This window comes from Macrobrachium rosenbergii, chromosome 11 (genome assembly GCF_040412425.1).
Source record: "Macrobrachium rosenbergii isolate ZJJX-2024 chromosome 11, ASM4041242v1, whole genome shotgun sequence".
Lineage (NCBI taxonomy): Eukaryota > Metazoa > Arthropoda > Malacostraca > Decapoda > Palaemonidae > Macrobrachium > Macrobrachium rosenbergii.
In genome coordinates, this window is record NC_089751.1 from 13,129,635 (window position 1) to 13,362,134 (window position 232,500).

Genomic DNA, 232,500 nt, shown 5'->3' on the forward strand with positions numbered 1-232,500 from the left:
TGCGCATATAAGCTGCCTAGAACAGCGGATTTCTCCTAGGAAGTTGTGACATTTCAAGAGGCGAGATATCTATTTGAGGATAAAGATAAAAACTCTCATTCCCTTGAGGAAACGGATTCATTTGTCACTATGCGGACAACACCAAATGCTTCTTTTAGAAAAACTGAGTCGATAACTGGCGACTCTTTCAGGGCTGGATGAACCAAGGCTTACAGGCTTAGACCAATAAACTTGTCACTTTGCCATGTGTTATTGTTATCATATCTGAGGCCAGTTATCAATTAAGAACGTTTGAATGCCTTATCTCTGTTAAATAGTGCAGGTGAAATTATGGGATCTTCTACTTTTGATGACTTAGCTCTTGAGGTGGCTACTACCAAGAATAGGGATGTGTGCATTGAATTTCTCCATATATATGTTTTGACAGTAATCACGCTCAGATTGTTCCCGTCTAATATTTGAAATATTTTTATGGGAAAAACTATGAGTACCAATTCCTTGCGTCACGGGAAATTTTATGACGATATGAAACAGGAAGTGTTGTCTTGTTTGGCGAGTTATTAATGTGCTTGATATTTTTGACCCTACGTTGGTGCTGGATATGCAGCATACCTTTTGGCCCTTCCATCCCATTAGTCTTAATTCGTGCCTACCATAAATCCGGGTCACTGACTCAGTGTCAATTTTGTAACAACAAAATTGATGAAAATCACAGTCTTCGGAACGAGTAATTTACTATAATTAATAAAATCCTCTTTATTATGCTTCTTTTTTAAAGCTCATTGAAATAACAATAATTAAGCATTTATTCTTTATTATCTACTTGCTTTTATGTTTCAGCCACAGACATTATATTCAACTAAAGGGTAATTATGTACTGAATTCGTGTGAATCTTCATCATTAGCGTGAGCCGATGCTATCATCATTTGCCAGGTCCGATTTATGAGCTTAGTCCGAGCCTCAAGAGAAGTATCATTCAAAAATCTAGCATCTACTTTTCTCCTCCCCGTGTCTTCCATTATTATTTTTCATGAACGCGAAAAGTCATTAATTAGTCTGGTTAAAACCAGCATGGAAGTATCCTCTAGATAACATCTAAGACTAAAGTGAAAGGGTTCATGTGGGCGTCTCCACTCGTATCTAACCAGCGGTTTTGGTTATTTGTATCTTTATGGGAGCGATTTTTTTACTATTTTCCTTTTTCATCTTTACATAAGTTTAAAGATATTCAAGGTGATAGCATATCAGTATGGATGTTTATTAGAATATTGGTAGCCAAGACGTGTGCCAAAAATTTACCACTGAAATCTGTCATTTTAGTTTTTCTGACAAACACAAAGTAAACACCAGTGATTCGATATTTCTGCCTCAAAGGTCACAGGGTCCCAAATGTTTGCGTAGAGGTCCTTGTTTTCACAAATGGTAAGAGCGAGCTCAGAGCATGTGCAAAAGAACACTTGCTCCAGAGGGTGTTGCAAAAAAACTAGATTTTTCTCAAGTGAGTTATACGAGTCCGATTAGACTGCATTAGACTATTTTGCATATCTTACAGCAAAATGTAGCTTTAGTAAATAATTCCTTGTAAAAGTCGATGTGAATCACCTAAATGTTACTGAGAATAAGTGTTATTTAATTAAAACAAGACGCATTGAATGAGGATATGAGCAAACTGTTAATTTTGGACAAAATGGAAGGTGATCCTCCCACACAGGTTGTCAAGGCGCTTCTGTTCCGTTAATCAAATCGTTTATCAAAAATGCTCGTCTTTAAAGTTTGTTAGCTCCCAGTATCTAAAGAATAAAAAGAGATATTCCACTCTATGGATAAGACTAACGTAGATTATATCTTATGAGTCGTCTTGGGCCTTCTTTTTCCAACATGGGACAAGTCATTTATTAATCAATGTCACTTAATGGCATAAACATTAAAGTAAACTCTATAGACCCATGTTAATGCAAGGCATGTTTACCTGAGAGGTAGTAGCGTTTAGAACTAAAGAACACTCTGCTTCTTATGCACTGCTAACAAGTCACATAGAAAGCTTTTGGGCCAGAGCTGATGTTTTTCACTCCGAACAGGATCGTGCAAGGGAATCACCTTTCCCAACAGATACCAACCAGTTTATTGGGTTTTGGCATTCTTTTAACTCTTCTTCAAATATTGATAACGAAGCGCGATGGTTTAAACGCATAATTAGTTCATGTTTTAGCTAAGAGCAATCATCCATGTTGAAATTCACTTTTTAAAAAATCATAGGTACTGAAAATTTTATTTGAACTCAGAGTGAATTAATGCTGGTGAAATAAAGATAGGAAATTTCATAACCTTCGGCTCCACTCAACGTCCAATTATCCAGCGTCGGCTCACGCAAGTTTTTACTTGTAAGTCCTCTAACATTCCTCACAATTCTAGAAACCTTGAAATATTGAAGATTGGTATGGAAGGAAATAATAGTAAAGAAAAAACGATAAAAGCCTCTCGACGGCGCTTCCACATAAAAACAAGCATTAATATCAACAAGGTAAAGGTAACACTAAGACCAAATTTGCATTAAAAACTCAGGAAAACAGAAGATGAAATTACACTGTCCAAAATGATAGGAACAGCTCCAAGATGTAGGGGAAGAGAACTAACCAGAATATGAGGTGATGATCATGAAAAATCTAAACTCCAACCTCAAATATATAGTGACAATAGCTTCAGTTTCAAATCCAAGGCTGAGAAATAACTATTGTGACCTCACATGCATCAGCCAGTGAAGAAAACAGAACAATCATGATAAAAATAAAAGCAGAAGGAAATCAAATAAATTAAGTAGCCCGTCAAATTAATAAAGGTATTCAGAAATCAACACGAGACCTCTTACCTCTTCAGCACGTTACCATTACTTATGTGCCACCATTGTGTAACAACCCATGCAGGCATAGGAGCGGCTTAACCTATACCAAATAACCATCCAAAAAGATCTTTTTAATTTTAAACTAACCCAGGGTATACTGCTACTTTTGTGCCCTTATCAAAGTAAGGTGCTATTGCATGGTGATCGGCAGTGGGGGATACGAACATTTGCTGAATGAGGGATATCCTCATCACACATCAAGATTTTCCCAGAGCTTTGCGGATCCTACACAGAAGCGCACATTTTGTAGAAAGATGTTCTCAGTGATAAGTAATAAATAACGGTATATCGTCATCCACCAGCACAAAAGGAGAAAAAAAGACTGCACTACATCATGCTCAGTGCTGCAAAACTACACCATCACCATATAGTCTTCCAAGCACAGAATACCCTCCTGGTAGTGATGACCCTTAACCTTTGACCTCCCAAAGTTAAGTTAAGCAGCAAAGTGGATGCAAATCCAAGGTCAGACGAGGTCAGGTAGGATTCGTCCCTGTAATGACCCTTGCAACATTTTCTAGCTTTTTAATTGAGTTTTATATTTCGGATAAATAAGTGAATCTTCTTATTGAAAGACTCTCTAGCCACGACAGTATCACTCATAGTCTTCACTGGATGTGGAAACCGCGCTTAAAAAGAGGCCCATAAATGATAAGGTGTTATTGTTAGAATAAAGTTAAGTGGAACAAATAATATGTTTCAGCCCTTCAAAAAGGAAATTATTCACTTACCAGTTATCAGACTTTTCAATTATCCTTCACGTTTCATGTATTCTAATAACAGTCCCATACATATATATATAATATATATATATATATATATATATATATATATATATATATATATATATATATATACTGTATATATATGGGGAGATATCGAGAGAAAAAGATGTGCGTCCGTGTGTGTATGTGTGTGTGTCTGCCCGTGTGTGCTTGTTTCTGTGTGTAAGCGCATCAATATGTATATATATATATATATATATATATATATATATATATATATATATATATATATATATATATATATACATATATATATAAATGTGTATGTTTGTGTGAGTGTGTGCGCGTGTTTGTGAGTGTGTCTGTTAATGTTAGTATGTGCGTGTATGAAATGTATAAAACCATATTAGACGGAATATATTTTTAATCTACCCTTTCTTACGTGGTGACACTTCCTTAACTTCAGTTTTGTCGTCAACTTGGTCTGCTCAGTGCAAAGTTTAGTGGCAAAATGCCACATAACAAAAAAGTTCTTGTGTAACTCCGCCCTAAGACGGGGTTGAGCTAGGCATAAGGAAATCGAGTGCTTTATGATTGGCTTGAATTCCAGGATACTCTATATTACCTCCAAAACCTACCAAGCAAGAACTTTAGTGCAGAAAAAATCGCGAATATTATTATTTTCTTTTCTAGTCAGATTCTATCATCCTCTGTCTAGAGATGATGTTTATCGGGAAAAACTTGCAAATAATTTCTTCAGCCTAACGATTACAGTACAGTATGATCTTTTTAAAGAAAACTTTGCCTGCTATAGTGAGTCAGTTAGTTGTATTCATTTTAGAATATTAATCCACAGTTACAATTCGCTAAATAAGATGTGTTTGTATGCCCTAGCCATAAATTTATTTCTTTATGAACTCGAAAACTTGGGGAAATGGAAATGTTTACATGCTGTGAATGTGAACCTTTGGTCTGGGTAATAAAACTAGCCTATTTTACGTTAATTACCTAATGAGACATACATCAACGAAGTATTGAAGTTCACCGATAAGTCGAACAAAGCGAGAGATTAAAAAATAAAAAAAGTTTGTTGCAAGAGACGTGATAGGGTACTGAAAAATATTTACCGAAGAGCAACGGGACCTCTTTTTTTTCGATAAACTCTCAGCTGCAGGCAACTTACGTCACATCAAACAACAGATAAAAAAGAGGGTCTAAAAATGAAACGAGAGAGCTCTTTTAGGTAACATGAGTGATCACCGAGCAGTACTCCTTGGGTATCGCCATTAAAACGACCCTCAAGTATTGCAAAGACCGGGGAAAAAAGTGAGGTTTGGCAACTGTGAAACTGATCTGATCGCACGCGTCGAAATCTCTGATTGAGAAGACCCTGAATTTACATTTTTTTCCATCATGACTGCGAGAGATCTTCCTCCTTTCTTCTGCACAAAAGCGGCTCAGGCGAGATATCACAGAGGCTCGGTAACAAACAGGCGAACAAGCGCGGGCTGCAGGAGGTCATCCTGACAGGGACAACCAGTCAGTTTCCCAACGCACCAAGGGGATAAGAAACGTCTTTCGCCAGCAAGGAAGGTCCTTGAGTGCCACTTTTTTCCCCCTCAGCACAATTCTTCCGTGACATTTTATATAATGCCAACGGTGCTGGACTCTCACCTGAGCTGCAAGATCAAAAACAACGTTCACTCTTTTCCTGCTCCTTCTTCTTATGCAACTGTGGCGTTTGTCCTTTGCGGTATTTACCAAGAAGGGCAAAACGCGTTTCGTTGGTCGAATACTTTTAAGTCTTATAAATTTTCATTTACTCTGTCATATAAGATAAAATATTATATACTGTATATGTATATGTATATATATATATATATATATATATATATATATATATATATATATATATATGTGTGTGTGTGTGTGTGTGTGTGTGTGTATGTGTATGTGTGTATGTCTGTTTGTTTGTTTAATGCACTGTTTATATATATATATATATATATATATATATATATATATATATATATATATATATATATATATATATATATATATACTGTATGTGTGTGTGTTTGTGTGAACTTCTTTCCAGCAACATAGACACTATAACTGCATAGAATATTTAGGCATGGAGAAGGGCAACAGCATTAGTATGGACTTTTAAATATTCTCCTTTCATTACAGTTTGCTGAATAGGAAGACTTAATTCTGTGCATCACCTTTGATTTCCCTAAGAGCGAATTGTTCTCATTACCTCAGTTCATATCTGTGTGGGAATGCAAGCAACCTTAGGTATTAAACATACATTTAGATATTAATATAATAATGTGGAAATAGTAATAAAAATAGTAGCAGTGGTAGTAGTAATAATAATAGGATTAGACATGATATCCAAGAAGCACATTATGGTGTACTTTCTTTCTGCACTGCCCCCTCCCAACCCTCGATGTGGGACCACCTTGACGTTTTGAACCCCTGTAATTTGTTCCAGGTTCAAGGCCAAGAGTTCCATATCTCATTACTTATCAATTTGTGTTAATTTTAGTGGAATTTTCCACTTTTGGTAAGATTCACTGGACCTGAGAAATATGAAAAGGTATCGTAGCTGGGACTGGATATATATTCGAAGCTAATAGTGGGAACAGTGGTAGTATCATCAACTACCCGATAATGTTTGGACCTGAGAGATATCAGATTGATGGCTCAAAGGCGGAACTATTCTGCAGGGCTGGGTCATGGATTCGAGGTGTCTGGTTCTGGGGATAGGACTCTCGGCATTCTGTCTGGAATGACTGTATTCTTGTGATACTATCAGTATTACAAGTTTAGCTTACTCTTGGGCCACCCTAATTGTGTTGTCCCATCCCTTGTAGGGTAGGGTAGGGGGTGGATATTTGGGAGTCAGCTCCTACTGGTGCCACTGGTAGAAGAATAAACTCCATGAAAAACTGATGATATTTTTTAAGGTCTTCAGACTTACTGATTTTTTTTATACAGCGATCTTTATGAGTAGTAGCAATAAAGAATCGAGTACCCCCTGGACTCTCTGATGATACCGTTTTGGCACAGATGACGACCTCTGCACCCTCCTCTGACAACCTGCGTTTAGAAAAGGCTAGGAAACCTTATAGTGTAATTAAACTAGAACCCTATGCTCCATCACGGCACGAGCAAAGAGAAATTGACCAGAGATGTATGTGAAATAGGACCAGAAGCATTTGAAACCTCTTATGACAAGACTTGTATTTGACCTTTAATCTGAAAGATCCCAATTCTGATATTTTCAATGTGTACAGACATTGTGAAGAGTTGTGGCCGAGAACCTAAGACATCATCTGAAGGTCGAGGAAAGCTGACAGTAGAATCCACTTCAGCAAAAGAAAGTTAAAAAATTAAGAGCATTATTGCATCTTTGAGGAGTTAGAGTGGACCGCTCAGTACATGGATTTTTGGAATCACTCCGAGGGAATTATATTTACACCCCATGTGATGACATACTCGGAGGAGAAACTTGTAGAATTAAAAGACCAACGTGTGAATAGAATTGAAAGAATGAAGAAGATCAATGGAGCCTTAGTTCCACTTCCAAATTTAATTACTGTATCACGTTCAGTTCTACTCGCTTACCTAATGTAATAAAAGCAGCATGGTTATGTTTAAGGTTAAGCAATATACCCCAAGACCGAGATCTTTTTATTGTCAAGAATATGGGCATATGTTAGGATCTTTTGGGCAGAAGCTACAAGGCAAGCCTGCCACATACGTTAAATAGAGTGAAGCAGAGCATGATGCATGTTATAAAGAAGCAAAATATATACCTTGTGGAGACAAACCAAAAGATGCGCAGTATTACGTCATCAGTATCTCCTTGGTCATATCAAGGAGACAAGCAACGATGTTGTGCAGGCTAAAGATTAAACATACAAGATTCACTCATGGGTTCTTGATGTCAGGTGAAGATCCTCCATTCTGCGATGACTGCATTGTGCCCTTGGCGGTGAGACATTTGCTGGTCGAATGTCCCAGCCCTGGGAATCTAAGGCATAGGTTCCTCCCTTGAGGGCATTTTGTCTTTGCAACGATTTTCGGGAGGATTGTAATTTAGAGCAGCTATATATCTTTGTTGGGAGGCGGGCCTCCTCAACAAAATTTAGATCTTATACATATGCAGTATGTGTGTATGTGTGTACGTATAGTATATGTGTATTTACAGATATGATTATGTAAATACAGTGTATATATATATATATATATATATATATATATATATATATATATATATATATATATATATATATATATATATATGTGTGTGTGTGTGTGTGTGTGTGTGTAGATAGATATTTCTTATATGAAACTCCTTTTAAACTTATTTATTTATTTATTTATCCTTTTAGTTTCCTATTTAATTTTATCACGGCATCAATAGCCTAGATGTTGTGACGCCAGCTTCAGTAGCCATAAATCAGTCAGTCAATCAATCTGTACTTTCCTTCCACTAACTACCCACGCCTTCCATTCATCAGGTGTTCTCAAATATCATTAAAAACTGACCGTGCTCAACTTCTCAACAAACGTTCAACATAAAAATTATTCAAAAGAATGCTTTGACATTTCATTCAAAGTTTTTTCCTCATGACCTTGGAAAAACTTCTCGGTTACATTTGACAATTAAAGAGAGGGGAGGGAGAGAGATCTCTTAAAAGATTATCAAAATTAAGAAAAATGTAGCGCATTGTCTCGAGAACTGACCTTTGGTTTAGTAATAAAAACTAAGGAATAAGAACAAAAAAATAACAAATTAGAAAATATGTTTAAATCCTTTATAAGAGCTGGAATACTCTAATGAGGTTATTTATATTCCAATTTGTATTTTACGAACGTTTTGCAAAATAAGTATAATGTATGAAAACTATTTGCTCCTATAATGGGGTAATTTCTTCTTATTTGATATCATCGAAATAGTATGAGTTTGGTATGTTAACTGCTGCATAGTTATACGTTAATATTCATTTCATCATTCTGGTGACGTAGTGAAAAAGCTCGACAGTTGACAATAAAAATTAAAAGAATTACTAGTATCTTAGGATACGAGCCTCAATGTAATCTTTATAGAACGCAGCAAAAGTTCATTACTATCTTTCTTATTTGGAATGTTCTGAAGTTATGATGTTATTTTCCTCTTTAACCAACAGTTAGAATTTGTGGGTCTGAATGAAGACCTGGACCTCTGTTCCAGGGAAAATTTTCAAGTAATAGTTGAGATACTCTTCCGGTAAGAGCCTTTAAAAACTTCTTAATAAAATTATGAACAAAACGGTTCGTGTGCGTTATCTTAGTTTGGATAAGTATCAAATATCCAGGAAATAATGATAAATGGTTTTTCTGATGTCTATAAAAGATCAGATTATTTTTATTTCTTGAAATTTTGGATGGAATATGAACTGAAACCCATTATATGAGACGACAGGTGTATGATCCTGGTGTCATTATGAAAGGAAAATATAAAGGAAAACGAACTCGTCTCCTACCTCTCTGAGATAGCATACTGTTATATACGTCGTTTCGTTTCACTTACTTCGAAACTGGTACTAAGCGATGCCACGTTATCAACTCATGCATGTGATTTCTTTATACTCACTGACAGTCTGACATATTTACATCTTCACCACCTTGTTGAGCAACTCTGAAAAATGCGCGCCTCTAACAATCAAAGGGCTTTCAGAAACTAGATGGAAGGCACGCGCTGGAACAATCAAGCCCCTCAGTCACTGAAAGACTTAGGTATTGCAGTAACTCCAGTTCGGACACTTGCATGACAGATACAGATGTTGGTCTAATTCTTGTCATTCTATACAAGTAGCCATTTATCCCAGAAGTCTATGCATGAGACTGTAAGAGCCCCGACGCTGTCTCTTCCAAACACGTGTGTGTTCGTGTGTTCGTCGATCGTCATCATCGGAGTCGACAGGACAAAACAGGAGCGTCTCGTCTTCTTTCTCTACAGGAACGCGATTTCAACCATACAATATTTCCGTCTGTTTCTCCCTAAGCATTGTTGTCTTAACGTATGTACAATCACCACTACTTGCATTGCCATGCAAGCATTCTAATCATGTACTCATAATGTTCCAACGAATCTTCTGTATCAAACTGTGTGTATGTTTCTGTTTGTGAAGACGCCAAAGGTCTCTCCATTTCACATTTATTATGCTATTGCATTGTATCCATTAATGTGTCTTGAATCTCATGCAATTGGCCATATGTAGAATTTCCTGACCCTTCCACTGATGTATGTTTCATCACCGTATGTTAATCATGTCTCTTGATATCGCCATCTGTTTGTCTGCCGACAAACACAGATGTCTGAACCTTTTATGTCCGTTTTACCTGTCTGTGTGTAGACGCTACATTACCGCTCGCACGCGTCAATAACATCTTCCAAGATTCCCGTGCTGGCACAAGGCCAGCTAAATCTAAAACAACAACAACAGTACATTTATCTCAGTAAGGAACAACCAATAAACCAGTTAACACCCAGCCATCATGTCGCTCATTCCCCAGTCCTTACACTGGTGACCCCGGAGTGACTCGAAGGACCCGGCCGACCCAAGATGACGACCCACGCGCCGATTGACCCTTCGCCGCCTCGCTGTTTCCCCGCCGTTCCTGAGTTCTCAGTATTAGTCCGACCCTCCGAGATGACCCACTCCACCACCGGAGCCCTGGATACCTCCTCCAGGAAACCTGAAGCCGCCCCGCACTCGTACTGGACGAGCTGACCAACGAAGGACCAGCCACGTCATCCTTCAGCCTGCTGCCGCCCCTCTCGAGCTGGCTACCAAGGATCAGCCGCCGTCATCCTTCAGCCCTCGAGCCGGCCACCGAAGGATCATCCGACGTCACCCTTCAACCAGCTCCCGTCCTCCTCGAGCTCCTGCTGGTCGGTGCCGCCCTTCAGCCTCCTACCCGCCCCTAGCCCAAGCCCTTCGAGCCAACTACAATTGTCGCCAAGACAATTTCCGCATCGATGCCTCGCTTGTGGGGAACATTGTAAGAGCCCGTCGCCCCGACGCCGTCTCTTCAAACAATCAGACGTTACACACGTCTTGGGGGAGAGTACTTGTAAGAGCCCCGACGCTGTCTCTTCCAAACACGTGTGTGTTCGTGTGTTCGTCGATCGTCATCATCGGAGTCGACAGGACAAAACAGGAGCGTCTCGTCTTCTTTCTCTACAGGAACGCGATTTCAACCATACAATATTTCCGTCTGTTTCTCCCTAAGCATTGTTGTCTTAACGTATGTACAATCACCACTACTTGCATTGCCATGCAAGCATTCTAATCATGTACTCATAATGTTCCAACGAATCTTCTGTATCAAACTGTGTGTATGTTTCTGTTTGTGAAGACGCCAAAGGTCTCTCCATTTCACATTTATTATGCTATTGCATTGTATCCATTAATGTGTCTTGAATCTCATGCAATTGGCCATATGTAGAATTTCCTGACCCTTCCACTGATGTATGTTTCATCACCGTATGTTAATCATGTCTCTTGATATCACCATCTGTTTGTCTGCCGACAAACGCAGATGTCTGAACCTTTTATGTCCGTTTTACCTGTCTGTGTAGACGCTACATTACCGCTCGCACGCGTCAATAACATCTTCAAGATACTTGCCTGTTAAACCTTTTTCATTTCAAATTTTCACCCCCCACCAAAATCACTTTCATGTATCATAATAAAGTTTTCATTAACCTACCCATCTCACAGACTCATCATCAACATATAGTTACGGGCTGCACTAGAAGCAGAACCCGTGCTGGCACAAGGCCAGCTAAATCTAAAACAACAACAACATTCCAAGATTCTGTACATTTATCTCAGTAAGGAACAACCAATAAACCAGTTAACACCCAGCCATCATGTCGCTCATTCCCCAGTCCTTACAAGACGACATTCTTTTGATATTAATAAGATGTGAACTCATGCACTCAGCAAATGTAATTAAAATCATATTTTAATAATCGATACTAGTACAATTGTTAGCTAATGATAGTACTTTTCTGTTTATTAATCATTTCCATTTTAGGAATTATTGTTGAAAATGTTATACTATCACCGGATGTAATAACTGTATATATATATGTACAGTATATGTACTTAATCTTTGATTTCTTTGATTCTTTGATTTGAAATTAAACAGAATCTTTGATTTCTTTGATTTGAAATTAAACACAATGAAATTGCACACAAAAGTATGATTTTCTTTAAATTTAACGCGATCTATATTTCTGAAGAGCGTTAAAGATCAGATTGCAGGCTGCAAGCCCCAAAGAAAACTCAAGGCTACGCCATTCTACACTCTCTTCCTTACGTCACCAACGTTATGTTTGCCTTTATCCTTATAACTTCTAGTTTGTTTTGAAGAACTGTAGGGTATTAGTAAGTATTCCACAATTCTCTAATGCCCTGTTGCCATCTTCGCTATTATTGTTATTATATTTCCGTTTGCTAGTGACAGCTATCCTGTAACCTTGGAAATGTTGGGCATTAATGATTATTCGGTGATTCCATGCCACTATCCAATTTTCACCGATGAGTCTACCCTCTTCCGAGATATATGGGACAAGTTAGAGATATTCGGCTCTGTGGCCTATAGTTTCCTTGATGTGGATAGGTCCAACGACAAACGTCCCAGAAAGTATTTGTGTGGTGATTACAACTTAATTATGCATAACATACGTAAATTAGTATTCAGTCTCATGCACATGACTACGTTTGATAGAACAAGATCTCCATGGTAGACACTTATTAGGTTTGAACATTTTCCATCGATCTCTTTACATGATGTAGCCGACCATCGAACTCTTTCGCAGTGCTACTTAATCGAAGTAAAAGAAAACGTTACAAGTTGGTTGTAAAGAAAACGAAGTATATTTATTGGTAGACTATTATAAATGGAACTTAACATTTAACCATTGAAATAAAACTTAATTACATGTAGTAACATTTTATAGAGAATTTATCAGCAAGTGCTGATTTGAGTACAGCAATGACCAATCTTTCTCTAAGTATTATGTATAATATACCATGCTTACGTTTTAATAAATCGGTCAGATTAAGACAAGCGATACCATAAAGACAACCAAAACCACAAAATAAATTGTTTATAAAGTATCCCTTATTCATGAACCATTGGCGGATTTAGAGCGGGGGCGGCTGCCCCCCTTTCAGCTATGAATGGCGTCCCTAAGAGTGGATTATTATCAAACATCAATGTCAGAAAAAATCAAAACATAATAATAATAATAATAATAATAATAATAATAGAGGATGTGATTGATCAGTCTGCATTAGAGGACAAGCATAGACTGGAATTTGTTCTTTAACTTTACTGTTAATATGCAAACGCCTAGTATGTTAGCATGACAAATGCTTTACAAAGTTTAGCGTTTGTGGAACATGTAAATTAAATAGGTTACCACTTACCTGTGCCAAATAGTCTATGTACTGTATTTTTCTTTTTACTTTACTGGTAAATTATGTACATTGTTTTATTTGCTTAACTGCTAGTTTGCAACTGATGCAAGTATAGCGGATAATTTAATGGTAATTCTAAGCCGTAGTTCCGCGGTGAGCTAGACTATGGCAATTGACGTTTTCCTATGTTATTTTACTTGCTTTACAAGAATTTAAAGTAATATTTTGTCGGCCGGCTGTAACTAAACTGCAATTGACCTTTGAAGACTACACGACGGGGTAGATCTAAGCCGGCGCGGGGGGCTCGCCACGGAATGCCGGTTTAGATCTACCCCGTCGTGTAATCTTCAAAGGTCAATTACAGTTTAGTTACAGCCGGCCAACAAAATATTACTTTAAATTCTTGTAAAGCAAGTAAAATAACATAGGAAAACTTCAATTGCCATAGTCTAGCGCACCGCGGAACTACGGCTTAGAATTACCAATTTAACATTTGCGATAAAGAATGGTATGAAATATCAATATTTCAGTTTTGATCAATAGGTATTCTCTAACTGTTGAAACTGGAATGTATTATATATCCCAATTTCAGTCAATCTGTAGAGATCTGTAACTGGTTTACATCTAACAAGAATTATTGGTTACAGGTTTTTCATATTAACCACCACAAAAGTACCAAAACTTACCACAAAATGCTTATGAAATGTTATAAAGGGTTTTGCTCCCGGGGCTCCGCCCTGGACCCCGCCGACACCCCCCCCTTACTTTGACAAACAGGCCCCACTCCCTTTCCTAAATCCTGGATCTGCCACTGTCATGAATGCTGCAGAAAAAATACAAGCAAGTCCAAGACTGCTTTATATTAGTTCTTTGCATTGGCGCTAGATATGGAAGCGAAGGATGGAAAATCTCTAGCATCTTGAAAGTTGAGAGAAAGGTCATATTACATCGGCAATTTTACCTTTAAAAGGCCCAAGAGACAATAAAAAATCTAACATAATATAAATTCCAGAGAAGTATGTAGCAAATTATAGAGAAGCAAATGGCAAGCAACCCCTTGTACAGCCAGAACTGCTCTAACCACAAAACTGCCTCTCTTAATTATACCTTTTATTGAGATCAACTGCTGCAGGCACTGAGCAGACTGTGGTAGGGTGGGCGCATGTGGAGATAGAGAGGGGTCGATGTATTCGATCCAGGGAAAGACATAACGTCGATACTGGGGACTGCTAGATACTAACTGTGGGTATGGGTGAAGTACTGTAGTACTGTAGATGTGTAGCGTCAGTGTGGCAGTGTGGTGCATGAGTGGTTATATATATATATATATATATATATATATATATATATATATATATATATATATATATATATATATATATATATATATATATATATACTGTATATTATAAGGAAGGTATTGAGTGACATACTGGCTGGGTGTTGTCTAGTTTATTACTGGTTCCTTACTGAATATATGTACTTGTTGTTGTTGTTTTAGATTTAGCTGGCCTTGTGCCAGCACGGGCTCTTGCTCCTCGAGCAGCCCGTAAATACATGTACAGAATCTTCGTGGTTGTTATCGGCTGGTGCGAGCCGCAATATAGTGTCTACACACAGACAAGACAAAACAGATTATGTTTCGGGCACCTGTGCTTGTCAACAGACAAACAGATGGCGATTGTGAGAGACAACATAAATGTACAATGATAAAACATATGTCAATGGAAAGGCCATGAAATTCCACATATGGACATTTGCATGAGATTCGAGACAGATTAATGAATACAATGCAGTAGCATAATATATGTGAAATGGCGAGACGTTTGGCGTCTTCACAAACAGAAACATATATACAGTTTGATACAGAAGATTCTGTGGAACATTATGAGTACATGCTCGGAATGCTTGCATGGCAATGCAAGTAGTGGTGATTGTGCATGAATCGAGACAACAATGGTTAGAGAGAAATAGACAGGAATATTGTATGGTAGAAGTTGCGTTCCTTCGAGCGATCGCCACTGACGCACGGAAGGGAGAGAGAGAGAGAGAGCAGAGATGCTTTGTTGTCTTGTTTTGTCCAATGGCTGACTCACACGCACATGTTGCCCATAGGACCGCCATGCGGTCTTGTTTTTGTCCAATATATATACGCATATATATATATATATATATATATATATATATATATATATATATATATATATATATATATATATACATACTAATATATATATATACATATATATATATACACTTTTATATATATGTGTGTGTCGTTGCCTTATGCTTGAAATGGCCTAATTCATGAAAAAGGCAGCTGTTTCTGCCTTTTTCATGAATCAGGCCTTCTGCCTATGTTGTGCAATAGGGAGAGGTATCTGTTTCATAAATCTCTCAGGAGGAAAAAACAAAGAAATGTGTCACATCATTCATCTTATTTATTTCCACTTTATTAAAAGCTGTAAAAATGTTCATCAAGAGGTAACCAATACTACAATCTTACTGAAAGAAAGAGAATAACCTCCACACAAGAATGACAGATAAATAAATAAATGCATCAAGAATGAGACATCAGGCGTATGCTGCTGGGATTGGTCATAAATTGTTTACTTCATCGATTGAGACAAATCCGGTATGGATTACGAGGTGAGCTGGATGAAGGCAGTTACAACGAGTACTTTCTACTTGATAATACAGATTATCAAAATATGATCCAACCTTATCATATCCATCAACAGAAGGAAGGGATCGAAGATCATACTTTTATAGGTAAGGCAGAAGTTCGATTTTCTTTATACATGCTCTCTCTCTCTCTCTCTCTCTCTCTCTCTCTCTCTCTCTCTCTCTCTCTCTCTCTCTCTCTCTCTCTCTCTCTCTCTCTCACGTTTATCGATGATCTGTAAAAAATAAAATACGATCGTTGGTAGCTGATGTTCTTTCTTCCTCTCACGTCCCATCTCCCTGTTTGTGTGCGCGTGTCTCAGACTGTTTGTGCTTGTTCGTGAGTATTGATCAGAAGAGAGTACTAGTTATCTTATAGCTATTATGGATGGAAAAGCGATAGTAGCTGATAAATCTAGATAATTTTGATCTAACAGTCCTATTCCACTGTTTTGTCGTTCAGTGCTAAGAGACCAAAGTAACAATCTTTTCAGCTTTCACGAGGTACTTGATTTCCCCATGGAAACTTGCATTTTCAACAGGCCACGGCAGAGAAAAGAAAGCAGCATTTTTCGTCTCTGACAATATACTAACATCATGCAAAAAAAATGGCTCTTTCGTTTCAAACTGTACACTTACCATATGGTACAAGAAAACCAAACAAATATCTCATAAGGAAACCACTCAGGATACTGAATGTGGCATTTTGTCATCATTCATTAGGACCATTTCACAAGATTCTTCGTCCTAAAACCACTCAAGTCATAAACGGCAGCTGAAACGTAGAGCCTCAGACATTTTACCTGTGACCGGTTATTCAACTACTAGCTGACCAACCTGGTACTGCCTGGGAAAACTCTGAATGACAACTGATAAACTCTCTCTCTCTCTCTCTCTCTCTCTCTCTCTCTCTCTCTCTCTCTCTCTCTCTCTCTCTCTCTCTCTCTCTCTCTCTGTAATGTATTTCTTATTTAAAAGTTATTTCCTAGATGTCATGCAAGAAACCTGTAAAGAAATATATATGATGTTTTTAGGTCTTATATGGATGTTATTGGTATTTCTGCAAAAATGGGCAGGACTCTTCTGTAACATGATTGTGATAGTTTTTGTTAAGTTACCTTTTCAGAACAGAAGTTATGCATTCTGCACATAAGGCTCTGAAACTGAATAATGAATATAGAGCAGAGGTTGGTCAATAATTTGTAGATTTAGATTAAAGGCTATATGTGTTGGCTAGGGGATACATTGAATACTAAAAGCGTAAACAATACTATAGGGTCTACATTACTTACCAGAGTTCCACACTTATCAGAAAACTAAACTCATAAAAAGTCCGATGACTTGAGATTCTTATTATAGTGTGTAGCCTGACACGTGTTTTTATTTGGGTCATAGGGAATAATCAACTTTTGGGTTGTTTTTACCTTACCTGTTCTGGCATAAGGTAGCCTAACTGTGGTTAGTGAGATGTATGATTAGAGTTGTCGTGGTTGCTGCAAGGTTAGGCCTAGTTCATTGTCGTTTTTTTGTGTGGTTGACTCAGAAACAAGCACTGTATACACTGTAGGAGCTCCCTTACAAATAAGAATTCATATTTGTATTATCACACCACATAGGAAAAACCCTATATATTATACATTAACCTACAAAACGTTTATCATAAAATCGATAGAAGCTGAAGATTTATGACGTACAAGGCAGATTTTCGAGACCAAAGAAAAGTTTTTATGCTGGAAGTGAAGCATTTACGGGGATTAAAGAGTGACTCGTTTGGAATAAAAGTGGTCTGAAAAATGTTTTAGTGGCTGGGAACACCCTTTATAAACTTTTAGAAAATAAATCCTTCATTTTCTAAAAGTTGTCGGGTAAGAACGGTTGTTTGTAGATGAAGTGGCACTCAGTGGAGAATGCGAAGAGAAATGGCAGAAACTAATTAAATAAAGAGTCCCAAAGTTTTTACAGCAGAAAAAATTTTAGAGTAAATATGAAAAAAAGAGGAGTTGCAAATGGAAACCAGGAAGTCCTTTGAATGTTCATATGACTGCAAGAACACCCGGAACACCTGATTCTTATCAGTCGGCTATATGGGTGAAAATTTAATGGATGGTGGTTGGATGATCAGAAAGAAGAGTCACAGGATGAGTGAAGCAAGAAGACAGCAGGGTGCGTCCAAAAGGTTGGCAAGACATTAGGAGTGGCTGTGGAAACCCAGGTGGTAATTTACGAAGTGACTATTGGACCTACTCTCCTTTATAGAGGTGAAATGTAAATGCTGAATGCGAATGAAATGTTTGATACCTTTATAATTGTAGGGTTTTGACAACAATGTTGTTAATTTTTATATGCATTACTGTTAGTGTTCTCATTACTTTTGAAATCATCATATTCTGAACTGTACTTTTCTATTAATTTTATAGTTACCATCAGTAACTCCCTGTTTGGTTATCGCTGATGAGTAGTGTAAAGTACTGAATAAAACATTAAACTCCCGAGACGTTTTAGTTTCATTCATCACATTAAACATCATCATGAACATACTGAGAAGCCTTCATTTCTGGATGTTGATCTTATTCACCCAAGGAAAAGGACCATAGCCATTATACATTTTCTACTTTCATTAAAGAGTCAAAGAACAGTGGCCCTGATAAACTTAGAACTGTAGTAAATTACGTATCTCATAATGTGTATGAATTTCTTCAGGAATGCAATACATATGAAAGTGTCATAACTAAACTACAATGTGTGTTTGTGTAAAGAGTACAGATAAAGTTCTGATATTATGTTTTATCTACATGGCAACGACAGTCCAGTGAATCCATTCATGAGTTTTAAAGAGTGGTACACAAACTTAGAAAAGACTCATTTTAAAGCTGTAAATGCTGAACAATATCAAATATGATGTCCTTCTACTAGTGGTAATTCCTTTTTGAGAAAGGGACATTTTGAGCTCCTGAAATACAAACGATGTACCCATGTCCATATGGACACTCTGCAAAAACTTAATAGAGCTTCAAGACACTTGTGACTGATTACGGTCTTTGCATGCATGATTTTGAATAAAGAAATACAAATAGAGTGCAAATATCAGACTATAATTATAAGCATTTGTGCATTGCGGTGAGCAGCTGGATGTCGTTTTCAAAGTCAGCGCTGATATTTCATAGGATGCATAGTTTGAATGTATATACCTTCTATTGGACGGCAGAAATGAAATTTCAGTTTGGCACTGACTTGACACGATGTACAGTACATATTTTCTTTACGTCCATAGTAGAGACAGGAAGATTCTTGGATTCCACAAAGGATAAAGTCGAGCATCTCCAGGATGGCAGAGACTCTCATGAATCTCTGAATGATTAGGCAATGAAACCACAAACCAGTAATATGCTCTTGTCATGGTATCAGACGCTACATTGTGTTTGCTAGGGGATGCGGTATAGGATAACTAAAACACATAAATTCTAGCCTTCATTCTAGTAATTTTTTCCATATATGCTACAGGGCGACCATCTCGATGCAATTTGCTACTGCTGCTTAGAGTTAATTTCCAGGGAGAGGAGGTGAAGAAGAGGGAATGGGATGGGTTGAAATTTTGATGAGACTTTGGAGGGTCATAAGTCTTTTGTGTTATTGATGATGTGCACTATTTTGATATGTTTACATGACAAGGATATTATACTGTAGTTGAAAATAAAAGAGTGATAATAGAAATTAGGCTAGTGTTGAATATAAGGTTGTGAGGAAATTTACATTACAGAATTTGATACATTTGCATATAGCAAGAGTTGAAAATTAATTGAAAATTGAGCTCTATAGTTTAAAAAACATGCTTGCTAATACTAATACTATTATTTTCCTTAGTTTACATGCATATATACCTTTGGGAATAGTATATTTTACTAATTACTGAATTGGTATACTAGTTTTGTGTAATTTTCTTTGGCCCCCCAAAAGATATTTTGGCACCACCTAGGCACCCCCACTAATGGAATGCCAGCAACGCCACTGGAAGGTATGGTAGCGTTCTCAAGCAGTTTCATTTCTCACTCTTCATATTGTTGTTGGTCCTAAGAATATATTACTTGCGAAAACCACATTGTGAGTTAAACTCTCTTCCTCGTAGTATCGTAAATATTAAACATTATTTGTTTTATTCATTTCAGGTAAGTGGTGCAAGATGCTAAATAAAGCAATGAAGTTACAGCTATTGATATAAACTGTGACAATAGTTGTTGTATAAGAAGGACGGGAAAGATAATAAATGGGAAATATGTAGCAGTAGTTAAAAGGATAGTGTATACTAGGTGGAAGAAAGCGTAAGTGTTTTGAGATGGCTTGGCACCATGGAAGGAACGAAGGACGATAGGTTAGTGAGAATACTAGCCTAACATTCTCATGTTACGAGGGAGGAGGAGAAGCGATATTGGAGATAAGGGCTCTGATATCCATGAGGCATGAAAGTTTGTGCGAGACAGAGGTGAATGGCACAAATTGAATAGGTGTATGCAGGGCTAATGTCGTGGGAGTTTTCTGCAAGTGGGCCCCCCACCCCCATGAAAAATAATTACAAAATAATAATATTGAATATTTAGATGATAATAACATAAATGAGGAATATAAAAATGGGAAAAAATAAAAAATCTGTTATAGAAATAATAAAATTTTGAGAAAAAATAACAATTATATATATATGTATACACACACACACACACACACACATATATATATATATATATATATATATATATATATATATATATATATATATATATATATATATATATATATATATATATATATATATATATATATATATATATATATATATATATATATATATATATATATATATATGTGTGTGTGTGTGTGTGTGTGTGTGTGTGTGTTCTTCTTCTTCTTCTTCTTCTTCTTCTTCTTCGTTTATAGGTATATAAAATATGAAAATTGGTGTCCGCCAGCCCCCACCCCCATGAAATTTTTCTGGATCCGCTAATGAGTGAACGGAGAGAGGGAAGGCCAGGCCAAGCCTGAGCCAGGCAGGATGAAAGTTTGTGGAACTTCGCAGCCTTTCTAGAAATGTTCAGAACTTTCGGACACACGCCCTTTCTAAAGTCGGAGACTAAGCCCATTCAGAATTTTAATGTATGACTGAAATAATGATTTCTGCAAAGAAAGTAACAATATATTGTTAATAGCTTATTTTCCTAGTAGAATAATTGATTCGTCGTGTGTCGATTTATGAAAAACCAAAGATCGGCAAGTGCCGTACGACACATTTGGAACCAAAAGGTCCCTTTTGGTTAGTTCGCAACTCTGACGAATAGGTGACGACGCTTTTACTTTATTTCCTTGTATAGAGGGTGAGAGCGGAGGTGCGAGTTGTCCACGGAAAGTCCTAATAATACCACGACAATTAAAAGTACAAGTGACGAAGAAAATTTCATGACAGGCAACCAGCGTTTATAAGTTCGCATTGAGAGCTGATATAATAGAACTGTATGAACATAAAAATAGAAAGAGAAGAACCGTAAACGTGGTAGGCCTACATAAAGGACGACTTCGGAGGGTGCGAAGTGACGCTGCTAAATATATAAATAAGAGAGATACCAGCTAGAAGGCCTATTACAAAGTACACCAATGACGTGTTTGTTCATGTGATAACTAGTACCCACACCCGACAGACTATTTTGGAACCTTATTGACGTCGTGCGACTCTGCTCGGAAGCTGTCATGACGAATCTCTTTGGCATCATCGTTTCTGGGAGACTGGTCAGTATCCTATCCTAATTGACGTCGTAAGGAAAAGCCTAACTAGCAGGCCCCTGGCTATAGCGTAGCGTAACGTAGCCAAAATTTCTATGATTACTCAGGTTTATTAGGTTATATATTCGCTTACATAGCCAGATAGACGTATTGTTTAAGTTATTAATGTTTTTAAAGTATGTATTGGTAGACCAGGCCTAACAGTTTTGTAGATTTAAGTCAAGCCTAGTTCCAACAGGAACTGACCCCATAAGATTAAATAAACTAAGCGGTATTTCTAAGCAACAGCTCCGCATGGACTAGACAATTACCTTGGGAATTGATTTTTCCTATACTTTTAGTGTTGCTGATGGAGGTGATGGTGTTTATTGTCAGTCAGTTATTATTAACATCATACCTAGCCTACCCAACATGGTTGGGGACCCTCTGGGAACAAGGGGTTTTGGAAATGGGATATGACCAGACTGCCATGTTGTTGTTATGGAATGGTTCTGTGCATGTGCAGGTCATCAGGGAGCCATATGTTCAAGAAGGGATTGGCCAAGGAAACCTATTATTAAAGGAACTATACTAACCTAATGTACCATAACCTAACCTAACTTAGCAGGCCGTGTTACTTATTTGGGAGCCGGAGCCCCCAATGAAGGAAACTCCACTTTTTACCAAAAGCTCCCCTATAACACTGCACATGTGCGATAGCATGCCATGATGGCCAGCGTACAACTTCTGAGGTTAATTACAGTCAACCGACAAAAGATAGCGATAAATTCTTGATAAGCAACCAAAGTTCTACAGGAAAAGTCAATTTCCAGAGTAATACCTGATGCGGAGCTCTTGCTGTGTTCTACCAGCTAGGCTAGGTAAGCTTCAGATTGGTAACAATGACAAGGTAATACCATGACAGGTTAATTTCTTGCTAAATACACAAACCATATTTTCCCATCTTAGGCCCATTGGTAATGTGATAGCCTACTGTAATTTCTCATCAAATACATGAACTATATATTTTTGTGATGGCACCGAATGGCTTCACCGTACCCAGAGTTGGCCCATATGGGCCTCACTGCTTACTGTGTTTTATGTATTCTGATGCAATAAATGGCATTGCTCAGCCCCTAGTGTTCAGGAAGAACTTCTCAGTGTCACAGGTACTGAAGGTGACGCCAAACCACCTTTGTGTCTTTCTACTTGAGGTACATGTGCCATAAGTTTTTGGATACTTTCTCTTTAGGACCTGTGGTGGTTGCTCATCGAGTTGTGTAGCTGGCCCAGCTTTGCTAGGACAGAACAGCATCTCTCCTAAGGTTGGTGGTCAAATATTGGATGAAAGGAAGAAAAATAGTACTCTTTCCCTCTTTCTGTCTTCTTCAGCCCAGCAGCCTTCTGGCAAGTTCTCTCTGATCTAACTAGGTGCAAGTTTGTTACCTAACAGCACTTCCAGTGTGACTTCTGTAGCTAGTAAATGTGACTCCCTCCATCCCAGTTAACAAGTTAGCAGGTGGTGTGTAAAGCATTCAAGGGGATTTTGCACAAATATAGTACCCTCGAAGCTGGCCATCTACTCCACAAGGGAAACCTTTTAGTTTGTTTAGGGAGATTACAAGCAAGCCAAAATGTGGCACATCTCTCTGTCATCATCAACATAATGTGCGCTAGAATAAAAATTTGGGTACAGTAGTCTTCCTTCCCTTCTCACATAGCCTACTTGACCAGGAATGTTACTAGGAGATCAATAACCTCTTGACAATACCCCCCAAATAAAATGTTTCCACATAAAACTGCAAACTTAAGAGAATTTTCATTATTCTTGAATAAACAGACATGAAGTCTTATGAAATCCCACCCTTAACTAACCGTGCATTTGTCATTGTTGCCAAAGAAAGAATGAACATTGCATATGGAGTGAGGGGTCATTCCCTGAACCATTACTCACCTGCAATTAGTTAACACCTTGATTCAAAGACAAACAACTTTGGCTGATAAAAGACGTCAGGTTAATATATCTAGGAAACATAGTAACATAAATTTTCTATATTAATGATTTATGGGCCTCACTGGAGGTGTAGTAAAGACAAGGAGTTGAGTACTTTTAATTAAACATGTAAATGATTGTTGTATGCAGTCACACCAAAAATTTTGATAATGTTATTTATGGGCAAGGATGAAAACATTTTGTATGACCTTGTAAGCCTTGTGTCAGTTTAAGTTGGCTGTTTCCAAAGCATTTGCTGGATTTCAGTCTTCACTTTTAAAAAAGCATTTACTTAGTTATTGTATGTTAATTCCTTACAGGTACAAACCAACTTTGAGCAAGTAGGAGAAACTCAGTTCCTAACAGTTATTCCAGAGGCAGACAATATAAATCATGTAGTGGTTTTCCTCACTGGAAGCCAACCTTTCCCAGTCGGTCTTGGTGGTTCAGGTGAGGTTTATCATATGTCACCTTATTCAGCTTTTTGGGGTTTTTTAAGATTTGTATCCATAAGTGAAAAATGTTTGTACATGAAAGCTATTAATATGACAATTCATTTTTATATCTCAAATGCAAAACTGCCCCTTAGAGTTATCCCATGGGTTCTAGGAATGGACTTGACATTCTGTTCAATTTGCTAACCAGTATACATACTGTAGAAGTATTTTTGTTCTGTATGTGCTTCCTGTTCCATCATTCAGGTCTAGCTTACATTAGCTCCACAGTAATTACGTTGATACCATTCCTTTAGGATAAGGTTAGGAGTGGGAATTAAGAAATCAGGTCTTGTGTCTTTATTTGTGAAGTAATCTTTAGGATCAGCTGATGCTAAGATTTTCATAAGGTTTTTTCATATATTTCATGGAAAGGTCACCAGAGTAGAAATAATCTTATCTATAGAGTGGTCTGTTTCACAAGTGTTGATCAGAATTTCCAATATGAAGATCTTTATTTACTTGTTACTAAATTTGCAAAGGTGCATAAGATGAGACATTTGTTCCTACAAGAATAGAACCTCCATCTTTCATATGGAGCACTTCCGGTGATAGTTGGTCCCATCATTGAAGCTTTTAACTAACTGCAGACAAGTGAGGGATGGGTGACCCACCCAGTCATTCACTCACTAAGCAGCATTACTTTATTTTTTAGCCAGCTTGCTTTGGAGATGTTCTAGAGTACTCTCTCATCATTGCTGCTGTTACTGAAAGTAATTTCCTGAGTATTTCCTAATTTGATTGAGTGGTTAATGATTTAGGTTCTTTTTGGTATATGTTTATTCTGATTTTGATGATGGTAACTGAAAATGCTTCCATGGAAAAGAATTGTTAGCAAAAATTTCGTGGATGTGAAAACATGTGTTAGGTCCGTATGGCTTATAACAATCAACCCTCATTCTGTGTATGTGGCTTGCAGAGATCAGGAATGCAAGTTGTCTCTGATGTGTCAGGAATGTCTCTTGGTTGTCTACTCATTACCAGTCTCCATTATATGACCCTGCTCATGCTTAGTCATTTGTGAGTGACCCATTTTCTCTTGGTCACCTTCTTGTCCTTCTTGGGGTAGGATGGCCACGCTTGCCTTTTCTTGTGTTCTTGTTGTTGAGAAGTATTGTGCATAAGGAAGTGTCTGCATTCCTAAGGACTACAGGCCATCATAGATTGCTGAGCCACCTTGCTATGTCCTGATATGTTTTCAGAATTGGTCTTTTGACAATCACAAGCTTGGCAGGATTTTTCTAAGTGACAGCAAGCACCAGCCCAGACCATTCATGGGCCTGAGCTGTGTAGGAATGTGCACTAAGGGTCAACCAGGCCCTTTCATTGCCACTTAGTGCCACTCTTCTCAGAACAGGCAGTGTGCACTTACCTTGATCAGGTAGCAGGGCTAGTCTGGCTGGTTCAGGTTCCATTTCAGGATGTGAGGATGTTAAGGGTGGTCATAATAGATTACCTTTATGTGCATTTGGACTGTGATTCGGTATCTGAAAATTACTTAGGGCACTAGTCACAATCCCCTGAGCAGGGACAAGGTACAGATACCATGTTGAACTCTTCTCTGGTAGAGGATCAGTCACAAGCAGTCTTGGATTCTGCTGGACCTGAAGGTCCCTGGCGTTTGGAACCTGTGCTTGCTAATTTGGAGTCATTTTCATATACTGTATGTAACTTATCAAGTAATTACATAGCTATAGTTTCTAACTTGTGCGGCAGCCTTTTTCTAAAACTCGTGGTAGCACTTCAATTGTTTTGTTTAGGTGACTAGCCCCACCCACTATCAAGAGTAGTGGGAACGACTTAGCAGATAACCTCATTGTGTTTCTGCCGGCTCTCAACTAAACATTGGGTGTTTGCAGCAGCTCCTTTTCTCTGGTTTTTAGTTGAATGTCTAGATTTTGATGAATTATTATCGCTTATTTTGAGTAGCCTTCAAGCTTTGATTAGCTTTCAGGATCAGTTTTCTATTTTTAATTTTCTGTAAAAGAAAACTATTATGCTGGCTTTGTCTGTCCGTCCAACCTTTTTCTGTCTGCCCTCAGATCTTAAAAACTACTGAGGCTAGAGGGCTGCAAATTTTTTTTTATTTTATTTAAGGTTAAAGTTAGCCATAATTGTGCATCTGGCAGCGATATAGGATAGGCCACCACCAAGCCGTGGCTGAAAGTTTCATGGGCTGCTGCTCATACAGCATTATACCAAGACCACTGAAAGATAGATCTATTTTTGGTGGCTTGATTATACGCTTTACAGAAAGCTTGATTGCGGCGAAGAAACTTCTGCACATTTTTTACTTGTTTGTTCTTATGTCTTATTCAGGTTCTAAGTTAGTTTTCGCTACTGTAGCAAAGGTTGCAAAACCAGATTGATCAAATCTTCTTATGATTCTCATACAATTTGCAGTAAGTGTAGGGGGCTGGAATGTAGTAAGGAGAAAACTTGTGCTGAATGTAATCATTGGGACTAGAAAAAGTGGAAGGTACTTAAATCTCACCTTGACAAGTTAGAAAGGGATAGGAAGAGGAAGGCAGCCTCTAGAGCCAATAGACGAGCTTCACTTAGCCCAGAATCTACACGTAAACCTAAGTTAGAAGATAGTCCTGCTATTCCTTCTTCCCCTGTTCCTGCTTTTTCTTCTATTACTAGTCCTCCTACTCTTCTTCCACCTCCTCCCGTGCCTGGCTCCCTTGCTTGCGACCCTGATGCCATTGCCAGTCTCGAGTCTAGGTTTGACAAGAAAATTAACCTGGTAGTGAATACAGTGGCAGAGTTAAGGGCGTCAGGCTTCATATGAGAGTCCTTCAGTTCTACCTTAAGGCCAACTGGGACAGGAAAATGCAGCCGGACACCTACGTGTTTCCAGTTACCACAGAAATCAAGTCAGATCTGCTATGGTGGCTGTCCGAAGAAAGACTTTCAGAGGGAAAGTCCCTTCATCCTCTGAGCCCCGACCTAGACTTCTACTCGGACGCCTCTGATCTAGGTTGGGGAGCCCTTCTGGAGAACCAGGAAATTTCTGGGGCGTGGTCCCCAGGACAACAAAGCTTTCACATAAACATCAGAGAGATGGAGGCGATCATTTAGGTCTTTAGTTCTTCTCAGCCAGGAACTACAAGACAGTGGTAGTTCATGCAGACAACACCACGGCCTCAACGTACATCCAGAAGCAGGGCGGCACTCATTCCTTTTCTCTCTGCCAAGCAGCAAAGGATTTTCTCCAGTGGGCAGGGGAAACTCAACGTTTGGCCAGACGAACTGGTTTTCAAGAGGAGCTGCAGAGGCTATTGCAAGATGCAGACGTCAATCTTCTAGCCGCGTCTACCAGGCTAAGTGGACAGTTTTCTGAAGATGGTGTCTCAGATGCAACGTCTCTTCTTCTGAGACATCTTTAACTCAAAATGCGGATTTCCTCCTTTATCTGAGGACCTCTAGGGGTTTGTCATCCTCCACTATTAAGGGGTATCGAGCCATGCTTAGCTCTGCGTTTAAGCATAGAGGTCTGGATCTGTCGTCAAATCCAGATCTTAATGACCTCATGTCCATGCAGGAGGTTGATCTGGTCTCTTGGAACTTAGACATAGTGTTGAAGTGGCTAATAGGCTCCTTTTTTGAACCCCTCCGTTCCGCTTCTCTAAGGGACCTCACTCAGAAGACTCTCTTCCTTTTGGCTTTGGCCACTGCCAAACGTGTCAGTGAGATTCAGGCCATTGATATGAGGGTAGGATTTTCCCAAAGAGATGCAGTTTGCGCCTTTACCCTAGGTTTCTTATCCAAGACCAAGGACCCATCCTTTGCTCCTTTACCCTAGGTTTCTTAGCCAAGACCGAGGACCTGTCCAAGCCGTGGCCCTGTTTCTTCAACATTAAGAATTTAATGGAAAGCCTTGCCCCTAAGGAAGAATAGTGTTCTATGCCCTGTTAGAGCCCTGAGATATTACCTGAGCAGGACCGAGGAGATCAGAGGGCCATCCAGCAGTCTCTTGTGTTCTGTTAAGAACCCTTCTCGCCCTCTTACTAAGAACACAATGTTGTTCTTCCTGAGGGGCCTGATTTGTGAGGTGCATTCTTGGATTCAGGAGGACATTTTGCCTACTTTCAAAGTGAAAGCTCATGATGTCTGAACAGTCACTACTTCTTTTGCTTTCGGGCACAGTATGTCCCTCGCTTCCATTCTGAAGTCAACCTACTGGAAGTGCAAATTGATCTTTGTGTGTCACTATTTGAAAGATACTGAAACAGTGTTTGAAAATCGCAGTGCTTTGGGGCATTATCAGTGGCTGGGATGGTATTGGGGAAGGAAGCATAGGAAGCTCTCTCATTCTCCTACCATCTTTTTACCTTGAAGTAAGGTGTCGAGATTTGGGGAGCCTGGGGGTAGAGTGTACCTAGAGCACCCACCAGTCTGAGTGGGTGGGTTGTTGTTTTTTTGGTGTAGGTGACAGCGCTGTCTGGTTGTTTTTTTTATTATTTTGGTACTGCGCCCAGGGCAAGGGCATTTGTGTATGCTCTGCCAGCGATCAGGCCTACCCTCCACTGCAAGGCTCCCACTTAAGTAGAGGCTACCCATGGCTTAACTGCCACGCCACTACAGGTTGAGATGAGCACCAGCCAGAGGCAGTATTCACCTGCAGTAGCTCTCTTAACCAGGTAAGGAACGACAAGCACTGTTTCAATGCTAGCAGTTTTTTTGGTTTCAAAGTCATTACCATGTCTTAATTTTTTAGAGTAGAATGTGTCCATGTATCTTACCCCCATTCAGTGTGGGATTCAGCTGTGTAATTATTTGATAAGTTACTTATATGAAAATAATATTTTCATAAAATTAAGTTTTATATTATATATATATATATGTGTATATATTTATATATATGTATATATATAATATATATATATATATATATATATATATATATATATATATATATATATATATATATATATATATATATATATATATATATATATATATATATATATATACATACCAGGTGTTCTGAAATTAGAGCCCCCCCTCCACAGAACAAATGGAAAGTTATGAAGTTTTCTGCTATAGCCTATCTCCAAATACATTGTTTTATTTAAGTTTTTGTTAAGCTGTTTTTCATTTTACATTTCTTGTATTTTCAGACTGAGTGACGGAGTTAGATACAGCCATGGCTAACGACTCGGAGGAAATCAGATGAGTTGACCGAATCCAGGCTATAACCTTCAGAAAGGCCAGGGATGTTGGCGCATCCTTCATTTCACGTTCCTGGATAGCTAAATACATTAAAAGATATTAATCCTTTGTTAAAAGAAACTGGAACAAAAACCCATATGACTGTCATCGCGAAAAGAGTGAGAACCGTGGAAGGCCTGAAGTCCTTTCTCAGGAGTCAAAAGACATCATAGCTGAGGCAGTGGGTAGACCAAGAAAGTCTTTACGTAAATTGGCGCTTGAACTAGAAACAAAAAGGAGAAAGAAGAGAAGTTATAGTGCTGTATATCGTGAGTTGAAAAAATATGGTATCAAGCTATTTCATGTTATCAGCAAGCCCAACATCACTCAGCAACAGAGAAAAGACCGTGCATGGTTTTGTGGTTCATTTCTGAAAGATTGGGATGAAGCTGACTTTCTCCATTTTGCCGCATCAGATGAATTCTTCATTTACACAGTCAGGAAGCCAAATCATAAAAATGACATCATTTGGGCTGCAGAGTTGGATGATATCAGCGATGACGTGTGCTATCGCCAAGTTGTGAAATTTCCTGAATGTTTGGGAATTTTTCTGTTTCACAACCAAACGGTTAATGTGGATCATCAATGAAAAAGGACATTCATGGAATGGCGAATACTTCAGAGAAACTGTGCTTACTGGTGGAGTATTTCCTTTCCTCAAAGATCCTGAAAATGTGTCATCTGTTGAAGAAGTCACATTTTTGCATGATAAGACACCATGTTTTAAGGCTCTTCAGACAAATGAGCTGCTTCGAAACAGTGGTATCGATTTCTTCTCGTCAAGTGAATTTCCAGGTAGCTTCTCTGACCTTGATGTGTGTGAAAACATTGGTAGTATCTTAGAGGATCGTGTTGAAGCGCGCACAGTAAACTATGATGGTATACCAAGCCTTGACGACCTGCGAAGAGAGGTGACCGAAGTGCTCAGGGAAATGGAGTTTGAGTCTCAGCTTTTTTGCAATTTGCTGATATCATACCCCTCAAGAATGCAGGCTGTGGTACAGGCAGATGGAGGCCACACAAAATATTAAATACTCAGAGAGAAACTTAAATAAATACCTGTTCTGAATTACTTTTGTTTTCGTCCATATCAATTTTAGCTTATGCTGTAGAGGGAGGGCCTCTAATTTCGAAACACCCTGTATATATATACCAAGTAATTACAGAAACAGAGCCCACCCTCCTCCCTTTTGATGGACATAAGGACACAAACCTAATGAAGTTATCAGCTAGGTCGTTCCCAATACTCCCGATAGTGGGCTTGGCTAGTCACTGACACAAAACAATTGAAGCGCTACTGCGATTTAAAACAAAAAAAAGCTGCTGTGCAAGTTAGAAACTATAGCTAGGTAATTACTTGGTAAGTATATATGAAACTTAATTTTATTATGAAAATATCATTTTCAAGGGGTTATTTAGCTCATTCTTGAGAGCAATGGTCTTAGTGAAGCAACCAGGGCTACTCCTTGGCACCCTTGTATCCTCTGTCAAGCTTACCTTGGGTTTCACCTCAGAATATGCACTGTCCTTTTGGTTGCCCTGGTTCTCATTTGCATGGGTTTCTTTTGGATAAGGTAGATTATTTGATCTACAGATTGGAGATGTAGTCTTCCATTTGCAGCAGAAGCATTACTTCCTGGGGTATGCCAAAACCTCCCACCTACTGGTAAGCCCAATATGTCGGCTTATGAAGAACCTTGTGTTAAAACAGCTTCATGTGGAAGGAATCTCTTTCTCCTCTTCCTCAAAGCAGGAGCCATAGAGTTGGCCACCATGGCTTTCTTCTAGGGCTACATTATGGTTGCACTTGTGGCTAAACACAATGTTGGACTTTGCTTTTCCCAGGCCTTTTTTGGATGAGAAAGACGATGCAAGTATATTGACCTTCCTTGTCCATGAGCCTGCAAACCTGTGGGCTAATCTGGTCTTGAGAAGCTGCAGCAGTGTTCATAAGTTCATTTCAAAACAGGTTACTTTACTGGGTTCCTCATCACTCTTCTCAAAGAGTAAAATTAAGTTGGTGATGGAAAAATAGAGAACTGACACTAAGGGCTTTTAGTCATGATGCAGTTCCCTTTAGGGTTCCTTCAGGACCCAATGAAGGGCATTGCAATCAAGCCTCCGGCATGGCTAACACCATTGACATTAGGCTTTGGAAAATGCCAGACCAATCCATGGCCTGATGGGGTTCTACCTTGGGGAAGGGTCAGGAGTTTTTCCAGCACTTGGTCTTCCAACTAGGCTTGCCCAGAAGGGAGAAGGATGCTGAAGTTGTCATTCTTCTTCTCCAGCTTCTGTGAGTAGGGCAGCAACAACGGGCAGAACCTTGGATAGTTTGTGTCCTTCAGGACAGTTATATTTCCAGGACTGATGCTCTCCTCTTCCTCACAGACCAATTCCATTTCCTTCTTTTCAGGATCCAGTGAATAATCTCAGAAGTTTGGACAATGGTGGAGAAGGATGCACTGGAACTCATAAATGACTACTTTGCAGGCTTCTGTAGTTGTATCTTCCTGATGCAGAAGGTAACAGGAAACTGGAGATTGGTCATCGATCTCTCTTCTCTAAATAAGTTCCATTCAAGATGAAAACTCCAGTTCCATATTGCCATCTATCAAAGAGGGTGAATTCATGCATTCAAGAGATCTGAAGGATTTGTATTTTCGAGTACCCATCCATCAGGACCCTCGAAAGTACCTCCGCTTTGACTGCAGTGGGACAGTAACATTTCTCAATGATTTGCTTAGGACTGCTTCACAGATATTCACATGAGTGTTGTTTTGGTCCCATTCATTTAGGATCTGTCTGTTATATCTTGACAATTGTTGATCTTGGTATCAGGAGTGACTTCTCTATTTTTGTCATGATCCTTCCCAAACAGCAGATGAAGTAGCTGGGCATGTTGATCAACATGGTAGCAGCATGAGTTCATTCTGCTGGCACTTGTATTGTCAGACTTTGGGAGGTATCATTGCAGTACCTGACAAGAATAACCAGTTCAGCTTGGCCAAATCCCTCTCAGACACCTGTCATATATAGAGTAACTTGTACCCTGTGGGTGTATCTGCATGCATTTGCTTCAGTAGTGCCTGAAGAAAACACTGTCTATCGTTGATCCTTCAGCACTCCTTGTTCCATTGAACAGCGAATTAGGGGCAGTCTTGTGTGGGGGTTAGACGATTGGGACCTCCTTGTGGCGGTTTTGCTGAACCCTTCCCCATCAGAGATGCTTCTGTTCTTGGATGCATCAAAGGGTGAGGTGCACACATGAACAACTCATTCAACTCAGATGTGCAGGCTTCAGAAGATTCTCACCCACACATCAATGTTCTTAAGATGGGTGCAGTGCCTCTAGCGCTGCAGTATTATGGGATTGTACGGTGGGATGCTTGGTTTTGTTAATGGGCAATAATACAACCTTGATATCATTTTTCAACAAGCAAGGGAGTATGGTCTCCCCCCCTTCTCTAGTTTGGCAAGGCATTCAGATGGGCAGTTCATGACGCTGTTAAGCTGTCAACCACATACATCCTAGATTGTTGGAATGTATTGGTAGATCAGCTCAGTTGTTAGGGACTGATCATGGGGGAGGAGTGGCCCTTACATCTCTGTGTAGCAGGAAATTGTTTGAGGTTTAGGGAACATGAGCAAACAACTTGTTCACCTTGCAGGTAAACCGTAAATTCCTAATGTTGTGTTCACCATTTCTAGACCCGTGGGCTGCATTGGAAGATGACCCCAAAAGACCCTTAGGATATCCTCAGCTTTAACGCTACTCTGCTATTCTGTTTGATCTGTCAAGTGATCAACCGAATGATGGTCCCTCCCAGTCTCCAAATGACTCTTGTAGTTCCTTGCTGATCCTAAGCTTAGTGGTACCAAGATCTGCTGGGCCTTCTTGTTGAGGTATTGAGAGAACTACCCCAGTGGCCCACACTGTGTCAGGAGCCACACCTACTGTGCTATCCCCAGTATGTGAAGTTTCTGTGCTATCCCCAGTCTGTGGAGAGGATTTTCAGGAAGAGTTGCGCAGGAGATGTCCAGTACAATCAGATCTACTACAGGTGTTTACTGGACAAAGTTAGTCATCTTCTGTGATTGGTGTCATCAAAGGGGTATCTCTTTGGTCAGGACCACTATTCAGCACATCTTGGAAAGTTTTTTAGCCTACCTCCATATAGGTAAGCTCCTCTTTTTTTCTATAGTTAAGGGATATTGTACAGCCCTTTCCCTGGCCTTCCAGCTTAATGGCATGGATTTCTTTGCCTTAGAGTAGTTTTCATGCTCTTAAGAAGCTTTGAACAGTCTTGCCCACCACAAATTCAGGGCCCTGGAATGGGATGTGACTGCCATTGCAGTCTCTCCTACTTGTGTGTCACTCTGAGGTATGAAGATCCCTTTTGTTTTTGCTCATTCTTGAATTTGTGGTGAAAGCTCAGAGCATGTCAGTCTCTGACAAGCTACAAATTCATTCTTGATCCCCTCTCTTCAAGGTTATGCAGATGTGATCAAGACGAGATGCCTTTGTGCCCGGCACAAGTTTGTGGTATTGTGCACAAGACTCAACCTCTTAGGCTTAAGTGTCAACAACTGTTCATTTATGCCAGTAGATACGAGAAGGGAGTATCCAAAGGCACAGCAGTCTTGTTTTGGTTTAGCATCTGGCAGCATATCTCCATCCATAGTGTTCGTAAGGAACCTCTATGTATCCAGGCACTAAGAACAGGTTTTTGGCTTCACCAAACCATCTTTTACCTCTTGGATACATTCTCATGTGCAGCTGCCCAGGTTCCTCTGGGAAAGTTTAACATTAAGTTACCAGAGGGAAAGGCTGGAGGAAAAAAGATGACAGGTCTACTTTCCGACTCTCTGTCTTAAACTTCCCAGTAGCCAAGCGCCATATTCTCACTGGTCGGGCCAGATGCAGGTTTAGTTCTATAATAGAGCTTTCAAACTTTTTATTAGTTGATAGATGTGACTCCCTCTGTCCCTCTTTTAACAAGATTGGGGGAATGCATATATGTCTGGGATTCGGGAAAGTTATTCTTCAATACAAACTATATCTCTTCTCACATGGGATATTCAGGTTCTTTTTCTGTATCTGTAGAGGGAGGTTACAAATGAGGGATACTCTGACACAGCACTTTGCCATCCTCAACATCAGTTACATCAAGATGTCGATGGTTACTTGAGTCATCCTTCCCATGCTCACATACATACCCAGGAATCTGACGCTTAAGATCAACACGTGTCATGATCCTTATAAAGGACAAATAGAAGGAAATTACATACATATTTTAAAGATAATTTGTATTTTTTCTAGAAATACAAACCCAAAGTTTTTCATCTAATTCCACTTCTCAGTACCCCCACATTTGTCCCTGTTGCCGAAGAAAAAAGTGATGTTGCTTATTGAGTGAGTGAGTGTGTGTCTATACCAAGCTCCAACAACCAAACCTGCTTTACCAGAGGTATTCTATGCCTTTTCAGGTTTGTATATTCAGGAAAATGCAAATTATCTTCAAAATTTGTCATATGTACTTTGGGGATAATAATTCTCAAGGAAATAATGGTGAAAGGTAACCTAAGCATTAATGTATATCAGAATTCGACATAGATATTATGTAATTACCATGCAAGAAATCTTGTAATTTTCATTCCTAGCAACATTATTGGCAATGGTGTAAAAATCAAGGAAACTAGATTACTGTTTATTTTAAGGTAAGATGCTTTGTATGTGTAGACTATATTAATTTCATTTACTACAGTGTACTTCAGTTGGCCTGATCCACTTAATCCTCCAACATGGCAGCTATTAGGTAACATAACAAATGAAAAACCATCTGCAATATTCAAAATCTCAGGTCTTAAAAAAGGTGACTTGGCCTCACAATCGGGCTTTACGTTTGGTCAGCAGAAACTTTCTCACAACGCACAAATTGGAATATCAGTAAGTCATGTGTACAGCCAGTAAACTCTTATTAGCATTTGATGATGATGAAGACTAATAACATCTCATGTATGTTTTTAGAATTAATATAGTAATTATCTTCAATTTAAAAATTCATCTGAGATCACTATAGTACTTGAAAAATCATAATGCATAGTAAATGTTTACGTCTTATACCTTGAAGTCTCCTGTAGTATTAATTTCATATGAGTGAACTTGATTTTTGTTTTTCAACAGCAGTGTTAACCCAGTATCATATAACTGATTACCATGACTCCTTACAGGTGGAACCTTTGTCTCAGATCCAAGGACAAGTTGCCAATCCCTCTGCTGAAGCTTCAACAGTCAATTCATATGTAGAATTTAGCCAAGCCATGTGTGAAAACCTGTATAACTTTGCATCCAGTTTTGCTCAGAGTCCTGCTCAGATGACTCCTCATCCCTCTGAACAGTATATTCCTTTATCAACTTTATCAAAATGGTATGAAAACTTTAGTCGCAGACTCCAACAAAATCCAAACTTTTGGAGAAAGTGAGATGGTCTTGGAAGATTATGCTATTCCTATAAGTTACATATTTTGTACAAGGATATACTGTAATGTCAAGAATAATTTACTTAGAATTATGTTCAGATTTATCTTTCAAGACAATGGGACACCATGCATTTTGTATCTCATTACAGCTGTGCTAGTCATTTTTGTATTAATACAATTCACTATTCGTATTAAAGTCACCCAGAAATCTATTTTTATTATTAATGGTGTTGTAGTTGTCCATTAGTGTCAATAGAAAGTAAAACGGTAATATTTTGTATAATTATGTCTGCAGTAAATTACAGTGACCAATGCTGTATGAAAATTGTCTTTGCTTTGATCCCCAACAAATATCGAAAATAAGGTACTTCAGTAAATCTTTCATCATTACAGCTGAAATATTTTAAATATTGTGTTTTGATCCCTAACAAATATGAAAATAAGCTACTTCAGTAATTCTTCCATCATTACAGCCAAAATATTTTAAAATTTGTCTTTGCTTTGATCCCCAGCAAATATAAAAAATAAAGTACTTAGGTTATCTTCCATCAATGCAACTGAAATATTTAAAAAATGTTTGGTTTGGTAGTCTTTTTTTACTATCAGAATCCATACATTGGTAGTCCCTCTGGGTAATTGTAACTGGCTGAAATGATTGAAGTACTGAGGGTACTTTCATCCTTATTGTGTTCTAATCAGAGTTTATGTATTTGTTCCACATATACCAAGCACTGAAAGGACTGATAGATTAAGGGGAAAAAAAACTTATAAACTTTGCTTTTAGTAGAATAGATGTACAAGCTTGAAGTCTTTCCTTGTGATATTTTTAAAAGTAAGGAAAATGCATGGCGAGGATTGCTAGTATATATACCATATTATTATTAGATATGGGTGTTGGATATATTTTTGCCACACTGGTAGTGTGAACTAATGCTAATTTTGGATGTCCATTAACAAAGACCCTTATTTCTTAAAGCTGTAGCTTTCATGCTAAAGTTAGTGTCAGGGGATATAACACTTACTTTTTATGCTTTTGATACTTATGCCATTTTTGTAATATTTTCACTAACTAATGATCTTCCTGTATGCTGTTGTTTGTGAATGAATATCAAAATTGGTAAAAGGAAGAGTGTTTTAAATTAAAATTTTTAATGGTTGGTGTACTGTTTGAAGTTCAAAGATTTTAAAGTGGTTATCTTCAGTGAATATGAACTGATGTTTGATCAAATTACTTAATGGCTACAGATGCAGAATTGCTTTTCATTTTGTGTACTGTTATTTGCATTTAGTAAACAGTAATAATATATAATACAAAACAACAAATTAGAACTGGTAAAGTTATGTCGTTTTGATGTGGCAGATGTCGTTATAAACAGTTACTAATCTACAAAGTATATTCATTGCTCAATAATTACAGTTAGAGGTACAGAGTTTTCATATTTTGTTTTTATATTTTCTTACAGCATCAGTTGAAGTCACAAAGACTATTCATAATACATGTCTGTTAATATAATTGCAATAAATTTTTCAGTATAATACAACTTTTGAAATTAATTTACCTAGAAAATTTGGTTTTGTATTTTTCAGTATGTGCTTACTGTGAAGTACTGCTTTTTAATTATGTGCCCTAGTTCCTTTCATTATTCTGTGTCACACTTGAATATTCAAGAATTGGAAAATTGTATAATTCTATAGAGGTTGTGTGGTTGATTTTCATTTGAAAATCAATATCTCTCAAAATATATGTCTTTGGAAATTCTTGCCTTTATACATACTGTAGTTTCTACCAGAAGTTGACTATCCTACACAAGTTAGGGTAGAGAAGACTCTAGCCTTGGCAGGCAACTCTTTTAGGAGGACACTCCGAAATCAAACCAGCAGGTAGAAGGGACCCTTTAACTTTGGTAGGTAACCCTTCTACGAGAGGCTATGCCATAGCCATTGTACCATGGCCTTCCAATTTCTTGGGTTCGGGTTGCTTTGCCCGGGGCTACAATCAAGCATTTATCCTCTTATTTTGTTCACTTTGAGCTTTGGAAGCTAAGCAATCAGCTGAGGATGCCCCTGTCCCTGATACTTGTCATCCTGAACCTACACTTGCAAAATTTGCATTGCGCTATAGGGATGTTGAGAAAATTCTGGGTAATCTTGATAGCTGGGATGGAGAAGATCCTAGTGGTTTCTTTCCTGTGTTTTTTTTTTTTTTTTTTTTTTTTTAAGTTTTAGTATGTTATCTCCCAAGATTAGTAGATTCTATAGCTTTTTATGTTGACGTAGTATCTTTGCGGGTAAGCACAAGCTTAGTGCGTAGTACAGTTCTTGTTCCAAAGAATGGCATATCTGCAGACTGCAGTAACTACAGGCCAATTTCTATTCTCCCTGTGCTCTCCAAAGTTGCTGAAAAACTTATTTTCAAGCCACTATGTAAGTATGTTGAATCCAGAAAATTGTTATCTGATAGTCAATATGCACATAGGAAACAGGTACAGTACCTGTGATGCCCTTTTAGACTTGTTGTGCCATTTGCAAGAGAACTTTGGTAAGAGCTTTGAGTGCAGAGTAATTCAAATAGACTTTAGTGCCACTTTCAATTTAGTTAATCACAAGGCACTTATTTATAAACTTCAGAAACTTGGAGTGGGTGAATATGTTTTAGGATTATTTCAAGATTTCCTTACAGGTAGGCAGCAGTGAGTTCCTGTTAATGGGATCTCGTACATATTTTCCACCCCCATCCTCCATTTTTGAGAAACATCCAATGAAAGTGTCAGTAAATGCTGCACGAAGTTAGATCTTGTGCCTTAATCCTCATATATTTATAACAGTGATAAAATCAATTCAACCTGTTTTAAGGCATTTGTCCTTCCTTCACTAGGATACTGTTCTCCAGTGTGGATGTCTGTCTGCCATAGATTTATCTCATGTAGATAGTGTGATTCATGGTGGTAGGTTTCTGTTTCTTAATATTAGCAGTTATGACTTTAACCATCGACGGACGGTCACATAAGTTGTATTTTAAGAGAGATCTTGCACATTCACAACTGATCCCAGATCCCTTCTTCCTTCCGAAGGCAACCAGATTCACTGAATAGCTGCGCCAATATGCAGTAAATGTGCCTCACCGTCAAACTTCTCGGTTCCTGCCGTCGTTTATTCCTCACACCATTAGACTTTGGAACAGCCTCCCAGAGGATGTGCAACTAGAACTTCAGAAGTTCAAGTGAAGATGCATTGCATTACTACCCTTATACAATTCAACTTATATTTTATTATTTCACTTACATTTTTATTTATTTATTAGTTTGTTAATTTATCTGTTATTTTAACAACTGACCCTCTGTATTTCCAGTTACCTTCTGTTAGTTCTTGCGAAAGAACCCGTATTTTGTGGAAGCTTAATTTCAAGTCGGTGACAGTGGCCCTTGTGGGTGTTCTGTATGAAAAGGGTTCATCTGAATAATAATAATGATAGGGAAATAAGAAAAAATTATACATATTAACTATAACTAATATCTTAGCATAAGCTGTCTTGCAAGATGTAGGGAAGAATAATAATCATTAATTAGGAACATGAACCCTCTTCATATGGAACAAGTCCACAGGGCCATCGACTGGAAATTCAAGCTTCCAACGAATGTGGTGTTCATTTGAAAAGAAGTATCAGAAGGTAATATGAAATACAGACAGAAGTAATCAGTTATATGAAAAAAATGGATAAAAAGAAAAGTAAATTATAAAATACAAGAATTGTTTTTATGGTCGTAATGTGTTACATTTTCGCTTGCCCCGTTGAATTTCCAATTGTACAACACCTGCAAGGAGTTTGTTCTGCAGTCCAACGGTGTGAGGAATAAAGGACCTCTGGCACTGAAAAGTTCGACAGCGAGGCACATTTTCTGCATATTGGTGCTGCTGTTAGCAAATCTGGTTGCTCTTGCCAGGAAAAGAGGATCAGAAATCAATTGTGAATGGGGAAGATAACCAGCTGTTAAAATACAACTTATGAAAAATTGGCAAACAAAAGACCATCCGTCGATGGTCCTAGTCATAACTACTAACGTTAGGAAACAGAAACCTACCACCACGAAACGCTATCTAAAAGAGATTCTGACAGAAGCAGACATCCACACCGGAGAGCAGTATTCTAGCAAAGGAAGGACAAATGACCTAAAACGGGTTGCATTGATTTTATCACGACACAAGACCTAGCTTCGTGCTGCATTTGCTGACACTTTCATTAGATGTTTCTCAAAAGTAAGATGCGAGTCAAAAGATTCATTCATCAATCATCAGTCCCATCCGCCTAAAGGGGAAGATGGGATGGAAAATCTGTACGAGATCTGCTGATCAATATTGTTTTCATTTACCGGAGTTCAGCCTCAACACCATTCACTAATCCGGTCTATGTCACGATTCTGCAACTTTGGAGAGCACGGGGAGAGTAGAAATTGCCCCATGTAGTTACTGCAGTCTGCAGGGAGAGAGAATTATGGTTTCTCAACAACCAAGCTGTAGGTCAGGGGAACAAAAGAAAGTTAATTCTTTTCACTGTTTTCAATTTCACAAGCATTCTTGTAAGTACCCTTTTCGGGAAACCACATATTTCCAAAAATCAAGGCTCCTTTGCAAGCACATTTCTGCAAGCCTTTCCATTCCTGCTTAGTCCATGAGCTCTATATCTTCCTTTATTGCCTTTAAATCTAAATTACTTGGCACAACCATCCTTTCGCATTCTGTAAACCATGGTACATTAACAGCTAATATCTTGTTTATTAATAACTTGCCCCTCATTCCTAATAAGGAAAAACTTCCGAGTCGATTTCAAACAACGGTTGGCAGGTTTATTCCGTGATGGCGAGAAATTAACATCTTTCATTAATGAAATATACGTATATTGTCGAGTCAGAGATAGAGTAGTGATTTAGCTGAACTTATCAGATCAGTTTAATGGAATTAAAGAATTATGTGCTTCAGTGAGCGGTATTCAGTTTTTCAGGTAAACGAAATCCGTTTTATTAGAGTTTTATAGACCAAATATATATTCAAAATAGTTTTACATAAATAACATTCATATGAAACTGAGTTTGTAGTCAAACTATATGGAATGCAGGGCCGTCCAACCCTAAGCCCGGGGGCCAAAAGTGGCCCGTTTGATTTTGAAAGCGGCTCGCCAGAGAAAAATAAGTAAAAGTATATTTCCCTTTTTTATATACATAACATACACACAGGTGGCCTGCATGACTTTTTTGTTTTTTCAAGAGTGGCCGTCAGACTAAACTTGGAGGCCCTGAAATATAGTTTATAAACAAAATACTCCTATGACATATACTGTAGTTTTGTTGACAAAATATTTATACAAAATAGAGAGCTTTATAGACAAAATACTTATATGGAATAGAGTTTTGTAGACAAACTATTTATGCAAATTAGAGACTTTTATAGTCAAAATACTTAGTAAAGTGAAGAGTTCTGTAATCAAAATATCTATACCAATAGTTTTATAGACAAAATATTAATAAATGGGGTTTTGTAAACATGCTATTTTAAACAAAACAGACAGTTTTATAAACGAAATACTCAAACGAAATAATGAGGTTATAGACAAAACGTTGATCCAAACATGAAATAGCGATGTTATAGACAACACATTCACCCAAAATAGAGTTCTATATCGACAAAATATTTATACTCACGATCCCTCCTCCCTAAACCCCGGGAATGGCCAGCGGTGAATGGCTGAACGTTTATGCTCCGGGTTGTGATTGGTGTTCCTGCCGACACCTCGTACATCTGTTGTTTGGCGGTACGAAGATACGAACTCGCACGTTGTGCTTCTACTTGTTGACGAGTTGTGATCCAATTGCGTTTTAAGGCTCACCGTTTGCTTTCAGATACACCAAGGTAAATAGTCCTGCTGTTTGTTTTACAAGTGATTAAAGGTTTCGTAAGCAATAACTTCTGTGTTTCAACATTATACTTGTTTCTCTGTTGTTGTGGTCTGGGTAGCCTGGACTGAACAGTAATTGCATTTTGTAGCCTAGTACCTGGATTAGGCTAGTAGATTTATTGGTAGGCCTATGCTAGTTCCTACTTCCTCTTCAGGGGCATTACATCAAAAATGTTGATCAGTACCATGGTTGTATTTTCTTATCCAAGTAGTTGACTTAACCCCTTCAACCTTGTATTTTCCGCACCGTTTTCTTGCTTCGTGATTTTGATATATTGGTTTTGTTTTTTCCCACACCTTTATATCCATAAACCGAGGTTTATGAATAGGGCAGAACTAGTAACAAGCGCAGTGCGTCAGTCAGAAGGGTAGTAATTTGTAAATCAAAGGCGTAATGCAGAGGCTAATCAGTTGAAATGCAGTTCATTGCATACAAATACTACCCTAACAGTTACCCTAGAGAGATGCATCTTAACCTAACCTTCGCAAACCAAACCTTACCAGGTAAAAGTTCGTTTCTTGTCCGAACTCCAATTCCACTTGAGGGCTAGTACCAAACAGTGATTCATCTACACTGTTTTGCCATGTTTAGGCTAGTACTAGGCCCTGGGGGTTAAATGTATTTTGCCCTGTTTAGTACTAGCCCTTGAGGGATCAAATGTCCCTAATTGCATTTCGCAAAATTGAAACAGAAAATATCCTCAATTATGTACACATTTTATTTTTTATTATAATAAATATTAGTTTGCAAGACTTATGTAGCCTATATGGGATTTTTTTTTTTTTAGGAAGATTTGAAAGTTATAATTAAAAATCGAGTGGCAATGTTCAGACCGGAAACGAACATTATCCCCTTACCAAACTCTGGGTGCACAGTCCTTACCAAGGAGGTTAGCTTTATGGAGATTCCCTGACCATACAACCCTTCACTACCCTAATCTGTGGAGCTAGCTCGGTCAACGAGAACTCTCAGAAAAATTGGCAAGAAGACCCTTGGAAAGCATTAGCGCTTAAGAAAAGAAATTAAATCATCGTTATTATTATTTTCTGACTTTCCTTATGTTTGTTTTCTTTCCAGGAAAGGCACATAAATTCTTTCTGGACCATGTACATTATTTTCGATTTAGAGTGCAATAAAGATGCAGTGGAAAAGTGAAACATAGGCTAGGTCTAAACATAGTGAAACAACCACTAATTCCAAATGTCTTAATAGCATAAAATGATGGGGGATGAGACACATGGGTGGCAGAATTTTCACTTTTTATTCGATATTTAATTGGAGAAATAGCAAAAAAAATTAAACCTTTAAGAAAACCTTTCAGAGGATTGAAGCTTCATTAACAAAATGAGCTATAGGAAGCTGCCATACGAACTAAAATAAGCATGTGAAGGCTTCGCAAAATAAGTGTTGAAGGCAATTTTGAATCCAATGTGGCATTCTCCCAAATACCGAGACAAAATGAATGGCGATTGGACACTTCCTTCCCAGCGCTCATTTAACAGTGTACTGACACTTACTGCGTATATGTAATGTTTATAGATATTACTCAAGATTTTAGTTGTAATCAGCACGATAAAACAACATTTTGTTGTCTATATTAGTGAAAATCTGAGACATGGAATTCCCATCTGTCATGTGGTTGAACTGAAATGCATTTTTACCTTTAATCCGTGGTTTTATCCTTACATGCATCACAACTGAAGCTCCACAGTGCTTATTTGATTGTAATTATGCACATTTTGTTCTTAATTCACTCACAATACCACTTCAAATATGTGAGAATGTTTGTTTACAGTACTTTACTCCATCAAAGTAGCGAAACTGTGGCAGGAACAACTTTCGAGCTGTATTGTACATCTGGCTGCCGCAAACATCCGAGAGCAGACGACGCATTAGTGAACTGTTTACGATAGAAATGTTATTTGTTGTTTGGACTTTCCATGTATTTAAGTCCATATTACTATGTACACTTCTGAGACATGTAATGTGTACATATGAGTGTTATCACTTTGGCAAAAATGCAAGAAAGTTGAGTATGGCAATTTATCCAGAACTGGTACAAGAGTCAAAATGCCATGACGTCAAAGTAGGGACCTAAATAAAGGTTTTGAATCCAATATTATTACTTAAAACACCATTATATTTGACAAAACTTACACTGTGTGTGTGACATTTATATTACTCTGTATGTAATATATTATATTAATAAATAAAAAAAATAGGAAAACGTGAAAAATAGCTACATCGTAATGTTCACAGCAAAAGCATTGAAATTTGTCTGGAATCTGGTTTGCTTCAGCAACAAATATTTTCAAATGAATTATAATGAACACGTACAGTAATACATTTACTCAATTTATAACCTTATTCTGGTGTTTGGCTACCTAGTTATTTAAATATTATCTAGCACTCTGGCGTCCCAAAAATTCGCTAGATTTCCCCGTCCAATCCCCAAAGGCCCCAGTATTTACCACTGATGTCAAGGAAACGGTGTCAGCCTCTATGGGTACAAATATTTTGCAGATTTAACACAGGAAATGGGCAGTTTGTTTACACAAGTGAATTGGCAAATATCAAGATGTGTCACTCATCCACTTTTAAAGTATTTTAACTTTTAAGTAAAAGTTTCGAGAGCATCATTGCTGGCAAGAGAGTAGGGAATGAAGGGTAGGAGTGGTCCTTCTATTTCTCTATCTCCTAGCCTTGATTAAGGTTGTTGAGTTTTTGGGAAGCTGGGGGTACTTAGTACCTGGAGTACCTTCCGATCTGTTTTTAATGGATGAGTAACACTGTATATGTTTTTTAAATGGTGTACAGTAATACCCCAAACTAGCACGATTTGAGTTGTGCGAATTCACTGACAGGCGAACTTTTTATTGGAACCTAACTAAAGTAAACCCCCAGTATTTGCGGGGGATGTGTACCACATACACCCCCCCCCCCCTGTGAATAGCTAAAATCCGTGAATACTTAAAACCCCTCTAAAAACACTTAGAACTGCCTATTTCAATAGTTCAAACACAAAAAAAAAAAAAAAACTAAAAATGCTGATACCTGAGTATTTTAATAGTTTTATCACAAAAAGTGCATTTGTCATGAAAGTACAGTAATTAGTGAATATTTCTCGGTGAAAAATACGGCGAATGGGCAAATTTTCCGCGAATAATATGTATATATGTTCTGTAGAGAAATCCACGAATCGTGAGAACGCGAATACGGGGTTTACTGAAATTGTCATACACGAGTTTTTCACAGACACGCGAACATTTGCGAATATTGAGAAACCCCCTGCAAGTGTTTGTTTAATTTTTTTTATGTAATTTATAAGTTTTCAAACTTTTATTTGTAAATTAAATAACATTAAATAATAAAAGTAATTTCTCTCTCTCTCTCTCTCTCTCTCTCTCTCTCTCTCTCTCTCTCTCTCTCTCTCTCTCTCTCTCTCTCTCTCTCTCTCTCTCTCTCTCTTTTACTGAGATGAGAGAAGTTTTGTGGTACATGTATATGTTTATATATTTGTTTTCTATGATAAATGAATTTTTTACATAAGTATTAATTTTCAAATAAGATTAATGAAATTAAATAATAATAATAATATAACTGTAACTACAAAATTCGTATGTGATATATACGTATTTTAAACAAACAAATACTTACATGTTGATTTAACATAACAAGAAGGGGGAGCGTAGCTGATTAACGGGTCAAAGGTCTCTCTCTCTCTCTCTCTCTCTCTCTCTCTCTCTCTCTCTCTCTCTCTCTCTCTCTCTCTCTCTCTCTCTCTCTCTCTCTCTCTCTCTGTGTGTGTGTCTGTAATAATTCATAAAAAATTTCACTCTTAAGTAAGGACAATCTCTCTCTCTCTCTCTCTCTCTCTCTCTCTCGTTTGTAGTTAGCGCAACCTGTGTATTACTGTTTCCCTGTATGTCTTCAACTATACAGTAGATAATTTTAAATTGGTCTAATTTCACCTGTACCATCTACAAACTGTAAATGCGCTGCTTCTAAAAAGTAGAGACATAGAGCATTTCAGAACAAAGAGAAAGAGACAGAATAAAGAAGTTTTTAAAAATGAGGTTGAGAAGACTTCTAAAAACAGATCGGTGGAATGGGGAGGGAGAGAAATAGTATACTAATCTTCACACACTCCTATATTTTTACGTCAATCTTTTTTTTTTTTGTTTATATGACATTAATGTATGAAGCTAATTTAGAAATCAAATTACAGTTTAATACTGAATTTCCATTGTTTGACATCTAATGTAAGAATAACTCTCTCTCTCTCTCTCTCTCTCTCTCTCTCTCTCTCTCTCTCTCTCTCTCTCTCTCTCTCTCTCTCTCTCTCTCTCTCTCAGTTAGCACTCACACATTTTTACAACTTATTATATCTCTGTACATCTTTAACTGTACAGTAGATAGTTTAAATTGATCTAATTTTACCTGTACCGTCTACAAAGTGTAAATGCGCTAGTGTGGCAAATATATTCTAAAACATAAAGACGTAATAACTAAGAGTTGTATATTAGCCCAAATAAAAAACACTGTTTGTTCACGAAAAAGCATTTCAGAACAAAGAGAAAGAGACGGAGAATAAAGAAGTTATTTTTATGTCAACCATTTATTTCTTTTTTTTTTTAAGGGTAATTTATTAAGCTAACTTTTAAATGAAATTACAGTAACTTTAATTTCATTTAAAAGTTAGCTTAATAATTTGGGAGCATGATTAGGGTCATATTTAGTGTTTAAACTTTAGAAATGAGTATTTAATAGCATTTTTAGAGACATGCCAAACTTACACAAAAATTTGCCTTGCACGAGGGGTTCTGGAACCTAACCTCGTGTAAGTTCAGGGTATGACTTGTACAAGTAAAATAGTTTTATGGTCATGTGTCAATCGATGTCTATTTTTCGCCCAGGGCAAGGGCAATTGTTTTGTTTAAGCTTTGTCAAGTCATAGAACTTCTCCCTGACCATAAAGCTCCCACTGAAGTAGGGGCAATACTGACACTACCGGTCATGCCCCTACGGGTCGAGATTAGCAACAACCAAGAGGCAGTCAATGATTCTCGGTTATCAGTGCTCGGCTGGGAACAAAACCCCCACCGTTAACCGGTGACTGCCTTTACAGTATTTGACTAGTGCTTACTGTCTAGGTTCTCTGTCACTGAGCTGTGCATTTATGTTACCAGATTTTTCATGTGCTTTTATTTAGCTGTCTGTCTGGGTCAAATCTTGTAACTCAGTGTTTGACCTGTTACCTTCATCCGATGGACTTGAAGTTTTCCATGGTTACTCAGTCCTGGTGACAGTACAATCTGACATGATCAGTAGGTCAGCAGTGACCTGTAGTGACCCTACAGTGACCTCTCCCAATATCTCAGGATTTCTATGAAACTTCGGGTTTTTCATACCACCTTTGACTTGGTAGACCAACTTAATAACACTGGGTTTTTCAAACCTTTGGCTCAATTGCATTAGCTACAATCTTAAATTGATTACAATTTCTGTTAAAGCTAAAAAGTATAAAATAAAAAATATTTGAAAAAATTTTTTAACTTTTATTAAAATGCACTAAAAAGTACAAAATGATTTTTTGAGACACCAGGATTTTCTTACAATTAATCATGTCTATAAAAATAAAAGCGTGGGTGCCAAACATGGAAGGAAATGCTACAAGAAGTAAAAAAGATATTTGTTCCAACACTGAGACAAACCCACAACATCATGTGGCAGGAGGTATCCTTAGGTGCACATGTGCAGACGGCTTTGGTAGGCTGGCTTTTAAGAGAGTAGCACTAGCTATAAAAGAGGCCCGCAGGACCAGCATCCTCCAGTTTGTTCTTAGCCGTGGTTGCGTTAAGACGTGCTTCTTACACCCTGCGTATGTTAATCTCGCATGTGTCTTTTCATGTAGAATTTCCTTCCATGTTCGGCGCCACGCTTTTATTTTTGTAGACATGTTTAAGTGTAAGAAAATCTTGGTGTGTCTCAAAAAATTTTGTACTTTTTAATATAAGATCCAGTACTGTCCTTTTTTTCCATGCAGGGTTAGGCATCTTCCCATGAAGTCTTGTTCCCAAGTTAAGTTAGGTTTATGTGAAATCAACACCTTTTATGGTCACTGTTTAGGATGTTGATACTCTGCACCCCTCAAAAAAATAAAATAAAATAAAAAATAATAAAGCAAGGGCTGGAAAATGTATATTTTTTTCAGCTTAGCCTAGTTGTTCTTAGTAGGTAGAATTAAATCCGTGTTTTATCCTTGATATATGGCTACCTGCCCATGTCAATTTTTTTTTTTTTTTTTTTTTTTTTTTTTTTGGAGGGATAAAAGTTACCTTTATCATATTAATACAGTCTTTTGTATTTTACCAGGATTGTTCTCCTTTCAGTCCCAGTGATTGTTAGATTAAGAACAGTTGTATTGTGGTTTCCAGGCTGTCCGATGGGATTTGGGAAATGTGGGCCTAGGAAGACAGCTTGAGAGTTGTTTTATCTTATAGAAACTCATTGCTTGGCTAATTTGCATGTACGGATTATTTTAGCATGAGTAAATAAAGATGTTTGAATTTATGGAACATTAATACTATAGATTTTGAATTTTATATAGTATTCCGTTTACTGTATATAGTTTAATGTACTGTATATCAGCAAAATAAAGAGAAACTTACAAAGAAACAGAATAATGTATCAGAAAAAATCAGGCTGCCAATGAATGGACCTAGTAACTTTTTTTGTTTGTTTAGAACATGGTGAATTATTTGATTACATGTCATTCATTTACTATTTGGTTGTCATTAGAGATGCCATTTCTGCTTCATGTAAAATCAGTTCATTGGTATATTGTGTACATTACTTGTGTTCTTACATAAATACTGACCATCGCCTTTATGTAGGAGTATCCCAAGAGTAAGCTGAAAAGTTCATTGAACTCTGTAAAAAGCTCGTTAATTGATGGCTATGGGGGGATGAGGTGGGAAGTGTACTCTTCACTCACCTGTCACAGCTAGCCATTTTTTTGTAATCATTGTGGAGATTAGATATATAACAGAGTTTTCCTTCTTCTTTGCCTCTTGTTGAATATATAAGTATTTGTGTCATTTCTGTATTTTTTATTGTGGATTGCATTTTTATGTGTTTTTACTGTATTTCTGACTTGGAGAAAAAATATAATTGATACCATTGCCAGGGGTGTGGGTGCCCTTGTGGGCTGGGCACTTCATTTTTATATTAGTAACTTACCAAGTAATTACAAAGCTATAGTTTCTACTCGCACAGCAGCGTAAATTTTGAAATTCGTCGTAGCGCTCTTTCATTTTGCGTAGATGACTAGCCCTGCCCACTTTTGGGGAAAGAGAGGAACAACTCAGCAAAGAGCTTAAATTTGTTTCTGCCTGCTTACAACTGAGGATCAGTTGTGAGAAGTCAGCTTATTTTGGAATTCTGTCGCTTTTCCGGTTGATGTTTTTCCAATTGATGAAGTATTTTTACCCTAGGTAGCCTTCAGATATGATTAGCGAGTGAGACCGAATTGGGTAAGATTGAGACGTTTTTCACTATTAAAGACTTGTTCTTCCACTAATTATAATTTTTGGTTAGCTGACTTGTTTTTACACAGTAGTATGTCAGACTCAAGTCCAGCTAGCGTTCGTTACTGCAGCAAAGGCTGTAATATGAGATTAACCAAGGCATCTTACGACTCACATACCGTTTGTACAGACTGTAGGGGCAGGTATGTTCTGTAGATTTGACCTGTAATGAGTGTTTAGACTGGGATGACAAGAAGTGGAGAATGCTAAAGTCACATTTAGCTAAACTGGAAAGAGACAGGAAGAGGAAGACGGCTTCTATAGCCTATAGCAAGACTTTAGCTAGTCGGGACTCTTCTAGAAGCCTTCTAGTAATGTTATTATTCCTGTTATATATACCCCTGTACCTATTGTGTCTCCCATTCCTAGTCCTCTGACTCTACCGCCTACTCTTTCGCCTGGCTCCCACACTTCTGACCCCGACCTCATTGCCAGTCTCGAATCGAGGGTTGGCCAGAAACTCAGTCTGATAGCGAATACTATGGAGCAGTTAGGAGCTTCCATCAAGGTCCTGATGGATAAAGTGAATGATAAAAGTCCCAGTGAAGTGCTAGTGGAGGAGGTGGCTGCACGTCCCGCTGATGCTCCTAGGCAAAGGTCACTGTCATACTCCCCTAAACCTGGGAGGAGTCGTACTGGAAGACCAAGGGAGGTCGGTGGGGTCTGCCCACGGGTAGTCGCCCCCTCAGTAGCGCCTGTTGTTGCATCTCTGGTTGCTACAGACAGCCATTGGAAAGGTGTCAATAAGGAAGTGCATCGTCTGTCCTCCAGTTCAGAGAAATCCAGCCCCCAAAAGAGGCGCCAGCCGTGTTTTGCTGACAGTTCTCGGCCATTGAAAATGCCTACAGTGGATGTGGACTGCTCTTCTCTGGTTCCCTGCAAATGGTTCAGAGAACCTTCCTGCAGCTTCTGGGACATCCCAGAACGATGTTCTCCGGAATGGCCTGCGGTTGAGCGACAGCACTTGACCCCCAAGCGCTCTTCCACTCACAAGCGTCATTCGTCTTTTGAGCACCCATCCACCGCTCTCGAGTACCCAGCAGTGCCCGAATGCCTAATCTCCTCTTTCAAGCACCCGGCAGTCCTTGTGCTGCCAGCTTCCAAGCACCCAGTACCAACTCCCGAGCGCTTGGCTCCTGGCCAGACACTTCGGCTCCCGCACTCGCAGCCTTGGATCCTGCATTGGTGCCTATCCAACGGCAACTTGATAACATTTTGGGTCTACTCAAGAAGGTGCCTGCTTCAGCTAAAGCTTCTACTGATTTGTCCTTGTCCTCGATTTTGTCGGAAGACAAAGAAGACGTAGATCAGGGCATTGCTCCCACAACTTATGCACCCTTGCTAAGGTATTTGCTACTAAGCTTCCCGGATTTTTTTCTCTCCAGGAGCTCCTGCTTCACCCACTTCAGCTTTTTTAATTAGTAACCAGCCTGTTGACTCTTCCAGGCTTCCTAAGATGGTTTTCCCCCTCTGCAAAGGAGGCCTTGAACAAGGTTGAGGGTTGACTCTCAGAGAAGAGAGAGCAAGGAAAGGCCTCTTCAGTTTTCCTCCCCCCATTTGTCTCACAGGAGATATTTATCAAATGCCACAGGAGAAGCTCCTCCTCTGGCAGTCACTGCCTCCTCCCAGGGCAACTTCTACGGGCTTATTGATTCTTCACAGAAGTCTGCCTTTTCTTTTGCAAAGGTAATGTTCTCATCAAAGGAGTTTGATCAACATAACCTGTCTCTCTCTCTTCCATTTTACAGTTGACCTGTTGGAGATGTAAGTCGATTTTCGCAACTCATTACCTGCGTGAAGTGGAAACAGTATTTGAAAATTGCAGTACCTTGGGTCTGTTGTCAGTGGCTGGCATGGTGTTGGGGGACAAAGTGTACCTTCTATCCTTCTTCGCTTCGCCTTGACCTAGGGTGTTGAGTCTCAGGGGAGCCTGGGCGTTACTGTGTACGTACCTAAAGTGCCCACCAGTTTTTTTAGTGGATGGTTGGTGGTTTTTCATTATGTGGTGTAAATGACAGCGTTGTTTTTTCTGGTTTTTTATTTGGTACTGCACCCAGGGCAGGGGCAACTATTGATGCTTTGCTAGCCATCGGAAATGTCCTTCGCTGCAAAGCTCCCACTAAAGTAGAGGCACTCCTCGGCTATACCGCCATGCCCCACAGGTTAAGATGAGCACCAGCCAGAGGCATTATCTACCTGCAGTAGCTCTCTTACCAGGTAAGGAAACAACAAGCATTTTTTTAGTGCTAGCAAATTCTCTATTCTCAAATTCATTACCATCACAAATGTTTTGAGATAAAATATGTCCATGTATCCTACCTCCAGTCAATGTGAGATTCAGCTATGTAATTATTTGGTTAGTTACTTATAAAAATTAAGTTTTTATGATCAAATAAAGTTTTATATATACTTACCAAGTAATTAAAGACTTAGAGCCCTTCCTTCTCGCCTCACATGGACATAAGGGCACAAACAAATTGAAGCTCTTTTTTGAGTTGTTCCTGTCTTTCCCCAAAAGTAGGTGGGCATAGTTACCTACACAAAACAAGAGCGCTACCACGAATTTCAAAATTTAAGCTGCCATGCGAGTTGAAACTATAGCTACATAATTACTGGGTAAATATTTATAAAACTTTATTTTATCATAAAAATGTCATGTTTTGTTTAATAGTTGCACCTCACAGGTACTATTCTTTCTGCAGGGTGAAGATATTTACTAGTTTTTCCCCCTGCAAGGAGTGCTCTGGCTTGTCTTCTCAGTTGGAAAAGTTTAGTAGGAAGAAGAGGAAGGATGAGGCATTCACTGGTTGCATCAAAGGGGGAGAGGGATACACCTCCAGTCACCCCACAGTTCCCCCTGGCTTCTTCTTCTCTCCCTCATTCATTCCTGTCCCACCACCTCCTGAGGGCATTTTCCCATGTTTGGAAAGTGGGGGAAGTTGTTGCTCAAGAGGTAAAGGAGTCCTGCAAGTGGCTTTCTCCCAAGGTGGATCATAGTGCCAAGGCCAATGCTCCCCCCCCTCCCCAGGGATCAACTCCAGTGCCTCCCTTCTCTTCTTCACTAAATGAATCTGATGTTCCAAGTATCAGTAAAATGTCATCAGTGGACCACCTGCTAAAAATCTGGCTTCCCTAGAACATCCCTGGTAGTCAACCTTTTGTAGCTTTTCTTGACAACTTGCCTGCTGAAGTAAAAGGGAAAGTCCTAAGAATTCCTGTCAGAGTTCATGTGAGCGCTCACCTTTCTCTAGGGTAAGTGTTTTCTCATGGTCACCTATTAGTGATTGTCTAGCCTCTGGCATGCTATGTACAGGCCACCTGGCACCAGTCCATGTAAACAAGGTATGCTCCCTGCTCTTGTACTCATCTTCCTTCAGGAGCTTATGTGGCTGGGTCGGCTCCTTCTGCTCGCTCTGCACGTGCTCACTCTTGGGACTGAGAGCTCATGGCTGCTCAGGTTAGCTCTCCTCCTTGTGCCCTTATGGAGATACACTGGGAGGAGCATGCACAACCCATTCACTCTGAGTGTGTGAGGTCTGTGGACCACACAGACACACACACACACACACAGGTAATGGGGTAGGCTCTCTTCCCCATTCTCCTCAGAAGTACACTGTGGTGAGCCAGCTCCTCATTTATCGGCACATGTGGGGTCTTTGTATCTTTCATGTTCTGAGCTCTCTTACAAGTGGTGACTCTGTCAGGTCTCAGTGTCTTTCTTGGTGGAAGGACTGACTAAACACCATGGGAACAGGAATGAGATGGGGAGCAAAAGCAAGGTGCTCACACACCTGAAGAGATAAAACATGCTGGAGGATGTAGAGACTACTCCTCTGGTGTTGGACTCATCAGTCCACCAACAAACAGATGATCTACCACTGGAGAGACTTTGTCAAGACACCAGAGTTTCAACCTCTGGGCTAACCTTGTCCTGAGAAAAAGGGACATGGTTGTATCTCTTTTCCTAAAGCAGGTTTCCTATGAGAGAAGGCTTTTGCTCAGGAACATCTTTAGTGTTGGCTCTTCATTACTCTTTCCAAAGAGTAATATGAAGGCAGCAGTGGAGAGGAGAAGAACCGAATCCCAGGACACTCTATCTACTGTGCATTTTCCTTCAAACTTGTAGGGGACAACAGCACCAGTAGCCAAACCTTTGGGGATAGCTAAGCCTTCAATATCTGGGAATATGAAGAAGCTTGCATTTCCTAAATCCAGACAAGTAGCCCAGTCCTCTTTTTTTTAAGAAGGGAAGCGAGTTTTCCCAACCCGTTCGTCCTCCTCCCCTAGCCACTGCTAGGAAGAAAGGAAAGAGGAAGAAGAAGGGAGGGGGTTGCTAAGGGTGGTGATCCCCTACCTCCAATGTCATAATTAGGACGTTGCCTGTCTTGCCAGTGAGCAGTTAGGGAGGAACATGGTGCAGAACCCTGTGAAACATCAGTCCTTTGGGACAAATAAGGATTCTGTTCAAGGACCCTTCCCCCTTAGAAATTGCTCATGCTCCATCCATATCCTTTGGATTTGCCTAAATCTGTACCCCTGTCAGTTGAGGTGGTGATGAAGGGGAAGGGTGTTACAGAAGTTACAGAATGCCAGTCATGGGTTTTACAGTCTTCTTTTCATGATAGAGAGGGTGGTTGGCGGTTGGAGACAGATGATCGACTTCCCCCTGTTGAACCAGTTTCCTTTAAGTCCTTTCCAGATCAAAATGGCACATGGTGCTGAAGTCCATCAGAGAGGGTGAATTCTTGTTTTGATATGCCTGTAGGATGCTTACTTCCAGGTACCTATTCATCAGGACTCAGAAGTGCTTCAGCTTTGTCTGCAATGAGACTGTTTACCAGTTTACAGTTCTCTGCTTCGGGCTGGCAATGGACCCAGAGGTGTTTATCCAGGTCTTCACATTGGTTTCAGTTTGCGCCCAATTTCAGGGCATATGTTTGTTGCATTACCTGGATGGCTAGCTAGTCCTAACATGTTCCAAAGCATGCTTGCCCCAGGACAATAATTGCCTTCCCTTCAAGGACTTGAATGAGCAAACAATTTCAAAGAGGTAACAACATAACTGGTCTGGCATGAACAGTCAGCTCAGCTTTGGCAGGTAGTCCCTGTCCATATGTCATCCCTGGAGAAGTTGTGCCACACGGGAGGATCAACCTACACTTGCTTCAGTGGCAGATGAAACAACAATGGTCAGCTCTTTGTGATCTCTCCTCTCAGCTTGTGCCTCTGAATTGAGAGATCAGAGAGGATCTAGCTTGGTGGCTAGACAACAGAAACCTCCTAGCAGGAGTTCCATTGAACTCTCAACTCTTCCCCTTTGGAGGTAAACATGTTCACAGGTGCATTGAGGGAAGGTTAGGGTGCACACATGAAAGGCTCATTTATTTTATGCTTCATCTGCATATCAATGTTCTGGAGACACAAGTGTGACAGCACTGCATTCACTTAGTTGTGCTGATGAGCAACAGCACAACTAAAGAGGAACTGTATCTCATGGACTTTGTGAGTTGATATTGCAGATCCATGAGTGGGCAATTCACCACACCATCGAGAAGTCAGGCAGACTTGTTGCAGGTAGGAGGAATATTCTGGCAGAGTAGCTAAGTCATCAGGGTCAGGTTGTGGAGACAGAATGGCCTCAGCGTTCTTGCAATGCTGAAATGCTGTCTGAGCTCTGGGATATCAGTGCTCATCCTGTTCACTACCAGACTGACCAGGAAACTCCCAGTGTTTTGTTCTCCAGTTCCAGATCCATGGGCAGTGATGGAAGATGTTTTTCACTACTCATGAAATGAACTGGGTATATAAGCTTTTCTGTTGTTTAGCCTGATTTGCAGGGTGATTGACCATGTTCATCACCCCTGGGCTGAGGATGACCGTGGTGGTGCTCCTTGCCCCAAGCCAAGATTTGCGATACTTGGTCGAGGCACTGAAATATTCCCCAGTTACCCACTTTTCTGTCAACCACACATCTAGATATACCACCATGCAGCCCACTCCCTTCAGCTTCATACCTGGAATTTAGAGAGCAACTCTTTCAAGCAGTCTTGTCCTGTTCAAGAACTTCATCATCCGTAGTGGAACATCTCTCTCATAGCCTAACACGGACACCCTTTAAATTTGTGGGACAGGCTTTGAATAGATATCAGACCCTCAAGATTGTTTCTACATGCCTTAGCCTTGGCAAAACAGGTGGGGGGAGTTACATGGCCTTTCTAATCTAGTCTAGCACTCAGAGGGATGGTGACTCAGAGGGATCTTGATCCCTCTCCTTCATTCCAGAGTTTGTGGTGAAAACTCCAAACTTGTATATTCTTATGTTATATTCAAGAGATTTTCAATTCTCTCTCTGAGACTTCTTTAGTTATGATTCTCTTGAGCACAGTGTGAGCTATCTGTATATTATACTACTGATACTACTGTACTTGAAAAGAACTCACCTTCTACATCCAGTGTCTGTTTTTTTTTTTTTTTTTTTTTTTAAGTACAGGCAAGCATAAGAAGGAGGCATCCAGGAGCTTATTTTTTCTTTCTGGTTTTGTTAGATATTCAAATGAGGAAGAAGATGACCTCCCCACTCATGCAAGAGCCCATGAGGAAAGGGGCATGGGACTGTCCTTCGCCTTTTGGAAGAACCTTCCTTTTTAACAGGCAATGAGGGCAGTATCTGGAGCAGACAAATAATCTGTACCTCATCCTGCTTGAGGGATGTCACCTATTAGTACTTGGATATCTTTTCCATGGGACCTGTGGTGTGGCTGTTGAGCAGATGTTCCAACAGAACAGTATCTTGACCACATACTGAGCTTAGTATAAGTCATGGGTCTCCATATTTTTTCCTTACTTGGGGGAATTCTCTCCCTGGATCACAGTCTCACTCATGCCTGCAGCCTTATTACTGTTGTCATTCCAAGTGCCAGAGCAAACAGGTTACAAGGAGTATGACACTCGCAGATAGGATTCAACTCCAGTCAGTTATTAGAAATGACTTTCCACCTAAGGAGTAAGTCGCCAATATAAAAGGTGATGGTTTGTATTTCTGTAGGACAAATAACAAATTTTTTAAAGTAATTTGTATTTTTCCTAGGTATACAAACCAGAGCCATTTATCGTAAACCATCGTAACCACCCTGCTTTGTCCTTGTGGCTGAAGGGATAATGGTTGGCAACTGTTGGTGAGTTAGACCTTGGTACCAAGTTCAGCAACCATTTCAGCTCATGCTGAGGATACTCCTATATAAAAGGCTCTAGTTTGTGTATCTAAGAAAAATATGAAGTTACTTTTAAAAATTTGCTATATTTTCTTCATTATTACTTCAGGTTAGAAGCAGAAATGGCATCTTCACATGAAAAATCTCCAGACCATCTGACAGCAGCGTCACCCCGTGCAGGACGTTCTGCCGATTTAATCCTGCCAACACATCGTGTGAAAATGATCATGAAAAGTTGTCCTGATGTTGAAACAGTTCCCCAGGAAAGCTTGCACCTCATTACCCGGGCAACCGAGTTATTTGTGCAGTATCTCACAGTGGAGTCACTTAAGCAGTCCCCTAGTAAAGGCCGTGTTGACTATGAGGCTTTATCAGAAGTAGTTGACTCCTTGGACCAGCTTGACTTTTTAAAAGAAGCAATACCCAAAAAAATAACTTGGGCTAAGGCCCGAAAGCTAATTGATGAAAATAGTGAAAAATTTGAGAATTTAATATAGTCTCAGGGAAATTTGACTTAACTTTAAGGAAAAAATATTAAGTCAGTGATCAGTGTTCACAGATTTTGGACTTAGCTTAAGCCTTTGGGGTTCTAGTGTATGAAAATTATTTAATTTCCAAGATGTAGACTGTATGAAAGAGATTAGATGCGCCAGTTGCTATCATCTCATGACAAAGCATTATGTTGGAAGAGTACATTTGGTGATAACTATGGAATGTCAGGTTTTTTTAAATAAAATTGACAAATTTCTGTAAATTGTATTTGATATGATTTTACCAGTTCTTAATTTAAGCCTTTTTCTGAAGGTCATGTGGGATGCGGGGTAGATTGTCACTTGATTAAAGGAAAAGTCCACTAACATCAATTAAGAATGTGAAGAAAATTGAATCAATTAAAAACTAAATATTGATATATCAAAAAGAACTGAGAAGTTTAACAGAGAGGCACAATTACTGCATACATATTGGTGCTGCTGTTCATATGAAAAATAGACAAATGAGTCCATCCATTGAGTCCAAGTCATAACTACTAACATCAGGAAACAGAAACCCACCAGCTATCTAAAAGAGATAAATCTTAGGCAGAAGCAGACATCCACACTAGAGAACAGTATTTAGTAAAGGAAGGACAAATTACCTAAAACAGGTTGCTTTGATTTTATCATGTTATAAATATATGAGGCCTTACAAAAGATACCTTACTTTCGTGGGGTATATGCTGAAACTTTCATTAGATGTTTCTCAAAAATAAGATGTGAGTCTAGAGTTATACCTAGAATAGTCAGACTCATTCAGCAATCTGTACGAGATCTGCTAATCAATTTTTTCTTCTTCTTCTTATTCCTCCTCCAGAGTTCAGCCTCATACCCCACCAACTGCAGTCACTGATTTAGTCCATGTCCTGACTGAGACTAAAGGCAGCTTCATTTCTCATAATTGGAGACTTTACTACACCCACAAGTGTTGCATCATTGGCGTACCAAACAATCTTGTTTTTCAGTCCAACAACCATATCCCTTGTCTACACTAAAAGTAACAGGGGACCAAGAACACTATCCTGTGGAACTCCGACATAATAGGTCTTGGTTTGCTAAAGATCCCGTCAACAGCAAAACTCTGCTTCCTACCTGTAAGGAAATCTTGAAGTACAGTACTCCTAAAGCATATCCACCACTCCAAGATTCTGAAGCTTATATATAAGTACCGTGTGATTTACTAAATGGAAAGCAGCACTAAAATCTATATGAATTACTCTGCACTCAAAACCCTTATCAAGGTTCTCTTGCAAATGGCATGTCAATTCTAAAAAAGCATTGCAGGTACCTAACTGCTTCCCTATACATATGCATGTTGACTATCAGCTAACAATCCTTTAGATTCCATATACTTATATACTGTAGTGGTTAAAAAAAAAGTTTTTCTGGAACTTAGGAGGGCACAGGGAGAAAAAAAATTAGCCAGTACTTACTGCAGTCTGCAGATATGGCATTCTTTGGACCAGGCACTTTGTTACAAAGCTTGTGCTTCTCCGCAAAGAATCTACTAATCTTGGGAGACACTGCACTGAAAAAAAGCCTTTTAAAGAAGCAGTGTGGTATCTCTTAAACTGGAAAATGCCAATTGCCATGCCAGTGCTAGGAAGACTTGTACTTTGTACCAGTAAATTTTATTATGTTCCTCATAATGTAGATGTAAAAACTGCAAAATGAGCAGAATGAAAAAATTCTTGATTTACAGTAGCTGAAGGTGATAACAGATGTGTTCTGTTAAAATATAACCACAATTTTGTAAATCATAATTGGTATTGTTGCAAAATTTAAAACTACAAATTTGAGTGAAATAAGTGTAGAAGTTAAGATCATGACATTGTACAAGCATCTAAACAACAAGATTATTCCAGCAAGATCAGAAGGACTGTGTGGTACAGATTCTGTCATCTGTGGGCTATAGTAAGCCTTACAAAAATTAGCTGTTTAAGGCTATAGATGATAGGTTTTTTCAAAACTGTGAAAGAGAAAGCTTGTAATCTAAATAATACTAAGTACTGTATTGTCAAATAATGCCTCTTCCCTCTTCTTTTTCAAAACTGTGAAAAAGAAAGCTTGGAGTCTAAATAACATTAAGTATTGTTAAATAATGCCTCTCCCCGCTTTATGATCACATCCACATCCAGAATAAAGTTGGGAAAGGAAATGTCCTGGATGTTGTGACGCCAGTTTTAATAGCCACTAATCTGTCAAAAGGACAAGCCGAGCTCTACAAGAGTTTGCCATAAGATACTTAGTATGGCAGTTCGACCTGCTCAGACTCAGTTCAATTTTCTCTGTCTCATTCTTGCAGTAGCAGTTGTGAAATACAGTACTGAAGAAATTAAGGCATTAAATGCAAACTAAAAACTACTGTAGGAGCATACAGAACAAAAATACAGTACCATTTCAGTAGAAAGAATGGTTATTATACATATGTTAGTTTCACTTAACATTTAAAATTGCTGCATGGTAATCTGTTTATGGTTAAGAATGAAATGGAAATTATATTTAAAGTAAATGTCCGAATTTAAAAAAATTGCAAAATTATCTTTTATAAGGCATTTGAAATACAGTACGTCCATGTCATGATCCTACATATGTACCTGTATGTAGAAAGTTTGAAAAGCATTTACTATTGCATTGCATCCAAAACTATGTTAGTGTGAGAATTCATTATGAAGATGATGATAGGAATATCTTAGACTGTTTATGTAACTGTACAACAGCACATGCAATGTACTTCATTGCAATAATGATGAATACTGCGATTGATGAACGATAGTAGAAATGACAAAAGAAAACCATGGAACTTTGATGGTAAAAAGTGCATCAAATTACTTTGTCAAATTCTTGTACTCACTACCATGAATGTAGAGTAAAATAATCATTAGAATTATGGGTTAATTAGTGGTAGGTACAGTACAGTATTAACAATGATGAAAAAAAATGTCCAAGTCAGAACTTTGTAAGCCATGAATTGACAAATGGTAATTAAAACAAAAAAGGAAAATGTATAAATTTTGCTTTTAAAAATGTCAGTTTAAACTGGCTGCATAGTATTGGCAAAATTTCAGTATCCTTATTGCGTAGGGTTGGTTTCGTGGCTTGAATTCAGTAATCCCGCCCAATCACATTTCTCCACTCTTCAAAACACACAGACCCTCCTATGCATTACCAGCTAGGCTGAGGGGAAAAAATGCATGAGAAATTAGTGATACAATAGAAAATAGATTCAAATATGTCTGTAAAGATAGACTGAAATACAGTTTTTTACATGCTTTTATTTAACTTTACTTCTGCATCTGTGTTTGGGTCAAAACTTGTCCAGTAACTCAATTTTCGACCTGTTCCCTTTGTCCGATGAACTAGAAGTTTTGCGCGGTTACTCAATCCCAGTGGCAATACAGCACAACCTTACATGATCAGTAGGTCAACAGTGACCTCTCCCAGTATCTCAGGATTTGTATGAAACTTTTTGGATTTTTCATACCACCTTTGACTAATAATAACTCTACAGGTTTTTTAAACCTCCTTTGGCTTAACAGGATATCACGGTCAGTTTTTTTTACTTACAATCATAAATCAGGTACAATTTCTGTCAAAACTAAAAAGTATAAAATAAAAATCTAAAAAAGGATTTTTTTCTAAACACGCTCTTATTAAAATGCACTAAAAAGTACAAAATAACTTTTTTAGACACACCAGGATTTTCTTACAGTTAATCATGTCTTCTACAAAAATAAAAGTGTGGGCACCAAACATGGAAGGAAATGCTACAAGAAATAAGAAAATATATTTCTTCCCATGTTTGGGGCCCACGCTTTTATTTTTGTAGACATGATTAATTACAAGAAAATCCTGGTGTGTCTAAAAGAATTATTTTGTACTTTTTAGTGCATTTTAATAAAATAGTGTTTTAAAAAAAGTTTATTTTTATTTTACACTTTTTCATATCTTAGTTACATAATTATTATTTGTTACAGTTAACATGATTAACAAGATGTTTGGGTTAAATTAGAATTATTTATACACTGGGACCTGCTGATATTGGCAGTAATATATGATACAGATACAACTGCTGTATCCTATATACAATAGTTCATAATAATGACAAAATCAACTCAGAATGCATTAAATTTTTTTACTGTATACAGTGTAAAATCTTGGTTTATGAGCATTGAAATGGTATGCTTTTATCTTTACAAACTAGCTGGCCAACCCAGCACTGCCCAGGATAAGTCTGAATGACAACCGATAAACTCTCTCTCTCTCTCTCTCTCTCTCTCTCTCTCTCTCTCTCTCTCTCTCTCTCTCTCTCTCTCTCTCTCTCTCCCAACCCCCACCCCCTTTGATGACATTGATGTCTTACCTCCACTGTATTCCTTTCCAAATAGTAAGCCATATGTATAACAAAATTAGGTATGATAAGTTTGTGAAGTCCCTAAGCCTATAGGCAGAACCAGCCCCTTTTCACTGGCAGAACCAGCCCTGTTTCAGGGAAGTCCTTCCACCCCCCCCTCTTGGTGCCCTTTGGTGCTAGTGATGTCCTACCCCCAAAGTATTCTTTTCGAGATAGTAAGTCACGTGTATACCAAGTTTGGTTGAAATGTTCAGTGAGTTTCAGAGTTATGCTAGAACATCCATACATACATCCATCCATCCATTTTTATATATATAGATTATTGCTGAAGTTTATACATATTTATGAATTAAAATTGCTAGGATGCATTCTTGTATGTTGGTATGACATATGGTATACAGGGTCAAGTTAGGTGTGCAGGTGAGGTTGATTCTTGGGGCCTGTTGAAATACAGGTTTTCTCTTGCTTTTTCAATTTCTAGAATTTTTTTTCACAGTCCCCTGGCATCATTTGTTGAAGTTTCAGGAGATGGGAAGGGGATTACCTAATCACAGAAACAAATGGTTTGCAAACAAAGATATTGGAAAAAATATTTCTCTGGTTAAATCATTGTTTGCATACTTTTTTAAAGTACAGATTTACACATGTACAGTCAAGGCCTCAGATTTACGGGGGGTCAGGTGTGGATAGGGACCACGACCCCCCACAAATAACTAAAATCCGCAGATACTTGACACCCCTCTAAAATGCTTATAACTGCCTATTTTGATCATTCAAACACCAAAAAACACCTTTAAAAATGCTTATACCTGACTATTGTAAGTTTTATCGAAAATAATATAAAAATACAGTAATTGCTGAATATTTCTATATGAAAAATTCCACGAATGGGTGAATTTTCTGTGAATAGTGTGGATGTACGTTCCACAGAAATATCCACGAATAATGTGGATATGCATTCCACAGAAAAATCTGCGAATAGGTGAAGCTACGAATAGGCAGGGGTCCACTGTGCAGTGAATCATATAGTTAGTGACATATAGTTGGCATGCCTACTTCTTCCTGTAGGCTTACACCTCACTTTTTTCTTCTTTTTTTCATGACCAGGCCAAATAAGACATCATTAGGTATCTTATGTAAGCATATGAAAATTAACATAGAGAACAGTTTATCACTTTTAATGGATGCAAAATGTTGAGTTTACTAATTGGTATTGTACTCACTTTTAAATTTTGAACTATGATGAATCGGTTTATGCAAAGGTCTTGATTTTATTGCTCATGAAAGTAACACAAGGGAACAAAGTAGTACAGTACTGTCTTGCATTAAGTTGTAGGTATGATCTTAACCCTTTCTCATTTTTTTACATTCAGGGTAAACAATGGCAGAGGATGGAGAAGCAACTGCTGGAACTATGGCTGTGGAAGAGCCATTAGACCTTATCCGCTTATCACTCGATGAAAGAATTTATGTCAAAATGCGTAATGAACGTGAACTTAGAGGCAGACTTCATGCATACGATCAGCATTTGAACATGATATTGGGCGATGTAGAGGAAACTGTAACGTCTGTTGAGGTATGTATTTATGTTTTGATAGTTATGATGGGTTATATTCCTGCTGTTATATATAAGTTTTTCTTTAATCCTTTTTAAAAAATATTTCTTCCAGTTTTAGAGCTTCTTAATATTTCATCTAAAGTATTACAGTACAGTATATAATTTATTGCTGGGTATAATAAAGTAATTTGAGCTGCTAATTACAAATGTGAATGCAGAATTACAAATGTTCAAAACAGTAACATTGCCAACAATGAAAACTCACCTGTTTCATATAAGTAACTTACCAAGTAATTACATAGCTAACATATCTACCTCACATGGCAGCTTTTTTTAACTTAGCAGTAGCGCTTCTTTTGTTTATTATTTTACCTGTAGGTGACAGCCCGCCCACTACCAGGGAAAAACAAGAACAACCTGGCAGCCATTATCCAGTTTGTTTCTGCCATGTGGTGTGTAAACATTGCTCCATTTTGCAGCAGCTTTTGTTGGATTTACCTGTAGGCAGCCCCCAGTTATCGGTGATCTGGTTTTATGGTGCTTGCCCAGCAATGACGATAACTGAATTTTCGCCACCAATCCCCGCTTATCGGCACTGATCCCAGCTTGTCAGCACTGATCCCTGGTTATTGGCACTGATTCCCCAGTTATCGGCGCCAATAACTGGGAATCAGCGCTATTATCACCGATTCTCGGTTATCGTCACGCCGTCGGCGACGGTACCGCTGCCGATAACCGGGGACTGCCTGTATTTCATTCCTGTTTAGTGAAGTACATTTGTTTTGTTCTGGTTGCATTTATGCTAGGCAGTGTTTAGGCAGTTTGTTTTTTGCAGTTTTTACTAGTTTTCAGTGAATTACTTAGGATTATGTCTGACTCTGGTAATTCTGGTATTCGCTACTGTAGCGAGCTAGGCTGCAAGTCTAGCCTTACTAAAGCTTGTTATGATCCTCATACGATCTGTGTTAATGCCACTGCCAGTCTCGAGTCTAGATTTGATAAAAAGCCTAATCTAGTAGTAAGTACTCTTGCTGATTTGGGAACTTCTCTTAAAGTTTTTATGGAGAAAGTGTTTGCAGAGAAAGTGCAAAGTGAAAGTGCAGTGCAAGTGTAGGAGGTGGCTATCTGTTCTGTCTGTTCTCCTAGACTGAGGTCCCTGACCTGCTCCCCCAAAACTGGGAGAAGACATATCAAAAGTCACAAGGAAGGGCCGGTGGGGTTTGCCCACAGGCATTTACCCCCTCAGCCACACCTTTTGTCCACGCCCAGGTGTCGGCAGACAGCCACTGGAAAGGCTTGTCCAAGGAGATGTATCTGTTGTCCTCCAGCTCTTCAGACAACTACAGTGTAAATAAGAAATGCCTCAGTCGTTATCTGGACTCTTCCCGGCCCCTTAAGTGCCCTTCTGAAGACCATGGTCACCGTCCAGACCCTCTGCCTAACAGGGGGTATAAGCAAACTCCGAGCAGTCCCAGACTATCTTTTAGTTTCTCCTTGGACCCTTCCGTTCCTGCACCTGTCCATCAGTGCCTCACAAACACTCCCCGCTATCACTCAGCCACGCAGATGTTCATAGAAAACCACCTGGATAATTTGAAAATCATTGTGAGGTGAACAATGTCCAGTCTGATCACCCGACTGAGAAACAGCAGCAATTCACTTATACAAAGCATCCTAAGCAGTGAGGCAAGAAGAAGACCTAAATTGTGGGAAAGATGGAATAATGAGGCGTCTGTTCCTTAAGTGACTTGTTCTCTATTTTTGCAATTTTGAAGTGTCATCTCCAGAATCTGTCATTATTATTATATTATTATTATTATTATTATTATTATTATTATTATTATTATTATTATTATTATTATATTTCTACATTTCTTGTTATTTTTAGTATTTTTACTTTTTATTATCACTGTGATTAATATCATTGTAGAGTTTTGCAATTTTCAATATTTGTATTTAGCCTTCTGGACCTGACTTCTGTAACCACCTAAGGTCCCCAGATGGAAGTTAATCGTCTGCAACCTGTATTTTTTATTATCATTTTTTTTTCCTATTGTTCTCCATATAATTACTGTCATTACTGTTATTATGAATTTATTTTTTCTACTTCTTCAGCAACTGTGTGGGTACTGCCGATAATTATTTTTATATGTTACCTTTTGTATCTAGACTGTGTATTGTATTGGTATATTCCGTGTATATGGCCCTGAGTCGAAATAAAGATTATTATTATTATTATTATTATTATTATTATTATTATTATTGTTGTTATATTAATATTATTAGAGAGGTAGGTATTTAAAAAACAAATTTTAAAATAAAAATTTCTGTTTTTGTTGTAGGTTGATGATGAGACTTTTGAAGAAGTGTATAAGACAACAAGGAGAAACATCCCAATGTTGTTTGTACGTGGGGATGGAGTGATTCTGGTTGCCCCGCCAATGAGGGGCGGTGGTATATAGGCAAAAATACATATTTTATTAAAATAGCTTATACAGTTTATGCATATTGAGTTTATTTTATAATTATATAACAAGTCCTTAATGATGCTATTGTACAGATGTACAATTATCATGAATAAAAATAATAAGTAATTTTGGGTTGATTTTGTTCAAGCTTTTGAAAACCATTATTAACATGGAATTAGCATAAGTCTTTACTTATTTAATTGAAAATATTTCATTCCCAGAAATACAGAAATAATTAAATATTAATAATTTATAGTGTATTTTTAATTTACCTACTAAAGTAATTGTGTAAACCGTTGCAGTAGCAAACTGAAAATATGTTTTTATAGAACTTATGTAACCATATTTACTGATGTTTGTCAATTGAGTAAAAATTATAACATTGCAATGTGGCTCCTTTGTGGACCTTGAATGAAAGTGCATAGTCAGGAGATGAATTTTATGTGAATAACCTACCTTGTTTTGATTGTTCAATATAAAGCAATGTTTTAGCTTTTTTGTTACAAGCAGTATTTACCACCCTTTAAACACCCTTATACAGTTATGTGGGCTGGAAGATTACTAGTGCTTCATGGCGTATGTTAACGGGAAAGAGGTCAGGCTCCACCTACTTTCTCTCCCCATTGGCTTACGCACTCATGCCACAACCTTATTCTATTTTTAAACTGGATCCAGCTTGTGCTTTGAGATTTTCCCCATACATAAAGACTGAAGGTTTGTAAGTTATGAAAAATACAAATTGATTGAAAATTTGTCATTTTAGAGTGATTTATTTGTATATAGTATAAGCAGTTACTGATTGTTTGATATTTATCATTTCACTTTTTTTAAATGAGAATACAATATATGTATTCATATAGATTGCTGATTTTTCACTAATGGAATAAATGTTTCAAATATGGCAGATATATACAGATTAAAATGGGCCATTCTTTTATGCAAAATTCATTACTGTATATAACTCAACATCTGATGTTTTGTTTGTTAAAAGAGAATCTTTAGTTGTATGTATGCACATAAATTACTAACTGCTTAATAAGGGAGTAAAGTTTTGTAATCAAATTGTATTGTGTTTTCCAATATTTGAGATAAATAGAGATTAGAATGCAAACTTCTTTACTTTAGTTATGATAGACCTCAGAATAATAATATTTTGAAATATTTTGTACAATAATGATTAAATTCCCTGTAATAAAATAATAACCCCGGCATTGTGGATAGCTTTTTTCTCTGGTATATTTAGCAATATTTATGCCTAGAAATGAGTGCTATTGGAACCATTTCACTGGGTGACACAGGTCTTCCCCCAGAAATAGATTTTTCCTTTGTCAAAATCCCTTTTTTAATGATTAAACGGGAAAAAAAGCATGTGCTGCCCTAGTGTTTTGGCACTACAGTACAGTACTGTGCTAGACCTGGTGTTTCAATGTGGGTGTCCAAGGTCACATGCATGGCAGGGAGATCACCACTGTCTTACACCTCCTGGAACACCAAAATTCACTTTGAAAATATTTACTACTTAGAGAAGGCAGAGCCCCATGTTCCCAGGATAGTGTTCCCAACCAAAAATCACACTGAAAGTGTCCGCTACTCAGAGAAGGCAGAGCCCCATTTTCCCTGGACATTGTTCTCCAAGGCAGACCTGCTGCCTTCTGTTGAACATTCCCCTAATACTAAAAGTAGCTTAGAAGCCTACTGTCTCAGGCAACTTTTTTGCCAGACCCCGTGCCAAAATATTGAGTAAATTTTGAGTACTCACTTTAGAAAAACTTAGTGGAGCATGCTGCTGCACCATTAGTACAGAAGACATCAAGTAGTCTAAATGCAGAAAGGGTCACTACTGAGATCTGCCATTGTCCTCAACAAGTAAAAAAGAAAGAAATATTAAGTAAAACATTTCCAGACCATTTTTGAAATCTAAAGGAAAGAATAACAGACTGTGAACACCTAATGGGAATAAATCTTCTAGAGAAGATTTTAGAAGAAAATAACAGTTTCTCCATTAATCTGCCAATGGATTTTAAGACCAATATGCTTTTGTTTCATGAACATTCACCTATAACCTCAAGTGTATGGGAAACCAAGCTAGATTTTAATACCCCATGCCCAAGAGAATAAGTGAGTTACAGGGCACCACATAACCCAAGATGAGAAGTCATGGTGAACCTCACATGCAGGTAAACCTGCAAACATCCATTCAAGCAGTAGGTTCCAGAACCCCTCGCACAGGGTGATTTTTTGCATAAATTTAGCACACACTAAAAATGCTAATAGATGCTTATTTCTAAAGTTTAAACACTAAATATGACCCTAACCATGCTCCCAAATTATTAAGCTAACTTTTAAATGAAATTAAAGTTACTGTAATTTGATTTAAAAGTTAACTTAATACATTACCCTTAAAAAAAGAAGTAAATGGTTGACATAAAAATAGAGAGTTGGAAGAGAATTTCTGTCTAACCGACTGATCTATTTTTAGAAGTCTTCTCAACCTCTTTTTAATAACTTCTTTATTTTATGTCTTTCTCTTTGTTCTGAAATGCTTTTTGTGAGCAGTGTTTTTATTTGGACTAATACAACTCTTAGTTATTATGTCTCTATGTTTTAGAACGTATTTGCCACACTAGCGCATTTACCCTTCATAGACGGTACAGGTAAAATTAGATAAAATTAAACTATCTATTGTACAGGTAAAGATGCACAGAGAAATAATAAGTTGTAAAAATATGTGAGCGCTAACTATGAATGAGAGAGAGATATAAGGGTTGTCCTTAAGAGAGTGAAATTATTTATCAATTATTAAGGAGACAGAATAACACATGAGAGAGAGAGAGAGGGAGATATTGTCCTTACTTGAAGTATCAAGTTGAATTATTTATGAATTATTACGGGGACAGAGAGAATAACATGAGAGAGAGAGAGAAGATATTCTTACGTTAGATATCAAAAGAAGGAAATTCAGTATTAAACTAACTTTTAAATTAAATTAAAGTTACTGTATTTTCATTTAAAAGTTAGTTTAATACATTACCCTTAAAAAAAGAAATAAATGGTTGACATAAAAGCATAGGAGTTTGTGGAGATTAGTGTACTATTTTCTCTCTCTCCATTCCACTGATCTATTTTTAGAATTTCTTCTCAACCTCGTTTTTAAAAACTTTTTTATTCTGTCTCTGTTCTGAAATGCTCCATGTCTCTATGTTTTAAAACTGCATTTACAGTTTGTAGACAGTACAGGTAAAATTAGATCAATTTAAAATTATCTACTGTACAGTGCAGTATTTACAAAGAATACTCTCACAGGTGCAATTTTGTGTACCTACAAGTGTTATCATACCCTGTTAAATTCATGTTCCATTATATATAAATAATTATTATTTTGAAATGAAATAAATAATTACATTTTAATGTTTTTGTTACCTCACATGATGTCAATACATTGAACATTTCTAAACAGATTACAGTATTTTATATTTTATAGAAATTCAACTTTGTATTTCTTTCAACTTAGCATCAATTTTAAAAATTTCAACAGCACTCCTAAAAAGGTAAAAGAGGGGTATGGTTGTTGCTGAGGTCACAAAATACAAAGCACTAAGTTTATAAATGAAAACCTTCCCATATGTTTTAGAATCCCTTAAAAATCATATCCGAAGCCTCGCTTTGCTTTTAACATTAAGAGTATATGGGGTTACATTGTAGGAGCAGGATGAGTAAGGGGCAGCATCTCAGTACTTACTAATTTACTGTCACAAATTTCTGACTAGACATGGGTTTCCAAAAGCAGAAAAGTAACATCTTACATTAGGGCAAGAATGGCATAACTTATGGTCAGATGTGTTTTCTCACACCTGGAAAATGGTTAACAATTCTACATACAAAATAAGGAGAATCCTCCATTACATATGATTACAAAGCTAGAAACATTTTGCATTCTTAAATTGTCTTGGTTTTCAAATGATGTGCCGAAAGTTCCTGCAGATACTTAAAAATCACTGGCTGTCCATCTGAGATTTGTGCTTTCTGGAGAGAAAGTTCTGGTCTGTGGTAGGTCACTCATTGTTTGGACAGCAGATGTCTGGGTGGCCCCAGCGGGGTCCCTCAAGTACTCCCCCACCCAAAGGAGACTTACGAAGATGTACAGTACTGTCGTCGGGGATGTATGCCAGTTCTCCACTGACATCTGGTAGCATTTGTCTCTGCTGTAGTACTGGGTGAGGTCCAGAGTAGACAGGAGAGAGGGTTGGCCTGTGTGCATCTGTTTTGACAAACGCATACATACTTTGTTCGGCCAAGTTCTTCAGGGACATAGACTTTTCTGGCTGCATTGTATGTTACCTGTAATTTGTTTAAAAGCCCTCGGACATCAGAGCGGGTGGTTAGCTCTGTTGGGTTTTGGAAGATGTCTGCTGGTATTGCTAGTGATAGCCCGTAAAGTGCTTCTGCCAGCGATGTGTTGAATGCTGCGTGTGGGGCCGTTCTCAGTCCTAAAAAAATCCACAGCAACTTTTTTTTTTTAACACCTCCCGTCTTGACATTTGGCGGTGGGCGCTGCTTTCAAGAAGCAGTGGAACTGCTCTGTTATACCATTTGCTTCCAGGTTGTATGCTGCTGTGTGTTTTATTTTTATCCTACGGCTGGCAACTAACCTAGCTTATTAAAGCTCTCGCACATTTTTCTGCTGTCTGCTGTTTGACAGGTATTGCATCTGGCCATCTGGTATTCCAGTGAATGTGGGCGAGTCATCGGTCTGTTGTACTGAATTGTCCTATCCTTGACTCTGTGTTTCGTGACCATGGTTGTTTGGCACTGGAGTCATTCTCAAGCCCATTTCTTAATGTCTGACTTAATGGCCCACCATGTATCGTACCAACAGATTATGGGCTGTGGACAGCTGGACAGGTGTGACAGGTCATGGGCGAAATTCACTCCTCAAGGATAAGGGCAAGTGTCCAGTACTCACTTCACATGCAGTGGTCGACTCTTCATCGTCTTTCCACGTGAAGGTGAGATTTTCCACCGAAGTCGATGAAGGTCCACGTCATGCTTTTCGGCTCCTTCAATTTCAGGATATGAAATTCCGATTTGGACAGTGTTGATGGTATTTCTGGAGAGGGAGTTGTTGGAATAGCCCACCAGGCACCTGATGGTGCAGGAGAACTCGGATATTGCAGACAGGTGACGCTGCCACACGCTGCCACACACCGACCAACAGTCTCCATTTTTGGTGAAGGCGTAGACCAAGGGTTGATGGTCCACCTGCACCACGAACTGCCATCCCTCGAGCATGTGTCGAAAGTGCCGAATAGCGCAGTGGACTACCAACAACTCTCTGTCAAATGTGGAGTACTGCATTTCTGTTCCACTGGAGATAGCTTTTTGCTAAAGAATGCTAACGGCCAACAACCCTTGTCTGTGTCCTGCTCGAGTACCCCACCTACCACTGTTATTTGCATCAGTTGTTAGGATTAGGGATCTGTGGGATAGAGGAAATATTAGTGTTGCTGCAAAAAAGCTGTTTCTTGTTTGTCAGACCGACATAAAGATTTTGGTTTTCCTTATAAGCATTCATATAAAGGGGACATTATTTCTGCTAGGTTGGGTATGAATCGGTGGTAATGGTTGATCATGCCAGTAAACTTGGATCGCTTTGATGGTTTTTGGTCTCAGGAAATCACTGAATCAGGGCTGATTTGATTGCCATGAAATTCTTTTGTATTTTTTGCCCATTCACACTTACTGTATCTTCCTGCACTACTAGTCTGTTTTCTTTAAGTTTCTCCAGGATCATCTTATGTCTTTTGTGTGCTGTTTATAGTTGGGACTGAGTATCAGGGTATCATCGACATAAACAACACAACAGGGCAATTCTCCTAGTATTTCATCCATGAGGCGTTGGAAAGTTGCACCAGCATTTCGAAGGCCGACAGCTGTAGTTAAAGGCGTATGTCGCAAAGGGGGTTATGATAGCTGTTTTTTCTGTCTTCTTTTGTTACTGGGACTTGCTAGTACCCCTTCAGTAAATCAATTTTTGTGAATACTTTGGCACCTTCTAGTTGGTTTATTATGGATGTTAGGTAGGGGGTATCTGTCTGGTATTGTTTTGAAGTTGAATTGTCGATTACAGTCCGTTAGTCCGAAGGCCCGATAGTCTCCGATAGTCGTAGGTTGGTATTTTTATGGGTGTTTACTGAAATTTTGCCGTTGCTATGGAGGGTGGGGGCTGATCAGTCCGTCAGACTCACTTTCGGACTATCGGACCTTCGGACTATCGGGCCTGCTGACTTTCGGACTATCGGACCTTCGGACTATCTGGCTTCGGACTATAGTCACCATGTCAGTAGTCACTACAGGGCCGCCATATACCATCTGCTTTAGGTACCATGTGGGGTGGGGATGCCCAGGGGTTGGAGGCCTTCTGGCAGATTCCTGCCTGTTCCATGTCCTGGAATACCTGTTTGGCATAGGTTAGTTTGTCTGGGGCCAAATGTCTGAAGCGTGCATAGACTGGGGGCCCTTGGTGATGATGTGGTGTTTTGCAGGGCTTGTTAGGTCCTGCTGAAGGACATCTTCGAATACATCGGGGTATTCCTGAAGGAGGCATCAGATGTCTGATCACATTGTGGGGTTTGCTGTTGCTTTTGGAGTGCTTGGTGCTATAGGGCCATCTCTCTGGATTAGTTGCTGTCTAGTTACATCTAACAGTACGTCGTAGGCTTTTAGGAAATCTGCTCCTAATGTGGATGTTGGTTTATAACAATCATAAAGCATGTTTAGGGGGAAAATGGTTTCACAGAGCTACCTCACTGTCATTATGCAAATTTGTTTTGTATTCATGTTTATCACAATCATTATTTCATTCTAGGCTTAAAACATCATCACCCTTGTTTATTTTTTAGGAAGTCCTGATTTTGGCCTTCATTTGTCAATTGACTCTCGTAGAGAGGTAGTGCCATCAGTGCACCTCACGAGTGCACAGTAGGCATTACTTGAGGTTCTTATAATAATCTTTGCAGCGTCCCTTCAGGCCCCAGCTGCAACCCTTTTCATTCTTTTTACTGTACCTCTGTTCGTTTTCTCTTTTTTCCATCTTTCTTTCCACCATCCCCTAATAGTTGTTTCATAGTGGAAGGGGTTTCCTCCTGTTACACCTTTAAAACCTTTTTACTCTCAATTTTCCTTTCAGCACTGAATGACCTCAGAGGTCCCAGCGCTTGCCCTTTGGCCTAAATTTTATATTCCATACCATTACAGTTTATAATTTTCATGAACAATTTGCTCTTCCGTGCCCTCAGTTTTTGTGAATTAATTTGTTTATAGTATTTTTGCGAATGTCTTCAAATTTTCACAGTCTTACTTCTTGTGCCAACTTATTGATTGGTATGGTTGCCATGTGTTCAGTGGTCCCTTTTCCAGGATCTTGCGTCTTGTTTAAGTATTACATATTTATTTGTATAAACTTATTTCTCTAGAAAGTCTATTTGGCTTATAATCCTTTATCATTGTATATCAAAACACATTTTGTATTCAATTTTATATTTAATGGGTTGCCAATGATGTATATCAGTGGTGGGCGACGCGAATCTATCCCCAGGGGATTAATTTTCCAGTCTTAAATTATGTCCACCATAGGAAATGAGTAAATATAATCTTTTTTTATTTATTAGTTTATGTATTTTCCCATATTCATTTTTTTTATATTTGTGAATATTTGTAGGGCTGCTGCTGCTTCTTTCGACCTTGTTAATCCTACTGTATAGCAGGGTCAGCCGCTCGAGTCAACTTCCTCCATCTATTTCTGTTACTTGCATCTGCTTCCTCCAGTCCCTCCTCACCCATATCCCTCCTCACCACATCCATCCATCTGATCCGCTGACGGCCCACACTCCTCCACCCATCATTGGCATGTTCTTAGCTCTCTTGATTGGTTCCACCTCCTCTCTTCTTATTACAAGACCATAGTATATATCTCAGATGAGCTTCCCTAGCCTTCTCCTTTACATTACATATACCACACGTTCTTCTTATATCTTGACTCCCTCCTTTCCAGTAGTGATATTCCAGCAATCCATCTCACCATCCTCATCTCGGTTCTTTCCAACAGTCCCTCCTCTTTACAAGTTTCTGTCCCATATAATAGTACAGGCCTGATAACTGTCTTATAAATTTTCAGTATGAGCCTTAATGGCATTTTCTTGTCTAAAACAACTCCAGTTACTTCCCTCCTTTTTCGCCATGCTTCTTTCACTGTCTCACTGCTTTCTCAGTACCTCCCTCCTCTGCTACTATTGACCCAAAGTAGTTAAACTCATCGTTCTGTTTCAGCACTGTACCATCTTCCACTTGAATGTTTACATCTTCATGTCCTTCTTTACTACTGATCATTAGCTCTGTCTTTCCAATGTTCACTTTCAATCCTTTCTTTTCTAGGGCTCCTTTCCATGCTAAAAACCTTTCTTGCAGTTCTTCTGTGTCTGCTATAATGACTAAATCATCAGCAAACATCAATTCCCACAGTTCTTCGTTGTTCCTTAATTCTGATGTCAAAGTGTCTATAACGACGAGGAACAAGAATGGACTCAGAGCTGATCCCTGATGGAGACCAACCTCCACAGGGAATGCCTCAGTCTCCCCATATTTTGCCTGTGCACTGGTTCTTGCCCCCTCATACAATCATCTTCACTAACCTTACCAACTTCTCTGGTACTTCTCTCTTTCTCAAACCCCATAAACTACTCTTCTTGGTACCCTGTCATATGCCTTTTCAAGATCCACAAAATACATGTAAACTTTCCTGTTTTCTTCTAAATATTTCTTACCACAAAAATAGCATCCACTGTGGTCTTCCTTTTCATAAACCCAAACTATTCTTTCTAGTATCTTGAATACATGCTCCAAAAGCTTTATTCCTCTGTAGTTCCCACAGTTTAACACGTCTCCTTTTTGTTTATACATTTTAATCATCCAACCATTGCTCCAGTGCCTTGGCATTTCCTCTACATCCCAGATCTTTTCCAATAGTGAGTACACCCATTCTTTACCTAGATTTCCCAATGTGTGCTTTAATCATTTCTGTTGTTACCTCTGACTTTTCTGCAGCTTTATGTACTTTTCCTTTCTTTATAACGTTCTCGACTTCACTCTCTCTGATGTTTGATATTGCTCATACTGGAGGAACATTTTCCAGTTCTTCACAGTCATTCTCGGTGTTTAATAGTTGTGAAAAATATTTCCATCTTCTCTTGCCCTCTTCTTCCTCAATTAACATATTTCCATTTTCATCTCTAATAATTCCTATTTTCATCTGGTTCAAAACTGCCGTATAGTTTGACCGCCGTCTTTTAAACTCAAAGAAAAATAAACTATGTAACAGAATAAAAACGTCGTCAAGACCAAAAGAATATCTCCAGAAACCTTTTCCCAAGACCTAAGTCTCTCTTCTTCAGACTTTGCGACTTTGGCATTTTACTCTGCGTACGATGGTGAGTGGTGACAATGAAGTCGAACTCACAGAAGAAAGAAGCAGAAGCTGATCTTAGTAAGATAAGCGCTCGCAATTCACGCTCGCACCACGAATTTGACAACTACTGCATAGGAGTACATTGTGACAACTGTGTCATTGACGTCTCGCTGTTCTTTTTCTGCGTAAGTAAACCGTCAGTGCAGTATGGCTACATAAGTTTGAAGCCCTACCAATAATAACCTCCCAACCAATTACATTTTGATGATTTTGTTAAAACGATATGAGGTAGAATAAGAACAGGTGATTCATTCATACTTGGAAAGCCGTGTAGGGAAGGATATGATGGAGAAACTAGGTTGGTCTATGAGTCACCGTTGCGCTCATCAATACATTAAAACTACGGGAAATGTTCATCAGACACTATACTTATACACTACGTTGTAATCATTTATGTCCTAGCCTAGCCTATCCTAATTGTAGAGGCAAACTACCCGCTTATGTTTCGTTTGCCTTGAACTTAGCCTACCCCTGTATTTTTCAATTAATTGGGAGCTACAGTTCATATTTTGTCCGGTGATGGTTACACATTTTTAGGAAAAACTGAAGAATACTACCACACCTCTCTGGTTCAGGGACTAGGCTATCTGTTTAGGCTAGCCTATGTGCAAAATGGTCGCCATGTTCAGCACCAGCACCTTGGGAATGAACGTTAAACATAAAAGATGGTAATGGTATAGTTATTTCTAAGCAAGAGCTCCGCACAGGCTATTACCTTGGAAATTGATTTTTCCTACACTTTTACTGTTGCTGACAAAGGAGGTGGTGTTTATTGTTGATCAGTTATTATTAACCACATATCTGCTCAACACGGCTGGGACTCTTTGGGAACAAGAGGTTTTGGAAACGGGAGACAGACTAGACCGCCTGTTGTTGTTATGGAATGGTTCCACGCATGCGCAACGTCATCAGTGAGCCATATGTTTAAGAAGGGATTGGCTAAGGAAACCTATTATAAAAGGAACTATACTAACCTAATGTACCATAACCTAACTTAACCTAGCAAGCTGTGTTACTAATTCGGGGGGCAGACCCGGTGAAGGAAACTTCACTTTTTACCAAAAGCTCCCTTGTAACACTGCGCATGCACGATAGCATTCCAGGATGGCCAGCGCACAACTTCTGAGGTTAATAACAGTTGACCGATGAAAAAAAATTGTAAATTCTTGATAAGCAACAAAAATACTATGGGAAAAATAAATTTCCAAAGTAATACCTTATGCGGAGCTCTTGCTTAGTCCTACCAATATCATAAACAAAAACACAAAGAAAAGCTAGTAAATATTACACTCACCAACTGGCAGAAGCCAGGCCATGGTAGCAGTCTTCAGTTTTACCCATTTTTAGGCTAGTCCATGACACTATTATTGTGAGTTTCACCATAAACCTTGCATTTTTTAGACTTTGTCATTTATGCCTACACCAAAGGAATCTACTCAGGTTCGGTGTCATTTAGGCCTACACCAAAGGAAACTACTCAGGGTTCTGCGGACATGTTTATTACCAGTAGCTATTTCACTTTGATGATGCAGGTCTAGAGTAGAATGCAGATTAAGGTTTCACGAATTACTTGATGTGTTCCAGGGGAAAGGGGCAAAGTGCCCCCTCCACAGACCAGGTTAGGTTAGGTGAAGGTGAGTCTGGTCATATTCCCTATGAAATGCGTACTTCAAAAGTTCAAGCGAAGATGCAGTGCATTACTACCCAAATGCTATCCTCCTTGCATTTTATTACATTTTTATCTTTATTTTAATTTATTTTTTTCCTATTAATAAGTGAGATCTCTTCTTTCTGTATTTCCCTCTACCTTCTCTGACTTCCTATTGAGCACCATTTTCTTTAGAAGCTTGAATTTAAATTCAGTGCTCCCTTTGGGCTTGTTCTGTTGAATAGGGTTCATCGTTGAATAATGATAATAATAATAATAATGTACTACAAAAATACCTACTAAGTCTACAATAGCCCTGGCCCCTTACCCTGCATTTGCTCTCTGGTCTGCTGCCAAAACTTGCATTCAGGTAGTCTAAGCCTTCAGTTATACCAGGGATAAGGAGCTCCTTGATGTTTACCATTGGACTAGACAAGTCTAGGAAGTAGGCTAGCCTATTCGTAGCAACAACATGAACCATATAGTTCTCCAACTGTAAATCTTGTGATTTATACTCTCTCTCTCTAAATAGCATTGAAACGTGAGAGCTTTATTTTAAATGTAAGGCAGTCTTATAAAGTGGCATGCTGAATGGCTGCTCAGTGTTAAGAAAGTTATTTGTCTGGAATGATTCTACCCATAAATTAGCATCTAATCCCAAGTATAATCTCTCCAATAGCCCATCACTTTGTCTGAGGGAGAATGTGGTACACCCAATTGAAGCCCCCTTATCTTAGGAAAGCAAGGGATGTCTGAGAAATTACAACATTAGAACATTAAACATTGCTTTTTATTATCAGACAGAGCTTAGAAAGTTAAAGTCCAGTCATTTGAACTTAACAAATGCTGATGTTCACATATTTTGGTATAAGATAATACAAAATGTTAATTGTTGAGTTTTCTTACAGGATAATGGCTGGAATGAAATCTGCAATGGTGGAACAACAGTTAATAGCAGCCACACAAATTATTGAACAGCAGCTTGACAATGAAATTGAAAGGCTTGATAACCTTGATTCTGAAGATTTGGATGCCATAAGGAGGGAAAGGCTAGCTGCGATGAAAAAGCGACAACAAAAGAAGCAAGAATGGATATCAAATGTAAGTCTCCAACAACATTGAATTTGTGCATATTTGCTCCAATTCATGTACAGTATATGTGTTTAATAATTATTAATGCTTTATTACTGATTATTTCAAGTCAGTTTAAAGTGTGCTTAATTGTGGAAAGTTTATAAGATAGTGCTTTGTGCGTGGAACAAAAATTTCCATGTATTAAAGGGCAGGCATAATATGTTCATTTTTATTTTATTTATATTTTTGCATGCAATATTTTGTTGTCTGATAAAAAAGCTCTTACTGGCTCCATTTGTCAGCATGATGTGACTGTAGGATTATCAAGTTCATATGATAATATGTAGGAAATTGAATATGAATCCACACCTCACTTAACTTCGTACATTGTAGCTGCTGAAGTGTGCTATGCTTGGTACATATAGTAGTTAGCTACAGTTACAATGGATGCATATCCACTGAACATGTACTTACTTTTTTGTTATATCCCTTAAACAAGTATTTACATACCATTTACATTGTTTTATGTACAGCATTACAAATAATATAGAGATGACTTATAGGATGTTCCATTTGCAAGAGGATATGTATAGGTTAAGTATATGTATATGAATGACAGTGTTATGCAGTTTAATGTAAGGGATATGAACTTTTTTTTTTTTTTTTTTGAGTGTGGGGTCCTGGAACTAACACATGCAACTGTCAAGGGCCAACTGTTTACTGTCATAAAATTTTACTGATATATATATATATATATTTTTTTTACCATCAGGGACACGGTGATTATGGAGAATTGTATGATGAGAAAGAGTTTTTTGAAGTAACCAAAAAATCTGATAATGTGGTGTGCCACTTCTACAGAGACCAGTTTGAACGTTGCAAGATAGTTGACAAACATTTCAAGATTCTTGCCAGAAATCACATTGAAACAAAATTCTGTAAGATTAATGCAGAGAAAGCACCTTTTCTAGCAGGTGAGACATTAATCTTAAGCAGCATGGAAGTTTAAATGTAGTAAGATTTGATTCCTGCTAAGTATACAGCACCACCAGATTTAAGCAATAAGATGGTCTGGTTGGTGAAGGTAGTTAACTGTTGGCTGGTAGGTTATTGGTTGTGGCACTACCCACACACCTGACTGTCACCCCATCTATTTTTTGGCTGGTGTCAGTTATAGATGTGTATATTAATGCTGTGATCATAGAATTTGACTTTGTTTTAGAACTAATATTTTACACTTTCATTATTTTTGGTTGTAGTTCAACATGTCATGAGAACTTGAATAGCATATAATTATTTGTCTTGAAGTATTGATTGCTCAGCATGTGAGAGATAGCTGGGTATTGATTTACTTCATGCTTTTCTCATTTTGGCAACCTGTTTTCTTTTTACAGTTGTCTTGTACAGATTTTACAGGTTTACCACTAACTATCATACATTGGTTCATTTGGAGTACTAACTTGTCTGTACAGCAAGATTTTTCCTTTGTTTGGAAGAGAAAGTTGATCTTTTTATGAGGTACAGTATATTTTCTTCTGCAGAGGTAGATCATTTGTATGAGCTTATTCAAATGAGATCTTAGGGTTACTGTCTCTGTCCACCTGTTCTATCTTTTCTTAGTTGTGAGGTTGCTGAAGAAAGTTTGTGGGAGGGGGTGTTTGTCAAAAGTCTTCTCTTTAGGGTTATCCTTGAGGATTTCCTTTGAGGGTTTTTTTTCTCTTGTAGAAGAGAGTGTTCTTTGGACCCTTCCAAGGACTGAAGCTCATGGAGAGGCTTTAGGTTAGTCTCGAAGGTTTGTAATTGACTTTCACCACAACATCCAGGGTTCACTTGATTTTCTCCATGTTAACTTATCTTCCCAGACCTTTCTGTACCATCCAGTAGTGGGCTGCTAGATCTTCTTCATGCATGGAGAATGGTGAGATGTTGAGAGAGGATCTTGGTGGAAAAACTGAAAAATGCAAACATGCTTCATCTTTTTTGTCTTTTCTTTGCAGTGCATGAGTTTGTGCACAGTTAACCTCTCGTCTGTGGAAGGACCAACACAAGTGAATTCTTCCTGTTTCCAACTCATACTGGGAAGGTTTTTGGGGAACAAGGGAGTCTGCTCTCCTCATCCACCTCCAGGATAGTGAGAGTAGATGTAGTACAGTACTTAGTCTTTCCTGTCCTGGTGGTCAGGTGGGAAAGAAAACATGGTTTTCATCTTCTCTCTTCCTTTTGTGTTGAGTTTTCCCTTCTCTCCTTTGCACCCCTCTCCTCTCCTGACCTTACCTTTGAGCTGCTAAGATAGAGATGTTTAAATATCTCCCCTCTGGATGATTCTCAGCCATATAATCTTGTTCTCCTTGAAGATCAAGTTCCAGCCAATTTTGTCAGCCTATGCAGAACCCCATATGTGTTCGTGTTTTCTACAAGTCTTCCCTTAGGAGATCTTCCTTATGACATAAAATGTCCAAGATTTTTTTTTTACAGGACCCATCCCATGGTTGGCTATTGATCTTTTCACTATTGATTTCTGGCACTGTTCCCTTGTTATGCCACTGGTGATATGGCAGGGAGAGCTCAGGCCCCTATACCATACCCCTAGATTCTTCGGAATCATTTTGGTTACAATCTTGAGTCTACAGTATTCCAAAAACTAAAGTCACTACTGCCTTGTGCAGGTCCACCCAAGTATTGTTAAGGAACCTGGCAAGTGAACCCTCAAGTCAAGAAGACTCAACATTATAAAATTTGTCATTTTTCATGATGTGCTAAAAAGCTATTTATTCATGCCCTTAGACTATATAGGTTGATGCTTTCCACTGTACTATATCATGTTCAGTTAGAAGTCTTAACAGTTTGGGTCTTAAGGAGGTCTTCACATCTTTAGAGTTTAAAGCACCTAAATCCCCATATCAACATTTGTCATGGAAATGGTTTCTATTCTGACTCATTCAGAATAAGTAGAGCACTTCAAATTATCAGTGTTATTGTATAGCCTAAACAATTTGAAACGTACTGACCTAATCGTAGCCTAAGTCTTATACTACAACACCCAGGTTACTTCATTCTTATGATAGTTCAAATTGTGATTAAATCAATGCATTGCGTTGTGTATGTTAACTAAACAAACGATATAAACTTACTGTTGGTGCATTGAATGTTCCTAGCTCGAAATACAGTACAGTAGTCAGATTGGCATGAGCACAATCTCTATTTCGTGACCCTCACCCAAAGCACACCTCAAGAAATTCTCCTTACATTTAGATATGCATATCTCCTAAAGGAAGTTTTCCCTAAATGTACTTTTAAGATGAAAAGAAATACTCAAGTGTATTTGAAGGCACCGACAACTATGGCTGCATTCTTGAGTCCTTATTAGCTCAAACCACACTGTATCAAAGCTGTGAAGAGACTGACTTCACGGCCGTCTTTGACCGACACCAAACCTTCGACTAACCACCGGACAAACAACTGATACCGGTAGTTAAGCATTATTACATGTATACTTACAATTACACATACAACCAAGACGACGTTTCTCACTACTAAATACAAACACAACAAAACATAATACAGGCAGTCCCCGGTTAACGGCGGGCTCGGTTAACAGCGATTCGGTTTTACAGCGCTTGTCTAGTGATGAAAATCAGAAATTTTTGGCGCCGAAAACTGCTGATTTCTGCTTAACAGTGCCGATAATTGGGTATTGGCACTGATACATACCTAACAGAGGCACCGATAACTGAAAATCGCCGATATTCGGTTAGCGGCGATTTTCGGTTATCATTACACTCTCAGAACAGAACCCCCGCCGATAACCAGGGACTGCCTGTATACTTCTTCTACATAATGCGCATTTCCACTTTACGTAAATTTAATGAGAATACATAAAACTATACCACAACTTGCGGAAAAGTACGATCTCTCTTGTCGAAGTTTCGACAGTTTCTTTGAAGTATTTAATGATCAAAGCACTCTTTGGTAGCTTTAGTGACTGCTTAAAGGGTGAGTGAGATGCAGGCATTTTCACAAAACAGGCTTTTGCAATGGAGACACTATTCTTACTTTTTCTGCCTTTTTTCAGAGCAAAGAATAATGTTAAGGCAAGGCATCTTCCAAGAGTTGTCAGAATCCTGAACTTGACCTCCTTGGTGAGTAATGAGGAAGAGGCTCTTTTTTGCCTGGTGAGGGCAGTTAGATTTACCTTGATAGATTAAAGCCTATCAGAGGTGAAGTTAATCACTTGTTTTGTGGAGTTAGGTGACCTAATACACCTTTGTCTGAAAATGCAATGTTCTTTTTTCATTTGATATTTGGTCAAATTAGCACATGAAAAGCTTAAGCCGTATTTATTTCCTTTGCTGAAAGTAATATTCACAGTGTAAGAGTAGTTGCTAATTCATTTCATTTTTTTTTAAATATGTCTCTGTAAAATGTAATTAATGCGGCACAGAGGAGATGTGATTCCATTTTCGCTTCACACTACCTTAAAGACTTGGGAATTTCAGCTGAAAAAGTGTAAATCCCTTAATCCGGTAGTAGTAGCGAATACAGTCTTATCCTGAATGGAATGAAAGAGCAGCCTTTTAGTCTTTTTCTTTAATTTTTAAACCCGGGAGTTTTGGGGAGCATGAAGGTACATTATTTGTAAAGGGGCTTACCTTTGTATCAATAGGTATTCTTTCAGTTTGGGTGTCATTTGTTCGGCACAGGGGCCTCATTAACACTGTTTATATAGAGGTGGCTTTCTTCATGTGTCAGAGAGCCTTACTACTCATGAGGGAACCAAATTGTGGTAGCAGTACTATCTAGAAAGGATCCCAGGTCAGGCAGAAATGTTTTAGGTTTCATCTAAGTGGCTTTTAGTTTACTTTGCTGAGTACATTCTTGTCTAGCTGTGCTAACCCACCATCCTGCTGTCAATATGGGAATCGCACATCTTGATTCATCCCAAATAATGTAAATTTTCATAATAGAATATATCTACTTGATATTTCCCTACTGTTAAAGTAAAACCTGCCTGGTTTCCTCATAACTTTGTGGGTTGTGAAGAAGAGTTCTGATGAAAAATAAAAAATCTGAAACATGCCTGGTGGAGAACAGGTGAACTAGGTACTAGTCATCTTGGTCAGCCAGTGCTCTTTATTTAGAAAGCAGACTGTACTTGCTGGTGCAAGGATAGCTATCTTTAATAGTGTGTAAAAATCCAAATAACACAATTTATTATGAAAATGTACATTCTAATCCAGTAGTAGGGGTATACTAAATGTCACCATATTTCAGTGGGTTAAGCAGATAGAACATTGCATTGTATTTATTATCTTTACATTAAAGGATAAGCTCATCACTTATGTAATACAGTACTGCAAATTCAGACAGATTCTGTTTAATATATGCAAATATATTTGCGGTAATGGAACCCAGAGAAAAAAAATTAATGAAATAGATCATGTAATTTCGAATTTGAACTAAAAATACTAAGAATTGATCTAAGAGCATCTCCTTAAGCATGGCATTCGAGTTAAGCAGATAGGCAAAGCAAGGAACTTGGTTTACCATAAAGTATGAGCATATCAAGTGATATAACAAAAACTGAGTCAGAATCCACTGGTTCTTATGAAATGGTAGATATTTTCAAACCTGTAGAGGTAGTTTTATTTCTCAGTCCACTGAGCATTTTTTTTTAGACCACATAACTAAAAATACCCAACGAATGCAATATAGCCAGTGAACCCAGGGGACAAAACTGACTTAGCGTACACAGTGGACCAATTTTTCCTAATAATGGTACTTCAACTTGACGGATGGTTGGGATCTGCCCTCCCGATAAGAAAATAAATCCTTTAAATGACAAAGATATACATAGAGCCTACACAATTCCCTGTGGTCAACCAGCTTAGCAGGTAGTGTACAGCAATTCCTTATAAAATAATTAATAGTCTATCTTAACCAGTATTTTGTAATTATCAGTTGTTTTAAAATATTAATGTAGTTATGGTTCAATTTATAAATTAGCATAAAAAAATATGTACACTACAGTATTGTATAGTCAAGTTAAAAATATAACAAAATATAGGGTACAAAGAAAATAAGATATAAACATTCATAATAAAAAAGATGAATTATGTCTTATTGAATGCCAAATGGCCAATATGATGCTGTTACAGTGGTGGACTGAAGTAATTGTACCTTTTCACTGAGAATCCTAGAAATTCAGGGTATGTGGTTCCAAAGTGAACAAAAAGGCAGATCACAATCACCTTAAAAAAATGTTCGTAAGGAACTTTTTATATGTTCTATTAAGAATTTCGTATTCCGCAGTACACATAGGAGTGCAGTACACTTCTTTTAACCACAGACGTATGGCCCAGTCATTTAACCTGTTAAGCATCACCAATGGCATATCTTAGTTGCCCATATCCCATATCACACTGCCTTCAATAAAGTAACTCATTCTCCCTCTTCCAAGGCTGTTGCTGCACTGATCAAGCTTAGAAATACACATTACGCTTATACAAATTGTAGGATAAGTTTAGTATACCTTAGTTTAACCAGACCACTAAGCTGATTAACAGCTCTCCTAGGGCTGGCCCGAAGGATTAGACTTATTTTACATGGCTAAGAACCAATTGGTTACCTAGCAATGGGACCTACAGCTTATTGTGGAATCCGAACCACATTATACTGAGAAATGAATTACAAATTGTAGGAACATCATTTGGTAACTATGAGCTGAATTAGGGGCAAATGGCAACTTTTTTTGTAACGGAAAGACAGTCTGACAGAGGACATCTACCTCTTGCCTCCCGCTAAGCTTTGCGTTCGTTGTTAAATGATTAATTTCTTTTTATGTTTTGATCACATTTATCTCCCATAATGAGCATTTCAGAGTGAAAGAAAAATCTCTTGCCTGAAGAGATATCACTACTTGCTGTAGAGAATGATGATGGCTATGAGACTTAGAGTAGCAGCTCAGAAACCTCTAACATGACTGAATAAGATTTATCAGGTTCTGAAGAAAAACAATTTAGATTTGAGCATCGCATTGCCAAGTGACTGGATAGTAACCTATAAGGAGAGGAATTCCTTTACTTTTTGTTCTCCCAAAGGTGAGAAATTTATTATTAAGGATAAGGGAAACCAAGTGGATTTTTTTTTAAAATTTTTTTGATAGCAAAGTCATAGAGCATATTGTAACAGTAATGAACAGATTTGCCAACCAGTTCTTGATGAATATATAGTAAGTTTGCCTACAATATGACATGCACTAAAATGGTATTATACAAATGTAAGTGAAATGAAACCATTCATTGCTCTACTACCTCTATGTTTCAGGGAATGGCATATGAAAGAATAATTTTTTCCCTTTTATATTTCATGCTTGTAATCTTTAGGATATAAAAATGCAAAGTAAATTCTTTCATCCTTTCTTATTTTACATTATTTAATATAATATGTTTATACAAAAACAATATCAATGTAAAAAAAAAAGAAAATAAAATAAGCATAAAAATTAGCATAGACCAAATGACCGCTCTGCGAGTGAGAAAATGTGACGATACGGGAGCGGTGACGTCTCCCGTGAGTGACGCTTAACAGGTTAAAAGAAATTCACATAAGGAACTGTTTTTAAGTAACGATGATTTGCCTATTCTGAAATATTAAAGAAGTACATTACTGCATATAATGCATCTAATTATACTATAACTAAACACCTCAGGATTTCGATTTCTAAGCAAGTGATTGTCAGATGAACAAAGAGTGATGCTTTCACTTTTAAAAATTATTTTTTAAGCATAAATTTGATAATGCACTGTAAGTATATTACATTATAATTATGTAACTAAATTGCACAAGTAATGAAACAATATTGTACTCTATTTAAAAATTAGCACGTAAGAAAAAATAACCTCATATACTTTACTTTAAAAAAAAAAAAAAAAATTGAGTTGATACAAAGCACAGGTTCTTTATGAGGCAGACAACCGACACTGAATGACTGACTCATAGCATTCACAGGTTTAGACAAGAAAGTATTGGTCGTGTGAGTTCATTTCACCATCTGGTAAATCAAGCATATTTACCAGATTATTCTGTAGAGTACTTTTAGGTTTTATTTTTATTGGCCCAGGACACATCTGATAAGAAACAAAAAACTGTAAGTTGAGGTGCCACTCTATACCAAATGCACCCAACAAACAAATTGTACCCAAATGACAAAATTTACCCAGTGAAAATATAAAATACTTATGCTACAGATTCAGAAACATATACCAATTTATATGAATGGGTGGATTCCATTATGTTTGTTTTCTGTCATGCTTACAGACTTTTGTTCTTAGCAGACTGACTGACATTTGCATGTAAAAATGCAAATAAAATCAAAACTATATTAAGAAAATCAGTTTATGTTATGGATATATATTATTAAGGCACAGTAACCCTACAAGGGCTAAATACCTTAGTACATAATGCTTAGCCTTTAACCAAATTAAAATGTTCATCAGTTTTTGTTTCCAGTTTGAACCTTGGCTGTATTGGTTGTCACTATATTTCAGTGGTTTAAGAAAATAGATTAATCTGATTGCTTGTTTTGTTACTTGGACATTTAGTTGCTTAACAGTGTAATAGGTGGAGTAATTTTTATTGTCATGAATACTGTATGTTGAGGTAACATGTATCCTTAATCTGTAGAAAACAGATTTAAATAAGTATTTGTTGAAGTTGGCTGAAAAGTTGTTCCTAATCAGTACCAACATTTTACTTCATGTAAAGATAATCCTTGAACACTTAGTGCAACATTAAGATAACATTTTATTTTTACAGAGCGACTTAAAATCCGAGTACTGCCAACTATTTGTTTGGTAAAGGATGGAAAAACTAAGGACTTCATTATAGGATTTACAGATCTAGGAAACTGTGATGATTTCACAACTGAAGTGATGGAATGGAGAATAGCTCGTGCTGATGTCATTGAGTATAATGGAGATCTGTTATCCATGCCATCTTTCAATAAGAAAGGAGGACAGCAGATGGATGTCCAGCGGAAAAAGACCATTCGTGGAGGAAGGAGGGGTGATGATAGTGATAGTGACTCAGACTATTAAAGTAACTCATTAGTAAATACTCACATGGAGAATTCCTGGTGTGACTAAGGATTCCAGAGCTATTGGCTGTTTTGAAAAGTAATCCGTTGTGTTTAAACCTACACTAAAGGCAGAAACATGACATTCCTTCATGAGCTTTATTTCTAAGAGATGTTTCTTAATTGAGTTTGTTTGCAAGTCATTAGCAGCTCCATATCATTAACCCTTACTACAGTATCATGCTCTTCTCATTTAAATTTTAATCCTAAATTCTCAAATTGTAATAATCATGCATCTGTTTCACCATTTCTTCACTGCTGATAAAATATTTGCACTTGAATCACGAAGCGCAGAGTACGCCATATATGAAAGCATAGGTTCGTATGGTGGTGAAAATACAAATTTCTTTTTAATTTGATATGGCCATGTGATGAGAAGAGATGAGACATATGTAGGGAGGAGAGTGATGCAGATGGAGATGCATGATGGGAGAGCAAGAGGAAGACCAAAGCAAAGGTGGACGGATGTATTTAGAGAAGACCTGAGAGACCAACATTGTCAAAGGGTGATGTTTTTAACTGAGCCAGATAGAGGAAAGATGTCAGAAACATCAACCCCACACAGAAGTGGGAAAAGATGCAGAGAAAAAAGATGAATAAACAGTTTATTTTCATATGTACTTTTATGTTTAATGACCGTGTGGTGAAACAGACGTAACGGCCATTAAACATAAAGGTACATGTGAAAATAAATATTGTTATTCTTCTTTCTCTGCATCTTTTCCCACTTCTATGTGGGGTTGATGTTTCTGACAGCTTTCCTCCACCTGGCTCGGTCAAACACATCATCCTCTGACAATGGTTTCGTCTCTCAGGTCTTCGCTTCGGTCTTCCTCTTGTGCTCCCACCAGGCACCTCCATCTGCATCACTCTCCTCCCTACATTCTCGTCCTTACATTTGTCTCATCCCTTCTCATCACATGGCCATACGCCATACTACTGCAGTCTTCTTTCCTGGACCTTCTTTGCTAGTTGTATGACTTTTATTTTTAGATTAAATAGTCTTACAGAGAATTTCTTGGTTAAAAAATAAGTTTTATCATATATGACTTTTGTGAGACTAAATAAAAAGGAAGGAGAATAAAATGAATGGTATGGTTTTCTCCCAGAAGCAGTGAGGAAGCCATTTTTATAAGCTGCAAGGATTGAATCAATGAACCTTATATCCTCTTTGAAGGCAAATGATCCTATAATATTTGATAATTGAAATACTCAAGTGATATCAAAATATAGACAAAAACAGAGAAGCTATTTATCCACAACCTCAGTGATTATGTAATTGTCAGCTAAAGTATGCAGTTCTGCACTGTATGCATCACTTGATTGCATTCCTTAAAAAATACTGCCAGCTCTATTACAAATGTTATTTTTTTCAACAGTTTTATAGGTATATTTTTGTTTTTTCTCTTTTAATTTGGTTTTTAAAATGATAAATTATTGGCTGCTTTAACCAGCCCTGTGTTATGATCCTAGACTCATAAAGCTGGCTTATAGGATTTGTTCTTAAATAAGGGACAAAAGTAGGAGAAAGGAAAAGATTAAGCCGATGGTCTGTGGGATTGAAAGAGTAAAGAAATTTGGAATTTTTAGGGTGAAAAACCATTCCAGCTTGAGGTCAACAGGACACTGCAAGTTGGCACTGCCTGCAGTCTGTTGCATTAAGTCCTTTATATGTTGTACCTTTATGGAATGTGAAACAGCAAAACACATTTATTTTATTATATTATCACCCATTTGTGTAATTATAAACTTTTCAACAACCTTTATGGAATGTGAAACAGCAAAACACATTTATTTTATTATATTATCACCCATTTGTGTAATTATAAACTTTTCAACATAGTAAGATTCTTTTAAATGTTAAGTTAAGTCTTCAAAAAGAAACGCACAATGTCTATATATCTGTGATGATGTGTTAGTGCTGTTAATATTGGGAAGGATAACATTATATTTTGGCCTGTGATTTTAAGAAATGATCCCATACTGACTTAAAGATGTGTTACAATGGTAATGCTTTTATTTAAAGTACAGTAGAATATTTTTCTGTTTTAAGGATGACCAATTTTACTTGGGTATATCTGTTCCAGTGTTTGTTTTTAAGCTTGTTGCAAGTGGTCTTTTGTATTAAGTATAAGCCACGGGATTTATCGTAAGCTTATGTTTAATGCAAAATATGCAAAGAAAAGGTGCAATTCCTTTGATCATTTTCAGACTCCAGTACTGTATCAGAAATATGGGAACTTGGATCTTGGTTTGTGAATAGTATTCATTTATGAAAAAAGTGTCTGAGCAAATATCTGCTTAGTCAAAGGTCAAAAGTACAGCTTTGAAGTGTGCCTTAACAAATGATTGTAATATATTGAGCTAGAAGCTAAATTTCTCTTTAGCCTCAAATTACGATAAGACGTATGATATTTTTAGAATCAGTATTTGGTGGAATGTCACATCAGTCTGAACTAAAATTACAGTAACTTTTTGAGGTTTGTTAAATATGACAATTACAGTACCATTCTTTACTGGAATCAAGTTGACCATAATTAACACATTAAATTAAAGAAGGATTCAAGAAACTGATGTGCCTCTGCAGTATAAACTGCCTACTTTACTCGTTTTATACTGCCTGGAATTGAGTTATATAATCTGACAGTAAAATCATCAGTCTAAGAATACTGGAATTGATTCATCCCTCAAGAGGGCTTCCCCTACTCATGATATCATTAGTGGTCTACTAACTGCCTGGCTCCTTGCAACCAATGTGTATGTGCTTTTGTTAGCTCCAACCTATGGAATATATCTCTTACTCAGTTTCTGGGTAAATTTGGTATAATATTTTTTTTTTTTATTATGATAAAGATTGTTTATGAACATGTTGGTAGATACAAGGTATCTGAAGCAAATAGTCAACAGGAATATATAACTATTGCAATATTTTTTGACATCCAGGAAGCTTCTGATACTACTAGAAGATTGAAAACTCTAACAACAGTGGTATCCAAAGCCACCAACATTCATTCTTGAAAAACTTCTTAATGGACTGCACTTTTCAGGAACAAATATATTCAAACATATACAGTAAACAGAAAATGTTATCCCACAAGGAAGTATTTTGAGTGGTACATTATTTTTTCTCACAGTAAACAGTATCACAAATCAGTTACCAAGCAGAATTAGAAATAGTACTTTATTTTTGGATGGCTTCATGATATTCTGCACTACCTGAAACATGAGAAAAAGTGCAAAGAATAATGAACTGATTAAGCAGATTTCCATAGAATAAAATAGTTATGAGTTTCAAGACTGAGGGGGTGATAGTGCTGTGCATAAGATTGTTAATGTTAACAAAATAGTAGTAAAAAATGTGAAGAACCATTCATTGAAAATTATATTTACTAACGTATTGTGAAGATTCAGAGGAAAATGTCATTCATAGTCTGATTGCAAGAAATGAATATCTGCAGAATGTCGAGAATACTGAGAGAAAAATTTCAGTAAGTTTTGGCTATCCAGCTTGGAATACTAGGAATTACCAGTACTGATTGAGCTTGTTGAATGTCTTTTTAAATCACTGCTTCATAGAGCTTCTTTAGCCAGTCCAAATTTTTCAGTGAAAATCCACAATTTTGTGTATGAACTAAAAGTGTATTTTGAAAAAATACATGTCAAAAGATTAAAAATGGAAGCTGTCAACTGTTTGCATGACAGTCCTTTTCAGTCAAATGGTTGAAAGCTTCCATTTTTAGTTTAATCTTTTAACTTACATTATTTCAAAATATGGTTCTTGCTTAAATTCATAATTGTGAATTTTCACAATTATGTGCATGAACAATTATTTCTGGCACAGCATATTCATGCACCATAGTCCAAGTTTTGGTAAAATATCAGAAGAGCTGCATGACACCTCCCACCTGAACAATAAAGGATTAAAAATAAGATATTTTACTTGTATTTGAGGGCAAACTTTTAAAATAATTTTCATGCCTAAATGCAGACCTCTTGCTGGAAATAATATCCCAACCCCTCCAATAATTGGGTTATGCTCTGCAGCTGCTTCCTATCCCAAAGAATTTAATTACAGTACAGTTGTGACATCATGAGAGAGGAAAACTCAAGATTACACTGTAAGTGATGATTCTAGTCTTGGTTAACAACTTACTCTAGGAACTTTTTGTGGGACACACAATATTGTTGTAAATTTAATTTTTTTTTTTTTTTTTTTAAGGCCTGCCCTAAGCAGATTAACCTTGCTTGGTAAATAAAGAAAATCCCTACTGGAGGTTAATGCTGTACTGTATTAGAATTTTAACATAAGTATGGGAATATGAAATATTCTGTGTTATTTTGTACTGGCAATGGACGAGCTAGTCAAACATTGGTCAATTCACAATCTCCAGCCTTATATATGAAATTTTGCATAGTTATATATAGGTAACTTTTAAACTTTTTTTCTATATAATCGCCAACTTCAAGGTTTTCACCTCGTAAATAGACAGGAAAAGGAAGCAAGATAGCAGATTTCATGGAGATAAGGATAAGCATTTTGCGTGTACAGGAGACTGGGAGGGAAGATGAAGCCAAAAAGCTAGGATGTGGATATAAATTGTTCTTAGTGGAGCAAATGAGGGTAGAATGGAGTAGGAAAACGTAGTTCTGTCAAAAAGCTCAAAAGACACCATAGTAAGTGTTAAGAGGGCAAGTGTTTGGGTAATGGTAGTGACACTTTTTGAATGATAAAATGGTTAGCATCAGTTTTTATGACCCTTGAGCAGAATGTGATGAGGTGGAGATAGTGTCGTTTTGGGAGGAAATTGACTGTCAAATGAGTGAAATTACAGCAGAAGAAAGGTTAATTATTGGTGGTGACATGAATTGACATGTAGGAATGAACAGAGAGGGGATGCAGAGGGTGAATGGGGGCTGGGGAGGTAGACTGCTCAGTGTCATTTGATTTGGCAGTTGTCAACACCTGGTTTGAAAAGAAAGTAAATCAGTAAATTACACAAAAGGGTGGAGCAAGAGAAAGTCAGATCATGTCTGAGAGGTAAGAACTTTTGAAGTTGCAATTGGAGAGTGCATAACTGCACAAAACAGGATGATGGGGATGGACTTTGAAATGAGGAGCTCAGAACAACAGTCCTGCACATGTCCCACCAAAAATCAGTGGTGGAAGCTGACACAAGAGGAACAAGTGTGCAGAAGTTTAAAGAGAAAGCGTTGGAGGGAGTGCAAGAGTGGTGGGATCACAACAGTGCAGTGATAAAGAGTGAGTGGAGAGGTGTTGGGAATGACTTCTGAAATTAAACCACCTGACGATAAGGAAATCTGGTGGTGGAATGATGAAGTGGAAGAGTTGGTGATGGCCAAATAAGATCCGTGAGAAGTATGAACAGCGAGAGGAATATAAGACCTAAGAAAAGAGCAAGTAAGGCAGTTGCACAGGCAAAGGCAAGAGCTTTAAATGAAATGTATGAAGAGTTGGAAACACGCGGGGGGGGGGTGAAAGAAAATTCATAAAATTGCAAAATCGAGGGACAAGAACACCAAAAACCACTCCCATGTGAAACAGGTTAAGAATGAAAATGGAGAGGTTTTATGCAGTGAGGCTAAGATCAAGAAATGCACAGGTGAGCAGTGGAATTTTGTACACGTTAACGAAAACAACCACAATCAAATGGACAGGAGCAAAATAGTTCATCCTAATAACGCACTGGAAAGCAACATCATCGAGTCTAATTTAATAAAAAAAAAAAAGTTTCTCTAAGAATGTGAATATATGCCAAGGCATCTATTAACTAGATCCATTAATTTCAAAAGAAATAGGCTATGCAGGAGGTTTGGAATTTGTAAAAAGTTGACCCGTCACTGATGAGGATAGGACTATGCTTACAAAAATGTCCGGTGCAAATGCCTGGTTTCCAACCGTTTGCATGTTCGTATGTACTGTCTTGTCAACATACATATGTTGAATTTCTACCTCTTTGTATCAGTCCCCTGAAGATTGCTTAACAGAAAAGCTGACACGGGATAGGATTTACAACTGTTTTTCACTTTTTCCCTGTGGTGTTTGATAAATATAAATCACGCATCGTGTGTGATTATAATATAATATATATATATATATATATATATATATATATATATATATATATATATATATATATATATATATATATATATATATATATATATTTGAAACCAGGCAGGACCTACACCCCTCTTATTTTTACATAAACCGGTGGTAATGTGCAAATAAACAAATCACGTTTAAGTGATTATATATACATATATATTATATATACATATATGTATATATATATATATATATATATATATATATATATATATATATATATATATATATATGATTTATATATACAATATATATAATTATATAACTATATATATGTATGTATATATATATATATATATATATATATATAACTATATATATATATGTATATATATATATATATATATATATATATATATATATATATATATATATATATATATATATATATATATAGGATTGTGTGCAATGATTAACTGATAAATTTGAATGCGTCATATTTAGGTTAAACTTGCTTTAGTGCTCATTTATAGTATAAATTCAAGTCTAATTAATGTGGTGCATGCGTAATCCACAAAATCCAGGATATAATTCCTCTTGCTCCTCGCGTTTTGTTTTAAAAAAATAGAATACATCAGAATGGCCAACATTTGTAAGTCTGTTACTTTAAGTAGAATAAAAAAAATAGTAACTCCTTACCAGGATAATAAATATTGTTCTACGTACGTTAACTACCACTGTAAAGCGGCAATTGTCTTGGCGTACGAAATAGTTATGGTAGTTTAGGATTAGAGCAGCCTTACGTGGCAGTTGGCAATCCTGGGTGAAGTAAATAACCAAAACAAGCCTCTTGTTGACAAGATTGACATTGCCCCTGAAGTTCCAAAATGATGATGGGAAGTAGAGAAAAGAACTACGAAGACCTTATATTCCCGTTTTGCGATGAAGTCACAAAATACGAGAAGCTTGACAAGATAGGGCAAGGCACGTTTGGGTAAGCTGTCATGAAGTCAATTTCTGTAGTTCAGCGTAGGATGTAAATTGTATATCTATAGGAGGTTTTCTTGAGGTCGTAGTAAAATCGAGTGTCATAACCTATTTGGATGGCGTAGGATATCGTAATGACTGCTGAGGAGGAACAGGTCGAAGACAATCTCCCATACGTAGATAAGGATAGCCTATCAGTAAGTAAGTGTAGGCTTGTGTCAGCTTAGTTGGAATCCTGGAAAAAGACTTTGGTAAAACTGAAGACTATTGTAGCGGCCTGTCCCGGCCAGACGCCGTACGGAATATTTGCGGCCTTTTATTTATGATTTTGTGTACGTTATGTCTGCTTATGCCTATGATAAGGCGAAATTTTTTGGCTGATTTAGTGTGGGCCTGTTATACCACATTGAAACTTTCATTAAGATATTCAAAAAATGTTAATGAATACTTAGTTTGTATGGTAGGCTATCTTTTGCTTCATTTTTAGGCCTAACCTACTCATTTTCCCCTTCTAATACATTTAATGGTAAATATAAAAGATATAGACGATTAATATAATTCCTTGACTGAAGAATATAGTAAAGGATGTATATGATGCAATGCTGGTGAGGTAATTTGAGAAATTCACTGAGTTAATACAAATTTTTAACCATCTTATGTTTATACTTTTGTTGCCGTCTCTGAGGGGCATGTATTAAACACAGTGTCCTGCGGAACTTTTGCCATTCTTAGTACCAACCCCTTAGAGATGGATGTAAAACATAAACTAAGGACAGTAAATTTCTCATAGTCTCAGAATTTCTTAAATTATCTGGCCTCTGTGGTATTACATAGCCTACACCCATTTCTGTACTGTTTAGTAAAAAAAAATTACATTATTAAATGATATCCTTGGCCTTTACATATACCCACTTAACTATATTGGGGAACTGCACTATAGCACAGTAACTGTCAAGTAGGCTTGAAACAAGATTATGAATAAGAGAGGTTAGGTGGGCAGGAGGATTTGACATTTTGTTTTCAGCATAAAATAATTAGAAGATCTTGGGTAGCTATTTTTTAATATATTGAAGTAAAATTCAAATACTGTAGTTATGACTAACATTTATGGTTTAATGTTAGCTTGGTATACTCATGGAAAAGTTTGACGTGGTAACATATTTAATAATGATTTATTAGAATAACATCAGTTGGTTAATAGCATAATGTTGATTTTGCAACAACTTTGATTGGATGTATAGCAGATCATGTTGTAAGTGATTTAGTAAACAGTAAGGAGAAGGGCACCAATATTCCAGTGCATAAGTTTATAACATTTAACCCTTTTGCTTATGACTCTTATAAACAATTATGCGTTGGGTAGTGACTTGAGTGGTAAATGTAAAAATGTTTAAACTTTTTTTCTATTCGAAGACACGTATCTCCAACAGTTTTCAAGGTAGACCACTCAATTTTGTTTCATTTTGCAGCTGAATAATTTTTCTATTCAATGGCATAAAAAAATCCTCCCAAAATAACTTTTATGTGGGTAAAATAATGAGTAGAATTGATGGGATATGAGAAAATTTTGCACTTTTCCCCCCCAGAAAATTTACCATAGTACACCCAGATAAATTACCTAGGTATTGCAGTGCAAAATGTTGTAATTATAGCAAGGAAAATATGAAAAAATTAATAAAGTAGTGTCGTGTTTTCTGTAAGAAAAGTGTTAGTCACCCACACGATACACACAAAATGTTTATAACCTTTTTTGTTCAAAGACGTGTAGCTCTGACGGTTTTCAAGGTAGATTGCTCAATTTTATTCAGTTTTGAAGCTGAATGATTGCTCTGTACGATGGCATAAAAATCCCCCCAAAATAACTTATGTAGGTGAAATAATGAGTAGAAATTACAAGTACAAAAAAATTTTTTACTTCCCCAAAAAATAATTTGCCCTAAAAACTATTTGCGAAAGTCATCATTGTAAAACCATAATTTACCCAGACAAATAATCTGGTTATTGAAATGCAAAAAGTTGTAATTATAGAAAGAAAAATTTTTAAAAATTAATGACAAAGTAGTCATATTTTCCGCAAGAAAAGTGCCAGTCACCTACGCGATATGTGCAGAAAACTCCTTATACCTCATTTAGTTCAAAGGTGCATAGCTCTGACAATTTTCAAGGTAGATTGCTCAATTTTGTTTCAATTTGAAGCTGAATGATTGCTCTATACATTACCATCAAAAAGCACCCCAAAATGACTTTATGTAGGTGGAATAATGAGCAGAAGTTATGAGATACAAGAAATAATTGCCAAAAAACTATTTGCGATAAAGATTTATTGCCAAGATAAATTACATAGTTTTTGCAATGCAAAAGTTGTAATTATACCAAGGAAAATATGAAAAAATTAATGACTAACATCATGTTTTCTGTAAAATAAGTGGCACCCAGCCAAGTATCTCGAAAAAAATATAACAATACAAAAATAAACATACATGTAACATATGTATAAAAAATATCGGGAACACTCTTTGAAAATAATCCTGATCTTTTCTGCTGTTTGTGCATTTTTTTTTTAAGATGTTAGCGTAACTCATCAGTTCACAAAGAACCAAAATTTGGGTGACATTTTATCTGACATTGATAAGCGAAAGGGTTGAAATAGCTTTATTGTAAAGGAATGTGAGAAAAAAGTAAGTTTTAGGAATAGTTCAAATTTCTTTGCACATGCTTTCATGAATTAAGTGACTCAGAAAATAAATGAAAATATAACTGTTCCTTTTGGTCATGGCAGCCTAGAGTTATTAAGACCAGACTTTATATAATTTGTCATATGCATGTTTATAATTGGGTGAATAAAAGTGAAAATTATAACGTGCCCTTGATAAGAAATGTATGACTGTGGTACAGTGGTGAGAACTGAAAGTAAAGAGGAAAAAAAAAAAAGACTCATAGATGGCAAATGGCAAAGGTTAAAGAATGAAACTGCATGGAATGAGAAAGAAACAGAGTAGTAAAGAATGTGCAAAAATACGTTTTAAGATAGGCAAATATAATACAATAATCAGAAAAGTTGAAAAGTGTCAGTGGATATGAATAAATTGTATTGGTTTCTTGATGGTTTCACTGGCATTGTTAAGTTAAAAAGGCTCCTTGATAATTTCAGTAACCAAAAACTGGCTGATAGCTTACCTGAATTGCTTTAGAGAAAAAATTGAGACATTGTCACATTTGTTGAAATGCTGATTCAGGTTAATATTGAACCTTATACTTTAGTAAGACTATTGAAATTTAATATTGTAAATAATGATAACTTTATTGAAAAGGCAGCGAAGAAAAACTGTGCAGTATCAGAGTTTGTTGGAGTGGAAAATATTTCATCCCTTACTGATTTATTGAAAATGATAAAAACTGTACCATCACCTTTTATGCAGGAGCTGTCCTCAGCAAGAGCTGGAATTGTTTGTTGAAACTTGGTAACAAGGTGGTTAATTTTGTTTCATGACCTGGGCAAGGACAATTGTTTTTTGCTTAGCTTTGTAAGTCATAGGAGTACAGTAATACCCTGAACTTGTGCAATTCGAGTTGCGCGAATTTACAGACATGAACTTTTCATTGGAACGTAACGAATTGTCATACACGAGTTTTTCACAGACACACGAACATTTGCGAATACTGAGAAACCCTGCAAAAGTGTTTGTTTAATTTTTTATGTAATTTATAAGTTTGCAAGCTTTTATGTGTAAATTAAATAACATTAAATAATAAAAGTAATTCTCTCTCTCTCTCTCTCTCTCTCTTTTACTGAAGTGTATATGTTTACTGTATTTGTTTTGTATGATAAATAAATTTTTTACCTAATAAATACTAATTTTCAAATAATAATAATAATAATAATAATAATAATAATAATAATAATAATAATAATAATAATAATAAACAGTATTCGCGCGCTGACAATTCACAGACTCACTGATTCGCGGGTTTCTCTGTGGAACATATATACACATTATACACGGAAAATTCACCCATTCGCGGTATTTTTCACTGAGAAATATTCACAAATTACTGTATTTTCATATAATTTTCATGACTAAATGCACTTTTTGTGATAAAATTATGAAAACACTGAGGTACCCAGGTAGTGCTCGAGTTATAATAATTCTCCTTACAGTAATTCTATTTTGCTATGGGGATAAGCAATTAATATCAATACGACAATATTTTTATAAAATATTTTAAAATTTTGTGTAGATGCAGGCAGCAGCATACAATCAGGCAACAAGAGAGACCAAATTACAATAGACCAACTTTTCCTCCCTCTCTTTATCCCATCTTCTAGTTAAAAAAGTAAAAGAGAACGATGAAAGTATTGTTAGTAACGTTATACTCTTGCGTAAATGCGTACAGCCATAAACAACCGAACAACAAGCTTTTGTTTTGCTTATAACCGAATCGGATAACAAGAGCTGTTTTGCTTGTATTTCAACCATCGTACCATAGTAAACAATTACCATAGTTATGTTACAAATAACGTTAAGTAGAATAGGACTGATATATTTTTGCATTACAGTATACCCTTATTGGGTATGGATAAAAGATTGGCAAGGAAATATACTGCTAAATTTAAGCTGCAAGTTGTAGCTGAAGGTGAGAAAACAGTATTCAAGCTGCTAATGACTATAAATTATCGTGCAGCGGCAACGTGGATGAAACTCGATTGTAAATAAAATTGGAGAGAAAGTATTTTAATCAGATCCACTGGGCATGAAAGAACACATATTACTGCTGTTTTTACACCAATAAGAGATAAATATGTAAAGTCGGTATTATGTTGAAATCAAGTGAAAATAGTGAATGGAACCTTGATTTTTTACACAAAACAAAAATGTCCCCAAACGGCTAACGTCATCTATTAACGAAGAAAATAGGTAAATTAATTTCACAATGTGACATATTTGTTATATTTCGACTTGAAAACACTTCGTATAACGAACAATAACCTTGATAACTAGCAGCAAGAAAAGTGCTCAGAACCGAGTTAAATACGGTGAAATAAACTTACCACGTAATCAATTTCCAAACCAAAACATTGATCGCTATGATTGCAATTTATAATACATAAGTAATATAAGAATACTGTATACACAATATTGTTGGATACAGTGAAGTAAAGCATAATCTGCACTAAAACAAAAGAGTGCTACAGCGAATTTCAAATCTAAAGCTGCCATTAAAGTAGAAACTAATAGCTATGTAATTACTTGGTAAGTACAGTATATATAAAACCTTATTTTATTGTAAAAATGTCAATTTTGTTGTTTCCATTGCATGTCAAAGGAGTACAGTATTCACTGATCAATTTGATCCCCTTGTATGGTGATTTTTTTATTAACAAATTCCAATAGATTGTGAGGATCTCTATAAAAGGTGCTACATTGTAATAATGAGCTATATTTTTTCTTTGCCTAGCTTTCTCATAGTTTCTATTACATATTAAAAATTTTGAGTACCAAATTGACATTTTGTTTTTCAAATGTTGACTATCCCAAAGCTTTAAGTGTCATTGTATGTGACTGTTTTAGCAATATAGATTAGCCTCTAACAAACAAAGGTCCTTCAAAGATTTCCATGGAACAAAAAGCATTCTCCTCTGTAAACCTATCATCAGAATGGAATTTTAGGAAAACCATATTTTTTTTTTACTCTACCTTAAGCCCAGTCCAGTTTTTTCTGACACACATTAGTATGTGCACAGTGCCAAATATAAAAAATAGAGGTCTAGTTTTTGAAACCGGATGGCAGTACTTTTATAGATAATCTAGGAGGGTTCACAAAAAAAGACATTGCCTTTCCATTGATTACATTATTGTGTGTTACGATGGAAATGACCCTGAAGCCAATGTTTTCTAGACCTAGTACAACTTGTTTTATATTGTTATGCAGTGTTTCAGCTTTCATACATTTTACAGGAAGTATATGAACAAAGTCACGTAATTTTGAGAAAACCAAGCTTATGATAGCACATAGCCACTACTCTCATCTTTCTGTTGCCTCAAGAAATTTAAAACTTTTCTCTTTTTTCTGTTGTATAATTTCCTTGGCAATTGGGAACACAACACTTATTTGGTATTGTCATAGATGTTTGAAACCTGTAGTTAACACTTAAATTTCTTCAATTTTTATGTAAAACGTTGATTATCGACGTGACCTCACTACAAGTTTCCGGAAGAAACTTATCTGTTTTGCCCATAACTTACTTGACGAGGGGTTTCCAGGTAGGAAAATTCCCTGGTGGACTACCTGTTAATCCTGATGCACCTGGATTTAAAAGGACTCATGACACAGCCTTGCCTCTGTCAGCAGCCAAGTTGAAATCCCCTACTCGCTTTAAAGGAGCAAGCACTTTTTCTTCAGCAGTGGTTGAGTTAATACACCTTGCTGTGTTCTGACTGGCTATCAAGTTGAAATTTTTTGCATTGTTTTTTTTTTATTGGATGAATTGTATTGTGTTTGTTTTTTATTCAGCATGGCTTTGGACAAGACGAGATAACAACAAAAGGTGTCACTAAAGGGTAATCTACAAGAAAAGATAACAGCAAAAGATGTCAGTGAAGGATAATCCTAAATAAATACTTGAGTTTGTGTATGTACTAGGAAAAATACTAATCGCTTTTCAAAATTTGATATTTTTTTTATAGAAATTTAGTTTTGGGCTGATATTTACCCTTGATCTTTTTCAGGGAGGTTTTCAAAGCAAGGCATAAAAAGACAAAGAAGGTTGTAGCTCTCAAGAAAGTTTTGATGGACAATGAAAAAGAAGGGGTAAGTTTTTACCATGTTTGTTTATTTTTAGGCATTGTACAGTATACATTTTCATGCAGAGTTTTTATATCTGTCGTTATTTCCCCTAATTTTGTCGTGTTGTCTGTCTTAGCACTGTAATGTCAAGGAGATTGGTGTAAATCAGACAAAATAGAAAGTATAAAAATTACCAATAAATCTTTTACATCAGTGTATTTAGTCTACATTTTATTATTCACCACACTAATTAACAAAGTAAACACTTAATTGTTACTACACCCCACTTAATATCTAAACTAGGTTACTTTTTTGTTCAAGGTTTTTTTTATCTTCATAAACAGTTTTATGTGTGCTATGATACTTGTATGTATGTTGACACCATAGCCAGTGGTTTGTATTCCGTTATGCATCATACATAATTTTTTGTTATTCTATGTACAATATATATGTTGTCATAATAATAATAAGCATTTTTTGATCCAGCATAATATAGAAACCGTTGGTCCTTTACATTAGGAATTATTACTTTCAGCGTAGGCTGGAAACGGCCGTTAAACTCTTGAGCAGGGTTGTTAGGCAGTAACTACCGCCAGGTAGGCGGGAATACCCGCCTGCCCAGATATAAACATTCTAGTTTGCTTTTGGCCATCATGCCTTGCAGACATGGTTTCAGATCTCTCTGCCTGACTGTTGTTAAGCTCTTATTATCCCGGTGGGATCTTTCTGTATTTCTGTGTATATAATACGTGTGTTTGATATTTATTAATACAAACCATGACTTGTGATAACCTTGCATAAGCCATCATTCCCCTGCACTGTCTTGGGTTTGCCAAGGGTGTATTTAGAGACGCATAACCGAGTGGTAATGCTTCTCTTCCAGTAGCCCTTTATGTAGATACTGAAGGCGTTCCCCTGTACGTTCAGAGACATTAGATTGGGACATAATATCTTCGCTCCCCTACATTGATCAGGACGTAAGAATTCGCTTCCCATCTTGGGCTTCCGCCCTCCATGTAAAAGGGGAATGACTACTTCCTTCCTACTTGTGTTGAGTGTTGTTTTCGCCGCCTGCACTTGGAGTTGCAGTGGGGGGGAAGTTGCAGGAGTTGCTTCCACGGCACCCTTGGTGACCTCCCCTCCGTCCTTCCCTCTCCCTGTAGATTTTTCCTTATCTCACCTTCGCCCTCTTTGCTCGCTCGTCGGGCGAAGACTGCGAGGAAGGGGGGGGCCGCCACGGGCAGTCAGGCGACCTCTTCTAGGGGTCTCCTCTCACTTTGTAGGGAAGTTCCCCTCATAGCGAGAGGAGTCTCCCTCTACTAATCATCATTGCTTTTTCTTTCAGGTTGACAGTGAGCACCGCAGACACAGCAGTAGTTGGCGGGATATCTTGGATGATGGAGTCCTGACATTCATTCATTGTCGCTTCGGGACCGACCACAGTGCCTGGTTGGAATGACAGTTCCACGTCGGGATTGTTCCAACTCTGTTTACGCCGATGTGGATCGATCGCATCATTGTTGGCCTTCATTTATGCTGTGGCACTGCCTCTAGCGTATCTGGTCGATCTGCTCCTGCTGTTTCCTGTGTTATGCTCCTGTTAACTCAACAACAGTCTCTGGGCAGCTCTTCCTGGTCTCCTGCGGCAGCTGCCCTGATCGTTCCTGTCGCTGCGGGTGACATTCATGTGATGTTCCTGGCCATTGCTGTAGTTCCTGCCTTCTGAACCGCTGCCGTAGCTCCTGCATCGGCTGTCCTGATCATGTCTGCTCCTTCTGGTGGTTGTGCCTGGGCCCGCTTCTGTTGTGTTCCTGCCTAGCTGCCTTGGAGGTTACAATGTCCGCCATCCTGTAGAAGTTGGAGTGAAGGTGAAGGAAGTTGCCCTGTGGAAGAGACGTTCCTGGCCCTTGCGGTAGCTCCCGCCTTCCAAACCGCTGCCGTAGCTCCTGCATCAGCTGTCCTGATCGTGTCTGTTCCTTCTTATGGTGGTGGTGTCTTGGGTCGCTTTTGTTGTGTTCCTGCCTGGGGCCCTGGAGGTTATGTTGTTTCGTGCCCACCAGCCTATAGAAGATGTCAGAGTGAAGGTGAAGGAAGTCGCCCTGTGGAAGTAGCCGCCGTCTTCTTCAGCTTATCTTCGATTTTGTCTTCTGCTGCCTCTTCCCTTCCTCTCCCGAGGTCCAAGGGGGTCCCAGAATCCGGACAGACCTTCGTCAGCCTAGGGAGAGGAAGGCTGCTTCTTTACCCTTGATGCCCTTGGACGTCTAGGGACTGCCTCGTTCCGGGGAGGCAGTGGGTCTCTTGTTGGCTCTTCTCGACCTTCAGGTTAGGAAACCGATACACATACCCCTGGGTTTTGTGTTTCGGGGGCCACAGGCGCGCAGATCTCAGTTTGCGATCCCGTTCCCAGTCCTAGAGGTTCCGCCTCTAAGACAGGGGCTGCTTCGGGCGCTCGTTCGCAAGCCGCTCCGAGTACTCGAGATTCTATGGAATATCGCATATCCCGATCTGGTCTGGAGAGTACTCTCCCCGGCCCAGTTCGGGAGCAGTGCGAGAGAAAGGGCCGAGGCACCCAGGTGTGGTGTCTCAGCTCTTCCTGCCAGCACCACAAGCGCTCCCCGGGTGCTTGCCAGTGCTCGGTCTGGTTCCCAGTCTGGGGTCTTGATCCTATCGGTTCGAACACTAGAAGAAGCAGGGAAGAGGTTCCCTTTGGGAGTCTTGCAGGACTTCTAAGGGACTGACTCTATTCCAGGAGACAAGTTCTCTCGTTGGCTCTTCCGGCCCTCGGGTGGGAACCGATTCGCATTCTCCTGTGGGGTCTGGCGTTTCAGGGGCCGCGAGAGCTTGGCCTCCCGAGGCCATGCCCTCGTTGCCAGTCTTGGAAGTCTGCATCCAAGACTGGTTCTGTGCCTGGCTCTTTTTGATTTCTTAGGAAACTGAAAGCAGCTGCTCCCGATTTTTGGGAGTCTCGTGGGTCGCTTGAATTCTATGAATCACGAGCGCTCTCCTGACGAGAGGCACAGGATGTCGTAGGTGGACTCCGAATCCTTCGGCATCTGTTGTCGGGTTCGAGTCCTTCATGTTCCCCTCCTCCTTGGACTTTGTGTCAATGATCCAGATCATTCATTGCTTTATCCTTTAGGGAGCTGTGGTTATTTTCCAAAAAGGCTCAACACTCCTAACCTGGATGTTGTCGACATTTTCGCTAGTACGCTCAATCCCAAGGAAGAAGTATCTAAGGACACATCTTCCTCCTGGCTTCATGAAGCGATCGAAGGAGGTACTTGGCAGATGACGACAATGATACCGGTACCTTCCACCTGAAAGCTCATGAAGTCAGTGGCTTGGTCCACCCCTCGCATTCCAGAAGTTTCTGTCGGTCTGGAAGCAAGACGACCACACACTTGTCTTCCTATGGTCTTGCCCACAGGCCCTTGGAACCTTTTTTCCTTGGCCCTGTAGTGGCTGCTCAACGAAGTTGTGTTTTCTTGCTTGGCTCCTTCAAGAGGACTAGTAACATCTCGCCTAAGGTGTTGGTTCTGGAAGTGAGAAGGATACCGAGAGTGACTGGCCTCTCTTCCTCCTCCTTCCCCGTCCTTCCCCGTCCTTGTACTTCTCCTTCTTCGGGATGAGAACAAGACTCGAACCAATACTTGCTAGACCTGGCGCTGATGCGGTAAGACTACACATCGAGCACCTGTTCTATTTTTCTCCAATTAACTTGACATGTTGACATATTGACCTCAAAGGGTAGAAAATGTTGCCCACTCCATGGTCAAATATGTTGCCCACTTGATGATCAAATAAATACTGCTACAAAGGATACAGAAAAATCTCTTTCTCTCCCCTTCAGAAATCATGAATTTCCATCTTATGATGCAAAAAATCTCTCTCTCTCTCTCTCTCTCTCTCTCTCTCTCTCTCTCTCTCTCTCTCTCTCTCTCTCTCTCTCTCTCTCTCTCTCTCTCTCTCTCTCCTTCCTTCCTTCATAAATCACAAATTTCTGTCTTTTGATATCTAACAAAGAATAACTTCTTTCTCTCTCTTTCCAAAGTTATTCTCTCTTTTTCTGTCATAAATCATGATAATTCACTCTTGATATATAATAAGAACAAACCCCCCCTCTCTCTCTCTCTCACATTATTCTTTCTGTCTCCATAATAATTCATGAATAGTTTCAAGAGATATTTAACGTAAGGGCAACCCCCTCTCTCTCTCTCTCTCTCTCTCTCTCTCTCTCTCTCTCTCTCTCTCTCTCTCTCTCTCTCTCTCTCTCTCTCTCTCTCTCTCTCTCTCTCTCTCTCTCTCCTTACATGAGGGGTTCTGGAACCTAATATTACTTCACTTATTATTACAGTACCTGTATTATTACAAGTACATTATTATTATTATTAATATTATTATTATTTAATCTTATTAATCTCCATATTTGAAAATTAGTAAATAATTTTTTTATCGTCAAAAAATATATTTACTGTAGTCATGAAAATAACATAAAAATAGACTAATTAGTAAATGTTTCTTGACGGAAAAGTCCTTAAATTGACTAATTTTTTGCAAATAATTTGGGGATAAGTTCCACAGAAAAATCTGCGAATTGCGAGACTTCAAATAGCGGAGATTGACTGTATTGATGAAACAAATTTTACAATTTTTAGCGATTCTAAGAGTGTATTACAGGCACTTTAATTTTTATACATGAACTTACCTGTTGTTTACATATAGCTGTAATTCTCGATCTCGACAGAAAATTCAAAACTGGCGGTCCCGCTAATATATGGTCAGGTGATACGACTACCCGCCCTCTACCGGGGTACCTGGATCCATTTCCATCAACAACTAATCATATTTTCTCTGTCGGGGCCGGCGACTAGTCGTCTGCTCCTCTTCAGGAAATTCATCGGTGCTTTTTCGTTTCTTCTTTGGTGAAGTACCCACTTTTGTTGACGGTTCTGGCTTGTTTTTTGGCTTTGGTTGAGATTTTTTCTAGTTATGTCTGATTCAGGATCTCAAATTAGATATTGCGGGGTTTGTAAAACTCGAATGTCTCGGTCTAACATAGACCCTCACTCTTCTTGCTCTAACTGTAGAGGGAAATTGTGCACGAATCTGGATAGATGTGATAAATGTTCGTCTTTGTCTGTGCTTGATTGGCAAAAGTTGGCTAAATATCAGGCAAAATTAAGTAAAGATAGGGCACGTAAGGCTTCGGCCAGAAGTTCCTCCCAGAGTAGGAGTAGTATTGCCTCTTGTTCTGTTCCTGTTACCCCTCCTGTTCCTATTCCTGCCCCGGAACCTGTTGTTTCCGAACCCTCTACCGTGTCAGACCTTCGGGCAGAATTTGATGGTAAGATTTCGGCTCTTTTCTCTGCGATAGAGAAGATTGGCCAGGATGTGAGTGCGATGTCTAGACATCGAAGTGTTGCGAGTGATAGTGTTGTGGAGGAGGTGACTGTTCGTCCCCCTCGTTCTCCTAGGTCTAGGCCTCTGTCCGGCTCCCAGGGCTCAGGAGAGAAGACATGCCGAAAAGCCGAAGGGAGGCGAGTGGGGTCTGCTCACGAGCAGTTGCTCCCTCTAACAGTCCTGTTGCGTCCCAGGCTGTTGCAGCTCGCTATAGTAAAAGCGATGCGGAAGTGTCTTCTTGTGCTTCTGTTTAGTCGAGGAGGAGTTGGAAGCAGTCAGAGTCTAGTAGGCCGCTGAAGAGACGCAGAGCTTCCTCTCCAAGTCAAGTTCCTATCAAGAAACTTTCGCACGTTCTCCTCTTCCGTCTTGTAGCTTTTGGGATAGCCCAGAGATCTCTTCTTCTTCAGGCAGTCCGGATGTACATTCTACGGATCGTAGCGGCGCGGATCCTCCTGTTAGCATGCAAGTAGCGGCTTCCTTCCCGTTGGATCCCAAGTCGGCTTTTATGCCTCCGGTTCCTGGCCCCCTTTTCGCAAGAGGACAAATTGGACAAGATTTTGAGACTTTTCGAAGGTTTTAAAGCTCCAGCACTTCAGGTTCCTTCTGCAACTGAGGCTCGGTCTCTGCTCCGCTCACGCACCTGGCGCCGCTTCGCTTCAGCGCGCCTGGCTCCGCTTCGCTCGCGCGCCTGGCTCCGCTTCCGATCGCGCTCCTGGCGCCACTTCCGCCCGCACCGGCCGCACTCACGACGCTACTTTGGCGCTTGGCGCCTCTCAAAACACGTTTCCAAGGCGCACAATGTTTGCGCTTCTAGCGCTACCGTGGTTTTGGCGCCTCTTTGGCTCTCGGATCTTCTAAGGCTCCTGACTCCTCTCAAGCTCATGTTTGGATACGCTTGACGCGGGTCGGAGCTCTTGGCGCCTCGGTGACGTTCGGCGATACTCAAGAGGATAACGCAAGTTTGGCTCCCGAGACGCGTTTCTATCCAGCGGTGCTCCAACTGCTTCAGAGATTCTCTCCCCAGTTTCCGATGTTTGAGAAGTAGATGATGTTCCGTCTGCTCCTACGTCCAACTTTAAGCATCTCTTACAACTTTTGAAGAACTTTTCAAGAAGACTTTGCTCCAGCTTCCCCTTCGTCTCCGACTACGCAGTTTGCCAAGGATTTTAAACCTCCTTCCTCTAGATTTCTGAAGCTGGTCCTGTCTGTTTCGTGAGCTCTCCGAAGGCAAGAAGGATGGTTGAGCAAGAAAAGATCTCAGGGTAAAACATCTTTCTGTTTTCCCCTCTCAACTGTCTTTTAAGTCTCGTTCGTGGTATGAGACTGGGGAAGTCTTTTCTTTGGGAGACTCTGCCTCCTCTCAAGGGGATTTCTCAGCCTTGTGGATTCTGCCCGTCGCTCAGCTTTTTCTTCGTCCAAAGTCGGCTTCTCGTCTTGGAAATTGACCATCTGGTGAAGAGTTCCTATAGGATCTTGGAGATCTTTTCTTTTATTGACTGGTCTATAGGAGCCTTGAGCAGGATAGTGAAAGTCTGTGATCTTCCCCCAAGACTGCTACAGATCTTGATGCTATTTTGGTCTGCCTGGACAAGGCCATCACGGACGGAACGTCAGAAATTGCCTCAGTGACTGCTACCGGCATTTTGAAGAAGAGAGCACATTGGATTTCGTTTGTCGCGAGAGGAGTCTCCAGGAACCAGAAATCTGCTCTTCTTTTTGCTCCTTTGCTTAAGGAATCCCTTTTTCCCGCCACGTTAGTTAGGGAAATTTCGGAGGCTCTCTCACGGAAGTCTACTCAAGACCTACTGGCTCATTCTTGAAAAGACCCAGGTTTTCGACTACTCAGTAGTACCCAAGCCTTCTTTCCCTGTATCCTCTAGGCCTTCTTGGGGTACTCCTTCTCGGCCCTTTTCCCGTGCTAGGGGAAGAGGAAAATTCTCTTCTCATCCCCAGAAAGCTAGGGGTACCAACCGATGAGTTCAAGGTCCTTCATGCAACGGTCGGAGCCAGACTAAAGTCGTTCTGGCAAGTTTGGGAGGCCAAGGAGCAGAACCCTGGGTGATCAACGTTCTGAGAGAAGGCTACACCATTCCCTTCTCAGAGAGTCCTCCTTTAAAGTCTTCGCCAGTAGACTTCAACGTATCATCCAGGGACTCAGAGAAACTTGTGGTGTTGGAGGAGGAAGTTACTTCCCTCCTTCAAAAGGGAGCCATAGAAGCAGTCCTCGAACCTTCATCTCGGGGTTCTACAACCGTCTGTTTCTGGTTCCAAAATCGTCAGGAGGATGGAGACCAGTCCTCGGCGTAAGCGCCCTGAACAAATTTGTGCTTCAAACACCATTCAAGATGGAAACCACACAGTCGGTTATCAATTCCCTGAAGGAAGGAGACTGGATGGTGTCCCTCGATCTCAGGACGCATACTTTCATGTACCTATCCATCCGAGATCAAGGAAATTCCTACGGTTTGTGTTCAGAGGCAGGGCTTTTCAATTCAGGGCTCTTTGCTTGGCCTATCAACAGCCCCACAAGTTTTCACAAGGACGATGGCTCCAATTGCGAAATGGCTTCACTTAGAGGGAATTCACATTTCCCTTTACCTCGACGACTGGCTGATCCGGTCTCCGTCAAAAGGCCAATGCATGAAGGACCTACAAAGGACCCTTTCTCTTACCGACGAATTGGGACTCATAGTAAATCTTCCAAAGTCACAACTCTCTCCATCTCAAGACTTGACTTATTTGGGAGTTCGGATGAACTCAGTTCTTTTCAGGTTTTTCCGCGTCTCAAAGGATCGAAATGCCTGCTGAAAGTGAGATACCTGATGGCAGCCAAGACTTGTTCTGCCAAGGAATGGATGAGCCTTTTAGGCACCCTCTCATCGCTAGAGATGTTCGTCAGTCTGGGAGGCTACACATGAGACCTCTTCAGTTCTTCCTACAGCAGATCTGGAACAGGAAGAAAGACACGGATTCGTTTGTTTTTCCTCTATCCACTCAAGTAAAGCAAGACCTGTCATGGTGGAACGACAGGAGCAAACTAGATCGAGGTTTGTCACTGAGACAGAGGAACCCAGACCTGATGTTGTTCTCCGGCGCTTCAGACGAGGGTTGGGGAGCAACATTGGGGATCTTCAAGTGTCAGGCAATTGGTCTTCATCCCAACGGGACTGGCACATAAATGCGAAAGAGTTGAAGGCAATTCATCTAGCCTTGGAACATTTCTTGCCAGTGCTTCTGGTGGAAAACAAAAGATAGTAGTGCACTCGGACAACTCCACAGCTCTGGCGTGCATTGAAGAAACAAGGAGGCACTCACTCCTTCTCTCTGTTCGAGATCACAAAAGACCTGCTTTTGTGGGCGGCAACCAAGAACATAGAGCTAGTAACTCGCTTCATCCCGGGAGCTCTCAACGTAAGAGCGGATATCCTCAGCAGGTCACTCCAGGTCATTCCGACGGAATGGACCCTCCACCAGAAAGTCTGCCAAGGCCTGTGGAAGGTTTGGGGAACTCCCATGTTAGACCTGTTCGCAACGAGGAAAACCGCAGACTACCTCTCTTTTGCTCTCCTGTTCCAGACCCAGAAGCATTAGCGGTGGATGCCATGCTCCTGGACTGGTCGGGTCTCTTCCTTTATGCATTCCCTCCCTTCAGGATGCTGGGAGAAGTCCTGAAAAGTTTCGAGCACACAAAGGTGTGTCAATGATCCTTATAGCTCCATGGTGGCCAGGAAGATCATGGTTTCCAGAGCTACTGGAGAAAGTAGTGGATTGGCCAAGGAGGTTGCCATTCAGACCAGACCTTCTGTGCCAGTTGCACAGCAGAAAGTTCCACAGGAACCCGTCAGATCTAAATCTGACAGGGTTCAGACTCTCGGCGACTCTACAGGAGGAGAGGCTTCTCTAGAAGAGTGGCGCAGGCAATGGCTAGATCAACCAGGCCCTCGTCTACAAAGGTCTATCAAGCGAAGTGGAAGCGCTTCAGGGAGTGGTGCTCCGAGTCTGGAGTGTCTTCCACTTCTACGACTCTAAGCCAGGTTGCGGATTTTCTTTTGTTTCTGCACAAGGAGAAGAAATTGGCTGTCAGCACGATTAAGGGGTATAGGAGTATGCTGGCAGCAATTTTCAGGAATAGAGGTATAGACCTTTCCTCAGACAAAGATATTGCAGAACTCCTTAAATCCTTTGCTACCACTAAAGGCAAATCTCTTCGTGTACCGCATTGGAATTTGGATGTGGTGCTAAAGTGGCTTTACCTCCAAATCTTTTGAGCCTTTGAGTTCCTGCTCCGTTAGGAATCTAACTAAGAAAACTCTCTTTCTCTTGGCACTGGCCTCGGCAAAGAGAGTAAGTGAGATTCATGCTCTGGACAAAAGAGTTGGTTTTTGTGCGGATAAGGCTGTAGTTTCCTTCACCTTGGGTTTCCTAGCTAAGAACGAAAACCCTAGTAATCCATGGCCAAGGGAATTTCCCATTCCTAGCCTATCCTCCTTGAGTGGAAGAGAAACAGAGAGACTTCTCTGTCCGGTCAGAGCTTTGAAATTCTATCTGGACAGGACCAGAAGTGTAAGAGGAACTCATGATTTTTTATGGTGCTCAACTAAGAACCCCAAGAACCCTCTATCTAAAAATGGGATTGCTTTCCTTTTGAAAGAACTGATTCAGGAGGCACACAAGGAATTAAGGGATGTGGATTTCCCCTTAGTTAAAGTGAGGCCTCATGAAATTAGGGCTATTGCGACTTCTTTAGCCTTCAAGAAGAACATGGCTTTAAAGGACATTCTAAGTTCAACTTATTGGAGATGTTCGTCTGTTTTTGCCTCGCATTATCTGAGACAGATCAAACCACATATGAAGACTGCAGTACGTTGGGCCCCTTTATTGCGTCTGACACGGTGATGGGCAAGGAAACCAGAGGCTCTAGATCCTCTCCTTAGTTTCCTTGGGTGCAGAAGTTTTCTTTTGGTCGACTACTAGAGCCTAAGAGGTTAGATGGCCTAGTAGGTCTAATTTTAATAGGTTGGTGTGAGTTTTTATGGTTGGGTGATATGATGGTGGATGCTTTGAGTACTGCGCCTGAGCAGGGGCATTATATGCTTTGGTTGATTGTGTCGAAGACGGCTGGGCCAACAGACCTTTCTCCATATAGCAACCTGCGTCTGAGCTACTAGGCCCCGCAGTTGCACTAAGGATAGCAGGTTACAGAGGCAGTAACCGAGAAAACAGCTTCCTTAGCAGGTAAGGATCCAAAGTTAAGACGTTTTTCTTAGCCTGATGATCTCAGGTTTTTTCCATTTAACACTTACAGCTGTCCATGCCCACCGCCTCAATGTGGCAATCAGCTATATGTAAACAACAGGTAAGTTCATGTATAAAATGTATAAGATTTTATATCATACTTACCTGTTGTTTACATATAAAACATTCCCACCCGCCTCCCCGCAAGGGACAAGGGGACATAGAAAATATGATTAGTTGTTGATGGAAATGGATCCAGGTACCCGGTAGAGGGCGGGGTAGTCGTATCACCTGACCATATATTAAGCGGGACCGCCAGTTTTGAATTTTCTGTCGAGATCGAGAATTACAGCTATATGTAAACAACAGGTAAGTATGATATAAAATCTTATTTTATTATAAAAATGTCATATTTTTACCTCGACTAACCCCTTGGTTTTAAAAATTCAGCAATGGGTGCACCTGCTATTACACAAAGAAAGACAAATTAGGTTTTGTTGGGTTCCAGCACATGCTGGTATGCATGGAAATGAAGAAGCTGGCGGATTGGCCAAAGCAGCAGGTCTAGATTTACTTCCAAGGTGGTGTCCACTTTTACATAATGATTTCTTCCCAATTTATTGTAAGAAAATTTTTTATTAATTTGTATCAAGAGCATTGGAATGGTATAGGAAAAAATAAAATGAAAGAAATTACAGATGTTATATTTCCTTGGGAGTATGGCAGTATGCCTAGAAGATGGGAGACGGCTCTTTGCTGCTTAAGGATTGGGCATACTCACCTAACACACAGCTTTTTGATGGCCAGGGAGAATCAACCTTTTTGTGAGAATTTTCTGGTCCCCTTGACTGTGAGGCACTTGCTGGTTGAGTGCCCCAGTCTTGGGGATATTAGAAGTCATTACCTCTCTGAGGCTCTTGGTCGGGATGGCAGGTTCATCCTTGCCAAGATCCTTGGAGAGGATGTGGTGTATGATGTCGGTGGCATTTTTAGATTTGTTATCAATGCCGGTCTTCTCCCATTTTCTTTTATCTTTTTATTGTTTTTAGAATAGCTGTTGTTCATTTAATTGATATTGGCATCGATGACCCAGTTGTCACAATGCCAGATAACTCAGAATCATTCATTCATTCATGTTGTCTTCAGTTCTGTGTCATGGTAACCGGAATATTGCTCACAATTTAAATTTGAAAGTGGTTTTCAATCTTTTGAGCTGGAAACTTCTAATTTTCCCACCAGGGTTTACGATGAAATGTGGACATAACCTTAAGGATTCAACATTACCTCAGTATGAGTCTCTAGATAAGGAAACTTAGGAACTTGATGACACTCGCCTTTAGCTCTTGTGACAGTAAAGCATATTAGTAAGCTTCATGCTGTTTCTTGTAAGTGGGCTTTGTTTTAGTGGAAACCTTTTTTTTTTTTTTCTTTGCTTATAGAAAAGAAAGTGAAAGCCCTTCCCAGATTTGTGGCTGTGCCTAATGTAACTGCTTTCGTGGGCAGTGAAGAAATATCTTTGTTATGTCCAGTTAGAACTCCAAGGGTGGACCTGGATAGATTAACCCTTAAGAGGAGTTAAGAATTTATACTGTGATGTTAGGAGGCCAAACTCTCTTATGTCCAAGAATGCTTGATTAAGCCAATGCTCACAGAGTTGATTCTGAGCTTTTACCGTTTTTTAAATTAAAGCCTCATGGCGTCAATGCAGTAAGCACGTCTTTATTTCCCTTAAAACCTTTCATTAGGGATGGTTGTCAGCTCAATGGAGCTGTAACTGCCTTTGCCTCACATTATTTGCAAAATGTTCAAATGTAGATGATATGCATAGAGCCCTTAGCCCTATTGTTGCGGCCGGGACACTTTCTCATGAACCAGATATGAGAGTAACCTTGCTTTCTATCTCATTGTTAGTTGTTAAGAAATCCTGCTATTGAATTTTGGGAGCATGAAGGTACACAATGGTGTATAGGAGCATACCTTCATATCTGAAGGTGGTTGTTTTTAGTTTTGGGTTGTCAGTTATGGGCTTTCGACTCAGGCACAGGCACAGTAAGTATCGTCTGACAGTTCTCGCTATGAGGGCCTTACACCCTGCTGGGGTTCCAGCATCAGGCAACAGTGCTTACCAGTAAGGATCACACAACAGGCAGGAATGTTTTTAAGCTTTTTCCCCTCATTAAAAAGCATTTAGTTCACTTGGTGGAACGTTTCTTGTACTTACCATCCTCGTTCAGTGTGGTAGTCAGCTAACTTTAACAGTAGGTAAGATTCATTGCAAATAATGAACATTTTTATGATAAAATTAATTATTTGGATACATAACTACTGTTAAAGTGGAAACCCACCCATAAACATTCCAATACCACCTGGTGGGAAGTAGGTGATTACAGAGACAGTCCTAGCAGGTTAGCCAAGCATTATTTTGTTTCATTTGAATGCTGATTGCACCTAATGGCACAAAGATATAAGCTAACTTGAACAGTAGGTAAGTACATGTATTCAGATAATTAATTTTATCACAAAAATTTTCATAATTTTTAAAACACTTATGAATTATTTATTGGCTTGAAGGCAGTTACCAAGATGAAGAGTGAGTCAGGTAGTTGACAGTACTGGGGAATTTTTATAGCATCTTACTCCCCAGGAGTTGCTTTCTGCCTTCTGGTATTTTCTTTTCCATTCTCAGCTGTCTGTCAGATTTTTAAACCATCATTCTACAATTTTTTTTATCTTCATGGATGAATCCTTCAAGCCATAGTCTAGTTGATTGATTTTGTAATGACAGTGAATGAGAGACATTAAAATTTTTCTTGTAAATTGAAGCCATGTTTACCTGTATTTTGGTTCTAATAAAACTACTGCACCAAAGAAGAGAGAAGATTTCTCAGCTGTTTGTGAATACATATTCAAAAGCCTCTTACTTGCGGCTTTGTTATGCTGGTTAGTTTTTTCCACTCTTTTGACATACCTTTTGAAATCTGTATAATATATAGCAGCATGTCTCTTCCAGTTCCCCATTACTGCCTTGAGAGAAATCAAGATTCTTCAACAGCTGAAACATGACAATGTTGTCAAACTCAATGAAATATGTCGTACAAAGCGTAAGTATAGCATTAAATTTTGTATTTTTAGTGCAGTAATAAGTGTTAAAAATTTAGTGTTGTATATTTATGGTGTGAGGTATTGAATGAAGTCATTTACTTTCTGTGGTAAAAATCTGATTAGGAAATACCCCTAAGGCCAACAGCTCCAATGGAAACTTTCCTTGAGTAAAAGAATGAAGTTATAATTTCATTTATCATCCAGTAGGTCCCTTCCAGAAGCATCCATTGTTGGAGGCACCATATTCTGTTCTGTATCTGGAAATTTGGTCTTGCATTCTTTGAAATATGCGTTTAAATTGTATAAAATTTTTATACTGCATGTTGCTATGCCTTGGTATCATTTAATTGTTTTACTTGTTGATTTCCCTCCATAGCAGTTTCACAAGCTGGCCATAATGGGTATTGGTAAATATATCATGAAGAGATATCTCTGTTTAGTTGTTTTATTGACCGTAGCTTCTTAATTTTATAGGTTATTACAAAGAATTCCATATACTGTAAGACGCTCCTCTACTTACGAAACAGTTACATTCTAAATGGCTGTTCGTATCTTGAATTTGTTCATAAGTTCAACTTGGTACAGCATATGCAAAGTCAATACATACAGTACTATTTATGTTTTTTCTTACTAAAACAGAATACTAGTACCGTACTGTATTTTATAGAGCATTTTATTAGTACGAATGCTATATATAAAACCTAACATTAAACAAATTATGATGATAATACAGTAAAGTACAGTTTTTCTTACCTTTGAAACTGGTGTCGTAGGTTTGACATGATGGATGATGACAGGGGGAGAGGCAGTGTGGAATTACAGGGGTGGCAGGTCATCAACGTCAATGTCTTCTTCGGGAAGGATTTCTTCTGCATCACTTTCTTTGGAAAGGATTGCTTTGGCAAGGATTTCTTCATCACTTTCCCTTCATTGGGCAAGGAAGCAGTCAATGGAGGTGGGGAGGCTCTTGATGTTGAAGGCACTGGTTTGAAGAATTTGTCTGTTCTTTTCATCGTATGTACTACGATAACACTGGATAGCATCATTGATTGTTGTTGCTACTTTTGAGAATCTCTCAACATTGGGGTCAACGCTTTTCCTATAAGGGAAAACCCTTCGGCCATCAGTTTTGTTTCAAACTACTGCAAGGGAACTCTTCAAAGTCCTCTTCCCTCAAGCCAAGCTGTAACTTTTCACTTATGTCAACCAGACTGTTAAGGATTCCCTTTGCTGCCTCTTCTTGATTAAACCCTCTGTAGTCATTTACAAACTGTGGGCCATAAGGCTTGCCATGCTCCATTCATTTTTATATTACTCACCTCTTGCCATGCAGCATAAATATTCTTTATACAATTGTAAATGTTGTAACCCTTCCAGAAGTCACACAGGGTCACATCTGGGTCATTTACCTACTTTACTGCTTGCCTGTATGTACAGCGCCCAGATCCAGCTAAATCTTCCAGCTTAGGGCTCTTTGCTTCTGTCTCTCTGTGGCACCTCAAGTGTTCACTCTAGTCCTAGCTCTTATAGTTAATTGAATTCATTTAATAGGCATAAACATCAGTCTATATCTGGAAGACTTGCCTCTTTGATCCCCGTTGAGGGAAAAGTGCACGAAGAACTTAAATATCTTCTCTCTCAGGAACTGGGAATTATCATCTACCTTTAGAAGTCTCAGTTGGCCCCATCGCAAGAGTTCCTCTATTTGGGGTTGAGTCTCAACTTTCGGACTTTTCAGGCTTTTCCGTCTGCCAAGAGAATTGCCAGCTGCCTTCAGACGGTCCACAAGTTTCTAGCCCCTTCATCTTGCTCGGCCCATCAGTTGATGAGCCTACTGGGGACTCTGTCGTCCATCAAGACATACTTCAAGTTAGGCAAACTTTCCATGAGAGTTTTGCAATTCTTCCTCAAAGCCAACTGGGCAGGGAAACACAGCCGGACACATACGTGTTTCCCATCAACCTAAGATCAAGTCAGACCAGCATAGTGGTGGTCCGAACGTAGACTTTCAGAAGGAAAGCCCTTCACCCTCTGAGCCCAGACCTAGACTTCTATTCAGCGGTTCTAGGTTGGGGAGTCCTCTTGGGGAACCGGGAAGTTTCCAGGAAGTGGTTGCCAGAAGAACAGAACCTTCACATCAACATCAGAGAGCTGAAAGCACTACGCCTTTCTGCCCTGGAAGTCTTGGGCTCATCGCAACATTACGATGACTTTCATAGCCCCGTCCTGGCCCATGGAAGAATGGTACCAGGACCTGCTATGGTTGTGGGTGGACTCTCTGAGACTCCTTCCCCTAAAAACCATGTCTACTCACTTTGAGATACCAAAGTGTCGTCCACTCTTGCCTTGGCAGGCTTCAGACTGTCTGGAAGCTTGTCAGAGCGTAAGGGTTTTCAGGACACGCTGCAGAGGCTATTGCAAGATGCAAACGTCGATTTACTAGGCAAGTCTTCCAGACTGCGTGGGCGATTTACCAAAGCTGGTGACTCGGCTCAACGTCTCTTCTTCTGAGACATCTGTGACCCAAATTGTGGATTTCCTTCATTCTCCGAGGAGATCTAGGAATCTCTCCCCCTCCACCATTTAGGGGTACTGAGCTGTGTCAAGCTCAGTGTTTAAACATGGGCCCTGAATCTTGCGTCAATCCTAGATCTTAATGACCGCGTCAAGTCCTTTGATACGTCTAAGCAAAGAAAGGAAGATCCAGGGTCTTGGAACCTGGATGTAGTGTCGAAGTGGCTAACAGGTCCCAAGATCCTCGTGGCCTTGGCTACTGCTAACATATTAGCGAGTTCGAAGTCATTGATAAAGGGTAGATTTTTTTTTTTACGAGATGCAGTTTGCTACTTTACCTGTGGTTTTTAACCAAGAACGAGGACCCTTCCAAGCTCTGGTCCAGTTCTTTCTCCATTAAGACCTTAACGGATACCTTGGCTCTGAGGAAGAAGTGAGAGTTCTTTGTCCTGCTAGGACCTTAAGGTATTTCCTGAGCAGGACCGAGATGATCAGAGGACCATCCAGTGACCTCGGGTGCTCTGTCAAGAACCCATCTCACCCTCTGGCTAAGAACACGTTGTCCGTCTTCATCAGAGACTTAATTCCTGAGGTGCACTTTCAGATTCAGGAGGACATTTTGCCTACTTTTAAAGTGAAAGCTCTTGATGTCAGGGCAGTCTCTGCCTTATTAGCTTTCAGGCACGTATGTCCCTCACTTCCATTCTGCAGTCAGCCTACTGGAAGTGCGAACCAGTCTTTGCATCTCACTATTTGAAAGAAGTTATAACAGTGTTTGAAAATTGCAGTACCTTGGGGCCATTATCAGTGGCTGGCATGGTATTGTGGGAGTAAACAAGGGAATCTCTCTTTTTCTCCGACTATCTTTTTGCCTTGATGTAAGGTGTCGAATTTTCTGGAGTGAGGGGGTACAATGTACCTGGAGTAACCACCAGTCTCAGTGGATGGGTTTTGGTGTTTTCAGTGTAGATGAAAGCGTTGTCTGGTTGTTTTTTATATTGTTACTGTACCCAGGGCAAGGACACTTGTGTATGCTTTGCCAGTGAACAGGCCTATCCTCAGCTGCAAAGCTCCCACTCAAGTAGAGGCGACCCACCGCTCAACTGTCACGCCACTACAGGTTAGGATGAGCACAACCAGAGGCAGAATTCACCTGCAGTAGCTCTCTTACTAGGTAAGGAAACAACAAGCATTGTTTCAGTGCTAGCAATTTTTCTATTTCAAAGTCATTACCATGCCTTAATGTTTTGGAATAGAATATGTCCATGTATCCCACCCCCTTTCAATGTGGGATTCATCTATGTACAGTAATTACTTGGTAAGTTACTTATATGAAAATGATGTTTTCATAATACTGTAAAAGTAAGTTTCATTTATACTTATAAAGTAACTACAGAATCAGAGCCTACCCTCCTCCCCTCTCATGTACATAGGGCACAAACAGAATGAACTTTTATGCTAAGTCATTTCCCGTACTCCTGTTAGTGGGTGGGGATTGTCACCTACACAAAACTATTGAAGTGCTACCTCAATTTTTTAAATAAAGGCTGCTGCGCAAGTTAGAAACTACGTAGAGCTATGTAATTACTTGGTAAGTATATATGGAACTTAATGTCATTATGAAAATATATTTGCACTAATGCAGGAACAAGGCAGACAGTAGAATATGTCTTTGAGCAAAGGCGCAACCTTGATATCGATGGTTGCAATGTAATGCAGTGTTGGTAGATTCCCTCTGTCTACGGAGTTGATTTTTTCTGTTGGAGTGATTGCTAAAACCAAAGAAGTGCAGGATGTCATGGAACAGTCAACCTCCAAATTATTGGTCAGCACTTTTGGACCCGAAAGCATTGGGATCAGATCCTTTCATGGTCTACTCCTCTTTAGTCTCAGCTGGCCTGGTTTTTGACATTTTGGATTTCTGAGTAGTCCATTCAAGGTTCCTTCTGTTGTTAGAGCTAATGAGTTAACACCTCTTCAGTCACTGCCACCAAAACCTACAGCTTCGCTAGTTGCAGACATTCAAGTGACAATGCCACAAGAGATAATTTTCAGCAGAGCAGATAAAGTATTGCCAGGCCTGGAAAGACATCAAGTTCCAGCCTCTGCCAGGCTAAGGGACTCTTATTTGGTAGTTAGAACAAATTGAGTGGGACAAAACCTCTCAGTGCCAGTTACAGTACAGTACCTCAGTAGAGGTAGAAGATTATCTCTTTCAGCTTTGAAAGGGCTGAGGATCTATTCATTCCCAAATTTGAGTCCAAGCAGAAGTTGGGTTAATCAGTCTTTACATACCAGAATTTGGGAAGGGAGGTGCCAGTGAGATCCTAGAATCTTGGGTCTCAATACTGGTCTTTTAAGTAAGTGATTCTCTTGATCCCACTAGGCTGTTATCCATAAGGAGCTCATGTGTAAAGGCAGCTTTCCTTTTATGTTTAGCCAGTACTCATAGTTTGAGTGAGCCTCCATGCTTTATACAGCTGGGTCTCACATACCAAAGTTGCATAGTATAAGTATGTCTTTCATATCAGGTTATGTGGTTGAAATGCTGACAACTTCCTCACTGCCATAAGCATCCCTTATTTGTTATCCTTTGCTACTTGTGCGGCTACATAACAAGAAAAATTTCACGCTTATCCAGTGTTGCCTTGAGAGAACTTCAGCATTTAGAAAGGAGTTTCTTGGTTTTTTGAGGGATTTTTGTTTTACTATTTGGTTTAGTTAAAAGTAAAGTATCCAAGAGCTGCTCCTTTTTGGCTGAGAAGGGTAATCTTATTTGCTTATCCGTCCACCCCAGTTTCAAATTCAAACATCCAGATTGAAATTTTTAGGAGTCATGAGTTCAAGGTCATTGCAACCCCTATTGCTTTTAAAGTGAACACCAATATGAATTTGCTTCTGAACATGGTTATGTAAAGATTTCCCATTCACTTTTGCATAGTTTTTCTTGGAGGACACAACCCAGAGTAATTCATTTTCATTCCATTGATCGCTTGGTGGAAGCAGGTTAAGTCTTTTCTCTACCTGAAAAAGGAAGGTGGGGTGACATTCATTACCCTCTTTATACTCATAAAGCATCCCTTGACCTTTTGCTGTATGCACTTCCATGGGCCAGGTAGGAATGTAACCCACAGCTTTGCCATTATGACCCTGTCTTCACCCTGGCCCCATTGTTAGACTCAAGACTTCATTTAAACCTTGCAACCTTTATTTAGCAGATAATGATTCTCTCAACACAAGTCCATCCCACCTAGTGCATTATGAAGTAATCGGTTTTCTATTGAAACATGTTTTTTAACAAAATTAATTTTTTCACATAAAATCCATTACATGGGAAAAAATTTGCCCTCCACATCAATCCCACTAAGCAGCAGCTGGTTCAGACTACTGTACATAGACAGTGACTAGTTTCCATAACTGGAAAATGTTCAGAGACTCAACTTCACTCTTATATAGGTATAAAGGGAACCCCCTTCTGGAACATGTCTGGAGATTGCTACAACCACAGTTTGAGTTTTTACATGAAAAAAATTATTTTTGAAAATTCCTATTCTACTTTGTTTTAACTTAGTCATGGAACACATTTAGTCAGTAGATTATGTTCTAACCTTGTCATGGAACACATTTTGTCAATAGATTATAGGAAGAAAATTGTTCTAGGCTTTTACAGAAATGTGCATGAATTTAATTTTTATTTCAGCATCAGCCTACAACCGGTGGCATTCTACTTTCTACTTAGTATTTGATTTTTGTGAACATGACCTTGCAGGATTGCTGTCAAACTATAATGTAAAATTCAGCCTTGGTGAAATCAAGAAAGTGATGCAACAACTTTTAGAAGGCTTATTTTATATCCACAGTAGTAAGGTTAGTTGATTTTTATATGCTTTTTATAATCTGTAAGTATGTATTGCAGGTCATTCTCAACAACTTGCAGGTCTCTCTTAGTTATATGATGAGGTTAGAGGTTGTGATATTATATACCAGTTTAATGAAAGACAGTAGCTAAGATCTATTTATTATACAAACTGGCCCTATGCATTATGAGTTACATACACTGTGTTTTAGTACTTTTAATGCTTTTATTTAACTTTGCTATTGCACACACAATGAAGCAGAATGAAAATCTGACTTTTGTTATATGTTTAAGAGTGTGTAGCTTCATGTGTCCATATCAGACAAACCATTGCCTTTGAAAACCTTATGCTTCAGTTAAAAGTTTGTATCCTAATACAGAAATGTCTCTCATATCTACAGTAATAGAGCTAAGGCCCTGCCAGATATGGTAAAAATCTGGATAAGGGAAAAAAACACTCGCTGGATGCAAAACAGCAACTCTGTACTCACACTCCCCCTACGTTGTCAATGCTACATAACTGTAAACAATAAGTATGCTTATAAACAACAGTTTTTGAGGTGAAACTTACCCTCTATCATTAGCTTTATCTGCAGCTACTTGGCACAGGTTTGACAAGTGTTAAAATTGACTGTGCGACAAGTGTTAAAATTGAAAGAATCTTTATTGAATGCTCCCAATAGTTACCCCACCCTTTGGAGGGTGGGGGTAAGACAGTGAATGTTTTGTTTATCAATCTTCCCTAGTCAACAAATACGGTCAGCCGTTTAGACAAGTGTTCTAAAATTTGGGTGTTTTCTTGGTTAACGAATGGGTTGTCTGGATTTTGGTCTATATTCGGCAATAAGGAATCGAAATCTGGTAGATTATGTAAGGTAAGTGGTTGCAAGACCAGATTTGGGTTAATTGACGTACATAAGCATGAACTATGCATGGATCATTGAGAGGTGAGTTGCAGTTCGGACAACCTTTGTGATCATTGCAAGGATTGGTCTTTGGAAGAGATGGAGAAGATGATAACCTGCTGAACTGAAAGAGAAGGATAGACTTGGGAGAAAGTAAACAGAACAGTCTTTAATCTAGTTTTTTTTTAGAACTACTAAAGAGATCAGTCTATAGTTTCTTCTCTAGTGGATATAGATCCCTCTACACCCAAATACCAGCTCAGGGTAGTAGGCTAGATATAATGCAGTCAGATATTGGCTCTGTTAAATTTAGAGTTGAATGTTGTGTAACAGTTTGAGTCTTTGTTAAATCTAGAGTTGAATTTTGTGTGACAATTTGAGTCTTTTGCATGGGTGTGTCCAGTGCACTGGTAGGGACAGTGTCCCCTCTTTCCTTTGGCCACTCTGCGGACGCAACCTTACTTGCCACCTCGGCACCCCTGCTGACAGGCCTGGTAATCCAGGGGTTTCCAGACAAGGACTAACATCCCTGGATGTTCAAGAACTGTGCCCTCTGTCTCCTGCCTTTGCTTTCAGTCCTCCATGGACAGAGTTAGATTGTGGTCTCATAAGGACACTAATGGTAAGTCTATATCTTCATTAGGTCTAGATCTTGTGTTTGACCCCTTTGTCCCACAGTTATTCTTGCGATTTGTCCAAGCCAGATAACCAATCGCACTCTGTAGTGAGTGCTGCCGTTGCACCTGCAGCCATCACTTGCAGCCTTGAGTCTGTAGTTAGGCTATCAGGAGTAAGCGTTCATGCCAGTTCTCCCTTTGCTGCAAAGTTTCCACTGAAGTAGTAGGCACTGCACAGCTATACCGCCACACCATTATATGATAAGATGAGCACCAACCAGAGGCAGTATCTTCCTGCAGCAGCTCTCTTATCAGTTAAGGAAACAACAAGCATTGTATCAATGCTAGCAACTTTTTTCTGTTCTCAAATTCATCACCATTCCTAATGTTTTTGGGTGGTTGTGTCCATGCATCCCATCTTCTGTCAATGTGGGAATCAGCTATGTAATTACTTGGTAGGTTACATATATAAAAATGACATTTTATGATAAAATAAAGTTGTGTATATACAGGCAGTCCCTGGTTATTGGTGGGGGTTCCATTCTGATGATGTGACGATAACCGAAAATCAATGATTTTCGGGGCTTTTTCAGCAATTTTCGGCACTTACCGGCATAAAAAATCACTGATTTTCAGTTATCAGCGCCTCTGTTAGGTATGTATTGCTGCCAGTACCCAATTATTGACACTAGTAAGCAGAAATTGGTGATTTTCAGCGCCGAAAATTGCCGATTTTCGTCGCTAGACAAGCATCGTAAAATCTGATCGCCGATAACTGAGCCTGCCGATAACCGGGGGCTGCTTGTACTTACACTTACCAAGTAATTACATGATCAAAGCCCTCTCTCCTCCCCTTGCATGGACACAGGCATAAACAAATTGAAGCTCTTTGCTGAGTTGTTCCTCTCTTTCCCCCGGAAGGTGGGCGGGGCAAGTCACTTACCCAAAACAAAATAGCACAACCTGCGAATTTCAAAATTTTAGTTGCCATGCTTGTTGAAACTCTAGCTATGTAATTACTTGGTAATATATAAAACTTTATCATAAAATTGTCATTTTATGAGAAATGAAGTTGCCTTTAGTGTCAATTGGGACATGGAGTGGATTAGGGAGTGGTGTAGTTGGTGGGTATGAGGCTGAACTCCAGTAAAATGAAAACACCATTGATTAGTAGATCTTTTACTGATTTTTCACCCCATCCTCCTGTGCAAGTGCATGAGAATCTGCTGAATTAGTCTGAAGTTTTGACCATTCTTGGTGTAATGTTTGACTCACATCTTTTACATCTGATGGAAGTGTCAGCAGATGCTGCATGTTAGTTAGGTATTATGCAAAAGGCCTCATATACTTATAACAATGATAAAATCAACACAACCTGTTTTAGGTCATTTGTCCTTTGAGTACTAGCATACTGTTCTCCAGAATGGATGTCTACTTCTGTCGGAGATTTATCCCTTTTATATAGAGTGGTTCTTGGTGGTAGGTTTCTGTTTCTTAACATTGGCATTAAGTTATGACTTGGTCCATCCCAGCCCATTTTGGGATTCGTGGAAAAAAGGTTTGCAAGTACATAAAAATACTTCATACAGTACTGTATGAAGTTCCTCACTTACACATGAAATTACCAGGTTACTATATTTTAAGGAAATGACAAGAAATATTGTCTTCCCTATCTTAAACAACTGTAAGAATTGTAAAAGCATACACAGCATAGGTTAGTGGTCATAGAGAGATATCATTCCCATATTTTCTGTGTCAAAGATGATGTTGTTTTTCCTGAAAGAAGTCTCAGAAATTTACTGTGTATCCTAGAGGTTGAAAGTTACATTTTTCACAGGCTGATTTTAATCCCAGAGGAAGGTTATTTTTACTAGATGGTAATCAGAACTGTGTATATGACTCCTGAATAAGCATATAAATTATACATATTTTACATAGTAAATAAACAAAAGTAGTAGCATGAGTGTTGTGTGTTGTATATCAATATAACTAGTATTCTCACTCTCCTCCAATGATCTTGACTTTTAAGAGAAAATTATTAGCTGTTAAAAGTAAATTTCATGTTAAAAGGTTCACCAGTAAATGTACTAATGTAATCAGGCATGATCATGTGGTGTGTTTACAAATGGTAAGGATGTGCAAAGTATATTCAGGTTATAAAATTACAGTGATTATTCTTATTTTCAATATCTGTACTGTCTGAATTATAATTTTCATAGTATTTTGATTTTCTTTTATTTTGGATGTCATCTTGATGGTTTTGAAGTGGAAGATATCTCTTTGTTTTCAATAATAGAAGAGTAATGGACTTCAAAAATATTATAAAAGGGAATACAGATATTATAAAAAGCAGAAGTCCTAATGTAATGGTACTTGATGTAGTCATTTTCTGGGGTTTCTGGGGTTTCATTTCAGATACTTCATCGAGATATGAAGGCTGCTAACGTTTTGATCACAAAGACTGGAACACTGAAGTTGGCGGATTTTGGCCTGGCAAGAGCATTTTCACAAAGGAATGGTCAGCCTAATAGGTATGCCACTTTGATTTATTTATTATCTCAAGCCTCAGGAGATGCATGAAGTATTGAAGGTGGTGTACATTTTGACTATCCCAGTCTACATTTCTATGGTTAGTTGTGTTTTTGTTCCTAATGATGATAATTCCAAGTCATTCAGGTAAAGGCATCCTGATCCTTTGACCCTTCATTGCCCCCACAAACTTTCCTTGGCTCCAAAATTTATTTTTTTAGGTTTTTAGTGTGTATGGACCAGACAGCTGTTAGAAATCATTTATCTCATAATTCAATTCAGTTTTCACAGTTAAAGAATCATGTGATGTTTTCATCATGTTGGTCACCAGGGAAGGGGAATTTGTCAATGGATGCAGTGCTAGATTTATTTCATATTTGTTACACTGTGAATGTACTAGCATTCATTTTCTTACTTGGAGTGAATATTAGCTTGACAGAACAAATGTAAATACAACATTTAATTTTTATGTGACAGCTTAAAATGAAAAACATAATGTATTCAGTAACAAAAGTCGTCCACTTTTATAATGCAAGCAAAGAAAAAATGGGAATTTTCAGATCCTCTTTTCATATGAGAGAGAGAGAGAGAGAGAGATTTGGGTATGCAGTTGAAGGAGACAATTGTTCCTTTCATTTAGACACAAGTTAACATTACATTTGATAACCTGATATTTTTGTGGCCCTTACATCCAGGTCGCTAGCAGTGCAAGGGGGTTTTTTTTGTGTCTGTGGGAAGTGATCTACTTTGTAAAGTCTCACAGCCATCTGTGGTTTGACTTGGCTGATCTTTTGGTGTTGTTTCTTGAGTGGATCATTTGATTTCTTATTTGAAAATGGACATCCTCTTCTAGGTGCACATTCCCTCCCCCTTCTGTTGAGTGACACAGACAAAGGCATCCTGAAGGACAGGAGGAAATGTCTTTTCTCCTGTGAAATGTATTTAACCTTGAAATCTCTTTGATAGGTCAACCAAGCCTGATTGGTAGTCATTATCAGTCAAGGAAAAAATGAATGTATGATCATTTTTCTTTGATCAGTGGGATTCTGTGCAATGATAAAAGACAATCTGCCAGATCAGCACTCCCCACTTTTTTTTTTGTTTATACTGTTTGACTGTGGAATCTCTGCAACTTCCTGCAGTGCAGTGTGAACTGGTTGACTTTGAGGAATGGTGAAGAGCATGGTCACACCTTTATTATCAAACCATTTGACCACTGTCAGCTGACTACCATACCCAATGACACTTCCTGTCAAGTTCCTCGACCTTTCTTATTATTTGATGCTCATTTTGGTCCTCAGAGTCAGCGTGGTGTAACTACCCCACAGAATCCTCTTTCAGCTAAATGTTTTTGAAGTGGAACAGAGATAAACCAATGATCGAAATATTGGAGGTGATTATGATTGTTTGATATTATTTCAGCCTAGTGCAAAACAGTTGAAGATGCATGAGGTCTGGAATACCTTCTTTATTCGCAGGTTGGATGAACTCTGTATAAGGAATGAAATTGTGAGTAAGACCCCCAAAGTCTTCAAGAACAAAGAACTTGAACCCCCCACATTTTGGGCTTCAAAGTTAAATATTGTTTCATGGTATGCCTTCCTTAGAAAGGTACTATCTGCTCATCAATCCAAATATTTTGTTGCATTAGAAGTTCTTGAAACTTCTTTCTCAAGTGATGTACTGTTGGTCTAACCTTGAAGAGCTAATCATTGTTTATCTCGTCATTATTATCCCTGATATGTAGGTTTGATTTTATAGTCTCCCATTTATTTCTGCTCATGACCATAGCAGTGTAATCTCTGTACCTTCCAAACACTTCCCCAGACCATTGAAGACATGTTTTAATTTAAGGTATGGTGAAATGTAACCCAACCATTGCTCAAGTTCCTCCCTAGTAAGATTTAGTGGTTTGTTTATAGTCTGTGAAGCAAAGAGATTTGGCTGATGGACCATATCATCTAAGAATTCTGAAGTGAAGAGCTTCTTGAAATAACACACTGGATTTCATAAATATACGTCAGAGAAATTACAGTCACCCCCTGGTCTTCTTGTGGAATAGGGACCACAGCCACCGTGAATAACTAAAATCTGGAAAGAGTTGACACCCCCTCTAAAAACACTTTTAACTGTCCATTTTAATAGTTCAAACACCAAAGACCCCCCCCCTCTAAAAACACTATAACTGCCTATATTAATCATTCTAACACTTAATATACCTTAAACTATCATCCTACACCAAATTTACCTTAACCTATTATCCTAAAACATTTCAATATCATCTTACAACATTACCCTAAAAAATATATGGCTTACAGCTTCGTGTAAAAACTAATCAAGTTGCCCCAGAGAGAGAGAGAGAGAGAGAGAGAGAGAGAGAGAGAGAGAGAGAGAGAGAGAGAGAGAGAGAGAGAGAGAGAGAGAGAGAGAGAGACTGCCCAGGATCCTTCATGTCAATATGTCAAAATGATTGACAGTTAGGGCTACACCCCTCTCCTGCTTATCAACCAGAAAGAGACTGGGAATTCCACAGAATTATGCTAAAATCTTACCTAATTTACTCTATATTCTTAGTTATCGAAATGCAAAAAGTTGTAATTATAGCATGGAAAATATGAAAAAATGAATGACAAAGTAACATCACGTTTATCTTTAAAACTATACAAAACAAATAAATATACATGTTACATATCCTTGAAAAATATCTCTTTCTCTCTTGTCTCAGTGATAAAAAAAATACAAGTCACCCTTCTGACTAGTATACACAAAGCATCTGAGCTACAATCTTTGTGATTTTCTATTTTGAACCCTTCCAGCCAGCAGCATGTCATCAGAGAGAGAGGGGGGGGGAGTTGCTACAAGCTATGTGATTGGCTACTTCGAACCCCTCCAGCCAGTAGCGTGTTGTCATGGAGCCTACGTCAAAGCAGTAAAAAAATATGTAATGTACATATGTATGCATGAGCACATTCAATGGCTCTGTGAACTTCCTGGAGTTTGTTTCATATTGTTATGTTATTGATGCAGTAATTCATATTTTGTTAAAGTATAAATACAGTACAGAGAGAGAGAGAGAGAGAGAGAGAGAGAGAGAGAGAGAGAGAGAGAGAGATAAGGGGGTTTGCCTTATGTTAAATAGCAAAATAGTGAAATTATTCATGAATTATTATCGAGGCCTAATAATGAGACAATCACAAATAAGGAAGTAGTTAAAGACCTTGGTGTGATGCTGAATAGGAATATGATATGCAATGATCAAATAACAATACTATTGGCAAAATGCAGAGCAAAGATGGGAATGTTGTTCTGGCACTTCAAAACAAGAAAAGCCAAACACATGAGTATGCTTTATAAAACGTATGTACGTAGTCCACTTGAATATTGCAATATGATATGGTACCCACACTACCAAAAGGATATTGCACAAAGAGACTAGCATTGATAATGCAGCATCTATTCAATGCGATACCAGCCCATCTGAGGAACATATCAGGAGTGAGCGTAGATGTGTTTAAGAATAAGCTCGACAAATATCTAAGCTGCATCCCAGACCATCCAAGAGTGAAAGCTGCAAAATATACCTGAAGATGCATTAGCAATTCTCTGGTAGACATCAGAGGTGCCTCACACTGAGGGACCTGGGGCAACCCGAATGAAATGTAAGGTCTGTAAGGTAAGGTCTCTCTCTCTCTCTCTTTTGCCCGTGCCAGCACAAGAATGGCTGAATGTAAGTTGTAGTGGTAATTCTCTCTCTCTCTCTCTCTCTCTTTCTCTCTCTCTCTCTCTCTCTCTCTCTCTCTCTCTCTCTCTCTCTCTCTCTCTCTCTGGCTGGAAAAGGGTACTAATATTTAAGATGACTTTGAAATGATAATAATATAATTTCAAAGATTAATACAGTAGTAATAGGATAATAATTTAAGCTGTATTTGATGTAGGATGATACTTAAAGTAAAAATGGGTGGAGCACTGTAGTTCTGTGAAATTTTAAGTCTTTTTCTTTTTCTCTCTTTGGCTCCAAAACAGCAGAATGGTAAAATTTTGGAGGGTTTTTATGAAAGGCTCAATAAAAATGCAGGTTACATTATTTTCAAGATACCCAAAGGATACTCAAAGGATTAAAAGTAAGGTTTTCCTATGATTTTCGACGATTATTTCGGTTTACAACGATTTTCAGCTTACGATGCGGCGTCAGAATGGAACCCCTGTCGTAAACTGGAGACTGCCTGTACTCTGTGTAGATTTCCAAAAGGTATTTGACCAGATGCCTTTTAAAAGATTAATGGTAAAAGCAAGTAGTCAAGGTATCATAGATTACGTAGGAGATTGGATAGAAGACTAGCTAAGTAATGGAAAAAACAATTGAGACAACAATTGAGACATCCTCTCATTAGCAAAATGTCACAAGTGTTATGCTTCAGGGTTCAGTTTATGGCCCTTCGTCTTTATTATCTAGAACTTAAGATGGCAGATTTATCAAATTGCAGGGTTATTGATGCCACAAAAGTGGGTAGCTGTGATGGTAATGATACAATAGTGAAATAGTTGCAAGACTTGAAGAGGATATCTTAGGTCAGTATAAGGGCGTGCACTCACTATAGATAAATGCAATCATTTACATAGGTTTTTTTTATAATGATGCCAGTTATGACTTACTTGACAAGGTGACAGAGTTCTTATCAGGCAGTGGATCTTAGAGGGATTCACTAGTGACATACAGTCATCTGGAAGGCATTATGGTAGGATAAGGTGTGATGATATCAGGGGGTTATCTGTAACCTAAATGAGATGTCTAATGATTTAGCAAACACCATGGAAGAGAGCAAGGAGATAACTCTGTAACAAAAACTCCAGACATCCTAGGCTGTAGAGTAATTCATAAGATTGGTTACTGGATAACCTGGTGTGATAGAGGTAGATGCAGTTGGGTAGCAGCCCTGAAAAAGTCCTTAAGCTGCCTTCTTTGAAAGAAGGCATATACTGTTGAGCTGCCTTCTTTGAAAGAAGGCATATACTGTTGAGTCTGGATGAAATTGGTACTTGCAGCACAAAGGAAGTCCACAAAACTTCTGGTGAAGAAGTCATTTATTGTGGTTAGGGTGATCAGAAAAGTTGATTTGGAATCGCAGTGCTTCTTGCACCTTGCTTTACCTGGGCAGGACAGGAGTAGGGCAGTTTTTATGGTTGTCATTTTCAGTACCATCCTGGACAATGATATCACCATCAAACAACATATAGTACCATATCAAAAAAGTTATAATACCTAGCATCCATGCTTTCATCATGTAGTTAGTCACAGACATCCTCAGTAATACTGTATTATCACAGATGTTAAGGATGTGATTAAAAATCCTTGGCCTTGAAGCTAAAATTTTGATTAAACTTCTTTTTCAATATACAGGTATCTTAGTTTACGTGCCTGGATCCCATCCCACCTGATTGTTGGGGTGGGATACTTTGTGTAATATTGGATGCTCTGTGTAGTATTGGAGGTTTCCCCTGTCATCTGATGGTTGCTTTGTGTATTTTAATATGCTGTCCAGCTCTTGGTTTATGTGTTAAAGGAAATTAATTTTTAGAAACAAAAACTTTTGAAGTAAATTTAATCAATTACATTCAAAGTGTTAACAGATAAAATGTGCTAATTTGTTAATATCTTATGAGAAAATCTTTTACAGAAATGTTCAATTTTAATTTTAATCATTTCTCATGCCTCTAGGTACACCAATCGTGTTGTTACCCTTTGGTATCGACCTCCAGAACTACTGCTTGGGGAGAGAAATTATGGACCACCAATTGACCTTTGGGGAGCTGGCTGTATTATGGCAGAAATGTGGACAAGAACCCCTATTATGCAAGTAAGCAAAATTAAGGATGAGTTAAGTTTTTACCCGAAAACTTTTTAATTTCCTTTAAATCGTCCAGTTTCACTAACATGATATTTTTAACATATTTTAGAGAATTCATTGTGACTGAAATAATGGAATAATCAGTTATTCTGTAGAACATTGTTCATAAAAGGATATAATTTGTCAGTATTATCAGGTAGTTTTTAAACACAGTTGTCTATCAGTTCTTTTGTCATTTTTGCTCCAGTTATTGAGAGAATAATATGTATTAATGTCAGCTGGGCTCCTTTTAGCACCAGAAGAGTTGTAAGACCCAGACCTTGAGATATACTGTATATATATACAGTAAACCTCCCGTATTCATGAACTCACAATTCGCAGACTCACATATTCACAGATTTCTCTGTGGAACGTATCTACCCATTATTTGCGGAAAATTCGCCCATTCGCGGTATTTTTCACTGAGAAATATTCACTAATTACTGTATTTTCATCTCATTTTCATGAATAAATGCACTTTTTGTGATAAAACTATTAAAATACTCGGGTAATGCTCGAGTTACGATAATTCACTGTAGATAATTCAATTTTGCAATGGGGTAAGCAATTAATACCGATAGACAGTAATATTTATAAAACATTTTAAAATTTTGCACAGGTGCAGGCAGCAGCATAATCAGGCAGTGAGAGAGACCAAATTACAATAGACAACTTTTCCTCCATCTCTTTATCCCATCTGCTAGTTAAAAAAGTAAAAGAGAATGATAAAAGTAATGTTAGTAATGTTATACTCTTGCGTAAATGCATACAGCCATAAACAACTGACCGAGAAACTGTTGTTTTGCTTATAACCGAATCGGATAACAACAGCCGTTTACCTGGTATTTCAACCATCGTACGGTAATAAACAATTACCATGGCTTATAGCACAAATGACATTAAGTAGAATAGGACTGATATATTTTTACATTACAGTAAACCCCCCGTATTCGCGGGGGATGCATACCGCACCCCCCACGCAAATAGCTAAAATCTACGAATACTTAAAACCCCTCTAAAAACACTTAGAACTGCCTATTTTGATAGTTTAAACACAAGAAAAACCCTCTAAAAATGCTTATACCAGAGTATTAGTTTTATCACAAAAAGTGCATTTAGTCATGAAAATTATATTAATATACAGTAATTAGTGAATATTTCTCAATGAAAAATACAGCAAATGGGCGAATTTTCCGCGAATAATGGGTAGATACGTTCCACAGAGAAATCCGCGAATACGTGAGTCCGCAAATCTTGAGAACGCAAATACGGGGTTTACTGTATACCTTATTCAGTATGGATAAAAGATCGTCAAGGAAATATACTGCTAAATTTAAGCTGCAAGTTGTAGCTGAAGCTGAGAAAACAATGTTCAAGCTGCTAAATGACTATACTGTAAATTATCATGCATCAGGAACATGGATGAAACTTGATCATAATTAAAATTGGAGAGAAAGTATTTTAATCAAAACTACTTGGCATGAAAGAACACATTTCTGTTATTTTTACGCCAATAAACAATAAATACATAAAGCTCATATTATGATGAAATCAAGTGAAAATAGTGAACGCAATCTTGAATTTTTTTACACAAAACAAACGTCCCCAAACGGCCATCCTCATCTATTAATGAAAAGATAGATAAATTAATTTCACAACAAGACGTATTTTAGTTATATTTCGACTTAAAAACACTTCATATAATGAAAAATAATTTTGTCCCATATAAATAAAGTATCTAGAGATTTATTTATGCTAAATAGAAGCAAGAAAAGCGCTCTGAACTGAATTAAATACGGTAAAATTAACACCGCATAAACGATTTCCAAACCAAATATATACAATATTATTGGATAGAGCTAATTAAAGCATAACATTTTAAAAGTTGCATATTCATTATGTTGACGTTTGTATAATACGATATGTGAATATAGAGCACAGTATAATGTAGGCTAGGCTACCGTATATGTATACTGTACAATATACCATAGTGTAGGCTAAGCTAATTCTTGTTATTCAGTTTCTCTTTGCACTGAATTATCATAAGTCACTTTGCATGAATCTCGAGAATTAGCTGATATTAATAATTACTATACCGTGTATAGAGAAAACTTTGTAGTGTATGCATGGTACCGAATATGCTAGTGTAGGCTAGGCTAGGCTGTGTTCGAGATACTGTACGTTTTGGTATTTCTATTTTTTTACGTTTTTTCCAACAAAAGATGGGTTTTTTTTTTTAAGCTAACCCCATCATAAGTATAAGCATTTTTAGTTTGTTTTGTGTCTGTTTGAACTATCAAAATAGGCAGTTCTAAGTGTTTTTAGAAGGGTTCCAAGTATTCGCAGGTTTTAGCTATTCGTAGGGGTGTGTGGTACACATCCCCTGCGAATACGGGTTTACTGTATGTATGTATGTATATGTATATATATATATATATATATATATATATATATATATATATATATATATATATATATATATATATATATATATATATATATATATATATATATATATATATATATATATATATATATATATATATATATATATATATATATATATATATATATATATATATATATATATATATATATATATATATATATTATATATATATATTATATATATATATATATATATATATATATATATATATATATATATATATATATATATATATATATATATATATATATATATATATATATATATATATATATATATATATACACACACACACACACACACACACACACACACACACACACACACACATACATACATATACATATATATATATATATATATATATATATATATATATATATATATATATATATATATATATATATATATATATATATATATATATATATATATATATATATATATATATATATATATATATATATATATATATATATATTATATATATATATATATATATATATATATATATATATATATATATATATATATTATATATATATATATATATATATATATATATATATATATATATATATTATAACGCTATATATATCATCATAAATTATTTTATATATATATTTATATATATATGTTATATACAGGTTACACACACACACACATACACACATCCAACAGAAAAACACATATATGGCTATGTAAAATGGCAGAATAATCAAAATTTGGAGGTGTTTTGGATGAAAAGCTGATTAAAAATGTAGTTTACATCATTTTCAATACACCCAAAGCATTAAAAGTAAGATTTTCTTAGGATTTTTGACGATTTTTTGGTTTCCGACAATTTTATATATTTATATATGCATGGTGTAAAAATGGAACCCCATTGTTAACCAGGATATGCCTTTTATATATATATATATATATATATATATATCACAGGCACTCCCCATTTACAGACGGGGTTCCGTTTATTTATGGGTCTGAACTTACAAAATCGCCGTTATTTCAACGCTTTTCGAACATCATCAAAAATCGTTTTCAAAAATCATAAGAAAACCTTACTTTTTAATGCAACTGGGAAATTGGAAAAATGTAATAATGCAAAATTATTGAGTTTTACATCAAAAACCTTCAAATTATGATTATTCTGCCATTAAAAGTAAGATTTTCTTATATTTTTGTCGATTTTTGGTTTCCGACAATTTTCGGTTTACGGAACATGGTGTAAAAATGGAACCCCAATTTCTGATGAATATATTTGATAAGCGCCAGATATATAACGCCGTATATCGGAACCGTATATACCGGGATATATATATATATATATATATATATATATATATATATATATATATATATATATATATATATATACAGATCGTATATCACTAATCCGCATCATTGGGACCTGGAGGGTGCCGGATTAACCATTTATTGGGCTAGAATACAATGAGCTCTTGCTTCGGGGACAAAGTAATTCTGAAACCAATCCAATGACAGCTCAGTTGTTATCCAACCTTTTTTGTTGGCACAGTAAATTACAGGAAAATGTGTCATACCTTTGAAAGCTCAAGGATGTAAACTTTTACCAATGACCAGCAACTTACAGCAGTGCATTCTTGCAGCACTGGAGCACCCCAGCACAATAACACGATCTTTCGATGCCTTATAACCTGCTGGTGATTCTGCATCCTCTGATTTCAGTGTTCTTTTCGGTGTACATTTCCAAAGTGCAGTTTCATCTGCGTTATAGACTTGGTCAGGACTTAAATTTTCATCACTGGCCAGCTTGGCGAACTCATCAACAAATTTTGCCACTGCTTTCTTGTCAGCCGATCTTTTTTCACCACACACTTCACGAAACTTTAAGCCATGTCGAGCCTTAAAACAGTGTTTGCGCTTTACACCACGAGAAGCACTTCCATTATTCACTGGAGCCATGGCTGGGGCTAAAATATGGCCAAAAGGCAAAAATAAATGTAAAAAATGAAACGCCAAAAGCATGCCTGTGTTCACAAACACCGCCAGTTTGTTGATGCAGCACACAGCCCCACCAAATCGAAGCAGCCGGCGAGCGAGTTAGCCCAGCGACCTGGGGAAGTTTGAGAATTAGTGCGGAAACATTAGAAATTGCTCTAGCCAAAATTTGTGCCAGATTACTGATTGTTCCGGGCTACTGATTGCCAGATTAGTGATGGACAACCTGTGTCTGTATATATATATATATATATATATATATATATATATATATATATATATATATATATATATATATATATATATATATATATATATATATATATATATATATATATATAACTATATATATAAATATATATATATAAATATAAATATATATATATATATATATATATATATATAATATATAAATATATAAATATATAAATATATATATATATATATATATAAATATATAAATATATATATATATAAATATATATATATATATATAAATATATAATATATATATATATATATATATATATATATATATATATATAAATATATAAATATATATATATATATATATATATATATATATATATATATATATATATATATATATATATATATATATATATCTATATATCTATATATCTATATATCTATATCTATATATGTATATGTATGTGTGTGTGTGTGTGTGTGTGTGTGTGTGTATATAAATTTACTAACGGTTTTCTTGAGGATTCGCAAATGTCACATGCCTATAAACTAAAATTCCTACCCCTTTTGAAGGTTGGGTTTTGGCACAACAACAACTGCTTGCTTGCTTCCTTACCTAGTGTGCCCTCTTACTTTCACAAAGAGAGAGATTTTTTATTTCAATTAAATCAAGGAAGGGTGGTCGAACGGCTATCATGTATATATATATATATATATATATATATATATATATATATATATATATATATATATATATATATATATATATATATATATATATATATATATATATATATATATATATATATATATATATACAGGCAGTCCCTGGCTCACAACGTTCTGAGGTTATGACACTTTTCAAATATATTCATCAGAAATTATTTCCCGGTTTACGACGCATGTTCCAGGGTCACGACACTTACGACACTGATCCAAAGGAAGAATTATGGCAACAAAATGGCAGAGTAATAAAAATTTGGAGTTTTTTTTTATGAAAAACTCAATAAAAATGCAGTTTACATAATTTTCAATACACCCAAAGCATTAAAAGTAAGGTTTTCTTAGGTTTTTGGCTTACAACGCGGCATAGGAATGGAACCCCCGTTGTAAACCCTGGACTGCCTGTATATATAATATATATTTTGTATGTGCTAAGATTAAGTTTTTTGAAACTTTAAGTCCAATAGTTGTGGATATAAAATCTGTAAACTTCATCTGCACCACCAATTGGTTGTATGGTTGTAGCATTTCAGACATGGTCAAGAATTTAACCTTTGCCATATCATTTCACATCCCTGCTTTGCTGATGAAACTGCTCTGCGAAGTTAAGTCAGGATCATATTTATTCATCCATAACCTTCAAAGTGCACAAAATACAGATTTTGTATATAAAACTGGCATACCTTACCAATGATGTTGATGTGTAGCGAAGCTAAGGTTAATATTTAAAAGCTAACATTCCAGTAGGATTATGCAACTTCAGGAGCATTAAGTACCACAATTAACCTTTTTGACTAATGAATTTTTTTTTACTCGAGGCTTTATTGATTCAGTCAAAGCTTCTCGCATATTTAATAGTTCTGATAATTTCTCTCTTTCCTATGTTTGTTTTGTCAGAATCAGTTATCTCAAGTATTACTGAATTGTAGTATGATTAAGAGGAATTGTAATCCATATTAACAAACAATGTGATAAGAGTTTCTTCATAAACATATTCACTTATGTCTTTCATTTGGTAATCTCCCTAGCAGTAGAGGTCTCTCCCTTTTCTTAATTGTTGTTTTGCATGTTTTAACTAGTGATTCATTATTGTTTGTACACCTTATCTGAATGTTAATAAGAATTCTATGAACTAAGATGTTTCTCTGTATGATTCATAACACCTTTTTTACATTTTAGTATCCCATAATCAGATATGAAAACCTTTTGTTCTCCTACAGGGAAGTACTGAACAGCACCAGCTTAACTTGATCTCACAGCTTTGTGGTTCAATAACTCCAGAAGTTTGGCCAGGAGTTGAAAACTTGCCATTGTATTCTACCATGGAACTTGCCAAAAATCACAAAAGAAAAGTCAAGGAGCGGCTGAAGCCGTATGTCAGAGATCCTCATGCTTGTGACCTTATTGATAAAATGCTTACCTTGGATGCATCAAAAAGAATAGGTAAGATACTTAAAATATAACTTTTATAAATATATTGTTTTGGAATTGTTCCCCTCTTTGGTCCTTACTTTCTTTGTACTACATACACTCAGAAAAAAAAAAAAAAAAAAAATATATATATATATATATATATATATATATATATATATATATATATATATATATATATATATATATATATATATATATATATAAAATCATCAATGAAGGGCAGAGGGCACACAGATATACAAGGTGACTTTATTCCAACATTTTGTAATTATAAAATTAATTACATCATCAGGACTATTTAAATAAAAATAAAATTTTTGTAAAATCATAAAAGCTAAAACTAAAAGTTAAGAATTGAAAGGCTGAAAATTATTCATACAAAAATTTCAGAAATCTACACAAACATTAAAATTAAAGAACAAAATTTTTAAAAATCATTACATTAAAATGAAAGGTAACAGAATATATATACAGTAAACTAAAATTGAAAATATCCATTCAAGGGGTTACAGAACAAAAGATTAAGGGTTGTCTGGTTCTAAGGATGGGGACTCTCAGCATTCTATCCGGTTTGCCCATAACCTGATTAGGGTGGGGATGATTGTATTCTTGTAATACTCTCAGTCCTAGCAATCAGGTTTGGCTTACACTTGGGCTGCTCTAATCATGTTGTGCCATCCCCTATGGGATAGGGTAGGGCCTCGGACATTTGGGAGGTGGTTCTCACTTGTGCCATTGGTGGAAGAATAGACTCCATGAAAGGCTGATGATATCTTTTTAAGGTTTTCAAGTTTATTTATTTATTTATTTTTTTTAACTTCAGTCTTTATGCTTAGTGGTTTTAAAGATTTAAGTACCCCTGGGCCCTATGATGGTAGCGACTCTGCACAGTTGACAACCACTGGTACCTCCTCCTACAACCTCTCTCTGGAAAAATCAGAAAAAAATACTAATGTAATTACACTGGAGCCCTATGCTCCAATAAAAAGCAAACAAAAAAGAGCAAATATTTTGACCCAACCTTGACTCACTTCGACTGCCTGTTTGGAAGTGCAATTAGTCATGATTCCTGACCTTAGAAACAGAGAAGAAAATAACAGCATTGAAATTAGAAAACTTCCCGTTGAATTGACATTCAACTACTGAAATGTCATTCAGACGAATAAAAGAGCATATGTGGTTGATAGAAACCACAACAAAAAATCAATCAGAAAACTACTCAACTATAAAAAATATTGACAATATAAAGGTACATATAAATAAAAAACATGATATGAACAGTGTACAGTGTACCATAGTACTCCCTGATAATTATAAACAACCAATAGAAAAGAATATATTGCTGGATTCCCTTAAAAAAAAAAAAGGTACAACAATGTACAAGGTTACGAAATATACAACATAGGCAGTTGACGGAGTAATGGAAAAAGACTGAGAAACAGATACCAAGAACAAACCATTGACAAGAATGATTATGTGATGGGAGAAGAGATTACTCCATCACCAATAATAGGTGCAGCAAGAGTAAACGAAGAAACGACACGTGAAAACACATGGATGTAATGAATGTTTCATTGAACTGAGCAACAAAAAGAAAAGCATAACAAAGGACAGTTTATTAAATACTATACCAAATTTTATAAGATACAGAAATAAAGAAACAACTAGTTTAGACACTCATGAAAAGGGCTGTATGTGCATTGGACACATAATGTCTTATAAAGAAAAACAAATAAATATTGTAAATAGGATTTCAGAAAAAATGCAAATTGATATCCACAAAAAGATAATAACATTTGAAAACACTAATGTAATACTTTCAATAATTACATTATACAGTGGAACGTAAATGGTCTACAGACCAGATTACATTTGAGAGAAATACAACGATTACTAAGGGAACATGAACCAATGATACTATGTTTACAAAATGTCAACAAAACAATATCAACAGTAGGTAAATATACCTTAGTATCTACATCTAGAGGAGAAGAAGGAAATCTAGGTACTTCTATACATGTACATAACAAAGTATGTTATGACAGAGTACCTGTAAACTTTCCTGACTTGCAAATATCAAGTATTAAAATACGAATAAAAAACGATAATTACTTAATTTATAATTTATACAACCAACCTAATAAAAATTACTACACTGATAAACTTAAAGATTTACTTAACAAAACCAAGGAACCTACATTAATAGAAGGTGATTTTAATGCTTACAGCCCAATATGGGACTGTAATTGTACAAACTCAAATAGAACAGGTAGTAAAATAGAAGAGTTCATGGATTCAAATGACATATGCTATATAAATGATGATGAAATTAGGCACACATTTTTCAAAAGCACATGGAACATTTTCCTCAGTAGACTTAACTCTATGTACAACAAGTATAGTTGACAGATTAGGTTGGAATACAGTTGATGACTTGCACACCAGTGATCATTTCCCAATATTAATTTTATTACAAAATATTCCTGCAAAACATGTCCCTCACTATAACATTTATAAAGCAGATTGGGAGTGATATGAAATGCACACTAGAAATATCCCACCATTTGAATATTTAAAAGACCATAGTGAAACTAATAAATTCCTTGTTGATTTCAATAAAAATACTGCTGATAAAGCAATACCAAAGTCAAAACCCCATCCAACAAAACACAGTTCTATGGTGGTCCTATAAGTTAACAGAATTAATAAATATAAAACACTCAATAGGGAGACAATTAGATATTTTGAGTAGAAAGTTCAGTAAAGTAAATAAAACATTATTGATATTAGAAGAAACTTGACAAAAAATGACTATATTATTACTAGAAATTGATACATTAAAACCTCTATACAACAAAATATCTGCAATATGGCTTCAAAATTTATTTCCAGATGAATGGCATAAAGCTTTAATAGTTCGTATCCCCAAACCTGGAAAGGATCCCAGTAATATAAATAATTACAGACCAGTTTCTTCAACAAGCTGCTTATGCAAATTGTTAGAGAAAATGGTAAGTGCTCGACTAACATGGCACATTCGAGAAAATAAAGTTTTGACTCCCACTCAGTTTGGGTCACAGTGTAACAGATCTACATTAGATTCTCTAACTTTGAGGACCATATACATAGAGGTTTTGAACGAAAACAAATTACTGTAGCTGTCTTTTTTGACATCGAAAAAGCATATGATACTACATGGAGGTATGCTATATTAAAAACTTTACAAAAAAAACATCCGTGGACATTTACCAAGGTTTATTCAACTTTTTGACAATTCGCAGTTTTCACGTGAGAGTTGATGATGTTCTGTCCAGAACATTTCCACTTGAAAATGGTGTTCCATAGGGAAGTGCAATTAATGATATCAGTAGTAATCTACCAATGGGCATCAAAAGTAATCTGTATATGGATGATTTTGCCATATATTATTCAGCATCTCGAATAAAACATGCAGAACGAATCATTAATAGACGCATAGTAAAAATAGATGAATGGTCCTCATCTGTAGGCTTTAAATTTTCCATAGATAAAAATCAAGCAATCATGTTTTATAAAAATAAGTGGAAAAAAGGTGAAGAAATAAAGGTGAAGAAATAGATTTAAAAATCAGAAACCATAGAATACCAATTGGCCAAACAGCAAAATTTTTGAGATTAGTATTTAATACTCACTTGAACTGGAAAGCCCACATAACATATGTAAAATCAAAATGTAAAAGAGTGTTATATCTAATTTAAAAACTGTCGAACACTACTTGGGGAGCCAGTGGACATACCCTTACTGTACTGATAAAGCAACAGTTCTGTCTATCATTGGTTATGGAAGTAAGGTATATGGCTCGGCATCTGACTCAGCGCTGAAAATGTTAGACCCTGTTCACAATGAAGGCCTTAGAATATTCTCAGGAGCCTTTAGATTGTCACCAAAATCATCTTTAAAAGTTGAATGTGGTGAACTACCTCTGTCTTAACCAGCTCAGTGGTCTGGTAAAACTAAGGTATACTTAACATAGAGAGCTAGTAACAATGAAAAGTGCTCTGAGAATTCAGACAAGTGATTCCCCAACAAAGAAATTATTTGAATTAAGAGATGTAATTTTTTTTTTATAAATAACCATCCTCCACCTTTCCTAATTAGAGGTAGAAGATTGTTTGAGTCGCTGACTATAAATATACAAGTGCCTTTAATAGTAAAATAATCACCTCCCTGGACAACGAATAAAATGAGAATTTGTACACACCTGAAATATTTAGCAAAAAGTTACTCGTATACACCAGCACACCATAGACAACATACATTAGAGCATATAAACCAAAAAGGTCCACATTACGCAATATATACAGAAGGATCTAAATCAGAATACGAAGTGGGTTATGCTGCAGTGTCCCAAGAAAAAACTTATCAGTTCCCTCTTCCTAATAATGCTTCAGTGTTCACAGCAGAATTGTGTGGAATTGCATCAGCTATAAAAATAATTGAAACGTCATTCAATAATTTTGTGATTTTTAATGACTCAAGAAGCACTATAGAAGCTATTCAGAGGTACAAATAAAAAATTAATAAAGTACAACAAATTAAATTATTTCTTCATAACTTATATAACAATGGAAAAAATTTAGAAATATATGGGTAGGGATCAAGGGAAATGAAGATGCAGACAAAGCAGCCAAAAAAACAACCCACATGACAAGATCAAATGTGAATCCCCCTGTCAATGATTATGTAACACACATAAAAATGGGTATCATAAATAAATGGCAATATACATGGAATGAAGAACCTGAAAGTAATAAACTAAAATAAATAAAACCTAATGTTAAAAAATGAGTTCATCATATCAGAGAGAGAGACGCACAAGTAATTCTAACACGTCTCAGAATAGGCCATACTCATCTGACACATGGGCACTTAATGAGCAGCCCACGTGGCCAGGCTCCCAAGTGCTCAGAGTGCAGGGTGATGATAACGGTCAGACGTGTTATGTGAGTGTCCAAAGTATGACCAACAGTGACTGTCAACTTTTAGAAATAAATCAATGGAGGAAATCTGTATTTTTGCTGAACTGTAATTATGTATCATATTGTGCTATCAGAAAATTAGGTACAGTATTGTGTTGAAAGCTTCATGCACTGTACTTCTTAAAAGCACTTGTATTATTGGTACAGTGCATGCTTTTGATCCTTACTGTAACCATTATTGGAGTATTGTTTCCCTGCTGGAAAGTCTGTAGCTTTCAAGATCTGTTTCTTTGATATTGCACTCAAGTGGCTGTTCCCTTCTAAACATACAATGGTTTGGATTGTCATCTGTCATATCTTTTAATTATACTCCATGATGAAAAATTCTTAATTTTGTACTTGTGCTTCTGCTATTAGGTTATGGTAATTGTTTTGTATTTCATTGGCTTCCACAATCTATTAGGGTGCCACAATATTGCACTGCCCAATTCCAGAGGTCTTAACTTCCTTTTATTGTAGAATTATGGAACAGCCTCCTTAATGTTTTCTGTCATTTTCATGTAACTCATTAATGAAGTCATGCCTTACTAACAAGATTTAATCAATTTTTGTGTCATCGACATTTACAATTTTTGTAAATATTGTCTCGTCTCTTTTTTTCAGATGCTGACTGTTCCCTGAACCATGATTTCTTTTGGATGGACCCACTTCCATGTGATTTAGGAAAAATGCTCTCGCATCATACTCATAGTATGTTTGAATTTTTGGCAACACCACGCCGTGGCAAACAACAGCAACAGCAGCAACCACCTCCACCGTCACAGCAGTCACAAGCCAGCCATTCATCACAGCAGCTTCCCTCATCCCAATCTTCAAACCAGTCACAACAGGGCGCTTCAAGAAGATCTGGTCACAGACCATCAGCTTCAGCCAGTGTAGCTAGCATGTCATCTTGTCCAGAGAGAATATTTTAATACAGGAATTTCAGATTATTGTAAATATAGTATTAAGTTTAAAAGTAAAATAACCAGAATTATTCCAGTGTTACTTTTAACAAAATTTATATCTTTCCAGCTTGTTTAGTTTACAGAAGTTCTGGTTTATGACCCAATATTTTAATGTCAAGATATTTTTATATATTTATTTAAAATTTTATATTTATTTTATATGTATATTTTCTTCTCATTTTTGGCTTTAAGAATGCAAATAACTTGAGTACAATTTGTGAATACTGGTCATACATTCTTAAACAAATGTATATTTGTAAATAGTTGTATATATACACTCTTCCATACAGAGGTAAGTACCTGTGTAAATAAGTTACCAGATGCAAATTTATAATGTGTCTATAATTTCTTAGTGGGCATATAGATATTATAGATTTTTTAAACTAAGTAATCTCAAGGTCGTAACTTGGTCAGTTCCTTTTGTCAAGATTAGGAAGTCATGGTAGTTTAATTGAATGATTTTCATATGTAATTGCCAGGCTGCTCTGTATACTTTTGCAAACCAGATTATGGTTGTCCAGTATTATTTATTGTAACATGGTGCATTTGTGGACATTGCACACTCACCATTTGGAGAGAGACTTTTGGATGGGGCTCGTATTGAAAGTAAGATATTATTTACCCAGGCGCATGTATTTTAGATCAAATTTAGTTTTCGTCTAGCTCCTACTCTGAGTACTGTCTTCAGGATTACAGTATTATGACTTCAGGGACCCATCCAATGCATTGCCTCTTATGTTTGGAGAGAACTTTGAAGCTAACTGGTTATGGTAAGATAATTGTTCGTGCTCCACTTTTGGAGCTTTAGGCACAGCGAAGTCTCACAACAACAAACCCAACTTCTCTAAGTTTTCCTAGATAACATGCATTTCCTGCTATCAGACATGAATAAATGCTGCTTAAAATGCATAAGTATTGAATACTAAGATTGGATGCTTTGGATGAGTATGTATAAGTGGAGGAACTAGGGTGAAGTGCGTAGAGACTGTGGTTTCTTTTATGTGCCCTGTGTTCTAGGAATGGGCCAGGTGGCTGTAGTTAACTAACTGCTGCTTGACTCATAGTGGCCAACTCACCATAGTAGCCAAACTTTATATATAAAATTTTTTTTGGTAAATATAAGTTTGTACACACAAGCTACACTATTAACAAAGCTACACCGTACAGTATACACAAAACATATCCGTACAGTATTATAGTGTTTGACAAATCTGAATGGGAGTTATTTATATTTTATATTTAATTTGTTACTTAGCCACTTGGCACTTTCTAATGACAGATGCAACCAATAAGGGTGTTAGCACTGTAAATTAGTTGTGCAACCTAGCTACCAATATGACACCGTAGATAATAGCATTAGTAATTTTCACAGCAAGGCAAAAATATGTTTCTAAGACAAATGATAGATACACTGTACAGTAATGAATCTAGTTAAATCATTTCAACATCAGATGTTTTTGATGCTATGGCAGTTTTTGTTAAAATTTAAAGAGAAAAATAAAAATAGACTTACAACTGTTCATGCATCCTTATGTAGGTCAGTAGTAAATGATAAAATGCTATAACAAACTGAAATCATTATAAAGTGGCAAATCCCCTAAAACAAAATATTATATATATATATTATATATATATATATATATACATATACTACATATATATATATATATATATATATATATATATATATATATATATATATATATATATATATATATATATATATATATATATATATATATATATATATATTATATATAGGCAGTCCCTGGGTTACGATGGGTCCGGCTTATGACATTCTGAGGTGACAATGCTTTCCAAATATATTCATCAGAAATTATTTCCCGGTTTATGACGCATGTTCCAGGGTTACGATGCTTACAACACCTATCTGACGGAAGACATATGGCTACAAAATGGCAGAATAATCAAAATTTTTTTTTTTTTTTTTTAAGAAAAACTCAATAAAAACACAGTTTACATCATTTTCAATACACCCAAAGCATTAAAAGTAAGGTTTTCTTGAGATTTTTAGTGATTTTCGACGATTCTTCAGTTTACGATGATTTTTGGCTTACAACGCGGCGTAGGAACAGAACCCCAGTTGTAAACCGGGGACTGCCTTATATATGTAATATATATATATATATATATATATATATATATATCTATCTACTGTATATACAGGCAGTTCCCTGTTTACAGGCAGTTCGGTCCGCTCCGACTTCTGACGTTCGAGGTTACTGACGCTTTTCAAATATATTCATCCGAAATTATTTCCTGGTTAATGACGCATGTTCCGGGGATATGACGCGTCGTACATCGATCAGGCGGAAGAAATATGGCTCAAAAATGTCAGAATAATAAAAATTTGGAGTTTTCTTTGATGAAAAACTCAATAAAAATGCAGTTTACATAGTTTTCAATACACCCTAAGCATTAAAAGTAAGGTTTTCTTAGGATTTTTGACGATTTTTCGGTTTACGACGATTTTCAAGTTAAGACTGCGCAAGAACCCCCGTCATAAACTGGGGACTGCCTGTGTATGTAATATATATATATATATATATATTATATATATATATATATATTCCCCAGGTATTCCCTACTTACGATGGGGTTAGGTTCCAAAAACCCATCGTTTGTTGAAAAAATCGTAACTCGAATATGGCCTAGCCTACACTAGGGTAATCAGTACCATCTATACATATATGGTAGCCTAGCCTACACTACACAGTATACTTTATACATATATGGTATAGTAATTATTAGTGTCAGCTAATTCTGCAGGTTCAATGCAGACTGACAAGGCCTGGCCTGCACTTTCGTATATCATATACGGTAGCCTAGCCTACATTATACTGTATTCTATTTTCACATAACACCGCCGTATTATACAAACATCAAAATAACGAATGTGCATCTTTTCCATGGATCTTTTAAAAAGTTATGCTTTACTACACTGTATCCAGTCGTAAATATTCTTATACTGCTTTTGCATTATAAATTCCGATCATAGCGATCAAATGTTTTGGTTTCGGAATCGATCACGCAGTCTTTATTTCAATGCATTTAACTCGGTTCAGAGGGCATTTCTTGCTTCTAGTTAGCGTAAATGAATCTCTAGATACTTTATTTATAAGGGACATATGTATTTTTCATTATACGAAGTGTTTTTATGTCGAAATATAACTTAAATATGTCTCGTTGTGAAATTATTTTAGCCATTTTTTTCGTTAGTAGATGACGTTGTTGGCTGGCCCTTTGTTTTGTGCAAACAAAAAAAATCAAGATTCTGTTCGCTATTTTCTCTTGATTTCATCATCATACCACAAGCTTTTCGTATGTATCTTTTATCGGCGTGTAAACAGCAGTAATATGTGTTCTTTCATGTCCAGTAGTTTTGATTAAAATACTTTCCAATTTTATTTGTGGTCGAGTTTCATCCATGTTGCCAATGTACGATAATTTATAGTCATTAGCAGCTTGAACATTCTTTTCTCAGCGTCAGCTACAACTTGCAGCCTAATTTTACTGCAGCAGTATATTTCCTTCCGATCTTTTCTCCAAAGCGGATAAGGGTAGTGTAAAAACATATCGGTACTTAACGTCATTTTTAACATAACTACGATAATTGTTTAACCGTACGATGGTTGAAATACAAGCAAAACAGTTGTTATCCGATTCGGTTATTAGCAAAACAAGAGAGTCTCGTTCGGTTGTTTATGGCTGTACGCATTTTCGCAAGAGTATACGGTTACTAACAATGCTTTTATTATTCTCTTAATTTTTTAACTAGAAGATGGAATAAAGAGATGGAGAAAAAGAAGTTGGTCTATTGTAAGTTGGTCTTTCTTGCTGCCCGATTCTACGGCAATTGTAGTGTACGCTGTTGCTTGTGCCCGCTCAAAATTTAAAAATATTTTCTAAATATTGTCGTACCGGTATTAATTGCTAACTCCATCGAAAACTCGAATTATCGTAAGACGAATTATCGTCACTCGTGCACTTCCTGTATTTACAAACGCACAAAAATTACAAACGAACACTGACCTATTTTAACTTCCGACACAACGAGGGCAAGTGAGGTCGGCTCATTGAATTAATGTACCTATTCCAGCCTCTCGGCCAACGTATCGCATAACCGTCGCTGCCTGATTGTACGTTGTTGCCTCGCGCCAGTCGCCCGTGAAATTTAAAAATATGTATTTTCAAAATATTGTCGTATCGATATTAATTGCTAATCCCATCGTAAAAGCAATATAAATATATATATATATATATATATATATATACATACATACACACACACACATGCACAGGCAGTCCTCGCTTGTCGGCAGCATTGGTTAACAGCGTTTTTGTGTCACAACGCTTGGCAAACGACATCATTAACCAGATTTTTGGCAACGGTAAGTGATTTTCAGTGTCAGTAAGCAGTATATTGGTATTGGTAAGCAGTTTATTGGCACTTACAACATCTTAAATGCCATTTATTACCATAATTATCAGTAATTTTCGGTTACCAGCACTCAGCTGGGAATGGAACCCCTGCCATCAACCGGGGACTGCCTGTATGTATGTATGTATGTATGTATGTATGTATATATATATATATATATATATATATATATATATATATATATATATATATATATATATATATATATATATATATATATATATATATATGTGTGTGTGTGTGTGTACACAGTCATATCCCGAACTTTCACGAGATTAGGTCCCAGAACCCCTTGCGCAATGTGAATTTTCGTGTAAGTTTAGCACGGTCTCTATAAAAATGCTAATAAATGCTTATTTCCAAAATTTAAACACTAAATATGACCCTAATCATGCTCCCAAATTATTAAGCTAACTTTTAAATGAAATTAAAGTTACTGTAACTTCATTTAAAAGTTAGCTTAACACATTACCCTTAAAAAAAGAAATAATTGGTTGACATAAATATAGAGTTGGAAGAGAATTTCTGTCGCGCTCCCCTTCCAACCGACATATTTTTAGAAGTCTTCTCAACCTCTTTTTAATAATTTCCTCATTATATCTCTCTCTTTGCTTTTTCGTGAACAAACAGGGTTTTTTTATTTTGACTGATATAACTCTTAGTTATTATGTCTCTATGTTTTAGAACTTTATTTGCCACACTAACACATTTACACTTCATAGACTGTACAAGTAAAATTAGATCAATTTAAACTATCTACTGTACAGGTAAAGACGTACGGAGAAATAATAAGTTGTAAAAATGTGTGATTGCTGACTATGAATGAGAGAGAAAGAGAGAGAGGGAGGGAGGTAAGGGTTGTCCTTAATTAAGAGAGTGAAATTATTTATCAGTTACTAGGGAGATTAAGAGAATAACACAAGAGAGAGAGAGAGAGAGAGAGATGTCCTTACGTGAAATATGAAGTTAAATTATTTATGAATCATTACAGAGAGAGAGAGAGAGAGAGAGAGAGAGAGAGAGAGAGAGAGAGAGAGTTATTCTTACGGTAGATAGAGTTAGAAGTATTATGTTAGATATCAAAAGATTGAAATTCAATATCTAACTTCTAAATGAAATTAAAGTTACTGTAATTTCATTTAAAAGTTAGCTTAATACATTAAATGGTTAACGTAAGAATATAGGAGAGTGTGAAGATTAGTATACTATTTCTCTCTCCCCCCATCCCACAGATCTATTTTTAGAAGTCTTCTCAACCTTGTTTTTAAAAGCTTCTTTATTCTGTCTCTTTCTCTTTGTTCTGAAATGCTCTATGTTTTAGAATGGCACATTTACAGTTTGTAAACAGTACAGGTAAAATTAGATTAATTTAAAATTATCCACTGTAGTTAATTTAAAATTATCTACTCTACAGTTAAAGACATACAGAGAAACAGTAATACAATGTATGTAGGTTGTGCTAACTACGAATGAGAGAGAGATAACAGTTGTCCTTACTTAAGAGTGAAATTTTTTATGAATTATTACGGACACACAGAGAGAGAGAGAGAGAGAGAGAGAGTCACAAGAAACCTTTGACCACTAATCAGCAACACTACCCCTTATTGTCATGTTGAGGTGACATGTCTGACAGCTCTTTGGCTTCAAGCTTCTTACAGGAGATGAGGTAAAAATATTTGTTTAAAATACGTATCACATACAAATTTTGTAATTACAGTTATACTATTATTATTATTATTATTATTATTATTATTATTATTATTATTTAATCTTATTAATATTTAAAAATTAATACTTATTAGGTAAAAAATTTATCATACAAAACAAGTAAACATATACATGTACTAGAAAAATTCTCTCATCTCAGAGAAGAGAGAGAGAGAAAAAAATTATTACTTTTATTACTTAATGTTATTTAATTTACACATTAAAGCTTGAAGACTTATAAATTACGTAGAAAATGAAACATAAACACTTTTGCAGGGTTTCTCAGTATTCGCAAATAATCGCGTTTCTGTGAAAAACACGTGTATGATAATTAGTTAGGTTCCAAAGAAAAGTTTGCGTCTCTGTGAATTTCCGCAACTCAAATCATGCAAGTTCAGGGTATTATTGTGTGTATGTGTGTATGTATGTAATATATATATATATTATATATATACAAAGTTTGTTTTATTACCTTTTATTCAATATTTTTACATTCCTCCATTATTTTTAAATACATCTCTTAATCTTTTTGGCACAGAATGAGCTAAATCTTTAAAATACTGAGCATCCATTTCTTCAAACCAAAATACCTGATCACATCCCTCAACATGGTCAAGGATGTTTTCTCTTCTCCCATGGCATTCAGTTGTCGTTTCATGAATGCCAAGCAATTTTCTATTGGATTTAGGTCTGGTGAATTACCAGGCCAATTCAACTTCTGTATATTGTGTGCTTCAAACACTTTTTAGCATCATTTGTTCAGTGGCAAGGGGCTCCATCTTGCATAAAGACTCGCATCCCTAACAGATCTTTATAAGAGACAAGTTCATTCTCTAAAACATTCATTGTTGTACTCGATGGAAGAAAACATAAACCACCACTACCTCCATATCCAACTGTAAAGAAGACAGAGACTGTTGCATTATGGAGAGCCCGGAAAGTTGATGAAAGCCATAGCAAAAGAGATGGGCATCGCCAAAAATACCGTCTCCATGTGGTGTAACCGCGCCAAAACAGCTGACTTAGTAACTGCATTGCAACGCAATACAGGCTCTGAAAGACCATGAAAGACGACTGAAAGGACAGACAACCTAATGAAAAGGATTGTCATGAAACATCCATCAATGCCAGCAAAAATTTGTAAGTCAGAAAATTCCATTTTACTTGGTAATATATCGGAAAGAACTGTACAACATTGTTTGCAGAAAGACCTTGGTCTCCTGTCTCGTATTGCAGCAAAGAAGCCTCTCCTTTCTAAGGCTATGAAGATGAAGCGAAGGAAATTTTGCAGAGAATATTTGCATTGGACTGAAAAAGACAGAGTTGTATTTATCGATGAATCCTGTTTCTACGTCGTTCATAGTGCTGGCAAGACGCTAAGGAGGCCCCGTGGATTGAATCTTGATGCATCTTAGGTAAAATATCCTGGCTACGTGATGGTGTGGGGGTGTTTCAGTGGATGCAGAGGCAGTGATGGTTTATATTTTCTTCCATCGAGTACAACAATGAATGGAGAGTGGTATGTTAATGTTTTAGAGAACAAACCTGTCCTTTATAAAGATCTCTTAGGGATGTGAGTCAAGAACCCTAAAAGAGTTCAGAGGTCTGGTTAAACAAATCATTTATAACTAACTAAATGCACGATAGAGCCCCTTGCCAACATTCAAATGATGCTAAAAAGGTGTTTGAAGCACATAATATACAGAATTTGAATTGGCCTGGTAATTCACCAGACTTAAATCCAATAGAAAACTGCTTGGCCTTCATGAAATGACAACTGAATGCCATGGGAGAAGAGAAAACATCCTTGCCTATGTTGAAGGATGCGATCAGGAAGTTTTGGTTGGAAGAAATGGATGCACAGTATTATGAAAATTTACAATAGCTCATTTTATGCCAAAAAGATTAAGAGATGTATTTAAAAATAATGGAGAAATGTCATAATATTGAATAAAGGTAGCAAAACAAAAACTTTGCCTATTATTACCAGCTCTTATAACACTGTTCTGATTTTTGTTCAATTAAAGGGAGTGTTCAGAGTTTTTTGCAGTGACATTATATATATATATATATATATATATATATATATATATATATATATATATATATATATATATATATATATATATATATATATATATATATATATATATATATATATATATATATATATATATATATATATATATATATATATATATATATATAATATAATATATATATATAACATATATATGTATATATATATATATATATATATATATATATATATATATATATATATAATATAATATAATATACATATATTTATAAATTTATATATTTTATAAATTTACTCACTGGTTATTGTCATACCATTTCTTTAAGTTGCTCATATTCTAAGTATGAACAAGATATACAATACTGTGCATCATGAAGTTAATATCCCTTAATGGAATGTGATTATAGTAATATAATTGTGTTATATATTAATCAGATTGTGATAATCTGTAAATATAATGGATTACATAATTACCAGACGTTTCAAGTAGTGATATACGGTAGCCTAAGCTCAAGTAGCCTATGACATGTTTCAGATTGTGTAAAGATTTCATAAATTTTTGCATACCATACAAAATAAAAAACAATACAGTATTGCTGTAATACATCTTTAATGAGCCTCACATACACACAGGATTGAATTATTATATTTTTAATGTGGTGGTACCAAAATACAGTACAAAATAATAGCTACTTGTTCAGTATAAAATTAGCATGTGTATGTGTATAGAAATGTGTATGCATACATGCATCATGTTGCTGTGCATTTTCTTGCCCAGCTCTCTCCCTCTCCCCTTGGGTGAATCTTTATGAAAAGATATTTTTCATGTCTGGCCCACATAAAGCAGTTTAGGCATTGCTCATAGGTAAAAGAAAGAAAGAGAAATTCAATACAGTATTGAATTATTTTTTTTATATTTATATAGTGTATACTGCATAGTTTAGTTTTTACTTTTTGTACAGTATTCTGTGTTGTCTATATGCAAATAAAACACTGTGTAGTGACAGAATGGGGACAAAGTTACATAATCACAATTTTTTTATCCATAGAGAGCAAATTCCCAATACTGTATCAGCAAGGGATGTATTATTGCAGGTAATAAGGGAATACTTGTCAAAAATCAGAAGAAAAGGGCCAAATTAGACAAAAACAATGATGAAATACAGTGTAAACTACTTAAAAGCTTCATAATATAAAAATTATTGTCACAGTACATGATGTTTTAGTTCCAGCGTTCAGCAGAGTGGCAGTGTTAGTGCATGGCAACAAATGCAAATGTATATTTGTGTGCATGTTATGGTATTTACAGGGTCCTATTTACATTGAATTTGTCTTGAATAATTAGTGCCTCGACTTAAAAAATGTTTCAAGTGCAAGTACTAATGAGTGTAATGCTATTCTGTTGGAAAATAGGTGTCTATGGTAAAATACAACGTAAATGGTGAAAACATTGCTGCTGCCCTAGCTCGTTCTCACCTCCAGCCTATTGACGTCATCCATTTGGTAGGTGCAGTGCTGCACAATTTACAGTGCTACATACATGCAATATTTTTTTTTTTTTTTACATTCTTCATAATGAAAAGGCATAAATTTACTGTATTAAATGGACAGCAAAATATTTAGCTATGGAACGACATGTTGTACAGTGTCAATGTATTAGTTATTATGGGGTTGCTTAGGGGTTTAGTGTGTTTAGGTTATTTTTTAAAGGGTTTTTTTGAATCGCGTATCTTGGAATGAACTAACAACTTTGTGTGAGCTATTACCGTATGTTTTCAGTAGAGTCAGGGCTGCTAAGATCACACAATTATGGAGAAGTGAAAGGAGGTGGCTGGGAAAGCACAAATTCACATAAACAGTGGAAGAATAGTAAAAAATATTACGGTTACATGCTGCTGACCAAGCTCAAATAGGAGAAGAGAAAACTGCAGCTGAAACAATGGAAAAGTGCAAGTTCTTGGTAACTACTATATATATCCAACAGAATCATGTCAAGAGGTCATGCCCTGTCATGGAGCTCTACAAAAACTTATTTGAAGGAAAATTTAATGACCTGAGAGCATGTCTGGCCAATCCTGCCGACTTAGAAGGTCAATAAATAAAAGTTCTGTTTGTGATAGCATTTGTTTGTTACTGATGTGATGCACCATTTGTGAAAAGTGTAATGTTTATCAACATCTCTGAATGGTGAAGACAAGACAAACTGTTACAGAGAAGCTGCACGTTAAAGAATAAGAAATGATCTTGGAATGCAACATATTGCATTTGGAAATTTACTAATGGTTTGCTAAAAAATTAGTGAGAAAGTGTTCTGTATTACAAGCATCTGATCGCATGGTAAAATATTACTGTTAAGTTAGAAAACTCAGAGCAGCAGATGTAAGGATAAATTCCAGTATCTGTAAATTTGACTTGAAATTATGATAATTACCCATAACTTTTATTGACATTTGCTTTTTTATACTTAATAGTTTTACTCCATTGTAGTACTATCTTAAAGCAATTCTAACACACTTGTTTTATTACACAACTTAGAAAAATATTTTTTTTTCATCATGGTGAGTTGGCCACAGCAGATTACACCATTCCTTGTATCTGACAAGTTTGGCTGGGGATAGTTGGCCATACCAGTTGTTTTTGTGATAACTCTTTTCTCAATCACCTTTATGAGCAGTAGTATTTATCTTGTATACCAATCATAATATTACTGTGTGGTAAATGCATTTTTTGGTTGTTTTCAGTATCTTTACAGAACAGAACAACTCTTTTCTATACATCCTTAGGTATTGCTGTGTACAAGTGTATCCTGTGATTGCCTCGTGCATCCTTTGTTAATCTGTATTATATCACCTTATTGTCTTTTTTACACATTTTATGAAATGCTTTTGTTTATTTGAAAACTTTTTTGTACTTTAGATAAAAGTAGATTAGTGTAGGTAGTAGTTTATTTCATATAGCTTTGGCAAAATCCCATCCAAATATCCATTATGTGCTGTGAGGTTCTACTTACTGACTGAATGTTATAAGTTAATTGTTAAAATGTGAAATTAATTGCCTCACTTTTTACCTATGATCTTTTTCAGTATTTTTCACACCTAAATAACATTGCATCCTCTTGATTTTAGACTTTGGTATTTCTTAAAAGTTTTGAAAAAGGTTTTCTTTTGTAGGTTTGTTTTTGTTATCACTAAGTTCCTAGGCTCACCAGTCCTCTGACAAACAGAATAAACCAGTATCACTGTGCATACGTCCTCTGGATCCACAAGTATATGCCAGTTGATAACTTTAGCTTTTGTGGGTCTGCAATGTTGTAAGTGAACAGCAGTATGTCTTTTCCTCGGTTGTTTACTTTGATAGACATTGCTGTTCCAGCATTGGTGAATAATTTATTTATGCAGTTTTCCTGTTAATCATCATTCTTTGAACTTATGTTCACTTTAGTCTTTTCAGTAATTGATGAAATTTGGGAATTCTAGTTAGACAGACATCAGGATTGTCATTTGGACTGCAGGTTCATCAAGTTTGACTTTTTGTAAGCACATATTCCCTTGATTTAGGACAAGGTTAGGGATTGAGAAATATTTTGTGTCTCAGAATTTTTGTTAAGGATGAGTACATGGCACTTGTGAAATTGTTAATCCAAACTGACTGCATAAGAATTAAATATGGAAAAGGGTTCCAGAGGAAAAAAGGGCTACTCTGGTGAATAGTGGACATGCACTCCCACTCTTGCACCGTTGCTGGAGCTGGTCACATAACCTGGCCCTAGTAGACTATGATCTCCCTCTTCAGACGTCTTGATTCTGATCAAGATGATTTCCATCTTAAGCTTGCTTGAGGAATACTCAAAAATTAACAGACCTCACTTGGATTTTCTTCTTCAGAGGTTGCCTCTTCAATTACAAAGAGAACCAGTCATAATTTCTTTGGACCCTAAGACCATAACCCCCACCCCCCCGCTCGAGTCATTGTCCAGCCAGAACCACAACCTCTCTTGCAGTTGGCAGAGGGATTTGGAAAGTTGAGACAGCAATCCTTGAAAGAGCTGACACTAACCACTCCTTTCTATGGAAAAACTTGCATTGCTATGAAGATAAATATTCCCTTTGCAACCATTCCTGACATTTTGCTAGGGATAACAACAAAGGCCTTTTGCAGCTTCTAGAATATCCTGCAAGAATTTTGCCAGTAGTTAACCTCAGGATTCAGTGAAGAGTGACTGTTCTTTAGACTCTTTCTTTTTCATCATGGGTTACCTGTCAAAGCAAGCCATCAACCATTTCCCTTGAAGGGATGGTCTAGTTCATTGACTAAAAATTCATGTGTTTCATTTCTGCCTCATGATTTTCCTCCATTGATGTCCCCTTGTGAGCAGCTACAACTTACCATCTGCCCTGCATTCTTCAGACTCCCATAATTTCTTAAGACACTGAACATGCCAGTTGCCCTCAATTCTGCTACATGAATGAAATTTGTCTCTTTGAAGGACAAGTTCATGTCTGATAACCTCGTAGAAGAGGACGACCAAAGTTCATATTTATGGAACAAGCCTTCCTTTTTACAGGTTAAACTGGGTATCTCTGAATAGTTTTGTTGTTTCTGGAAGGGACAGAGATCAATACTTAAATCTCTGGCAATGTAACTATGAAGTTGTATTGTATAAATGAATATCACCATGTCATATTTTAAAAATTTCATGAAAAGTATTCATTCTGAGTGGTGGGTGTGCATTGTTACTGTTGTGAGGTGGAGGTGGTCTTATCCATGTATTTTGAATTGTGTCCTCATGGCCGTTGTTTGTACAATGTATATTTAAGAAAAGGTAATCATTTATCTCAGGTGTTGAGAATCATGGACATTACAAAGTGGCACACTGATATATTATTTACATTTAATATTGGGATACCTTAAGAGACACAATTACTGTAATGTCAAAGGTGAACTGCAGATAGTAAAATACAAGGATACTGACTGTAGCAAAACAGTGCTGAGTTTTTCAGTGTTATGAAGGTCCCTGCAGCTTAGCAGGGTTTGCTGTTTTCATCACATAAAAATGAATTACTCGTGGGGGAAGGGGATTAGGTTTGTATCTCATAAGTGGATATTAATTTCATTAATAGTTTTGTGCTATTGATCTGTAAATGATTCATGGGTCTAATAAGTCTTTTATAAATCTACTCAGAATTCATGGACTTGTTTATTTTCAGCTAATGGAGCTTATATTATTATTATATACTTACAGTACAGTATTACGATCACTCATTCAAACAACGTATCTATTTAGTAGTAAAAATAGTATTTATGGATCCAGTTTATTGTTAATAATTTATGGATCCAGTTTATTGTTAATAAAGTCCAAAACAAAAATTAATTGATAAACAGACTTATTACAGTATAAAGTAATATATAATTAGTTACAATGATAAGGGAATTAACATAAGAGACATATTAACTTAATAGAAAGATAAAACAAGCATATATACACCTGTTAAATCATTGTAAACTTGAGGAATTGAAGTTTCTTTAGTTTTTTTGTTTTCTACAAGTATTTTTGTCAATATGCTGGACTGCAGATCATAAAATTATTGTGCTTAATCATTTCTTATCTGGGAAAAACTGTTGACTTATTGTTGTTCTTTCAGAACTTGATTAGATTTAATTAACATATGAAACTCAATGTACCTTCTCCTTCTAGTCACATAGTGAAATTTCCTTAATTATGTTGAAAAACTACTACTCAACAAGGATTATCATAATGTTTTTTTTTTCTCACATATATAGGTCTCCCAAGGGTGTGTTTTTATATTTTGCTGCGAGTTACAGGTAGTTCATAAAGGGCATAAATTCTCATCCATTTGTGCTTCTCTCTTTTGGGGATACAAAATTTTTAAAATTCCTTGTACAGTATTGGAATACGTATAAGATTTAGACCAAAGATCAAGTGCTGGGACAGTTCCTTGTATAAAGGAAGTTTTATTGGATCTTCCAGTATTTTAATTTAAATGGTATTATTGTATTGCATAATGCCGATATACAAAATGTACTGTATAATGAAAATGTTTACTACAATTCATTCCTAAATCTTTTGAGAGTAACATACAAAACAGGTTTCCTTTGTTGTGATTTGTAAAAATTATCCTGATTAATTTGGATTTGGTGGTGATTGCTCTATACATTATACTTGTGCATGCATATTCATATACTGTACTGTTTACAAATCCTTATACAGTAGTACAGGTACCAATATTTTTGGCTGCTAATTGAAAGTTTGTTGTCAGTTCTCATCTGCATATTTAAATCTATTACCATTTTGTATTAGGTTGGCAACGTTTCATAATTGCCACAGTTTGTAGAAAACGTAATTTCTTCTGAGCCCTTATATGTACGTTCATGTATGGTCATGCACAAATATGACACAACTGGATTCTTTTTGTACTGTCAAAAATTTGACCCAACATAACGGTTGCCAAGCAGTGTCAAACTTTTTTCCTTATTTCCAATGTCACACATGTTGGTAAGTTGCGAATTAAACAGCTAATACTATTTTCTCTAAGGGTATATATGATCTTTTATGCATTGGTATAATTTGTCAAGTATGTGATGTGATTTTTTTTTTTTTTTTCACCATTGCTTAGCTCACAACAGTGTGATAAGGTTAGCATTGCCATCAATGCCAGCATGCTTATCTTGCTACTTGAAGTGGTTTTCATGACTCCCTCTACAGCATATAACAGTAGACCAATTAGCTCAGCAGTTAAAACAAAGTTTTCAAAGTAGGAATATGAATTGCAAAAAGTTTTCTGTGAATTTTTTAGTTTTAGGCTATGTTCAACTGCCTATCTGTTGCGAAATGATGTAGAGGCCTAATGTAAATAATCTAAGGCTTTTGAGATCTGATCTTGCTTACTCAAGGATTTATTTTAAGATTTTGCATGTTCCTTGCAGACTAAAAGATGATTTAAATTATGTCAAAAAGAGAGCATTTAATCTAAATGTATATTTGTATTAGTGCCAAGGCCTATGCAACACTTTTTTTTTTTTTTTTTTGACAGACTAACAATGTTATTTTCTTGAAAGTCCTGCTTGCTTTTGGTGTATAATTGATTCATTTCTAAGGTAACTTGAAGTGCAAGAATGTGTAGATAACTTCATATGCCTTCTGGCCAGAAATTTTTTAATATAGGAACCTGAATCCTAAGCGGGATATATTTTTACAAAGTAATGCACTTAAGCCTAGGAGCAAAATCTTGGCATTGACAAAGGTGTACAGTAATTGCATAGGCAAATTATTTGCTAGTAAACCATTATTTTAAGAATAAAAAATTATTTTTTATTTACATGCAAATCCAGTAATCCTATAACAGAATTAAAATATTTTCTAGGTCATTTCATGTCTACACATTCTAGACCTATACTCCAGCTTGTTCATGTTACAGCCACTCAAATGGTTGCATCACACAGGCCACACCCACCTGTTGATATCAATGGATGCATTTTAGGTACTGTAATACTGTACAGTACTGTACTTTCATATTTATTATCTTTTTTCAGTGGCGAGGCATAAAAATAATCAACTAGGACTATTTGAAATTTTTTTATTGCAATGCAAGCAATATCAGTTATGATAAAATGTTTTTGGTTTTTTCTTTTGAACCTAGGGTTGATTTTTTTTTTTAGTGAATGCACCTGCGCTGGACGAATAAGTTTTAGAAATTTTTCATTACAACACTTTTTCCAAAATTTGGCTACATGTAATATTTTCTGACAGTTTTGATATGTATGACACAGTTCACTCTTATGAAACACATTATGGCATTGTTTTAATATTGTGTTCTCACTTCCAAAGAGATAAATATGCAGCATGTTTGTTGCCACTGATTTTTGAACGAAATCTGAGGAGTCATGTAGCGCCACTTTTGAGTATAGGTGTACAGTCTGTTCCTTTCACAAGCATAATTAATTTTGTAAATTTCATTACTCTCTTTCTTACTCATTGCTTCAATGACTTTATAATTTTATAATCTTGGAGGTGGTGAAATATATTTATCTTTGTCTTGTTGCAAACAGGTATATTAAGGGTCTATCCCACAACTTCAAACACATTCTGCAAGTTGCCTGATCCTGCAAGTGCTTTGAGGGTAGAATTTGGTTCTTCCTGTAAGAGTCTGTTAGTTTTACTTACCTGAATTTTTTACCTCCTTGGTCCTTCAGGTAAACGATAGTTGTGTTGCCTAACACCTTTCTCATGCCTTTCCCATGCATGGAGAAAACTAATACTTTTAGGGCTAAAAAGGGTTTTCAACTAGAAAATGTGGTGGGCCTTGTCAGTATCAGATCAAGCACCTCATCTGTCAGTTTAGAAGAAAAAGTTCAACCTTGTTTTATGCATCTGAAAAGAAAATTAGGACCAGGGGTACCTGAACCAACAGACAAGCTGGATCATGCCAACACTGCAAATCCATCGCGAAGAGACTTGACGATCTCCTCACTCGAAACATCAACACGGTGAAGGAAACCGAATTTCTCCCTACCGTTATATGGAGAAATTTAAGAAACCAACCAACACCGGCGAGAGAGAAAGGGTAAGAGAGAGAGAAAGAGAAAGAGGAGGTGTGATAGAAAGAGAAAGAGAGCCAGCACCGGACACAGAAGGCAGATTACCTGAAAAACTTATGATCCCAGATAACAGCCACTCCCAAATTCCAATAGCGGTTAGGCCCAGAAGGTCTCAACACCTCCGGGCCCGACTTCGTCACCAACTTATGGCCCAACCAAAAGGCAGCTGAATAACTGACCTGACAGTAATAACGATAATAAAATAATAATAATAATCATAACAATAAAAGGGGCTACCTGAATCTTCATTCTCTGTTGTAGGTTCTGCTCTCTGGGTCCTCAGGTTTGGTGGCTCATTGCTGTAATAAAAGTAGTTACAATGCTAGACTTGTAGGCAACCCAAAGAATTTGTTTCATCGATATGGAATTCAGAAGCAAGAATTTTGATTGAATATTAAAAGATTGAAAGCATATAAGGCCATGTTTAGTAGGATTCTTCAAAACATTTTGGTATCACTAAGAACATTAGGGGGTGCTCTATGGAGGTCCATAACTATTACCACATTAAGGTGATATCTTTTTCATCTTTACAGACTTTTGTGTATTCTAACAATGTTCAGATGTATTCTACAGAGTGATATATTGTGCCATGTCCTGTTCACTATAAAGTGCTCTGATCCTCTTTGTTTGGACTAGTACTGTACTCTAAATATCAAGATGCCTTCATGTCTGTCTTTCCATGATGCATTTTGTGTCACTCAGGCACCCTTATCAAATCATAGTTGTGATGATAATGGGTGTCAATTTGAAAAATCTCAAGTTGCCCAAACCATATCCAAGGTAAATAAATAAAAGATTGTTTGTGAGACTGCTTGTTTCCCCCAGATGTTGGCTGTGATAATCATGGTCATCTCAATTTGAGTCAGTTACCCAGTCCACATCCTAGGTAAATAAATAAAGTAAATTGTAAGGGAGACTGCTTGTTTCCCAAAGTGTGAGCAGTAATGTCTTAAGTTAGCAATTCACTCACAAAGATTGTTGTCTGATGAAGGTAGTCTGAAAGAGAGAAGTTATTTCTTACTGTACCTTGAAGTGCTGTAAAACCATCTGTTGTGATCACGATTCTTTTTGGACTTACCAGATTCCTTCTAGCTTCAGCACATGCCTTTCGAGTCATTTAGCTACAAATATGTGGCAAAAATGACCCATGCTATGGGTTGGTCATCTGTTGGACTTTCATTCACCCCAGACTCTGTTATTCAGAGCAAGATCTCGAGCAGGAATTATGAAGTCATTTTGTAACACTTATTCAAATGGACTTTACAGTAGAGGATATAGGCACTGTCCTCCTGCCCAGTAAGGGCACTAAGAAAATACCTGGAGCAACTCTAAGTCATTGCATTTCATGCAGCAGCTTCTGTTTCTGTTATTTCAGTTGTGAATTAATTTGTTTTGAAAATACCTTATTCTTACAATTTTTAGATTTATTAAACTCTTAAAGCTTTTTTATTCAAAGTGTGTCAATCTTTGGTTCTTGTTTTAGTTCTTAATGATTTTGTAGTCATGGGTAGGCGAGTGGTTAGCTACGTCATCACCCATCTTCCTCTATCCTTTTCCTTTACCTTAAACTAACAATTTATACCTAATGTACTTGGTAATGTAAGAGGGCAGTCACCTTAAAGGAGGTGTAAATTTATTGTTACAGTTAACTGTCTCACATCCCTTCTGACTGGAAGTATACTGTATAAATTGATTGATTTAGATTAATGGGATGAGGAAAAAGTGAGATGAAGAGATATCCCAGTGGCTTTAGAGTACTTTATTCAGATCATATGTAAGTAATTTTGTTAATTTTTTTTGTCTTTAAGGTAATAAACTTGTGTTGAATAGTGGGTTTGTATGTGTGGAACATAGGTATCACTTCAACTTTTGTATTTTTGGCAGTCCACACATACTTATATTCTATGGTATTCAAGTAAGAGAGGGTATTCTATGGTATTCAAGTAAGAGAGGGTAAGCAAAACTACCAAAATATATAGACTGATTCTTTTAGGGCTGTTATATTATGATGAGTTAAATCAAATAATTTTTGAAGTAAGGAATGTTACACTTTAATTGTATTTATTTCTCTTCTATTTGTATGTTTTTTGGGTTCTACAGTTTATGTTAGTTCAGACAGAGTTTATTACAAAATACTAGATGATTTATTTCAAAAGTTTATAGACAGTATCTTATTGGATGTGCAGTACAGTTTTGCACTATAAAGGCCACCTATCATAAGGCAGGCAAGTCATATTTTGCCTGCATGTTTACCTCTCACTCATCAAATCAACGTTTGTTCATATGGGGATACAAACACCATGCCTTTCATATAAGGAGTGTTATTATATACACTGGACTGGCCATGTGCTGACTGAACAAGAGTGGTACCCAGGTAGAGAAGGGGGAAGGTGGTGCTCATTTTCACCGAACTGATGCTGTGATGCTACCTACTGACTTGGCCGCAACATAGTTCAGACGTTTCTGAGTTCACTCTTTTTACATGTGCTGGCTGTTTCTTTTGCGTGAATCTTGTGCTTGAAACTATTTTTGTTGAGAATGTAGCAGCTTCTAATGCAGGGAACATCAGCAGTAGTGTTGTTTTCTGACACATACTAATTAATGTTAACTTTTCAGATTTCTGTAAGGGTTAGTCATTACAAAAGTTCTTTTGGGAGTTTGGTTTACCAACATTAGGTAGTCCTGTTGTAACCAGACAGAGGAAGAAGGCTCTCGCAGTCTCCTGAGGTAGTCATTTATGGTTACACAATGGTCTCAGCTTCACTGAGCACTGCTGCATTGGAAAAAGGTTTTCCAGTTGCAGTAGTCCTTGCTGGTGAGCTTCTTTCGATGGGTAACTAGCCTGCAGTTTCTGAGTAGACCTGTCCTGCAGTGCGAGGCAAGTTAGGACAGTGGAAGGATGAGCAGGAGAGCTGTTAGTGCTCTTATCCGTCTAGTATTGTCATCTACTTACACCTCCACCCCCATCTCTTTTCCCGCTCATGTGAGCATCAAGATAGGGAAGGAGAGCACTCATGTAAGAAATCTAGATAGACTATGGCTGTGCTTTCTCCCCTTGGGGGAAGGCAAAGGCTTACAGCTATTGGCAGTGACTGACTCGCACCAGTTAGGTTGGCACCGTCGTACCAGCTCGCTTAGGCTCAAGATATGTTCCTGTCTTGTCTCTCTCAGTAAGCTCTCTGGCTCATATTGAGTCAAAGTGGTTCAGCACTTTCGCCTGTGCATGAGTTGCCCCCTCTCACAGAGAGGGGTTTGCACTAACTCTTTGCTAGTCACATACCATGTCTACAGATCAGGTTTTACCCCTGCTAAGGGGTATTTTGCTTCTTGATCCATCCATGGTTGGACAATCATGGTAGATGTGTGAGCAGAGTGATGCTTCTCACTGTGACTCCATGGGGATGCACAGAGAGTGCTCTATGGATTTGTTTTGCACTGGCAGCAGGGAAGGTTCTCCTTCCCAGCCTTCTTTGGGAGATTTTTGGGGTGAAGCTGTATCGTTTGTGCGCTCAAGATGCTCCCACTCTCTTCGGTGCGTGTAATCCTCCTCCAGGGAGAGTTCTTTGAACTTTTCCATCTCTTGTGGGTGTGGCTAACAGTGTGGTGGGTAGGGGAGTTAGAGGAGCAGTGCCAGGGCTTGTTCCTCTCTTTTCTCAGTTCGATCAAGCCTCAAAGCAAGGGAGCAGTGGTGTTAAGTTAGAGTACGGTTCTGATAGCAACTCAGCTGCTGCTTGCAAATTCTCAGCTGAGAGATTCATCTGGTTTGGTTGGGAGTTGGGAATGCCCAAGGAAGCAGTTCTGTTGGGTCTTCAACTTTGGTATAGGTTGAGCAGTGTGGGCCTCCAAGGATCAGATGGGACTGGACAGCCCTGTTTTTCCAGATTTCTTACAGACTGAGTGGGAGAGCAGCAATTCGTGGAGTTTCACTCGTTGTGAGAGGTATATCTTAGGGAGATGGCTGCTCAACAAGTAGTGTAACTTTCAGGAATTGTCCAGGTATCCCACAGCTCACAAGAGTGCTTTGGCCAGAGTGTGAGCTGCTAAGGGGAGACGTGGTGAGTTCACCAACCTGTTCTCTCAACCACACCCCTCAACAGCAAACATGCATGCCGGTTTACAAGCTGGACTTGAATGAATACAGGTAAGTGGCACTACGAGCCTATTCTACTAATCTAGAATACAAGCCTTGCCTTCCTTTTTATAAGAGGAGGGAGGGGGCAATGTAGAGTCTAGAGTCTTTTATTCATAAACAGAGACTATTATTTGAAGGGTATCCTGTCTCCACACAGAGGAGGACCGAGTTCTTCGGGATTAGTCCATGATTTTGGTGTTTAACACATGGAGCAGAGATAGACGGAAGCAACCACCCTGCCCTCCAAGGCAGTGCCAGCAGAGAGGGGCACCTGTCTTTTTTCTTTATAGTGACTATGCTCCACCAGTGAAAGTGCATAGCCCTACCTGCCTCTTAAATAGCGAATCCCCATATACAAAAGGCATGGTTTTGTATCCCTTTAGGAATAAATGCCAGATTTTGAAAGTAATTTTCCTAGGTATGCAAACTATAGCCTTTCATACTGAAGGTAACCAACCTCGTCCACCCCACTTAATTTTTCCTTCATTTCATTCAGAACACTATGAAAACAAGCCAAAAGTACAAAGTACAATATGTAGTGTTGGTTGAGTAAGAATTGGCATCCTCTCTTGCCTTCCCCACCTGAGTACCCACCCTTATTTAGTAATGAAATGGCTGGTCCAGTGCATGCATGGAATAATACTCCACATATGAAAGGCTACAGTTTGTATACCTAGTAAAAATTTGAATTCCTTTAAAAATTTGGCATTTCAAAATGAGAGATTTTTCATAGCTTGTTAGACTTGGTTTATTAATAGTAGAACTGATTTATTACTGAGCAGTCTTTCATGTTGTTACCGTATTGATTTCTAGTTGGAAGAAATGTACAATTTAAGTACAGAGATTTATGTGCTAAGGATACCAAAGTTGTTATACAGAATTTTATTATTACTTATTTGTGCTGCACAGAAAAGCAGACATGTCATAACTCCTTCAGTGAATATTGGTTTCTTTGTTAAAAATAATTGTTACAGCATTCAGATGCAGAAATAAAGGTACAAAATTCATTCTATGTGTCTAGTATTAAGAACTGTAAAACTTAAAATAAAAGTGGAAGTTGCTGTGGGAGTAGTTGAAACATTGTTGGAATAATGGTTAGGTTTTTGTGCCCATGTATTGGGGTCTTTCAGTACAAGCATGATCTATACTTAAAAAATTCATCCTAGTGCCTATATTGAGGACTGGGTGAGTGTTAGAATGGTACAAGTGGTCATTAATGTTATTTAGATGCTAGATTTTGTAGACAGTAAGCTTTGTCACTATTTATTTGTGTGTTGTTTTTTATAAAATGTAGAAATGGATCTAGATTCTCGCTATCTTGAATTGTTTTATAAAGAATAAATTGTAGATATCTTAATGTTTTTTTTTGTGTGTGTGCCATGATGTTAAGGGCTTTTTTCATTTTGTGAATAGTCAAAGAAAGTACTGTGAAAATTTTCTAGTCACTGACTTTTTTTTTCTCCCATTTTAACAGTTCTTTATGATCTTCCAGCCCTTGGGAGGCTTTTCTAGCAATTTCCTTTAGCATCAAACCCACTCTATTTTTCTTGCATTCCTATTTTCATCAAGCCCATAAAATAAATAAAAACAAAAAGCTTCAAATACTGAAAATAAATGAAAAAGAAAATTTATTAAGTAAAAAGGCTGAAAAAATTCAGTCTCTGGTTACAAATATTTAAACATAACTATAACTCTCCAGAACCCTAGCCACTGGCATACCTATGGTTGTAAATTGGGAATAGGGCACATTTAGTCTACCTGTCAGATTTGTGTTAATAATATAATGATATTGTCATATTAATGAACATGATAATTATAAAAAGGTAAAACAAAGGTAAACAATATATTTAAGTATTCCTGAAAATGACAGTGGAAAATGTATAAATTTCATTGTTTCAGCCCTGAGGACTGGAAAATCCCTGCAATAAAAGGAAGGGAGTTGAATGTGGTTACAGTATAGGTATGTAAAAGTGATACTGCTGAATGCAGCAACACAAAGAATATTTTTTCCTATAAACTTAACTTTTATCCAAAACTTTTATTCAAAAGACGGGTAAACACATACAGTGTATGTTATGAAAGCCCAATTTTTTTTACACTTAAGATTTTAGTAAACCAATATCATGTTTTAAAAAAAAAAAAAAAATTTTAAATTAAAATTTTTCCTAGGTATACAAACCAGAACTTTTTTATATACGGGCATCCTTCAGCATGAGCTTAAAACTGAGCTTAAAACTGGTCAAAAACTTGCTAACAATGTAGTTAACTAGGTGGTCAACAGGTGGAGGTGGGGGATGAGTAGATGAGTATCCCTCAACCACCAACTGTTGCACTCACTATTCCTTTGGCAATAAGGACTAGGTGAGGTGGTTGAAGTAGGAATGTATAAAAAATGGTCTGGTTTGCATACGTATGAAAAATGACATTTTTATGATAAAATAAAGTTTTATATATGTACTTACCAAGCAATTACATAGCTCCTAGCTTTCTTAATGGCAGTCTAATGAAATTCAAATTTTCGCGGTGGCACTGCCATTGCTAGTGTAGGTGACAGGGTCCCGACCACTTTCAGGACTGATAGGTACAACTCGGCTTAGAACTCCAATTCATTTGATGCCTAAATATCCACTGAGGGGAGGAGGGCGGGCTCCGATTATGCAATTGCTTGGTAAGTATATATAAACTTTATCATAAAAATGTCCTTTTTACAAAAGTGACTTACCAAGCAATTACATAGCTCATTCCACATTGTGAGGAGGTGGGAATCATGGATTATGTTTTAATCCAAACCATTAATAAAGATAATGACTTTGAACTAGAAAGGTTGCTAGCATTGGGTCAATGCTTGTTGTACCTTATCTGGTAAGAGAGCTGCTTCAGGCAAGTACCGCCTCTGGTCGACACTCATCTTAATCCGTAGAGGGCGTGGCAGTATCAGCCAAGAGTCGCCCCTACTTCATTGGGTACATTGGGTACTTTGCAGCCATGGAAGTTCACCGATGGCTGACAAAGACAAAAAATAGCGCCCTTGCCCTGGGCATAGACCAGAATAAACACAACTCTATCACCTACAACCAAAATTAAGAACCACCACCCAACCATTAAAAACTTGCGGGTACTCCAGGTACACTGTACCCCAAGGTTTCCCTTAAACTCAACAACCTTACAACAAGGCGAAGAGACAGTAGAGGGACAGAGAGCTCCCTATGCTTCCTTTCCCAACTGTGCCGGCCATGGATCCCAGAAGTTGGCATTGAGTGCCCCACTATTGATGCTGAGCACTCAAATGTTGGCGACAAATGCTCCACAGCCAAAAGTTGGTACTAATCGGTCGGGTGCAGAAGATTGACGAAGAGGGCGCCCAGCAAGTCAAAAAAGATGGGCGCTCTGGGCTGTGAGCAGGCACTCAAACCTCATGAGCTTTGACCTTAAGGGAAGATAAAACATCTACTTGAACTTGAGAATGCACTTCTGTAATCGAACTTCTAAGGAAGAAAGAAAGTGCATTCTTTGACAGAGGGCGTGAAGCGTTCTTCACTCAGCACCAAAGCTTGTTGGAGGGTCATCTGATCTTTTCTGTCTTCTGAAGATAGTACTTCAAGGCTCCCACAGGACAAAGAAGTCTCTCTTCCTCCTCTGGCCCGAGGATGTCCGTTGCTCTCTTAATAATGAACGAGCGAGGTCGTGGCTTGGAAACATCCTCATTCTTGGCGAGGAAACCGAGAGAGAGAGAGAGAGAGAGTACTGTATACTGCATTTCCATTTGAAAAGCCTACTCTCATGTTGAAGGCTTGCCGTTTGATAATGCGTTTGGTGATCGCTAATGCCACGAGAAAGAGTCTCTCCCTCATGAGACTTTAAAAGAGGTCGAGCTGAGGTGTTCGAAAGTTGAGCTCGTAAGACACTTCAGAACAACGTCCAAATTCCAAAAGAGAAATTCAGGCTTTTCTAATTTGGAGGTTTCAGAGGAACTGATAAGGTTGCTGAGGTCTTAAAACAATAACCTATACCCCTTGATGGTAGAGAGCAACAACTTCCTATCAGTCCTCAGGAAAGGTAAAAAGTCAGCTAACTGGCTTATAGAGGATTCAGAAGACAAGATGTTATTTTGTCGGTACCATCCTCTGAAAACTGACCACTTGGATCGGTAGAGCCTACTAGCAGAGAGGACAATCCCTGATGGGACCTGAGGAAGTGGGGCTGTTTGAACAGCGACCGTTTTTGCGGCAGAAAGTCTTGGGAAGTCCATTAACAGACACAGCAGATCCAAAAACCATTCCTTCCTGGGCAAGAACGGAGCGATCAGGGTCATTGAGACGTTCTGGTGAGAGGAGAACTTGTTGATCGCCTCCCTGATCAAAAGGTGGGAAGGCATGGACATCCAGACCCGTCCAATCCAACAGCATGGCATCAGTCATCCAAGCGGGAGGATCCAGGACTGGGGAGCAACAGGAAGGCAAGCGATGATTTCTCGATGTTGCAAGAGGTCCACAGCTGGTTTTATCTCAAAGTTTCCAGAAATCGTCGCATACGAGGAAGTCCCAAGTCCACTCCATTGGCAACACGTGATTGCAGCGATTCAATTCGTCTGCAAGGACGTTCATTTTTCCCTGCAAGAAGCAAGGAATAATCTTCACATGGTACTGATCTGCCCAGAGAAGAAGGTCTTTTGCTGACTCGTAGAGAGAGGAGTGGGTATCCCCTTGTTTGCGGACATAAGACAGCGCTGTGGTGTTGTCCGCGTAAATACTACTGCTTTGCCAGAAACTACAGGGGAAAAAACCTGGAGACTCAGTCGAATGGCCATTAGTTCCTTCACGTAGATGTGGGGTTCTCTGATCTACAGGCCACATCCTTGAGATCTTCTGACTCCCTAGAAGGGCTCCCAAAACCTGAAGCGTTGGAATAAAATTCTGGGTGCAACGATGGAAGAGACTCCCCTCTCAAAGTCTTTCTGTGGACAACCACCATCAAAGGTCTGTCTTGATCTCTGAGGAGATGGGGGGAAAAGGAGGGAGTCTGGTTAGGTTTTCCCATTCCAGCACACTTTAGATAAAACTGAAGAGGCCTCGTTTGGTTCTACTGAGGCCCAGGTCCACAGCAGACTCAAGGAGAGTGAAACAGCCTGCTGTCAAGACAGAGACAAATGTTGACATTGGGAAGGCAAAGCCATTTCCCATGAGGAGCTGGGATTCAAGTGAACACTTGTGGGGCAGTGGACAGGCCGAAGCACAGGACTCGAAACTGGAGTCTCGGGAAGTCCACAAGAAGAGCCAGAAGATTCTGCATACCACTCTTTCTGTGTCCAGAAGGGTGCTATCAAGGCCATTTTGACATTCAAGTGAGCTTGAAGCTTGTTCATTACCTCCCTTATCACACAGAAAGGAAGGAAGGCGTATAGATCTAGACTGGACCAATCCTGCAGAAGGGCATCTGTTGCCCATGCATGAGGGCCCTGAAATGGGGAGCAATAAAGAGGAAAACGGTGGTTCCCAGTAAGTCCCAAACAGATCCAGGAATGGTGTCCCCCAAAGTTTCCACAGGTTGTTGCAGACCCGATGGTCCAGGGTCCATTCTTTTTGGGAGAATTTGTCATCTTCGGCTCAAATCGTCTGCCAAGACATTCATTTTGCCTTTTATGAAATGAGTGACCAGCTTCGTCCTGTCCTGGTCTGCCCAAAATCAGGAGTGACTTTGCTGTCTCGAACAGGGACAAGGAGCGAGTTCCTCCCTGTCGACTGATGTATGCTAGGGCCGTGGTGTTGCCTGAGTGTACAGGCAGTCCTCGGTTATCGGCAGGGGTCCCTTCTAACGGCATGACGATAACCGAAAATCAGAGATTTTCAGTGCTTATCAGCACCGAAAATCGCAGATTTTTGGTTATCAGCGCCTCTGTTATGTATGTATTGGTGCCAGTACCCAAATTCTCTGAACCGGCAGAGTAGGCTGTTAATGCGATCAGTGTGTTGACTAACAGTGGCCTCTCTTTGAAGGGGATTGAGTATCCCTCCTTCAAGACTTCTACTATCTAGAGTTCTGCCCCTCGTGCACATCATTTCTCCCAAAAGAGGAGTCTGGCACCCACGGGTGCATGGAGGACTGTCTCCTCACTTCCAAGCTGCAGGTTTTGAAGAGGACTTCTTAATTGCTTGGGAGGTGAAGCGAACAGTGGCCAGAGATCTAGAGACTGATCGCTGTCTACCTCCTCAAAAGGGCTGTCTCTGAAGAGGTGAGGCTGATTTGGCACTGAAGGGGCACTGAGGGAAGACAAATCCCTGGGGCATCTCATGGATTGTGCCAAAAGGTCCTGTGTTGATTTCTTCTGTAACTCCGAAGTAATCTCATTGACCAAAGATTGCGGGAAAAGATGGGGATGGTTGAGAGGTGAGAAGATGGTGATGGTTGAGAGGTGAGAAGAGAAGCACTGACCTCTGCGATGCTATAACACTTAAAGGTGAATGAGCACCAGAGCTCCCTCTTCTTCAGTATTCCCATGGCAAAAAGTGAGTCTACATTAATTCATGGGAACCGTCTCTGATGGCCTTGTCTGTACAGAAGATAACTCTCAGCCAATCCAATGTGCAATCTTCAGATAAGGGGGAGAAATCCTGAATCTTCTTTGCTAAGGCTCCCACGGACCAATCGAGGAAGCTTAGCACCTCATAAACCTTAAAAAGGTTTTAAAGAAGATGGTCCAGTTCAGTATAGGAAAACATAATTTTTGCCGAGGCGACGGATGACCTGCGTGCGGAGTCTACTGTGTAAGGCCTGAGAAGACACCCCTGGGAGGAGGCAGCCACTCCCAGGGAAGGAGCTTCTTCAGTGGTGTAAGACTGGTATCTCATTCAAGAGGAACGAGAAAGCGGAATACAAAAGGTGGCCTTCCCTTGATCCCGCTTTTTGAAAGCCAAACATCAACATCGTCCAAAGCTTTTCTTGAGGATGAAGACAGAACCCACTTCGGGAGGTTGGAGGAACAGTTGGGGTTACTCATCAAAAACGTTGATTGCGGAGCCACAGGAGTCTCTGGAGAAAAGAAGTCTGGGAAGGACAGCAGTAAATATCTCAAAGGTCAGCGTAGGCTAAGGGAGTCAACTGCTGGGCTAAATCCTCCTCTTCTGAGAACACCTGTGGTGCTGAAGGGTCTAGGGGAGTCTTCACTGACGTCAAGAGATTTCTTGAGGAGATCCAAAATACTATTCAACTGACACTGAATGGGAGCTAGAGAAGGATCTAGTTCTTCCTCCACGAGAGGATCAGTCTTAGATGCAAGAAGATCGGAGATCCAGAGTTGGCGCCAGGAGCTTGGAGCAGTAAGTTGAACAATCAGGGTCTGGCACCGGGTGGGCTCTTGGAAGAAGGGTGCTTGGGCGCTACTGAGCGTCTGGGAGTAACTGGAAGTTCGGGTGCTGCTGGGTGCTCTGCAGAAAAATACTGGCGCTCCCTGGAGGGTGGACACTTGGAAGATGACAAAGAGCGCCTGTGAGCCGCAGGAGAACGTTTGGGAGCCAAAATCTGGCAGCCAGAGGGATAATATGATGAAAAGTGCTCTGGGCTGTCCCAAAAACTGCAAGATGTCCTGGGACTCTGGGAAAGTTCTCTAGGCCTCTTGATGGGGAGCGGAGACATCTGATCTAAACAATAAAAATGTGCTGATTCCCCTAACTGGACACTGTGTTCACTATAAGACCAAACTTTTGGTCAATCCTGGTCTCTAGCTTGGCAATGCGATCGGGTTCAGAAGAGCGGGAGCCAGGAGAGGGTGGTAAATGAGGGCTGGACACGAGATACATTGGATACAGGTGATGAAATAACAGGAAAATCAACACTTACCAAATTAGGAGTCGTATCCTGACTAAGCAAGGATTTACTCTCAGCTCTAGAAGCCTCTTTATGCTTCCTATCTCTTTCTAGTTTTGCAAGGTGAGAAGCTAAAGTTTTCCAAGCCTTTTCATCCCAGCCTATGCATTCATCACAAGTGAGATTAATATTGCATACCTGTCCCCTACAAGAAGTGCAAATAGAGTGAGTGTCATACGAAGCTTTTGTTAACCTAGTATGATCGGCAATTCCCACAGAAGGAAGAGCGATCTACTCACTACTCAGTCTTACTCTTTCAGTCTAAGTCTAGAAGAAGTCAAATCTAAGCTAAGAATCGTAAGATAAATGAATAATCCTAAATAATAAACTTGCCAAAGGCAACCGAAAGCAAAAAGGGAAGATAACAAGCAAATTCTACAACCGTGTTTAACCATAGGATGGCAGAAACAAATTGAAGCCAGTTGCTAAGTTGTTCCTTCCCCAGAAAGTGGGTGGGGTCTAGTCACCTACTCTACTCTAGCGAGAGGAAGGAGTGTTATCACGAATTTCAAAATTCAAGCTGCCGTGCGAGTAGAAACTACAGTACAGCAATGTAATTACTGGGTAAGTTACATACATAAAAATAGCCTTTCAACCAATATCAGAACCACACATCCCTGGCTCCTGAGCATCATAAGCAATACACAATAGAACATGATATATAGGCCCACAATGTGCAATATACTGATGCCTCCAAAGGATTTATTGTAACCAGCCAGTTCTCTTTACTTAATAATAATACGTACTTCAGTTTTTACACCAGAGCTCTTTGCCATATGATCAGCAGTTAAAATTATTAACAAGAAGCTACCACATAAATCTGTAATTTTCAGAGACCTAGGGAGGGCTTTGGCCCTTTATAAGTAACCAACATATTTCGATCAGGTGACAGTAGCCCAGGGTCTCCTTGACCCCATCAAGGAAAAAAATAATAAATATTCAAAATCACTATATTTCAAACTGTCCTTACAAACAAACCTATACACATCTCTTTTCATGATTTTAAGCTTGATTATGTGTGAAAAAATGGCATTTTTATGATAAAATAAAGTTTCATATATAATTATCCAGTAATTACTCAGCTAAGAGTTTCTATTCAAAAGGCAGCATAAATTTTGAAATTCGTTGTAGTGATTCTTTTGTTTTGTGTATGTGACAAGACCCCACCCAATTTCTGGGTAAGACAGAGGGACAACTAGGCCAATAGATCAACCTGTTTATGCAAAAAGGTCCATGTCCAGGGAGGAGGGCGGGCTCCATCTGTAATTACTGGGTATGTATATATAAAACTTTATCATAAAAATGTCATTTTTATATAAGTAACTTACCCTGTAATTGCTTAGCTGATTCCACATTGAAAGGTGGTGGGGAATTGTCCTAGGACAGTAAAACAGTAACAAGTTGTACATATGCATTGCAAACAGTTAATGACTCCAGTAAACTGCCTGAAGAATGGAGATAAGGATGTTTGTTGTTTCTGAAAGCTACTGATGAGAGCTGACTGCTTGCATCATGAGCTTTAACTGCCTCTGGCTGGCAATTTCTCAACTTGAGAGTGAGATTATAACAAGATCCCAAGAAGAAGGAAATGGCATTTTTGGATAAAGTGGGATATTCTGCAGAGGAGGAAAACTGCTGAATTTTCTCGCTGACAGAATATACCCAGGGCTCTCAGGAACTTTCCTCCTCTTCTGTGACCTAAAATCAGATACTTAATGACAAAGAACAAGGCCAATGTGAAGGGTTCAGTTCTTCAAAAAACACAAAAAGGAACAGACAATTATTCAATAAGCCGAAATACATCAGTTAATTACAAACGGCCAGCTTCAAAAAATAATTTGTTGGATCCCAGCCCATGTAGGTATTGAGGTCCGTAGTGACCTGAAACCAGATAAAGCTGCAAAGATTCCAAGCTTGTTCTCCTTCTTTCAACTACTATGAAAGCACCCATATCAGAAATATCTGAGGAAGAAATTAAACTCTTAATTTATAGGGATTGGCAAAATGATTGGAAAATATCTTCCAAGAAAAGACAAACTAAAACAAAATTAAGAAGATGTTAAAAATGAAACCCCGTTTCTTCTGCACCTAAAAAACAAACTTTGCCTGGTAATCAATGATGTTACAATTGGTCACTGGACTCAGAATAGATCGCAAAAATCACTCCAGACTCACAGCAAAGGTCATCCAGAGTGATGTCAAATATCCTGCAGTGCACAAACCCTTGGAATAAGGGAGGAGTCTTGGAAAGATGTAACATCCAGAAACAATCAAACACATCTTGAGATTGAAAAATGTCCCAGATCTGGCAATCATGAAAGAAACTGACTTCATTTACAAAATAAATCAATGTCCCAACTGAGGCTATATTTCTCAGCAGAAGAGACTTTACAACACCTTTCAATTAATCAATATCATTCTTTTGCTAAAAAAAATTAAATTGATTTTTTTTGTTAAAATATAATCTCCCCCTTTTTTTTTGTTTTTATCTTTCTTAAAAACAATTGTTTTTTTCTGAACATTCCCCCTTTTTCCATTATTTATTTATTTAGTTAACTACTTAATTTTTTATGTTTTCGGACTCAATTTCCCCTTCATTCTTTTCCCTAGCCCAAAATGAAGAACACCTAAAATGAGTTCAGAGGTCTTTGCATGCAAACAAAGGATTTTATTTTATAAATTACGTAACTGTTTTAAAACATAACCATAATAATTAAAATGACCAAAAAAAAAAAAACAAACACTAAAAAACTGGTTGAATTACTGTTCAATCGCTTGTTTTCATTTATACCTCCAAGTTCCCGGGCTTCAACTCGAATGTCTGTAGTCACCACAAACAAGGAAGAGAGCAAATAATTTAATCAATAAGGGATAACTCATCTTTTCATTTTCTATAAATGTTTAACTGTGCCAGCTAATACATCAGTCTGGGCATAAAATAGCAGACTTATATACAGTAATACTGTTAACAAGTCCTGTTTTTAGATAGTGCATTGTCAAACAAAGTGACACCTCAATCTTCTGTCTTCATTTGTCCCTGGCTGGACAGAATGGAGGAAAAGGATCCACACTTCGTTCATGAGATATTGTTCTACTGATGACAACTGCCCTTGCATCATGATCTTTAACTTTTGCACCCACACTTTATGAGGTCAATTTCCTCCACTTGAGAGCTGGTAGATTAAACAAGATCCCTGGAGAAGAAATGAAAACCTGGCATTTTGTCCATAAAGTTGTGCTGGGGAGAGGATGTTTTTAATCAAGCTTTTCTCCAAATTATAGAAAACTGCCCTTTAATTTTCTGCACCTCATGCGTGCAATGTAGGCATTACCCAAGGATCTTTCGTTCCTTCACCCCTGGCTGTAACTAGCATTCATTCCTCCTTTACTGTACCTAAAATATCAGATTCTCTTTCTTCCATCATGAAACCCTCGAACAATTGATTCATAGGGTGCAACTGAAGGGTTTTCCTTCCCATTACACTGTTCAAACTTAATAATTTCTGAACAGAATGGCCTTATCCCCATTCAATATGCCTGTCCTTGGTAATGCATGCAAAGTGAGAAGGTCATACTCTCTTCACAGTGGCCAGTGGCCATTTTGAGAAAAATGTAGTTTTCTTATTAAATATATTTGAAGAAGTCCATTAGATTCCTGGTCTCGAAAACGTCACCTGATAACCACTTCTAACTGTACCACATCTAGATTCAAAAAATCTCCTCCTAGTCTAGATCAGCTGTCATTTTGGAACGCCCATCTTGGATTTCAGGTTCAGAAAAAATATCCTGATTTTTTTAGAAATGTTCTTACAAAATCAGGACTTTTTACTGTTTAACAAAAAAATAAACACAAAATTACAAATATGCCTACTATACTGAACAATCTTGTTTTCCAGGCCAACAACCATATCACTTGTATACATTAAAAGTCAGACACAATAGGTCTTGGATCGCTACAGATCCCATCAACAGCAACTTGTGCTGCCACCTGTAACAAAATTTGAAGTAGACCTAAAACATATCCACCCACTCTAAGATTCTGAAGTTTATAAATAAGTGCCTTGTGATTTACTAAATTGAAAGCAGCACTAAAATCTATTTGAATTACTCTGCACTCAAAACCCTAATCAGTCAAGATTCTCTTGCAAATGCCATGTCAAGCATAAAAGAACACCACAGGTACCTAACTGCTTTCTATATGCATATTGATTACAAGCAAACAAAATCCTTTAGATTCAACATACTTACATAGTGGCTTAAAAATAAGTTTTTCAGTAACTTTGGAGAGCACAGGGAGAATAGAAACTGGCCTGTAGTTACTGCAGCCTGCAGTAACTACATGGCAATCTTTGGAAAAGGCACTGTTTTGCTAAGCTTGCGCTCATCCACAAAGATACTACATTGACATAAAAATTTATAGAACCTACTAAACTTAGGAGACAACACACTAGAAACCTTTAAAAAAAAAAAAAACAAAGGAAAGAAACCAGCAGGATCTTCTCAACCCTAGCTATCAAAATTATCCAAAATTTTCTTAACATCCTTAGAGTGAAATGCAAATTTTGTTAGAATAGGTTCAGGATGACAAGTATAAGTGAGAAGGAAACCCTTACCTGACTGCTTAGATTTAAAAGCTCGATGAAGTAGTTCAGCCTTTTCCTTAGGGCCAGGAACCAATATAACATCATCTGTTAGTGGTGGAGAAATGGAAGATAAGCCTGACCCAAAGATAGATAATAGCAATTTGGTCCACCACAGATGAGGCTGAGTAATTCCTTCAAGTTTCCTCTAAGGAATTATTGTAATTTCTTTCAGCTATATGATAATTCTATTCGCAGCAAGGCGAGACTCATCAATGTTGTTATTTTCATGTGAACGATTTGGTCTCCATGTGTTGGATTTGGTCTGTTTGTCATGATAAGCTCTTTTACATGTATCATCAAACCATGGCTGGTCATTTGTCCTGAATTTAATAACCTTTCTAGGGACATACCTTACTAAAATAGCCATCAACATTTCATTTAACTTCTTGGAATCTGGATGTGATATACCATCTAAAATATTAAGGGTCTGACATGCTTCAATAATGCGATCCCAACTGGCTCTAGACTTCAGCCAAACCATTTTTCCAGTAGTGGAATTAGGAATATACTGATTGACAGATATGTCCATCTCAGTGGCGCAGTGACTGGAAGTCCCTATGTACTCACAGACCTTGGACTTCACAGTAGCTGGGACGCCTGTGAATGTAAGGTCTAATCTACCAGAAATATGTGAGGGTTCCTAAAGTAGCTGGACAAAATCGAAAGATACACAGAGCTCAAGAGTAAACCGACCATAAAAATCAACAGAACAACAAATAACAAATGAATAATGCAATCAACAAGAACAGCCATATTTAATTGTCATTTTGGATTTAAACAGCAAAATTTCATTGTAGAACTTATAAAATAAAAACTAATTTCATGTGTCATTGTTTTTCTGAATAAACTGTCCGGACTTGGTGTATACAGCAAATCTGGTATGGGATGGATAAAACCATGGGATTAAAAATTCACCCTATGCCTTGTTACTACTGTGTCAGATAAAAACATCAAATCACAGTATAGCTCTGGAGATCAAGAAAATTTTACCTTAATCTCCGAATATTTGAGCATAGTATAATGAGTAGCAGGCACAGGGTTCAGCCCAATGTCTCCCTAAAGAATTAAAATTAACAACATGAAATTAGTAGCAAAACTAATATATAGACTCATAACAACAGCAACATAAAATTCAACAGAACAATAAACAATAATAATGCAATCAACAACAACAGTATTTACATTATTTACGAAAATTACATTGTAAGTATAAGTAAACCTAAGCATGTGTCATTGAAAAAAACTACTGGAAGCAACTGGTTGATGGATCTAGAATTTATGAAAAGCCTAGAAAGAAAAGATTAGGTAAAGAAGACGGCATTTTCCTGATAATCCACCAAGCAACTTTGCTCTCTCATCAGCCTGTCCAACACACTTTTTGAAAAAACAGGAAAGTGAAAAAAAAAAAAAAAAAAAAAAAAAAAAAAAAAAAGGAAAAATCTATTCATGGATGGTATAATGGATTTTTATTCAAAAAGCTATTTCTTGGATAAACAGTCCACATTATCTTGATAATGTGGACTGTTTGTCCAAGAAAGCTTGTAACTTTTATAAAAATATATCCTTTTAGTAATTCTACTAATGCATTGTATGTGATATTAATATATATATATATATATATATATATATATATATATCTATATGTACATTCTCACTGAGCTTGAGGATGGATTAAATATTAAAACAAGAATAATATTGGCCATTATATATAAATGGTATATATATATTATATATATATATATATATATATAATCTTGAATTTTATATATAAAACAAACAATATAAATACACACACACACACATATATATATATATATATATATATATATATATATATATATATATATATATATATATATATATATATATATGTGTGTGTGTGTTGTGTGTGTGTTTTGGGGTTCAAGATAATTTGCATAATATACAAACCTGAAGTAGTTTATATGGGTATCACTTCGGCAACAGGTGGTCTGTCAGCATTTTCACCAGATGTAACAGAGTGTTGGGACCTTTCTTTAAAAAAAGTGGGATGCCAAATCTTAAAAACTTAATCATAGAATTTTCTTGAAAATAATCTCATTATGTTTCCCACACCCATATTACTGAAAATGAAAAAATACTTACCTGAACTTAATCTGACATGATAGTTAACCACCGACCCAAGAGGGATGAGGGACCCGCCCATTCAGTCGACTGTCTTGTGTTACTTTTTTCATCGGCTATCTAGTGGACTGTCTTGTGCCGCTTTTTTCATCGGCTATCTAGAAAAATAAGGGCTTGGTTAGAAGTGATATTTTGATAAAAGGCTTCGGTTTTATATACGTAGGAAAAATTCCAATTATCCTGAATGTGCAATCTGTTTCAACCGAAAATGCCAGCTTATCGGTCACGTATGTGAGCAAGGGACGAATGATATCTGGAACCACCTGCATAGCCTGGTATATTTTGTGATGTCGAGGCTGAAAGGGCCCTGTGTCAAAATTAACTCTTTTTTTTTTTCCTAACTCTAGGAAAATACTGAATAACACAGGTTTCCCGTGAGAACGACAGAGATAAAAGGTGTTTTAAAATTCCTAGTTGAAATAGCAATGCGCTTCTATGCACCTTTCTAGAGAGATCTGTCACTTCTGCCAAAATGTCGTCTCTGCATTGGACTGATGGACAGGGTTTAGCCTTTCAGCATATGTCCCCTCACGCATGAAAACCTTTCACATTTAGCCAAAGGGGATCATTTAGATGACACGTAGAGCTGGTTTTATTTAATCGGGTGACAATCATAAAAAAATAGACGTTTTCTAACGTGGCCCATACTTTATCGGGATGAGAGTTGCATTCGCACTCAACCGAGAGAAAATGATGGAAGTTACAGTCACACTCATCCTTTAATTGCCAAAACAATGATGAAATATCACTGTTATAAATTTCTGTAGCCTCACAGCTGAATGGTACACATCGTGTCCATTTCTTTTCCGTAACCTTTCAAATCTAGTTCACACGAAGGCTCCATATTCTATCATAAGTTTACTATGGGATAAAGTCAAATTTGAGAGAGAGAGAGAGAGAGAGAGAGAGAGAGAGAGAGAGAGAGAGAGAGAGAGAGAGAGAGAGAGAGAGGTTGATTCTATTACTAACCCCTCTTCAGGTTCAGTCAACATGGATTAATGAGTATCAACAAAGGAATGACAATGTATACAATAAAAGAACATTAATGATTTCTAATATGCATGGTGCTTTGATAAAGCACCATATATATTAGCCCTTGGCCAAGACTCACCGATCTGGGAAAGTATTTCATTTACATACATTCTGTGTATGCTTAGGAACCTCTTGCAGATCAAGTGGAAAAAACCCGGGCTATCGCATAACACTGCAGTGTTCTTGCTTATTTAAAATAATCTACTTTGGCTGACCACCCCGACATAATACAGATACGTCTGTCATTTTGATAACACTATATCGATCGTTAGGAGGAAACAGAGTTGAATTTGTGCACGAATCCGAGACATTTTCATTATTTTCAGTGTAGGTATTGGTTTCTTCTAAAACACTGCTAAATTGATTACCAAACCATAAACATTTTGCATAGTATAATGCAGTATTTTGGGCAGATAATCACGCATGAATACAAAACTTAATATACAGCAGTTTGCTGGCAATATAGCAATTAATTTTATCTCATTTCAGAACAGCTTTAACATTTGTTCTACTAATGGATAACCTTTCAGTATTCGAGGCGCCCGGAGGCAGAAGATATCGAGGGGTTATTTTCGTGGCAATGCAATCGATTGTGATATTCATAACTCAAGAAAATGCACGAAAAGACGGAGTAAAGCAACCGACTACTTGTGCGTGATGGAAGCGATGCACATAATTTGGCCTCTATATGCATTAGTGTTCTCTCTCCTCCAGAGACGTAAGTTGTATATAAGATAAAAACCGAAAACGTGCTTATTAATATGAAGGACGAAAGGATAACGACTATGCACGCGCCCTAAGTACTGACCATCACCTCTCCCCCCCCCATTTGATAATCCATGCGCCTTAAAGAAAGCGCAGATGTTTACTCTGTTGATGATCAAGAACTATATTTATGACTAATGTCACTTCGCAGCAAAGAAACTTGTAAACATTAGAGTATTCTCCGACTCATCAAAAATTCTATGCTAATAGATGAAGCAGTAAAAGCGTGTAACTAATGGAGTCTGGTATATACGAGTGCTACACCAAGTACAAAAATTACCATTAGGGGCAAAAAATGACAGGCAGCATCGATCATTTCCCACGAGCGAGGCCAGTGGGAAAATAAAAGGAAATTAAAAGGTAAACGTAGAATGTTATGCTAATGATCTTACTAATGAGAGCTGGACGAGGGGAAAGCTCCCCTCTTTTTTTGTGCGAGTGTATACCGGCGTTGCATGTCAATAACACGTGACAAAGAGGCAAGGGCACGCGCGCCGGTTTCCTCCAGGCACGCTTTACCTTCCCATGGAGGCAGTCATGCGGATACTGACATCCATGATCCATGGGTCTGTTTTGAGCGAGTGGCTGGAATAAAAGAGAGAGAGAGAGAGAGAGAGAGAGAGAGAGAGAGAGAGAGAGAGAGAGAGAGAGCTCTGCATGTCGTCTTGGAGAATAATGACAAAGCAAGGCAGTCATGCACATGCTTTCGTTCTTTTATTAACCGAGCTCTTTGCGGCATTCACATGACGGATCCAAAGACTGCTTTTTTTCTTTTTTTATTTTACGGGGCCTATCAATTAACACTATCGCTAGCGCTTTCTTTATGTGAAGTCTTGTAATTAGTCTTGTTCGTGCGATGTACACAATTTCGGACAGAAGCTGCTGTTTGTGGCAAGTTTCGTTCCACCTGCAAAACGCCTTTTTCTTTTGTCGCCTTCTGTTATCACGTTCTATCTCCTTCACGGACGTCTACTTTTCTATATATCGAGGTACAGAATGGCCACATACTTTACGCGGTACTTTAACATGTTAGTCATTCCATTTCCATGATTTCATTCTGTCCTGACTGTTACCGTAATACTTATATAGTCCTCACCCTTTTTTCTGCAAAAACGGTTTAATTGTACTTTTCACTTGAAAATTTTATTAGCTAGCCGATACTAGAAACTGCAGACTTTTGACCCTGGTAAAGGAGAAATCAGGAATAACCGGGTTAAAGAGGGCATCTGCTGACGGGAGGTTAGGCATAAGCTATAAGTATTGGCTCCAGCCCCGAAATGTCTTTCAGCATTGATTACCAAGATATTCGCGTCCACTGAACCAACTTTAGTGGCGAACGTCACCTCTTGTCTTCTCTCTTTCATCTCCCCTTTTGGGACTCACCTGTTAAGCAACGCTTTCATCGAAATCAATTATCTACCATGAATGGAGTCTGGAATGGCTCATATTTCCTGATAGTCAAGAGAAGCTGTGGAAATTCAGTGTGGATGGTTGAAGAATGGATGTCGTTGGTTTGAATAGTCATTTGGAAGTAGAGATGCCAGATGATGATAGGATGAGGGAAAAAATAAGTTACCGATCAGATACGGCAAGGGAGGAATTTCTGTGAGTGGATTATCAAGCCAATGTCCATCATTTGAGTGACGGGTGGATACTGAATGAGAATGAGAGAGCTGGTCAAAGCTGCAGCATATGTGAAATATAAAAAAGGGCTGGGATACTGAAAAAAAGTGGACACACTTAGATGCAGTAAAGAGGTTAGCATAAAGAGAAAGATGGATTAGATTTAAGCTGGCCACGTGGAAAGAATGGAAGACGAACGACTAGAGAAAAGAGGTCAATTACATGTTAAGAGAGGAAGATTAAGACGGAAACCGAAAATTATTGGCAGGATGTGGTGGTACGGGTGACAGAATTAAAGTTACTAGTACATTAAAACAGTACACTAAATAGTACGAGCGCAAAATACTGCAAGATTAGTAAAATACCTTACCATTGTGTGTATGGTGAGGAAAGGTCAATGCGTGAGCAATATGCAGGGTTACTGCACAGGGGTTTAAATTTATCTTTCGTCCAGTATTTATGGAATGGACGTAGTAGTGACTGTTGTTTTGGGATTTCTTTAGAACGACCCTATAAATAAAAAAAATATAAGAAAAATAAACAAAAAAACAAAAAATTAACAAAAAATGAAGGCTAAATGAAAATAAAAAAAAATCATATGAAATATAAAATGAATAAAAACAACTACAAAATCATGTATATATATATATATATATATATATATATATATATATATATATATATATATATATATATATATATATATATATATATTATAAGAACTAATAATATTTTACAATAACTGAGAAGTGAATATGACCAGAATTAGGGCCTGCTTTGGGCCAGGTCATCAGTATCACTGGAATTAATTTCAAATACGGTTTACCTTCTTGCAACTGTAAATACAAAGACGCGGAGATGTTAGATAAACTCAAGAAATAATAAGAGAACAAAACCGATAGTCTGATCCAGCAAATTTTACCATCCCAAAAGAGGTTTTCGAATAAAACTGATTTTTTCTCTGGGGGGAGGTATCAGGTGAACAGAAGTTAATTTATTGTTTGAGGTGCCTAATCTCTTCCACTGGTTTAGTCGGAAATTTGTTGGCTATCTGGGGCAGAATTCAAACTATGGCTGAAATTCTTTGTATTTCTAATTTCATGACACATTAATTAGAATGACTCTGTATCCAAATTATTTTGTTCTAGATCCCGAAGTACCAAATCAGTCTTCGCATCTAGACCTAATCTCTTGTATGCCTTCTATAGTATTGCCAGTTTCATGACACCCAAAAAAAGTAATTTATGTTCCAGTGACCTCGGAAACAGTTGTGATGATCATTAATGACCCTCTAAAAAGGTAAAAATAGTGAATAATTTGTGTCTTCAAAATTATTCGCAAACGGGGGAAGGCGAATAAAGGGCATAAGGGTGAAGATGCCTTGCCTCGTGTGGAAAGACCCCAAGACCACATCTGCACTCAGGCGGACAGCACTAACCATGCTCGACAAAGGCGATTCCGGATTCTAAGCACTCACATACTGGTCAAAGATTCCTCAAATGCTATTTGCCCTTCTTCCAAGGCCCCTGCGGGATCTTTCCACTTCTGGATTGTCTGATGTCTTCATAATTCGTTCAATTGTGATTATCTTTCTATCACCACTCAGTCGATAATGAAGATAATTAAGATAATAATGATTCACTCAGATGAAGATAACCGTTAGGAAATCAATAACGGCTTTGAGGACAGGTATAATGATCATAATGGAAGATATTAATAAACCACTTGCATTTCTCAGAGTCTCGTTGCTTGACCTTTAAGCCGTTCCAAAACACTGAAAAATGTTTCAGTGGAATGCAAAAGAAAGGGATAAACAACTAAAGTGGGCATTTTATCCTTCCATGTCCCTTTTAAGAAACTGGAAAAGTAATAAAAATCCGGAATTATTTTTCTCTTAGGCCCATACAAAATTAAGGTTACAGGAGTATGCTGTCAATAAAATTCCTCTTCCCCATGTTTTGATAATTATATTCGGAGGAATGTACACAGTGAGGATAAAAAACGAACGGGAGCTAATTGTTCCATCTCCATATCATCTCTTGGGAAAATGAATAGAGGTCTTTCACCGAAAAATAACGGGAGCTTGAATGGCTTTTCCAGAGAGAGAGAGAGAGAGAGAGAGAGAGAGAGAGAGAGAGAGAGAGAGAGAGAGAGAGAGAGAGAGAGAGAGAGAGAATTTTTTTGCAACTGATGCTTGAAGTGTGACTCACTAAAGGGCGATTTTTCTTTTCTCTTGTAAACAAATATATGGAGCCTTCTTTAAATGATTCTTAAAACGCACAAAATGTTGATTTCGGCTTATGTTTTTTTTTTTTTAAGCAAAAAGAGAAAGAGAAAGTCAATCTTTTGAAAGGATGCTTGATAATGACTCATAGTGTTGATTTTAAGAGAGAGAGAGAGAGAGAGAGAGAGAGAGAGAGAGAGAGAGAGAGAGAGAGAGAGAGAGAGAGAGAGAGAGAGAGAGAAATTATTTTTGCAAATGATGCTTGAAGTGTGACTCACACAATGTCGATTTTTTCTTTCTCCTATAAACAGATATATGCAATTTTAAAAAAATGATCCCTGAAACGCAGAAAATGTTGATTCTGTCTTCCTGTTTTTCAGGCAGGAAGAGAAAGACAGAAAGTCTATCTTTTGAGAGGATGCTTGGCGGGTGACTCATAAAATGTTGATTTTCCAAGAGAGAGAGAGAGAGAGAGAGAGAGAGAGAGAGAGAGAGAGAGAGAGAGAGAGAGAGAGAGAGAGAGAATTTGAAATTCCCAAAGCTGAAACATCCTTCCTGAAGGACCGACGATGTTGTTTCGTGACCTACGAAAATAGAGGAACCATTCTGCGTAGTCATGATGGGGTTGGTGCCGTGTCTACTGCCGTCGCAGCTGATGGTGGCGGTGGTGCTGCTGCTGCTGCAGCGGTGTGATCAATAAAGTGAGGCGGTCAGAGAGAGAGAGAGAGAGAGAGAGAGAGAGAGAGAGAGAGAGACTGACTGTCTGGCATGGAGGCTACTCTTGTCTGCTGTGTGTGTCCCTTCTACTGGCCATGACCGGCGTTTTGTTTCTGCAAAAGCTTACTGGGTAGTTTTAAAATGCTGGATGGTTATGAGACTAGGGTAAGCGGACTGAATCATCATGCCGGTTCAGACACAGTACGAGAGGAAACGAGGAGAAATGGGCGTGTCTTCAAGTCACATGTCTGCATTTTGGGCTTGATCTTTTCTGTGTAGCGTGGGTGATGACAAGGAACGTTATTCGTTTAAAAAGTAGACATATCACTGGTAACGGTATCATTAGTCAATATTTTAAAAATGGCAACATTACAAACGGATATCAATTACTGCTGTAACGCTTCCTTCATATTTTCACAGGATTAGAGCTAAAGCATATGTAAATGTAATCAATTCCGCGAGATAAGAATTAACTGAAAAAGATTTGGAAACTGTACTGGCGACAAATCAAGTTCAAGCGTCCAACTCTTTCAGAAGACCTTGACCCCAAACTTTTTGACCCTGGGTTTGTATTTGTTTTCTGCTTAAAAGATAGAAATTACATTAAACACACGAGCACTAAGTCTGTGTCTACATCTGCAGTAGAGTTACGGATGCAATATTAAATGGACTGTTTCTAGTTACTTAATTATGAAACAAACTACTCAAAAGAGACAGTCTGTTTAAATATTTCCTTATTGTAATTCCCCGTGAGGTAGATTTCCTTTGTTTCAATTCTTTTCTGTGCATAACGAGCAAAATGTCAAAAATCCATGGGAAATGGATGAAACCCGGAGATATAATACAAGCTCTACTATCAGCATTAAAAAAAAGAACAAGAGAAATACTGAAGGACCAAACATTCTCACTGGACTCTCCAGGTAACCGAAGATAATTCCATTTAACATGCCAAAAGCCTTGTTGTTTTGCAGAGATACCCTTGGTGAGAAGGGCAGAATCACCTCCTTACGACATAGTTGGACGTCTAAAAAAATTTTTAGAATAGAAATTGAAGGCAAGACAAACATGATGAGAAGATCAAGGCACTACTTATAAACTTAAAATTTCTCTGTAAAGGAATATGAAAGGATGTTCATAAAGACTTATTTACGAAGGGTAATTAGACAGACGGCTGAGATACCATTAACGGACACGACGATAATAATTTAACCTTAAATAAAATAAAAACTACTGAGGCTACAGGGGTGCAATTTGGTATATTTGATGACTGGAGGGTGGATGATCAACACATCAATTTGCAGCCCTCTACCCTCAGTCGTTTTTAAGATCTGAGGGTGGACGGACAGACAAAGCCGGCACAATTGTTTCCTTTTACAGAAAACTAAAACTAAAACAGATCCATAACGTACCAATTAGAGATGCCAAAGATATCATAGTCCTTGGATTCTGGTAGAGATAGCGGATATGAAAGTGAACAAGACAAAAGACAACAAACTCCACAGAAGCTGAGAGTGTCTTGCTTACTTTTCTCTTGAGGGCTTTGGCGACTTGGGTAAGGTCCATTAGGAGAGATGGCCGATGCCTTTATACCTATTGTGATTAAATGACATATCCCAGGAGGAAACGATAGCTTCTGGCTGATCGTACTCTTTGTTGTAGTAGTCAGGCATTGTCCTTCGAATGGCCTCTCTCTTGAAGTAAACACTAAAATATTTGTTGGACTGAAAGCACCGTATTGACGTGAGACGACTGGAGACTTTGAGATTTGCCTTGCCTTCGTATCTCGTCTTGCTCTTCTGGTCTTGTCTTATCCTGCTTCGTCCGCTTTCCCAACCACATGCTGCTACTTACATGTTCTTGAAAACTCTGGCATACATACACACACACACACACACACACACACACACACACACACACACACACACACAGAGTAGACTTTACCTAATCTTGGTAATTTCAACCAGGAAATATCTCAAACAGATTATGTAAAACGTCTTAAAAAAATCATACTAACAAACTTTGAAACACACAAAAAATACCAAAATCTCACTAACACCTTACTATATCAATATTTTCTAAATAACAAGCATTCATATGAAGTTAATATATTTAACTCAAATTCCAGAACATTGGGAGTAAAACGAGAGTTCATTTCTTCTCAAAACTTACACATAGAAACCATGATAGGGAAAAAAAAAATATAAATAATCCAGCTTTCAATTTACACTTTGGTAACACACGCCCCCACTGAATAAAAATTATATCAATTCTTGTTTCAATTCAGTCTGCTCAGGTAATCTGCACTCGCCTTGCAGCTCTACTGTTTCAATCTTGCTTAGCTATATCTGGATGTAAGCAAGTGGCTTGCAGTCTGTCTGTAATGAATTTTACCCCATACAGGTACAGATGAAATCTCTAATTGCAAATACGCCTGTATTATTGCTAGGCATCACCTTTCAGTCTTGCAGTAGTTACTCTCGTTCTTTTCGATTTTCCTGCTTCCATAAGCAATTGGAAGTATACCCTCTGCAAACTCTTGCAGAAGTATGTTTCAAACACTTCATCCATCATGATGATAGTCGTTTTGATGTCTGGTACTCATGAGAACGGTGTATTTCCTGAAGTCTGCTTCAGTTCATGAAAATGCCTTTTGCTGAAGTCCCTTCCACTCCAACTTGTTTGGTTTTCCCCTTCTTCTCCAGGTTGGTCAAAGATGTTCCAAGACTTGCATAGTTGTTCACAAACTTCCTGTACTATAGTCTGTCAATCCTAGGAATGACTCCACTTGTGTATTGGTCATTCTTCATCCAACCGGTTTCACTTCATCTGTGGAGATCTTATTACAGTTGACCTTGTGTCCAAGGAATTCCATTTCACTATGCATGATGTAACTCTTGGAAGGTAGTATAATAAGGCTTCCCTCGCTCTCTGGAGTAGGTTCTTGAGTTCCTCAGTGTGTTCTTGCCATGATGCTATATAAATTTACATATCGTCCACAAAATGATCTGTGTTCATAGCTCCAGCTAATATATATTCCTCATCACTCTATTGCAACAGATCCTATTAAACTGGTAACAGCCACTAAAAATTTTGAAAGCTGTCATTTTATTTCTTTCTTCCTTTTTTCTTTCAACTTTAGCTACAAATCCTTATGGAAAGATTCAACATGCTATACACCAAAGAGGTCTCCCAAGAAAAATCAGCCTGCAGAAAGAGACAAGGTATATGAAAAGATGATAACTGAGTAAATATGACATTTTTATAATAAAATAAGGTTTTATATATACTTACCAAGTAAGTACATAGCTATAGTTTCTACTTTAAATGGCAGCTTAAGAACTGAAAATTCGCGGTAGCGCTCTTTTGTTTTGGTGCAAGTAAATGCCCCGCCCACTTTCGGGGAAGAATAGGTACAACGTAACTGAAGTGAAGAGCACAGTTCATTTATGCCCTATGTCCACGTGCCGGGAAGAAGATCGGGCTCTGTTCATGTAATTACTTGGTAAGTATATATAAAACCTTATTGTATTATAAAAATGTCATTTTTATATACGAAACTTACCAAGTAATTACATAGCTGAATCCCAAATTGATAGGAGGTGGGAAGAATGGACATGTTCTACTCAAAAACATTATAAAGGAATGTATTTGAAATAGAAAAGAAAAGCTAGCATTGTGGTAATGCTTGTTGTAACCTTACCTGGGGAGATAGCAAGAGCAGGAAGATACTGACTCTTGGTCGTTGCTCATCTTGACCTGTAGGGACATTACTGGTAGTGTCAGGACTGCCCCTACTTCAGTGGGAGCTTTGTGGTCAGGGAGTGCTTCTATGACTCGACAAAGCTTAAACAAAACAATTGCCCTTGCCCTGGGCACAAAATAGACATCGACTAATACACGACCATAAAACTATATTACCTGCATACCATTTAAAAAACATATATTACCCATTCATTAAAAATGAAGACTGGAGGGTATTCCAGGTACTAGGTACCCCCGGCTGCCCAAAAACTCAACAACTTTAATCAAGGCTAGGGGACAGAGAAATAGGAGGATCACTCCTACCCCTCATTCCCTAGTGCTACGCCAGCCGTGGAGAACGGACCCAGTGTAATGTAGTCCTTGAACACAGTTTCAATGCCACATAGATAATAGCTGGCGAAGACCGAGCGACACTTCCAATAAGTCGATTGGATTATGGTAGCTATAGAGAGATTGTGTTAAAAAGCCAACGAAGTGGCTACTGCCCATACCTCATGTGCTTTTACCTTTAACAATGGTAAATTGTTCTCCTGAATTCCCAAGTGAGACTCTACAATAATGTCTCTCAAAAAGAAAGAGATAGCATTCTTGGAGAGAGGACATAATGGGTTCTTGACAGAACACCAGAGGTTACGAAAATCCCCTCTGATATTCTTGGGTCTCAATGTAAAATCTTAATGCTCTCACTGGGCATGATACTCTCTCTTGTTCCGATGGTCCTACCAGTTCTGCAAGACTCTGGATGGAAAAAGAATGAGGCCAAGGGTTATACGGGTACTTGTTTTTGCCTAAGAAGCCTAAAATATATAAGCAAATAGCTGTCTCTTGCGAAAAACCAACTTGTTTGTCCAGGGCTTGCAACTCGCTGACTCTTTTCACTGTGGCTAAAGCAATTAAGAAAAGTGTCTTTCTAGACAGATCCCTCAAGGAGGGCATCTGCATAGGTTCAGGAGGAGGGCCTGACAACCAGTGTAGGACTAAGTCTAGATTCCAAGACACTGGCTTCTGAGACTCCCATTTCCTGGTGTCAAAAGACTTGACTAAGTTTGAAATGTCCGGGTCTGAGGAAATGTTCACACCACTATGCTTGAATACTGAGTTCAGTATGGATCTGTAACCCTTCATCGCAGACGTCAAAAGGCCTGTCGAAGATCTTCGGTAAAGTAAAAATTCAGCTAGCTGGGCTACAGAGGTAGAAGAAGAAGAGATGCTATGTTCTTTCCACCATCTCCTAAAAACTGCCCTCTTAGCCTGGTAGACCTTTGAAGAAGAGTCGCGCCTACATTTTGCAATAGCATTCGCAACTTCTCTTGAAAATTCTTTTGCTCTAACAAGCTTCCTGACAGTTTAAAGCCTGTCAGAGCGAGAGTGGACAAACCTTATGATATCTGTTGAAGTGAAGTTGTCCGAGAAGATCTTTCCTCTGTGGGAGGAGCCGCAGAAAGTCCAACAGAAGTTCTAGAGGGTCTGGAAACCACTCCGAAGCCAAAAAGGAGCTACTAGGATCATTGATGCATGGTGAGAAATCTTGATTTTGTTGATCAAGTCTCTTACTAGACTGAATGGAGGGAAGGCATACATTTCCAAGTGTGACCAATCCTGAAGTATTGCATCCGTTATCCAAGCCTGAGGGTCCAGCGCCGGAGAGCAATACGGGGGAGGCGATGGTTCCTGGACATTGTAAACCAGTCTATCCATGGTGTTCCCAACCGTTTCCACAGGTCGGTGCAGTTTCCTCTCTTGAAGGGACCACTTTCTTGACACTTCCAATCGTCCTAGTGTTGTTCCCCAATCTAGGTCCGCTGCATTGGAAAACAATGAGAGGTTCGGGTTCGGATGAGATAGGGACTTTCCTCAGTGGAACCTTCCTTCTATGAGCCACCACTGAAGATCTTTTATTTCCTGTGTGATGGGGAATACAAAGGACTCTGGAAGAATGTTCTTGTTCCAACTGGCCTTCAAAACAAACTGCAAAGGCCTTGCATGCAGTATCCCCAAAGGAACAAACATCTCTTTGGAGGAGAGAGTCCCTAGCAGGCTCATCCAGTCGTTGGCCAAGCAGGTCTGAAGATTCAGAAAATGACGGAATTTTCGGGTGCATGATTGTATTCTCTTCTCTGATGGAAAAACCTGAAAAGCCCAAGAGTCTATCTTCATCCCCAAATAGACTATCGTCTGAGAAGGGACTAGTTGGGACTTTTCCTGGTTGATTAAAATGCCCAACTCCTGGGTTAATTGTAGGGTTTTGAGAAGGTCCTCTGTGCACTTCTGGGATGATGATCATAGGAGCCAGTCATCCAGATATACACAAACTTTCACGTCAATTGGGATGATGATTGTAGGAGCCAGTCATCCAGATATACACAAACTTTCACATCCATTAGCCCTGGTGAAGACTTGAGGGGCTGTTGACAACCCGAAGCATAGACCCCAAAATTGGAAAACTTTGCCCTGCAAGACGAATCTCAAGAATTTCCTGGAATCCCGGTGTATTGGGTATGAAAGTAAGCATCTCTCATGTCTCTGGGAAATTGCAGTGAGAAGTGAGCTCTTCGTCTGCATCCTGAACTTCGTGGTTTGGACGAAGAAGGTCAGACCTCTTACATCCAGGACCAGTCTCCAATGCCTGGAGGTTTTGGGGACTACAAAGAGGCAGTTGCAAAACCCCTCCGATGACAAGTTTTCTACCTCCTCTATAGCTCTCTTGTGGAGAAGAGCTGTGACTACCTTTAAGAGGGCCGAAAATCTCTCGGAGCCTACCGAGTGCACCTTTAAGACGATGGGCACAGGTAACAAAGGTAGACTATCTTTGAAGGGAATCGCATATCCTTCCTTGAGAACCCATAGTACCCATGGTTCTATCGATCTGGCCTCCCGCTGTCCCCAAAAGTGTGGGAGTCTGGTGTCCACAGGTAGACAGAGGACCAAAGTCTTACTTGCTGAAGACTGGTCTAGAAGAGGCCTTCTTGCTGATAGGGCGAACTGATCTGGGATTCATGCATGGGCGTGAGGAAGCTCTTCCTCTGTTACCTCGAAAGGGCCGTGGCTGGAGAGGAGAGAAAGGCCGAGGATTAAATGAAACAGCAGGTGTTCAGTTAGACTCCATCGTTCACTTAAATGACTGTGCAAGCAAGTCATGAGTAGCCTTTGCAATTCCATAGCTACCCGCTCTTAATGTCGCTCGAGGAAAAGGACTGGTACTGTCCAGGGGAGCGAAAAGAAGAGCAAATCTTTGGGACAGTGTCACTACTTTAGTGGTGAAAGAACATCACGTCTCTTTTCTTCAGCATACATGACGAAAAAAGAGCAGCTATCCCCTGTGCCCCATCTCGAATCCCTTGCCCGCACACGACAGGACTCTGAGCCAGTCTGCTGCAAAGTTCTATTGTAGGGAAGAACAATCCTCAATTTTCTTGGTTAACGCACCCACCGTCCAGTCAAGGACACTGATGATCTTGAATACTTTTGTACAGAATACATACCTCCTTTTGAAAAGCCGAGAAGGAAGAGAACAAAATACAGCTTTGCCCAACTCCCTCTTCTCAGACAGCCAAGGGTCGATCCCCAACAACACTTCCTTGGACGAGATAGCCTCTGCTGAAGATACAGTGGAAAATGCCATATCCTGCTGCAGTTCCTCTGGTTTTGAAGACGAGGGTTTCTTCACCAGTTCCAGGACGTTGGTGAATGAGAAGCAAAGAAGAGTCTTGGGGTGCTGATGTACTTGCAGACTTCATGCAATCAGCTACAGGTGAAGAGGATACAGCCTTGGGGATCTGTGACACAGAAGGCGCCGAAACAGGTTGACCTGCAGCAATAGGGATGTCTGAATCTGAAGCCTCAGACTCGTATCCCAATGCTGGAGAGCTGGGCACCAATGGGATGTCGGGAGCTACAGCGCGAACTGAACTGCATTGTACCTATTCTTCCCCGAAAGTGGGCGGGGCACTTACTGCACCAAAACAAAAGAGCACTACAGCGAATTTTCAATTCTTAAGCTGCTGTTTAAAGTAGAAACTATAACTATGTAATTGCTTGGTAAATTTCATATATGAATATGAGGAAATAGAAAATAAAACTGATACACCTGAAATTCAGGAGACATCAAGCAGAGAGCAGGAATGAATTTGTTCCTTGCTTAAATATTTGGGGATCAGAAGATTCCAAAACTACACTAAGCAACCATTCCAAATTTTAGTAACAACCAAGATCAAACTCCTAGCAAACTGAGTAGTATTAAACCTGACACAAAGAAACAACACACTTTTTGCAGCAGCAGCCTGTCTAGTGTTGCAAGCAAAAATAGCTAAGTCAAGTATAGAAGAGTGCAGAGGATGTTTGTAGTTGTAATATAATTTATGCAACAAATATAATGAACACACTTTATGTCTATGTCGTAAGTCAACATTAAGAGTTGGCAAAATAAACATGACTGATGACATAACTCCATCAAAGAGCTTGAGATGAGAGTCAGTATCCAAAGACCAACAGGAGAACAGTACTTCAAACAAAGAAGAAAAGTTAAAACATCATGAAACATCTGAAAATATTTCCGCAAGATACCAACTGTTCTAGAAACAATGGAAGCAATCTTATGTACAAGCTTCTCAAAAATTAGTTTCTTATCGAAAGTTATGGCTAAAATCTTAAAAGACTTGCCGACTTATAAAACTGTACCATTTACTCGTAAATGTAAATCAGGATGCAAAAGCAAGTGTTCTGGATAACTAGCTTCCATACTTTGAGTTTTTGAAGGGTTGAGTTTCATGCCCCAGTGCCTACTCCACACATGAATATGTGTCAGATTTCTATTCAAGGACTCTGCAACCACAAACTAAGGCACAGAGAAGGCACAACAGCTAGAAGAGTGGCATCACTGGCATTTGTTCTCCAGACCTCTCCACATGTCATTGGTTCAGATAATGTCCAAGAATACTTCCCTGGGAAACACCAGAAATGACATTACCAAAGCTACTATACATGCCATCAATACAGACTCTTTGGGTTCTGCCCATTAAAAATTTATTTAAAACATTGATAAAAGATCTACCAATTCCTATAATCTTGACTTGTAGATAAATGCTTCATGATTCACACAGTCAAAGGTGGCACCAAAATCTAGACTGACCATGCATGCCTCTACACCCTCATCACAAGTACTAAGGCCTTTATCAAATCCAGACTGTAATGCTGGCAGCAGGTTATTATCTTCAACAAACTTTTGATGCTTCTTTCAGTGGGGTTTGCCAATATCCCTTGCTTAAGTTTACCTATGGAGAAAAATTTGTTAAGTTTTACATCATGGCCTTGGATCTCCAATCAGTTTGTTGTAAAACTTGATCATGGTACTTAGCGGAGAGTAATCTACACAGAAACTGTTTCATCCATCCTTCTTCCTCAACATCATTTTTGGTGAACTGTATGCAGAAGTTACCCTTTCAATGTTCCCATTTGTAGCATCACCTCAACCTCTTCCTAGATTAGTTTCTTCACAGCATATGGCAAAGGATACATTTTTACTCTGACTGGCTGCTCAGTTGTCACTTCAAGACAATGTTATCCAAATGAATTCTTTCCTGGATTGCTGGTTAAGCTGCCTTAATATTCACTTAGCAACTACAATGCCTGAGTCTTCTGCTGCCTGCTTGGGTCACTGAGAATAGTGGCATCTTGGTATATACATTCTTCTCCCCATGGTTGAAGTTCCAACCAGTCTCATCTGGAATAACCTGGTCCCTGTCAGATTATTTCTCAATGACAGTGGCATTCAGATATCTCTCTTCATCGATGACAATTGCTGCTGCTTCATTTACTGTACTTCCTACCACTGTAGTCAGTCAGGATGTTTCAATGCAGACTTCAGTTTTCAGCAAGCATCTACTTAGAAGTTCAAACAATCAGCATGCCCCCACCCACCACTTCAAATAGCCCTATCCACTGCAACATCAGCTTGTTTGCTTCCAATTATAATAATAGTAACACTTTCTGTCCCACCTTTTACTATCTGTGACCCTCTTGTCGTAGTGATGCTTCTGGCATCCTTGTGCCACATATAAATGCTCCCTGGCCAATCAACAGGTCTCTTTCAAGTGATTCAACAGTTCCAGCACATATTGGAAGGTAACGTGTACTTCATCCTCACAGTCCATGATTCATCAAGAGCATCAGTCCTCTCACTTTCCTTCCACGCTGTAGTTTGTACAATGAAAATCAAGTGCTTGACTAGGGTACGTCTCTATATGCAAAGATGACTGCTGGTAGATACCAATCCCAATCCTTTGGTCTCTCCTGACACATCGTCTTCAGCATAAACTTCAGCGCACTGTTGATCCTTTCACCCAAGCCATTACTTATTAGGTTATAGGGCATCATGAACAATTGCTTTGAGCTCACCGGTAGGCTCATCATCATTTCAGAAGCAAACTTGGTACTGTAACTTAGTTGCAATGAACTTCCTTAGAGAATCCTACTCTGCTGGAAACTTCAAGTAGTTTCTCTGCTACACATATTGTTTCTGTTTTAGGGAGTACAACTGTCTGGATATCTTGTAGCAAAGTCCTATTGCCCCTCTCCAACACTGGCAATGTAAGTCCAGGTCTCCCACTACTTTCTTGAATTGCTCCTGTATCAATGGCATCTTCCCTAATGATATTTTGCTACTGCATCCCCTCAGTAGTCTTCTGACAAATGGCACGGGAGCTGCAAAGTCTGGTGACATCTGGAACCATCTTGGGAACTGCTGGTTATAATTATGGTCAACAGTCTTCTAACTACAAGATAACCACTGACAATGAACTCACAGGCCAACTTTACTACTTGGGTACAAAATATCTCCAACCCTAGGATTTGCTGCATTCTTCAGCTACCTTGATCTGGAGAACATGAAATACTGTATGCCATTAATAACCTTTAACTTCAGTTACTTTACCCTTGATCTTGCATTCTGTGTTAGTTTTGGCTCTTGTCCATTGCCTGGCTAAACTGGGATCCTTCTGCTTGGCTTCTTGTATCTGCTCTGCTCCTATTTGTGGATGCTAGAAGCTACTGCCAGTGGTTTGATGCTAAGTTTCTGTCGCTAGATTTGGGTTCTGGTCACAACCACTGCTGTCTTGGCACCATTGTTTTCCAGATCCATTCCTACCTCACTTTCTTCTGGTTTGTCCTTTTGGTCATCTGTTCCTACAAGTTTCTCAACCATCTCAGCTTCAGCTTTAATCATTTCTTCACGGGCCTTTATAACTGGAATGTGTCTGAAAATAACTTTTATCTTGTAGCACAGTTGCTTTCTCCTTGCCTACATAAACTTCACTAACCAGTAAATTAGAGTGCCTCTTCCCTTGCTCCTCTGATCTGCAGGTTTCTAGCACAACAGGTAATGCAGCTCCATCTGCCAGCTTTAGCTTGCCACTTTTTATGTAGTCTTCCAACCTAGCTATATCGACACTTTCACAAATCTTAATAGTAGTCACCTCCCTTGGTTCTTCCACTACTTTTGCTTAAACTTCTGCTGGTTCTTATGCCTAACAAGCATACAGTTTCTGACTAAGTTTGCTGGCATGTGAAACACAAAGCAAAAACCTTGATCCCTGTCCATCTGCTTCTGCTCAGCATTCTTGCAGTCTTTGGGTTTCTGGATACTCCTGCTAGACCACTGCATTGGGTTCTGTTGTTCCACTAAGCTAGTACTGCTCAGCAAGCTTCACCCTCTCACCAATGTCCTCTGGTACTGTTCCCCTGGGGAACAGTGCCATCTTGGTCAAACTGGTTTTGACAAACTGTTCCTTGGTGAGCAAATCTGCTAAATCGCTGAACTCTTTTCTGCATTCACCCATTTCAATCCACTTGCTGAAATATTTCTTTATCCTAGCTACAAAGTGATTTGCAGTCTCACCCTAACCTGGTTCAGTCTCATGGAATTTCTTCCTAAATCCTTCTCCAGTCATCTCATATCTCCTCTAAGTGCTCTTATGAGGCTTTATACCTATATAAGCTCTTTGTTGGGTGAGTCGGTAGAACTGCGGACTGTCACTCGATGGGCCGCAGTTCAATTCCCTGGCCGGCTGATGAAGAGTTAGAGGAATTTATTTCTGGTGACAGAAATTAATTTCTCGCTATAATGTGGTTCGGATTCCACAATAAGCTCTAGGTCCCGTTGCTAAGTAACCAATTGGTTCTTAGCCACGTAAAATAAGTCTAACCCTTCGGGCCAGCCCTAGGAGAGCTGTTAATCAGCTCAGTGGTCTGGTAAAACTAAGGTATACTTAACTTATACCTGGTATGATTACATGAAGTATATGCAATTATAAAAAAAAATTATTTGTAACCTTTAACAACGACGTATCCCTTAAAAGTAACAACAGAGGGCTTATAAAACTGTTGTAAAAGCATAGGATGCCATTTTGATTGCGTGGACAGTGTGTGCATCACAGGATAACATCTGCATGCTTTCCTATGTAGAACACTAACCTTTAAATTGCCAGTGACCTATCCCATGAATAACTTAACATGTTCAAGTGAAATATAATTCAAATGCCAAATAAAAAGCTATACAGTATAATGTTAACTAAATATTTTGTTGTCATTATATAGCTTTTTATGTGGCATATGAATTATATAAAAAGCTATATAATGACTTCACTAAACACTTACTAAACACTCACTAAACCCTAAAAACTCACGAAACATTCACTAAACACTTACTCATTAAGCATTCTGAATAAAAAAAAAATTCACAACCACACTAAACCCCGTTCAATTTGCGCAGTTACCAAACCTTTAAAGGTGGCCACAAGGCTCTGCAGTGCCACCCTGGTGGAAGACCACCGAACTAAGTAGTACTGGTATACAGATAGCATCTCCAGATACAGGTGTATACCCTCTATGGGAAAAACCAAAATAAGTACTTTATGCACTACCATGACCTACAAACCCACCTAACCCAACATATGATGCTGTATGCCTATCACAATCTACCTTTGTAAAATAAGGACAGGAATATTTATTAACCTTATATGAGTAAGTAAAATTTTACTTTAAACTATTATCGTATTTGGACTTGAAAATATGATTTTTTAATGTTTTATTGAGTGCTTTGAATGTTCCTGACATTCATTATGTTTGCAAATGAGAACTTTTAATGATTGTGGACCCCCCCAACAACTCTTATAACCTTCAATTAGGGCACAGTGAAAAAGCTGGTTTTTGGGTGAAGAAAAACACAAAACAAGTAGCATACAAGGATCGACTTGATTTAACTCCACCTGGGATGGCTTTGTCCCTCCTGGACCCCCACCTAACTTAATCTAGGATGCCAGGTCTTTAACTTGCCCTAGGGTTCCTACCTAGCCTAACCTTGGGGCCTGTGTCCTAAACTAACCCTAGACTCCCCTGCCTAACCTAACCAAGTGGCCTGGTCCTTAACCTAAGTGGTGAATCTATGTCTCCTTGAATACCCCACCTGACCTAAACTAGGATGCCTGGTCCTTTCCTAGGCATAGGACCCTCACCTAACCTAACATACAGAACTGCAAATGAATAATAAGGCTGTGACCTAACTACATCTAACTTAACGTAACCTATGGCACCAGGTTCTTCCTCTAGTGCATGATACTACTTTAAAAACATTCCATAAACTTGCCTTAGTCTGAATAACAACTATCAGTGGGTTTAACGTCCCTGTATTTTTTTCCTTTTGTATTTTCCATCACCCAAAATCCCCATTTTCCTACCGTGGTCCCCTGAATTGTGGGATATGGATATAAGGGTGGGGGTCCACATCTCTAAAAATACTTATTTAACAATGAAACGAATGTTAGTAAAGTTCAAAGCAGCATTAAAACATTCAATATTTTCAAAATCAATATTTGAGAATGGCCTAAAGTGAAATGATACCTACATTAAGAATGGCCTAAAGTGAAATAATACCTATGTGATTAACGTTTGAATAAATAGGCTAATTGCAAAATTTCTGAACAAAACACGGCTTAGTAACTTTACCTTAAACTGTAGGTTGTGCAAGGAGGACTGCTTCAAGGAAGGGGTGGTTTGTGACCTGGCTCTTTGATACAAAGTTTATAATAATAAACTCAGTATCTAGGGATTGGGCTTTTAACGTCCTGCCGCCTTCTTTCAGCTGTGTTTGTATGGGCATGTACGCCAGGATCTACAAAATGCACATTAGGGTATGACTACTGTTTAAAACCCTCCAGATTCGGACAATCCTACGCACGTCAGTAACCTGAAACAGTAGTCGTGTTAGCCTCTATTTTCTTTAATCACTCTCAGAAGCGTGTCACGATTCCTTGTCTATGGTAACGAGAGCCAGGAAAAATCCCTCGATTCCCTGTAAATACTGAGCGAAACCCAAACTGTCATTTATTACACGGCCCTCATTACATTAGCGTTTGTCAAACTTGCACTCGTCAATTCAAACTGTTTTACTGTGGCCGTCAGTTTTCTTGTTGTAGCGCAAAGCCCATGTTATCCACTCCCAACAAAATAAATACCCATCGTTCGCTGGCTTAATTTAAGTTCTGATTTAGCTACTTTATACGAAAACCATTCTTGAACACAAAGTACCATGAACTTTAAATTAGTGCCTGTGTCAAGTTTAAAATTGGGTATGACAGTCGGGGGGTTGTGTGCAGCCAAAAGTTACATAACATTTTCAGATTTTTTCCTTTGTTTCTATGGCAAAGATGTAAATGTAGAAGGACGAAAGAGAGAGAGTAAAGATTCTGCAATAGACTTTTATTATATATTAGTAATAGTGAGAATATGGTATTTATTTTTTTTTGCATAATTATATTGAAAAATATTACAAACTCAACCACCTTGTTTGCACTTCAACATTTTGTACTATATGTATTACATGACACAGAATATCACAAACTCATTCCTTTTCTGCGCTCCGACATTCTCTACTTTATTACACATAAGTAAGAATTAATCCTCTTCTAAACATGGCATAAGAGAACATTTTCATTTCAAATTTATCTGTGATTCTTTAATATCACAACATAAAAGTATTAAGAAAAAACTAAAGGTAATAACTCTCAGGTATTAGATTATTGCATTAAAAAAAGGGAAACACACTAATTCAGGTTTGGAGGGGGGCCCGACTAGCTGATGTTACATAATTTTCTAGGCGGGGACTGGACATGTATTATGAGATGCGGCAAGGCAGTAGGCGTGTTCAAAAATTACCGAAAAATATTGTTAATTAAATTTTGAACGGCCCCCAGCGTTTTTTGCACACATAGGTGAGTTTGTTTCAGTGTTTTTGGTGTAAAGTACACGAAAATCCCTGTAGGTTGCCTAACAATCTTCGCAAGATTGGGTAAAATCACAGAGGGTATATACCCGAGTTGCAATCTCTATACCAGTACTATGTAGTTCGGTGGTCTTCCTTCATGGACGCGCTGCAAAGCCTTGCGGCCATCTTAAAAGGTCTGGTGGTAGCCTGCAAATTGAACAGGGGCTTAGAGTGATTGTGAATTTTTTTTTATCATTAATGTTTAATGGATAAGTGTTAACCGAATGTTTAGGGTTTAGCAAGTGTTTAGTGAATGTTTAGTGTGTAAGTATTCAGTGAATGTTTAGTGAGTGTTTAGGGTTTAGTGACTGTTTAGTGTGTAAGTACTCAGTGAATGTTTAGTGAGTGTAAGTGTATAGCGAGTACTTAGCGAATGTTAGTGTATAGTGAGTGCTTAGTGAGTTTTTAGTGTGTAATGAGTTGCAAAGACATCGTCTTTACCCATTAATTAGGACCATGTATCACACCTGTCCATGCAGCAAGAATCTCGTGTATATATTTGTGTGTAGAATTTCATGGCCTTTTCACCAATATATATCACTGTACGTTCAATATAACTCTTATTATTGTTATTTGATTGACTGTTAAGAAACACAAACTGCTCTCACTCAGCGTGCGGGTCACGGAGACCTGGGGTCGAGCACCACGTTTCCGTCCGCACTCTGCTATGTATACCTTATGCCCAGGTAATAAATCAATCAGTACCCAGTTCTGTCTTCTTTGACCTCACAGAATGTTTAGGATTAAGTGAGTGTTCAGTGAATGATTACCAGTATTTGGGGGTATGGTGAGTGTTTAGTGTTTTATTAGTGTTTAGTAAGCGTTTATTTTATGGTGAGTGCCTAGTGAGAGTTGAGAATTCAGTGAGTGTTTAGTGTTACTGAGTGTGAGTGTATAAGAAAGTATGAGTGTTCAGCGAGTGAGAGTGTATAGTAAGTGTGTGTGTTTAGTTAGTGTGAGTGTATAGTAAGTGTGAGTGTAAGTGTATTGTGAATGTTAGTGTCAAGTGATTGTACATTACTGTTTAGTTAGTGTTTAGTGATTGTACATTGCTGTTTAGTTAGTGTTTAGCGACTGTATGCAAAGAAAGTCCTGTAATTTACAGGAACCATTTATACTAAACACTGCTTAGATCCAAGAGCCGATGCTTAGGCCTTGACCACAATGGTTGGAGTACTTAAGCCAACCTGTTTTTGTAAAGTAATTTTTCACTGTGAAATTGGGTCAAGTAATAATAATAATAACATTACTGAAAATAATAATATCAATAGTAATAATAATAAGATACTAATAATAGTAAAAAGATAGAAAAATAATAATAGTAATAAAGTATAGTACTATGAGCTGGGGCGAGACCTTTCAATATGGCTCCCCGAGTTCACATGCTGGCAGGGAGATTGCCACTCCAGTGATTGATACTCTATGCATTTTGCCCATAGAGCATCAATAACATGGAGTGGTGATCTCTCTGCCGAGCGTGTGACCTCGGGCTACCATATTGAAAGGTCTCGGCCCAGCTCATAGTACTATACTTTATTACTATTATTATTGTTTTTTTATTTTTTTACTATTATTAGTATCTGTTATTACTACTATTAATATTACTATTTTCAGTGCTGTTATTATTATTGTTGCTATTATTATTATTATTATTATTATTATTATTATTATTATTATTATTATTATTATTATTATTATTACTTGACCCAGTTTCACAGAGAAAAATTACTTACACACTAAACATTCACTAAACACTAACATTCACTATACCCTAAACATTCACAGAATGCTTACACATTAAACATTTACTAAACACTAACATTCACTAAACCCTAAACATTCACTGAATACTTACACATTAAACATTAACATTCACTGAACACTCAATAAACATTCACAAAGCATTCCCTAAACCTTTAACACACAAACATTCACTGAATACTTACACAATTAACATTAACTAAACTCTAATCACTCATTAAACATTCAGTGAATACTTACACACTAAACCTTCACTAACATTCACTGAATAGTACACACTAAACATTCACTAAACACTTACTTACTAAACCCTACACATTCGCTAAACACTTACTCATTAAACATTAACGATAAAAAAATTCACAATCACGCTAATCCCCTGCTCAGTTTGTAGGTTACCAGACCTTTTAAGATGGCTGCAAGGCTTTGCAGCGCCGCCCTGGTGGAGGACCACCGAACTACGTAGCACTGGTGTAGACATCGGATCACCAGGTATATATCCTCTATCAGAGAGAATCCTCTATGGTAAAATGGTGCTGACGTTCAAGTTCACTGCGGATTTAATTATATACCCATGAATTTATTCGTTAAAGGCGGCAGACAGTATTGCTCCACTAAGGAAAATAAAAAAAAATGCAGGTGACTGGACAAAACGTATTACATGTAAAATAAGCTAACGATAATGAAAATAATATTAGAATGATAATAATGATAGAACAAACAGTAAAATTTTTACTCCGCACAGAAAACTGAAGTATTACGTCATGTTTACGTAATGTTATGACGTGACTTATTTTATTATTTTATGTCATTATCATTAGGCTATTTCACATGTAATATGTTTTCTCCAATCACCCGTATTTTTTTTCCTCAGCGGAACAATACTGACCGACGCCTTTAACTAGTAAATCCATCGGCCTTTAGTATATGAGAAGCGTTTGGTTGTGCCAGAAATTTCTCGTGAAAGTTAAACCCTTAGTGAACCTGAACATCAACTCCAATTTACCTCATCTTGCGAAGATTGCAAAGTTGTAGGGATTTTGTGAATTTACATAAAAAAAAACTGAAAAACTTATCTTGTGTAAAGGCACTGTGTAATTTAAGTGGTAAAGTTTGTCCCAAGTGCGGTGAACAGTATCTAGTTGGATAGACCTTCATAGATTGCTTTCAGTTGTGCCAAAACTTCTTACTCGTCAGCTCAAACTAATCGTTGTTATTTTCAAGAGCCCATTTTTAAAGGCATTTGGTTTTCCGATCGTAAACTTGACAGAAACTATTTTCAAGTTCGTTATGCTTTGGGTTCATGACTGGTTTTCGCATGGAGTAGCTAAATGAGAGCCTAAATTAGGCCACCCTAATATGAATAACGTGTTCATATTTTCGGGAGATGTTGAAACAGGTTTTTCGCCGAAGTAAGGAAGTTGGCGGCCACAATAAACAGTGGAAATGGCCTAGTCGAGTGTAAGTTTGGTATGGTAATCGAAAATGTAATGTGGGCCGAGGGACAAGGCCACGAGTTGTTCTCAGATATTTGTTTGGGATTCGAGGTTGGCTAAGTCACGAGTCTTAAACATTAACAGTAAATCATAGTGTGCATTTTGTAGATTTTGACAAACGCGCCCATATTAGCTCAGTTTAGAGAAGGTGTTGGGATGTTAAGAACCAAGTCCCAAGATTAAGCTGAAGGAAGGTCCATTGCATTGGCTGCTTGGCCACTTATTATTTAGAATTTGATATAGCCACATAAAGCCTTTGTCACCATCTTCACGTCTACCTTGAAGCAGCAGCCCACTTTGACCCACGTGCAGGTTAAGGTAAATGAAATTAATATTTAATACATTGTTTTGTACCGGAATATATAATAAAATGATTACGCAATTTTTACTTGGAAATTCAATTTAACCATGTTTTGATGTGTGCTTTGAACGTTCCTGACTTTCGTTTCTTTAGAAAATGAGTATTTTTCCAACCCTTATATCTTAAGTCAGGGGACCGCAGTGGGAAAATGGGGTTTTTGGAGAGAAATACGAGAACATTAATCCCATTGATAGTTCTCATTCAGCTTGAAGCAAGTTGATGGAATGTTTTCAGACTAATCCTGCACAATGGTAAGAACCTGTTGCCCTAGGTTAGGTTAAGTTAGATGTTGGTTAGGTTGCAACCTTATTATAATTTATTTGCATTGCTTTAGGTTAGGTTAGGTAGGGGTCTAGGCCTAGAAAAGGACCTCGTGACCTAGGTTAAGTCAGGTTGGGTATTCAGGGGAACAAAATTTCCCATTAGGTAAGGACCCGGTCCCCTGGGTTAGGTTAGGTGGGTGTCTAGGGCTAGGTAAAGATCTGCCATCCCACATTAGGTGGGGGTCCAGGAGGGGTGGAGTTCCCCTGGTTAGTTTAGGTTAAATCGATCCATGCATATTCATTTTGTGTTTTCTTTCACCCCCCCCACAAAAAAAAAAACCTTGCTTTCCCGCTGGTCCCCCTATATACGGGTAGGGTACACTGTCTAAAAGTACACTTTTGTTAAGGAAACGAATATCAGAAACGTTCAAAAAACACATTGAAACTACATTTTCAAGTCCAAAATGCGATAATGATTTATGGTAAAATTTTACACTTCCTATAAGGTAAACAAATAAACAATATTATGCTGTTATATTAGGACGGAAAACTGTCACTGGTTAAGGATATGGCGAGCTGTGACAGGTTAGGGATATGACATCTTATGTTGCGTTAGGTGGGTTGTTAGATCATGGTCGTCCTCTTAAATATTACTTAATATTGTTTTGGGGAAGGAGTGGGACAATAACCAACCATTGCATAACATTAATAGGTTTCCTCATATTGCCAAGCATGTAACTACGTAATTCTGCTATTTTTTTCCTTTTACCTTCCGAAAAACGCCCGATTTCCTGGGACATCTTTAGAATTACCATGTCAGGGAGTATTCCATTAATTCTATGTAAATAATCCGACCTATTCATCAGGACTACGTCCCCTACCTTTCTGGCTTAGTAATCATTATATTTTGATCCTTCTTAAGGTTCTGTAACATATTTTTTTATGTCTATTTAACTTACAGTATAGTCACTTCCCTTTTTACGTTACAAGGTCAAAGTTCATAACTTAGCAACTGTGTGATTTATTTCGTAATAGGTACACAACAGGGTAACACCCATTGTACCCTATTCATTGCAGCTTTTCTGCATGTAGAGAATAATAACAACTTGGAAAATACACATCCTATTAATTAAATTTGTATTAGTTTTTTACGATTTACGCCACTTCCATGTCTCTTGTTTATATCGAGCGATACGGGATTAAACTTCGACTGGGTATCTCCTTTAGATTTTCCTTTGATTTACAAAAAAGACCCATTATTTCTTCAGTAGCCACTTTTAGTTATATTTTGTCAAAATTTAGTTCCAGTTTTAAATCCTTTAACTTTTAATGACTATAATATTGCAAATTCTTCCATATTTGTCAAAGTACTACATTCTTTTGATTTTAACCAAGATGTTGTAAATGCTAGATTTGATGAAACCTCCCCTTTTACGAATAGGCAACCCCATTAAAGAATCACCTGACATTATACTTAAAAGTATTTGTGAAAACCTTAATTCAATGTTTGGGCTTAAGAAAAACCCATCTTAAAAAAATGATTAAGATTGGCCATGATTGATGACTTTTAGTTTTCTGTAAAAGAAAACTTTTGCGCCGGCTTTGTCTGTCCGTCCGCACTTTTCTGTCCGCCCTCAGATCTTAAAATCTACTGAGACTAGAGGGCTGCAAATTGGTATGTTAATCATCCACCCCCCCCCCTCCCCCAACCATCAGTCATACCAAATTGCTGCCCTGCAGCCTCTGCAATTTTTATTTTATTTTATTTAAGGTTAATAACGTTACCCATAATCGTGCATCTGGCAACGATATAGGACAGGCTACCACCGGGCCGTGGTTAAAGTTTTATGGGCTGCGGCTCATACAGCATTATACCGAGACCACCTAAAGATAGATCGATTTTCGGTGGCCTTGATTGTAGGCTGTACAGAAAACTCGATTGCGCCGAAAAAACTTCGACGCATTTGTTACTTTTTTTTATATTGAAAGGTAAATTATACTGTTATAATCAAATAAGATTGAGTTGTAATAGGAAATTCCCAGAGACTTGTATTATGCAAATTGTTGTAAGTGTTGTTACAAAAATATTTGGTGTCTAAATGCCGTATAGCCTAAATGCCCTAATATTCAACCCTCCGTTTTATCGTATGTACTGTATTGGGTGATACTTTCCTTGTACTAAAGAAACCTTCACACGGGGACTTGTTTCATGACTAGCCTATTTTGATTCTCATCATCCTAATACAGTATTTCTTTTACTAGTGTAACAGAACATGATAAATACAGTTGCAAGAGTTTTAGGGTAGGGGCGAAGTTACTTAGGCTTAATTTTGCCAATTGACGTCAAACTTGGTAGCCAAACGTTTATGAACAGGTGCCCACTTCTCTTTAGAACAGTAGCTGGAACGGATATTGTAGCTGGATACAAAAAGAATAGTGCAGCGTTTCTGAAAAGAAGGTATGATAGAGAGTAATAGTATAACGAATAGTATATGTTATTAGGAATAAGCAAAAAGTAAGCGTAGTGAAGCTTGTGCTAACAGTAGCATAGAAAGCCTATATGGTTACTGTGACGTGTTATCATGTTCATACCTAATCATTTCTTCTTTTTCTCTATCCCTTTCCATGTTCACAAGCGAGCATTCTAGTCCCATTTTGAAGAAGCTTGTTATACAAAATCGTGGCCCCGAGGCTTGCTCCATGGGAATGTATTCTCAATATGAATCATAATCATGAAAAACTTCGTTGCTACTTTGGCGTGTTATCTACAAGTCACCTACTCCGAGGGTCCACTAGGCTACTAAACGTGGCTGAAGCTCCTTGGGACGCCGTGTTAGTACTAGCCCCTCGTGGATCGAAGTATTATATACGCCAATTTCTATATTGTGTGGTCGACAAATTTTACATTAATAAACGATGTCTTCGTGCAGACGTCTACTTTACATTTACCGTACGGTGTTTAGTACTAGCACCTCGGAGTAGGTGACGCATAGATAACAAGACGAAGTAGCACCAAAACTTCCTAATGAAATGCTGATGCAATAATTTAGTGGTAACCCTCCGTTTTCCATTCATGTGCCTTTTCAATTCATTCCAGATTGTTAGTCGTAAACAAAACTCGTAGAATTGCAACAGTGGACACCACAGTATACCAAAACTTTGCCGTTCAATTGTATGAAACAACTAATTAACACCGTTTCCTTTCGTAGCTGCCTATGTGACTGCAATTTTATGTTGAAATGTCGAAGAGCAAGTGGATTTAGACAATAATTTTTTCTTCGTTTCTTATCTGTCATTCACTGAATTCTTGATGAAACTAATATCCCATCTCTCTGTCAGAGACCAGATCTGTTCCGTGTTACTGTAGACTACTGTGTTTAACAATGACACTATCGTTTATTGCAGTTTTTGAATACTTTTTGCATTCGTGATAATCAGTTTGATCCTTGAACATCAGGAGGGCTATTGTTATGTTGGATTAGTGCTGTTTATGATGAAAGTATAAAATCATAAATAGAATAAACGCTACTAATAAAAACGGTTCGCTTTTCCTAATTATTTCTTTTCCCGTCAAAGTTTAATTTGCCTAGGCGTGGGAGAGTAGACATGTCCATTAAGATAATAAAGAAACTAGCCTCGTGGTGGAGTGAGCCACATACAATTACGTTAATTGAATTAGGAAACTCCATAAAAAGACAAAGCCAAAAGGAACGTCATTATTAGTTACATAAAATATCCATTTACAGTAATGGGCGCACGACACAAAGGAGACGGCATCTACGTCCACAGAAAATATATAAAGGTTCTTTAACCTAAAGAGTTTTGACAGAATTGGATACAATTGTTATGTGAATACCGCCGAATTGGGAATGTCGGTCTTTTTACTGGGTTATATTGCAAGAAATGTGGAAATAAAACATTTGTAATGGCAATATCGCCTTTCAGTCATTCGAACGCAAGTATTCAATGCATAAAAATAAAACGATTTCCTGGATTGTACCTGGTGGACAAATGGTATTTTTATGTGCGTACTTTTGACATTAGAGAGAAGACTGGAGCTGAAGAGGCTGTTGTGACGATTGGAGGAAGGGAATGACAGTATTTGCGAGTCCGACACAGGCAAATTGGCTTAGATTCGAAGGATAAGAGGGCCGTTTTCTTGTTGTACTATGATTTATATGTGAAGTAATAAAAATCTTCATATTGGTATAGCCATATTGTTAACGTAATTAAACGAGAAATAATAATAAAGAAAAAGATAACATCGTGCATAAGCTATGAAGCAGACCTAAATTGACCGCAGGGAAATAAAGGAGGAACTGAGGATGTCAACAACAGAAACTTGCAATTTTGTATAAATGTCAAATTAAAGAAAACGTTAGGTGCTATCGCTAGGCTTATGACAGTTGTTAGCGAGGAAAGAGTTCCGTGCTTCATGCTTTTATTTACTGTGCTAACATGGCGTAAAAAAGTGTATTATTTTATAAATACGTTTTCTGATGAAGCCAGACAGGTCACCATAACTGAGTTATAAACATTTTGATTTTCAGATGAAATACAAGGAATTTTGTGGTTTAATTCGCAGGAGCTACTCTAAAATACAGCCACAAACTATACAGTATATACTAGAATTTTATTCACATTACTTTCCCATTATTAACTTTCTGCAACTCGGAGAATAAAAAGAAAAAGAAGGAAATATGAGTAAACCTAAAAAAATAAGGTGCAATTTTCTCTAATCAATTCAGAAAGTTTTATTGCGCTCTGTATGCATTCCGCCCCATTATTCTCGCCCATTAGAGACTTTAGTATTTTAGCATTGAGAGCTAGCACGGAAAAGGAGAGAGAGAGAGAGAGAGAGAGAGAGAGAGAGAGAGAGAGAGAGAGAGAGAGAGAGAGAGAGAGAGAGAGAGAGAGACTTCTCATGCAATGTCTAACCCACCCAACTCAGACCAGTAGCGCATTGCAGTGTTACTAACATGAACCGTTTTCTTATCAAAGGACCAACTTTCATGTCTTCCAAAGAGGACGCTTATGAGGGACAACTCCTTAAGAGAGTTGAAATTGATAGCAAAAATTGCAGTCAGAAAGACAGCCATTTATGAAACTAGTATTGTGCCTCCCAACATTGTCATTCTCTCCTCTTAATAAGTGACATTAATTAAATCATCCAAGGTGAAGCGAAATTAATTTGGCAAGCTCTTGTCACGTCGCCAGTGGCTGTGAGTGTTTAATCACGCAAGAAATAAACTCCTGCAATCATAGTAAAGTAAGCTGTTAGTAATGAAAGAATGATCCTTTCTCTATTCACAACTTGGAAATGTCTCTTTATCAGTTGGCTGTACTTTCACCTTGGCAGTATTCATGAAATAACAAGATAATAAGACAAAACCAAACATGGCCTAATTACGTAAAAGTTTTTTTTTTTTTTTATCAGAAGGTTAACCGTGACATGTAGCCTGGCCATGACCTTCTCCCAAGCGGATATAAAAACACAGGAACAACAGAGTAGACTGTTTCTTATACAAAAGATATAAAGATAGACCTTTATGAGAAATTAAGATTTAGAAATAGAGCGTGAAAACAAATTTCAGTTGTTTGTACCGCAAATATATTAGGTCGACGCAAACATTGAAATAGATAAAAGATGTTGAGAGACTAAAAACAACCATTTTAGTAAAAAGCCAAGATCAGGTGTCACCCATCATTGCTTGACATGTTGAAGAAGTGATGCGGTTTAAAAGCTAAGATACTCAGAAAGAATGAGAAAGGTCGACTTTGAACTCTTAAGAAAGGTTGACTCTGAACTCATCGTTCTTTATACAGTGTCTGCGGGAAAGTAAGGCTTCGTGCGTGCAAAGCGGTGATGAAATGTGGTAATTTCCAAGCTTACAGAGCAGTTGGAGGTATGATATAGAAACCTGGGAAGGGGTTTTCATTTTTCGGAGCAATTGACTTTACTGGGTTTTTCCTGCCATTTAAAAGTAAGAGTAGGTTAATCTTGGCGAAAATCCGTGAGAAATTTAAATGAATAGAGAACAGTATTGCCAAAAGTTGAGTGGCTACAGCTAAATAAGCTATAGGTGTTAGAGATACAATAGGAAGTGTAGGGAGGAATAAACGACTTTGTAATACTACTGGCAAACGGAAAATGGCAGAGTATCCTTCAGGAGTGAAGCTCAAAGTGTAGCCAATGAAGGACTTGCAGCACTGGACGCCGGTCTGTCGCTAGACAACTTCTGAAATTAAGAGAAGTTTTCTAGTTGTTTTTCATGAAAGCAACGTCTACCTTTTCTATAATTTAATTTCCAAGGCATGGTTGAGTGAAGCTTATACTGGAACCCTGCAGAGGTTATTCCTTTTATCTCTGATAAAACTTATTTCTTGCTAAACTTCTTTTACTGTTTTTTTCCACATACCGTATAGTGCAGTATGAGAGAGTCTTAGCATTAGTTCTAAATACATCCTTCGGCCAAATTTGTCTGGTTGGTGCTAAAATGTCAACGTTTTAATACTACTTATATCATTTTTCAAAACCCATCCTCAGATTATGCTGGGATATTGCAACATAATTTTTGATAGAAATTAAGAGAAGTCACTAAGATACGGACCGAGGAGAGCAACTGCAGGACATTTCTTAATTTACAGATACAACATTGTTCTAAATGAATGCTGTTGTACGTAGGAATGAAATCATTATGAAGTGTGTTCACGTCGAGCCGTTATGTGCTAGTAAATTACGCACAACTGTGAAAATATAAGGATGCGAGCATTTTCTCAACCTGTTACACGCGTAACTATAATTTTTTTTTTTTTTTTAACCTGGCAAACTTGCACTTAGCTGCTTGCCGCTGATTGGATGGACGTCCAGTTGTCTGAATCTCAGAGTTTTGTTTTCACGTTGTTTCAGAATTGTGGGGTGAGTTAAGAGCTAAGTTATGCAATGTTATGTAAACATCAGTTGTAATGAACGTAAGTATTAAGAACTTACATACAGAATATATATATATATATATATATATATATATATATATATATATATATATATATATATATATATATATATAATTACACATTTAACAGGTATGAAACAACACTTACCGAAGCCGTAGACTAGAATATGTTTCAAAAACATGAACTTTAATGTTTAATTTCTAGCTAGATTTCTAGCTCAATCCTGCCATTAGTGGTTTGGAAATAACCAAAATGTGTTTATTGTACATTTCTGAAAGTTCTCTAACGCCTAAAAAAAAAAAAAAAAGAAAACTACCGTACAAATTTAAGCTTGGCGGAAAAGTTGAGGAGGTGGAGTTGTTGGAGGAACAATCACAAGGTTGACGTAGTCTCAGCGGAAGGTTCAAATCTGGGCTGTGGTGCTCGTGTGTTCCCAAAATAATCATTAAGATGCTTATATATCATAATACTAATTTTTTATTTAAAAAATACTGCAGACGGAATGTCATTAATATTCTAGGATATGTGCTGTATAAAGGCAAATTGAACATGCATTGAATTTATGAATACTTTTTTTTGTAGCTAGTGTGCTACTCTCTGCTATATAAAATTTCAGTAAACTGACTGTTCTTCAATTAGAGATTTTCAGGCATGTCTTTGCCTGGTGTTTGAAGTTCCTTCATGTGTGCTTTGATCTGTATCGTCTCTTGTGGCCATGGCTGAAATAGGTGAAATAGATAGTGAGGCACCTGCTCGATAACCGATTCTAAGCTGAATAACTCTAGTTGTAAGTGGTGTGTGCAGACGACAACTCACCGGCTGTTCCTCCCACAACTCCACCTTCTCAACTTTTCCGCTAAGCTTAAATATGTACGGTAGTTTTTTTGTTTTTAGGCGTTTGAGAACCTTCAGCAATGTACAATAAATACGTTTTGGTTAATACCAAACCACTAATGGCATGATTGCGCTAAAAATCTAGCTAGAAATTAAACATTAAAGTTCACGTGTTTGAAACATATTTCTAGTGTACGGTTTCGGTAAGTGTCGTTTCATAATTGATAAATATATATAATAATTCGGTGTGTAAGTTCTTAATACTTACGTTTATTACAACTGGTATTTACATAACACTGCACAACTTAGCTCTTAACTCTCCCTATGACCGTATAATCACAATTCTGAAACAGTGTGAAAACAAAACTGAGATTCGGACAACAGGACGTCCATCCAATCAGCCGCAAGCGGCTAAGTGTAAGTTTGCCAGGTTTAAAAAAATAGACTATGACTGGAATTATTTACTGGAGAATACTCTCAGTCGAATCTTAGTTCGCTCAGCAGAACCTCCGCAGACTTGAAAGCAATTCTCATCCTTTATTTGAACCAGCAAGTACAAAAAAATCTAATGGATTTATTTATTCCTTTGTCTGTTTACGCCAGTTTATATAAATACCAACCCTATTTCTTAAAGAAAATTTTAAAGTTTTTCCTGTAAGAAATGAGGTAAGTATTTACATAAACAGACGTAAATAGACAAATAAATAAGTAAATCCAATAGATGTTTTGGGGACTTATTTGTTCAAATAAAACTGGAATATCAGTTTCAGGTTTGTATAGGTTCTTGGAACACTGTTCTTGAAAGAGTTGAATCGAAGGTTTTCGTCTAATAAATGACCGGGTCATTACTTTCAGCCGGGTTTCACTTCGACTCGTTCGTTGGTAACATTCTCTCTCTCTCTCTCTCTCTCTCTCTCTCTCTCTCTCTCTCTCTCTCTCTCTCTCTGTCCTGTGGAGATAGTTGCTTCAGTTACATTGGCCAGCATTTTTGACATTTTATAATGCACCCCCTTCTCACCCCCCCCATTCCTATCGGGACTGAACTTGGACTTAAAGGGCATCGGGAGTGTCACTTTTCATCTCAGCGACCTCGAAAATTGTGGATTAGACACTAATATCGGCCGTTTTCAGTTATTTTTACATGTCACCCCCTTCCCACCCCAACCCCCTTTGGTGCAGTGATGTCTTACCCCTACAGTATTCTTTTCCAGACAGTATGTCATATGTATACCAAAATGTGGTATGATAAACCCGTAGAGAGTATTTAGTTACTGAGTCTACGGGCAGAACCAGCCCCGTTTAAGGGAAGCCCTTCCCACCCCCATCCCCTTTGCTGCCCCCACAGAGTTATGCTGGAACACATATATATACAATGTGTTTCACATCCACATTATATATATATTACATATATATATATATATATATATATATATATATATATATATATATATATATATATATATATATATATATATATATATATATATATTGTTACAAACGTCCTTTTGACCGTTTGCATTTTGCTTTTCCTGTCTTGATATTTCAATATAACATTATGTAAAGAAAAGAAGTACTAGATGTTTTTGTAAATTTCATTTGACATTTTCCCACCTTGCCCTTTGCAATAATAACAATCCAGGTGTGAAATGAGGAGGTAAATTCATGACCGTACCCAAAATAAGTAACAACACCTGGCCCGACCTAATAATCCTGGCTCGAGGGGAAAGTTAGTAGGGGGAACTGTCAAAACACGACCGGTGCTGATTGCAGTATAAATATCCTGTTTGGATAGGGACTCTGATCGAGTCCCCTTTAGACGTCTCTCTGTTGCTGTCACTTTGAAGGTAGTCCTAACTAACCACCTTGCCCTTTGAGCACTGATGACTCTGTAGCCCAGCAGCTCCCTTCCGTTTCAACCGATTCCTCTATGGTGGGGGACTGTACGCGACGCAGCTCCATTGATGCTCCTGCTACGGGAAACTGGCTCTGATCTACTCAAGTCTTGTCCATGGTCTAAAGTAATGTGATTGGAAGTTGTTTGTTGGGCCTCACCATTTTACCCTTTACCTGAATTTTCGACCTGTTCTCCCATTCTCATATCCATATCCCTTCGAATTCTCTCTCAGAGATTCTTATGATTTTGACTGTGGTGTTTGATTTATCAATGTTGGAATACCAGTGTTAGTCTTCCGTTTGCCCTGGCTATAAGTATTAACATGCAGTGAGTTATTATTACTAGTGTCAAAGATCAGTGTTCTGTTATTTGCTTACGTATTCCAAGTAAATTTCACTCGAAATTCCTTCGTATATTACTACATCCTCTGCTCTGCAGATCCATGTTGCGAGTACCTGTTGTGTGAAAGTACCTGTAGGTCAACGGTGCCATCCTCCTGCAATCTGCAGGTGCCATATCTGGTCAAGATATCCGGATCCCCAGTGTGAACCTTGTCTTGCTTGCTGTACCCCATCTTGTACTATCTAATGAGTATCCCATATTTGTGAAGTGTGTTATCCTAAGAAGGCATAGTTATAGTGCTTGCAGTTGTGTGGTGCTCTTGCTTATTGATTGTGATTTTAGTACAGCAATTTTGGATAGTGCCACGGAGCTCTATTGGTAACTCCTGTAAATATTTCCTCTTCTCATACTTTAGTGAATTATATGTTTTAAGTGGATAATCTAGGTTTATCTTAAACCCTTACTTTGATGATATTTTGAGTATATTCACTAACCAAAACCTTTTCTGATCGCTGAGCATACTCCCCTTAGTCAGTTGTATTTACCATCCCTCACACCCCACGGCTCCACGAACATGACAATATATATATATATATATATATATATATATATATATATATATATATATATATATATATATATATATATATATATATATATATATATATATATATATATATATATATATATATATATATATATATATATATATATATATATATACACATATATATATATATATATATATATATAGCTTGCATTAGGAAGGTTTTACTTACCGTACAGTTAAGTGGAAAACTAGATCGCATATTTTCGAAAAACTTTGGGTAATGAATGCAAATTGTATCACTGATCCTTAAATTCATAAATGCACATAAATTCTCGCCATATTTCTGTTTCATTTACAGGAACTAGGGGAAGTGAAACCACCCCATCCCCATCTTAAAAGCTCGGATTACCCTAAGCGGGATCATTCTTTACATGCTGAGAACCCTTGTGTTTGATCGATTTATTATCGCAAAGGTTGGAAATGCAGGCTTAGAATAAATGTTCGTAATAAATAGAAATTTAACAGCAATAAAGTTTCGCTTCTGAAGATTGAGAGAATATTACTGATTATCAAGATATAGGAACAGTTTATAAAATGCCGTTGATCGTTAGGATCTCTGATATTAACTGAGTTGTTAATGAATTCTATATATATATATATATATATATATATATATATATATATATATATATATATATATATATATATATATATATATATATAACACACACACACATATATACAGTATATATACATATATATACACATATATATATAAATATATATATATATATATATATATATATATATATATATATATATATATATATATATATATATATATATATATATATATATATATATATATATATACACACACGAAATTTTAAGCCGTGTTCTCTGATCGGATGTTTCTTCAGAGAGAGAATAATAACACATTCGTGAAACCCTTTTTTGCAGAAAACTTCCGCAACATAAGCGGCTTCGTACTTGCACAGGAGGACCATCAATATTATTTGGAACCCTCAACACAGACAAACTGATTCTCTCTCTTCTGTCTTGCACTCACTGCAGGCTTCCTTGGTAATAAGTTCCCTTAGTTCAAACACCTTCACTCCATCATGGCAGTCTCTCTCTCTCTCTCTCTCTCTCTCTCTCTCTCTCTCTCTCTCTCTCTCTCTCTCTCTCTCTCAGCGCTTCCAAATTGTTTGTACTCCTCACCAGGCTGTGGACCTCTTTCTCTGAACGTGACAAAATGAATGAATGAATGAATAAATAAATGAGTAAATAAATGATGCTTTCACACCGGAACCAAGATTTCAGTACTAAATTCATTGCAGTAGTTAATTAGTTTAATGGGAGATTAATCAATTCCGACATGAGGTAATTATAAGTGCAGCATTATCTTGGCCAGTTTCTGTGATGCCTATATATATATATATATATATATATATATATATATATATATATATATATATATATATATATATATATATATATTCATATATGTGTGTGTGTATTTTATTGATATATGAATTTTAATGCCTTATGCACGAGTGACATATATAGAATTTCTTTGAGAAATTTTTCGAACTAAATGTAACACAACTGGTCAAAACTCTTGTAATTAAAGGCAATATAACCCAAATCATACCATTCCGAATTCATTTGATTTGTGTTCTCCAACTCTGAACCTGATGTGGCGTAATGATTTTCTTTTCGTTTTCTTATTAACCGTGATTAGTTTTGAAAATCATTTTCTTATCTTATCTGTAATGTTCTTCAGCGCTGGAATTGCTCACAAGAATTCTGATGTTTCTACATTAATATTCACATAAAAAATTAAGCACCAAATTAATTGGCATTTATCTTGAACTGTATCAGCTTTTGGACGCTAATGAAGACCTTTTGCAAATTTTCTCAATAGAAGTATTAAGATAGATTAGAAGGAATCTCTCTCTCTCTCTCTCTCTCTCTCTCTCTCTCTCTCTCTCTCTCTCTCTCTCTCTCTCTCTCTCTCTCTCTCTCAGCTGAAGATATCTGGGGCGGAAAACTGGAACCGTCCCAAAAGTTTTGTATGGATTTTTACGAACATTATATGACATCGTTTTTTCTTTCTTTAATCTCTGGACATTCTCCAAGTTTCTTAGCCCGAGACCTCTTTTGGTTCAAGAGACCAAACGAATTAGGTTGTTCACAGTAATATCCGGGTGAAATAGTAAACACTTTTGGATAAAAAAAAAAATCTTGGCACAGAGGTCAAAAACCTTATAGCTCTTGTGAATGAACGCCATTAGCTCTGGAAGGAAAACTGTGTTCTTTTGAAGGCCTGGAAATCAAGACCACACTTTACGAAAGGGAACAAAATCGTAGCTGTAAATATGAAGTGTAATTAGATGCTTAGACATGCGATGCACAACCGCGCTATTTTCACTTGCTTTCATTTATTTCGTGCTTTCTTTTTCTCTTTAATCAGTTTATCAGAATTTTGACGATCTTTAATCAGTTTATCAGAATTTTGACGATCATGTTTGGTGTTGTATACTAAAGCTGTTACACTTATCAACAGAAAAATGTTTCTCTTACGTTTTTCTTTGAAATTAGTGCAATCTTCTCCCCTTTAATTAAGTATTCGACAAAGGGTCCATACTCCCTCGGAGATCAGAATTGACAATTATTTAATTAACACATCCTTAGTACCATTTGAACCCTTAATCGATATATTTTAGTGTCTGGCTGTTATATTTTCATAGGTTTTTATCATTGAGCCCAGGGTCCTAATAAAGGGACCTTGATTGAACCCTTTTTGTAGCTTATTTTTTATGAGATTAATTACATTCATTTTCATATTTCGAATATATTTGTTATTATTCACACCAACTCCTTCCTTCCCTTGAAGGCAAATGAATAATTCAAGTTCTCTAACGTTCGCATTTAATCGCAAATGAAATGCTGCCTACAGATGAAAGGAATGACCTCTTTAAATGGAGATTTCTTTTATATATAAAATCACTTTGCATTGTAGAGAAAAGTGTATGAGTATCTCATTAAAATGGCTACCTCACGGTAAAGAGACCAGCGCCTCATGGACCTTCCAGGAGTCCAAACACCCAGACACTTCGAAGCCGGAATCCAGAAGGTTGTTAACTCTCAAGCCAGACCACTGGAGTATATGCGATGAATTAGGAACTGAGGGTGTATTTTCAAACAATATTTGTCCTGTGGACATTAATATAGTTTTCAAGGAATAGTGATGAGTCCAAGATTCGGAGTATATGCTCTTTGCTACATTTGGGACTGGATTGATATTATACATCTACATACTTGCATACATACATACCATACTCATGCACATATATCTGCTACTTACGACTTCATGTTGCATTACAATTTTTCTTAATATTTTGCTGACATATAATCATCAGCGAACTAGGCTTTGTCTTTAATTCGGTAATTCAACACTATCGAGCAAATTTGACTATCAGTTATGTTGGCGAGACTTTCTTTTGAAAGAGTATCAGCCTTGCTGAAAAGATCATTCAAAATTCCATTCCAGGCCGTGTGAAATCTTATAAATACCTTAACAGCAGTATAACATATCAGAGAGCGCCTATTTACTTTTAATTACTAACGAAATTAGAGCATGATCAGTACTCCCAGTTGTTATAGGACCGGGGAATCAGCCAATATTAGGTCCGAGCAATTACCTGACTTGTGTGTAGGCTAGTTTATGATTTGCTCACGGCCAGATTCCAAAGCTAAAAGCTTGTAAGTCATGCATCATATGTAACAGAAATCAGTCATTCCCAATGTTGAGCACTGAAATCATCACAAGGAATTCAAAACAGTCGTTCCTATACACACAAGCGCACACACACCTACGCACACATTAATATATATATATATATATATATATATATATATATATATATATATATATATATATATATATATATTCATATATATTCATATATATATGTATATATATATACTGTATATAATCATATACGCATATATATATACATATATATTCATATATATATGTATATATATATATATATATATATATATATATATATATATATATATATATATATATATATATATATATATATATATACTGTATATAATCATATACGCATATATATATACATATATATTCATATATATATGTATATATATATATATATATATATATATATATATATATATATATATATGTATATAATCATATACGCATATATATATACATATATATTCATATATATATGTATATATATATATATATATATATATATATATATATATATATATATATATATATATATATATATATATATATATATACTGTATATAATCATAAACGCATATATACATATATATATATATATATATATATATATATATATATTATATATATATATATATATATATATATATATACTTGTATGATTATATACATATATATATATATATATATATATATATATATATATATATATATATACGTATATAATCATATACGTGTATATATATACATATATTATATATATAATCCCACTGTATTCAGCGTACCTGTCCCAGTTATTTCACTGACCATAAAACATGCCGTGTAATAAACATGTTACTTTTACAAGCTTTTATGGCAGTCTTTTCTCAAAGGACTAGTTTACCTTAGATGTGCATGTTTATAGACACAACATGCATATTTATAGAGAACATTTAATGCTTTTGACATTGTCATTTCTAGGCTCGGTCTAAATTAAAAAAGAATTTATACACATTTTTACTTATACGGAGAGACGAACAAACGTAATCCATCTTCAGGAAGAAGTCTTGTCTTTGGACCGGCATTTGAAAAGGTTCTCCGTTCCGTAACTTTCCTTTTTGTTTCCAGAAGCGGACGCTCATCGTCGCCGGTGCTCTTATCTTTCCCTTCAGCCCCAGTCCACGTTTGAGGATATGATTATTCCTTCCCCTTTCCCTGCCCAGATAAGCCTTGGGCTCGTTGGGATACGTAAATGGAGTGAGGGATCCGGGTCTTTGGAAATTAAAGCACTTCACTGGTTATCCTTCATCTGTGAAAAGAGGTAATTTCAATAACGAAGAGGACTGGAGTTCTCACATGTGCCAAACACTCAAAGGGATTGGTTGGAAGCTGTCTTGGTTTTCATGAATATCTTCTTGAAGTTTGAATGTTATGATGTTTATTGAGAGATCTCAGTTTTGTTTATCTTGCTCTTGCTTGAATCGTAGCGATGTGTCCAACTGTTGTTCCGTTTAGATATTCTCTTTGCTAATCATATACTGTTGATGGCACTTCAACGCAAATATTTAAAAACTAATTTTGAGATTTATACGCAGAAATGTTATTTATGGTTATTTTCAGCCCTGTTATATAATTATAAAAAAAAATCCTTTGTAATTTTTTATCCGTTTTTGACTAGAAAGAAATAACATTTTTTCATAAAAAACCTGACTATAGCCATGCATCTTCTTTACCGACCTTTTCCACGCACACATACTCGTGTGTGTGTGTGTATATATATATATATATATATATATATATATATATATATATATATATATATATATATATATATATATATATATATATATATATATAATGTTGCAGTAAAGGAAGCTGACATTGCCTGGAAACTGGCGGACGTCCGAAGAGAAACTCGGCGGTGTGTGATGCTCAGCGTCAGCCCAGAGCGCAACCGGCGGAAGACCTTGCCGTTTATCAGTGTCCTGGCCAAACAAAGAAGGACAACTCAAAACCAGCCCTGTGTACAAGAGCAAAGAACACTGGCCGCGCCCACCACAGCCACGCTCGGCAACTGGTAGCTGACATTTGCATAAGTGCCTTCCTATTAGATGCAATAAATCCACATGTGTACACTGATTTATATAGAAATAATTACTTGTATAGTTTTTTATGCATAATTGTACCCTTTTCACTCACCCCGTAAGGGGATAGTGCCGTCAGTACACCTTTTGCAGTGCACCGTGGGCATTACTTAAGGTTATATGCAGCGTTCCTTTGGCTCCCAGCTGCGGCTTCTTTCATTCCTTTTACTGTACCTCCGTTTGTATTCCCTTTCTTCCATCTTCCTTTCCACCCTCTTCTGACAATGTTTCCTGCTGCTACTCCTTTAACGCATTTTTGCTGTCAGTTTCCGTTTCAGCGCTGAATGACCTCATAGGTCCCAGTGCTTGGCTTTTGGCCTTAATTCTATATTTTGTTCTTCTCTTTTCACTCATAGCCATGTTTTATAATATTTTCCAACATAGGTAGACTTTAAATTATATAGGCTAATTGTACACATAGTTTTATGTGTATACCATATTCAGTAAAAAGTTCTTTGGAAATATTCGTAATTATTTATTTACTTTCTTATCCTCTCCTTTACGTTTATGCTGTTTCGTTATATATATATATATATATAATATATATATATATATATATATATATATATATATATATGTATATATATATATTTATATAATTATATATATATATATATATATATATATATATATATATATATATATAATATATATATATATATATATATATATATATATATATATATATATATATATATATATATATATATATATATATATATATATATATATATATATATATATTTATATAATTATATATATATATATATATATATATATATATATATATATATATATATACTGTATATATGTATTGTGTGTGTGTGTTTGTGTATTTGCGTGTGTATAATTGCAGAACGTATAGATTCCAGTAGGAATAATGTGTTTTATTTTAATTTTTTTTTTATTATACCTAGAAACAGGACAAAATCTATATATATATATATATATATATATATATATATATATATATGTATATATATATATATTATATATATATAAACAAGAGCTTAAAGGATCATCCTCTTGTAATATCGTTGAACTTGCGTAATGCTTTGAGATATAGAGTGGCTGAAAAATGAAATGTAACTTTGTCTTGTAAACCAGTGTTTGTGAAATTTCGAAAGACGAATGCATTTTATTCAGGAATGTCAGATCTTTCAAGAAAAATATGAGACGCACATGGTGACGTCACTTCTTCTCCGATGTAAGATCTTATGTTTAAAGCATTTTTTTTTGTGTTTGTATATTGATGTTGCCTGGCCGTAATCTTGTGAATAATAGCATCTTTGCGAGCGTCTATTTTCACCTTTCTTTTCACTTTTTAGAATGAATGAGAGAGCAGACTAAAATTCGGTCTTGTAATTGGAGTATCCTGCCGGAGTGATACCGTAAATCGAAGATACCTCTGGTCATTAATGCTCGATCCAGCTTCATCTTAATTTACCGAAGCGATTAGAGTGTCAAATTAAAAGACGATCCGGGCTCCCTCCAAAGACACTATCTTCCATGAGTTTCCCCAGAGGAGAAATATCTTGTGGTGGGTTGCCGTGATCGATAAGGTTGCGGAGATGCGCAACCCACCAAACTCCAGGGGGGTGCCTCTGCCAGAATCAACCCGCCCTTGGTGGTGCCGTCGCTGGTGTCTGCTGCTGCTGCTGCTGCTCATGGTACTGCTGTATTAGGAGTGATGGGAGAGAGAGAGAGAGAGAGAGAGAGAGAATAAAATGTTGAAATGAAAAATAATCTTGGATGGATTTCCAGTGTTCTACTGTCCTTGCAAGCTAACGACCTTTTCCTATTTACCTATTTACAAAGTCTAATGCAAATGTAGCCTCTCTCTCTCTCTCTCTCTCTCTCTCTCTCTCTCTCTCTCTCTCTCTCTCTCTCTCTCTCTCTCTCTCTCTCTCTCTCTCCAAAGCTTTCAGAATTTGTGGAGATTAAAACAGGAATGTGTCTCCAGGCAGAATTTTTTTTTAACCTCGGTTTCATTTCATTTTTTCCCACGTCAGCGAACAAAATATGATAAATAATGCAAGGGCTCTGTGGACGTCATGGCTTACATATTTAAAACTTCGAGGGACTGAACTGAGTTTCCTCCTATTTTTGTACCTTTTGACCCAAAAAAGATCGATGGATTTAATAGGAGAGAGAGAATGTGTAATTTTTATGGCTTCGAAAAATGAGATTTTTTTTTTTCAACAAAATAATAAAACAGAATTTGTTCTTCCCACAGTCAATGGAAAGTTATTTTCTTTTAAATGCCATGGATTGTATATTTGAATTTCTGGTGTTCTATACGTTCCTTAATGTAACTCTCTTTCTAATTATGATCCACGATAATTATGCCAAAGGCTAAATAAAAGGGGCGTACACAAGATTTGTTCAAATCAAAATAACTGATCAGGATAAAAGTAACATCTGTTGAACTGATGTATGGTGTGGGTTTCTTCAAGAATGTCCTTGACTCCCTCCGCAGCAAACCAGTTACTCTTCAGATTACCGTTGAGGCAGATTCTCTCAAATAGTGCAGATGGCACAGGAATTTACTTGAATATTAATCAATTGGGGGAATGTATTCTGAATAACAATGTGCTGGCATGGGTTAGGAATTACGTAGTAACATTGCTCATTTGTGTTTTCCATTCTTTGCCTGTTATTTTTCGATTAGTGATTGTCAAAATTGCTTGACATTTTTTTAGAGAATGTCAAGGAAGATAACGAGAGAGAGAGAGAGAGAGAGATATCGACCGTTCACCTTTTAGCAACATGAATCATTATCATTAAAGTTCATGGTGAGGTTTTGTTCTCAGAGAATTATTATTATTATTATTATTATTATTATTATTATTATTATTATTATTATTATTATTATTATTATTATTCTGTCCATTTGCTGATTACATGAAATATTTATAGGCCACATTCCATGGCAATCTCATCACTAGACCTTGGACTAACATCTAAGATCTCGTCCTTATCACCGAAGTTAAAACAGACCTTATTTGTGAACAAACAGTGAGTTTTCATGTTGCCTTTATTAAATACTATACTTTGGACATCCTTCGTTGGATCATTTTCATTTTAGCGCACACTTCGAGTTACTGAGCATCAGCGAAGCAATATTGCTACACAGTCATACAAGGATAACACAAAAAAATAGTGAACCCAGCGGAGAATGCATTTAGTTTACAAGGGTGAGGTGTTGCGAGAGAGCGAACGAGGTGAATGTTATGAGGTACGGAGAGGCAGCTGAACAATAAAGGCAAAGGTTAGAAGCAGAAATAGGAATTGGAATTTAAAATTTAGGCCAAAGGCCATGTGCTACGACCTACAAGGTCATTCAGCGCTGAAAATATTGTTGGAGCAATTGTTAGGAGAAGGTGAAAAGTAAGGTAGAAGAAAGACAATATGAACGGAGGCAATGAAAGAGGTTGCAGCTAGGGGCCGAAGGGACGCTGCAAAGAACCTTGAGTAATGCCTACAGTGTACCGCGTGAGGTGCTCTGATGGCGCTGCCTCCCTACGGGGAGAATCAGAAAGAGAAGCAGCAGAAAGGGAAAAGAAAAGAAAGTTTGAATGAGAGGATTTAAGACTCAACAAATCTAGATTGCATTCAGAGTATCAACTCATAAAAGGTACAGCTGACTGTTATGTATATTTAGATTACCAGAGTTATGCATTTGTGTTACCTAATAATCTTTCCGGAAACTTTTGGTAGCATAGTCTTGATAAAGCCATTAATTGGGTCAATCTGGTAGTTAACTTGAAAATAAAGTGAACTCGCAGACTCTGCTATCACATATCTGTATCATAAACTAACATCGGCGGAAATATATCCCCAAGGAGGAAAACGCGGTCACTAACCAGTTTTCCTACGCCAAAGAACCTCTAGAGGGCAGTCATGCTTTTGGGAATGGCAGGTTAATTTAAAAGGTTTGTCCTTAGCTTAGCAGACATAATTGTTCTGATCCTAAACCTATATAAAAAGAAGAGTTTAATTGATTTAATTTGCTTTTAATAAGTTAACGGCTATTATGTTATGGGTGAAGACGTGGGGTCAGAAGTTCATCTGAGCAGTCAGCAGGCCATAAGGTGGTGAATGATGTCACATGCTGCTGATGTCATTTGTGTATAATTGGTCAGTTGTGTATTGCCTCACGTTCGTTGCGCAGTTGAATCCTGGATGTTCTTAGTGATGGTTGGAACTCTTGTTGATGTATTTCAAGGGGAGGAGGTGACCATATGCTGGGTTCTGCTCCTGAGGTCACTACCCTTCAGCCAAGCTGTTGGTGGCCCTTGTATCTCGGAGAGTGTGCCCAACTGGTGGGCATAGATTGGATGGCAGGAAGAGCATCACCTGCGTAATGTTCTGGGATGGTTTTATTTTTAACATAAGAGCATGATTTGATAGCTGCCGGGGGTGGTTTTTAGGACACTAATGCCTGAGTTAAGGCACCAAGTGTGGTGTAAGAAGTGTGGTCATGGTCCTTTGGGAAGAACCTCTGTTGTCTCCCACTTGAACGTAGCACTGCATTTTCTTGGATAGACACATTGTGGTCATACCTCAGTAGGGACTTGGTTGTCCCTCATGAGGAGGCTTAGCATTCATTTTCAGTTATCTCAACATTGTCATTTCTGTGAATTTTATCAAAAACTTTATTTTGTTCAATGAGTGTCCTAAATAGATTTTCTTTTGTTCTTACACTTTTTTGCAAAAGATTTTCTTAACAAACACTGTCTTGACTCACACACCTTCCGTTACTGAACCCACTGCCTTCACTAATTAGTCCTTCTGTCATGTTTTACGTTGTCAATCAAGATCTTAGCATGCACATTTATGGGTTGAAGTATTAATTTTATGCCACTATAAAATTCATATTTACCATTATTAGGCTACCTTCCCCTTTTACACTATAACCATTATTCCTTCCTTCATACGTACCCTACAAGCCTTGGTCAGGTATTCCATGATGGCCTGTCCACACTAGCGGGCATGCCCGACGGGCACTTCCAGCTGTTCATATTTTCTCTCGCTTCTGAAGCAGTGTTACCAGACAATCGCATCATTCTGGCTCCATACTCGGTCGGTCAGTATAGTGGAACGGGTTATGGGAACAGTGTTTGCCCGTCGGGCAGTGCCCGCTAGTGTGGACAGGGCTTTTTATTCTAATACCGCCAAACCGCGTTGTCTTACATGTAACCACATTACAATAAAATATGACTGCATTTGACGACAAAATAGTAAGGAAGATACAAAACCGTTTGGCACAGAGGAAGGATCATGAAGAAAAATTCATTAGTAAGGACTTAAAACATACGAAATATCTGATGATCTAAAATTGCATCAAATCCTAGAGGTGACGGTGAGAAGACAAATAGCATAGATGGAGAGGTATAGGTACATGCAGGCATATAATGGAAGATGCAAGGTGTAAAGTTAGCCGCTTAGTTAAGATGAAGCTGCTCTTACACCAGCTTGGGTCTTTGCTCAAAGGAAATGGAAATTTATAGAGAACGAATGAGAGGGGCCATATAGAGCACAGAAGATTGAGATCATTGTTAAGAAAATGTTTATGAATATGATGTATCATAACCCATGGGTGAAAATAAGGGGAGTCAGAAAAGCAGGTAGCGCCACCACTTATCAGAACAATTGCAGAAAAGGTGGAATCACTTCCAACGACTCTTGGAGCTCTCATTTAGGGGGTTATCCCTTGGGGAAGGGTTACTACGGTGCACTGTAGCATTCCTTACGGCTCTTTGCAGCGTCTCTTCGGCCCCTAGCTGCAACCCCTGTCGTTTATTTTACTGTACCTCCGTTCATATTCTTTCTTCAGTCTTACTTTCCATCCTCTCCTAACAATATTGTTTCACAGTGCAACTTCGGGGTTTTCCTCCTGTTCCATCTTTCAAACCTTTTTTTATTTATTCTCGATTTTCCTTTCAGCGCCGAATGACTTTTTTTATTTACTCTCTTTTTTTCCTTTCAGCGCCGAATGACTTTTTTATTTACTCTTTTTTCCTTTCAGCGCCGAATGACTTTTTTATTTACTCTCTTTTTTTCCTTTCAGCGCCGAATGACCTCATAGGTCCCAGTGCTTGGCCTTTGGCCTAAATTTTGTATTCCATTTCAGTCCATTTAGGGTGTTATTGTATGCAGTCAGTCAGTTCCCAAAGTCAGATTGAAAAGAGGATTCTTGTGAAGGATGATTCATCCTATCAGTACTTCACTGAAATGAGCTAAAAAAAAGTGGAATATAAAATCCCCAAAACACCTTCTGTTCTTGCTGTGGGATGGAAGGTTAGGCATAAATACGGCCAAGAGTTCCCATTTTGGTAAAGCGTTTAACAAAGAGAGAGAGAGAGAGAGAGAGAGAGAGAGAGAGAGAGAGAGAGAGAGAGAGAGAGAGAGAGAGAGCATCAACTACCAAAACTTTATGCCTCAGCAAAACTAACCACAAGAGCAGCAGTGACATTAATTACGAGCATAATGAAATTCGACTGTGTGCAGTACAGGAAGCAGTAATACCTGTATCATTCCCAGTATAGATTGATGTAGTTTTGGAGTAACATGGATTAAATACAGTACATTTCCCCCTTCAGGAGATTAGACAGTTATGTATATATAACGGAAAAGCTTAGTGAGCTGTACAGTTGCCTGGTTATTATCATAAAAACGAAATAACAAAGAAAAAAAAAATTGAACATCTGTACAGGAAATATGGTACACAAACTAACACAAGCAATGCAACTGAAAAGCAATATTAAAATGGCTACGCATCGTTAGATAACTACTTGAACGCTAAGATAGAACATATTAAATTTACGTATCCCCACAGGGGACAGACAACACAAGAAATGTATAAAACGAACGATGCAAAGAACGTAATTGCCAGCCCAAGGAAATTGGGAGCAAGGAGTCCTGACACTGCGAGAAACGAGAACTTAATGGTATTAGTCTCGTCTGATAAGAATGGTTGCTCATTTAATTAAATTTCTACCATACTGCAGTTTTCATGATTCATAAATTTCATTTTTTCCTTTCTGTTTTATTACGTGTTTCGTTAATCGTTATGAAATCAGAGCAGTGACAACACCGTTCCTGTTGTGCATCACGGGCAAAATCAATTCGCCGAGAGAGAGAGAGAGAGAGTGTGTGTGTAGACAGTGTGACTCATCCACCGAGCCGTTGATTGGCTGCGTTTTCAAATGGTGAGTCATCAACAATGCACCTTCCATACACTTGTACATTCAAACGAGTGAATGAGCAAGCGTCAGTAAATCTGTATTAATACCGGAGTGGATGTTTACGTATACGAATACGATACATTGTTATTTCATGAATTGCCATTTGCTTATGCATAATTAGACATTATTTTTATAAACATCTATATTTAAAGTCTTTTCCCGCAAATATTCATGAAAAAATTGGCACACGCATGCATTTTTAAAACCTTGTTTGTTTGCCTGCTCGTGATTGGACCACACTGGTCAAAATTTTCAAAGTTTTCAGTGCTTTGTGTATTTTGCAAATTTTGATCAGTAATGACTTTGTTAGTATTTGTGTTAGGAAAGAAGTTTTTTTCAAATAACTTTTGAAAATGTGCCTCAAATGATCTAAACTGCAAGGAATTAAAAAAAATGTGCGAGATAGGAGATTTTCGACATAACTTGTTAGTACATTTTTTGCGTTTTGAGAGTGATCCTTTTTTCAGTACGTGCCTTCTATTATATAATGAGGCTTTAAATGCTTCTAAAGAATCATAATTTGGACGAGCAACGCTTTTCCTTTACCTGCATCCGCGTACAGTACTCCACTTTCATCATATTACCTTTCCTTCAGTTTTCCATCAACGAAAGTTCAGTCAAGTATTTCCCCGAATAACTGGCGTCATGAGGCATTGACAAGACTGTTATGGGCATTTCTTTGTAGAAAGGGAAGAGGGATTCATTACGTTGTTTTATCATGACACTATCACTTAGCCAGCAGAGGGAGATCTGCCTCTATTCAAGGCACTTATTCGGGTTTGGGGTACAATCTTTCGGTTGAACATCACTTAGGTTCTACTTTCCCCATCCTGTCTCATCTCTGTGAAAACCATTTGTCCACAGTTTCTCCAGATAACTAAATAAGTATGTGTCACAATTTGTTTCAAGAGCCATTATTATTATTATTATTATTATTATTATTATTATTATTATTATTATTATTATTATTATTATTATTATTAAAAATAATTGCTGTTTCAACGGCATTTAGCCTATAGAGAGTCTTCTCTATTCTTCTTATATTGTTCTCGTCTGCAGGTAGATGGTATCATAAATTTCCAAAGGACGTGGAAAGATATTCTTCTTTAGTTGTTTATTTTTACTCTTGCGTTTCGAGGCTCACGAAGGCAGTCATCGACAGAGAGAATGAGTGAATTATAATTTGAAAGAACACTACCAATTCAAATATTTGTATGGGGGAAGCCAGAGTCCTGGACCTGCTAGCAGTCACTCGTTGAGTTTGGTTATTGTGACACTTGTGACGCCTATGCCTAGACGAGTCATTCTTCAGTGTCCTCTTTATAATATCTGGCTAAGTATTGTTCTTCTAATTTATATTATTCCCTTTCTCTGCTGTTCGTCACTATTTTCTGCAAGCTTTTTCTTCTTTCCTTATTTACACTACTTGCCACTGGTCCCGTCATTCCATCCACACTGATATGAAGAATCAGGTCTTTTGCTTTTCTGTTTCTAATGAGACTGAATAAATTCAACAACTGGCAAATGCTCTTGATCAGTATAACGACACATTCGCTATTTTGATTTTTTTCAGACCCTTAATTATTTGACTAGCAAAATTCCATCCTCTCTTCAGCCCTTAGAAAGGCTTATTCTGTTACATGTATCTTCCCGTCTCTTCAGTGATGCCCCTTATAAACCAAGCTAAGTACGGTATTTAGAAGTTGTCAGTAGGTTGACACACGACCCTTTCTCCTGGGTTTCCCATGGGGGAATTGTTGCTTTTGTGCTCAAAACCATTTGTAAAGTAATTTTTCACCTCCGCCTGATTTTGACCGTTCCCGTTCCTTAATAATTCAGCTGGGGGAGTGAGTCCATTAGTCAAACCTTGTCTTCCTTTTTGCTGTGTATTGTCAGTCACGCCCCTTTTAAATCGGCTAACAATCGCTGAAGTATTTTTTTTTACGGGGGGCGGGCGGGCGAGTTTCCCATGAGGAAGTCTCCGCTTGATCTCATTACTACAGGAATAAATTTTGGTCACTTGTCAGTAAAGGTACTCAACAAGTGCAGATCTAACTCTCCTCGCTTCCATACTGAAGGGCCAGTAGCTTGCTCGCTTAATTTTACCCCTCAGATCTCATTTCTTGGCTGATTGTTGTCGGTGATTTAAATGCTTGATCCTAATAAACAACCAATTTCCAATCATTTACTCATCCTTATATTCGCTACCTGTAAAGTCTGTAAAACTTTTGCATCCTTGAAGACTGAACAGTTCACTGGCTTGGGTGGTAATTCCTGCTTGATTCGGCATGGAATTTGCAATTAACTGCAGGTTCCGTGTATTCTCATCAGTGTCACATACCTGTTTAATGTTGCACTCTTCATCAAGTTGGCTAATTTTATCCCAGAAATGTCGACGACTGTAATCCTTTGGCAGCGATTCTTTTGTTTTAAATTCTGCCGCCACCAAATTATTCAAAGATTTACTCAACTCTTATTTCCTTGAACATCTTGAATCCAACGTCCTTCTTTTGGAATACCAGTAAGACTTTGGGTATATATATACTTACTTTGTTTTATTGATATTTGTACATCTCTGCCCTTTACAAAGAATCTGTCTGTTTTGAAATATCTGATAGCTTTATCTCTCCTTTCGACAAGTGCTGAGCTTTTATTTAGTAATATACCTTTTCTTGTTGACAGCACAATGTCTATCCTTTTCCCAGTCCTGATGGTGTTCCTCAGGTTCTGTTATCTGTCTTACACTCTTCTTCTTTAGTTTACTTCTCTTAATCATAGATTTAAAACGATTTAGTCCTCCTTATCGATTTTATGTTCACAAGCCAGACATCTTCCTCTGTCAGTCTGTTTAAAATGGCTGTCTTTTATATTTACATCGATTTACATTTATATTTACATGTTCTAAAGGGGAATCGTGCTTTTGGGCCGCGTAAAATGCTCCAAGAAATATATCCTATCTTCCTCTAGTATCAAAGTCTTAGCATTTCATTCTGTTCTGCGTCTGTACAGTTCAGCCTTTCACTTGTGTCAAATTGTTGGAAGTTCACGTTTCTTCAAACATAACTTTGCACATCTCATAATTCAGGCTGGTAAGTATGCCTCTGAAGAGATGTTTTGTTTTTCAGTGCCACAAGTTTGCTTCGTCCCACTTACCAGAGGTTCTTTTAACGTTATCCATCCCTGTTTGAAATGTTTTTAAACATATGTGATATATGCATCTTTTTCTTCTTTCTCGACGGGCACGAACCATATGCAATTCATTCTATCAAATGACTCCACCTTATCGCCTTATCGCCGCATCTGGGTGTTCTTTCCATCCCCTACACGTGAAAAACTCGTTCTCACAAAACAAGACACAATATCGAAGCCATGAAGCCATTGTTCTCTGAAACAGCGTCCCTCTTCACTCAGGTGTCCTCAGGCCAGTCCTCCAATATCCACCTTCTATGACTCGTTGTGGTTATTGTTTCTCCCCCTCATTTATCAGTCTTTGAAATTATCTCTTTTTTGTTTTTCTTTGATTCCTTTAATCTCTCATTTTGCAGCTGCGCCTTCCGGTCTTTCGGTTATGCCGACAATAATCCTCACCCTTTCCTCCCTTCTCTGCTTCAGTCGTATCTGGTCTAAATGAGTTCGTTGGCTTGGCAGGTTGGCTGTCCCTTCAGTCGTTGCATTGATAAAATGTAACATGACCCTCATATTGTTGAGCATGGTGCTCCAATGCACCTTTGTGTATTCGATGAAATTTATTTGCTGGAACGTCAATAATGTATGAAAGGCTGGGGATGTTCATCTCTCTCTCTCTCTCTCTCTCTCTCTCTCTCTCTCTCTCTCTCTCTCTCTCTCTCTCTCTCTCGATGTAGGCTTTGAATATATACCTTTCTCTTGCTGAGTTTAAAGTTTAAACATTTCTTTTGCTGTGATTTTCTCCTAATTCAGAGTTTGAAAAGCTATTTGCTTTTCCTTGGTTTCTAGATACTCTTCAGTTGGTTTTAGTGTTCTAAAGGTAGCCATTTTGATTATTATTTTCTTATGAAAGCAAGGTTCTTCGTATCATAAAATATGAAACCTCATATCATAAATCCATGTGTTCAATAAATTGCAAAAAAGTATAAATCTTAGACAGATACGTTTAGTTCCATCCTCTTGAGTGAATCTCGTGACGAGTTTGTTTGCCCGAGCAGTTTCGTGATTATCGGCCTGGTTACACATGTCTGTTCCATGTCAGCTGAATGTGAGGTGACGAGCCAGATCCCCAATGTTGCGGGAAGGGCGGTGGTTGTGTGAGATTCGATAACGTGATGTAATGCCGGCCACTGTCGTCTCGTTCGATTTCAAGTATTTGTATTTAGTACGGTATTGCGGGTGAACACGCTTGCAGACGTAACATATTCCATACGGCTGCTCTTCCCCTGACCTCAAAGTCATCTGA

At 37.6% G+C, this 232,500-nt stretch overlaps 6 protein-coding genes and 1 long non-coding RNA gene across 9 annotated transcripts in view; 6 read left to right on the top strand and 1 right to left on the bottom strand.

Moving 5' to 3' along the window:
- Positions 1-21,083: 21,083 nt before the first annotated feature.
- Positions 21,084-37,250, top strand: LOC136843152 (protein OPI10 homolog). Its single transcript, XM_067111203.1, has 4 exons — positions 21,084-21,549; positions 23,836-23,965; positions 34,995-35,176; positions 35,461-37,250. The coding sequence occupies exons 1-4, from the start codon at positions 21,511-21,513 to the stop codon at positions 35,710-35,712; spliced, it is 603 nt and encodes a 200-aa protein (XP_066967304.1). The 5' UTR covers positions 21,084-21,510; the 3' UTR covers positions 35,713-37,250.
- A 4,151-nt stretch (positions 37,251-41,401) lies between these two features.
- On the top strand, positions 41,402-66,581 carry LSm3 (U6 snRNA-associated Sm-like protein LSm3). 2 transcript variants are annotated; one of them, XM_067111205.1, is made up of 4 exons: positions 41,402-41,610; positions 57,808-58,084; positions 62,718-62,920; positions 65,245-66,581. In XM_067111205.1, exons 3-4 carry the CDS (start codon positions 62,726-62,728, stop codon positions 65,362-65,364), a joined length of 315 nt encoding a protein of 104 aa, XP_066967306.1. In that variant the 5' UTR covers positions 41,402-41,610; positions 57,808-58,084; positions 62,718-62,725; the 3' UTR covers positions 65,365-66,581. The 2 variants fall into 2 exon arrangements, with proteins under 2 accessions (XP_066967306.1, XP_066967305.1); XM_067111204.1 differs by lacking the exon at positions 57,808-58,084 and having other exon boundaries at positions 41,405-41,610.
- Chrac-16 (chromatin accessibility complex protein 1) lies at positions 52,692-56,954 on the top strand. The gene is made up of 2 exons (XM_067112015.1): positions 52,692-52,780; positions 56,567-56,954. Exons 1-2 carry the CDS (start codon positions 52,692-52,694, stop codon positions 56,952-56,954), a joined length of 477 nt encoding a protein of 158 aa, XP_066968116.1.
- Positions 66,582-74,847: 8,266 nt separating the features above from the next.
- On the top strand, positions 74,848-89,412 carry LOC136843155 (thioredoxin domain-containing protein 9). The gene is made up of 4 exons (XM_067111206.1): positions 74,848-75,015; positions 77,447-77,639; positions 78,385-78,586; positions 86,427-89,412. The coding sequence occupies exons 2-4, from the start codon at positions 77,451-77,453 to the stop codon at positions 86,705-86,707; spliced, it is 672 nt and encodes a 223-aa protein (XP_066967307.1). The 5' UTR covers positions 74,848-75,015; positions 77,447-77,450; the 3' UTR covers positions 86,708-89,412.
- A 3,876-nt stretch (positions 89,413-93,288) lies between these two features.
- LOC136843156 (cyclin-dependent kinase 9-like) lies at positions 93,289-143,517 on the top strand. 2 transcript variants are annotated; one of them, XM_067111209.1, is made up of 8 exons: positions 93,289-93,996; positions 100,528-100,609; positions 114,231-114,321; positions 120,537-120,703; positions 124,630-124,745; positions 130,460-130,598; positions 137,211-137,433; positions 143,046-143,517. In XM_067111209.1, exons 2-8 carry the CDS (start codon positions 100,589-100,591, stop codon positions 143,354-143,356), a joined length of 1,068 nt encoding a protein of 355 aa, XP_066967310.1. In that variant the 5' UTR covers positions 93,289-93,996; positions 100,528-100,588; the 3' UTR covers positions 143,357-143,517. The 2 variants fall into 2 exon arrangements, with proteins under 2 accessions (XP_066967310.1, XP_066967309.1); XM_067111208.1 differs by having other exon boundaries at positions 93,289-93,806.
- Positions 137,678-199,606, bottom strand: LOC136843157 (uncharacterized). The gene is made up of 3 exons (XR_010854470.1): positions 199,133-199,606; positions 178,975-179,111; positions 137,678-138,351 (listed from the first exon to the last, which is right to left on the bottom strand). It is a non-coding gene; the product is annotated as an uncharacterized lncRNA (long non-coding RNA).
- A 3,517-nt stretch (positions 199,607-203,123) lies between these two features.
- The window catches only part of LOC136843158 (tubulin beta-4B chain), a 66,466-nt gene continuing 37,089 nt past the window's right edge, over positions 203,124-232,500 (top strand). Inside the window, exon 1 of the mRNA XM_067111211.1 lies at positions 203,124-204,025. The gene's annotated coding sequence lies outside the window, so the exon portion shown is untranslated. The remainder of the gene's footprint in view (positions 204,026-232,500) is intronic.

What these genes read in the sequence shown, in the direction of transcription:
- Chrac-16 (XM_067112015.1), top strand. Translation starts at nt 52,692, where the DNA reads ATGGCTGCTCAGGTTAGCTCTCCTCCTTGTGCCCTTATGGAGATACAC. An exon ending in ATTCACTCTGAGTGTGTGAG is followed by an intron (nt 52,781 to 56,566) that starts GTCTGTGGACCA and finishes TTATTACTTCAG; the next exon opens with GTTAGAAGCAGAAATGGCAT.
- LSm3 (XM_067111205.1), top strand. Translation starts at nt 62,726, where the DNA reads ATGGCAGAGGATGGAGAAGCAACTGCTGGAACTATGGCTGTGGAAGAG. An exon ending in AAACTGTAACGTCTGTTGAG is followed by an intron (nt 62,921 to 65,244) that starts GTATGTATTTAT and finishes TTTTTGTTGTAG; the next exon opens with GTTGATGATGAGACTTTTGA.
- LOC136843156 (XM_067111208.1), top strand. Translation starts at nt 93,700, where the DNA reads ATGATGATGGGAAGTAGAGAAAAGAACTACGAAGACCTTATATTCCCG. An exon ending in AGGAATGGTCAGCCTAATAG is followed by an intron (nt 124,746 to 130,459) that starts GTATGCCACTTT and finishes TCATGCCTCTAG; the next exon opens with GTACACCAATCGTGTTGTTA. An exon ending in CAAGAACCCCTATTATGCAA is followed by an intron (nt 130,599 to 137,210) that starts GTAAGCAAAATT and finishes GTTCTCCTACAG; the next exon opens with GGAAGTACTGAACAGCACCA.
- LOC136843152 (XM_067111203.1), top strand. Translation starts at nt 21,511, where the DNA reads ATGACGAATCTCTTTGGCATCATCGTTTCTGGGAGACTG. An exon ending in AGTCGGTCTTGGTGGTTCAG is followed by an intron (nt 23,966 to 34,994) that starts GTGAGGTTTATC and finishes CATTTACTACAG; the next exon opens with TGTACTTCAGTTGGCCTGAT. An exon ending in ACGCACAAATTGGAATATCA is followed by an intron (nt 35,177 to 35,460) that starts GTAAGTCATGTG and finishes GACTCCTTACAG; the next exon opens with GTGGAACCTTTGTCTCAGAT.
- LOC136843155 (XM_067111206.1), top strand. Translation starts at nt 77,451, where the DNA reads ATGGCTGGAATGAAATCTGCAATGGTGGAACAACAGTTAATAGCAGCC. An exon ending in AGCAAGAATGGATATCAAAT is followed by an intron (nt 77,640 to 78,384) that starts GTAAGTCTCCAA and finishes TTTTACCATCAG; the next exon opens with GGACACGGTGATTATGGAGA. An exon ending in GAAAGCACCTTTTCTAGCAG is followed by an intron (nt 78,587 to 86,426) that starts GTGAGACATTAA and finishes TTATTTTTACAG; the next exon opens with AGCGACTTAAAATCCGAGTA.